Below are 263,138 nucleotides of genomic sequence, written 5' to 3' on the forward strand. Positions count from 1 at the left end.
CGATAATCTGATTTTGCTCCAACTTTGCAAATCCTAATATTTGCGTCAGTGCTAGGTCTGGTGCGAAAATGGACAATATCGGTCCACTCCTTCTGGTACATCCCCCACAAAGGGTCAAAATTTTAAATAATTACAACTCTCATAAAATTACATCACATTTTATGAAAGTTATAATTATTATCCGATTGTCTTGAAATTTCACACATCCCAATATTTATATTCTTTACAACTTGCTACATCTAAATATATGTCTCTCAACCAGAATCCTGAAATGAATATGGAATTAACCATTTCGCAAAAATTTAATATAAATTTTCGATTTTCTTCTATATTCATAATAATATTTATATCATATTTATTTAGGTCCGATATGAAATGGACAATATTGACCCATTCAAAACCTACTCCATAGAGGGTCAAGAGTTTGAAAATTCATAACTGAAGTCAAAATATGTTTTAAATAAAACATTGGCTGAGGGTATACATCTGTCGGCAAATCGACCGATACTTTTTTACTTGTTTTTCAGAATTTTAAATAAGCGTAATTTTCCTTGAAGGCTGACAAGAATATGACAAAAAAATTAAAAGTATCTTATTGAGAAATTCATAATCTATATCATACATACCCTTGAGCTTAAAATTCAAATGTCTGTGATTACCACTCACTTTCATCGACTATTAATTTATATAAAAACTGTTCTTGAGAACAATCAAAAGCAACTAATGAAAGCCGAATGAATTGCATATTTTGTTTCTAAAGCGAGATTAATGCACAGTTTTTAGTTTACTTTAAATTCTTGAAATGGAAAAGAAAAGGTTTACCAACTAAAGAATTTGAAAAGAATTATAAACTGATTTAACCACTGTCCTGGACTCAAATTACACTTAGCAAAACAAATATTCTCTCGTACTTACCCCCAGTGAACAATTTATGAATGGGGTTAACAAATATCTGCAAAGAGAAAAATTATAAATCAATTGAATGTTACCAGATTGAATGTACAACGTAAGTGGAAATTAAGAAATCATATTTTGTAATTGGCTTCCAACACCTTAAGATTTCTTGAAATCTCCCTAACCGGGATCATGTCAAAATATTCTTCAAAATAAAACTATATGTCTCGGAACACATCAAAACATAAAATCTTTTCTTATGGAAATATTTAAAGAGGAAATAATGATACTAGTAGCGTAGCCCGAAGTCAAGGAAGCAGACGGAAGAAAACAGCAACATCAGCAGAAATTGTTCGAAAAGTAAAAAAGATACTTGATCGTAACCAGCGTCGCGGTGGCCGAAAAATTACTCGTGAGCTGAACATATCGCAATATTCCATTCGGCAAATATTGAAAAATGAACTCGGGGTAAAGCCATTGAAATTCCAAAAAGTTTAAGAACTTACACCGCAACAGAAAGAAAATGGACTCAAAAAAGCTAAATAGTTGCTTCGCTTCGTCGAAAGAGGTGAACTGCCGAATTTTGTATTCTCCTTGGACATTCCAACGGGACTCAGTACCATCGCACTCAGCACGCGCCACCCAAGAATGGTTACAAAATGAGGTTCCTCGCTTCATTTTCAGCGCATAATGGCCACCAAAATCTCCGGATATCAATCGGTTGGACTATTGTGTCTGGAGTATTTTGGAAAGCAAGGTTGGCACTACAAAATACCAACGTGTCGATCACCTCAAGCAAGCGCTTCGCCGAAAAGAGGCCAAAATACTGCAGAGTAACATTCGGACAGCGTGTGACGGTTTCATTGGCCGTTTGAAGGCCATAATTCGTGAGAAAGGTGACCAATTAGAACAAATCCAAACTTATTCTAAAATTTGATGCTATTTCCGACATTTTTTGCTTTCATTATATAAAATAAAAAAAACATATTAGAATTATGACGTCATATTTTTTTTGCAGTTTTTTATCTCACCCTGTATATTCATGATTAGCGTAAAATTCTAAGTCGATTTAACGATGTCCGTCTGTCTGTCCGTCTGTCTGTCCGTCTGTTGCAATCACGATACAGTTCACATTATTTGACGTAGAGCTTTAAAATTTGGCACGGTACATTGCATTGTGTCTAGGATGGTTGGTTTTGGGATAGTTCCCATATAACGGTACCTCCCGATATTCGGTATTTTGATGGTGTTAGCCACATATCTCCACCAATTTGTCTAAACATTTCTATTTGTTGTTTGCAATGGGTTCCAGCTTCGGTGACAGAACATTGGTTACACAGGTCTACGTGTTCGGATCGTCCCCATATAACGGCACCTCCCGATATTCGGTATTTTGATCATTTTAGCCACATTTTTCACGGATTTGTCTAAAAATGGGTATTTGTAGTTTATTATGGGTTCTAGCTTCCATGGAGGAACATTGTGTATAAAGGTGCACGTTTCGTATACCCCCCTGTACCTCCCGATATTCGGTATTTTTATGGTTTTAGCCACACATCTGCACCAATTTGTCTAAACATTTCTATTTGTTGTTTGCAATGGCTTCCAGCTTCGGTGACAGAACATTGTTGATACAGGTCTACGTTTACGGATAGTCCCCTTATAACGGCACCTACCGATATTTGGTATTTTTATGGTTTTAGCCACATTTTTCCACGGACTTGATTAAAAATGGGTACTTGTAGTTCATTATGGGTTCTATCTCCGATCGAGGAACATTCTATATAAAGGTGCTCGTTTTCGTATAGCCCCCGTCAAACGGTACCTCCCGATATTCGGTATTTTGATAGTTTTACCCATATTTTTCTACGGATTTGTGTAAAAGTTGGTATTTGAAGTACATTATGGGTTCCAGTTCAGCTGAATATTGAATATCTAGGTCCACGTTTTCCTATAGCGCACATATATAGGTTCCATCGGATATTCGGTATTTTGACGATTTAAGCCTCATTATATCCTACAACACTACGTGTTGGGGGTATTATAAGTTTGATTGGGCCAAAAATTATGTAACACCAAGAAATATTCATTTCCCACATAGGAAAGTATATATGGATCTTCCTATCTCGCCGAGCTGAGTCGATCTAGCTATGTATGTCCGTCCGTCTGTCCATGTTAATTTGTAATCACTCTACTGGTCGCAATTAAGGCCCGATCTTCACGAAATTTAGAATGGAGGTGGGTCTAGGGTCGGAATAGAACCCTATTTCTTTTGGAGATGATCGCATAATATTTAGGGGTTGAAATGGACCAAAACCTGAAAAAAACCTGATTTTGCAGTTGCTCTCCAGGTCGCAATTTTAGTACAATCAAAGCGAAAGTTAGCATGGGGCTAGAGGGCTGGGCAGAAGCCTTCCAATTTTGATGGTCATCCAGTAATATTTAGTGGGTGAAATAGGCCACAACATTTGTGTTAAATAAAAATCAAATTTTCCATTAAATCGCGAATTTTTTATTCCCTGCGAAATCACAAATAGTCGAACAGGTCAATTCTGACCGTTACGTAGATGCCGATAGTAAATATATCGGTTATATATATCGAAATATGTACAATGTGTATATACAAAGGAAGGGGATGTTAGTTAGAATGCTTATATCTACAGAATTGCTGGAGCGTTTTTGACAAATTTTGCCAAATCAGAATTCCCTCTTGACATAAAAGTATAAAATCTAAAAAATCGCAGAAGAATATGCCAATAATGACGATAATATAGATTTTGTAGTATTTTGTGAAATTTTTTTTTTTATTTTTCCTATTTTTTATCGCATGCGATTTTTTCAATTTGATATATAATATTTTGTAGTATTTTTTCACCTTACAACACAGGTTGAGATATTATACAAGTATATCAAATACCGTCCGATCCTCACGAAAATTTTCACAAGGATAGGGTTGGGCTCAGAAGGGCTAGGCCTATTGTTTTCAAAGATGTCCGCAATATATTAAGGGTCGAAGTGGACCAACAACTAAAATTTTTCCTGATTTTGAAGCCGTTATAAAGGTCACAAATAGAAACTAAAGGACAGCGGGAAGAATGGACCACTAATTTTGTGTGAAAAAATACCAGCATTACTTATAGGCGATATCCGAAATACACAAAAGGCGAACTTCTGGATTTTTTATGCTGATTTAGTTGACGAATATAGCCAAATATCGTAGACAAGCAAATCACATAGATTAGTCTAAATTTTTGAGATACAGAGGGGCTTCTTGCTTTTGGAGATGATCGCAATATATTTAGGGGTTTAAATTAACCAAAAACAGAAATGTTTTTCCGATCACACAATTGAAGTCAATCGACAAGCCTGTGAAGAGAGTTAAGGACAGGGAAGAATTCTAGCATTTTGGATGACCATTGGATTATATTTAGCTGTAAAATGGACCACAACAACTAACAGCCTGACGGAGTGTATAAATATTGGGCAAATGTCTTTAGTGAAAATCCTAATTTCGAAAGCAAAATCTTCCAATATGGATTTGGACATAAGGGGGCTTCTAACATATTGTAGTGTTGTAGGGTATGACATAGTAATAATAGATTTGTGTAAATTTTGGTATTTGTACAACCGCCGTCAAAAAATTATTCATATTGGTCCTAGTTATCCTATTCGCAATTACCCACGTAATTATGTAAAATGTTGTATTTAAGACTCGAAATAGATTAGAATCGTTGTAGTATAAAATTGTCTCCCGTTTGCCGTAATGTCGTTTTACTTGTTTTCAAATCAATCAAATCAAAATATAAGGGATTTTTTTATTAATTCGAATTTTTCGCTTTCAATATGGCGGATACTTGCAGTCTATTTATTTATTAATGTTTTAATTAATCTAATTACATTATGTCCTCGCCAATTAGGCATCTACAATCTGGCAACATTCATTTAAAAACACCCACCAGCTGAGAGATGGGTGCTGCTGCAATAAACAGAGCAAAATATTTTGCAAAATGAAAAATATAAAAAAATGAGAGGTATTTAGAACAGACTGGGAGAAGAAAAAAAATATGACTAGCGAGAGAGCTCGTTCGGAACTAAGTCAACACAACAACTACAACATATGGCCCCAAAAACACACAATTTTAAGGTGAACACAAATTTTTAGCTTACAAGACAGTTGTAAAAATATAACAGGAAACAGCAGACTTGGCATTATTCACGGGACTCCAGACAAAAGCAGACGCAATGTGGCGCCAGTGTTAAGTGGAGCAAAGTAGAAGCAGCAGTAGCAGCAACAAACAAAAAATTCATATAAAATAAATACAACTAAATAGAAAAAGAAAAAAATAATAATAATAATAATAATGGCAAATGTTTACAAAAAAATGTGTGAATGAAAAGAAGAGTGAAACAAATGTGAATTTATGGCAGAGTGAAAAGAAGTTTTGCTAAGTAAAAAAGAAAACAAAAAAAGTTTATATTTTTTCTGCAAACATCCATGGATGTATGTAGTCGTCTAATGCAACACAGTGTGTGAGCGTATTGTATGTTTGTTGGTTTGTGTGTATGCGGGTATGAAAGTTAGTGGGAGTTTTTTGTAACAGTACAACGGCTAAAAGGTGCAAAATACCGTTATATTTATATCCCCACCCCCACGAAAATTGTAACTTCTGTGACGAATGTGAAAAGCCAAAACTCCATTGCATGACGGACAGAGAAAGATAGAGAGAGAGAGAGAGAGAGAGGGCGAAAGAGCACAATGGCCAAGAGAAAATGAAAACAACGTAACTGGAGAGTAAAATTTGTAATGCCAGTTGTTGTTGAGTAGCTTAGCTTACAGCAACTGCGGGTCTCGGTGCTTAGTTCACGCTGTAAAGTCATATGAATGGCATGTTGTAACGGCTAAATACACGGTATGGCCAAAGGACATTTTACATTATTGTCCTAGTCTTTGTCGACGTCGTCCTCGCTAACGCAGTGGTGGTGTGCTACTAGACTTCAGCCGCCGGTATTACAAAAATTGTCACACACACACACAAACACATGTGCGCACAAATATCTTGGCTTTTGCATAATCAATAGACGAAATAAAATAACAACCCTTTTTGAGAAAACAAAAATTATAACAAATAAATTTACCAATAATTAAATATTGTACAAAACATAAAATTTAAGTATTTGATGTGAAAATTAAATAATAATTGAAAGAAAAGAGTAAAAATACAAAGTGTTTACCAAGTGTTATCATCTTTATTCCCATCGTCATCACATCACATGTGGAAGAATAACAAAACAAAAAATAAATAAATAAATAAATGTGAAGAAAAAAAAAAAAACGTTCATTTCCAACAAAACAAAGTAAACAAATATTACACACAAGAAGAAAATACAACAAAATAAAAGAATACAATTTAAGTAAATATCAATTCGTTTTGCGGTTAAATGTAAATAAACAGCAGCAGCAGCAAGAAAACAATAAACAAGATGCGGTGAATTTGCTGATTTTTTATAGAAGAAAAGAAATCGACGTACAACAGTATTATACAATTGTACAAAACAGACATCAAAACAACAAGATTCCACAAAGCGAAAGAACATAATCAAAACAAAAACCGAGAGAAAAAAGGTCAGTTCACTTATCATCTGTAGTCCTTATTTATTGTACTAAAGGGGGGGAAATATGTTGGTTTGAAATATTGTTTTTACCTTATTGAATGTTAAACTTTTATAGAACTGTATTTGGTGTTAATTCGAGGTATGCTAGAAGGGAAGCAGGGAAGTTTAAATTATATCCACATCAGAAATTAAAACGCCTTTTTAAAACTTCTGGAAGCTGATGTCACCATTATTTGGTGGATATCCCTATGCTTGTCCCACATTGAACATGTTTTGGTCTTCTATTGATTTCGAATCTTGTCTTTGAGTTTTTATAAAGCCCATGCATTTTGAAAATGGGCCCAAGACTTTCAATACAAAAATAATGGGACAAAAATACTGGACGATAGGTAAAAATATTGGTATCTATATATATAAACGAGGAAAATGTTTGAATGTTTGTAATTTATGGACTCGAAAACCGCAGCATAGATTTTCCGGACAATTTGAATATATACTAAAGCATCGTCTAAAAGTAACATGGGCTATATAGATTTTACAAATTCTACTTAAAACTGGAGATATAACATCAGAATCGGAAGTACGTAGAAAATTTAGTTTTTTAAATGCACATACAGTCTGAGATAAAAAAAAAATTGCAACCAATTTCAGACTGCTGTAATTTCTAAGCCACTGGTCCGACAGCTGTTCAAATTATTCCAGTGACAGCTCATTATATTGGTTACAAGCGAAAAAACGCATTTTGGTGAGAAATTTACAGAAAACAAGTAAAAAAGCAGTAAGTTCGGCCGGGCCGAACTTTGAATACCCTCCACCATTTGGAACGAATTAGAAAATTTTCAAAAAAGTAAAATCCCTTAAAAATTCTGTTAAAATATTTAAAATATCTAACATCGGTAGGTGCCGATATATGGGGGGATATACGATATTGTGGACCTATATAGATAATTACCTTTCAGGGGTTAAATTGCTCACAAAGAACACCTTGTGTGGATTTTCTGAAAATTCCGTTGAAAAAATCAATTAAATACCGAGTATCGGGGGTACCGTTATATGGGGGCTATACGATATCGTGGACCCATATAGATAATTCTCTTCCAAGGGATAAAGTACTCACAAGGAACTCCTTGTGTGGATTATCAGAAAATTCCGTTGAAAAATGTGGGTAAAAAAAATCAAAATACCGAAAAACTGGGTGTACCGTTATATGGGGTCTATATGATATCGTGGACCTATATAAATGATTCTCTTCCACTGGATAAAGTACCCACAAAGAACTCCTTGTGTGGATTTTCAGAAAATTCCGTTAAAAAATATGGCTAAAATCATTAAAATACCGAATATCGGGGGTACTGTTATATGGGGGATATACGATATCGTGGACCTATATAGATAATTCTCTTCCGAGGTATAAAGTACCCACTAGGGACTCCTTGAGTGGAATTTCAGACAATTCCATTGAAAAATGTGACTAACACATCAAAATACCAAATATCGGGGGGTACCGTTATATGGGGGCTATACGATATCGTGGACCGATATAGTCCATCTTCGAACTTGACCTACCTGCAGACAAAAGAGTCGCTGTGGCCGAAAAATGGGTCGTGAGCTGAACATATCGCAATGTTCCATTCGGCAAATATTGGAAAAAGTGCAAGAACTTACACCGCGACAGAAAGAAAATAGACTCAAAAGAGCTAAAGAGTTGCTTCGCTTGGCCGAAAGTGGTGAACTGCCGAATTTGTTTTTTCCGCAGTTTGTAAACAAACAAAATGACCGTGTTTACTTTCCAAAGAGGTCAGCTAAAATTTTATGCTATTTCCGACATTTTTTTGCTTTCAATCAACAAAATTAAAAAAAAAGTAAAAACTATTGCGTTTGGCGGTTCAGATTGGGATATGATGGAGCATTAACCCACAACGCCTTTCCAATGGTATAAGGCTAACAGTAAAAAAAACTACACAACAATTTAATTGAGGATACGATTATTACGTGGAAGTATGTTGGTACCTATAATTCTCTAATTGCGACAGATATGCCACTAAATTTCAAAAGATTTTAGTTTCCTGCACGCTTGGCATTTGCTATGAAATTAATAAATCCTAAAGACAAATCCTTCGTGTATGCGGACTAAATTTGGCATGTTCCTGCTTTTTTCATGATCAGCTGTTCCTGGCATGTTCACGCGTTTTTAGACCGAGCTATTTGTTTCTGTACGCATTAAAGTATTACAACAATTACGTTTTTTTTAAATTTTTGAATTTATTTTTCTTTAAAAAAAAAATAAAATTTTGTAGAAATCGACTCAGAGGAGGATATTTCCCTCGTATATTTATTTACTTTGGACTCCAAATTATAAGTATAATCATTGTTGATATAATATAATAATATAATAGTTCTCATAAATTCCCCATAAAACTTTTATTTGTTATGTGAAGCTCTACTAAATATTCAAAGGTGCCATAAAGTCGTCTCGCCGGCTTTAAGATTTTCTTCACTGGTTTTTTCCTCAATCTGTGAATCTAGTTTCTGTCATGAAAAATTCTGATTTAACAAAAAGACAACAAGCTAAACTTTCCATGGCTTTAGGTTAAATGTTGCCTATGTTATTCTACAGTAAGGTCAGTTTTGTTTAATCGAATAACATCATTGGTTAATTGTTTTATTATGGACTTTTTGTACCTTTGACAGGTGGGTGTGCATGTGATGATATGTATGTCTGTGTGTGTGTTAAAACTCCATTAGTCTTAGAGAAAATGTGGGTTTTCTTACAAAGTTAACAAAAGAAAGAAATAACTAACCTTTCAAAGTTACTGTTAGAATGTTGTCGCTGTCGTTGTTGTTATACCCTACAACACTATGTGTTGGGGGTATTATAAGTTTGATTGGGCCAAAAATTATGTAACACCTCGAAATATTGGTTTCCCATATAGGAAAGTATATATGGATCTTCCTAGCTCGCCGAGCTGAGTCGATCTAGCTATGTATGTCCGTCCGTCCGTCTGTCCGTCTGTCCGTCTGTCCGTCTGTCCATGTTAATTTGTAATCACTCTACAGGTCGCAATTATGGCCCGATCTTCACGAAATTTAAAATGTAGGTGAGGTTAATGTCAGAATAGGACCCTATTTCTTTTGGAGATGATCGCCAAATGTTTAGGGGTTGAAATGGACCAAATACTGAAAAAATGTCGTATTTTGCAGTAGCTATACAGGTCGCAATTATAGACCAATCGACGCGGAATTTCGCATGTAGCTAGAGTTTAGGGCGAGGAAGAAGCCTACCAATTTGGGTGGTTATCGGATTATATTTAGCGGGTAAAATAGACCATATCTTTTGTGTTGAAAAAATTCAAAATTTTTCATTAAACCGCGAATATTCTTCTGATCTTTACATTGATGTTAACATCCAACAAATCGGATATATAGCAAAATATGTGCGATATATATGTTTATCAAAGAAGATATGCTTGAAAAATCTCTTATATGTCGAGAACGGCTGAATTGATTTCGACAGTTCTCATTAATTCAGAATGGTCTTTTGGCAGGAAAGAAAAAACGTCTAAAAAAATCTCATAAAAATATCTCTCTAAAGATGAAAATATTGATTTTGTAAAATTTTCTCATATTTTTTCAATTTTGTCATATTTTTGGCATATTTTCATTTTGAATTAAACATTTGGTAATATTTCTACAGCTAACAAAACTAAGTAGTTAGGATATCAGGATATCATATACAGATCGCATTTATGGCCCGATCCTTACAAAATTTTGCATGGGGATAAGATGAGGGTCAGAATAGAAGCCTCCTCCTTTTGGAGATGATCGCCATATATTTAGGGGTTGAAATGGACCAAAAAACTGCAAAATTGTCAGCAGGTCGTAATTATCGCCCGATCCTCAGGCACATTTGAATGGGGGTTACCGGACATTGCAAAAGCCAAGCAGTTTTGGATGGCCATCCAAAAATATTCAATGTGTGAAATAGTTTGCCAACTTTTGTAGACAAAATACGAAAATGTCTATTACAGTGACTTCTTGGAGAATTCACAAATACAGGAAAGACGCACTTCTGACTATTTAGTTAACGCTGATTTTGTTGAAGAATATAGTCTAATGGCTGTATCTCATATAGATGCGTTTCAGTCAAAAGCCAATAATAAATGTTAATCTTTTGCCACTTCTGAGAGACGATGGGTCTTTGGGAAATATTGGTTCCAGATCTAGGAAAACCATTTACGTGCAACATCTTCCAATAAATTGGAAATTAGCAAATTAGTTAAAGTTGCTATTATTCGAAAATTAGAGAACGAAACCTGATGGTTTTCTTTTATATATTTGTCACAATATCTTGTGGAATTCTTTCGAGTATCTCGCCTATATAAACTGTATCATTTATTATAGTGTTGTAGGGTATTCAACGGTCGGCCCCGCTCGACTGTAGCCTTTGCTTTCTTGTTTTTTTATTCTTTTTCTTCATCCTTTGTTAAGCCTCTGCGAGACATTAACACAAATATATCAAATTTATTGTCTGTTTATTCGTTCTTGTTGTTGTTGTGCCGTTCTTCAATTACTTTTCGCCCTTCCCGCCATTATTATCGTCAACATTTGTGTTTTGTTATTGTTGTTGTATGGCTGGTAGTTATTGACTTTTCTTTATTTTTCTCTTACTTTTTGCTATCCGCTTTCTTCTTCCACACACGCACACATCACCCTCACCACTTATCCTACCGGTAGTGGATTTCAAGTTTCTCCACAGCTCTTCTTCAACATGCTGTGTTACACGCTATGCCGCACAGCAAACGTTCATACATATATTTCATTACGCGTTGTACGAGCAATGTCAGCCTCCTCTCTGTTTACCGAGATTTTGTTTAGGTTTTAAAAGCAAATTTTAAATGGATCTACGTTTTTATCTGCTGCCTCCTCTTCTTGGCATCGTTATGTTAATGACAGTATAAAGCCGACATTATCAACCTGAAGGTATTTACAAATCTTATTTGCCCTTGAGAATCATTGTTGAGGGGGGATTCGCGTGCCGCCAAATCGAAATAAAATTGAGAAAATAATTCAAAACGGCACAAGGGGGTGCGAAATTATGTTAAGACTGAATGTCAAAAATGCCCTTAAAAATAATGGGAAATAATGGAATTGAGTCAAGTGTTGTTAAATATTTATTATTGGAACGTAGCGTAGTACATATATGCTAGAATCTGTGATTCCTGGGAGAAAAGAGAGAGAGATAGAGTAAACATATAGGAATATTTAAAGGTTGTAAACGCTGAAAAATTGTTTAGTTTATTAGAAAACTAGCTTTGCCCGGTGTGCTTCGCTACCCCATTGGGTCTTATCGGTCATACAAATCGTGCTTGAAATATTTCATGCATATTTTGGAATGAGTGGCGGAATATGATCAGAAAATATATTTGCCAAATTATATTAAAATCGATTCAGATTTGGATATTGGGTACACAAATAAATTCGCCAAATTATACTGAAATCGGTTCAGACTTGGATATAGTTCTCTACATATTTTCCGATTTGGCAATATTTCATGCCCCAATAGTAAGTAAGTTTGATATATATGCATGAAATATTGCCAAATCGGAAAATATGTAGAGAACTATATCCAAGTCTGAACCGATTTCAGTATAATTTCAGGAAAATCTGTGCAGCGGTTTTCGAGTCCATAAATTATAGATAAATTTGTAAATAAATATTTTAAAGAACGGAAATAGCATCAAATTTTATAATAAGTTTAGATTTGTTCGATTTGGTCACCTTTGGCACGAATTATGTCCTTCAAACGGCCAATGAAACCGTCACACCCTGGCCGAATGTTGCTCTGCGGTATTTAGGCCCATTCCCGGCGAAGCGCTTACTTGAGGTGATCGACACTTTGGTATTTTTTTGTGCCAACCTTGCTTTCCCAAATACTCCAGACACAATAGTCCAACGGATTGGTATCCGGAGATTTTTGTGGAAATTGTGCGCTGGAAATGAAGCGAGGAACCTTATTTTGTAACCATTCGTGGGTGGTGCGTGCTGAGTTGGAATGTCCTAGGTCTGCGGCCAAAATGTTTACGTGCCCAAGGCTTTAATGCACTCTCCAAAATATTTTCGCGATAATATTCGGCATTTATTCTGATGCCACGGTCGATTAATACGAGCGAAGAGCGACCATCGGCTGTTACGGCGGCCCACACCATCACCATGGCCGGCGCTTGAGTTCTGCTGACCAACCGAAAGTGGACATTTTCAGCTGACCTCTTTGGGAAGTATTTTGTTTGTTTAAAAACTGCTGGACAACGAATGTTTTCTCATAGAAGAAAATCAAATTCGGTAGTTCACCACTTTGGGCCAAGCGAAACAACTCTTCTAGCTCTTTCGAGTCTATTTTCTTTCTGTTGCGGTGTAAGTTCTTGCATTTTTTGGAATTTCAAAGGCGTTAGCCCGAGCTCATTTTTCAATATTTGCCGAATTTTCAGCTCACGAGCCATTTTCCGGCAACTGCAACGCGGGTTTCGATCAAGTCGCTTCTTCACTTTTCGAATCATTTCTGCTGATGTTGCTGTTTTCTTCCATCCACTTCCTTGACGTCGGGCTACGCTGCCAGTATCACGGTAACGAGCGATGATATGAGACACAAAAGATGTATTCACATTTAAATGCTGGAGTGCTCTAACGATAGCCGCATGTGGTTTTCCAGCCAAATATAATGAAATAACACTATCACGCTTGAATTCCATCACGAATAAATGTTTTTCTGGAAAATTCTCACCGAAATGCTTTTGTACGCTTGTAAACAATATAATGAGCTGTCATTGGAATAATTTTAACAGCTGTCGGATGAGTGGTTAAGAAATGACAGCTGTCTGAAGTTGGTTGAAGTTTTTTCATCTCACCCTGTATAATCATAGTTGGTAAATTCCCCATAAAAACTGTTATTTGTTATGTAAAGCTCTACTAAATAGACAAAGTGGTGTTGGGTATCATAAAGGCGGCCCGCCCGACTTTAAGACTTTCTTAACTGTGTTTTTTTTACTTGTTGTGACCAAATAATAATTACTTATTTGGGGATGCATGCGCTTCTAAAAGTTTGGAAAACAACCATTATATGGTAATGGGAGTATTTGCTGGAATGTAATTTCTTGATTTTCACTATTCAGATCTTGTTCGGATCTTAGGGCTTTACTGACTAAGAACTGAATATTTAAAATCATCTTTAACCTTAAAATCATATATTGTCCCATATGTAATGATGTTATTTGAATCCATGACCTTGTATATGAAAAGCGGACCGCGCTATTCTAATTTCGAAATTCCGACTTTTCCTCTCTTTTGCATTCACACAGTATCTGTCCTCGTTGTTAACAACCTCCGCTTCCTTTTTCCCACAACACAAATATTCTCTGGATTTTAATCACAATTTGTTTGCTTGTTTTTTATCTACATTTTGACAGACCCCCATTTGGCGTTGATGCCATGGCCCTCACTCTTCTTGTTTCTCCTTCTCTACCATTCACAATATCTCCTGCTAGTATTCCATTCTGTTGGTTTTGTATATTTTTCATTTGGGTTTCGATTTTCATTATCAAAAACGAAAAAAAAAAAAACAATAGCAACAAAACCAAGAAATTGCATGAGTATTTCTGGCTTTTTGTTTTGTTCTGCTGATTCGCATTTGTGTTGTTTGTTTTTTTGTTTACGTCTTGAGATTTTAATACTTATTTCATGTGGCCCAGTTCATTGAGTTGCCTCAAAGATAGCATGTGGGAAGCAGTTATATGTGTATGTCTTGTAATTCTTTGGGGTTGGTATCTTATTTGGACATTAGATATTCTCAAAATGCCAGTGAGTTTATTGTTTTTCATATCCTTCATGGTAGATGTTGGCTACAGAAGGCTCCGATGCAAAGACTTGATTTAGATGACCAACCCTCAGCTACTCGTTTTCTGGCTTTCTAATATAGATTCATGTATGTCCATAAGGATTTTTTTTGTTTCTGTTTCCTTTTTCTGCTCCCTTAAAGGGACCTAAATTTATACATAGCTACATAGAGATTTTCCTCGGTCTTTATTTTATTTCTGCTGTTATTCATTTGTAGGGTTTTATCAGCGATTACTGGCATTCTTTCCTCATACCGACAACATGTGCAGATTATTTGGGATTTAGAATGTGCGAATGAGGAAAGTTTTTTGCTTTCGTGGCCAATACGAACAATTAACCAGAATGGATTGCATGTAATAAAGATTTATTAACGGAATTTGTTTGTTAATTATATTTGATTTACACGAACTGTTTATTAACTGTTTGGGCATAGAATATGAAAGGTAGGCATTTAGGATAATTTGTGATAAATTGGTGAAATATAGGAGAAATTAATATAGTTTAGTTCAATTGTCCAGATTGCCGAATTCGTAATGGAAAAAGGATGGGGTAATGCGAATGTGCAGTGTAGGATCCCTGTGGCCTGGCAATGTCTGTTTAATGTTAACATGTGAGATTAAACAGTACATACATACTCATAAATACTAGACAAAATAGATTCTTTATTATGCCCTCCAGCACAGCATGCTGGGTATATTAAATTTGTCATTCCATTTGTAACACTTCGAAATATAAATTGTAGACCCCACAAGGTACATATATTCTTCATCAGCATAAAATTCTATGTCGATTTAGCGATGTGCGTCTGTCCGCATGACAACCTGGAAATCACTCTAGCTTGCGACCGATATAAATGAATTAATACAATTTTACTTAGATGTGTGTTATTTCTGCAGGACCTTTGTTATTGGCTTACGTGTTCGTATAGCCCCCATAAAACATGACCAACAGATGTCGCGTGCCGAATGCGATGGTGCTGAGTCCTGTTGGAATGTCCAAGGTCTACGGTCAAAATGTTTGCGTGCTCAAGGCTTTAATACACTCTCCAGAAAATTTTCGCGATAATATTCGGCATTTATTCTGATGATTAATACGAGAGAAGGGTGAAATCCGCACACCATCACCATGGCCGACGCTTGAGTTCTGGTGGCCAACAGATGTTTTTCTATGTTTAAGTTACATTTTTAACCCGACTTGGCTGTAAATTAGTAACATGGGTACCCATTATGAAAGAAACATCATTGCATAGAAGTGTCGCTATTTTGATGAGTTGTGTTACACTTTTCACCGGAAATTTGGAATTTGAAGTTCCTAATGGGTACTACATCCTATGACAAAAAATTGCTCAAACAGGTCGACGTCTTCATATAGGCCCCATATAACATTACCTCGCTATATTCGCTATTTTGATTATTTTAACGACTTCATCCTTTAAATTTCATGTAGTAAGTTTACTATCCAGGTCCATGTCTAAGTATAGACCCAAAAAAACGGTACCTCTTTATATTCGGTATTTTCGTATTTAAGGTTCCTAATGGGTGTGATTGAAAATGCAGTTCCAGAACTACGTAAAGCCCCCATATAACGGAACCTCCCTATATTCGGTGTTTTATGATTTTAGCAGTATTTTCAACGGTTTTTTTTTTTGACAATTTGCAAATTCCTTCCAAATAGTGGAGGATACTTATTCAAAGTTCAGCCCGGCTAAACTTGCTACTTTTTCACTTGTTAATAATGGATTTTGCTTCGTGTAGATGTATAAGTATAAACAAGTAAGCAAAGGCTATAGCCGTGCGGGGCCGACCATGTGATACCCTACAACACTACAATATGTTCGAAGTCCCTTTACATTCAAATCCATTTTGGAAGATTTCGTTTTTGAAATAATGCCAAAGAGCCCTTAGGTTTTTGACCCGGAGAATTTGGCCAATATTTTCGCACTCCTTAGTGTTTTGAAGTATTCAAAACAATTGCACACAAAAGTTGTGGTCCATTTTACAGCTAAATATAATCTAATGGTCATCCAAAATGCTAGACTTCTTCTCTGTCCTCAACTCTCTTCCGATGCGAAATTCCGACTACAAAATTAGAAAAATGTAAATTTTTTTGCCATTTAAACCTCTAAATGCACATCCTAAGAACAATAGGCTTCAATTGCGACCCTATCCTCATGCAAAATTTCGTGAGGATCGGACGATACATATAATACCCTAAAAACGTTGTGTTGGGAGGTGTAAAAATTGAGAAAATTAAAAATTCAAAATTGTAAGTCAAATTGAAAAAATCGCATGCGAAAATATTCTGGAGAGTGTATTAAAGCCTTGAGCACACAAACATTTTGACCGTAGACATTGGACATTCCAACAGGACTCAGTACGCCTCGCACTCAGTACGCGCCACCCAAAAATGGTTACAAAATGAGGTTCCTCGCTTCATTTCCAGCGCACAATGACCACCAAAATCTCCGGATACCAATCCGTTGGACTATTGTGTCTGAAGTATTTTGGAAAGCAAGGTTGGCACTAAGAAATACCAAAGTGTCGATCACCTCAAGCAAGCGCTTCACCGGGAATGGGCCAAAATATCGCAGAGCAATATTCGGGCAGCGTGTGACGGTTTCATTGGCAGTTTGAAGATCATAATTCGTGCCAAAGGTGACCAATTCGAACAAATCTAAACTTATTCTAATATTTAATGCTTTTTCCGACATTTTTTGCTTTCATTCTATAAAATTTAAAAAATGGCGTTGGAGTTTGTTGGACTTTTTTATCTCACCCTGTATTTTGCTATATATGTGATATCTTGAATATCAGCGTCAATGTAAAGGTCAGAAGTGGCCTTTCCGCGTATTTATGATTTCGCTGGAATTTAAAAATATTCGTGGTTTAATAGAAATGTTCGTATTTTTTACAAAAAAGTTATGGTCTCTTTCATTGGCTAATTTTATTGCTCGCTAACCATTTAAATCGGTTGGCTTCTGACTAGCCCTAAACTCTAGTCCCATACTGCACCATAATTGCACCTCTGGAACAATTGTAAAATCACAAATTTTTTTTCAGTTGTTGACTAGTTTTAAACCCTAAATAGTTTGTGATCTTCTCCACAATAGCATTCTATTCTGACCTTTATGCAAAATTTCGTTAGGAATAGCGATCTGTAACGTGATTACAATTTAACATGGACAGACATAGCTAGATCGACTTAGCTCGACGAGACAGGAAGATCCATATATATTTTCCATATTTCGAGGTGTAACATAATTTTTTGTAAGGTATAACAAAGGTTTCCCAAATATTTTCCACTTTACCTATCAAGATATAATTTAAGCTCTTAAGCTATGTAGAGAATTAACTTTAGAATCAGCTAACTTTAAGAATCAGCTATTCTAAATTACTCACATCAATCCACTTTGGAACCGTGGTTTCTTGAGGGAGTGGAAAATCTCCATTCTCATTTCTCTCTCATTTTTTTTTTCGCCTTTCCCCAATGATTTAATTGTGTGGCGTAAAATTCCATTATGCCAAGTTGGCAAGCTAAAAACAATTTACTATAGACTACTAAGAAAAGTTTCAAATGTTTTTGCATTGCCTAATTACTAGACTTACTATTTACGTTGCTGATTAAGCAGAAAATGTTAATTTCAACTTGCCGTGCTATTTCTTGCTCTTAACACAAAACAACTTATCTCTCCATTTAACATTTCGAGCAAATGTCTTTGCAACACCTGTTCTTCGAATTGAAACTCATCATCCGACATAATGAACAAAATTAATTAAAATTCATATTTACTTCTTTTGCATTTTTTAAATGAAACTAATTTTTGCTAAGTAGCAGGAATTCTCGGAGTCATGTTGCCGTCCAGGATGTGCTTGCTTTCTTTCATTCCTTGCCGCTCATTGACATGTAACTGGTATACAAGAAGTAATCTTCTTTGGGCTGACAACCACCCCCCTTCTGCCAGGACATCATCGTCCCCGAACAACAACGGCGGAGATCTTCCTCGCAAATATGCTTTATCATTGCCGTCATTATTGTCATGATAATGAACTTTGACCCTTGTCTAGAATTCCATGCATCGTAATCCTGACTATTTGCTTCTTCATTTGTCTTTTCTTTCTTTCGTTTCATTTCATGTCTTTAGTTTTATAACAGTTGTCGTGTTTCGCCTTCGCATGTCTCGTTGCGAAGAAAATTTGCTGTGTTGTTGATTTCATTAAATAAAGTTCTTCTCTCAGCGCCACGCGAATGCAGCAGCAGCAGCAGCAACAACAAAAACAACAACTGCCAAAGTGACAGGAAACATTAGCACTGGGATGCAGTGTTTTTTTTTTTTTGTAAAGAAAATAGGATATAACTGCAGATGAGTCATTACGGATAATGGAATAGAATAAATGCTAAGGTGTCTATGTGGGTGTTTGCCAGCAACTGAGTTTGAGTTTTTAGCAAAGGATTAGTGTAGGTGAGATATTTTTTATTTCTGTGCTAATTTTCCGTCTTGAAGAATTCCATTATATTAAAATGGTACAATAATAGTATGAACGAAACACATTTGAAATGTATAATTGTTTGAGGCGCTGTTACTGCGTTAAATTTTTCCCCTTCTGCGTTTTTTAGAAAATATTTCTAGATCCACAAGGATTAACATTATTGACATAAATTATTTTTATTTACATTATGTATGGTCTACTACTCCGGCTTGTTTCGAAAAAAAAAAAACAAAATCCTTTTCATTCTTTGGGAAAAAATAAGTTTTTATATCACCTCCACATCTCTTTTAAGGTCATTCAGAGTGAAGAATTCTATTATTTAAAATCGTATCATAATAGTAAGAACGAAAAAATAGAAAATATTTGTAAATTCTCATACATTATTTTTGGTCTACTGAATTGACTACACTCCGAATCGGGAGTAGACTACAGCTTATTTCAAAAAAAAATTCCCGTTCTTAGTATTTATGTTTCCTCCTCTTTGATTTCAAGGTTCGTTGACTTGGTCATTTAGATTTAACTTATAAATCCTGTAAAGGAACTAAAATTTTAAAATTAACCAGTGAAGAAAGTCTTAAAGTCGGGCGGGGCCGACTTTATGATACCCTACACCACTTTGCTAATTTAGTAGAGCTCCGCATAACAATTAAAAGTGTTTATGGGAGAATTCAATCATAGACGCGATGATTATAATTTTAATTTAAAGTTCAAAGGACTAAATATGCCGAAGCATTTGTATCTTTTAAATTCGGACTTGTATTGCCCATTTGGTGCACAATTAATTTGAAATCGGGTAAATATATTGGAGCTATATCCAAATCGGAACCGATCTCGATAAAATTTGGCAAAGATATTTCTGAGCTTTATTTGATATATTTCCCTGAATATCGTTGTAACGGAGCATTTTGCATATTACGGCTGTGAGTAACAAATATAACAAATCGGATGAACCATATATATGGAAGCTATAGCTATATCTGAACCGATCTTCACCAAATTTGACATACTAACTTCTAGACTCAATTCAATTATATTATGGCTGTGGATGACTAAAATAACAAAATCGACTAAAACGGATTTGGACCTAGGGAGGTTTTCCAAAACATTATAGGGTGGTAGGGTATAGCATGGTCGGTCCCGCACGACTATAGTCTTTGATTATTTGTTTAATTTTTATACCCTACACCACAAGGTGGTCAGGGTATTATGTCTTTGTGCATTTGTTTGTAACAGGCAAAAGGAAACGAGATATACCCATAGTTCCTTTTGATGATCTGCATAGAATCACATTCTCCGTCCGTCTGTCAATGTATTTTTGTAAACAAAGTACAGTTCGCATTTATTGCCCTATCCAGATGAAATTTTGCACAAATCATTTGTTTGGCCCAAGGACGAACCCTATTGAAATTGGAGATAATCGGTCAACATTTAGATATAGCTCCCATATATATCTTCGTCCGATTTGCTTTTTATTGTGCACTAAACGTGTAATATGAGTCCAAATAGTATGGGATTTTGCAAGTACAATCAGATTAGACCTGAAAATAAGTATGCCAAATTTGATCGAAATCGGTTCAGATATAGCTATAGCTCCCATATATATTGTTCATCCGATTTGTTATTTTTGTCCTCCGCAGCCGTAATATGCACTCTGTAACAACAATATTTGGGGAAATATATCAAATACAGCTCAGAAATACATATGCTAAATTTTATCGGGATCGGTTCAGATTTGGATATAGCTCCCATACATAACTTCGTCCGATTTACCTTTGATTGTGCACCAAACGTCTAATATTTGCCCAAATTTGGATTTGGATGAAATTTTGCACTTACGACCGAATTAAGTCTTGAAGCTAGTATGTCAAATTTGGTGAAGATCGGTTCAGATATAGCTATAGCTCCCATATATACTGTTCATCCGATTTGTTATATTTGTTACCCACAGCCGTAATGTGCACTCCGTAACAACGATATTCAGGGGAATATTTCAAATACAGCTCAGAAATATCTTTGCCAAATTTTATCGAGATAGGTTTCGATTTGGATATAGCTCCCATATATATTTTTATCCGATTTCAAATTAATTGCGCACCAAATGGGCAATACAAGTCCGAATTTAAAATATATAAATGCTTCGGCATATTTAGTCCTTTGAACTTTAAATTATAATTATAATCATAGCGTGTATGATTGAATTCTCCCATAAAAACTTTTAGTAGATATGCGGAGCTCTACTACGGCCCCGCCCGACTTTAAGACTTTCTTTACTGTTTTTTTTTATCTCATTGGGTAAGGTACCATTAAAAGTGGATGAGTCACTCACCTATTCCCATTAGAACTAATGTTGGTGGAAATATAGCGTTGTGCGAAGTTGACGGAAATATCGGTGAATTATTTTTCATTTGATGAGCGTTATCGTTATTCAATATTGTAAACCTGTGTGCGGAGGTCCAAAGACAGGAAAAACCTGTCCCCATAATTATGGACTTCTTCTATTTTGCACCCACCCCTGCATTCAGGTAACATTTCATAAGGATCTACTCATGTTGAGTAATTACAATTTTGCATAAACCGACGGACTGACTGTCATACACACTATAAATCAGATATTAAGTTGGGGGTTAAGGACCAATATTTCGAATCGTTATAAACTTTTTAGGGTATGGTAAGGAATGATATTTTCACTCTTTCAAACCCTCATAAAACATAGGATCAAGTTTGCCAAGTTCATTCAATAACCATAGATCTTTCCTTCCATTTCCATTGTTTTAATTTTATGCATCTGCACTCCAGCCATTGTCTGAACTTTTTAAGTAGCAAATAATTCAGAAACAATAGAAACATTATCCACAATAGTTCAAAGGAATTAATTGGGCGTTAAACAAGAGTCAACATTGTTCGAAATCTTGAAACCTACAAATCCTTAGATTTCTTCAAATAAAGTAATCTCGTTGGCAAAATCTTGCTCATTGTTTTCATTTAAAATTTTCATAGGGCGATGGTCCTCGAAATTTACATTTTCCCTTTCTGCCATTGTATTCGATTCGAGAACAAAGACCAGTACTTGGTGGTTGAGTGTTTCCAATATTTGGAACGAACGCATTGCCACCGTCACTACCACTACAACCACAGAGAACACGATGGCGGACAAAGATTCTACTATGTCGAGTAGCATGGCGGCAGATTAGTTAAATTTGCGAATTGTTTATGAAATGAAATTTCTTGCTTTTGTTAGTTAGTGTGTCACTGGCCGAAAGGATTTTTGTTGTTTGAAAATGCATTGAAAAACTTTTGGCAATAAAGGCGAGGAAACCATCTCTGCTGTGGAATACCAAAACAAAAAAAAAAAAATATCCTTCCGCAGAGGCACAATCATTGTTTTGTGGTTGCTATGAGATCCTTGGCGAATGAATGTTGCAGAGCATGGCGAACTAAAACAACACCAGCATATCAAACATCTGGAACCAAGTTTAATTTATGCAGGACAAATATTATTTGCACTGTGATTTGAATTGGACTCAAAAGGGAATTTGGTATTTGTGTATCTAAATAAAATTGGATTGACATACAGGGTGAGGTAAAAAAGTGCAACAAAGTCAAACGCCATAATTTTAACATTTTTATACCCTAAACCAAAAGGTGGTCAGGGTATTATGTCTTTGTGCATTTGTTTGTAACAGGCAAAAGGAAACGAGATAGACCCATAGTTCCTTTTGATGATCTGCATAGAATCACATTCTGAGTTGATTTATGCATGTCCGTCTGTCCGTCTGTCAATGTATTTTTGTAAACAAAGTACAGTTCGCATTTATTGCCCTATCCAGATGAAATTTTGCACAAATCATTTGTTTGGCCCAAGGACGAACCCTATTGAAATTGGAGATAATCGGTCAAAATTTAGATATCGCTCTCATATATATCTTCGTCCGATTTACCTTTTCTTGTGCACCAAACGTGTAATATCAGTCCGTATAGTATGAAATTTTGCACGTACGATTAGACCTGAAAATAAGAATGCAAATTTGATCGAAATCGGTTCAGATATAGCTATAGCTTCCATATATATTGTTCATCCGATTTGTTACTTTTGTCCTCCGTAGCCGTAATATGCACTTTGTAACAACAATATTTGGGGAAATATATCAAATGCAGCTCAGAAATGCATTTGCTAAATTTTATCGAGATCGGTACAGATTTGGATATAGCTCCCATATATAACTTCGTCCGATTTACCTTTGATTGTGCACCAAACGTCTAATATTTGCCCAAATGGGATGAAATTTGGCACTTACGACCGAATTAAATCTAGAAGCTAGTATGTCAAATTTGGTGAAGATCGGTTCAGATATAGTTATAGCTCCCATATATACTTTTCAGCCGATTTGTTATATTTGTTACCCACAGCCGTAATATGCACTCCGTAACAACGATATTCAGGGAAATATATCAAATAAAGCTCAGAAATATCTTTGCAAATTTTATCGAGATCGGTTCCGATTTGGATATAGCTCCCATACATATTTTTTTCCGAAATTTTCAAATTAATTGTGCACCAAATGGGCAATACAAGTCCGAATTTATTTAGTCCTTTGAACTTTTAATTATAATCATAGCGTGTATGATTGAATTCTCCCATAACAACTTTTAATTGTTATGCGCAGCTCTACTAAATTAGCAAAGTGGTGTAGGGTATCATAAAGTCGGCTCCGCCCGACTTTAAGACTTTCCTTACTGGTTTTAATTTTATTGCATTAAAACAAAAAATGTCAGAAATAGCATCAAATTTAAGAATAAGTTTATATCTGTTCGAATTGGTCACCTTTGGCATGAATTATGGCCTTCAAATTGCCAATGAAACCGTCACACGCTACCCGAATGTTGCTTTGCGGTATTTTGGCCCATTCCCGGCGAAGCGCTTGCTTAAGGCGATCGACACTTATTTTTTAGTGCCAACCTTGCTTTCCAAAATACTCCACAAACAATAGTCCAACGGTTTGGTATCCGGATATTTTGGTGGCCATTGTACGCAGGAAATGAAGCGAGGAACCTCATTTTGTAACCCTTCTTGGGTGGTGCTGAGTCTTGTTGGAATGTCCGCCCTCCAGAATATTGCCACGGTCGACTAATACGAGCGGATAGCGACCATCGCCTGTTATGGCGGCCCACTTCATCACCATGGCCGGCACATGAGTTCTGGTGGCCAACCGAAGGTGCACTTTTTCAGCTGACCTCTTTGGCAAGTAAACACGATAATTTTGTTTGTATAAAAACTGCTGGCCAACAAATGGTTTCTCATCGGAGAAAACCAAATTCGGCAGTTCTCCACTTTCGGCCAAGCTAAGCAACTCTTTAGCTCTTTTGGGTCTTTTTTCTTTCGGTTGCGGTGTAAGTTCTTGCACTTTTTGGAATGTTAATGGCTTTAACCCGAGTTCTTTTTTCAATATTTGCCATATTTTTTCTACGCTTGTAAACAATCTGATGAGCTGTCACTGGAATAATTGTAACAGATGTCGGACGAGTGGCTTAGAAATGGTAGCAGTCTGAAGTTGGTTGCAGTTTTTTCATCTCACCCTGTATTTGGCGTTTTAAAAATAATTTCAATTTAATGAAAAAATGGCTTATTTTTCTTTAAACATTTTGTAAAGTGGCTCCTTTAAAACTATTATTAAAAATATTCGTGGTTAAATTGCTGTTTTGTTCAATATTTTTCTTCATTTTCACCACCGTTCTTTAATTTCCAAGAAAAAAGGTTCTTGTTTAACAATACCAAAAAAAATGTTCCTTTCTACCAACCGACTGGGAAATGCGTAAAATTTTCTCCCTTTTTTCATTTTATTCAAAACAAGTTTTTTCCCATCCATCCAATTTTCTATTAAATGAAAGTTGGCTTCCAATTTTCATCTGGTTTGGTGGTTTTATGAAAATTAATCTTCTCCTTTTGTCTTGGCCATGCCATGATTAAAATGTTATGCAAGAGGCTTAATTGAAATTTCCTTCCGCCTGTCAGATAAAGTTAATTTTCTTTGCAACAACTTGTTCAGAAACTGTAGTTTTTGTGTTCTCAATCAACATTCGGTGTTTCGTCAGGTAAAGTTGTTTTTTTTTTCGAAACATCAACAAAGCTTTGAAATACAAAGTGTTCGGATATACATACGGGCATAGTTTGCATAGAATTATAAATTCAGTAGAAGATTCATTGACTCCCCAATGATTTAAAGGGCGGCGTCTTGTGGTAACCTTAATTTAAGGCTAATAATGAAGAACGAGTAATTTAAAAATTTAATAAAAAATGGATACACAAAGCAAAAACGAAAGAAGAAGACGGAAGTTACTTTCATTTTCATTCAAAAAAATAAGTCTGAGTTTTCTTAAAATTCGTACAAAAAGGGTACGAAAGTACTAAAATGTTCTAAAAATTGAATACTTTGTATTGGACAAACGGAATGAGCTAGAATTATGATTTGGAATGAGAGTCGCTGATGGTTTTTAGAAATTCGAATTTTACGAAAAGTGTTTGAAATAATATGTTTAACAAGCAAAAAATCTGTAAGTTCGGCCGGGCCGAACTTTGAATACCATCTACCATTTAGAACAAATTTGGCAATTAAAAAAAAACAAATAACATCCGTTTTCTGTTAAAATCTCAAAAATACCGAAGCAAAAAATGTAAGCAATATTAGAGGTATTACAAACGGAATGACCAACTTAATACACCCTCCATACTATGGTGAAGGGTATACAAATGTAAGCTCATAGTCCTTAAAAAAGTAGGCTAAAGAAATCCAAACTTATATCTGTAATAACTCTTGAAAATGTATGCCAAAATGCATGCTTACGGCTGTGATAGTCCTTAAAAAGCGGGGGCAAAATCAACTCTTATAGCTGTGATAGTCCCTGTAAATGTAATCTCAAAACCCACATTTATAGCTATGATAGTCATTCAGAACGAAGTCTCAAAATCCACACGTAGAGCAGTGAAAATCCTTGAATAAGTAGTGTCAAACTATCGACGATTATAGCTGTTATTGTCCTTGAAGAAAATTCACAGTTGTAGCTACGAAAAGCTCCTGAAAAACAGTAACCTCAGAAATTCTACGCTATTAGCTGTGAAAGATCTTGTCTCAGAAGTCCCTCTTTAGCAATAAATGTCTTTGAAGAAATATCTCAAAAGTCCACTGTGGCAGTACTTCAAAAAAGTCTCAACAATTCATGGCAATAATAATGCTTGAAAACGTTGTCCTAAAAAATCCATGCTTTCAGCTATGAAAGTCCTTGAAAAGGAGTCTAAAAATATCTACGGTTATAGCTGTGAAAGCCCATTTAAAACTAGTCTCAAAAATACATACTCATGGCTGTGATAGTCCTTGGAAAGGAGTCTTAAAAATCCACGCGTATTTTTGTGATCGTATTTGAAAAAGTAGTCCCAAAAAATTCCTGCTTGGCGCTGTGATAGTCCTTGAAAAGGAGTCTGATAAATCCACGCGTATAGCTGTGAAAGTCCTTTTAAAAGTAGTTTTAGAAATTCATGCTTATAGCTGTGATAGTCCTTGGAAAGAAGTTTTAAAAATCCATGCTTATAGTAGCGATAATCCTTGAAAAGGAGTCTGATAAATCCACGCTTATAACTAGTGTAGTCCTTGAAAAAGAAGTCTCAAAAATACGCCACTTATACAGGGTGAGATAAAAAATCTGCAACCAACTTTAGACTGCTGTCAGTTCTAAGCCACTCGTACGACAGCTGTTAAAATTATTCCAGTGACAGCTCATAATATTGTTTACAAGCGTACAAAAGCATATTGGTGAGAAGTTGTTTTTTGAGAAAAGTTGTTCGTGATGGAATTCCAGCGTGATAGTGTAATTTCTTTATATTTGGCTGGAAAACCACAAGTGGATACCGTTAGAGCACTCCAGCATTTAAATGTGTGTCTCGAACCATCGCTCGGTACCGTGATACTTGTGCCGTAGCCCGACGTCAAGGAAGTGAACGGAAAAAACAGCAAGATCAGCAGAAATGGTTCGAATAGTAAAGAAGCCACCTGATCGAAACCCGCGTCGCGGTGGCCGAAAAATGGCTCATGACCTAAACATATCGCAATATTCCATTCGGCAGATATTCGGGCTAAAGCCATTGAAATTCCAAAAGTGCTAAAGATTTGCTTCGCTTGGCCGAAAGTGGTGAACTGCCGAATTTGGTGTTCTCCAATGAGAAAACATTCGTTGTCCAGCAGTTTGTAAACAAACAAAATCATTGTATTTACTTGCCAAAGAGTTCAGCTGAGGTCAGCAACTTCGGTTGGCCACCAGAACAGAACTCAAGCGCCGGTCATGGTGATGGTGTGGGCCGCCATAACAGCCGTTGGTCGCTCTCCTCTCGTATTAATCGACCGTGGCATCAGAATAAATGCTGAATATTATCGAGAAAATATTCTGGAGGGTGTATTAAAGACTTGGGCACGCAAACATTTTGGCCGCAGACCTTGGCCATTCCAACAGGACCCAACACCAGTTTTCTTAAATCACCCTGTTGTTGTAATAGTCTTTGAATTAGTTGTCTTAAAGAGTAGTGTCAAAAAAGTTCACGGTTTCAGCTTTCATAGCCTCCCAAAAATCCCCGCTCATATTTGTTATTGTCCTTGAGGAAGAAGTCTTCAAAATCCACCAATCCAAGCTGTGATAAAACTATCACTGGATATAATTTAAACAAGTAAGCAAAGGCTATAGTCGTGCGGGGCCGACCATGTGATACCCTACAACACTACAATATGTTCAGTCTCCTTATATCCTAATCCATTTTGTAAAGTTTCGTTTTTGAAATAATGTCAAGGAGCCCTGCCTAGATGTTACCCTGTCTTACCCTATTCATGTACTCCGTCGTGTTATATTCAAAACAATTTCACACGAAAGTTGTGGTCCGTTTTATGGTTAAATATAATCCAATGGTCATCCAAAATGCCAGACTTCTTCTCTATCCTCAACTCTCTTCCGATGCGAAATTCCGTGTTGATTAGTTTTCAATTGTGGCCTATAGAACGACTACAAAATTAGAAAAATTTAAAATTTTTTAGCCATTTAAACCTCTAAATGCACATCCTAAGAACAATAGGCTTCAATTCCGACCCACCCCATATAAAATTTCGTGAGGATCGGACGATAATTGCGACATACATATAATACCCCCAAAACGTAGTGTTGGAGGGTGTAAAAATTTAGAAAATTTTAAATTCAAAATTGTAAGTCAAATTGAAAAAATCTCATGCGATAAAAAAATATGACAAAAATGGAAAAAAAATGAAACAAAAAATATAACTTTTTGATTGGTATATTATTTCGCGATTTTCTAAGATTTTATCCTTTTCTGGCAACGACCATTCCGAATTGATGTAAATTGTGAAAATCGGCCCAGCGGTTCTTGATTTATAAGCAGAATAAATAAGATCAATTCTTTTACATATGTATTGTACCTATTTTGCTATATATCACATTTCTTGGCTATTAGCATCACTATAATGGTCAGAAGTGATCTTTTAATGCATTTGTGATTTAGCTGGGATTGAAAATATTCGCGGTTTAATGGACATTTTCCTATTTTTTTTACATAACAGTTAGGGTCTGCTTTACCCGCTAAATATTGTCCGATGGCCGCCCAAATTGGTAGGCTTCTGCCTAGTCCTAAACTCTAACTCCATGCAAATTTCCGCGTCATTTGGTTCATAATTGTGGTGTACATAGCAACTGCGAAATCAGGACAATTTTCTGTTTTTGGTCTATTTCAACACCCAAAATATTTTGCAATCATCTCCAAAAACAATAGGGTTCTATTCTGACCCTAACCCCACCTCCATTTTCAATTTCAGGAGGATCGGGACATAATTGCGACCTGTAGCTTGATTACAAATTTACGAGATAGGAAGATCCATATATACTTTCCTATGTGGGAAACCAATATTTCGAGGTGTTACATAATTTTTGGCCAAATCAAACTTATAATACCCCCCCAAACACATAGTGTTGTAGGGTATAAAAATCCAAGGTTATGGGTGTGGTAGTCCTCCAATAATTAATCTTACAGCTGTATTCTTAGAAAGAATAACCCTGATAGTCGCTGATTGTAAAAATAGAATTTCTATTATTTCCATCATTTTTTCAAAATATATTAAATTTTCTGCACAAAAAATTATGCAAACAGAATCCAATATTCAAACAGTAATTTTTTTATCAACACTCTTTATATCTTTGTTATATAAAAATTATACTAAGATACATTTCCCCGCTGTTAAGTCCTTTCTAAAGAAACAAAAAAGTGAAAAATTTCCCTAAAATAACCAAGGAGAATATAAAAGGAGAAGACCACGAACAGCAATATAAAATAAGAATGATGACAAACATTTCAGCTTAACTTCATCCGGCTTTCATTTCATGGCCAAAACGAAACAACCACTCATCGACATCAGCAACAACAGCACGTAACTCGGAAAAGTAAAACGTAAAACTTTTATGACAGCACACAGCGGAGGAAACCAAAAGAAAAAAACATTGAAAGCAAAAGTTTATTTTTCCCGCTGCTGCTTATGATGCAGCAAATACATTTTATGGAAAATAGCATATTCGTGTTTTATATAATTTGGATTGTTCATTTTGTTGTCGTTCTTGTACTTTTTCCTTTCGTTGAAATAAGTCATAATAACAAGTTAAGGATTTGTAAACAATTTGCGATAAAACGGAACGGAGATGGTTAATTCAAAAAAGAAGTGTTTTCCATGGAACGTTGGAAAATATGATGGAATGTGTAAAGTTTTAAAATTGTCTGCAGTGTGATGAAAAAGTGTTTTGAATGAACCTATTTAATGTCTACGAAAATTAGTTTAAAGTAATTTTGTTAGACAACAAAACGGATGAAGTTTTCTTAGCCAGTGGGACAAGACACTGGATAAGATTTGTGTTTGTGTGTGTTTAAATTGAAATGCATTTAAGGTATGTCATACAGTTTTCATTATTCCAATAAATTGAAGATAGATATTTATACCCTACAGCACTATATGTTGCGGGCATTATAAGTTTGATTGGGCCAACATGTATGTCATACTTTAAAATATTGTTACCGCACATAGGATTCGCCGAGCTGAATCGATCTGGCTATGTGTGTCCGTCTGTCCAAAATAATTTGTAATTACGCTACAGATTGCAATTATGGCCCGATCCTAACGAAATTTTAGGCGGTCAGAATAGAAGCCTATTGCTTTTGGAGATGATTGCAGAATATTATCCCCTTAGCATTAGAGTTAAGGGGTTGGCAGAAGTCTACTTTTTTATTTATTTATTTTTTACTAGCTGGCCCGGTCCGCGTTGCCGGCCCGTAGTTTTTGTCTATTATGCATATTTGTCAAAGCATAGTTATTCAAAGATATGAATGTTATAAATGTTCACGTACTGGTCGATTAGTTTTTAATTTTTAGTCAAATGAGCAGTAATTTGGAATTTACTGTACTTTGTGCACCTCATAATTGAGGGCTAATAGATTTAAGAATAGCCAAAGTTAATTACTTTTTTAAACCCATTAGCACCTCAGATTGTGCATTAGAGTCCTCATAAGTCCCCCTCATAAGTCCCCTGTCGGTCTGTTTGTCCGCCAAAAGGTGGACTTGAGGCGGTACTATTACATGGAGAAAATTCTAAAATTTGTAGATATGTTGAAATTTTTGTGTAAGATTTTCACCCCCAAATACACATTTTTAGCCGAATCCTTTGAAATAAGGTAAAATGCGAAACATCGATGACAAATAGAGGCCAAATCGAAAATATAGCAGAACAACATAGCATGTCAAACTGAAAAAAATCACGTGATTTAAATAAGTAAAAATAGTTTTATCCACCTCATAATTGAGGTCAGACTGATTTCAGAATAGTCAAATATAATTACTATTTCACACCCATTACCGTAATATGGGAACTAATTTTTTTTGTCATTTAAATTGTAAATTGGAGACCCCATATAGTCCATATTTTTCATCATAGTATAATTCAATGACGATTCAACAAATATTCGGTCCCGTGCTACTTTCTTATATTTGTAATTTGTTCATGTTTTCACAATTTATTTCATATAGATGTATATCCCAAATCTACGTTCCCAACCAATATTCTCTTGGGGGTTACAAATTTAATAGAATATAAATTTTTCTTTTCTGACCACACATTAGATGTGAAAGTGGACTTGGGGATACTCCAATGTAAGGACTTTACATGAATAAATTTCTATGTATCTTAAATGTTCAGGAAGAATTTTTGGAAGGATAGAAATCCTTTTCTTACTAAAAGTCCCATTCGCTCTACTATTTTGCACCCTTTATATTTGGTATTTTACTGATTGTACTCCCAAAAATTTTTGCATTTTGAGCTCTCATTGGACGGATTATTGTCACATGAAAGAAGTAGGGTCACACTTTGAAATAAGCCCCATTAGTCTTTTTCGGTCATTTTTGTTTGATTAAATGTCTGCGCATCTTCCAGCTGAATCACGATGTAGGCCCTGGAGTTGAAAGGTAGATGTCAGTTACCATCGTATTTCGCACTTATTTCATTTTTTTAGTGAAAAATTGTATATAGTGAAAAATTATTCTTTATTTTGTTCACAAAAAATCTACTGAATTCAATACGATATTACAAATTGAAAAAAATTGACAAAAGAAGAATAACAAATTGAAAATATCTTCAACTTGTTCGCTAATTTTTTACAGCAACTGTTTAAAGATCCTTAAAAAAGTTTGTTAATAGAATGTACTTTTATTTTAAAATTCAATTGCATTGGAATTTTATTTCGATATTTTCCCGTTTTGCAAATTGTTGCAATGAGATCTTTTTTTTCGTGATTTTTTTAACGATTTTGAAAAAGTAATTATCTTTTAACTTTGATGTGACCGCATTAAATTATTTCGGTATCATCTATTCCGTTTCGCCAATACATAATTCGGTACTACACTTCCATGTAACCCGCCATCAATTTCAGTTCTCAAGAAATCAAGTCAATTAAATAAATTGGTATTAATATTCGAATTCAAAAATAAAATATAAAAAATATAAAAAACACTACAAATGTATATTAGAAAAAAGTAAGTCAAAATGGAAAAAATCATGCAAAATAAAATATTACTATTGTACATTTGAAAAGTCAAAATGAAAATGTTAATATATCACATTTTTACGCGATTTTTTTGGATATTATCCTTTTCGGAGAGGAGACAACTCCGAATTTGTGTGGATCTTTAAAATCAGTTCAGCGGTTCTTAAGTTATAAGCGTAGTAACTAACACAACTTTCATTTATATATATAAGATATATATATATAAAAGAAAGTTGTGTTAGTTACTACGCTTATAACTCAAGAACCGCCGGTTTGATTTCAACGATTCAGACAAATTCGAAGTTGTCTCTTGGCAGAAAAGGATAAAATCCAAACAAATCGCGGAAAAATGTGAAATTTGAACATTGTTATTTTGACTTTTAAAATGTACAATAGTAATGTTTTATATGGCATGATTTTTTTCATTTTGACTTACTATTTTCAAATGTACATTTGTAGGGTTTTTTCTTTTCGATTTTTTTGTTCTTTTTACGGTAGTATAAATCGACAACGGAGAAAAACGCTATTTATAGATATTAGGTATTCAGAAGGGAATACAAAATAAAGCATTATTTCCACCATATAAAAGAAAGTAATGTTAATTACTACGCTTAAAATGGAAGAACAACTTGACGGACTTTAACAATTCATATAATTTCGGAGTGGTATCTTGCAAAAAAAAAAAAAAAAAATAATAATAATAAATCCCGTAAAAATTTGCCAATAGAAATGTAAATAGCCATCGCTCATGTCTAAAAGTGGCATTTAGCTTTAAATTCCAGGACATACATCGTGCTTCACCTGGAAGATGCGAACAACAAAGCGTTATGGGGGCTCATTTCAAAACGTGGATCTACTTCTTTCACATGACAATAATCCGTCCAATGAGAACTCAAAATGCAAAATTCATTGGGACTGCAATCAGCGAAATAGGGAATATAAAGGTTTCAAAATAGTAGAGCGTATTGGACATTTAGTCAGAAATGGATTTGTTCCTAAACTTTCAAGATACCTTAAATAATATAATAATAAATAATAATAAAAATATTATTAGGTTTTGGTATAACCATTATATGTTCTAAGCTATAAATTACAGAAAATGCAGAGATGGGTTTGCTTATTTGAAATGAATTTACCTTCTTAATTTTACCATGGTAGGGCCCATTTTAGTCTTCACCACATTCATCAATTGATTTGGCTAAAAATTGTACTTAGGCTACTCTGAGGTAGAGAACCATCTTACAGATAATTGTCCACCTAGGCATTATCAAACCAATGTCTGGATATTATAGAAAATTTTGTATTCTATTAAATTTGTAGTACCCACAAATATTGGATGGAAATGTAGATTTGGGATGTACGTGCATATGAAATAAACTCCAAAATGTGAAACTGAGACTCATTCAGTCGAAAACTGCGGCAGAAACATGAAAAAATTCCGAATATAAGAAAGTAGCACGTGACCAAACATTTGTTTGATCGTCATTGAATTATGCTAATATGAAAAATATGGATTTTATGGGGTCTCCAACACACACTTTAAGTGACAAAAAAATAGTTCCCATCTTACGGGTGTAAAAGAGTAATTATTTTTGACTATTCATACCGTTATGTGGGAGCTATTTGAAAACGTGGACCTACATGGCCCATTTACGAACTTAACCTGCCTACTGGAAAAATAAACATGTGTGCAAAATTTTAGCCTTCTATCTCAATACATTCGAAAGATAGCGTGATTACAACAGACAGACGGACATCGCGAAATCGACTTAGAATTCTACGCTGATCAAGAATATATATACTTTGTTGGATCTGACATGAGTATTTCAAGGAGTTACAAACGGAATGACAAAGTTAATATACCCAAAGTATATTATACAATTATACAAGTACGGGTCGGCAACGCGGACCGGGCCAGCTAGTATATATATAAATGTACGTTGTGTTAGTTACAAAGCTCATAACTTAAGAACCGCTGGACTGATTTTAACGATTCACACAAATTCGGAATTGTCTCCTCTCCGAAAAGGATAATATCCAAAAAATCGCCTAAAAATGTGATATATTAACATTTTCATTTTGACTTTTCAAATGTACAATGGTAATGTTTTATTTTGCATGATTTTTTTCCATTTTGACTTACTTTTTTTTAATGTACATTTGTAGTGTTTTTTATATTTTATTTTTGAATTCGAATATTAATATCAATTTATTTAATTGACTTGATTTCTTGAGAACTGAAATTGAAGGCGGGTTACATGGAAGTGTAGTACCGAATTATGTGGTGGCGAAACGGAATATATGATATCGAAATAATTTAACGTGATCACACCAAAGTTAAAGGATAATTACTTTTTCAAAATCTCTAAAAAATCACGAAAAAGATATCTCATTACAAAAATTCTGAAATCGGGAAAATATCGAAAAAAAATTTCAATGGAATTGAATTTTAAAATAATAGTACATTTTATTGACAAACTTTGTAAGGATCTTTAGACATTTGCTGTAAAAAATCAGCGAAGAAGTTGAAGATTTTTTCAATTTGTTATTCTTTATTTGTCATTTTTTTCAATTTGTATTATTATATTGAATTTAGTGGATTTTTTGTGAACAAAATAAAGGATAATTTTTCACTATGTACAATTTTTCACCAAAAAAATGAAATAAGTGCGAAATACGATGGTAACTGACATGTACCTTTCAACTCCAGAGCCTACATCGTGCTTCAGCTGGAAGATGCGCACACATTTAAACAAACAAAAATGACCGAAAAAGACTAATGGGTCTCATTTCAAAGCGTGGACCTACTTCTTTCATTTGACAATAATCCGTCCAATGAGTGCTCAAAATGCAAAAGTTTTTGGGAGTAGAATCAGTAAAATACCAAATATAAAGGGTGCAAAATAGTAAAGCGAATGGGACTTTTAGAAAGAAAAGGATTTCTACTTCCAAAAATTCTTACCGAACATTTAAGATACCAAAAATCGCTTTTGCAGGTCATGATATCGATCATAAATAACCATCGTATGATTTCAGCTATTGTTGGGGTCTTCGCCACTTTCTTCTATTTTTGGGCCTTATTTGGCATCTTTGTTTCTAAGGGGGTAGAGAACCCCTTCGCATAAATTTTTCGGAGTAGGGCCAATATTGGTCTTAACCACATTCATCAATTGATTTGGCTAAAAAATTGTACTTACCCTGGGGTAAGGAACAATCATACAGATAATTGCTACATAGGAATTAATTTAAGTAAAGTCCCCAAATTGGAGTATCCTTAAGTCCACTTTCACATCTAATGTGTGGTCAGAAAAGAAAATTTTGTATTCTTTTGAATTTGTAACCCCCAAGAGAATATTGGTTGGGAACGTAAGTTTGAGATGTACATCTATATCAAATAAATTGTGAAAACATGAACAAATCACAAATATAAGAAAGTAGCACGGGACCGAATTTTTGTTGAATCGTCATTGAATTATACAATGATGAAAAATGTGGACTTTATGGGGTCTCCAATTTACAATTTAAATGACAAATAAAATTAGTTCCCATCTTACTGTAATGGGTGTAAAATAGTAATTATATTTGACTATGGCAGAAGTTCGCATTTTGTGTATTTCGGATACCGCCTGTAAGTAATGCTGGTATTTTTTCACACAAAATTAGTGGTCCATTGTACCCGATGTCCTAAATTCTAACTTTATGCGAGATTTCGTATCCTTTGGTTTCTATTTGTGACCTTTATAACGGCTGCAAAATCAGGAAAATTTTTAGTTGTTGGTCCATTTCAAGCCCTAATATATTGCGGGCATCTTTGAAAACAATAGGCCTAGCCCTTCTGAGCCCAACCCTACCCTTGTGATCATTATCGTGAGGATGGGACCATATTTTCAATACTTATATAATACCCCAACCTGTGTTGTAAGGTGAAAAAATATTACAAAATATTATAAGTCAAATTGAAAAAATCGCATGCGATAAAAAATATGAAAAAATAAAAAAAAATGTCACAAAATACTACAAAATCTATATTCACATCATTATTGGCTTATTTTTCTGCAATTTTTTTAGATTTTGTTCTTTTATGTCAAGAGGGCATTCTGATTTGACAAAATTTGTCAAAATCGGTCCAGCCATTCTTGAGATATAAGCATTCTAACTGACATCCCCTTCCTTTGTATATACAAATTGTATATATTTCGCTATATATAACCGATATATTTACTATCGGCATCTACGTAACGATCAGAATTGACCTGTTCGTCTATTTGTGATTTCGCTGGGATTTAAAATATTCGCGGTTTAATGGAAAATTTGACTTTTATTTAACACAAATGCTATGGTCTATTTCAACCACTAAATATTACCCTATGACCATCAAAATTGGAAGGCTTCTGCCTAGCCCTAAGCTCTAGCCACATACCAACTGCCGCGTCGATTGGTCTATAACTGCGACCTGCAGAGCAACTGCAAAATCAGGAAAATTCTCAGTATTTGGTCCATTTCAACCCCTAAATATTATGCGATTATCTCCAAAAGCAATAGGGTTCTATTCTGGCCTAAACCACCTCCATTCTAAATTTCGTGAAGATCGGGCCATAATTGCGACCTGTAGAGTGATTACAACTTAACATGGACAGACGGACAGACGGACGGACGGACATACATAGCTAGATCGACTCAGCTCGGCGAGATAGGAAGATCCATATATACTTTCCTATGTGGGAAACCAATATTTCGTGGTGTTACATAATTTTTGGCCCAATCAAACTTATAATACCCCCAACACATAGTGTTGTATAGTATAAATACCCAAGGTCTTTTTCGGCGACAAATTAAATTTCTCTCAATATTTATTTCTTCGATATTTTTGTACTGATGTTTTTCTCAACTATCCTTTAATCCCGATGTCTGAACTACGAGGTTAATTGTGACATTGCAATAGCATGTAATTGCATTTAAATCTCTTTATCATTCTATAAAATCTATTCCGATGACAATATTTGTCAACAACACATTCATTTTTTGCTCTTGTTGGCACGTCTATCTTTTGTTAGTTTCCAATCAATTCTGATAGCTTGTTGAGCTGCTATTCTAGTTTTTTCTGCTGTCACACATATTTTATCCTGTGATTTGTAACTAAATCGAGAAAAATAGAATATGACATATTCTGGGAATTTTCACAACACGAGTGAAGTGATGTATTTGCTTGATGGAGAAAAAATATATATCAATTAAATTAAATGCAAAATGGAACAGACAAATGCGCAATTTATTGAAATGGAGCATTTTACAAATTGGTATTTGTTTGATTTAGACGGAGAAAAGAGTTCAAATGAAATTTTCTCTATTTTTAAAGACCTTACATTTGAAAAAGAAACATGTCTCGCTTTAAGGAATATAAAGGGTGAGATGAAAAAACTGCAACCAACTTCAGACTGCTGTCATTTCTAAGCCACTAGTCCGACAGCTGTTAAAATTATTCCAGTGACAGCTCCAGTGACAGCATTGTTTACAAGTGTGCAAAAGTATTTTGATGAGAATTTTACAGAAAAAAGGTAATACGTGATGGAATTGAAGCGTGATAGTGCGATTTCTTTATATTTGGCTGGAAAACCACAAGTGGTTATCGTTAGAGCACTCCAGCATTTAAATGTGAATACATTTTTTGGGCCTCATATCATCGCTCGTTACCGTGATACTCGTAGCGTAGTCCGACGTCAAGGAAGTGGACGGAAGAAAATAGCAACATCAGCAGAAATGGTTCGAAAAGTAAAGAAGCGACATGATCGAAACTCGCGTCGCAGTGGCCGAAAAATGGCTCATGAGCCGAACATATCGCAAATATTGAAAAATGAGCTCGGGGTAAACCATTGAAATTCCAATAAGTGCAAGAACTTACACCGCTGCGGAAAAAAAATAGACTCAAAAGGGCTAAAGAGTTGTTTTGCTTGGCCGAAAGTGGTGTACTGCCGAATTTGGTTTTCTCCGATGAGAAAACATCCATTGTTCAGTCGTTTGTAAACAAACAAAATGGTCGTGTTTACTTGTCAAAGAGGTCAGCTGAAAATGTGCCACCTGAACTCAACCGCCGGTGATGGTGTGGGCCGCTATTACAGCCGATGATCGTTCTCCGCTCGTATTAATCGACCATGGCATCAGAATAAATGCCGAATATTATCGCGAAAATATTCTGGAGGGTGTATTAGAGCACGCAAACATTTTGGCCGCAGATCTTGGACATTCCAACAGCTCTCAACACCATCGCATTCAGCACGAGCCACCCAAGGATGTTTACAAAATGAGGTTCCTCGCTTCACCAAAATCTCCGGATGCCAATCCGTTGAGCTATTGTGTCTGGAGTATTTTGGAAAGCAAGGATGGCACTAAAAAATACCAAAGTTTCGATCACCTCAAGCAAGCGCTTCACCGGGAATGGGCCAAAATACCGCAGAGTAAAATTCGGGCAGCGTGTGACGGTTTCATTGGCCGTTTGAAGGCCATAGTTCGTGCCAAAGGTGACCAAATTCGAACAAATGTAAATATATTCTAAAATTAGATGCTATCCGACAATTTTTGCTTTCATTCGAAAAAAAAATAATAATAAATAAATAAATTAATGAATAAAAAATAAATAAGTAAAATAATATGTAAAAATTATGGCTTTTTACTTTGTTGCAGTTTTTTTTTTATCTGACCCTGTATATCGAAGAAAGAACAATTTAATTTTTAGTGGCAAACACAATCAACTCCATAGTTCGGTCCTTGCGGATGAGAAAGCAACCAACACTTTTGTTGAATTTACATTTTTTCTTACTTTGTACGCATACACACACATTTATACACGCACACTTGTTTACTTTCCCCCACAACTACGACTGTTCGTTTCATTTGATTCAGTTACCAATATTTCATAGAGATGTGGTATAAACTTCTATCTGAGATAGGCTATTGGGAATATGAAAATCCCAAATCCAATTTGAGCTAAAAACCATCGCACTTGTAAATGTATTGTCTAAGGTCGTAAAAGTTTATCGATACCCCACATTTTATATACCCAATAAATATTGAGAAACATGTGTAATAGAATGGGTAGCAATTCTGTTTGTTATAATGCAAAATAATAACAATACATACAATTTTTAATTTTGTATTTTTTTTCTTACAGGTGCACATTTTGGAAATCCAAATAAATTGCATGTAAGTTTTTATTTTAAAATTTACAATCGGAAAACTAATAAAAATTGCCTAGTGGATACGACCCATGCTAATGTAAACTCTTCAATAATCTCCTTTGAATGCGTCAGTCTGTAGGATTATTTATGTCATGCAGTAGTATCTTTTATGTAAAATTTGGGACACATAAGGCGTTATGGCTACTGGATATAAACGTTTTTTCTCTCTTCGAAATAGACTTGACTAACTCTACGGCGGTGAGGGAGAGGAGTCACAAATCCTTAATTGAGTGTGCAAAAGTTGTGTGTATAGGATTTTATACCGGAATTTTTGTTTCGTACTTTTGGTTTTAACATCTTCAACTTGCTTTTCTTTACAAATATTCGGAATTTATTTGGTTTTAACCAATTCTACATAAAGGTAGGGTAAAAACAGAAAACATTTAAACTCAGTAGATGTTTCCATACGTTTGTATTTTTTTGGTAGGAAAAGGAAGCAAAAGAAAACCGATATTAAATTTAAATAAAAACAAGTTAAAAAGTAGCTGTTAGTTTTGCTTCTTTTCGACTTATGATTATTCAAACTGTTGACCCTTTATAGGGGAGGTTCCAACGGAGTGGCCAATGATGTTCATTTCGTATCTGATATAAATGTGCAATTTTTGGACTATATCGACTTCTTCATTCACCTTTACATGGGAAATGTAATAATTTTTGGAAAATTAAAAAATGTGCGTGAGGTACCATGTATAGTGATCTGAAATATTCCAATTCATCTAAAACTGGTATCCGGAGAATTCAAGCGTGATAGCGTGATGTCTTTATATTTGGCTGGATAACCGCTAGTGACTATCCTTAGAAAACTCCAGACTTTAAATGTGAATAAATCTTTTGTGTCTCGTATCATCTCATCTCTTTACCGTAATACTGGTAGCGTAGCCCAACGTCAAGGAAGTGGAAGAAAAAAAAAACAGAAACGTCAGCAGAAATGATTCGAAGAGTAAAGAAGCGACTTGATCGATAACCGCGTCGCAGTGGCCGAATAATGGCTCGTGAGCTGAACATATGGCAATATTCCATTCGGCAAATATTGAAAAATGAGAACTTACACCGCAACAGAAAGAAAATAGACTTAAAAGAGCGAAGGAGTTGCTTCGCTTGGCTTTCTCCGATGAGAAAACATTCGTTGTCCAGCAGTTTGTAAACAAACAAAATGATCGTGTTTACTTGACAAAGAGGTCAGCTAAAAATGTGCACCTTCGGTTGGCCACCAGAACTCCGGCCATATTGATAAATTCGAACAAATCTATACTTTTTCTAAAAATTGATACTATTTACGACATTTTTTTTTCTTTCATTCAATGAAATTTAAAAAAAAAAACAAGTAAGCAAAGGCTATAGTCGAGAGGGGCCGACCATGTGATACCCTATAACACTACAATATGTTCGAAGTCCCCTTATATCCAAATCCATTTTGGAAGATTTCGTTTTTGAAATAATGTCAAAGAGCCCCGCCCAGAGGTTACCTTTAGTTTTTTGACCCGGAGAATTTGACCAATATTTTCACACTCCATAGCATTGTTAAGTATTCAAAACAATTTCACACGAAAGTTGTGGTCCATATTACAGCTAAATATAATCCAATAGTCATCCAATATGCTAGACTTCTTTCCTGTCCTTAACTATCTTCTGATGCGAAATTCAGTGTCGACTAGTTTTTAATTGTGGCCTATAAATTTAGAAAACGTACAATTCAAAATTTTAAGTCAAATTAAAAAAATAATATGCGATAAAAAATATAACAAAAATTTAAAAATTCGACAAAAGATACTAACTTTTTTTATTGGTATATTTTTCCTCGATTTTCTTAGATTTTATCGTTTTCTGGCAAGAGACCATTCCGAATTGATGTGAATTGTGAAAATCTGCCCAGCGGTTCTTGATTTATAAGCAGCATAAATAATATTTAGGCGTTGAAATGAACAAAAACAGAAAAAAATTCTGATTTTGCAGTTGCTCTATAAGCCACAATTATGAACCAATCGACGCGAAAATTTACATGGAGTTAGAGTTTTGGACTGGGCAGATCCCTACCAATTAGTAAGAAAATAGGAAAATTTCCACTAAACCGCGAATGTTTTTAATCCCAACCACATCACAAATACATTAAAAGGTCACTTCTGGTCATTAGAGTGATGCTGATAGCCAAGAAATCGGATTTATAGCAAAATAGGTTCAGTATATATATAAAAGAATAGATCTTATTTATTCTGCTTATAAATCAATTCATTCACAGTACCCGTTAATTCGGAAAGGTCTCTTGCAAGAAAAGGATAAAATCTAAAAAAATCGCGGAAAATATACCAATAAAAAAGTGCTTCATTTTTTTCAATCTTTGTCATATGTTTTATCGCATGCGATTTTTTCAATTTGACTTACAATTTTGAATTGTGAATTTTCTAAATTTTTACTCCCCGCAACACTACGTTTTAAGGGCATTGTATGCCCAGGCATGACTAAAAAATTAAAATTTTCTAATTTTGAAGGCGCTCTATAGGCCACAATTGAAAACTAATCGACACGGAATTTCGCATCAGAAGAGATTTGAGGACAGGGACATTATTTCACAAACGGCATCTTCCAAAATAGGCTTGGACATAAGGGGACTTCGAACATATTATAATGTTGTAGGGTATTACATGGTCGGCCCCGGACGACTATAGCCTTTGCTTATTTGTTTGTTTTTAAGTTTTAGTACAACAGCTTTCTATTTGAAACGTATGGCACGCAAAGATCCAATATGCATAAATGTTGTCTGTTTATTGAAGTAAAAATGTGTAAAATTTTGGAAATATGTGGAAAATATTTTGGTGAGGACATAGGTTACCTAATTAAAGGCCATGTTCCACCAAAATATACAATTATGGTTATTTCTAGTGGCGAATATACCTTTCCAGCATGAAAAATGGAAAATAGAGCCTTGCCATTGCAACACCTAATTTTCGGTATCTAAAATAAATCTTTTTAAAAAATTATGATAAATAAACGAAAGAAATGTATTGAACATTTATGTCTATCTAATTAAGTTTTAATTTATTCAATAAAATAATTACCAAAAATATTTATTACCCTCGAATTGTGTCTTTTAATTTGAAATATATGTTAGATTTCCGAACAACTGTTGTCCATATTAAACAGTGATTAATGAGAAATGCCCTCAATATTTATTGACGGCCATTAAAGGCAAATGAAGTAAATTAAAATACGTGATAGATTCCTACCAAATTAAGGATTTTTATATGCCACTTAATTTTTGTTTTTGGTGGGGTTTGTGGTGGTAGTTGTAGTTGATGTTTTTCTTACGTGAAAATTACAACAGCAATAAATGTTATTTTTCATTAATTGTTGTTATTGAATGAATGGAAAAAATGTAATGAAACATTAATGACTTTATGATAATTGCAGTTGGTAAGTAGTAGGCGGCGGAGCGTATACGTAATTTGATGTGTAAATACTTGAGGGACAGAGAGAATGTCAATGTTTTTCTTTCATTACGATGGGCGACAAGAACAAAAATAAACATGTTTTAATTAACTTAAATTTTTTTACTGTTCAACAATACCAACAAAATTACAGCTACGTGTCTTCCTTCCTACGGTGATAAGCATCGCCGTTAAAGCCGGCAAAAGAAATTTCGGTTTTGCTGTGTAATAAATTAAATTATTGCTCATACGCACGGCGTACCTCTCTACCAAAACATGGCTGAAATGGGCTAATTAAAACAATTAGTCAATTTCAATTGGAAATATTGAGGCCACCAAAACATTTGCGTGTGTAATTCGAAACAAATAATAATTATAGCCTCAATGATGACGTTAGATAACTACCAATTTGGACGTCATGACAATAACAAATGTATTTGTTGGAGTTTATGTTGGCCAAACAAAACATCATCAACATCATCAACAACATCATCCAAATTTGCAATCAAACACTAAATAAAAGCCCCTTCTACATTGGTAACATTTTTACATTAATTTAAGTATCATTGGGTGATAAAACAATTTAATGGCTTGGTGCATTAGAGACAGGTGTTACCAACATGAAATAAAAAGGCCTCATGGACGTTAATCTGTGTAAAGTGCTTTGAGATCCACAATATGGGCGGCAAATACAAAAACATGAAAATTTAACAACCAGAACAATATAGGATTAAAATACTTGGATAATTACAGGTGAAGCGGAAGTGGTTTCCAAAAAGTACAGTATGATACATTTTGGAATAATAACTTACAAGTTTAAACACAACAAGTAAAAAAGCAGTAAGTTCGGCCGGGCCGAACTTTGAATACCCTCCACCATTTGGAACGAAACAGAAAATTTTCAAAAAAAAAAAAAAAAAAAAAAAAAAAATAAATAAATAAATAAAATAAATAAATAAAATTCTTTTAAAATCTTAAAAATAACGAATATTGGAAGGTGACGATAAATGGGGGATATACGATATTGTGGAAATCTATTTCTGGGTATAGAAAAATCTATTTCTGTGGGTAAAGTACTCACACGGAACTCCTTGTGTGCAATTTCAGACAATTCCGTTGAAAAATGTGTCATATGGGGGCTATACGACATCGTGGACCTATATAGACCATTCTCTTTCAGGAGGTAAAGTACTCACAAGGAACTCCTTCTGTAAAATTGCAGACAATTCCGTCGAAAAATGTAGCTAAAATCATCCTAATACCAAATATATATGGAGGTACTGTTATATGAAGGATATACGATATCGTGGACCTATATAGAGAATTATATTTCAGGGGGTAAAGTTCTCACAAAGAACTCTTTGTGTAGAATTTCAGACAAATCCATTGAAAAATGTGGCTAAAATCATCCAAATACCGAATATATGGAGGTACCGTAATATGGGGGATATACGATATGGTGGACTTATATAGACAAATCTATTTCAGGGGGCCAAAAAGGAGTTCACAAAAAGAACTTCTTTTTGGCCACAACACAAAATGTTGTAGGTTATGATAAAAATGTTTCCAAAAACACGAATAAACAATTAATCCGGAAACGCTTTTAACAGAAGTCGATTTTTTTAAAAGAATTCGATAGTTCTAGTAACGTCTCCACTGACCCTTTCATGTGCATTATAGTTCAATCCTTAATCTCAAAAAAAATCAATGATTTTTAACCAATTGGTCGTAAACATTTTTTTAACTCCAAAATATCCGGTTAGTAGGTCATGGAAATATTTTAGTTCAACATTACAAAAAAATTAAAAATTAAAGATTCTTAATCAAGAGGTCGTTAAAATAAAAAAAAAAAAACAAAATTAGTGGTCAATAGGTCCTTAACACATTTTTCTAAAATTGCAAACATTGTCTAAAAAATGCACGAATTTCGGTGAGGAAATTGATAACTATTTTCTTTTTCAATTTTCCGGTCAAAGATCATTAGAAAAAAAATGATGAGAAACAAAATTGCCCTATTCTTGACCAAAGAAGCGTTGAAAAATCTTAAACAAATCACAATTTTCGGTCAGAAGGTTGTCGAGGAGGTCGGTAAAATTTCCTTCAAAATACTTTCTAAAAAAATTAACGAATTTCCGTATAGAAGTTGTTGAAAAAACAATTCCTAAAATATCCACGATTATTGTGCAGGAGGCACATTTCCATAAAAACCCCATTGAAAAAATAGAGATTTCGTTGAAAAATATCTTAAAAATTATGATATTCGGTCTGGGAGTAGTTTAAAGAATGTCTAAAAACCCGCAAAAAAACCTAAAAAATCCCTAATTTTCATTCGGAAAATTGGCAAGGTCGTTAAACATGTTCTTTATTAAAAAAAAAAACGATTGTCGGTCGTTGAAAATTTTCTACAAAATCCAAAATGTTCTGTTGCTTAAACATTTTTCTTAGAAATTACACGATTTTCGGTCAGGACGTCAATGAAAATAAATTCTTATAATTGTTCTTAAAACTCTTATAAAAATCATAACAATCCACGACATTCCTCAGAAGGTCGTTAAAAAGAACTATTTTTTTCAAAAAAATTCTGGCTGTTAAGTCAGAATGAAAGTTGAAAAAGTTGCCAAGAATTTCGTTTAGAAGGTCTCTAGAAAAATGTCCTAAAAATCCACGATGTTATGGAAGTCGTTAAAATATTGTTTTTAAAAATCCATCATATTCAGTATCAAGGTTCTCGGCCAAGTTGTCGTTAAAAATTTCAATGACCCGACCCAGTAAGATCTTTTAAAAAAAGTTTTATTTAAATATTCCACAGTTTATACAGGGTGAGATCAAAAAACTGCAACTAACTTCAGACTGCTGTCATTTCTAAGCCACTCGTCCGACAGCTGTTAAAATTATTCCAGTTACAGCTCATTATATTGTTTACAAGCGTACAAAAGTATTTTGGTGAGAATTTTCCAGCAAAAGAGTTATTCGTGATAGAATTTAAGTGTGATAGTGTTTGGTTGGAAAACCACAAATGGCTATCGTAAGAGAACTCCAGCATTTATATGAGAACAAATCTTTTGTGTCTCGTACCATCGCTCGTTACCGTGATACTAGTAGCGTAGCCCAACGTCAACGAAATGGACAGAATAAAACAGCAACATCACCAGAAATGGTTCGAAAAGTAAAGAAGCGACTTGATGGAAACCCGCGTCGCAGTGGCCGAAAAATGGGTCGTGAACTGAACATATCGCAATATTCCATTCGCAAATATTGAAAAATGAGCTCGGGGTAAAGCCATTGAAATTCCAAAAAGTACAAGAACTTACACCGCAACAGAAATAAAATAGATTCAAAAGAGCTAAAGAGTTGCTTCGATTGGCGAAAGTGGTGAACTGCCGAATTCGGTTTCGTTGGTCAACAGTTTGTAAATAAACAAAATGATCGTGTTTACTTGCCAAAGAGGTCAGCTGAAAATGTGCACCTTCGGTTAGCCATCAGAACTTCAGCGTCGGCCATGGTGATGGTGTGGGCCGCCATTACAGCCGATGGTCGCTCTCCGCTTGTATTAATCGACCGTGACATCAGAATAAATGCCGAATATTATCGCGAAAATATTCTGGAAGGTGTACTAAAGACTTGGACACGCAAACATTTTGGACGCAGACCTAGGACTTTCCAACAGGACTCAGCACCATCGCACTCAGCACGCGCCACCCAAGAATGTTTACAAAATGCGGTTCCTCGCTTCATTTCCAGCGCACAATGGCCATCAAAATCTCCGCATAACAATCCATTGGACTGTCAAGTCTGGCTCTAAAAAATACCAAAATGTCGATCACCTCAAGCAAGCGCTTCGCCGGGAATGAGCCAAAATACCGCAGAGCAACATTCGGGCAGCGTGTGATGGTTTCAATGGCCGTTTGAAGGCCAAAGGTGACCAATTCGAACAAATCTAAGCTTAATCGAAAATTTGATGTTATTTCCAACATTTTTTGCTTTCATTCAATAAAATGTAAAAAAAAGTAAAAATTATGGGGGTTGACTCTGTTGCATTTTTTTTATCTCACCCTGTAATATAATGGTGTCACCTGATATTCTTTGATATATTTATGTTTTTAGCCACCATTTTAAGGAAACATTTTTGTTTTTATATTTTGAGAGTTCTATTATATTGAAGTGCCGAAAAAACCTGCCGATCTCGAAAAATCTCACCTTTAACGAAGTACAGTATTCTGGACAAATGATTAGACAAACTTATTATAAATAAATGATTTTCGTTTTTCTCTTTCATGCAAAAATCGTTCTGTTAAGAATCCTTGGATTCTGACGAGTTCAAATTACAAAAACACCAAAATATATACATTTCATATTTTGCCTTAATTGGTGTTTGTCTATATTTATACCCTACACCACAAGGTGGTCAGGGTATTATGTCTTTGTGCATTTGTTTGTAACAGGCAGAAGGAAACGAGATAGACCCATAGTTCCTTTTGATGATCTGCATAGAATCACATTCTGAGTCGATTTATGCATGTCCGTCCGTCCGTCTGTCCATGTATTTTTGTAAACAAAGTACAGGTCGCATTTATTGCCCGATCCAGATGAAATTTTGCAAAGATCTTTTGTTTGGCCCAAGGACGAACCCTATTGAAATTGGAGATAATCGGTCAAAATTCAGATATAGTTCCCATATATATCTTCGTCCGATTTGCCTTTTTTTGTGCACCGAACGTGTAATATCAGCCTGAATTGTATGGAATTTTGCATATACACCCAAATTAGGCTGAAAATATGTGTGCTAAATTTGATCGAAATCGGTTCAGATATAGCTATAGCTCCCATATATATTTTTCATCTGATTTGTTATTTTTGTCCACCGCCGCCGTAATATGCACTATGCAACAACAATATTTGGGGAAATATATCAAATACAGCTCAGAAATACATTTGCTAAATTTTATCGAGATCGGTTCAGATTTGAATATAGCTCCCATATATAACTTCGTCCGATTTACATTTTATTGTGCACCAAACGTCCAAATGGGATGGAATTTGGCACTTACGACCGAATTGAGTCTAGAAGCTAGTATGTCAAATTTGGTGAAGATCGGTTCAGATATAGCTATAGCTCCCATATATATTGTTCATCCGATTTGTTGTATTTGTTACCCACAGTCGTAACATGCACTCCGTAACAACGTTATTCAGGGAAATATATCAAATACAGCTCAGAAATATCTTTGCCAAATTTTATCGAGATCGGTTCAGATTAGGATATAGCTCCCATATATATCTTTATCCGATTTCAAATTAATTGTGCACCAAATGGGCAATACAATTCCGTATTTAAAAGACACAAATGCTTAGTCCTTTGAACTTTAAATTATAATTATAATCATAGCGTGTATGATTGAATACTCCCATAAAAACTTTTAATTGTTATGTGGAGCTCTACTTAATTAGCAAAGTGGTGTAGGGTATCATAAAGTCGGCCCCGCCCGACTTGAAGACTTTCTTTACTGGTTTTAATTAAATTTTTGCATGTGAATAAAAACCCTCCCCTCTTTATTTTACATAATTAAAACATTTGGAAAAATGTTTAATTAAGCGTAAACATTATTTACCGTAATAATTTATTTTAATTGACAGATCAAAGGATATTTATAATGCAAATTAATTAGAGGATATTTCAGTGATAAAATTACGTCAAACAAAAAAAAAAAAATCTTACAAATTCAACTCATTCCAAACGTTTGATTAAAAGGTAACAAATATGCAACAGCGTTAATGAAACAAAATACAAACATTTCTTCCTCTTCATCCGGTAAATCTATCAAAGAAAGTTGATTGAAAGTCCAACGAACAAACAAACAAACGATATCTCATCTAATTCTTTCAATACCAATGCCATAGCTCATTTGGATTGAGTAAATTAACAAATTCCCAGGCAAGGGGGGGCTTCACATTCAATTACAGTGAAAATGGTTTGGAATGACTGAATGGTTGACAGATTTGTTTCTTTCAATTCTTTGTTTTCACTCACTCTTCTCTCAACCAAAAAAAGTTGAAACATTTCATTTTGTATTTACACACAACAAGAACAACAACAATTGTCATAGGTAAATATTTGCCTAACGTCGACTGCAGATGTATGAAGTGGATACCGAAAGTAAAAGTGAAAATGAAAAAAAAAAACACGAAAATAGAAACAAAAGTTATATTTTTCTTTGAAAATTTGTATTTGCCCAACAATTCGTCACCCTCTTTGGGGTCGGCATAAAGCTCTACCTAATAAAAAATATGTGTAAATTGTCGGGGCCTTTGTTTCATAAAGCCGTAACGCCTAAGGGATTGTTTCCTTGGTTTTTTCCTTTTCTTGCAGCTATTTGCTGCTTTGGGTTGATGATTGATTTACATAAAATGACATCCGAGAAAAACCACTTGAGTCTTCCTGTAATATTCTATTGTCCATTAACGAGTTTTTTGTTTATTTATTATTTTGTCGTTTCTTCTTCTTCATCTTTTTATTGACCCACAGGTTTTTTCTTCTTTGATTTATGGGGGAAGGGAAAATTGATTGCGACCTGAGTGTTTGCATAGCAAAGTGTCTTGATGGAGAAAAAATTGCTGGTGATGAACGGAATTTCCGGATCAATGAAATGTAAATGAAGGGCCGAAAAAAATGTTTTTAATGTTTAAAGGTTAAAGGAGAATTCGAAGAATTTGTGAAACTCTTTACACAGGTAATTATAAGTAGCCAGCCCACATTTTTTATGATGCCACAGTGACAGAAATTTGTGGTAAGAGGTGGGAAAATTGTGTGTTTAATTTGAAATCCTTTTTTGGGGTATGCAATCTAAGAAAAATATAAAGAAATTTTAATTTTATTAAAAAGTTGATTTGGTGGACTTGAAAAATGTTTGTGATAGATTATTCTAACCTAGGCCACACAGCGGTACAGTGTATTATGTCATTGTGTATTAGTTGGTAACATAGAGAAGCATGCGAGTTAGTCCCAAAGTTTCTTTTGATGTTCTGCATAGAATCACATTCTGAGTCGATTTATGCATGTTCGTCCGTCTGTCTATGTATTTTTGTAAACAAAGTACAGGTCGGTTGGAGATAATCGGTCAAAATTTTGATATAGATCCCATATATATCTTCGTCAGATTTGTCTTTTATTGAGCACCAAATGTGTAATATTAGGCCAAATAGAACGGAGTTTGGCACACATAACGAAATTTAGCCTAGAAATAGTTTTGTCAAAATTGGTGGAAATCGGTTCAGATATAACTATAGCTTCCATATATATTCTTCTTTCGATTTATTAAATGTCTCCACCACAGCCGTAAAATGCACGTCGTAACAACGATATTCTAGGAAATTTATCAAATACAGCTTAGAAATAAATTTGCCAAATTGTATCGGGATCAGTTAAGATTTGGATATAGCTTCCATATACGTCTTCATCAGATTTCACGTATATTGTGCAGCAAATGGTTAATATAAGCCCGAATTCAATGAATTTTGATCAGATTTGGATATAGTTCCCATATGTATATTATCTCATTGTGCCAAAAAATCGAATATGCCAAAGCCTTCGTCAACTTTAGTAAAATACGAAAGATACCTGTCATATATTAGTTCCTTTTGGCTATAGATTGTGAGAGGAAAAAAACTGTAACCAACTCGTCTGACACTTGTTAGAATTATTCCAGTGACAGCTCATTATATTGTTTACACGCTTACAAAAGCATTTTGGACATAATTTTCCAGAAAAAAAGCTATTCGTGATGGAATTTAAGCGTGATTTATTAATATTTAGTTGGAAACCCACAAATGGCTATCGTTAGATCAGTCCAGCATTTAAATGTGAATGAATCTTTTGTGTTTCGTACCATCGCTCGTTACCGTGATACTGGTAGCGTAGCCCGACGTCAAGGAAGTGAACGGAAGAAAACAGCAACATTAGCAGAAATGGTTCGAAAAGTAAAGAAGCGACTTGAACGAAACCCGCGTCGCAGTGGCCGAAAAATGGCTCGTGAGCTGAACATATCGCAATATTCCATTTGGCAAATATTGAAAAATGATCTCGGGGTGAAGCCATAGTAGTTCAAAAAAAAAAAAAACAAGAACTTACACCGCAACGAGAAAAAAGAAAGAAAATAGACTCAGAAGAGCTAAAAAGTTGCTTCGCTTCGCCGAAAGTGGTGAACTGCCGAATTCGGTTTTTTCCGATGATAAGACATCTGTTGTCCAGCAGTTTGTAAAAAACAAAATGATCGTGTTTACTTGCCAAAGAGGTCAGCTGAAAATGTGCACCTTCGGTTGACCACCAGAACTCAAGCGCCGGCCATGGTGTGGCCGCCATTACAGCCGATGGTCGCTCTCCGCTTGTATTAATTGACCCTGACATCAAAATAAATGCCGAATATTATCGCGAAAATTTTCTGGAGGGTGTATTAAAGATTTGGACACGCAAACATTTTGGCAGCAGACCTAGGACATTCCAACAAGACTCAGCACCATCGCACTCAGCACGCACCACCCGAGAATGGTTACAAAATTAGGTTTCTTGCTTCATGTTCAGCGCACAATGGCCACCAAAATCTCCGGATACCAATCCGTTGGACTATTGTGTCTGGAGTATTTTGGAAAACAAGGTTGGCACTAAAAATACCAAAGTGTCGATCACTCCAAGCAAGCGCTTCGCCGGGAATGGGCTAAAATACCACAGAGCAACATTCGGGCAGAGCATTAAGGCATTGAAGGCCTTAAATTGTGCTAAAGATGACCAACTCGAACAAATCTAAACTTATTGTAAAATTTGATGCTATTTCCGAAAATTTTTACTTCGTTCAATAAACTTAAAAAATGTAAAAATTATGGTGTTTGACTTTGTTGCTGTTTTTTTTATTTCACCCTGTAGATACAGCATGGAAATACCTCTGCTAAATTTTATAGAAATTGATTCAGATTTGGATATAGCTCCCATATCCCACCCGATTTCACGTTTATTATGCCTAAACAAATGCCTTCGACAAATTTAGTAGAATGCTATAGAAGGCTGCCATACATTTGTTCCTTTCGGCTGTAAATTATAACTGCTTTATCGATCATAGTTGGTACGTTTTAATTCTCATAAATTCCCCATAAAAAGTTTATTTGTTATATGTAGCTCTACTATATATGCCATGTGGTGTACGGTATCATAAAGTCGGCCCAGCTCGACATTGGCCTTTCTTTAACAAGCGAAAGGAAACGAGAAAAACTTATAATTTATCGATCAAAATTCATGATACATGCTGAAATAATTTAATTTAAGGAACTTACGATTAAATTACGCCTAGAACTAATTTTATGAAATTTGGTGGAAATCGATTCACATATAGCTTCCACAAGTGTATATCTCTTTTTTGTCTTGAAAATAAAGCCCCAAAAAGCTTTATTTTAAAATTCCATGAATATGATTGAATTAAATTAGAATATTCTAATAAATTTTCCATTCGTCCCACTTAAGACATCAATCGAATAGAAATTCTTGCGAACTAACTCTTCATGCGACAACTACCATCAAAAATTGAATCATGTTATTCAATCATTTAATTATCACTAATTGTACATTAAAGCTCTGCTAATGTCAATAAATTAACAATTAATTAATTTAAATTGCTACTTTCTGCACAGAGCTTTCAGAGCTCACAGACAGACAATGCGCTTTAAGTATTTGTTGAAGAGGAATGCTTTTAGATTTGTCGTTTGTCTTTGTTTATTCGTCCCCTCTCCTCATGCCCCCCTAAATTTCCAGACTATGTGTACTCACGAATGAGATTGAATTGAAAGAATTAACAAGGATTTCAAATTATTTCCGCATGGCTGCTTTCGTCACAAGACACAAAGAGTTTTGTCAAAGTGGTAGATGGATGTGACGCTGTTGTTAGCTTGGATATTAAAAATAAAAAAATAAGGTTTGTAAAATATCCTTTGCACACTGTGGATAATTGAAAGAAAAAAATACCTACCGTTAAGCTGGAGGTCTTCCATAGCTGATGACAAGTTTTAATACCCTGCATTAACCTGCAATATAAGAAAGAATTAAAGTCAGTTTTGTATATTATTAGCTATTGAAATGTTGTAACTACTAACGAAATAATGAAAAAGTAACATCTTATTTAAAAAAAATTGAAATTCAGATATGAAAGGGTATACTATTGAGCATGAATTATCCAGAATTAATGAAGTACATCATTTCAAACTTATCATTCCCAATGTTAAAGTTTTCTTAGTACATAAATTTAAGATAGGATACATGCGAGCAAAAATGTATTGAACATATGTGTCACCTGTAGTATTAACTAGTAATGACAACTACATACCCTCTGCATTATTATGCAGCAAATTCTTGTAAACTGAATGAGCCGAATAACTCATTTTATGGTAACGTAAATAAATTACCTTCTGCAGTTACAGTATGTTGAAAATAATGGATCATTCCTTAAAAAATTACTAGGCAAAAAGACTTAATTTACTGATTTTCAAGTAATGAGTAACGTCGACACAGAGTGAGTGTGTTTGAATACTAAACCGATAGTTGTGTACTGGAGATTAGACAAATGAAGTGAACATAACAGAAAGGTGGAAAATGCCAGCAATGATGACTGCAAACCATTCGCACTGCCGAATAAAAATGTCCCTACAAAATAAAATACCTTTATCTCGACATGAACTAAAAGATGGCAGCTTAAACATGCCCAACCTAAGGTCATTAATTTAAATCTCCGGGTTTGAAAAGAGAGAAAAAATAAGAAAACAGAGGAGTTTAAATACGAAGAGAAATAATGAGCAATGTTTGGATCAATTTCGATATACACTCGAATTATGGAATTTACAAATTTTTCAAGACGTTGTTAATTTTTTACAGAGCTTCCAGAAAGCATTGTTTTTAAACTTGATTATGACCCTGTATGGGGCTGGTTGTGTGCGATTTTTGTAAATTTCATAAGTTTGGCATCTTAACTTAATACACATATAAAGGTGAGTACAATTCAAGAAGTGATTTTTCACAATTTCCCCCCTTTGCGCAAAAATGAACTTAAGAAATGGGAGACCATTTCCCAGTTAGAGCCTAACGCATATTTATTCGAGATCTGATTTTGCCTAATTGGAATATGGAAGAAATTCGGAGGAAAGTACGAGAAGAAGTGGGTCAATATTTTTTATGATCGCTCCTCTCCTAACTTATTACCACTGGCTAAGTTTGGACTATATTAGGTAATCAGGATTCGAAATTAATGAAATTTTGTGAAGGAGGTACCAAAAAAAGTGGATTGACACACAAACTCAAACATGGAAAAAATATAGATAGGAGTTATTATCATTCCAAATGTTGCCTTTTTGTATAGAGAACAAATATTGTCACTTTTCGGTTCTGAATTATTTTTTATTTTCAAGTTTAGATACAAAAATCAAGTAAGAAAGCTGTATGTGCAGCCGGCCCGAACTTTGAATACCCTTCACCATTTGGAACGAATTTGGCAATTTTCAAAAAAATAAAATCCGATAAAAATGCTTTTAAAATCTTAAAAATTCCGAATGTAGCCTTTATATTAGGGTCTATACGTAGTCGTGGACCTGCACGAACAATTTTCTGTCATAGGTTGTAGTATCCGTTACGAACTTTAAATACCAAATTTGAGAGAATTCCGGTGCATAATGTCGCTAAAATCATCAAAGTACCGAATATCAGGAGATACCGTTATATGGGGCTATACGAATACGTTGACCTTCACCGACAATTTTCTGTCTTAGGCTGTACTATACATTACGAACTTCAAATAACAAATTTTAAACATTTTCGGTGAATAATGTCGTTAAAATCACCAAAATACCGAACATCGGGAGGTACCGTTATATGGGGTCTATACCAAAAGGTGGATCTACATGGCCTGGAATACAACAAGTGGCTATCGTTAGAGCACTCCAGCAAAAATACCTCGTGAGCTGAACATATCGCAATTTTCCAATTGGAAAATATTGAAAAATGAGCGGGTAAAGCCATTGAAATTCCAAAAAGTGTAAGAACTTACACCGCAACAAAAATAGACACAAAGGAATTACAAGCTAAGGAATTACTTCGCTTGGCCGAAAGTGGTGAACTGCCGAATTTGGTTTTCACCGATGAGGAAACATTCATTGTCCAGCAGTTTGTAAACAAATAAAATTATCGTGCTTACTTACCAAAGAGGTCAGCTTAAAATGTACAACTTCGGTTGGCCACCAGAACTGAAGCGCCGGCCATGGTGATGTGTGGGTCTCCATAGCAGTCGATTGTTGCTCTCCGCTCCAATTAATCGCCACGGTCAGAAGAAATGCCGAATATTATCGAAAATATTCTGGAGGGTGTATTAAAGCCGTGAGCACGCAGACGGTTTGACCGCAGACCTTGGACATTCCAACAGAACTCAGCACCATTGCACTCCACACACGCCACAAAAGAATGGTTACAAAATGAGGTACCTCGCTTCATTTCCATCACACAATTGCCACCATTGTCTGGAGTATTTTGAAAAGCAAGGTTGGCATTAAAAAATACCAAAGTGTCGATCACCTCATGCAAGCGCTTCGCCGGGAATGGGCCAAAATACCGCAGAGCAACATTGGGGCAGCGTGTGATGGTTTCATTGGTCGTTTGAAGGCCAAGGGCATAATTCGTGCCAAAGGTGACCAATTCGAACAAATCTAATCTTATTCTAAAATTTGATGCTATTTCCGACATTTTTACTTTCATTCAATACAATTAAAAAAAATGTAAAAATTATGACTTTTGACTTTGTTGCAGATTTTTTCCTCCGATTTACCTTTTATTGTGCACCAAATATGCAATATTAGCTCAAATCGGATGAAACTTTGCACTTACGACCAAATCGAGCATAGACACATATATGTGAAGTTTGGCGAAAATCGGTTCAAATATATCTCCCATATATATCCGATTTGTTATATCTGTTCTCCTCAGCTGTAATATGCACTTCGTAACAAAGATATTCGGACATATATATCAAATATAAATCAGCTATTCCTTTGCCAAATTTTATCGAGATCGGTTCAGATTTGGATCCTCTCATATATTAGTTCATTTGGTTTTGGATTATAACTATAATCATAGTTGGTATGATTTAATTCTCACAAATTCCCCATAAAAACTTTTATTTGTTATGTGAAGCTCTACTATTCATGCAAAATGGTGTAGGGTATAATAAGGTCGGCCCGTCCGACTATAAGACTTTTTTTACTGGTTTATCATGGAGTCACTATTGATTTCTTACCATTTTCTTAAAAGAAGACTCCACAAAATTGGATTAAATTAAAATTTAAATTAAAATAAACCGCAGTTTTTAAATTTATGTTCCATTCTTTTTTTCCGCTTTTCTTTTAAATCTTTAAATAGGAATTTTTATTTAAACCCATTTGCATTTCATCAATTTACCCCAAACATTTGAAACCCTTGTCCACAGACATTTAAATCACGTACCAAAGATAATACATGAAATGTTGGTTTATATTTGTCTAGAGATGTGTATGGGGCTAGGGCTGACGGAGACCACAAACTAAACCCGCAAGAGCAATAACAACATCTACATTTATACTCTTCGTTTTAGTACAATTGTAATTATTTTCCAAAAATATAAGGATAAATGTTGTCGAATTAATGAACGCATGAATGGATGGATAGATGGATGCTTCGTTGGTCGAATGAGGATTTGTTGGTTGAACATTTGAACCAACTACAGGCGACACATGACACAACTTAATGGTTTAGAATGTGTACTTTTATCCAAAACAAAGGCAATATCTGTTGTCTGCCACATACTCGTATGTATGTTAGTTGAATATGTACGATTATACAACCACTTACCACACATCTTAAGTGTAAGAGAGAGGGCATGGGAGGCTAAATGAATACTTATAACATGCTGTGTCTTTTGTGGCAAGTGATATTTCTACGTAAAACTGCATCACAAAGTCATGGCCTGCCAGTCAGACATTCGGCAGTTCCTAAGGCAAATAACATCGTCAGTTGATTGAGCTAACTGAGTAAAATAGAAAACATTTACTTAATGCTACTTGTCTTTGTTTGAAAATATTGTGTTTTTTTTTCTAATCTATTTGATATTTCATGCATGATACATCACTGATATATTTTGGGGGTTTTCTACCCCATTGCACATCCAATTTTCCGCAAAAATATTCAAATGTCAAAACTATAACTTAACAAGTAAGCAAAAGCTATAGTCGTGCGGGGCCTACAACACAACAGTATGTTATAAGCCCCCTTATGTCCAAATCCATATTGGAAGATTTCGCTTTTGAAATTAGGATTTTGACTAGGGACATTTGCCCAATATTTATGCACTCCGTCGTGCTGTTAGTTGTTGTAGTCAATTTTACAGCTAAACATAATCCAATGATCATCCAAAATGCTAGAATTCTTCCCTGTCCTTAACTCCCTTCACCGGCGTTTCGATTGGATTCAATTGTGTCATCGGAAAAACATTTCTGTTTTTGGATAATTTGAACCTCTAAATACTTTGCAATCATCTCCAAAAGCAAGAAGCTCCTCTGTATCTCCAAATGTAGACTCATCTATATGATTTGTTTGTCTACGATATTTGGCTATATTCGTCAACGAAATCATCATAAAAAAAACCAAAAGTTCGCCTCTTGTGTATTTCGGATATCGCCTGTAATTAATGCTGGTATTTTTTCACACAAAGTTAGTGGTCCACATAAAATTAGTGGTCTGGTTTATATTTGTGACCTTTAATGCGGCTGCAAAATCAGGAAAATTTTTAGTTGTTGGTCCATTTCAACTCCTAATATATTGCGGACATCTTTGAAAACAATAGGCCAAGCCCTTCTGAGCCTAATCCTACCTTTGTGAATAATTTCGTGAGCATCGGAAGATAACTGCAATCTGTATATAATATACCCAACCTGTGTTGTATGCTGAAAAAATATTACAAAATGTTCACTTCAATATTATAAGTCAAATTGAAAAAAATCACATGAGATAAAAAATATGAAAAAAAAAAAAATGTCACAAAATCTATATTAACATCATTATTGGAATATTTTTCTACTATATTTTTTAGATTTTATACTTTTATGTTAAGAGGGCATTTTGAATTGACAAAATTTGTCAAAATCGGTGCAGCCATTCTTGAGATATAAGCATTTTAAATAACATCCCCTTCCATTGTATATATTTCGCTATATATATATATATATCCGATATATTTACTATCTCGTAACGGTCAGAATTGACCTGTTCGTCAACTTGTGATTTCGCCGGGATAAAAAATATTCGCGGTTTAATAGCAAATTTGACTTTTATTTAACACAAATGTTGTAGCCACTAAATATTATCCGATGACCATCAAAATTGGAAGGCTTCTGCCCAGCCCTAATCTCTAGCCCCATGCTAGCTTCTGCTAAATCAGGAATTTTTTCAGTTTTTGGTTCATTTCAACCCCTAAATATTATGCGATCATCTCCAAAAGGGTTCTATTAATATAAATTTCGTGAAGATCGGTGAGATTGGAAGATCCATATATACTTTCCTATGTGGGAAATCAATATTTCGTAGTGTTACATAATTTTTGGCCCAATCAAACTTATAATATCCCCAACACATAGTGTTGTAGGGTATAAAAATAATTCAAAATTTGAAATGCCTAGATATAAAGAGCTCTAAACTAGGCTTGGTCCCAAATGTCATTGGTGACTTTGATCTAAAAACAGAATTCCAACAAATCCACTTGAAAATTGTGGATTGTAAACCATTTTGTTAACAAGTTTCTGAATGAAAGATGCAGCATATTACAATATTCCATTCGGAAAATATTCAAAAATGAGCTCTGGGTAAAGCCATTGAAATTCCAAAAAGTGCAAGAACTTACACCGCAACAGAAAGAAAATAGACTCAAAAGAGCTAAAGAGATGCTTCGCTTGGCCGAAAGTGGTGAACCGCCGAATTTGGTTTTCTCCGATGAGAAAACATTCGTTGTCCAGCAGTTTGTAAACAGCCAGAATGATCTTGTTTACTTGCCAAAGAGATCAGCTGAAAATGTGCACATTCGGTTGGCCACCAGAACAGAACTCAAACTCCGGCAATGGTCGCCCTCCGCTCGTATTAATCGACGATGGCATCATAATAAATGCCGAATATTATCGCAAAAATATTCTGGAGGGTGTATTAAAGTCTTGGGCACGCAAACATTTTGGCAGCCACCCACCACCCAAGAATGGTTACAAAATGAGTTTCCTCGCTTCATTTCCAGCGCACAATGGCCACCAAATCTCCGGATACCAATCTGTTGGACTATCTGGAGTATTTTGAAAAGCAAGATTGGCACTAAAAATACCAAAGTGTCGATCACTTCAAGCAAGCGCTTCGCCTGGAATGGGCCAACATACTGTGGAGCAACATTCGGGCAGCGTGTGACGGTTTCATTGGCCGTTTGAAGGCCATAATTCGCGCCAAAGGTGACAATTTCGAACAAATCTAAACTTATTGAAAAATTTGATGCTATTTCCGACATTTTGTGCTTTCATTCAATAAAGTTAAAAAAGAAAAATGTAAAAATTATGGAGTTTGATTTTGTTGCAGTTTTTTATCTCACCCTGTTTATATGGGAGCTATATCCAAATTTGAACCGATTTCAATATAATTTGACAAATGTGTATTCGTTTGAAATTCGGTCACATATTCCAAATTTCATTGAAATTAGAGATACATAGAATACATACATCAAATACATGAAATAGGCCGAAAATGTATATGGGAGCTATATCCAAATCTGAAACGATTTCAATATTATTAAGCAACCAAATTTGTTAGACTAGACAAATTCCATCAGACATTTCAAATTTCATTGAAATATGGCTTACACAGCGTGTTTAACGCAGCAAATACATGAAATCGGCCGAAAATATTTATGGGAGCTATATCCAAATCTGTACCGATTTCAATATAATTTTGTAAATTCATTTTTGTTTCAAAATCCGTCACACATTCCAAATTTGGAACCTGTACCTGTAATTTATCAATAGATATGTGCACATAAAATCTAAATGTTTGGGAGGTACCTCCAATTCTGATGCTATAGCTCAGGCGATTTTATAGTATACTTGGAAATTTTCAGGAAAATCTGTTCAGCGGTTTTGGAATCCATAAATTACAAAAAACAAACAAACATTTTCCTCTTTTATAGATATAGAAAAAGAAGATATAATTGCTCAAAATTTTTACCCGTTGCGGAGGTGGTATCAAAAGGAATGGAGCAATATTGTTTATTTTCGCACCTGACCCAGCATTGATACAAATATTGGGATTTGCAAAGTTTGAAAAAAATTGGATGATCTCTTATTGTTCCTGAAACGTATTCGGTCCAAAGAGATCCAGAATCTGAAACCGTTATTTCGTTAATGTACCTTTTTGTCATATCCAATTATTTATACCTTCAGTACCATATGACTATTAAAATGTTCCAAGTACCTGCTGACGCAGAGAACTACCTCCTGATGATTTTTCTATGAGACCGGGATTTTTCAACGAATATTTTTTAATGTTTCAACTTTTATGAAAATATTAATTCAATACTTTTTAAGGGACATTAAGGCAAATCTATCCATCCACTAACGTTTTCTAAAGTTTTGACGATTTCTTCAGAAATTATAGCAAATATTAACAAATATATGCAAATACCTGGCTAGGTCTCCAAAAATATGTCTTTGTTTCAAAATCTTTTTTCTACATTGCAATCGCAATAAATAGCTATTAAAAGGTTTACATGGATACCGAATGGGCCAAGTAGATCCACGTTTTGGTATAGCCCCCATAAAATAGTACCTCCCTATTTTCGGTATTTTGGTGATATAAGCGTCATTATTCACCGGAAATGTTTCAAATTTTGTATTTGAAGTTCGGAATGGATACTACAGCCTATGCCAGAAAATTGTCGGTGCAGGTCCGCGCCTTCATATAGCCCCTATATAACGCCACCCCCCGATATTCGGTGTTTTGATGATTTTAGCGACATTATTCACCGGAATTGTTTCAAACTTGGGATTTAGAAATTCGTAATGGATACTACAGCTTATGACAGAAAAAAAGTGTCTATATAGGACCACGACTTCGTATAGTCTCCAAATATTGGCACCTCCCGATATTCGGTATATTGATGATTTTAGCGACTTTATTCACCGGAATTGTTTCAAATTTGGTATGTGAGCTTCTAAATGGATACTACAGCCTATGGCACAAAATTGACTATGCAGGTCCAGGAGTTTGTAAGGCCCCACATATAACTGCCTCCCTATATTCGGTATTTTGACGATTTTAGATACAATACTCACCGAAATTGTTTGAGATTTTGTATATGAAGTTCGTAATGGACAGCTACAGGCTGTAACAGAAAATTGTCTATGCAAGTCCAGATCTTCGTATACCTCCGATGTAACGGTACCTCCCTATGCACGGTGTGTTGATGATATTATCTACATTATTCACCGTTTATTTCAAGTTTCGAATTTGAATATGGTAATGGCTTCTGACAACGTCGTATAAACCCCAATATAACGGCTATATTCGGTATTATTAGGATTTTAACAGGATTTTTAACGGTTTTTTCTTGAATATTTCCAAATTCGTTCAAATGGTGGAGGGTATTCAAAGTTCGGCCCGGCCGAACTTACTGCTTTTTAACTGTTTTTATTGTTGTTGCGACTAAAGAGATTTTTTCACAATTAGTTTTCTTTTGAAGATATAATATTTTTCGATAAAAATTCTTTATGGATAAAGGTTAATATTATTAAATACCTTAGAGAATTTTGAGGATTTCCTGTAAGAATTTCATTCAAATGTTCAACATCTAACTGTTTCTGTTTTTTTTGCTGGAACATTTGTATTTCGGCTGAATATTTAACTTCGTTTTACCAAGAAAACTTTTGCATATCGGAAACAATCAAATCATAGAAAAAAATTGTGCATATAGTCAAGCACTATTTGCTGTTTATTTCTTTTTTTCGAAAGCACCTTTCAATGAAATCAAAACAAAAAGTACTTGTGTTATTGAACGCTACCCCTTCTTTTACGTCCATTCAATTTGCAAGGATATACAATTTGTACATTAATATTGCAGTTGGGTTCGGCTTCCTGATGGCCAAATTACTGCTAACCACAGGACTGAATACATCAGCAATTCAAAAGCTCTGCCATTCGGTATTTTGTTTACATTACCAATTCAGAAGAAAACATTCATTTCGAATGCATTACACATGTCGTACATATGTCAGTCAGTCAGTTAGTCATAGACTGGTCAATGACGAAGTCAAAGGAATGTTGTTAAGAATGTTCGAACAAAAAAAAAAAAAAAAAAAAAAACAAAATGGAATACTAACTACCGTCTATCATCTATGTTGAAGCTGACAAGCACTTTATTAAATTTCCTTTAGAGTTGTTGTTTTTGCTCAAAAAATTTTCAGGGCTTTTCTATCTATCTCCTCAACTTGTGCTGTAAATGTTTTCCACATACTTATGAAATATGCAATTCCTGACGACTTTTATGACCTACATCACATACAGAAGGGGTATAATTTTTGGTTGCTCATTAAATTTTGTTTACAGGGAGATGAGTTAAACAAAAGTGACGAACCTGAACAATTATTAGTTTGTAAAGAAAGGAAACTCCTTATCATGTCAAAGTTAAATTGAAAATCTATAAAAAAAATAGGAGTCAATATAGGTCTAAATTTTGGTATAGTCCCCATATAACTATACCTTCAGATATTCGGAATTTTGATGATTTGTGTTACACATTTCATCGGAAAATGTTTCAAATTTGTAATTTAAAGTTCCTAATGGGTACTACATTCAATGACAAAAATTGCTCAATCAGGTCCACGTTTTCGTAAAGTCCCCATAAAACGGTACCTCTCTAAATTCGGTATTTTGATGATTTTAGCGACATTATCCACTGGAATTGTTTCATGTTTCGTATTTGAATAGCGTACTGGCAAATGACAAAAATCGCACAAACCCATATTTTTTTTGAAAATTTACAATTTCATTCCGATTGGTGGAGGGCATTAAAAATTCGGCCCGGTCAAACTTACTGCTTTTTCACTTGTTTCATATTTTTGCATCAGAAAACGAATATTTTTGTATTTTATATCCTCCTACTTATAAAAAAATTACTGCCACAAAAATCAACGAGTAAGGAAAAATTAAAAGTCGGGCGGGCCGACTATATGATACCCTACACCACTATGCATATTTAGTAGAGCTCCCGTAACAAAATAACTTATTTCAAGTAGATTATACCACCTATCAACATTTTGCTTAAGAACAGTTATAGTTTGCTATAGAGTACATGAAATCATGATAGAAGAAGGCTAATATTAAACCAGTAAAGAAAGTCCTAAAGTCGGGCGGTGCCGATTTTATGATACCCTACACCACTTTGCTAATTTAGTTGAGCTCCACTTAATAATTAAAAGTTTTTATGGGAGAATTCAATCATACACGCTATGATTATAATTATAATTTAAAATTCAAAGGACTAAATATGCCCAAGCATTTGTATCTTTTAAATTCGGACTTGTATTGCCCATTTGGTGCAAAATTAATTTGAAATCAGATAAAGATATATATGGGAACTATATCCAAATCGGAACCGATCTCGATAAAATTTGGCAAAGATAGTTTTGAACTGTATTTGATATATTTCCATGAATATCGTTGTTACGGAGTGCATATTACGGCTGTAGGTAACAGATACAACAAATCGGATGAACAATATATATGGGAGCTATAGCTATATCTGAACCGATCTTCACCAAATTTGGCATACTACCTTCTAGACTAAATTCGGTCGTATGTAATATTAGACGTTTGGTGCACAATAAAAGGTAAATCGGACGAAGTTATATATGGGATCTATATCCAAATCTGAACCGATCTCGATAAAATTTAACAAATATATTTCTGAGCTGCATTTGATATATTTCCCCAAATATTGTTGTTACAGAGTGTATATTACGGCTGCGGAGGACAAAAATAACAAATCGGATGAACAATATATATCGGAGCTATAGCTATATCAGAACCGATTTCGATCAAATTTGACATACTTACTTTGTCATACTAATTTGGTTGTATGTGCAAAATTCCATACTATTCGGGCTGATGTTACACGTTTGGTGCACAATAAAAGGCAAATCGGACTAAAGGTATATATGGGAGCTATATCTAAATTTTTACCGATTATCAAAAGGAACTATGGGTCTATCTCGTTTTCTTTTGACTGTTACAAACAAATGCACAAAGACATAATACCCTTGTGGTGTAGGGTATAAAAATAAATATCGGAGCCGAGTTGAACAAAATGGAAACGTACGTCCCGAAATTTACTCCATTTGGGCTGATATTAGCCATTATTTGCACAATAAACCTGAAATCGGATAAGGGATATATAAGGGAGCTACATCCAAATCTTAGACAAGTTGCTTGAAACCTATCAGCAAATTAAGTTAACCTAAATCGGTGATTTTTAAAAAGGATTTTTTTACTAAGATATCTAACTAACAAAATACCGACAAAGTGGACGAAAACTGCGAAAAAAGAATCTTAGTTACATTTCTTTGTAAGGTACTTCATATCTCAACTCCTTGCAAAATATTGTCCCATTTCCAAGTCAATCAAGATTTTTTTTGCGAAATCTATTTGAGGAATCTCTCTTTGCAAATCCTTTGCATTTCATTGCTTCGAGCGTTAATTGCTGTTTGGTAGAAGAAAAAAATGTTCTCTGTATTTGCAAACAACAAATTGTGTTATGATTTTGTAAATTCTTCACTTTGTACTTATGACACGACTTGATATGGATGGCATTCTTGGAATATCGCACCCAACTATTTGACAACCAGTAGTTGTTTGCTGCATATTTTAATACCGCCCACATACACACACACACAACATGTACACAACATTTTATGCATGCATATTCATGCATGCATGCATTTCATACAAAAATATGGATCCCCAACTGGTTTTTCCTTTTTATACCCTCCACCATACTATGGAGGGTATATTAATTTTGTCATTCCGTTTGTAACTCCTCGAAATATTCATGTCAGACCCAACAAAGTATATATATTCTTGATCAGCGTAAAATTCTAAGACGATTTAGCCATGTCCGTCTGTCTGTCTGTGTGTCTGTCTGTCTGTCTGTCCGTCTGTCTGTCTGTCTGTTGTAATCACGCTATCTTTCGAACAAATTGAGATAGAAGTCTAAAATTTTGCACACATATATATTTTCCCAGTAGGCAGGTTAAGTTCGTAAATGGGCCATGTAGGTCCAAGTTATCATATAGCCCCCATATAACGGTACCTCCCGATATTCGGTATTTTGATGATTTTAGCAACATTATTCACCGGAATTATTTCAAATTTGGTATTTGAAGTTCGTAATGGATACTACAGCCTAAGACAGAAAATTATCTGTGCAGGTCCACGTCTTCATATGGCCCCCATATAACGGTACCTCCCGATATTCGGTATTTTGATGATTTTAGCGACATTGTTTACCGGAATCGTTTCAAATTTGGTATTTGAAGTTCGTAATGGATACTTCATCCAAAGTCAAAAAATGAGCCATGTAGATCCACGTCTTCATATAGCCCCCATATAACGGTACCCCCCGATATTCGGTATTTTAATGATTTTAGCGACATTATTTACAGGGATTCTTTCAAATTTCGCATGTGAAGTTCGTAATGGATACTTCAGCCCATACCAGAATATTGTCTGTGCAGGTCCACGTCTTCGTATATCCCCCATATAACGGTACCCCCCATGTTCGGTATTTTGACGATTTTAGCTACATTATAAACAGATTTTTCTTCATGTTCGCATTTAAATATTGTAATAATTTATGACAAAAGTTGCCTATGCAGGCCCACGTCGTCGTATAAGCTTTCGGTATTTTTAAGATTTTAACAGAATTTTTAACGGTTTTTTTTTTTTTTTTTTTTTTTGGAAATTGCCAAATTTGTACCAAATGGTGGAGGGTATTAAAAGTTCGGCCCGGCCGAACTTACAGCTTTTTTACTTGTTGCATCTAAACATGTCCAGCGGCGACATTTTAATGGAAATGCAAAGTAAATAGTTTTCACAAATGTCTTTTGAAAGACCAAAGAAAACTCCGAACTGAACTGAATATACTGATGTGCTTGCTGCTCATCAAAAATTTATCAACAACACTTTTTCGTTATAAAAAGAAAAATTAAAATAACATACACGTACACTTTGTCATTTCGAAGTGGTGAGAAGAATTGTGGAAAAGGAAAACAAAAATAACATGAATTGCATAAAACTTATGTTTTTTAAACACGGAAAACAACTCAAGTGATTGAGAACTAAAAAAACTCTGATATTTAGATATAAAAGGGAATGAATAAAAAACGAGACACTCAAAAATTGTGTTAAATATGTGTATATATACATTACACAGTGCGACAAATTTTAATTCTTTTAATAATTATAGGAAAAATCTAGTGGATTCTGAAAGTGTGACTAAAAAAGAAGACGAGTGAAGCGGCAGAGTGACCTAAATAGAGTGACCCCACCATTCCATCAAGAGCCACCAAAGAGGTATTTTTGGGTGGTAACTATCCTACCAGAGTGAGATAAAGTTAGTAAAAAAGCTGTAAGTTCGGCCGGGACTAACTTTTAATACCCTCCACCATTTGGTACAAATTTGGCAATTTCCAAAAAAAGAAAATCCGTTAAAAATTCTTTAAAAATATTAAAAACGCCGAATGCCTATACGATGACGTGGACCTGCATAGCCGACTGTTGTCATAAGTTATCACAATATTTAAATGCGAAACTTGAAGAAAAATCTGTTTATAATGTAGCTTAAATCATCAAAATTCCGAATATAGGGGGTACCGTTATATGGGGGCTATACGAAGACGTGAACCTGCACAGACAATTTTCTGGCATGGGCTGAAGTATCCATTACGAACTTCACATGCGAAATTTGAAACAATCCCGGTAAATAATGTCGCTAAAATCGTCAAAATACCGAATATCGGGGGGGGTACGGTATATGGGGGCTATACGAAGACGTAGACCTACATGGCCCATTTTCTGTTTTATGCTGCAATATCTATTACGAACCATACCAAATTTGGAAATACCAAATTTGGAATGATTCCATTAAAGAATGTCGCTAAAATCATCAAAATACCGAATATCGGGGGGTACCTTTATATGGGGGCTATACGAAGACGTGGACCTGCACAGATAATTTTCTGTCTTAGGCTGTAGTATCCATTACGAACTTCAAATGACAAATTTGAAACAATTCCGGTAAATAATGTTGCTAAAATCATCAAAATACCGAATATCGGGAGGTACCGTTATATGGGGGCTATATGATAACTTGGACCTACAAGGCCCATTTACGAACTTAACCTGCCTACTGGCAAAATATACATGTCTGTAAAAATTTACCCTGGCTGGGTAACATGGTGACATGGCTAAATCGTCTTAGAATTTTACGCTGATCAAGAATATATATACTTTGTTGGGTCTGACATGAGTATTTCGAGAAGTTACAAACGGAATGACAAAATTAATATACCCTCCATAGTATGGTGGAGGGTATAAAAACTGCGAAAAAGTCAAATGCCATAATTTTTACATTTCATTACCCTACACCACAAGGTGGTCAGGGTATTATGTATTTGTGTTTTTTATACCCTCCACCAAAAAAGGTATGGAGGGTATATTAAGTTCGTCATTCCGTTTGTAACTCATCGAAATAATCATTTTAGACCCAACAAAGTATATATATTCTTGATCAGCGTAAAATTCTAAGACGATTTAGCTCTGTCCGTCCGTCTGTTGTAATCACGCTACAGTCTAAACGAATTAAGATAGGAAGCTAAAATTTTGCACATATCTCTCTTTTGTCTGCAGGCAGGTCAAGTTCGAAGATGGGCTATATCGGTCCACGATATCGTATAGCCCCCATATAACGGTACCCCCGATATTTGGTATTTTAATGATGTTAGCCACATTTTTCAATGGAATTGTCTGAAAATCCACACAAGTAGTTCCTTGTGGGTACTTTATACCTCGGCAGAGAATTATCTATATAGGTCCACAATATCGTATAGCCCCCATGTAACGGTACCCCCGATATTCGGTATTTTGATGATTTTACCCACATTTTTCAACGGAATTGTCTGAAAATCCACACAAGGTGTTCCTTGTGGGTACTTTATACCTCGGCAGAGAATCATCTATATAGGTCCACAATATCGTTTAACGGTACTCCCCTATATTCGGTATTTTGATGATTGTAGCCACTTTTTCCAATAGAATTATCTGAAAATCCATACAAGGAGTTCCTTGTGAGTACTTTACACGCAGACATAGATTTGTCTTTATAGGTCCACAATATCGTATATCCTCCCATATATTAGCACCTTCCTATATTAGATATTTTAAAGATTTTAAAATAATTTTTATTGGATTTAATTTTTGTGAAAATTTTCTAATTCGTTCCAAATGGTGGAGGTTATTCAAAGTTCGGCCCGGCCGAACTTACTTGAATTCCATCACGAATAAATTTTTTCTGGAAAATTCTCACCAAAATGCTTTTGTACGCTTGTAAACAATATAATGAGCTGTAGTAAAAGTAGATCTTACAAGGCCATATTTGTATCGAAGACCTTTCGGAGGTTTTATGAATCGAACTCCTTTTAGAAGAGTTTCTTAATGACTATGACCTTTAGGTCTTACAGGGAGAGAGTAATATTTTTGTGATTTATTTGCACTGAATACCTTCTATAGACCTTCTACGGGCCGAAATTCTTTCAAATGTCGTTTTATGTGGATAGAAAATTTAAAATGTTGTGCAGAACTTCTCCGTACTAAGGACCTTTTTCTTGTCTTCGGTTGAAGAAGGTCTTCGACTGGCCTTAAATGGAGAGAGGACCGTTGACTGGTCTTCTATGAGTAGAAAACATTTTGAAGGATATCTATGGAAAATATAGCTTTTCTGGCAGATCTTCTATGAACAAACGACCTTCATATGAACAGAAACCTTTCTTTCACAGATAGAAGACCTATCAAAGGTATTCTATGGACAGAGTGAGAGACTATTTAGAAGATCTCTTGCATGTCTTATGTGGGCCCTAAGTCTTTTACAGGTCTTCTGCGAGCCGAAGATCTTTTGCAGGTCTGCTATAGTCCGTAAACATCTTGCAGGTCCTCAATTGGCGGAATATAGGTTTCCTAAAAACCGGCCATGTGCAAATAGGTTTACAACCCTCCTATGTATAGAAGTGCTTGCTGTAACTTCTCTTAAGATAAGCGGTTATTTTAAGCCGTTTTATAGTTCTTCTATAAATTAATGGATTTCTACCGGTGGATGTCTTCTATGATTGGAACATATATGCACAATATGTAAATGTATACATATGATATGATATGAGTTTTAAATACAGCTTACAAATCAAATATGTACTTTTAAAAACTTTGACAGAAATCCCTTAAAACCATTGAAGGGACTTAACTACACGAAACAAATATAAACACATGTGTTCTGTGGTTTTCGGAAAACCAATAATTTCCCTCCCGCCCCCCAACCTTATGAGACTTAACACCTGTAACTACCACAGCTTCCGTCATGTGATATCAGAATACCGGAAATTTGTTTGAACCAAATTCAGATTCATTTTGGTTTGGCATTTGGTTATGAGAAACAGAAGCAGAACAAATGTTTGAAATTAGAATCGAAAGCAAAGAGACAGACAGCAAATAAAGTACCCCAGCCAGAAAGCAACACAAATTCATCACCATACGACATTCTGGGAAAGAAACCCAGAAAAAAAGAAACACATGAAATTGTAAATATCAATCAAACGTCACTGCGGTTTCCATCCAAGTTTTGCCTCAACATATTTATCCAACATGCCCAGACGTTTGTCTTTGGTGTGGTTGTGGGATTGCTTTTTTTTTCTCTCGTTTTATTTCGAATTGTATATTTTCGCCCAATTGAGTACTTTTGTTCGTTTTCGTTTTTTTTACAGATGTTGAAATGTGCGTAAATATGTGTGCGTCTGTGTACTTTTAAATGTTTAATGTTTTTGTGCCAAAAGTTTTTTCTTCAGTATTTACCAAATTATTCACATTTGGGGCATGTATTTTAAATATTTTAATTTGGGTAAATTAGTAGACTGAGTTGGACATCTGTTGCCAAGAATTTTTTTTAATGAAATATTTGCAGGTCATTGCTTAAAGGGGTATTGTAGTATTTATTTTATGTTAAAATTAGGTATAATAGGAAAAGATATTATAATACAGGGTGACATAAAAAACTGCAACAAAGTCGAACGCCATAATTATTACATTTTTTATTAAATTTTATTGAAAAAACGCAAAAAATGTCGTATATAGCATCAAATTTTAGAATAAGTTTGCATTTGTTCGAATTGGCCACTTTTGGTACGATTTATGGCCTTTAAACGGCCAATGAAACCGTCACACGCTGCCCGAATGTTGCTCTGCGGTATTTTGGCCCATTCCCGGCGAAGCACTTGCTTGAGGTGATCGACACTTTGGTATTTTTAGTGCCAACCTCACTTTACAAAATACTCCAGACATAATAGTCCAACGGATTGGTATCCGGAGATTTGGTGGCGATGGTGGCTATTGTGCGCTGGAACTGAAGCGAGTAACCTCATTTTGTAACCATTCTTGGCTTTACCTAGAGCTCATTTTTCAATATTTGCTGAATGGAATATTGCGATATGTTCAGCTCACGAGTCACTTCTTTGACGTCGAATTACATTACCAGTATTAGGACAACGAGCGATGGTGCGAGACACAAAAGTTTTATTCACATTTAAATGCTGGAGTGCTCTAACGATAGCTACTTGTGGTTTTCCAGCCAAATATAAAGAAATCACACTATCACGCTTGAATTCCGTCACGAATAATTTTTTTTCTGGAAAATTCTCACCACCAAATTGCTTTTGTATGCTTGTAAACAATATAATGAGCTGTCACCTGAAAAATTTTAACAGCTGTCGGACGAGTAGCTTAAAAATGACAGCCGTCTGAAGTTGGCGGTAGTTTTTTCATCTCACTCTGTATATTTAGGGCTTCAAATGGACCAAAGTTTCCTGATATTGCAGTGGTTCTGCAGGTCACAATTATAAACCAATAGGATGGGGTTTAGAACAGCGCAGAAGTGTAGAATTTTGGACGACCTTTGAATTATATTTAAAGGGTAAAATGGACCTCAACTTTTGTGTGAAATTATTTTGGGCACCTAGCAGCACGACATTGAGTCTTAATATAAGGAAAATATTCCCGATAAAAAAAACAAGTAAGCAAAGGCTACAGTCGAGCGGGGCCGACCGTTGAATACCCTACAGCACTATAATAAACGATTCTGTTTATATAGGCGAGAAACTCGAAAGAATTCCACAAGATATTGTGACAAATAATAAAAGAAAACCATCAGATTTCGTTCTCTAATTTTCGAATAATATCAACTTAAACTAATTTGCTCATTTCCAATTTATTGGTAATTAAATTGTCTTCCTAGATCTGGAACCAATATTTCCCAAAGACCTATAATCTCTCAGAAGTGGCAAAAGATTAACATTTATTATTGGTTTTTGACTGCATCTATATGAGATACAGACATTTGACTATATTCTTCAATTAAATCAGCGTTAACGAAATAGTCAGAAGTGCGTCTTTCCTGTATTTGTGAATTCTCCAAAAAGCCTCTGAAATGGACATTTTAGTATTTTGTCTACAAAAGTTGGCAAACTATTTCACACATTGAATATTTTTGAATGGCCATCCAAAACTGATTGGCTTTTGCAATGTCCGGTAACCCCCATTCAAATGTGCGTGAGGATCGGACGATAATTACGACCTGCTGGCGATCATCTCCAAAAAGAGTAGGCTTCTATTCTGACCCTCATCTTATCCCCATGCAAAATTTCGTAAGGATCGGGCCATAAATGCGATCTGTATATGATATCCTGATATCCTAACTACTTAATTTTGTTAGCTGTAGAAATATTACCAAATGTTTAATTCAAAATGAAAATATGCCAAAAATATGACAAAATTGAAAAAATATGAGAAAATATTACAAAATCAATATTTTCATCTTTAGAGAGATATTTTTTATGCGATTTTTTTAGACGTTTTTTCTTTCCTGCCAAGAGGCCATTCTGAATTAATGAGAACTGTCGAAATCAGTTCAGCCGTTCTCGACATATAAGAGATCTTTCAAGCATATCTTCTTTGATAGACATATATATCGCACATATTTTGCTATATATCCGATTTGTTGGATGTTAACATCAATGTAAAGATCGGAAGTAACCTTGTCATGGCTTTGTGATTTTCAAGCATATCTTCTTTGATAGACATATATATCGCACATATTTTTCTATATATCCGATTTGTTGGATGTTAACATCAATGTAAAGATCGGAAGTAACCTTGTCATGGCTTTGTGATTTCGGCGGGATTACGAAAAATTTTGAATTTTTCAACACAAAATATATGGTGTCGATTGGTCTATAATTGCGACCTGTATAGCTACTGCAAAATCCGACATTTTTTCAGTATTTGGTCCATTTCAACCCCTAAACATTTGGCGATCATCTCCAAAAGAAATAGGCTTCTATTCTGACCCTAACCCCACCTTCGTGCAAAATTTCGTAAGGATCGGGCCATAATTGCGACCTGTAGCGTGATTACAAATTAACATGGACAGACGGACGGACGGACATACATAGCTAGGTCGACTCAGCTCGGCGAAACCAATATTTCGAGGTGTTACATAAATTCTGGCCCAATCAAACTTATAATACCCCCAACACATAGTGTTGTAGGGTATAACAAGGGTAACATTTGTTTAGGACGGTATGATATTATTTCAAATAATCGAAGAAAATGGGTTTGGACCTTATGAGGTTTTCCTATTTATTCTGGTGTTGTAGGGTATCACATGGTCCGCCCGCACGTCTATAGCCTCTGCCTACTTGTTTAATGATACAATACCATGATAGAAGACCTTTCTAGATAGAAGACCTTGAAACCCTATTTTCTGGTGAGAAAACATTTAAGGGATTTTCCATTCTCAAAATATTGGTATGTGTGGTATTCAAAAGACCTTCTGTTTTTCGAAGGATAAAGTGCCTTAAAAGACCTTTGGTGGACAGAGGACTTATAAACTGTCATTCCTTCGATGAAGCCTTATAGAAAACATATTTTTTAGTGAGAAAATATATAGAAGATCTTCCATAGATAGAAAGACCTTAACAATTCTTCTATAAATAGATCACATTTAAGAAATCTCCTACAAAAAAACTTTCAAAGAGCATTCATGATATTAAAGTTTCAACAGATATCTTTGACCCTGTGTAGGTGAGGTGTCAAAAGTAATGAACCAATTTCGTCCATTTCTCACATTACCTAAGGCTCCTTCAAATATTGAGCTGAGAAAAACTTGAACTATTCTCTTCTGGAATTTTGAACTTTTTTGTGGGATATAATAATTGAAAATCTTGAAATTTGATCCATAACCCATAACCTGAAATTTTATTATAAAGTTAAAGTTTAACTTTTTTCTTTACCCAAATAACTAATTCTCACTGTCTAAGAACAAATAAAAGCCTCTTAAATGTTTGTGTACCAACAAATTTGACCCATTTCCTGTGTAGGCGTTGAAAGTGTGTTTGTGTGTGTGTGTGTACTTTAAACAGTTCATTTTGTACGTCATTCATTCACGCGTTCCCCAAACGTGTCCATGGCGCAGACTAAAATATTGAAATTTCATTCATTTGTTATCACATCGTTCTAGTGATTTCATTGGCAGGCTTGCTGCCTCCATCATTCTGGCAGCTGGTGGGCCAGCCATTCAGTCAGCCACTTACTCAAATTACTTCGTTTAGTCTTCTTACGCATTTTTCTTCTTTGCATTTGACGTGGGAACAATTCTTGGCATATTTAAAATTATTTGCATTTCGTGGCGAGTCAAACACGCTTTTCCATCTTACCCGAAGGCAGTACGAAGGGGTACATGAATGAGTGGCAGACAGTAGATGAATGCGAGAGCTTGGTTAACTGAATATTTGATAGGTTGACTGGCAGGGTTGGTTGGCTGGGTTTAAAGGTGCCAGGTGTATGGGTGGGCTAACTAAATTAACATGAAAACACTTTCTTAAGTTCTTTTTTTCAATATCTTTCTTTAAATGTCTGTCATGTGCTTGGGTTCCATTTTTCGCTTCTTTAAAATGTACTCCATTTATTTGTTATTTTGTAAAGTTTGTGTTTCTTTTATAACATTTAATTTGATTTCGCTTTGGCACAGAGTGAATAACATAAGTAATGGTATTGGGGCGTGCCTCAATTCGTTTTCAATGATAAATCTTTGTCTGGTCGGATTTTTATGAAGGGCGTAGCTTTAATTTTTTTTGAAGGGAGATTTTTTTGAAGGTGCAAAATATAACAGTTTAAGAAATGTACATAGAAATAGAAAAATGAAAAAAGGCTTAAAAGATGAAATTCTTAATTGTTATAATTTAATATTTCTATTCTTCGTAAAATATTAAGCCTGTTATATTTTGTCCCTTCAAATAACAAAATCCTGAGAAAGCCTCTTTTAAATTATGTCATTTTAATCCCCCTCTCTCAGATTACTTCCTACGCTAATGAATGCCACATATTTTATCCTCAACCTTTTTTACTCAATTTTTTGTTCCTCTTTCTTTTGATTTATATATTAACATATTTTTTTCTTTTATTTGCAGTTTCCATAAGAAAGTTTCTTGGCAACTCTAAAAAGGTAAGTTTTTTCCTAACAGCTTCTCCATCAACACATTTTAAGTAAATGTTTTTGTTACATTTTATTTTATAGCTGCCTCTAAAAAGCTATTATCATATTTTTATGGAGATCACTCTAAATAAAATAAAGAAATACTGTAGGTTTGGAGAGAAATGAAAAAAATGGGATTAGGCAGACCTAAACAGTTGTGTCCCAATACAACAAATATTTTCCGCACAATTTATTTTGTATTAGGTTTGAAAAAGGCTTTAAGATTTGATTTTTGTTAGCAGATATGTGGTGAATGGCTGGAGTCACTATTCTGTAGATAAAATGCCTTATTCATATTTTCTGTTGATAGATATAGAAGTCTTTTGAAGACGCCTTTCAGTCCTTCTGTGGTTACAACAACGTAAAAAACATCCTAGAGGTCAGAAGAAAATGAAAAAATTAAGTCCTATAGATGGAATACCATTTTAGGGTTTATATGGACAGGAGGCTTCTATAGCAATCTAAATGGATAGATTTTTATTTCAATCCTGAATAAAACAGCGTTCTCTTTCTGGTCTATGAATAGGAGATTATTTATGTTTATATGACATTTTTTCAGGCGCGCTATGGTTTGAATACCTCTTTCTGCACTTCAATAGATTGAAAACGCCTTGTAGTCCTACCATAGAAAGATGGTAGCTCTCAAGTCTCCTATGAATAAAAGATTTTTTTTTAGATTACGATATGCCTCAAAATTCAATTTTTCCAATAATTACAGGAAAAACGAAGATTATAAAAGTAGAGCTTATTAAAAAACAAGTAAAAAAACAGTAAGTTCCGCCGGGCCGAACTTTGAATACCCTCCACCATTTGGAACGAATTAAAAAATTTTCAAAAAAAAAAAAAAATAAAATCCATTAAATTTTATTTTAAATCTTTACAATATCTAATATAGAAAGGTGCCGATATATGGGGGTATATATGATATTGTGGACCTATTAAGACAAATCTATGTCTGGGTGTAAAGTACTCACAAGGAACTCCTTGTGTGGATTTTCAGATAATTCCATTGGAAAAAGTGGCTAAAATCATCAAACTACTATCAAAATACCGAATATCGAGGGTAGCGTTATATGGGGGCTATACGATATCGTGGACTTATATAGACAATTCTTTTTCAGAGGGTAGAATTCTCACAAGGGACTCCTTTTGCGGAATTTCAGACACTTCCATTGAAAAATGTGGCTAAAATCGTCAAAATACCGAATACCGGGGGGTACCGTTATATGGGGGCTATACGATATCATGGACCTATATAGATAATTCTCTTCCGAGGTATAAAGTACCCATAAGGAACTCCTTGCATGGATTTTCAGACAATTCCGTTGAAAAATGTGGCTAACATCATCAAAACACCGAATATCGGGGGGTACAGTTATATGGGGGATATACGATATCGTGGACTTATATAGACAATTCTTTTTCAGAGGGTAGAATTCTCACAAGGGACTCCTTTTGCGGAATTTCAGACACTTCCATTGAAAAATGTGGCTAAAATCGTCAAAATACCGAATACCGGGGGGTACCGTTATATGGGGGCTATACGATATCATGGACCTATATAGACAATTCTCTGCCGAGGTATAAAGTACCCACAAGGAACTTCTTGTTTGGATTTTCAGACAATTCCGTTGAAAAGTGTGGGTAAAGTTATCAAAATACCGAATATCGGGGGTACCGTTATATGGGGGATATATGATATCGTGGACATATATAGACAATTCTCTCTCACGGGGTAAATTATTCACAAGGAACTACTTGTGTGAATTTTCAGACAATTTCATTGAAAAATGTGGCTAACATCTTCAAAATATCGAATATCCGATGGTACCGTTATGTGGGGGCTATACGATATCGTGGACCGATATAGCCCATCTTCGAACTTGACCTGCCTGTAGACAAAAGAGAGATCTGTGCAAATTTTTAGCTTCCTATCTTAATTCGTTTAGACTATAGCGTGATTACAACAGACGGACAGACGGACAACGGACAGACGGACGTACAGGGCTAAATCGTCTTAGAATTTTACGCTGATCATGAATATATATACTTTGTTGGGTCTAGAATGATTATTTCGATGAGTTACAAACGGAATGACGAACTTAATATACCCTCCATACTATGTATGGTGGAGAGTATAACAAGTTAAAGAGTATCTGTCGGCTTTACCCTCAGCCAATGTACTATTACTTAAAATTATTTTGACTTCGGTTATGATTATTCAAATATTTAACCCCTACCAGATATAGGCGATTGAATAATTCCATTTTCATGCTTCATCTCTTATGGAAAATCATAAATTCAATATTCGTCTCAGGTTTGTGGCAAAGAGAGATATATTTAGATGTAGCAAGTTGTAAAGAATCGCTGACTTGTTTCGCAAGTTATGACAGATAAAGATATTGAAAATTGTGACCCTTTGTGAACGAGGTACGAGAGGGGGTTCACAGATATATATCATCTGCACAACAGAAAACAAAAATGTTTGTATTTGTGAAATTTGAGGAGAGTTGGATGCTTATTTCGCTTTTTTTTTGAGTTTTTTGTGGGGGAGGTACCAGAAGGAGTGGACCGATATATCCCATCTTCACAACAGATCTTTTGTTAGTGAACATAAGGGGATGTGTGAAATATAAAGAGAGCCTGATGCTTATTTCGGGTTTTATAAACGTTTTGGTTGTTTAAAAAATTGACCCTTTCTGGGTGAGGTGGACTTGATGGAGTGGACCGATATTATTAATTTTTGCACCTGACCTAGAACTGAAACAAATATTAGGATTTTCCAAGTTAGAGCAAAATCGGATTATCCTTTCTCTTTCTGTGCAGTAAAATATTTTTTTGTGTTTTTTTTTTTTTTTTTTTTTTTTTTTTGAAAATTTCGACCTTTTGAGGAGGAGGTACCAGAAGGGGTGGCCCGATGTAGTAAATCTTGGCCCCAGTCCTTGAGTTAATAAAATTATTGCGATGTGTGAAAATTGAAGACAATCGCACTCTTAAATCAAATTTTATAAGAGTTGTTATTGTTCTAAATTTTGACTCTTTGTGGAAGAGGTACTTGATGGAATGGACCGATATTGTCCATTTTCACCTGACATAGCACTGATATAAATATTAGGATTTGCAAAGCTGGAGCAAAATCAGATTATCGTTTCTCTTTCAGTGCCAAAAAATAATTTTGGAAAATTTCGACCTTTTGTGGGGGAGGTACCCGAAGGTATGGATCGATATTCCGTGTTGATTGGTCTTTAATTGTGAACTGTGGAGTTATTGCAGTTTTTGGTCCATTTCAACAACTAAATAATTTGCGAATATCTTCAAACAATGGACTTCTATTCTGACCCAAACCCCACCTCCATTCTAAATGTATATGAAAACCGACAATAATTGCGAAAATATTTCCTAACTGTTTGATAAATTTTTTCTCGGTTTTCTTCGAGCTAATGCATGAAAGTTACAGGCCGAAAGTGTCAGAATATGAGATATCTTGCACAAAACGTCACTGTAAAACTCAGAGTAAACCATATATCTAGGTTTAACAGATAGTTATATTTTTTTATAAATATTACATTCTGTTAAATGTCATTAAAAATTCTAATAATTAAACCCTAGAAACCATACCCCGAAACTCAATTTAAATAGTTAAATATGTGACATATTTATACTGGAAATAATAAAAAAATGAAAGTGGCCTTGAATAGCAAGAAAAGCCCCCTTCTAATGCACGTCCCAGCAACACATTGCCCAAAAAAAAAAAAAGCAGAAACACTAACTCCCTCAACATTTATAGTTTTATGCCCCAAAGGTATAATTTTCCATTAGAAACCTCGCAGCGCATATAAACGTCTTCTGGCAGCGGTAGTGCAGCACCAGCGTACCCACTGCCACCAACTAACCTTGAAGAGTTCAAATGTCCTTTGAGGGTGATGAGAAAGTTGAGCAACAAAGAAAGACACAAACTCACTCCATTCCCTCCCACACACACACACACGTTTGGTGTACGGTCCCTTAGCCGACATTATTTATAATTTGTGCGAGTGTGTACGTGTGGTTTTGTGTTCAGAGCAAAAAGCAAAACAAAACCAAGACCTACAGAAAAAAGACCAACAACTACATGCGCGCATACCGCAAGAACCTACACATATCGAGCATAAAATTAGTTATTACGCATTCAAACGTTTAGCATTGCCAAGGCAACGACGAAAAGTGAACCAGCCATTTATGTACTCGTCGACAACAACCAACCACCCACATTGTTGTTAAATTAGGGTTCATGTGCATGTGTATGTGTGTGTGTGTTCGTGTTTTTTGTTCTTATTCCTGGAATAAAGAAACCATTATGAAAACACCAAAAATTACTAATAACTTGATGCCGTACATTATGCATCAATTATAATTCACATTTGTTTGTCAGTTGACAGACGGACAGACAGACAGTGGTAACGAACAGGTTTGTGTACCACAAAATAAGGGTATCAAAAATTTTTTAATGGCATTATTGAGGTAAATTGTTTCGTACAAATTAAACTGAAGCAAAAAGTAAACACAATTTTTTTTAGAGCAGGAAAAACTAAATTTTTGGAGGTTAAAAATAAATAAAGAAATCGAATTTGTTGAAGAAACTGTATTTTCTATATATAAAAGAGTATATATAATAGAGAGTATAACTGACTGAGAATCAATGCCCAGAAATTTTGCACTAGAGTCCGTTTTGGTGCGTAGCCATATGACAAGGCTGGGTTTTTAGAAATGCGTAATAAAATGGTACGAAAATTACTCAAATGTGCTAAAATTGAATAATTTGTATTGTACAAACGGAGTGAGCTACAAGCTAGATTATTGGAATGAGAGTCACTGATGGAGTCACTTTGGAGCCGACCAAAAATGTACCATAGATATACCATGGATGGAAATGTGAACTTTAAGATGACGAAAAGTTTCATTTGGTATTTTGTAAACGGATAGATTTAAATATTTGGTATGAGAATCAAGGTTGAAAACTAAGTTTGGAATGTGAAGATGGTTTTGGAAATGAGAACTAAGTTTGCGAACTGTACTAAATGGTATTAAATTTGGAAAAGGTTGTTTCAGGGTGAACGGTTAATCTGGAATTTTGAAATTATTTATTGTGTTTTCAGTTGCTGTTAGGTTTGTGATGAAGGGGTGGTGTTGGAAATGAATTCTAAAAGGGCAAGAAAAGTACTAAATAGTACTATGTTTGGCACAATTCGGTATCGGGTGAATAGATAGTGCTTGAAATCTGAAATTTAGTATTACGGTCGCTGATCATGTGTTGCCTGGACATATTGAGGAGGTTTCAGAAATGTGCACCATACTCGAATGGAAAGTTCTAAATGGTACTATATTTGGTATTAGGGCTGAAGGGATAGAGACAAAATCCTGAAATTTGATATTTAGATTACTGATGGTATCTGTGTTTGAGATTTAGCATTGGATATGCGTAACATATTTTTGTACAAAAAAATACTAAATGTAACTATATTTGATATGAGTTTTGGAAACTTCAAATTTGTTTTGTTTGTGTCTGCGATTGAGATATGGAGGTGGTTTTGGAAATGTGTACTAATCTCATATCTATTCCATTCTTATATTCAAAAGTACTAAATGGTATTAAATTTAGATCACGTTAGAGGAGATCCGGATATTTTTTGGATATGTGTACTGAACATTTTCCTATTATTCCTTCCGAAAACGACAAAACTTGAATAATACAAAAAAAAAAAAAATCAGATATTTTTGTATTTTCTTATTATTCTTTCCGAAGAGTAAACCAGTAAAGAAAGTCCTAAAGTCGGGCGGGGCCGATTTTATGATACCCTACACCACTTTGCTAATTTAGTAGAGCTCCACATAATAATTAAAAGTTTTTATGGGAGAATTCAATCATACACGCTATGATTATAATTATAATTTAAAGTTCAAAGGACTAAATATGCCGAAGCATTTATATCTTTTAAATTCGGACTTGTATTGCCCATTTGGTGCAAAATTAATTTGAAATCAGATAAAAATATATATGAGAACTATATCCAAATCTGTACCTCGATAAAATTTGGCAAAGATATTTCTGAGCGGTATCTATATATATAAAAGAAAGTTGTGTTAGTTACTACGCTTATAACTTAAGAACCGCTGAACTGATTTTAATGATTCATACAAATTCGGAATTGTCTCTTATCCGAAAAGGATAATATCCAAAAAAATCGCGTAAAAATGTGATATGTTAACATTTTCATTTTGACTTTTGAAATGTACAATAGTAATGTTTTTTTTGCATGATTTTTTCCATTTTGACTTACTTTTTTCTAATGTACATTTGTAGTGCTTTTTATATTTTATTTTTGAATTCGAATATTAATACCAATTTATTTAATTGACTTGATTTCTTGAGAACTGAAATTGATGGCGGATTACATGGAAGTGTAGTACCGAATTATGTGGTGGCGAAACGGAATATATGATACCGAAATAATTTAATGCGGTCACACCAAAGTTAAAAGATAATTACTTTTTCAAAATCGTTAAAAAAATCACGAAAAAAGAGATCTCATTGCAACAATTCTCAAAACGGGAAAATATCGAAAAAAATTTCCAATGGAATTGAATTTTAAAATAAAAGTACATTCTATTGATAAACTTTGTAAGGATATTTAAACAGTTGCTGTAAAAAATCAGTTGAAGATTTTTTCAATTTGTTATTATTCTTTTGTCATTTTTTTTTTTCAATTTGTATTATCATATTGAATTCAGTGGATTTTTTGTGAACAAAATAAAGAATAATTTTTCACTATATACAATTTTTCACCAAAAAAATGAAATAAGTGCGAAATACGATGGTAACTGACATCTACCTTTCAACTCCAGAGCCTACATCGTGCTTCAGCTGGAAGATGCGCAGACATTTAAACAAACAAAAATGACCGAAAAATACTAATGGGGCTCATTTCAAAGCGTGGACCTACTTCTTTCATGTGACAATAATCCGTCCAATGAGAGCTCAAAATGCAAACATTTTTGGGAGTACAATCAGTAAAATACCAAATATAAAGGCTACAAAATAGTAGAGCGAATGGGACTTTTAGTAAGAAAAGGATTTCTATTCTCCCAAAAATTCTTCCTGAACATTTAAGATGCCTTAAATCGCTTTTGCAGGTCATGATATCGATCATAAATAACCATCGTATGATTTAAGCCATTTTTGGAGTCTTCGCTACTTTCTTCTATTTTTGGCCCTTAGTTGGCATCTTTGTTTCTAAGGGGGTAGAGGGGTGAAGAAAGTTTTCAATGTAGGTCGATGTTTCGCAATTTACCATATTTCAAAGGATTTGGCTAAAAATGTGTATTTGGGGGTGAAAATATTACACAAAAATTTCAACATATCTACAAATTTTAGAATTTTCTCCATGTAATAGTCCACTCAAGTCCACCTTTTGGCGGACAAACAGACCAACATGGTTAGGGGGACTTATGAGGACTCTAATACACAATCTGAGGTGATAATGGGTTTAAAAAAGTAATAAACTTTGCCTATTCTTAAATCAATTAGCCCTCAATTATGAGTTGTACAAAGTACAGTAAATTCCAAATTACTGCTCATTTGACTAAAAATTAAAAACTAATCGACCAGTACATGAACATTTATAACATTCATATCTTTGAATAATTATGCTTTGACAAATATGCATAATAGACAAAAACTACGGGCCGGCAACGCGGACCGGGCCAGCTAGTTTGATATATTTACCTGAATATCGTTGTTACGGAGTGCATATTACGGCTGTGGGTAACAAATACAACAAATCGGATGAACAATATATATGGGAGCTATAGCTATATCTGAAAAGGCAAATCGGACGAAAATATATATGGGAGCTATATCTAAATTTTTACCGATTATCTCCAATTTCAATAGGGTTCGTCCTTGGGCCAAACAAATGTTGTTTGGAAAATTTCATCTCAATCGGATAATAAGTGCGACCTGCATTTTGCTATACCTAAGTCTGGAACTATACCTACAATGTTTCGCTACACGAACTAGGACCTATTTTGACCCACAATGCCCAATTTTCAGACAAATCTATGAAAAACTGTGACAAAAATCATAAAAATACCGAATATTGGGGGGTACCGTTATATGAGGGGGCTATACCAAACCGTGGACCTATACATACAATGTTTTGCCACCGGAGTTAGAACCCATTATGACCAACAAATACCAATTTTTAGACAAATCCCCAAAAAATTGTGACAAAAACCATCAAAATACCGAATATCGGGAGGTACCGTTTTATGAAGGCTAGAGAGAAAGACAGACAGATGGACATCGTTAAATCAACTTAGAATTTTATACTTATTATGAATATATATACTTTATGGGGTCAATGACGAATATTTAGGGGTGTTACAAACGGAATGACAACGTTAATAAACCCTCCTTTTCAAGGTGGAGGGTATAAAAACAGTGCCTCATTATTTTCCCTTAAATGTGAGTTGTAATTGGAAAAATTTAATATTTTTAGTCCATTTGAACCTTTAAATGTACATCTCAAGAGTAACAGGCTTTAATTTTGATCCTAATGACAAAAATTGAAAAAAATGGAACTAAGATATTCACTTTTTATTGGTATTTTTTCCCCGATTTTCTTAGATTTGATCCTTTTCTGGTAAGAGACCATTCCAAATTGATGGGAATTGTGAAAATCGGCCCAGCGGTTCTTGACATATATATTGTCATATCCGCTTTCGTAACTATCAGTAACCTTTTATGTATTTGTGATTTGGCTGGGATTATTACTATTTTCTTACATAAAAGTTAGGGTATATAACGAATTAATTCCAAGACGGATAACGTTTACAAATCTTCTCCCTAGAGTCTACTCTTTTTCAAAAACCTATTTCTTAAAAAAACAAACTGTACCAAAAACATTTTCAACTTATTTTCACTTTCCTATCAAATTTCAAAACATAACTCAACAGAGTAACTTTTTTATATGGTCTCCCTTAAATTTTCATGAAAATAGAAAACAATACATTTTCACTTGAACTTGGGAGTGTGGGCGTCCACATGTGTGTCCTTATCACATCCTAGAGTCAAGGGAATAGAAACATGTCTTTGGTAAATACTTTGTCAATGTCGACATTGTTGCTTTTCAGGGTTGTGTAACAGAACGCAAAAAATAGATTCTAGCAAAAAACAAAAACGGAAGAGAGAAAATCTAGGAATTTGTTGCTATTCACTTTGGTTATTTTTCTTTACAAGGAACTCAACATGTGTTATTTAACCAAATTCGACCACACATGTTTGATAAGCTTTTAATGTTTCATTCGATACGTTACGAATTTCTTTTCCTTGTTTTCGTATGTAAATAGGATGGCATGGTCCATAATGCCCCACCATCCCAAAGCCATTAGATATGCCTCAACACTTGTGTCCCACCAACAAATTGTTATGGGGTATTCCATTTATTTCTATGCGGCTTTTACCTTCTAGGCAAATTTCAAATAAATGAGTGTGCGTGTGGCAGGTGATGAGGGGCAGAGTGGAGCGGAGCGGTGTAGTTGTTTGAAATTTGAAACTTTTTACGCATAAATCCCAAAATAATGCCGTAGGACAGAAACATCATTGTTCGGAAAATGTATTTGAAGTTTTGAAATATTTGCTTGCTTTGTACCTATCTGTTGAAATGTTGCGGATGATGTGTTAGGCTGTTTTTCTGCTGAAACTTGTTGATACTGAGGTGGAAATATTCCGGCAATTTGGAATGCAATGTAGTTAGGCCATTAAAGGATTTAAGTAAATTAAATTTGTTGGTTAAAGCAAAATATTATATGAAAATATTCTATTTTCCTAAAATATTATCTTTGATTTTAAATCCATGTTTATTTTGTAAAACATGGATATTATAAAAATTTTCATCAATTCGATGTTGTCTACATTAGCTTAAGTTATGGAAATTTTGGTCTATCACATTTCACAACAAGTCACTCAACATGAAAGTACCAACATTCAACTCTGTAATGATGGATAGTAATTTATATTCTCCCTTTTTCGATATCATTTCAAGAAGAAATTGCAAATCAAAATAAAAAACATTGCTTTATCCTTTGCCAGGGAAAAAAAATCAACATTGCACAACTCTAATCAACATCTTTTATATTCGTCTATTTGCAATTCTTTTTTTGTTTAGTCTTCTTTCGACGTGAAGTGATTGCAGTCATTGATAGTGGAAGCAACAGACGATTGGATATAAAATTGAAAAGGGGAAATAAAATAGCTATTTGGGAATTTACGAAGAAAATGCGTGCAAGCCATGACTTCATAGATGTAATGAAACATAAGATGATTCTATGGGCAAAATAGTAAAAAAAACAAGTAAGCAAAGGCTACAGTCGAGCGGGGCCGACCGTTGAATACCCTACAACACTATAATAAACGATACAGTCCATATAGACGCGATACTCGAAAGAATTGCACAAGATATTGTGATAAATAATAAAAGAAAACCATCAGGTTTCGTTCTCTAATTTTCGAATAAATACAACTTTGACTAATTGGCTCATCTCCAATTTATTGGAAGATGTTGCACGTAAATGATCTTCCTAGATCTGGAACCAGTATTTCCCAAAGACCCATAGTCTCTCAGAAGTGGCAAAAGATAACCATTTATTATTGGTTTTTGACTGAAACACATCTATATGAGATACAGCCATTTGACTATATTCTTCAACGAAATCAGCGTTAACGAAATAGTCAGAAGTGCGTCTTTCCTGTATTTGTGAATTCTCCAAAAAGTCACTTGAATGGACATTTTCGTATTTTGTCTACAAAAGTTGGCAAACTCCTTCACACATTGAATATTTTTGGATGGCCATCCAAAACTGCTTGGCTTTTGCAATGTCCGGTAACCCCCATTCAAATGTGCGTGAGGATCGGGCGATAATTACGACCTCCTGACAATTTTGCAGTTTTTTGGTCCATTTCAACACCTAAATATATGGCGATCATCTCCAAAAAGAGTAGACTTCTATTCTGACCCTCATCTTATCCCCATGCAAAATTTCGTAAGGATCGGTCCATAAATGCGATCTGTATATGATATCCTGCTATCCTAACCTTGTCATGGCTTTGTGATTTCGCCGGTATTTAATGAAAATTTTTGAATTTTTTCAACAAAAAAGACATGATCTATTTTAGCCACTAAATATTATCCGATGACCACCCAAATTGGTAGACTTCTTCCCCGCCCTAAACTCTAACTACATGCGAAATTCCGCATCGATTGGTCTATAATTGCGACCTGTATAGCTACTGCAAAATCCGACTGCAAAATCCGACAATCAGTATTTGGTCCATTTCAACCCCTAAACATTTGGCGATCATCTCCAAAAGAAATAGGGTTCTATTCTGACATTAACCCCACCTACATTTTAAATTTAGTGAAGATCGGGCCATAATTGCGACCTGTAGAGTGATTACAAATTAACATGGACAGACGGACGGACGGACGGACATACATAGCTAGATCGACTCAGCTCGGCGAGATAGGAAGATTCCTATGTGGGAAATCAATATTTCGTGGTGTTACATAATTGTTGGCCCAATCAAACTTATAATACCCCCAACACATAGTGTTGTAGGGTATAAAAACATAATACTATTCCCATGTAAAATTTCGTGAGGACCGGACGATAATTATGACCTGTGGCGTGACTACAATTTTAGATGGACAGACGACGGACGTACATCGACGAGATAAGCATATCTATTTGTAGTTTCCTATGCATTGAATCAATATTTGAAAGTGTTACATAATTTTTGGACCCATAGTGTTGTAGGGTATAAATAGTCGTATATGGCTGGGCTGTTTACAAGAAAGGTATTGGAAATATTTTTTAATGGTTTAGTTAATAATAGATTTATAATTTATAATCTAATGATGGTTTCTTTCTCATTCAATGGCACGTTCTTTAACTAGTTCCTTTTTGTATATTTTTTGGCATATTTATACCCTACAACACTATGTGTTGGGGATATTATTAGTTTGATTGGGGCCAAAAATTATGTAACACCTCGAAATATTGGTTTCCCACATAGGAAAGTATTTATGGATCTTCCTATCTCGCCGAGCTGAGTCGATCTTTTGCATAGAGGCTTTTGGAGAGGATCGCATAATAATTAGGGCTTGAAATGGACCAGAAACTGAAAAATTTCCTGTTTTACAGTTGCTCCACAGTTAGCATGGGGCTAGAGATTAGGGCTGGGCAGAAGCCTTCCAATCTGGATGGTCATCGGATAATATTTAGAGGGTGAAATAGGCCATAACATTTGTGTTAAATCAAAGTCAAATTTTCCATTAAACCGGGAATAGTCTTAATCCCGGCGAAATCACAAATAGACGAAAAAGTAAATTTTGACCGTTACGTAGGCTAAGTGTGCCTTAGTTCGGCATGTCCCAGTAGTCGGCACTTTTTATTTTTAAGCCCAAATAAATGAAACTTTTACAACTAAATGTATTTTGTTTACTTCAAACCTATTGTCAGCTATCTTTGTGCACAATTTCGCTAAGAAAAGATGAATTATTCTAATAAAAATTAAATTTTTGTCTGTGAAGGTCCTCAACAATCCATATTCTTAAGAAAAGTACAATAAAGACGTCGAATCAGTTTAACTAAACAAAAGTATTATATTTTAATGAATTAATTGAATTATTATTAATTATTCTTGCAAAAAAATTGGAATGCCATTCAGAATGGTGAGCGATTAAAAACGCGAAAATCTTTAAAGTGCCGACTACTGGTACACTTACCCTAGATGCCGATAGTAAATATATCCGATATACAGGGTGAGATAAAAAACTGCAACAAAGTCAAACGCCATAATTTTTACATTTTTTTTAAATTTTATTGAATGAAAGCAAAAAATGTTGGAAAGAGCATCAACTTTTAGAATAAGTTTAGATTTGTTTGAATCGGTCACCTATGGTCACCGAATGTTGCTCTGCGGCATTTTGGCCTATTCCCGGCGAAGTGCTTGCTTGAAGTGTTCGACACTTTGGTATTTTTTAGTGCCAACCTTGCTTTCAAAAATACTCGAGACACAATAATCCAACGGATTGGTATCCGGAGATTTTGGTGGCCATTGTGCATTGGAAATGAAGCAAGAAACCTCATTTGGTAACCATTCTTGGGTGGAGCGTGCTGAGTCCTATTGGAATGTCCAAGGTCTGCGGCCAAAATGTTTGCGTGCCCAAGGCTTTAATACGCCCTCCAGAATATTTTCGTGATAATATTCGGTACTTATTCTGACGCCACGGTCAATTAATATGAGCCTAGAGCGACCATCGGCTGTTATGGCTGCCCACACCATCACCATGACCGGCGCTTTAGTTCTGGTGGCCATCCGAAGGTGCACATTTTCAGCTGACCTCTTTGGCAAGTAAACACGATGATTTTGTTTGTTTACAAGCTGCTGGAAAACGAATGTTTTCTCATTGGAGAAAATCAAATTCGGCAGTTCACCACTTTCGGCCAAGCGAAGCAACTCTTTAGCACTTTTGAGTCTATTTTCTTTCTGTAGCGGTGTAAGTTCTTGAACTTTTTGGAATTTCAATGGCTTTATCCCGAGTCTATTTTTCAATATTTGCCGAACGGAATATTGTGATATGTTCAGCTCACAAGTCATTTTTTGCCCATTGCGACTTAGGTTTCGATCAAGTCGCTTCTTTACTTTTCCAACCATTTCTGTTGATGTTGCTGTTATCTTCCGTCCACTTCCTTGACTTCGGGCTACGCTACGATAAGCTATCACGATAACGAGCGATGTTACGAGACACAAAAGATTTATTCACATTTAAATGCTGGAGTGCTCCATTTGTGGTTTTCCAGCCAAATATAAAGAAATCACACTATCACCCCTGAATTCCATCACGAATAACTTTTTTCTGGATAATTCTCACCAAAATGCTTTTGTACGCTTGTAAGCAATATAATGAGCTGTCACTGGAATAACAGCTGCCTGGAGAGTGGTTTCGATATGACAGCATCTGAAGTTGATTGCATTTTTTTCATGGATGTGGATAAGAAACTAACTAGTTCGTTCGATCGAACTAGATTGGTACAACTCTAGTTAAAATCAGTAAGATATAATGAAGTAATATATTAGGTTCTGGCATTTTTTAGTTTATACCTATTCAATTTAAGCTTTTGATTTCTGTTCCATTAAAAATCCATAGCAAATATTTAAACGAATGAAAATTACCCCTTTTCCTCTAACCTAGTGTCATGTTTAGGTCTTAATGTAAGCTAGCTGAAGGCAACACAATTTGATTGATTTGATTTAGATTATATGGTTCTTGGGTTGCTTTTTGTTTTTCTCTGCCACTCTGTTAGGATATATTGTATTAAGTTTTCATCCACTTACGTTATATCCTTAGCGACCTGTATTGTCTTGAATGAAAAAAAAATACGAACAGGATATCATCAAAACATCATGCCATCTCGAGATATTTCATCAATGTTTGTTTTGTTGAAGAGGCGAAAAACGAAACCTAGACAAGGGCAAAGGTAAACAAAAAAGATTTATCAGAAATGATAACTGAGAACTCAAAGCAAAGCAAAAGATCAAATGCGAAAAAGAAATTTTCTGAATTTATTAACAAGACATGAAAACGCAACTGTTGGAAATGTGTTTCTTCTAGTAGTCGAGTCTGCAAAGCACCTGAGGCTAGACTGAAGGTATACAAAGACCAGCATCAAACCGGCACACTGCATAAATTCCAGCTACCAATCCCTCTCTTCCTCTCTCTATGTTTCACAAGCATAGATACTGTAGATGGCAGCATCAAAAGAACAAGGACGTTTCCATGGAAACATTTCTGGCAATAACGGATATATGAAACGGAAGTTAATAAAATAATTTTCTTTGAGCTTTAACACACAGGCAGGCAAAAACTTGGGGGAAAAAGAATGGTAACGACAACAAAATCACCATCGTCATCTAAAGCATGGCAGTAGCAACAACAACAACATATTTGTGTCCTCAGGCAAATCATATTAATATCCTAATAGAATAGATGTTATCCAATCAAGGTTATATATGTTTTTGCTTGCCAACAAAAAAAAAAATCATATTAAATATTTTGAAATTTTTTAAAACATTTTTGAAATATTTCAAATATTTAATTGATATCAACATTGCCACCTTTATGACAATACACAGTAATCTGAGCTTATTTTGTATACCCTATATACCTACAACACTATGTGTGGGGGTATTATAAGTTTGATTGAGCCGTTTGATTGCTGTCGAAAAATATAGGCCTATTTTGTCATCTATAAGAGGAGATATTCAATTCAATTAAAACACAAAATATTTGATTGATCTGATCTAGATCTGAAACCCATATATTTGGTAGAAGAAAAAAATTGATGACAATTTCTTTATACCTTCATACCACCGCTTGTAAAGCCAAAACTATCAACGTAAATGTAAAAGTCAGAAGTACCAGTTTCATATATTTGTGATTTCGTCTGGAAGTATTGGTATTTTTCGCAAAGAAGTTATTGCCCATTTCATCCGCTAGTATTATATATTCAAAACTGTAGGCTGCTATGCAAGTCTCTATTGATTATACCCTTCTTTATTATATGTTTGATTGAACCAAAAATTTGTAACACCTCGAAATATTGGTTTCCCACATAGGAAAGTATATATGGATCTTCCTATATGGCCAAGCTGAGTCGATCTAGCTATGTATGTCCGTCCGTTTATCCATGTTAATGTGTGATAATGCTGCAGGTCGCAATTATGGATTCATCTTGCGTGGAGGTGTGGTTATGGTCAGGTGATCTCATAATATTTAGAGGATTTTGTAGTTGCTTTTCAGATCGCAATTATAGACCAATCGACGCGGAAGCATGGGGCTAGAGCTTAAGGCTAGACTAGATGCCTTCCAATTTGGATGGTCATTGGGTAATATTTAGAGGGTGAAACAGACCATAACATTTTTGTTAAATAAAAGTCAAATTTTCCATTAGACCGCGAATATTTTTAATCCGACGAAAGCAGAAATAGAAGAAAAGGTCTATTCTAACCGTTACGTAGATGCCGAATAAATATATCGGATATTTATATAGCGAAATGGGTGAGATGAAAAAACTGCAACCAACTTCAGACTGCGGACATTTCTAAGCTACTCGTGCGACAGCTCTTAAAATTATTCCATTGACAGCTTATTATATAAAAAGTTATTCGTGATAGAATTTAAGCTTTGCTGGAAAACCAGAGGTGGTTATCGTTAGAGCACTCCAGCATTTAAATGTGAATAAATCTTTTGTGTCTCGTAGCTTGTTACCGTGATACTGGTGGAATGGCCCGACGCTAAGGAAGTGGACGGAAAAAAACCGCAACATCAGCAGAAATGGTTCGAAAAGTAAAGAAGCGACATGATCGAAACTCGAGTCGGAGTCGCCGAAAAATGGCTGGAAATTCCAAAAAGTGCAAGAACTTACACCGCAACAGAAAGATAATAGACTCAAAAGAGCTAAAGACTTGCTTCTCTTGGCCGAAAGTGGTGAACTGCCGAATTTAGTTTTCTCCGATGAGAAAACATTCGTTGTCCAGCAGTTTGTAAACAAACAAAATGATCGTGTTTAATTGCCAAAGAGGTCAGCTGAATATGTGCCGGTGTGGGCCGCCACAACAGTCGATGGTCGCTATCCGCTCATATTAATCGACCGTGGACGCAGACCTTGGACATTCCAACAGGACTCAGCACCATCGCACTCAGCACGCGCCACCCAAGAATGGTTACAAAATGAGGTTCCTCGCTTCATTTCCAGCGCACAATGGCCACCAAAATCTCCGGATACCAATCCGTTTGACTTTTGTGTCTAGAGTGTTTTGGAAAGCAAGGTTGGCACTAAAAAATACCAATGTGTTGATAACTTCCTTTCTTTACGCTTCCCCGGGAATGGGCCAAAATGCCGCAGAGCAACATTCGGGCAGCGTGTGTCGATTTCATTGTCAGTTTGCAGGTCATAATTCGTGCCAAAGGTGACCAATTCGATTAAATCTAAACTTATTCTAAAATTTGATTCTATTTCCGACATTTTCTGCTTTCATTCAATAAAATTTAAGAAAAACAAGTTAAAAGCAGTAAGTTCGGCCGGGCCGAACTTTGAATACCCTCCACCATTTGGAACGAATTTGGAAATAAAATCCTGAACAAAACTTTGTTAAAATTTTAAAAATACCGAATATTGCCGTTATATTGGTGCCTATACGACGTGGACCCACACAGGCATTATTTGTCATGAGTCATTACCAAATTCAAATTCGGAACTTGAAATAAACTGTGAATAATGTAGCTAAAATCATCAAAATATAGAATATAGGGAGGTACCGTTATGTCGGAGCTGTGCGAAGATCTGAACCTGCGTAGACAATTTTTTGACATATTCTGTAGCATCCATTACGAACTTTAAATACGACATTTCAAACAACTTCGGTGAGTATTGTACCTAAACTCGTCAAAATACCAAATATAGGGAGGTACTGGTATATAGGGTCTATACGAAGACCTGGACCTGCACAGACAATTTTCTGTCTTAGGCTGTAGTATCCATTTCGAACTTCAAATACCAAATTTGAAACTATTCCGGTGAATAATGTCGCTAAAATCATCGAAATACCGAATATCGGGAGGTACCGTTATATGGGGGCTATATGAAAACGTGGACGTACATGGCCCATTTGCGAACTTAACTTGCCTACTGTAAAAATAAACCTGTGTGCAAAATTTTAGCCTTGTGTCTCAATTCGTTCGAAAGATAGCGTGATTACAATAGACGGACAGACAGATAGACAGACAGGCGGACGGACAGACAGACGGACATCGCTAATTTAGACTTAGAATTTTACGCTGATCAAGAATGTGTATACTTTGTTGGGTCTGACATGAATATTTCGAGGAGTTACAAATGGAATGACATAGTATGGTGGAGGGTATAAAAATTTAAAAATTATGGTGGTTGAAATGGACCAAAAGCTGAAAAATTTCCTGATTATGCAGTTACTCTACATGTCACAATTATAGACCAATCTACGGGGACTAGAGCTTAGGGCTGGACAGAAGCCTTCCAATTTTGTTGGTCATCGGGTAATACATATACATAAAATGCACGGATACCCAAAATCTTAATCCGAAAATTTCCAGTAAAGTGTAAAAGAGGGGAGAGATTTCCCCCTGTAATTTGGACGTAGCCTTTTTTAGCTCTACTTTCATAATCTGCTAGATTTTTCCCGTAATTATTTTATGTGCTGTACCGTGTATTGTACTTGTTTTTTTATGCAATATATGTCATGTACGTATAAAACAAAAAAAAAAGTTTCATTAATTTGAATTTAAAATCAATGCACTGATTGACAAAAACATTCTTTCATCATTACAAAACTATTTCATATTTAATTCACATTTCATTCCGCATCTCCATGACCTTTCACATACATTGTTCTGGTTGTTGATAAAAAAAAGCTTAACATTTGGATAGGGATATAGTTTTTTCATCGTTTTAAAATAAAAATCATTGTTTGTCGTTCGCAAAATGTTGCTTAGGGAATTCAAAAACTAAATTCATCACACGTTCGCCTGAACGCCATGGTTGTGATTTCGTGCCACTTAACAAAGAGCTTTAATTTAAATGCAAATACAAAACGAAACATACAAAATGGATTGATTTTTACATGGAATGTGGTTTTAGTATCACGGGACCATAAATTATTTATGGTTTTACACTTTGGGCAAAGGCGTTAAAAAATGCAATCAAAATCCTTTGTATTGTAAAATTTTGCAACAAAAAGGTTTAACCACCGAAACGAATTTAAAATTTTAATTTAACTTAATCTAGGATATGTAGCTTCATTTGGGTTTGAATAGATACACTTATTTTGGTTTACATGCATTGTGCACGGCTGTATCATAACTTTTCAACATCATCCTTTCTGGACTGTATAAACAATTAGAACATTAAAGTTTCCTGCATTTCGGATTTATCTGCAAATGTTTTTGTGCAATTTTTCTATTTGACGGACGGAAACACTTCTTGTGAGAATTCAAGATGCCAATTAACACATAAAATATCAATTAAAAACCCTATTGCTCATATTTTGTAATGAAGTGCCCTTTGCTTTATTGCATTTTTTAATATATTTCCCTCTCTCATTTCTTCTGCTACTTTTGTTCCTTTCTTTAATCAACTTGATTGCCAATAAAAATACATAATTTATCATGTCACTTATGCAGTTTCTTTTTTTCTCCCTCGAATATTACTTTATTCATATATCTCTCTCGCAGTTACATTGTTATCCTGAACTGTGAATTTTTAATGTTTATTCATAACCGATGTCCCGAATACCACAATTTTACATGTTAAACAAATTCAAGCGGAGGATGGGGCGATATTTTATTATGGATTTCCTGTAAATGGTTGAACCATTCACACTCGCCATTATGTGTTATTCAGAGTGGGGGTTTTTTGTGTGAGGTTGAAGTGGCATGGAAAATGCCGCATAAAAAACTGCAATGCATAAAAATCCACTGTGTATATTATTGATTTTTATGGTCATGGCTTTTTTTTTGTTAAAATGAGTGGTAGAATGAGTTAAATCCACTATTTAACCAAATAGTCAATTTTCAAAGAGGAAACTATTGGGTGCCAAATAGTTGAATTTGTATTATATGTATTTATAAAATCAATATGTATTGATAGAGTGGGTCGATATTGTCCATTTTCGCACCTGACATAGCATTGATACAAATATTCGGATTTGCAACGGTTGCAGGAAATCGAATGATTCCTTCTAGTTCTACACTGTAAATTATTTTCTGCTAAAATTTCGACCTTTTGGAGGAGATACCATAAGGAAAGAAGGATTGATAATAATATTAAGAAGTACCATGTTTGAATCAAATCGGTAGTTGTAGTCCATTTTTTTTTCCGCTAAATATAAGCCAATGGTCGTCTTAAATCCAAGACTTACCATATTTTTGGTTGTCGTTTATAACGGGTGTTGTTAACGACTTTGGACAGGCGTCCAATAGTGGAAGTCATATCAATATATAACACAGAGACTTCGTTTTTCTGTACCCCACGTAGGCCTCGGCTTTCCGTCCCACAGAGAGTCTTGGGATTCCTGTATCACATGGAAGCTTCGACTTTCCATCCCAGTCAGAGACTTCGGTTTCTTGTACCCCACGAAGGCCTCGGCTTTCCGTCCTACTCAGGGACTTTGGTTTCCTCTACCCAACGGAGGCCTCGGCTTTCCGTCCCACACGGAGTCTTAGGATTCCTGTATCACACTGAAGCTTCAGCTTTCCGTCCCACAGAGTCTTCGGTTTACTGTGTCCACAGAGACTCTAATACCCTATTCGTATAATTACGGACTAGTTTGTAAACGTAGCACGTAGAAGTAGTAGTAATCACCGCGTCACATTGCCGTTCCTATTCATCAACCGAATTTCCGAACATCATCGCATCGTCGTCTCCGATCATTAACCGAATTCCCGAACATCATCGCATTGTCGTTTCCGATTATCCACCGAATTCTCGGATATCATCGCATCGTTGTTCCCGAACATGTTAATCTCTAAATAAACATCATCAAAAAGTTTCGTGAGGATCGTGCGATAATTGCTACCTGAATATAGCGTTGTAAAGTAAAACAAGCAAAAAAGCAGCTAAATTCGGCCGGGTCGAACTTTTTATACCCTCCACCATTTCAAAGAAAATTGAAAAATAAAAAAAAAACAAGTAAGCAAAGGCTACAGTCGAGCGGGGCCGACCGTTGAATACCCTACAACACTATAATAAACCATACACTTTATATAGGCGTGATACACGAAAGAACTCCACAAGATATTGTGACAAATAATAAAAGAAAACCATCAGGTTTCGTTCTCTAATTTTCGAATAATAGAAACTTTAACTAATTTGCTCATTTCCAATTTATAGGTAGATGTTGCACGTAAATGGTCTTCCTAGATCTGGAACCAGTATTTCCCAAAGACCCATAGTCTCTCAGAAGTGGCAAAAGATAACCACTTATTATTGGTTTTTGACTGAAACACATCTATATGAGATACAGCCATTTGACTATATTCTGCAACTAAATCAGCGTTAACGAAATAGTCAGAAGTGTGTCTTTCCTGTATTTGTGAATTCTCCAAAAAGTCACTGGAATGGACATTTTCGTATTTTGTCTACAAAAGTTGGCAAACTCCTTCACACATTGAATATTTTTGGATGGCCATCCAAAACTGCTTGGCTTTTGCAATGTGCGGTAACCCCCATTAAAATGTGCATGCGGATCGGGCGATAATTACGACCTGCTGACAATTTTGGAGTTTTTGGTCCATTTCAACCCCTAAATATATAGTGATCATCTCCAAAAAGAGTAGGCATCTATTCTGATCCTCATATTATCCCCATGCAAAATTTCGTAAGGATCGGGCCATAAATGCGATCTGTATATGATATCCTGATATCCTAACTACTTAGTTTTGTTAGCTGTAGAAATATTACCAAATGTTTAATTCAAAATGAAAATATGCCAAAAATATGACAAAATGGAAAAAATATGAGAAAATATTACAAAATCAATATTTTCATCTTTAGAGAGATATTTTTCGGCGATTTGTTTAGACGTTTTATGTTTCTTGCCACGAGGCCATTCTGAATTAATGAGAACTGTTGAAATCAGTTCAGCCGTTCTCGACATATATGAGATCTTTCAAGCATATCTTCTTTGATAGACATATATATCGCATGTATTTGCTATATATTCGATTTTTTGGATCTTAACATCAATGTAAATCCGACATTTTTTCAGTATTTGGTCCATTTCAACCCCTAAACATTTGGCCATCATCTCCAAAAGAAATAGGGTTCTATTCTGACCCTAGCCCCACCTCCATTCTAAATTTCGTGAAGATCGGGCCATAATTGCGACCTGCCATATTTGCCACTTCTATGTCTTTGACACATAGTGTTGTAGGGTATAAAAATCCGAAAACTACCACTTAAATGAAAACCGTTATACGAGGACTATAGGTTGTTTGAATTTTTTTAATTTGTCTCATATTTTTTATCGGCTGCAATTTTTTCAATTTGACATATAATATTGAAGTGTATATTTTTAATATTTTTTCACCTTACAACACAGGTTGGGGTTATTACGAAAGGCTAGGCCTATTGTTTTTAAAGATGTCCGCAATATATTTAGGGGTTTAAATGGACCAACAAATAAAAATGTTCCAGATTTTACAGCGTTGACGAATATAGCCAAATAAAGCAGACAAGCAAATCATATAGAGGAGCATTTGGAGATGATAGCAAAATATTTAGAGATTCAGATGAACCAAAAAAAAAATCCCGATCACACAATTGAAACCAATCGACACGGAATTACGGATGAGACGAGCGTTAAGGACAGGGAAGAAATCTAGCGTTTTGGATGACCATTGGATTATATTTAGTTGTAACATGGACAACAACAACTAACAGCACGACGGAGTGCGTAAATATTGGGCAAATGTCCCTGGTGAAAATGCTAAGGGTAATATCCGGGCAGTTCTCTACGTCATAATTTCAAAAGTGAAATGCCAAAATGGATTTGGACATAAAGTGACTTCTACCATATTGTATATTGTCGGCCCCGCACAACCATAGCATTTGCTTCCTTGTTTTACTAATTGTTTTTTATATTTTGTCATTTATAGGAAAATTTTCTAAATGTTGGCTTTCTTTCCGATTTATAAGCCAAATCTTTTAAAACTTTGACTTTGATCGGACATATGTCGTTTACTTCTTTTTTAAAATCTAAAAATATTGAATAATGTGGTTGAATAATTATTTGCCACAACTTAACACTAATATATCAGAATATTTCCTTATTTTGACCAATAAATTCACGAACTAAAATTTTTCCATTTTAAAATGTGTTAATTTTATTTCGTTCGAATGAATGATGTAGATATAGTGAAAAATAAAAAGTGAAATAAATATGAAATAATAATTTGCATAGATATTTATGAATATATGTCGAATACCAATGTATCCAATCGGCCGTCAAATAGACCCCATGTAGCCTTTATGATAAATGATGCATATAAACACTTTAGAAATATTTTCATCCATCAATCCATCAATTTATCCCGCCATCCATTCACGCATCCTTCCCTTCATCCATCAAAAGTGTTCACCACTAACAGCTTCATCTTTGCCGGCAACCAACCATAGCTGTGTCTAATTTAAAAACAAAGAAACGTTTAAACTTTTTTGTTCGATACGAAGTGTTAGATTTAGGTTTTTCGATGCGGGATGGATAAGTCATATGAATAAAGTTATTATTACAACGAAAAGGAATAAAGAAAAACCAACAACAACAGCAACATTCAAGGAAAAAGGTTACAATTTTATTTTTGAATGACGGTCCTTAGCTCAAGAGTAATCGTCTGTCGATGGTGTTCAAAAGTTAGAATTCACAAGAAAACACTCGCACTCATGTGGAAAAGTTCGTAAGTCAAGGATTTGGAATGTGACATGTTAATGTTGGGATTTGGAGTGCTGTGTTGGTGTAGCGTGGGTGGTTTGGGTTTCTTGAATTTATTTAAATTTTGTGCATATATTCTAGGTTTTCCCACTACTACTACAAACATACGTCAACACTCTTTGAAGAAATCTATAAAGGGACTCTATCATAAAATATAATATTTGTAATGGGTATAAAGTATATGCCAGCAAAAATCAATGTTTCAAGTTTTAATGATTGAATTGCGGGGGCGAAGTGTAATTTCCTTTCTCTGAATAGAAATTAATATTGGATTTATGTACACATGTTTATTTCTTTTGACAATCTCAATCTTATGTAGTCGAGACTTGTAGGCGCAAGAATAACAATTGTTAATGCAACATGTCCCTTACTTCTTTTGATTATGTCGAACATAAATATTTTCCATTTTCTCTTATTCATTATTGAAATGTTATTTTACGATTGAATTATAATTCAATGGTATTTTTAATATAATTCATGGAAATTGTGAAATTTGCAACAAGCAACACAACGAGATGACATGACCCTGCGTTCTTTTTTGCAATATTGAAAGTATAAGCTATGTTTTTTCCAGGAAATAATCAGAAAAATATGTCCTTCTCTTTAAACTTAAGAAGGCGTTTTAAAGCGTATGATTTTGTTTTGAAGAAAATTGAGTCATATATTTGGATAAGACCAGTAAAGAAAACTCAAAAGTCGGGTGGGCCGACCATATGATACCCTACACCAGTATGTATATTTAGTAGAACTCCGGTATGAAAAAAAAATTTTTGAAGTAAATCATACCACCTATCAACAGTTGGATTTAGACTTTTTATACCCTCCACCATTTGAAAGAAAATTGAAAATTTCCAAGTTAAAATCGAACAAAAATACCGCTATAACGAATACCATTATATGGGGACTATACGAAGATGTGCTCCTGTACAGGGTTGCCCATATTTGACGGACCTTTGGGCCCTTTGGGCCCATTCCAATCGAAGAGGCTTGTCCGCAGGCAACATTCTTTGCGTCAATTGAATTTTGTACGGGAACAGATGCAAATCAATGCGAATAATCCGTTGTAAAATGAACCAAGCCATGCCCAACTGCTGAGAACGGTGTTTTTGGGATGTTCTTGGGGACCTTTCAACAATGGCTCGTACGGCAGCGATATTCTCGGCCGATCGCCTTGGTCGACTTTTATATGACCTCTTCGGATTAGAAAGAGCCTTACCAGTCGAAAATTTTTCGTATAAACGCTTAATGGTGTTCTTAGAAGGCGCACTTCTCACATTTTTCTTTCACAATTGACATCTTCTGTTGAATGTAAATTTCAACTATTTCAGAGTGCTCGTGTGGCGTGTATTGGTTCATGGTAAAAATCTGCTTGGACTGACGCTTCAAACGCGGTATGTCATTAAGCGATGTGACATCTCTGTCAGAAGTTATGGCGTTGCCAGATGGGCATGACCTGGTGGCAGGACAAAATATAGATCTGATCAGATCAAAATTTTAGCTTCCAACCTTGTTTTGTTTTGACTGTAGCGTGATTACAACAGATGGACAGACGGACAGGACTAAATCGTCTTAGAATTTTACGCTGATCAACGTACATCCCGAAATTCACTTCATTTCGGCTGATATTAGCCATTATTTGCACAATAAACCTGAAATCGGATGGTATATAGGAGCTATATCCAAATCTTAGCCGTTCTTGATGACAAAGGTATTTCCTATCCTTATAAGATATCTGGTACCAAATATGATTGTTGTCGAATGCATATTTCGAATGTGAGAGACTTAAACACCAAATCGGGTGAAACATATTTATGGGAGCTATAGCTATATTTGAACCGATTTTCACCTAATTTGTTACATACATCATGAAGAACTACTGCCAGAAAATATTACCAAAGGTAATTTTCAATATTGTAAGTCAAATATGCGAAAATCTCATGCGATGAACAATAAAAAAATAAAAAGATACATTCACTTTTTATTGGCATATTTTCACGCGATTTTCTTAGATTTAACCCTTTTCTGGCAAGAGGCCATTTCGAATTTGTCAGAATTGTCAAAATCCGTCTAGCCGTTCTTTAGTTATAAGCGGTCTAACTAACATCCCTTTCATTTATATATGAGATTGTACATTTTTTGCATTATATGCCATATTTTGGATATGAGCATTGATGTAACGGTAAGAAGTGACATATTCGTGCCTTTAGAATTTCACCTGGATTCAAAACATTCGCGGTTTAGTGGAAATTTTCGTATTTTTTACATAAAAGTTATGGGGTATTTTACCCGCTAAATATTGTTCGATGACCAAACAATATGGTAGACTTCTGACCAGCCCTATACTCTAACCCCATACTAAAATTCGCGTCGATTGGTCTACAATTGCGACCTGTAAAATCAGGAAATTTTTCTGTATCATTTCAACCTTAAAGATTATGCGATCATATTCAAAAACAATAGGGCTCTACCGTGACCTCCATTTTCAATTTCGTGAGGATCGGACCATAATTGCTACCTGGAGATTGATTACAAATTTACATGAACAGACGGGCGGACGGACATACATAGCTAGATCGACTCTTAGGAGCATCCAAACCTAATTGCAAACAAATCCGAATATCGAGAGGAAAGGGGTCTTAGAAAAACGTTTACTTGTATAGAAATTGTTCTCAGATGAACCCATTATGGAATCAAAATGCTGAATTTTTATTAATTTCGTTAGATAATGTGGCTAAAATCGCCAAAATATGGAGTATCGGGTGATACATTTTCACCTTATTTTTATACCCTCCACCATAGTGTAGATGTTTAAATGGACCTACAACTTAAAATGTTCCTGATTCGGAACAAATAGAAGCCAAACGACACGAAATCTTGCATGAAGTTAGAGTTTAGGACAGCGAGTAGAATGGACCACTACTTTATTGCGAAAAAATACCAACATGTCCATTCTACCGAAACGCTGAAAATAGCTCACAGGCGAAATCCAAAATACACAAATGGCGAACTTCTGACTATTTTATGCTGCTTTCGTTGACAAATGTAGCCAAATATCGTAGATCATATAGCTGAGTCTTAATTTGGAGGTACTCTGTATCTCTCTTGTATTTTGGAGATGAACGCAAAATATTTAGGGGTTCAAATGAACCAAAAACAGAAAACTTTTCCTCATCTCACAATTGAAACCAATGGAACGGAATTTTGCATGGGAAAAGAGTTAAGGACAGCGCAGAAGTCTAGCATTTTGGATGACCATTGGGTTATATTTAGCTGTAACTAACATCATGATGGAGTGCGTAAATATTGGGCAAATGCCCCTGGTTAAAAATCTGCACGGAGCTCTATGACATAATTTCCAAAGCGAAATCTTCCAAAATTGATTTGGACATAAGGGGACTTCTACCATATTGTAGTGATAACATCCTTAAATATTCGTCTTAGACCCCATAAAGTATATATATTCATAATCAGCATAAAATTTTTAGTCGATTTAATGATGTCCGTCTGTCTGTTGAAATCACGATGCAGCCAACATTATTGGACGTAGAGCGCCAAAATTTAGCAGAGCAATTTGCATTGTGTCTAGAATGGTTGGTATTGAAAATGAGATATATTGGTCCACGTTCTGGTATAGTCCCCATATAACGGTACCTCCTGATATTCGGTAATTTGATGATTTTTGCCATATTTTTTCACGTATTTGTCTGAAATTTAGTATTTGTTGGTCATAATGGGTTCCAGCTCCGGTGGCGAAACATTGGTATTTGTTGGTCATAATGGGTCCTAGTTCGTGTGGCGAAACATTGTAATTATAGGTCCACGTTTTGGTGTAGCCCCTACACAACGGTACCTCCCGATATTCGGCATTTTAATGGTTTTTGCCACGTTTCTTCTAATGTTTCTTTTACCCTAAGGTGGAGGGTATTAAAAGTTTGGCCCGGCCGAACTTGTTATGTCTAAATGCTTAATCTATTCTGTTTTCCTTGTAATAACTTTTTCTGTCGAACCGCGTTATTTCCACGAATAATACCCAAATATACACGGTGAGCATAACAGAGAGAACATATCGTTTTAAATGACCAGACAATTCACTTGTCCATTTTCGTTTGGTTTTATTTTGGTCGACCTTGAAATAGATGTATGCGTAAGTGAAATCTTTTCTTTTAACATTTTGTTGGACTACCCTGCGTATGACTATTACTGACATGCTCCTATGTAGCTCATACGCTACGACTTAATGCGACATTTTCAAGATGTTTAAACAAACTTTTAATTATATGAAACCATATTCTCTCCTTCATTTAAAGAAACCTCTTTGTTTCCTCCTCATAAAAATAATTTCTTTTAATACATTCTCCCCACTTGCACTGATTTAAAATTACATGAACAGAAACCAGAAATGTTTTACACGTGTCAGAAAATGAACGAACGAACCTTCATTCTGGGCGATTCCATGAATTATTAGTCACATGAATTCATGAATAAATATTGCACGAAAACAGCAGCAACAACACCAACAACAGCAGTGGTGGTAACAACACATTGGGGGAAAATCACCCAACAAAAGAGTATTTAAATAAAGCTCTTGATTTGTTCGAGAGAAAAATAAAACCAAAAACCAATAAAAAACAACGCATACAAAAACAAATCTAGGTCAGTCCATAGGACAACAATGTCGCTGCCGCTAAGTTAAGTGCAGAGATTGAAAACGTTTTGATGTGGTTTTGATGTAACAATGGGCCACTAGTGTAGCGTGTCTAATACCTCCTCTGACATGGGCTGGACGAGTAAGTTATGGGTATGAATGAGTGTGGATAGATGGTTGCGACAAATGCTTCGATTGGCTGATAACTATCCCTGACACTTGACCACGTTTGTTTATGGCTTGCTATGGCAGTTGTTGTTGGTGTTTGGTATACGTCAAAATATATTTACACTGCGTGTAGCATTCATTAAAACCACTGCCACCACAATGTTAATTCACGTTAAGTTGGACATTGTAAGCCCTGGCCATAATGTTTGAGTCAATTTAGTGCAAAGAGTGTCATTATTAGGTTGTAACATTAACAAATGAAGCATTTATTTTCTAGAAAGTATCAGCCGGTTTGCCGATAGATATCTATTTTGAGCTCATGACTACTTATATGCATCATTGGTACAAACTACTGGATTTTTTGAAAAAAAAAAAATCTTTAAAATGTTGGAACTATATTCCATTCCTATAGGAGGTTCCAGAAGGAGTGGACATGTACTAGATTTACCCTAGATAGTTTTAGTTTAAGAAAAACAAGTAAAAAAACATTAAGTTCGGCCGGGCCAAACTTTTAATACCCTCCACCTTAGGGTAAAAGAAACATTAGAAGAAATGTGGCAAAAACCATTAAAATGCCGAATATCGGGAGGTACCGTTATATGGGAGCTACACCAAAACGTGGACCTATAATTACAATGTTTCGCCATACGAACTAGGACCCAGATCTTTTTAGACAAATCAGTGAAAAAATGTGGCAAAAACCATCAAAATACCGAATATCGGGAGGTACCGTTATATGGAGGCTATATCAAATCATGGACCTATACATGCAATGTTTCGCCACCGGAGCTGGAACCCATTATGACCAACAAATACCAATTTTCAGACAAATCCGTGAAAAAATGTGGCAAAAATCATCAAAATACCGAATATCGGGAGGTACCGTTATATGGGGACTATACCAGAACGTGGACCGATATATCTCATTTTCAATACCAACCACCCTAGACACAATGCAAATTGCTCTGCTACATTTTGGCGCTCTACGTCAAATAATGTGGGCTGTATCGTGATTTCAACAGACAGACGGACGGACAGACAGACAGGCGGACATCGTTAAATCGACTCAGAATTTTATGCTGATTATGAATTTATACTTTATGGGGTCTACTACTAATATTTAAGGATGTTACAAACGGAATGACAAAGTTAATATACCCTCCTTTCCAAGTTGGAGGGTATAAAAACGCTTACTTTTTCGAATGTTATGAGAGCAATATGTTTTATCTTCTGAATTTCGTCCAAAGAGACCTAGGATCTAAAACGGTAATTTCGATAAGACACATATTTGAATAATATATACCCTGTAGTCCGTGACTCTCGAAATCAACAATTTATGGGAAGTATGTCATTACATGCTGTATTTTTATACCTTCCCCCACCATTTTATGGAGGGTATATTAGCTTTGTCATTCTGTTTGTAACTCCTCAAAATATTCATAATGGACCCTATAAAGTGTATACATTCTGAATCAGCGTAAAATTCAAAAACGATCTAGAGGTGTCCGTCTGTCTATCTGTTGTAATCACGCTATTGAACGAATTGATATAGAAAGCTAAAATTTTGCGTGCATGCATAGTTTATCAGTTGGCAGGTTAAATCATAAATGGGCCATGTCAGTCCACGTCTTCGTAAAGGTGAGATGAAAAAAACTGCAACAAACTTCAGACTACTGTCATTTCTAAGCCACTCGTCCGACAGCTGTTAAAATTATTCCAGTGACAGCTTATTATATTGTTTACAAGCGTACAAAAACATTTTGGTGAGAATTTTCCAGAAAAAAAGTTATTCGTGATGGAATTCAAGCGTGTTAGTGGGATTTATTTATATTTGGCTGGAAAACCACAAGTGGCTTTCATCAGAGCACTCCAGCGTTTAAATGTGAATAAATCCTTTGTGTCTCGTACCATGCTGCAAAATATTTCGTGATAGCATATCGTAGCGTAGCCCGACGTCAAGGAAGTGGACGGAAGATAACAGCAACATCAGCAGAAATGGTTGGAAAAATAAAGAAGCGACTTGACCGAAACCTGCGTCGCAGTGGCCGAAAAACGGCTCGTGAGCTGAACATATCGCAAAATTCCCTTCGGCAAATATTGAAAAATGAGCTCGGGGTAAAGCCATTGAAATGAAATAGACTCAAAAAAGCTAAAAAACTCATTTGCTTGGCGATGAGAAAACATTCGGTATCCAGCAGTTGATAAACAAACAAAAAGATCGTGTTTACTTGCCAAAGAAGTTAGATGAAAATGTGCACCTTCGGTTGGCCACCAGAACTCAAGCGCCAGCCATGATGATGGTGTGGGCCGCCATAACAGCCGATGGTCATTCTCCACCCGTATTAATCGACCGCGGCATCGGAATAAATGCTAAATATTAACGCGGAAATATTCTGGAGGCTGTATTGAGGCTCGTGTGTACGCAAACATTTTGGTTCTTTGAGGTTCTTCGCTTCATTTCCACCAAAATCTCCGAATATAAATCCGTTGGACTATTGTGTCTGGAGTATTTTGGAAAGCAAAGTTGGCTCTAAAAAATACCAAAGAGTCGATCATCTCAAGCAAGCGCTTCGACGGGAATGGACCAAAATACCGCACAGCAACATTCGGCCAACGTGTGACGGTTTCATTGGCCGTTTGAAGGCCATAATTCGTCCAAAGAAGATAAATTCCAACAAATCTAAACTTATTCTTAAATTTGATGCTATATCCGACACTTTTTGCCTTTATTCAATAAAATTTAAAAAAAGTAAAGTAAATTATGACGTTTGACTTTGTTACAGTTTTTTTATCTCACCCTGTATATCCCTGCAGTCCGTGTCTCTCAAAATCAACAAAAATGACATAAAAAAATATATATTTTTGAATAATCAATCTTAACAGAAAATCTCCGAAAATCATTCCAAAACTCCACAATTTTTATTACGAAAGCGCTTTGGGATATTTTTTAAAAATCTTAACACTAGTCAAAGTTTTAACTACGTTTTATAACTAGAGTGAGAAACTAGAAAAATGGTCCTATAGATCCCATTTTGATCGTTTTGGGGTAGGTACTAGACAAATTGAGACGATAATTTCAATTTTTTACGCTTAATCCAATATTAGACATCATCTTACTAGACATTAAGAGGGACGGACGTACACCAACTCTATATATCCGAATCAGATTTCGTCCAAAGAAATATTGGTTCTAACGGTTTTGAACAGCGTTGGTATGTTTGTTCGAGAGGACGTAGAATTCTGTGGCTGCAAAATATTTAGGCTTAATCCCATTACTGTTGTTTTTATAAAAACAACGTTTGCTTATTAGTGAAATTTCGATAAACTACATTTTATATACCATCTGTAGAATTAAGATTGAAGGTATAAAAACCATGATCGTAGTCAGTGGATATTGTTAAATGTTTAGACATTCTTCGAACACTTTACTGGAAAATTTAATTTCTTATCGGTTGTATCTAATGATTTGTTAAATTAAAATGAGAATCATAGTTTTTCTTATTTTAACTTAACTCAATTTTTCCGTTCATCACAACCGCATATATGCCACTTGTTTATTTCAGTTTTATTTCATTCGGTATTTAGTTAGTTATTCTAATCATTTTCCCTACAAGTTTTAATTCTTTCCCAATGTTTGCATAATTTATTTGTTGTATTCACCATTAATTAAATATTTGTTCCCGTTTTATAGTTTGTTTGTTTATGACCACTAAAAGAGGCAGGCCACAGGAGCTTATTTTGTTGGCTGTGTTAACAAAGTAGGAAATTGTAGGCCATAGGCTTCCGACTCTCAGGGGGAGTGCAGACTTATACTCGTATATAAGACAATAAGGTTTGATTTTGGAATCAAATTGTTGACGAATGCCTTGACCCTAATATGTGGATTGAGATAGTTAGTAATTAAATGGGAAAACATGAAAATGAAAGGAATATGAAGTGGGCATTTATTTATTTTTTGCATTTCATTGACCTTACCAATACCACAACGCCAAAGAATCAGCACTTTTTACGAAAATTGGGGTGCAATAAATTACCCACCGCAATTTGTCATTTCGTTTTATTAACTGGAAATATTCGTCTTAGCCACGTTCGTAAGGCGGACTAATTTTTAAGCTCATAATATTTTTTTGAGACCTGAAGAATATTTATACTCTACAACACTATGTGTTGGGGGTATTATAAGTTTGATTGGGCCAAAAATTGTGTAACACCACGTAATATTGGTTTCCCACATAGAAAAGTTATATGGATCTTCCCATCTCGCCGAGCTGAGTCGATCTAACTATGTATGTCCGCCCGTCCGTCTGTCCATGTTAATTTGTAATCACTCAATTATCAATCACACAATTATTGCCTGATCTTCACAAAATTTAGAATGGAGGTCGAGCAAGAGCCAGAATAGAACCCTATTTCTTTTGGAGATAATCGATTATTATTAAGGGGTTGAAATGGACCAAAAACTGAAAAAATTCTTGATTTTCCAGTTGCTCTAGAGATTAGGGCTGGGCAGAAGCCATCCAATTTTGATGGTAATCACAACATGTGTGTTAAATAAAAGTGAAATTCTCCATTAAACCGCGAATGTTTTTAATCCCGGCGAAATCACAAATAGACGAACAGGTCAATTCTGACCGTTACGTAGATGCCGATAGTAAATATATCGGATATATAGCGAAATATATACAATGTGTATATACAAAGGAAGGGGATGATAGTTAGAATGCTTATATCTCAAGAATGGCTGGACCGATTTCGACAAAATTTGTCAATTCAGAATGCTCTCTTGACATAAAAGTATAAAATCAAAAAAAAAAAAAAATAAATAAATAAATAAATAATTATTTATTTAATTAATTAAAGATGTTAATATAGATTTTGTAGTATTTTGTGACATTTTTTTTTTCATATTTTTATCGCATGCGATTTTTTCAATTTGAACTATAATATTTTGTAATATTTTTTCACCTTACAACACAGCTTGGGGATATTATATAAGTATTGCAAATATCCGATCCTCACGAAAATTTTCCGTCCGCAATATATTTAGGGGTTAAAATGGACCAATGCATCCGTTATAAAGGTCACAAATAGAAACCAAAGGATACGAAATCTCGCATGAAGTTAGAGTTATAATAATCTTTTCCAGGGTAGTCCAGCCGAACCAGGATTTATTTATTTATTTAAAAATCATACACGTTAGCAATTAAGTCTTTATAATCCTTTTCTTTATTTGTTCAATATTTATTATTACTTCACAATATTCGAAAGTGTTGAAGCCCAGCAGAATATCCTGTACCAGCGAGAAAACGACCGTGACCGACCAGATGCAAATTTTAGACTCCCCGTCTCCTAAGGTAGCCTCTTATTAAATATTCTAGGTTTTTAAGCATGTTAATGGGTTAGTCACTATTACCTGTGAACTATAGCTGTAAAAACCAGTAGTTTCACTGTGAACTATGACTACATATAGCGTCTGGGATCTATGGCTGTGGATACCAGTAGAGTCCCTGTACACCATTACAACGCCTGGGATCTATGGCAGTAAATACCAGTAGATACCCTCTGCAGTACTACTACTGAGTTGAGCTTTGTGCCGCAAGTGTATGGCTGCTATCGAAGCTATTACAAACTTGCGATAGCTGTCCGTCCTCTGTGACAGCACAGGCTCAACTGAAGTAATGGTGGTATTTACGCAGTGTAATGGTGCTAACCCAGACAGCTATAAGTGCGGCAGAAATGCGTATGTAAAGAAAGCGCTCACATGTGAAGGTATAACAGTGATAACCACTCAGAGAGGTTATAACAGTTTAAATTGTTGTGTATGCTACGAAAGAGAATTGGTTGCTGGGCTCTATTATACTAATCTCTTATACATTCTACTCTTACAACTATATGATTTTACTCCAAATAATTATCAGACATAAATAATATACATATGTACATATTTCGAAATGCGAGTGAAATCAAATTATAATAATTCATTATGGAAATTCGAATAGTATATAGATGTAGGTGTATGTAACGGATTACTTCGTTACATCTCCCCTTTGGTTTATTTTTATTTTATTTTTTTTTTTATTCAGGAATCGTTACATCATTTCTGGGTTTTGGGAAAATCAGCTTTTCATGGCCATGGACAATCCAAACGTCGAGGGACCGACGGATATATACTTCTACCCCATGCGTTTGAGTTCTAACTAGAAAACGGGTTCGTTTGCCAGGATCTATGGGTTTAATAGCTGCAAGCACATCAGGAATCTTCACCTCACAATTATCTATATCATATTTATCTATTTCTAAATCTTTGACCAACCGGGCTAATATATCAGGTTTTTGGGTACTGCTCACAGTGGGAATCTTTCCATTGAGATTTGGTAAATATGCTATCGATTGAATTTCGATAGTTTTCCTTTTTTTGTGGTTTTCGCGATTCATTGACTCTCGGAATCTTTGGCAGCTGTGTTGAAACTTGATGTCATCAGTCATGATGGAATCTGAGGGAAACAATAAATGTTAGTAGCAAATTAGTGTTTTTTTACTCATGGAACTGTTTTAAATCTTTAATGTGGGCAGTCCCTCGGTTCTTCTTGTTGTTTATGTCAGTAAGGCGTACAATAACTGGAGAGTTGTATCCAACCACAGTAAATGGACCTTCGAACTTAGGAGCAAGTTTAGCATTAAAAAAATCGACGGATTTTGATAAGTTTCGTTTTTTTACTAACACCAAATCTCCTTTTCGAGGAGACCAATTCCGATGTCTCAAATTATAAAATTTTGCTTGATTTGATCCGGCGCGCAGTAAATTTTCTTGGACAGATCTGAAGAGTTCTTGAAGATATAAATGTTTTTCATCCAGGTTAATACGATCTTCTATAATTTCCGATTGTGTTTTCTCATCGAACAAGGTATTGGGAAGACGTAATTCTCTACCCTGCGTTAAATAAGCTGGACTGAATTTCGTAGAGCTCTGTTTACTTGAGTTTAAAGCTAACGACAACTCAGGTAGTTGTTCGTCCCATTTTCGCTGGTTATTCTCAGTAAATTGCGCAATCATAGTCTTAATGGTGCGATTAGTCCTTTCGGTGGGATTTTCATGTGGTGAATATGGGGCCGTAAATTGTTGTTTAATGCCCAGTGATCGAAAATACTTTTGACATTCACGGCTAGTAAACTGAGTTCCGTTGTCAGTTAAAAGAATATATGGAACACCAAAACGTGATAAAATTCTTTCCCGGAATGCCTTAATAAAAGATTTGGTGGTAGCCTGTCTGACTGCGATGAATTCCGACCACTTACTAAATTTGTCGAAGAACACTATCAGAGTAGTATTTCCATGAGTAGATCGCGGTAATGGACCCACAAAATCGGCACAGACAGTATGCCACGGTAGAGAAGCTGGAGTAGAATACATTTTTCCAGCTGGTAGTTGTTGGAGTGGTTTGTACCGCTGACATACCTCGCATTTCCGTACATACTTCGCTACATCACGAAACATACCAGGCCAGTAATACAATTTTGTGATTCTTGCTATAGTCTTGTTTATACCCAGGTGTCCAGCAGTTACATCATCATGAGATTCCAAAAGTACGCGCTGTCGTTCCGATTTTGGTAACACTAATTTCCAAGCGATAGGATCCTGGTCATTATATGCATTTGAGTCAAATATGTGTCGTCGAAGATTTCCATTGTGGTCAATTCGATAATCAGGTAGTTTTTCTGGCGTCTCTTGTACAGTCTTTAATTTTACCTTGTACCATTGGTCATCAATACTTCCACCTTTGATAAGCGTTTGGAGTGTGGCAGTTGAGTTATTTGGTTGGTCTAAGGGATATCTAGAGAGCGCATCTGCAATAACATTCAATTTACCTCTGCGGTATCGTATCTCATAGTCAAATTGCATCATTTCAAGGGCCCAGCGTGCGATTCGGCCCGAGGGTGACTGTATAGAGTTCAGCCATTTTAATGACTGGTGATCCGTTATTATCACGAAATGATAGCCTTCAATATAATGCCTCATTTTACGAATTCCCCAGACTATTGCAAGGCACTCCTTTTCCGTGACTGTATAGTTCTTCTCGGTATCAGACAGAGTACGGCTGGCATACGCAATAACTTTTTCCCCATCCTCGAAATCCTGGGTCAACACAACGCCTAAACCCACATCACTTGCGTCTGTTTGCAATAAAAAGGTACGACTGAAATCCGGGCACGTTAAGGCAGGAGCTTCTACCAGTTTTTCTTTTATCTCATCAAAGGCACTCTTCTGCTCTTTACCCCATTCCCATTTCTTCGATTTCTTTAAGAGGTTATTTAATGGATTTGTGATTGTAGAGAAATTCGGTATAAAACGGCGATACCAAGCTGCGGTATTGATGAAGGATCTTAGCTCTTTTAAGGTTTTCGGTTCCGGTAAAGCTACGACAGCGTTGACCTTTTCGGGGTCAGTGTGTATGCCTTGTTCACTGATAATATGACCCAAGTAACGGATTTTGTTCTTCGCAAACGTACATTTTTCTTTGTTAATTCGAAGCTTTGCCGCCACTAGTCGATCAAAAACTATTTTAAGGTTTCTTAGATGTTCTTCAATAGTACCGCCGAGAACTACAATATCGTCCAAATACGCGAAAGCAAACGATTCTAACTCTGGACCAATTATAGTATCTAGAGCTCTCTGGAATGTAGCAGGCGCTGAATGTAAACCAAAAGGCATTACCCGCCACTGAAATAATCCCCGACCGGGTACTGTAAAAGCGGTATATTGTTTACTCTCAGGTGACATTGGTATCTGCCAGTAACCGTGTCGAAGATCAATAGTGCTAAAAAATTTGCTATTTCTTAGTTTTTCTAGTATCGCATTTATTTGAGGAATCGGATATGCGTCACGTATTGAGTTCTCATTGATTTGGCGGTAATCCACACAAAGACGCCACTCGTTATTCTTCTTTCGCGCTAGCACGATTGGTGAGCTATATGGGCTCTTTGAAGGTTCGATTCGATCCTCCGTGATAAGCTCATCGATCTGGTCATCTATTACTTTTTGCATCGCCGGGTTACGTGGGTAGTAACGCTGACGTAATGGCCGATTATGTTTCATGGTGATCACGTGTTCGGTGACATTTGAATGACCTTCAATGGAATCGAAGCGAGGTAGTTGTGTTCTTAGAAATGCTTCCACCTTTTGTATTGATGCACTATTTTCTTGGCCATTTTCACAAGGACTAAACTGTAAAGAGCTAATTTGGGGTGTATTATTTGTTGACATACCGTTCTTACTCATATGTCTGCTTCGTGGGATGATGCAGAGTTTGGTGTAGGAAATTGGTGCCAATGATGATTGGATCAAGGCTGTCTCTTAAAACCAAAAAGTTGTGCTGGTATACGACGCCATTTAATACGAACCATACGTTAACCGAACCTTCTACAAAAATCTTGGACTGATCGGCCAGATGGAGTGTACTGAAGTCAGAGGGTATAACGGGAACTTGGAGTTCTCGGACTATCGATGAGTTTATGCAGGAGTGTGTTGCACCGGTGTCCACAGCAGCTTGAACTTTCCGGTTTTTGATCGTAATCCAGGTACGTAAACGAAAGTCTTCATCAATGTTGAGTACAATAGGAAAAGGTTTCATATTTAGAGATCCGCACCTTCTTTTCCTGGTGACGGATCTCTTCGAGAGTTTTCCGACCCACGTCTGCAACAATCAACCGTTTTTACACCTCTTTTCCCACAATCCCAGCAAAACAAAATTTGAGGTTTGGTACACGTTCTACGTGAATGTCCTTGTTCTCCACATCGGTAACACACATTCGATTCGTTGTTGGTAGCAACAGCCGTTTGTAAACGTCGAAAACTTTTATTTTGTGTAGCCTCTTCGGAGCGAATGCTTTCAAATTCTTGAGCTAACGTAATAAGATCACGTAGCTTTGAAAAGTCTCGCCTCTTTATATAAATCTTATATTCAGCACGGCAATTTTGAAAAATTCTTTCTAGTTGTTCTTGACTAGATAAACCTGTTAATCTCATCATAGTTTGTATAGCAGTTACATAATCTACGAAATTTTCTTTGATATGTTGTTTACGATTCCTAATATCGTCTTCCAAATTCTCGAAAAATCGTGTGGGTAAAAAGAATAGTTTGAAGTCATCAGTGAAGTCACTATAGGTTTTCCATTCTTCCTTGTTATTACGGTACCAGGATAATGCATCACCTTTTAGGAGCTCAGGCATAAAATTCAATAGCGTGTGGCGTGGGATTGAGTAACACGTGGCAAGTTCATCAATACGTTCTAGAAACCCTAACGGGTCTTTACCGCCATCATATTTAATGCCCCATTTGCGAACTTTATCGCAGACCTCCCAATGATTCTCGGAAACCATTTCTGTTTTCTCACGGGAATTAACTGGTGAAGGTGCACGTGAGATTCGTGCTGCAGGAACCTTTAAATCTTTATCTACAGGCTCCACCATTGATCTTAGCTTGTCGATTAAAACCTGGTGTTCCTTCGGGATACTTTCTTTGTCCAGATAATTTCGTAGCCTCGCCCTCATCTCATCAACTGTGCCTTCTTCATCTAGTCCCAGATCTTTAAGAGTTGAACACAGAAGGTCCTTCTTGAGTTGATTAATAAACGAACGACTCATGGTAACGATTTCAACCACGTGAATATATTGCGTAATAGGATTTTATAAAAGATAACAAAGTTTCCTTTAATAGTCCTCATGTCCCTGCTCGGGCGCCATTTATAATAATCTTTTCCAGGGTAGTCCAGCCGAACCAGGATTTATTTATTTATTTAAAATTCATACACGTTAGCAATTAAGTCTTTATAATCCTTTTCTTTATTTGTTCAATATTTATTATTACTTCACAATATTCGAAAGTGTTGAAGCCCAGCAGAATATCCTGTACCAGCGAGAAAACGACCGTGACCGACCAGATGCAAATTTTAGACTCCCCGTCTCCTAAGGTAGCCTCTTATTAAATATTCTAGGTTTTTAAGCATGTTAATGGGTTAGTCACTATTACCTGTGAACTATAGCTGTAAAAACCAGTAGTTTCACTGTGAACTATGACTACATATAGCGTCTGGGATCTATGGCTGTGGATACCAGTAGAGTCCCTGTACACCATTACAACGCCTGGGATCTATGGCAGTAAATACCAGTAGATACCCTCTGCAGTACTACTACTGCGTTGAGCTTTGTGCCGCAAGTGTATGGCTGCTATCGAAGCTATTACAAACTTGCGATAGCTGTCCGTCCTCTGTGACAGCACAGGCTCAACTGAAGTAATGGTGGTATTTACGCAGTGTAATGGTGCTAACCCAGACAGCTATAAGTGCGGCAGAACTGCGTATGTAAAGAAAGCGCTCACATGTGAAGGTATAACAGTGATAACCACTCAGAGAGGTTATAACAGTTTAAATTGTTGTGTATGCTACGAAAGAGAATTGGTTGCTGGGCTCTATTATTAATCTCTTATACATTCTACTCTTACAACTAAATGATTTTACTCCAAATAATTATCAGACATAAATAATATACATAGGTACATATTTCGAAATGCGAGTGAAATCAAATTATAATAATTCATTATGGAAATTCAAATAGTATATAGATGTAGGTGTATGTAACGAATTACTTCGTTACAGAGTTTAGGACAGCGAGTAGAATGGACCACTATTTCTCTCTGAAAAATACAAAAATTACTTACAGGCGATACCGAAATACACAAGAGGCGAACTTTTGGCTTTTTTATGCCGACTTCGTTGACGAATATAGCCAAATATCGTAGACAAGAAAATATGATGAGTCTAAATTTGGAGATACAGATTGGCCTCCTGCTTTTGGAGATGATTGCAAAATATTAGGTGTTCAATTTAACCAAAAACAGAAATGTTTTGCCGATCACACAATTGAAGCCAATCGACACGCCTGTGAAAAGAGTTAAGGACAGGGAAGAATTCTAGCATTTTGGATGACCATTGAATTATATTTAGCTGCAAAATGGACCACAACAATTAAGAGCACGAAGGAGTGCATAAATATTGGCAAATGTCCCTACAAAATCCTAATTTCAAAAGCGAAACCTTCCAATATGGATTTGGACATAAGGGGGCTTCTAGCATATTGTAGTGTTGTAGGGTATAACATAGTCGGCCCCGCACGACTATAGACTTTGCTTACTTGTTTTATGTTGGAAATGGTATAAATCGAACAAAAGTTTATGTGTAGAACCCATAGAACAGTAATACCAGGTTTTCGGTATTTCGGATGTCCCAACCCATACTTTCGGTTTTTAAGATATGGTTTCCGCAAAAACTTTTTTATATAGGTCTTCTGTTCATTACTGTCCTCATATAAGGGGACAGACGTATATTCATTCAATTAAGACATTTGAATGATAGACCAGCAAAATATTTCCTATTGGAAATGGTATATATCGGACCAAGTTCAGGTATAGCCGCACATAAAAGCAATACATGATATTCGGTATATCGAATGTCTCAACCCACATTTTGGGTTTTTAAGAAATGGTTTTCAGAAACACATATTTATATAGGTCTTTTGTTCAGTACTATTCCCTCCTAAAGACACTTGAATGATTTTAGACGTCAATTTTTAATGTATGGAGGCACCCATATACCGATAAGGTTTCAAGCTGAATCAGCAGTAATTCCGAATTTGTGGGTTACCCTTGGATACCAATGAAAGAGACCAGGGAAATTTATCCTACGAAAGGAATGGGCCGATTTTCGTTTTCCCACCTAACCTAGCACTGATGCAAAAATTTTAATTTGCTAAAGTTGAACAACATCAGAGAATCCGTTATCTTTCTATGAGGCAAATCATTTTTTTTTTTTTTTTGAAAATCTTTACTCCTTAATGGTGAGGTACTAGAAGGAGTGGACCGATATTGCTAGGATCTGCCACGCCTGGCAACATCTTCTGTTGTGCCAGTCTCTTCGAGGCGAGCGACTAAACGTTGCTGTGTTTCACAAGAAGGCGTGGGAAGACCCGGAAATCTGTCAAAAAAAAAAAAAAAAAATCACTAATATTCCGCGTTCTGGAGCAATGTATCGTAATATTGTTTATTAATGTGTGTGTTCGCATGTGTTTACTACAAAAATCCAGTCGTAAAATTTATAGCATTTTCTGGATTACTTTTGCGACACCTTGTATATATAGATGCTATATCAAAATCTGAAGAAGTATTTCTTATGGAACAAAAAAGCTAAAGCTATATTTGAATGGATTTTAATCACATATGAGGTATTTGCTTCTGGGCTGAATTCTGTTGGAAGTTCCAAAAATCACATCATTTCTAAGATCTATAAAGTATCTAGTATCAAATATCGCCTGTGTGGAAATAAAAAATAAAAAATTCGATGAAATATATATCTGGGAGATATAGCTATATCTGAACCGATTTTCCCCAACTTTGAAGTAATTCTTTCTAGGCGGAATTCGGTCAGATGTGCTGAAATACATCCTATTTCAACGAATTTTACACATCACAACAAGTAAAAAAACATTAAGTTCGGCCGGGCCAAACTTTTAATACCCTCCACCTTAGGGTGAAATGCCGAATATTGGGATGTATCGTTATATGGGGGCTATATCAAATCGTGGACCTACACATGCAATGTTTCGCCAATGGAGCTAGAACCCATTATGACCTACAACTACCAATTTTCAGAGAAATTCGTGAAAAAAAATGTGTCAAAATCATCAAAATACCGAGTATTGGGAGGTACCGTTATATGGGGACTATACCAAAACGTGGACCTGTACATACAATGTTTCGCCACACGAACTAGGACCCAATACGACCCACAAATACCAATTTACAGACAAATCAGTGCAAAAATGTGGCAAAAACCATCAAAATACCGAATATCGGGAGGTACCGTTATATGGGGGCTATACCAAATCGTGGACCCATACATGCAATGTTTCGCTACCGGAGCTGGAACCAATTATGACCAACAAATACCAATTTTTAGACAAATCTATGAAAAATGTGGCAAAAATAATCAAAATAAAGAATATCGGGAGGTACCTTTATATGGGGGCTATACCAAAACGTGGACCTATAAATGCAATTTTTTGCCACACGTACAGGGACCCGTTATGACCTACAAATACCAAATTTTCAGACAAATCCGTGAAAAAATGTGGCATAAATCATCAAAATACCGAATATCGGGAGGTACCGTTATATGGGGACTATACCAGAACGTGGACCGATATATCTCATTTTCAATACCAACCATCCTAGACACAATACAAATTGCTCTGCTAAATTTTGGCGCTCTACTTCAAATAATGTGGGCTGTATCGTGATTTCAACAGACGGACAGACGGACGGACAGACAGACAGACGGACAGACAGACAGATGTCCGTCGACTTAGAATTTTATGCTGATTATGAATATATACACTTTATGGGGTCTACGACGAATATTTAAGGATGTTACAAACGGAATGACAAAGTTAATATACCCTCCTTTCCAAGGTGGAGAGTACAAAAATACATGGATAGACAGAAGGACGGATGGACATCGATAAATCGACTGAGAAAGTGATTATGTGGAGATCCTCAAAAGTAATTATGGGTCCATCTCGTTTTCTTCTGTGATTAAGTATCTGAATTTGAACAAACTTGGACCTTTCCTTCCTTTCTCTAGAAATCAACCCACTGCCTTAAATGATGACAATCATTTTGTTCGTCCTTTTCATGAAATCGTCATTGTCTGTCCTTCAGTGAATTTGTATATCCTTCACCATATATTTAATTTATTATTCCGTTTGCAACATCTCAAAATATTTGTCAGAGACCCCAAAAAGTATAAACATTTCTGATCAGGTCGTTTGGTGACTGATGACTGGTCGTTTGGTGTTGAAAATAGACTATATTGGTTTAAGTTTAGGTCTAGCTCCCATATAAAGGTACCTTCTGCTTACCGGTAGTTTGTCTTAATAATTGAGGGTAAAACTTTAGGTAATAACAATTGATTAGACTATTATCAATAAATCTAACAAGTATTATTGTGAAAATCCTCGAACAACATAAATAATCCAAATTACGACCACATAGTATTACAAATTTAGACACCCCTCCTCCCCTACATAGCATTTCAAATGATTCCACTTCCATTATACTTTGGGGAATTATTTACATTTCTACTACTCATTAATTGTGTAGGTCTTCCATTTTTATTCGAATTAAGGATGTATTTCCTTAATTGCCAGGTGCTTTTGTCTTCTATTTCTAGATCGGCCAGGTGATTAATTATTGCTCAAATTAAACATTCTTTAGGGAGTGAATTATCGAATTATTATTGAATGGTCGATAAACCGAATGGCCTAGAATGAAATGATGTTTAAATGGAATTCATTGGGAGGAAGGATAGAAATTAACAATTGCTTTCAAAGCAATGGTTTTTCGTATTAAATTAGAATGAGATTTTTTTGGATAATGGAATTTATTTCACAAGTGAAAAACAGGCATCAGTAAGCCTTAGTAAATTAAATATTTAATAAAAATAAATTGTTTTAAAAAAATAATAAGTTCGGCCGGACCGAACTTCGAATACCCTCCACCATTTTGAACGTATTTGGAAATTTTCAAAAAAAATAACATTCGCCAAAAATTATGTTAAAATCTTAACAAGTAAGCAAAGGCTACAATCGAGCGGGACCGACCGTTGAATACCCTACAACACTATAATAAACGATACAGTTTATATAGGCGCGATACTCGAAAGAATTCCACAAAATATTATGACAAATAATAAAAGAAAACCATCAGGGTTCGTTCTCTAATTTTCGAATAATTGCAACTTAAACTAATTATCTCATTTCCAATTTATTGGTAGATGTTGCACTTAAATGGTCTTCCTAGATCTGGAACCAATATTTCTCAAAGACCTATAATCTCTCATAAGTGGCAAAAGATTAACATTTGTTATTGGTTTTTGACTGAAACGCATCTATATGAGATACAGACATTTGACTATATTCCTCAACGAAATCAGTGTTAACGAAATAGTCAGAAGTGTGTCTTTTCTGTATTTGTGAATTCTCCAAAAAGTCACTGGAATAGACATTTTCTTATTTTGTCTACAAAAGTTGGCAAACTATTTCACACATTAAATATTTTTGGATGTGCGTAAGGATCGGGCGATAATTACGATCTGCAATTTTGCAGATTTTTGGTCCATTTCAACCCCTAAATATATGGCGATCATCTCCAAAAAGAGTAGGCATCTAATCTGACCCTCATCTTATCCCCATGCTGAATTTCGTACTGATCGGGCCATAAATGAGATCTTTATATGATATCCTAACTACTTAATTTTGCTAGCTGTAGAAATATTACCAAATGTTTAATTTAAAATGAAAATATGCCAAAAATATGACAAAATTGAAAAAATATGAGAAAATGTTACAAAATCAATATTTTCATCTTTGAAGAGATATTTTTATGCGATTTTTTCAGACGTTTTTTCTTTCCTGCCAAGAGACCATTCTGAATTAATGAGAACTGTCGAAATCAGTTCAGCCGTTCTCGACATATATGAGATCTTTCAAGCATATCTTCTTTGATATATATCGCACATATGTTGCTATATATCCGTTTTGTTGGATGTTAACATCAATGTAAAGATCAGAAGTAACCTTGTCATGGTTTTGTGATTTCGCTGGGATTTAAAATATTCGCGGTTTAATGAAAAATTTTGAATTTTTTCAACACAAAAGATATGGTCTATTTTACCCGTTAAATATTATCCGATGACCACCCAAATTGGTAGGCTTCTTCCCCGCCCTAAACTCTAGCTACATGCGAAATTCCGCGTCGGTTGGTCTATAATTGCGACCTGTATAGCTACTGCAAAATCCGACATTTTTTCAGTATTTGGTCCATTTCAACCCATAAACATTTGGCGATCATCTCCAAAAGAAATAGGCTTCTATTCTGACCCTAACCTCACCTTCGTGCAAAATTTCGTAAGGATCGGGCCATAATTGCGACCTGTAGCGTGATTACAAATTAACATGGACAGACGACTCAGCTCGGCGAGCTAGGAAGATCCATATATACTTTCCTATATGGGAAACCAATATTTCGAGGTGTTACATAAATTCTGGCCCAATCAAACTTATAATACCCCCAACACATAGTGTATAATGATTATTTCGATGAGTTACAAACGGAATGACGAACTTAATATATTATATTTTATATACCCTCCACCTTTCTATGGAGGGTATATTTTATCATTCCGTTTGTAACTCATCGAAATATTCATAATAGACCCTAAAAAGTATATATTCTGGATCAGCATAAAATTCTAAGACGATCTAGCGATGTCCGTCTGACTGTGTGTCTGTCTGTCCGTCTGTCTGTTGTAATCACGTCTGTTGTAATTCGAACGAATTGGGATAGAACGTTGGCAGGTTAAATTCGTAAATGGGCCATGTCGGTCCATGTTTTCATATAGCCCCCATATAACGGTACATCGCGATATTCGGTATTTTGATGATTTTTGCGACATTATTCAGCGGAATTGTTTCAAATTTTGTACTGGAAGGTCTTAATGGGTACTACAACCTATGGCAAAATTTCTTATGCAGGTTTACGTTTTCGTATATAGCCCATTTAACGGTACCTCCAGATATTCGATATATTAATGATTCTGGGGAACTGTTTCAATGTTCGTATTTGGGCACTACAGCCTATGATAAAAAAATCGTAAGCAGGTCCACATCTTCGTATAGCCCTCATATAACGGTTTTCATTTAAGTGGTAGTTTTCGGATTTTTTTTTTTTGAAATTTTTAAAGTTCCTTCCAAATGCTTTTGTCTTGTTTTGTTTTTTAATATTTACTTATTTTATTTTTCTCCCTCTCTCACACTTTTAAATTATTTTCCAAAAAATTGCTGGCATTTCTCATAATATCAATCTAGTGTTTCCAAATCGATTGAAAACTCATTAAATATCCTTAAAATTTAATAAACATTAAACGATGTCCATCATTTCACATCTCTCTGTTGGACATTCTTCATGTATAACAGACAAAGCTGTGAAACATTTTGCCTAATCCCCCCCCCCCCCCCCCCCCCCCCCCCTCAGCAATAAATTGCTGTGAAAACACAAGGACATTTTAAGACCATATCAATTAATTTCTGATCAAATGATTGATGTCCTCCGAAGCACATCAAAGTTATTTTCTTTGCCGATGTTAGCAATAAAAAAATTACATTGACAAAATATTACAACAAACACCCAAAGAGGAGGTACTTTAACAGAACTCAAGTATCTTTCAAAGCATCCACAGCATCATCATCATCATCATCAAACCAAGGGACACTTAGCTAACAAACAGCCTATTTAGTTGCCATTAACAACAACATCAACACAAAATTTGAAATCAATGCTTGGGACTTGGATGCAATGGCACAGCGGACATATACAAAGGCATCAACATCAACATATTGTTGGTGTCACAGATTGGAGGATGGCATGGAATGTCTGTGAGAAAGACAGCAATAAAATTAAATATTTCGAAATTTGATACATGTTTAGAAAGAGTCTGTTTAAGAAGTGATGTGAAAGTGGGAATTTGATAGAAAAATATTTAATATTTTTAGGAGAATTTGAACTATCGAAAAATTCAAAGTGAGATAAAAAAACTGCAATCAAATTCAGACTGCTGTCATTTCTAAGACACTCGTCCAACAGCTGTTAAAATTGTTCCAGTGACAGCTTATTATATTGTTTACAAGCGTACAAAAGCATTTTGAAAATTTTTTCGTGATGGAATTTAAGCGTGATAGTGTGATTTCTTTATATTTGGCTGGACTATTGTGTCTGGAGTATCGATCGCCTCAAACAAGCTCTTCGCCGGAAATGGGCCAAAATACCGCAGAGCAACATTCAGGCAGTTTGTGTCGGTTTCATTGGGCGTTTAAATGCCATAATTCGTGCCAAAGGTGACCAATTCGAACAAATCTAAACTTATTCTAAAATTTGATGCTATTTCCGACATTTTTTGCTTTTATTCAATAAAATTAAAAAACAAGTAAGCAAAGTCTATAGTCGTGCGGAGCCGACCATGTGATACCCTACAACACTACAACATGTTAGAAGCCCTCTTATGTCCTAATCCATTTTGAAACTATGTCAAGGAGCACTGCGCAGATATTACGCTTAGCATTTTGAACAGAGACATTTGCCCAATATTTACGAACTATGTCGTGTTGTTAGTTGTTGTGCAAAAATGCTAGAATTCTTCCCTGCCCTTATCGCTCTTCCCAGGCATGTCGAATGGCTTCCCTTGTGTATAAGGATTTTTTTTTTGGTTTTGGTTCATTTGAACTATCTCCAAAAGCCCCTCTGAATCTCCAAATTTAGACTCAACTATATGATTTTCTTGTCTACGATATTTGGCTGTCGTCGGATATCGCCTGTAAGTAATGCTGGTATTTTTTACACAAAGTAGTGGTCCATTCTACCTAGAGTCCTAAACTCTAACTTCATGCGAGATTTTGTATCCTTCAGTTTCTACTTGTATTATAACGGCTGCAAAATCAGGAACATTTTTTGTTGGTCAATTTCAACCCCTAAATATATTGCGGACATCTTTGAAAACAATAGGCCTAGCCATTCTGAACTTAACCCTACCATTTTCGTGAGGATCGGACGATAATTGCAATCCGTATATAATATATAATTGTAATAGATTTTATCCTCTTATGCCATGAGGGCATTCTGGATTGACACAATCTTTCAAAATCGGTCTAGCCATTCTTAAGATATAAGCATTCTAACTAACATCCCCTCTTCTGTATTTGCACATTGTATATACTTCGCTATATATATCCGAAATATTTACTATCGGCATCTACGTAACGGTCAGGATTGACCTGTTCGTCTATTTGTGATTTCGCCGGGATTATAATATACGCGGTTTAATGGAAAATTTGATTTTATTTCACTCTAATGTCATAGCCTTTTTCACCCACTAAATATTACCCGATGACCATCGAAATTGGAAGGCTTCTGCCCAGCCCTAAGATCTAGCCCCATGCAAACTTCCGCGTCGATTGGTCTATAATTGCGACCTGTAGAGCAACTGCAAAATCAGGACGTTTTTCAGTTTTGGTCCATTTCCACCCCTCCAAATGAAATAGGGTTCTATTCATCTCCAAAAGAAATAGGGTTCTATTCTGACCCTATCCCCACCTTCATTCTGAATTTCGTGAAGATTGGTCCGTAATTGCGACCTGTAGAGTGATTACAAATTAACATGGACAGACGGACGGACGGACATACATAGCTAGATCGACTCATCTCGGCGAGATAGGAAGGTTCATATATGCTTTCCTATGTGGGAAACCAATATTTCGAGGTGTTACATAATTTTTGGCCCAATCAAACTTATAATACCCCCAACACATAGTGTTGTAGGGTATAAAATACTGTAAAAATTAGGGCGTTTGACTTTGTTCCAGTTTTTTTTATCACACCCTATATATTAGGACAATCAATATTTTACTAAGTATTTTGGTACAAAACAAGTGAAAATACCATCCACCCGTTGTATTCATAAGAGAAGACATCAAAACATGCTTATGCCCTGCTGCGGTTCTTGTCTATGAACAAGAACTGACATTTACTCATTAAGAAAATTATTTAACAGACTCAGCTTTAGCAATAACACACACAAACAAATATATTTATGTTTGTTTATCATCCTTTAAATGTTTATATTGGTATATTAGATTAACCCAAGAAATCTATTTGTTTAGTCAAAAAACCCATAATACAAGGTTTATGACCATCGGGTCATAGTAATGTTTATGGAGTCATTTTAGTCCCCAAATAAGTAAAATTTTGTAGGGGGTAGAATTTTTAAAATTTAAAAAAAAAAATCTTATTAATTTTCGTTCCGGGATCAAGCATTAAATCGATTGGAAAATAAATGTGACATGTACATAGATAACTGAAGAAAAGGAGAAGATGTGTCATAGGGTTTACTCTGAAATAAAAAAAAAAAACTATTGTGAGCAAAAACCTTTTTTGGATCATCCCAATAAACATGCTACTGCACACAACAGTGAAGCACAGTCGTCCTGTGAACATAATTACTGGAGATGTTTACATTAAAGTAGCTGTTGTAAGTACTTAACAATAGTTATACTAATTACATCAGTATGTGTGTGTGTGTGTGTGCGATAATGTGAGTTGAATACTGCAAAAATAAGAGGGTTTCTCAACACAACTCATTTTAGATAAATTTCTAAATAGTTCAGATTCTATTCTATTTGGCAATTAATGAAAAATTTATTGAGTACTTACCCAAAACCATACTCCATTTACAATGCAGTCAAGTTTTAGCTGTAAAAAAATATCAGTAAAATAAAGTAATGTGTAAGAACACAATAAGGATTTTTAGGAACAAATATATAAGGTTATGCAAGGAGAATTGTACTAATATTGTCCATTATCTGACTGAAGCGTTTTCACAAATATTACGATGCATGAAATGTGAACTAGAATACAAACTTTTTTCCCTTATAATTTATATGTTTTTATACCCTCCACCATAGAATGGAGGGTATATTGAGTTTGCCATTCCGTTTGTAACATCTCGAAACATACATTTTAGGCCCCACAAAGTATATATATTCTTGATCAGCATAAATTTCTATGTCGATTTAGCGGTGTCCTCTACTCTACTTTAGCTTTCGAACGAAATGAAGTAGGTAGATAAAGTTTTACACCAATGTATAGAGATAATATAGGACTTTTGGTAGGTCAACGTTTTGGTATAGCCCCCATATAATAGTACCTCCATATTTTCGGTATTTTGGTGATTTAAGCTACGTTATTAACCGGAAATGTTTCAAACTTGGTATTTGAAGTTCGTAATGAATGGAAAAATGTCCGTGTAGGTCCATGCCTTCGTATAGGCCCCATATAAAGGCACCGCTCGATATTTGGTATTTGAAGTAATGGATACTATAGCCTATGACAGAAAATTGTCTGTGTAGGTCCATGCCTTCGTATAGGCCACATATAACGGCACCTCCCGATATTCGGTATTTTGATAATTTTAGCGACATTATTCACCGGAATTGTTTCAAATTTGGTATTTGAAGTTCGTAATGGATACTAAAGGCTATGACAGACAATTGTATAGCCCCAATATTCCATATTTTGATGATTTTAGCTACATTATTCACTTTTTTTTTAATTTCGAATTTGGATATTGTAAAGGTTTATGACAAAAGTTGCCTATGCAGTTCCACGTCGTCTTTGTGCATTTGTTTGTAACAGGCAGAAGGAAACGAGATAGACCCATAGTTCCTTTTGATGATCTGCATAGAATCACATTCTGAGTCGATTTATGCATGTCCGTCCGTCCGTCTGTCCGTCAGTCCATGTATTTTTATAAACAAAGTACAGGTCGTATTTATTGCCCGATCCAGATAAAATTTTGCAAAGATCTTTTGTTTGGCCCAAGGACGAACCCTATTGAAATTGGAGATAATCGGTCAAAATTTAGATATAGCTCCGATATATATATTCGTCGGATTTGCTTTTTATTGTGCACCAAACGTGTAATATCAGCCCGAATTGTATGGAATTTGGCATATACGCCCAAGTTAGGTCTGAAAATATGTATGCCAAATTTGATCGAAATCGGTTCAGATATAGCTATAGCTCCCATATATATTGTTCATCCGATTTGTTATTTTTGTCCACCGCCGCCGTAATATGCACTATGCAACAACAATATTTCAGGGAAATTTATCAAATACAGCTCCGAAATATATTCGCCAAATTTTATCGAGATCGGTTCAGATTTGGATATAGCTCTCATATATAACTTCGTCCGATTTACTTTTACGTCTAGTATTTGTCCAAATGGGATGGAATTTGGCACTTACGACCGAATTGAGTCTAGAAGCTAGTATGTCAAATTTGGTGAAGATCGGTTCAGATATAGCTATAGCTTCCATATATATTATTCATCCGATTTGTTATATTTGTTACCCACAACCGTAATATGCACTCCGTAACAACAATATTCAGGGAAATATATCAAATACAGCTCATAAATATCTTTGCCCAATTTTATCGAGATCGGTTCAAATTTGGGTATAGCTCCCATATATATATTTATCTGATTTCAAATTAATTTTGCACCAAATGGGCAATACAAGTCCGAATTTAAAAGATACAAATGTTTCGGCATTTTTAGTCCTTTGAACTTTAAATTACATTTATAATCATAGCGTGTATGATTAAATTCTCCCATAAAAGCTTTTAATTGTTATGTGGAGTTCTACAAAATTAGCAAAGTGGTGTAGGGTATCATAAAGTCGGCCCCACCCGACTTTAAGACTTTCTTTACTGGTTTTTAAGATTTAACAGATTTTTTTTTTAATTGCCAAGTTCGTTCCAAATGTTGGAGGGTATTCAGAGTTCGATCTGGCCGAATTTACAGCTTTTGTATCTGTGTCCTTTTAAATTGAACTTTCGCAGCAGATGTACCATAGGAAGTTGGTTGATATATACCATTTTCACACTACATCTTATATTGGCACAAATATTGAGATGTGCAAGAATTGAAATGTATACGCTACAGCATCAGAAAATTAGAGAAGCAACCTTTTGAGTAGATTAAAGATGTTGATTCAATGTAAAGGCGTTTCCGATTTACAGAAACTTTGCCGTACATCGAGTAGGGTCCCCGTCAAACTTAGCATCTTCATATTTGTTAATACTTTTCTCTATCTAGCCACGTCAGGACAGACTGTCTGATGGCCTGTCTTATTTATAGATGCCCAAGATAACTTTCGAATGGATTGTACGATTTACGATATGTAACCTCAACTTTTGTTAAATGCCCTTTTTGCACACCATAAAGGTTGGACCTACACTATGTATGTGGAGGATATAAAAACAAGTTACAAAGAAACTACATTTTTAATACCCTCAGACGTTTGGAAAAAATTTTCAAAATCTTAAAAATGTAGCTAAAATCAAATAATGGAAGGCCCCATTATATGGGCGCTATGTCAGAATATGGAACTATATTACCAATTTTCAATACCAATACGAACCTAAAATGCACTTAGTCAATCTACTTAATTTCATTCGGAAGTTAGATGAAAAGAGGGTGAACATATGTAAATCGACATAGAATTTTACACTAATAAGGATATACAGGGTGAGATAAAAAAACTGCAAGAAAGTCAAACACCATAATTGTTACATTTTTTTAAATTTTATTGAATGAAAGCCTCGGTCGATTAATACGAGCGAAGAGCGAACATCGGCTGTTCACCACTTTCGGCCAAGCGAAGCAACTCTTTAGCTCTTTTGAGTCAATTTTCTTTCTGTTGCGGTGTAATTTCTTGCACTTTTTGGAATGTCAATGGCTTTACCCGAGCATATTTTTCAATATTTGCCGAATGGAATATTGTGATATATTCAGCTCACGAGCCATTTTTGGCCACAGCAACACGGGTTTTGATCAAGTCGCTTCTTTACTTTTCGAACCATTGCTGCTGATGTTGCTGTTTTCTTCCGTCCACTTCCTTGACGTCGGGCTACGCTACCAGTATCACGGTAACGAGCGATGGTACGACACACAAAAGATTTATTCACATTTAAATGCTGGAATGCTCCAACGATAGCCACATATAAAGAAATCACACTATCACGCTTGAATTCCATCACGGATAACTTTTTTTCTGGAAAATTCTCACCAAAATGTTTTTGTACGCTTGTAAACAATATTATGAGCTGTCAATGGAATAATTTTAACAGCTGTCGGACGAGCGGCTTAGGAATGAAAGCAGTCTGAAATTGGTTGCAGTTTTTTCATCTTTGCTACGAGAAGTTCCAAACTTAACAACGACGAACTTAATATACACTTCGTACTAAGAATGGTGGAGGTGATCAAATACTGAAAGTACGCATCTCTCGGAACATCAGCTGAAGCGTTCTAGTTTGATGGCAGTATCAGGTGGTATAAATTATATTTATGGCCACAAGGTTAATGGAGTAGACAGTTATGACTATATCAACTTTTTGAAAATCGTTCATCTTGGTATTATGTAAAGATCGGTTAACATTTTAAGGTGTTACAAGGGGTTGAAATGAACGATACTCATTCTCTATAGCCAACCTTTAAGCAATGCATAGGTACTTTGGATAGTATTTTTTTTGTTTTTCCTTCTCAAAATGGAATATTTAATTGAATTCCAAAAAAAAAATGAGAGGCAACCCATACTTAAGGGTTCTAGTAATACGAAAGACTCTATGACATTTTCTCGGTGTAAGAACATATACACATCGTAATTGGAAATCTATGGATGTATGTATGCATGTGTGTAGTTTGTCTCAAATCCAGAGGTATTAGATGGCATTGATTTAGTTTCATTACCAATACCACAAACACACAGTTTATTATTCATTGAATCGATTGTTTAGATTTTAACGCATGTATGTGTGTGCGTATTGAAATTTTGTGGTATTTTTGTATGTATGTTGTCACACCAGTGCCTTGATTGACAGGATATGACTGGGATATAATTAAGACTCGGACGGGGGGTGGCTGTCTGTAAATGTCATACTTTCTGCAATCTAATTATTATTCACAATCTGAGTTTCTTATTCTCTCGCCGGGATATGAGACATAATTAGACATTTGTATTGTGTATATCTATGTATGTTTGTATACTTTCGCAATTATATTGGTATTCAATTAGTACTAATTTGTGTTATTGTTCTATTTTGCAGGATAAGGCGTTTAATTGATATCGGTTTTTGGTAAGTTAATAAAGTATTAGTAGACCTTAATTTATGCATGGAATTAATTGGAACTGCTTGATTATGAGTATTCAGGGAATTTTTAAAAGTCATTTTGTATTTTAACTGGTAAAGTTTAATTTGAGATTATATTGAGGGATAACATTTGAAAGAAAAAAAAAACGAATAAATAAGTTTATAATTTGTAATTAGACCGGCTAGACTAAAATTTTTGCTAATGAGAAAATCATAAAGATTTAGCAAATGTATTTCTGAGCTGTATTTGATAAATTTCCCCAAATATTGTTGTTACAGAGTGCATATTACGGCTGCGAAGGACAAATATAACATCTCGGATGAACAATATATATGGGACCTATAGCTATATCTGAAGCGATTTCGATAAAATTTGGCATACTTATTTTCAGGCCTAATTTGGTTGTATGTGCAAAATTCCATACTATTCGGGCTGATATTACACGTTTGGTGCACAATAAAAGGCAAATCGGACGAAGATATGGAGTTATATCTAAATTTTGACCGATTATCTCCAATTTCAATAAGGTTCGTCCTTGGGCCAAACAAATGATTTGTACAAAATTTTATCTGGATAGGGCAATAAATGCGAACTGTACTTTGTTTACAAAAATACATGAACAGACAGACGGACGGACGGACACGCATAAATAGACTCAGAATGTGATTCTATGCAGATCATCAAAAGGATCTATGGGTCTATCTCGTTTCCTTCTGCCTGTTACAAAAAAGTACAAAGACATAATACCCTGGCCATCCTGTGGTGTAGGGTATAAAAACAGAGATCATCGACCAGAGCTCCCATTCACTCAGTTTTGACGCTACCATTATTACCACATAGTGGTAATACCCTTACTTACTCTTTTTGCATTTGTTTGTAGCGTGGGGAAGGAAGCGAGATAGACCCATAGTTAATTTTGAGGATATTCATAGAATCACTTTCTGGGTAGGTTTATGCATGTCAGCCAGTCCGTCCATGTATTCTTGTGAACAAAATGCAGGTCGCATTTATAATACGATTGAGATGATAATTGATGAATATCGTGCACCAAATGGCCAATATCAGTGCAAATGAAATGATATTTGGCACGACCTACAGAATTCAGTTTAGAAATAAGTACATTAGCTTTGAAGAAAATCGGTTCATATATAGCTTTAGCTCCCATATATATATTTTATCCGATTTGGTGTATAAGTCCCTCTCATTCGTAATATGCATTCGACAGCAATTATATTTAGTACCCGATATCTTTTAGAGCTCAAAAATACCTCTGCTAAATTTTATTAAGATCGGATCAAATTTAGATTTACAGGGTTGCCCATATTCGACGGACCCATCTGGCAACGCCATAACTTTTGACAGAGATGTCACATTGCTTAATGACATACTGCTTTAGAAGCGTCAGTCCAAGGAGAACGGATTATTCGCATTGATTTGCATTTGTTCCCGTACAAAATTCAATTGACGCAAAGAATGTTGCCTTCGGACAAGCCTCGTCGATTAGAATGGGCCCAAAGAGTCATCGAAATGGCCGAAGATGACGAGCAATTTGGGAACAAAATTATAATGTCCGATGAAGCCCATTTCACATTGAATGGGACCGTAAATCAAAATAGCCGTTTTTACGCCACTGAAAATCCTCAGGAGATACAAGAAGTGCCTCTTCGTGACGAAAAAGTCACAGTTTGGTGCGGCGTTAGTGCGAAAACGGTCATTGGGCCGTTTTTCTTCCAAAATGAAAATGGCCATGCTGTTACCATCAATCAGGAGCGTTATCGCGACATGATGACCAATTTTGTGATGCCAATTATTCGTCGAAAGCGTATGAGGCAGTTCTGGTTTCAACAAGACGGCGCTCCACCGCACACAAGTCGCATAACAATCAATTTTCTTAAGAATTTGTTTCCGGGCCGTTTGATGTCGAAAAGTGGTGATTTGGACTGGCCACCGCGTTCGCCCGATTTGACGCCGCCTGACTTCTTCTTGTGGAGATATTTGAAGTCAAAGGTTTACGTTAACAAGCCAAGGACCGTAGAAGAGCTCAAGGACAATATTCGTGAAGAAATAGCCGCTATTCCGGCCGAAATGTTGGCAAAAAACGATGGAAAATGCAGCAAAAAGGGCACAATACGTCATCAACGCCAGAGGCGGCCATTTGAGAGATATCATATTCAAAAATTGATGTAAACAAATCTACTTGGAACAAATTAAATGATTAACCAACCGCCAAATTTTTATTTTTTTCTTTGATTTTTTAAAAAAAAAAAAACATGGGTCCGTCGAATATGGGCAACCCTGTAGTTCCCACATATATCCTTAATCCGATTTCCTGATTATTGTGCAAATTTTGGCTAATATCAGCCTAAATGGAGTGAATTTTGGGACGTACGTTTCCATTTTGTGGATCTCGGCTCCGATATATTTTTAATATAATACTTCTCGACGTGATATAATGTACTCTGTTATTTGGGATAAAAGATTAAAATGTCTCCGTCAGATTTAGTGAAAATCGATTCAGAATTGGATATGCTTCCACTGTATTAGTTCCGTCTGAAACCAAATTATAACTGATTTAAAGCCAAATGTTGATAGGTGGTATGACCTACTTCAAATAAATTTTTTTGTTACGGGAGCTCTACTAAGTAAGCATAGTAGTTCAGAGTATCATATAGTCGGCCCCACCCGACTTTTGACTTTTCCTTACTGGTTTTCTCTAACTCTTTTATCTTAATAGTACGGGTTTCGAACGAAACGAAACATCATCTCGCATCTATGGCCCAAGATTGACCCTCAATTAAAATGTCAAGATCTGAGCGTTAACCATTTCACCATTACAACAACAAATAGAACTATGTGAAAATATGGAAATCATAGACTTGGCGCAGTTGTTTTTATAAATATTGCCTAATGCAATAGTTGCTCCTTCCACTTCTGTAATGTTATCAAAATATAGACACATTTCGTAGAAGTTTACATTTTAAACCAGTAAAGAAAGTCTTAAAGTCGGGCGGGGCCGACTGTATGATACCCTACACCACTTTGCTCCACATAACAATTAAAAGTCTTTATGGAAGAATTCAATCATACACGCTATGATTATAATTATAATTTAAAGTTCAAAGGACTAAATATGCCGAAGCATTTGTATCTTTTAAATTCGGACTTGTATTGCCCATTTGGTTCACAAATAATTTAAAAGCGGATAAAAATATATATGGGAGTTATATCCAAATCTGAACCGATGTCGATAAAATTTGGCAGAGATAGTTCTGAGCTGTAAATTAAATATTTCCCTGAATATCGTTGTTACGAAGTGCATATTACGGCTGTGGGTAACAAATATAACAAATCGGATGAAAAATATATATGGAAGCTATAGCTCTATCTGAACCGATCTTCACCAAATTTGACATACCAGCTTCTAGACTAAATTCGGTCGTATGTGCCAAATTCCATTCCATTTAGGCAAATATTAGACTTTTGGTGCACAATAAAAAGTAAATCGGACGAAGATATATATAGATACGGACAGACGGACGGACAGACAGACGGACGGACGGACATGCATAAATCGACTCAGAATGTGATTCTATGCAGATCATCAAAAGGAACTATGGGTCTATCTAGTTTCCTTTTGCCTGTTACAAACAAATGCACAAAGACATAATACCCTGACCACCTTGTGGTGTAGGGAATAAAAAATTGACAAAAATACAGACCAATTATCAAAAAACTATTAAATATCTTATAATTCAGTTAATTACCTAAATAAATAACGTTAATTAATAAATTTACTAGAGGCGGGAGTTAATTTGAAAACCCCTAGAGCGTAATTAATCTTATTTTCATTAACAGTTCATTAACCCAAGTGTTAGCTATTCATCCTTCGTTGAGCTAGAATGAAATGTGGTGATTTGTGATGGAGTAACTCTTGCTACAAGGGAATGAAAAGAATATCCCTTGAAGAAGATTTGTTCTTAACAAGAAAACCTGTAAATGTATATGTACTACAGCTATTTATCTTCCAAGAACATCAAATATGAAAATTGTATTTTTGCTCACCTTTTAACTCTGAACTTTTGACGTAAGCCATTATTTAATATAATTCGCCTTTACAACTAGTACACACCATGCCACTTGACATTTTGTGATTTTAGTACATTGTTGTTAGAAGTAACCTTTGGGAAATTTCCCAGTCATTATTATGTGATAGAGATTATCCATGAGATGAACACAAAAACTTGGCAGTCTCGAATAAAACAATGGACGCACATACGGATAGCAGAAACTGAGCAACAGGAACAATACCGAGCCATTAACAGCATGAATTTTTTAATATTTACCTCAAGGAGGATTAAATACATGCACTCAAATGCAAATATTACATGCTCATCAGTCAGCAGGGGTTGATGTGTATTAGGGTGCTCCAAATGAAATCAAGAATTCTCTGTGCGTTAATATTATCAAGTGTTAAAATGGATTTACCTCCCCTCATCAAATGGTCAAAGTTTTGAAAAAAATCTTTAAAAATCATAAATACCTGAATGATAGGAGACTGTGTTGCTCCTGTGGTAGCTATGCACCCCACATAAATCGAAGTGATTATCCGTGCCGATCAAATACTCGAATATCATAATATATTCTTTAAATTGCTACCTCTTTTCAAAGGTTCAATTTTTTTGTGAAAAATCATGCTTCACGTATAATGGGAACTAGGAAACTGATGCCAAAATATTTCCACGGACTTCCTGGCAAAAAAATTGTTTTTTGAGGATCTTCATAAAATCACTTTCTGATTCGATTTATGCATGTCAGTCCGTCCGTCCATGTATTCTTGGCAATTCAGGTCGCATTTTTTATCCGATTGAGATGAAATTTTGCAAACAATATTTGTTGTTTGGCCCAACGACGAACCCCATTGAAATTGGTGATAATCGGATCAGATTTAGATACAGCTCCCTTATATCTTCAACCGATTTCGGGTTAATCGCGCACTCAATGGCTAATATAAGCCCAAATCGAATTTGGAAAATCGGTTCAGATATAGCTATAGCTCACACATATATGTTTAATCCGATGTGGGATTTAAAGTCCCTCACATGCATAATATGCACTCCAGAAGAATTATATTTAGTACCGGACATCAGGTACTGCTTGAAAATACCTCTGTCAAATTTTTAATCGAGATCGGTTCAGAATAGGACATAGCTCCCATATATCCGATATCAGACGATATCGACGGACCGACCCATCGATTGTTATGCGACTTGTGTGCGGTGGAGCGCCGTCTTGTTGAAACCAGAACTGCCTCATACGTTTTCGACGAATAATTGGCATTACAAAATTGGTCATCATGTCGCGATAACGCTCCTGATCGATGTTAACAGCATGGTCATTTTCATTTTGGAAGAAAACGACCCAATGACCGTTTTCAGACCAACGCCGCACCAAACTGTGACTTTTTCGTCATGAAGAGGCACTTCTTGAATCTCCTGAGGATTTTTAGTGGCGTAAAAACGGCAATTTTGCTTATTTACGGTCCCAATTAATGTGAAATGGGCTTCATCGGACATGATAATTTTGTTTGTTGAGTTTTCACAATTGACTTCTTCTGTTGAATGTAAATTTCAACTATTTCAGAGCGCTCGCGTGGCGTGTATTGGTTCATGGTAAAAATCTGCTTGGACTGACGCTTCAAACACGGTATGTCATTAAGCGATGTGACATCTCTGTCAAAAGTTATGGCGTTGCCAGATGGGTCCGTCGAATATGGGCAACCCTGTACACAAAAACGACTGAATTCATCCTATTCTTCAAAATCGGTCCAGATATAGCTTTAGCCCCCATATATGTTTTATCCGATTTGGGGTTTAAGTCCCTTACATTCGTAAAATGCATTCGACAACAATGATATTTGGTACCAGATATCTTATAAAGCTCTTATCGAGAATGGCTAAGATTTGGATAGCTCCCACATATATACTCTTAATCTGATTTCAGGTTAATTGTGCAAATCATAGCTAATATCACCCGAAATTGAGTGAATTTCGGAACGTACGTTTCAATTTTGTGCAACGCGGCTCCGATATGCATTTTTTAATATAATCCTTCTCCAAGCGATATCATGCACTCTATAGCAAACTATAACTGCTCTTAAGCTAAATGTTGATAGGTGGTATGATCTACATGAAATAAATTCTTTTGTTACGGGAGCTCTACTAAATATGGATAGTGGTGTAGGGTATCATATAGACGGCCCCGCCCGGCTTTAAACTTCTTTTTTAAGAATCATGCATTTTTTTCAAAATTTGTGCTGGTAGAATTATTGGAATGTGTAAGATTCTTAGACAATCGTGCTCTTATTTCACATTTTATAAGAGTTATGATTATTAAAATGTTTAGCACTTTGTGGGGGAGGTGTGCGAATCTAGAACTGTTACAAATATTAAAATTAGTAAAACCTTAAAAAATTGGATCATCCTTTGTCGTCCTACTAGATAGATTTTTTTCTATGAAAATATTAACAATTTGTGGGGAAGGTATCAGAATAAGTGGATCGATATTGCTCATCTCCAAAATCTAACTGAGTTTGGTAAAAATATTGTACAAAATTTTTGTTTCTTGGGTCACCTTAATGTATGTGCATTGCCATACATGCACCCAATGCTTTTACCCTGTAGACTTGTGCTTGCAAGTAGCACGGAATGCAATCGCAAAACAAACATTCAAATTTGACATCATTTTTATTGGAAAACAAAGGGCTTTTGTTTTAAATTTGCAAAGCCCTGGTAAGTATTTAAAATTTTTTGGGGGAAGTAGTAAAGCCAATCTTGATTTTTTTAGGAAACAAGTACAAGCTACTCCTTTTGGGTCATGTCTGGGAGGTATGACGCACAACTGCTATAAGGCAAAGTACATTTTGAACTATATGATAGAATAGACTACAGCCACAATTTCATTTTTATACAATACAACACTATGTGTTGGCGGTATTATAAGTTTGATTGGGCCAAAAATTATGTAACACCTCGATATATTGGTTTCCCACATAGGAAAGTATATATGGATCCGTCCGTCCGTCTGTCCGTCTGTCCATGTTAATTTGTAATCACTCTACTCTACAACTGAAAAAAATCCTGATTTTGCAGTTGCTTTACAGGTCGCAATTATGGACAAATCGACGCGGAAAGCATGGGGCTAGAGCTTAAGGCTGGGCAGAAGCCTTCCAATTTTGATGGTCATCGGGTAATATTTAGTTGGTGAAATAGACTATAACATTTGTGTTATATAAAAGTCAAATTTTCCTTTAAACCCCGAATATTTTTAGTCCAGGCGAAATCACAAATAGACGAAAAGGCAATTCTGCCGATAGTAAATATACCCGATTTATATAGCGAAATATATACAATTTTTATAAACAAAGGAAAGGGATGTTAGCTAAAATGCTTGTATCTAAATAATGGCTGGACCGATTTTGACAAATTTTGTCAATTCTGAATGTCCTCCTGGCATAAAAGAATAAAATCTAAAAAAATCGCATAAAAAGATGCAGCTTAATAAAGTTGCTACAATTATTAAAATACAAAATCTTCGGTCGTACCGTTATAGGAGGATGCACAAAAGTCTGAAGAACAGAAAATATGGTAGCATTTGTCAACACCACATACTAACAATTTGTTAAAAATCATCAAAACACCGACTTAAGGGAGATATCGTTATATGGGGCTATACGAGACTTATATACATCTTCTCAAAACATTATATAAATCTGAGTAAAATTTTATTAACCAACTTCATTGTGTTCTGAACCTAGAATGATTCTCACAGACGGACAGATGGATGGACCTGGTTAAATCGACATAGAATTTTGTGCTGATCAATAATATATATTATCGGTAGGGTCTAAAATGCATATATCGAGGTATAGAAATCGGAATGACAAACTTAATATACCCTCCATAGTACGGTGAAAGGTTCAGCGGTTATAAGTGTGTGTGTATGGGCAGCTCTTAAAGAAGATACTCTCAGTAATCCACTAATGAATGGATTATTTGGACCTTGCATTCAGGTAGACTACATTTCAAATTTGACCTAGAAACAGTTCTTAAGAATCTTTTAAGAGGGCTTCAAAATGGTCTCCAAGAAATAACTTTACTTTTCTCATTGTCAATTAATGAGTAACGGCGGTACATAGTGTGCGCGTCTGAGTACAAAACCGAAGAATGTAAGTTCGAAACTCATCGAATTCAATCAAAGAAGAACATAATAAAATACAATGACTTTTTGTTGCGTCTACAGACTTTTACCTACCTGTATTTATGAATCAGAAGATTTCGAGTTCAAAAAAGATCATACTAAAAATGCTTTTGTTCAACATGTTCGACGACTATTAGCCGCCAAAGAATCACTCTTATTTCGGACGTGTTGATACGTGTTAGAATTTAAATTTTGTAAGAAGTTGACCTCTTTGGCAAGTAAACACGATCATTTTGTTTGTTTACCAACTGGTGGACAACGAATGTTTTCTCATCTGAGAAAACCAAATTCGGCAGTTCACCACTTTCGGCCAAGCGAAACAACTCTTTAGCTCTTTTGAGTCCATTTTCTTTCTGTTGCGGTGTAAGTTCTTGCACTTTTTTGGAATTTCAATGGATTTACCCCGAGCTCATTTTTCAATACCTTCTGAATGGAATATTGCGATTTATTCAGCTCGTTTTTCGGCCACTGCGACACAGTTTGTAAACAAACAAAATTATTGTGTTTACTTGTTAAAGAGGTCAGCTGAAAATGTGTACCTTCAGTTGGCCACCAGCCATAACAGCCGATGGTCGTTCTCTGCTCGTATTAATCGACCAAGGCGTCAGTATAAATGCCGGATATTATCGCGAAAATATTCTGGAGGGTGTGTTAAATCATTGGGCACGTAAACATTTTGGCCGCAGATCTTGGACATTCCAACAGAACTCAGCACCATCGCACTCAGCACGAGCCACCCAAGAATGGTTACAACATAAGGTTCCTCTCTTCAATTCCAGCGCACAATGGCCACCAAAAACTCCGGATACTAATCCGTTGGACTATTGTGTCTGGAGTATTTTGAAAAGCAAGGTTGGCACTAAAAAATACCAAAGTGTCGATCACCTCAAGCAAGAGCAACAATCGGGCAGTGTGTGACGGTGGACCAAAACGTGGACTTGTAATTACAATGACTCATCACACGAACTAGGACCCATTACGATCTACAACTACCAATTTTCAGAGAAATTCTTGAAAAAATGTGTCAAAAGTCATCAAAATACCGAATGTTGGGAGGTACCGTTATATGGGGGCTATACCAAAACGTTAACCCATACATACAATGTTTTGCCACACGCACAGGGACCCGTTATGACCTACAAATACCAACTTTCAGACAAATCCGTGAAAAAATATAAATCATCAAAATACCGAATATCGGGAGGTACCGTTATATGGGGACTGTACCAGAACGTGGACCGATATATCTCGTTTTCAATAGCAACCATCCTAGACACAATACAAATTGCTCTGCTAATTTTTGGCGCTCTACGTCAAATAATGTGGGCTATATCGTGATTTCAACAGACAGACAGACATCGTTAAATCGACTTAGAATTTTATGCTGATTATGAATATATATACTTTATGGGGTCTACGACGAATATTTAAGGATGTTACAAACAAAATGACAAAGTTAATATACCATCCTTTCCAAGGTGGAGGATATAAAAAAATGTAAAAATTATGGCGTTTGACTTTGTTGCAGCTTTTTTTTATCTCACCCTGTATATAGATTTATTTCTCCCTGTTATATTCTTTATTACTCCGCCGAATCAAAGTAAACCCATGATATTACTGGTCAAAAACCACATTGCATAGACGGTCTTTTATGTGAAGAAAGTGGTAGAGGAAGCTTATTTTTACCGCCATAAAAATAGTAAAAACAATTTAGTAATTAACAAAAGTTCTTCAAGTTTTTTGAAATTTTAATACAATTTTGCTTAAAAATATCAGAACACAATTTGTTCTCCTAATTTTTGGCGGCAAATTTTAGCCGTTATAAGCTGACATATTGACGGCGGGCGGGTTCCAGTTTTGAAATTGACCCCTTCTACCTCTGATTCTGTTGATACATAAATTATTGAAAATTGTTTATCCCTCTAAAAGTTACTGATGGTTGGCCTAGAAAGAATAATTGGTGTATGACCGTGGAACTTTACGAAAAGTTTGATATGGACACCAAATAGGCATTGCTAGATGGTATTAAATGTCTGAAGTGAAATCGATGGATACAACAAAATATATAGGACCAACATTTCCGTATGCTTCAAACCTTATGCTGTTATGCCGCAGAAAATTTTGCTTATTTGAGGTATGGCAGTTTTGTTAAACTGTTATACTACTGTAAGTTAAACAAATTTGAAGGAATTTCTATGGAAAAATAAAGCTAGTACAATTTCTGCTTAAAAATGGTTGTATAACAGTTTGTGAAACATTTCTAATTGCAATTCCTGCAATGAAAGCTCAGTATAACAGTTTTTTTGAAAGTGTTATACTAATCAAGATTAGGTAAATTTGAAGGAATTCTATGGAAAAAATAAATTTAGAAAATTTTCTGCATGTAAATGGTTGTATAACAGTTTTGTGTAACTGTTATACTAACAAAAAATCGCAGAGTTGATGAGATTTTCGTAGGAAACATTTTTTTTTAATTTCTGAGCGAAAAATTTCATGAAAAATAAAAGATGCAAACGTATAACTGTTTTGCGAAACTGTTGTACTAACAAACTCATACTACGTTATGTGAATAAAATATCGATACCCCTTTTGATTTTGTAATAATTGTTACAATATTCGATATTTTATTACAACCCATTTATTTTCAAATTTTATTAACGATGTAGTTTGGAACAATGTTAATACAATGCTTAGAGGAAAAAAATACATTTAGGCTTTTAAGAAATATACTTACATGTCACAACATACCTACAACTTTAACAGTTATTTTATATATCAACATTTTCTAATTTCAGTTGAATTTATAACATTACTTAAAAGTTGTTCGCATACCTCCGCCAAACATTTGTGTGGGGTCCTGGGGCTCTACTTTACGTAATTGTCATCGATATAATCATCGACATTGTTGTAAGGACACATTTTGCCGCTGGCCTACAAAACTTTTCAATGTAATGACATTACGAAAAAATTGTTAAGGTTGGCGTATTGTATGAGTGGGTGCATGTATTGTGTATGTATTGGTATTGATCGACCTAATGTGTGGTTAAGGACTGGAAAATGGGAATTTGTTAAAGTGAAAAGTTTTGTTCTCCCTTTACTTTTCACAAAAAAAAACAAGAAAAACCGAAGGGAAACAAACATGTTTTTACAAAATTAGATTAATTCTGTTCTCAACCAATCAGACAGTGGGCGAAAGAAAGGTCCTCCATCTAACCAAAGTAAAGTAAACAGCTAAATTCGATAACTACACCAATTTGAGCTTGCTAAACTCATAAAAACAGACACCAAGATAAACATCCCTTGGGGCAGTGCGTCATCTGACATTCATTGGATGCTGAACGACAATAAAAACGGAACAGTAACAACAACGAGAAAAATATACTCTTTTCTGGTTGTAGGGCCATTTAACATTGAGTTACGACTTTCTATGAAATAGATTGCCTCTACATGACACCCCGCTATTAATGAAAGGGTTCCACACGAAACATAACTAGTTGTTGGTGACAAAAACGTGTTAATCCAGTACGAGGGGAAATGGTCCACCATGTGAGGGTGTTACAGGCTCAAGTTAACGTACCCATAAATTAAGATATCCCCACAATTTATGTTTGCAACAAAACAACCGTAAGCACCCCAACTATAAGCAGGAGATGGCAGCAACAATTTATTGGTAATTTTTTCCTTGCCGTACTCAGCACACGTGTATATGGGTTATCCCATATACGATTTGTAAACATTTATCCATAACAGTATTTTATCGTAACAGAGTATTTCAGCTGACAGATAGTATTTATAAGTTTGAGAAAAGATTAAGATTGAAGATCATGGAAAGACAATGCGGAACATAAGGTATATTTCTGTTACTAACTGGTTTAAAGGTTACAATCGATAGTAAAATCTTGAAATTTCATGAGAGGGTTATTTTTGATTCGGAGAATTTATATTCGTACTGTTTTGGTACACAGAAAATACTTTCGTACGAAGCACTTATTTATTCGTTTAACCGGACAATAAATGAGATATATAACATACGCGGAAAAACGAGCAGAAAGATTACAGTTTTTGTTGCACTTCTTGACCATTTTCGGGGAGATAGCCGAAGAAGTCTAATTTTATACCATTCACCGTAGTATGGAGGGTATATCAAGTTCGTCATTCCATTTGTAAAACCTCCCAATATATGTTTAAGACCACACGAAATATATATATTCTTGATCAGCATAAAATTCTATGTCGATTTAGGGATGTCCGTCCGTCTGTCCGTCTGCCGAAATCACTCTAGCTTCTGAACGAAATGAAATAGGTTGATAAAATTTTACTCAAATGTGTGTCTGCAGGACTTTTGGTATATGAGTCAAGTAGGTCCACGTTTTGGTATAGCCCCCATATAACGGTACCTCCCGATATTCGGTACTTTGATGATTTTAGCGACAATATTTACCGGAATTGTATCAAATTTCGTATTTAAAGTTCATAATGGACACTACAGCCTATGACAGAAAATTGTCTTTGCAAGACGTGGACTTCGTATAGCCTCATATTACGGCACCACCCGATATTCGGTATTTTGATGATTTTAACGACATTATTCACCGGAATTGTTTCAAATTTGAAGTTCGTAATGGATACTACAGCCTATGACTGAAAATTGTCTGTGCAGGTCCACGTTTTGGTATAGCCCGCATATAACGGTACCTCCCGATATTCGGTACTTTGATGATTTTAGCGACTATATTCACCGGAATTGTATAAAATTTCGTATTTAAAGTTCATAATGGACACTACAGTCTATGACAGAAAATTGTCTGAGCCAGACGTGGACTTCGCATAGCCCCATATAACGGTACCGCCCGATATTCGGTGTTTTGATGATATTAGCGACATTATTCACCGGAATTATTTCAAATTTGGTATTTGAAGTTCGAAATGGATACTACAGCCTATGACAGAAAATTGTCTGTGCAGGTCCACGTCTTCGTATAGCCCTCATAAAGCGGAACCTATCGATATTCGGTATTTTGATGATATTAGCGACATTATTCACCGGAATTGTTTCAAATTTGGCATTTAAAGTTAGAAATGGATACTACAGCCTAGGACAGGAAATAGTTTATGCAGGTACACGCCTTCGTATAGCCCCCATATAACGGTAGTTCCCGATTTTCGGTATTTTGATGATTTTAGAGACACTATTCGACGCAATTGTTTCAAATTTGGTTCGTAATGGATACTACAGCCTATGACCGAAAATTCTCGTGCAGATCCACGTCTTCGTACAGCCCTCATATAACGGTAGCTCCCGATATTCGGTATTTTAATAATTTTAGCGACATTATTCACCGGAATTGTTTCAAATTTGGCATTTAATGTTGGAAATGAATACTACAGTCTAAGACAGACAATTTTCTGTGCATGTCCACGTCTTCGTATGGCCCCCATATAACGATACTTCCCGATATTCGGTATTTTGATGATTTTAGCGACATTATTCACAGGAAATGTTTCAAATTTGGTACTTGAAGTTCGTAATGGATACTACAGCCGATGACAGAAAATTGTCTGTGCAAGTCGTGAACTTCGTATAGCCCCACATAACGGTCTGTGCAGGTCCACGTCGTCGTATAGATCCTAATATAAAGGCTACATTCGGTGTTTTAAAGATTTTACCAGAATTTTTAACGGATTTTGTTAAAGCTTTCTTTCTTGTAATATTTGTGAATATAATTAGAATCCTTGCAAAAATATTCAATATAGGTGTAACCCTCACATAACAGAACTTCCAACATTGAAATAAAAAAAACTAGTTGATCTCAAATATATCAACTAGTTTTTTTTTATTTTGCGCCCGTTTTCGTGGTAGTTATTGGATGGGATGGTCTGTCAAATGAACATAACTGTGTTTATGTCAATACTAAATCCAGAGTGGCTAAGAGATATATCGATCCACTCCAAAATTTTAAGTAATCACGAATCTCGAATGGGACGAAGGAGCCTTTAAGTCGGTCGAAGCGAAGATCTGTGGCAACGATGGATTATATCTTTAGTTTTGGTTTGGTTAAATTATTCAATATATGGATATTCTAGATGGAGCCAATATTATACTAATTTTAATCAGGCTGTTATAAATTGAAACTTTAACGGCTCGTTTTCTCTGCTACAGATGGTGAAGGAAAATCACAAGCCAATGCCAAAGCAATACTCGGATTTATCGATTCTTCAATTTAGCCAATTCATTCAACATTTTTTTTATATAGAACGAATTTTTTGCGGAATGCCCCACAAACGGAAGGCCCTTTTACGCAATAAACATTTACATGACCTTTATGTCTAGAAGCGTATAGGAAAATGTACATATGTAAAGAAGTGTGTATATCTGCCTGTATATCCTGCCCCCAAGACTGTGATGTGATAGTTGCCATTGTAGACTAGAGATTAAAAGTATCAAAACTATGACAGTGGCATTTCTTCTAGGACACTCGGTCACAATACTAAAAGAAACCCTTTTATATGAGAGTGGGTGTGTGAGCGTGTGTACGACTGAGTAAAGGACGCAATTTGGGTTTTTGAAAAACAAATTCGTAGAGATTAAAGGGTGAAATATGTTTGAATCCATTTATGTTAATGAAAACTAAAGATGAGCAACGCAAAAAGCAACAATTCGTCAAATGTCTTTGAGCAGTGTCCGGACATGTAATGTGTTTATCATAATTGATGAGGCACTGTCATTTCGTGTGGTTTAAGGATTTTCATTGAAATATATATATTTTTTTAAATAAATTTTTGCCATATGGTTGGAATAATAATGTGGCGAATGACGAAAGACCGGCTGACTAGAATTTTTCGAGTGATATTGAAAAGAGTTTTTGGAATTATGACGAAATCATCATCATTCAAAACAAGATGACATAACGGCAATACATATGTAAAATAGTATTTAAATTATAGACTTGTTTCTATGGAGACCTGCGGAAGGGACATTGCGTCTTTCATATATAGAAACTTACGCTATATAAATATAGTAGACCTGGAAAAGTTCATCTTTAAAAATATCTTTAGTATATCTTTTTAAAATGCCTTCTATATAAAATAATCTCTCGTATATAAAAACATGCACAAGGTCTTCCTTATATAGAAAACTCGAAAAATACATTCAATCTCTTAAAGACCAGTGGAAAGTTCTTTAATCTAGAAGAGCTCTTCTAAAAAAAATCAACCAACTTCAGACTGCTGTCATTTTCAAGCCACTAGTCCGACAGCTGTTAAACTTACTCTAGTGACAGCTCATTACATTGTTTACAAGCGTATAAAAGATTTGGTGAGAATTTTCTAGAAAAACAGTTATTCATAATGGAATTCATGCGTGATAGTGTGATTTCTTTATATTTGGGTGGAAAATCACAAGTGGCTATCGTTAGAGCACTCCAGCATTTAAATTTGAATAAATCATTTGTGTCTCGTACCATCGCTCGTTACCGTGATGCTGGTAGCGTAGCCCGCCCGACGTCGAGGAAGTGGACGGAAGAAAACAACAACCAACGGAAGACTCGAAAAATCAGCAGAAATGGTTCGAAAAGTAAAGAAGCGACTTGATCGAAACCCGCGTCGCAGTGGCCGAAATATGGAACGTGAGCTGAACATATCGCAATATTCCATTCGGCAAATATTGAAAAATTAGCTCGGGGTAAAGATGCTATTCCAAAAAGTGCGTGAACCGCAACAGAAAGAAAATAATCACAAAAGAGCTAAAGAGTTGCTTCGGTTGACCGAAAGTGGTGAACTGCCGAATTTGGTTTTCTCCGATGAGAAAATATTCGTTGTCCAGCAGCTTGTAAACAAACAAAATGATTGTGTTTATTTGCCAAAGAGGTCAGCTGAAAATGTGCATCTTCGGTTGGCCATCAGAACTCCAACGCCACCCATGGTGATGGTGTAGGCCTCCATAACAGCCGATGGTCGCTCGCCGCTCCTATTAATCGACCGTGCCGTCAGAATAAATGCCGAATATTATCACGAAAATATTCTGGAGGGTGTATTAAGGCCTTGGGCATGCAAACATTTTGGCCGCAGACCTTGGACATTCCAACAGTACTCAGTACCATCGCACTCAGCATGCGCCACTCAAGAATGGTTACAAATTGAGGTCCCTCACTTCATTTCCATTTATGGCCACCAAAATCTCCGTATACCAATCGGTTGGACTATTGTGTCTGGGCCTTAATTCTTGTTCTATGAAGATGTGAAATGAAAACTTTTATAAAGGAAAGAAATGTCAAATGAAAAAATTTATAAGGAAAATATTTTTCATTTCATATTTTCATAGAACAAGAATCCAGCCACTGGTGTCAAGGTTGGCACTCGCCGGGAATGGGCCAAAATACCGCAGAGCAATATTCGGGTAGCGTGTGACGGTTTCATTGGCCGTTTGAAGGCTATAATTCGTGCCAGAGGTGACCAATTTGCACAAATCAGACCTTATTCTAAAATTTGATGCTATTTCCTACATTTTTTGCTTCCATTCAATAAAAAAATTTTAAAATTATGGCGTTTAAATTTGTTGCTGTTTTTTACCGACATGCTATTTCCGAAATTTTTTGCTTTCATTGAGTACAATTAAAAAAGAAATGTAAAAATTATGGCGTTTTAATTTGTTGCAGTTTCTTATCTCACCCTGTATAAAACATCTTCTTTAAAGACCTTTGACCCGCGCGGAACTCTAAATTGAATAATCTTCCATCTATAGATGACTTACATAAAGTGTTCTTTAATTTATTAAAAACCTACCTAGAATAGCTCTTCTACCATTAAAAGTGATATTGATCCTTACAATCTATTCTATTAGAGTAATGCCATGTTTACGTTAGAACTTTTTGCAGGGTTAACCTACTTCAAGAGGATTTATTTGAAGTATAAGTAATGGATATGACAATTTTAATCCAAATCCAGTGGGTTAACCCATTTATATGTAAACGTACTGTAAGCCTTCTATCTAAAGAAGACTCGGAAAAGTACTCCTGCCTGTAGAAGTACTGAAGAATTTCATCTGTATAGAAAGAAGACACACAGAAATGCTTCTTCTTCTTCTTTAGAAGACCTGCTGATAGTCCCCTATTTATGGCAGACCTACAGAAGATATGCTCTCCATATAAGGCCTGAGGCACCCTGCTATAAAAGAAACAACAGAACTTTTCTATCTTTAGAAGGCCTACAAACAAATGTTCTATCTTGAATGTCTTTTGCCCATAGACTTGCAAAAGGCCTTATATAAATAATGAAAAGTTTCATCTACAGATGACTTGTATTAATATCCGCAGAAGTTATTTTATCTATATAAGACCTCCAAAGATCTTCTACCTTGAGAAGACCTGCCAAAGGTTTTATATTTTGTGTTATTTTTGTGAGAGACATTGGATTAAATACAAAAATTTTCCTTTTGGATTTTGGCAGAATATTTGCTATATCTAGCACTTGTCATATCTATTTAACCCCTGTCTGTTTAAATTGTAAAATTTTTTAGAAGAGGGTTTAAACTGCCATACTTTTGTTCTAATCCTTTCAAAATTTCTTGAAGTTTAATGAGAATAAGATAATCTATTGAATACTCTTTTAAAAATTCGCTTACGTCAGTTTTCATCCCCTTGCATGCATTTGTAGCCCAACGAGCCGGGGCATGCCTTCCCCAGAGTTCGTTCACGAAGACCCCAACAAATTCTTGTTGCATGTATGTGTGAACCTCTACACATACACATGAACTTTTGAACATTTAATTTTATTACTTGTGGTAATTGTGGTTGTTTTTGTTGTTGTTGTTGTTGTTATTTTTGGTTGCTGTTACTGTCATTTTCTGTCTTTTCTTGTTTTATGACCACATTGTGACCTTAACTTTTCTTCCTTGTCTCCTAAACGACAAACCGGCAAACCAACCAACCAACCAACCAAATTACTTAAATGCGCCCGAGCTTTTGAATACTCATGTTTTTGTTGTTGTTCTTTTTGTTGTTGTTAATTATTCAAATAACAATAACCATTAGCAAGGCACTTTCATTGCTGGAAATACAAGAAAAACAAAGCTAAATGACAAAAGCAAAAAGTTATTTTCTTGTTTTCCTTTCTTTCGTTCAGTTCAAGGAATTTTTAATTTATTAAATTGAAAATAATAAATATTACATTTCTATATGTGTGTGTGTATGACAATAACAAAAAACCGTTATAACTTTATGGCATTTGTTGTAACCTCTTTTTTTCTGTCTTCAATGACAACTGGGGAGACATTTGAATTGAGTCATGGCGTGCGAGGAAGGTGAATTGGAAAAAAAAGTAATATTAATAATTATACGGTATTCGGTGCAACCCATGGGAAATTGAACAGCCGTTTTGAGAGACTTGAAGAGGTATGGGAAATTTAGATGATTTTAAATTTCTTCATTTGAATATGAGAATGTGGGTGAATGGACTTTATTAACTTTTTCGAGTCCAACTAATTACAGTTAAAATAACAAGTAAAAAAACATTAAATTCGGCCGGGCCAAACTTTTAATAGCCTCCACCTTAGGGTAAAGGAAACATTAGAAGAAATGTGGTAAAAGCCATTAAAATGCCAAATATCGGGAGGTACCGTTATATGGAGACCATATCAAAACATGCACCTATACATATAATGTTTCGCCACACGAACTAGGACCCATTATGACCCACAAATACCAATTTTTAGACAAATCAGTGAAAAATGAGGCAAAACCCATCAAAATACCGAATTTCGGAAGGTACCGTTATATGGGGGCTATACCAAATCATGGACCCATACATGCAATGTTTCGCCACCGGAGCTGGAACCCATTATGACCAACAAATACAAATTTTCAGACAAATCCGTGAAAAAATCTGGCATAAATCATCAAAATACCGAATATCGGGAGGAACCGTTATATGGGGACTATACCAGAACGTGGACCGATATATCTCATTTTCAATACCAACCATCCTAGACACAATACAAATTGCTCTGCTAAATTTTGGCGCTCTACGTGAAATAATGTGGGCTGTATCGTGATTTCAACAGACAGACGGACAGACAGACGGCATCGTTAAATCGACGAATATTTAATGATGTTACAAACGGAATGACAAAGATAATATTCCCTCCTTTCCAAGGTGGTGGGTATAAAAATACAATTCTGTAATTTGGGATAACAACGTATTATATTTATTTTTAAGGGACTATACATTCAACCCTTTAAAACCCAGTAAATGAAGTAAGGGAAGGAGACTTTTGGAAGGATATATTTAGACCTACACAATACCAAACACAAGTTGTATGATTTTTTCAACCCAAAATCTCTTGAAGTACAAAATCGGGTTAGAAGAAAATATAAATATAATTAAATATAGAATTGTGCCTTAATTGGTGGAAGAAGTATACATGTCACTGTGAAACAATGTGATGGTTATGGGAAAATTAAAAAGAAGGCTGGTTGAGGTTCTAGTTTAATAGACTTCAACCCTGAACTATATTAGCCAAAACTGTTGTAGGATTTGGTGCGGTTTAAGTCGGCAGATGTTTCATTCGCAGACTTTTAGTCCATTGTGTTCATCCCAGGAAGAAGTGATAGGTCAGAGAAAAATATAAAAACGGAAAAGAAGGGGTTTCAAAAGTGTTTAAGCTGAGTGGATTGCTTAGCCAGGTATGTTTTAACCAAACCTATAAAAGATGAAGCGATCTACGTCAGAGAAGAATGTTTGAGTTTCTATCTCCCACTTAACAAATAGTCTTTCTCTCATGTTTAATATCATGATACATCTTGGTGTCCAGCTCTTCGTCACATAGTCTGCAGTAGTCAGGACCACAGTCAGGACCGTCTTAAGGTCAGATATCTGATACTTCACTTACCCGTAAATAATAGCAGAAAACAGGTTATAATTCAAGAGATTATTTGGTTGAGAGACTTCTTGAAATAACTGATATACAGGGTGAGATGGAAAAACTGCTATCATTTCTAAGCCACTCGTCCGACAGCTGTTAAAATTATTCCAGTGACAGCTCATTATATTGTTTCCAAGCATACAAAAGCATTTTGGTGAGAATTTTCCAGAAAAAAAGTTATTCGTGATGGAATTCAAGCGTGATAGTGTAATTTCTTTATACTTGGCTGGAAAACCACAAGTGGCTATCGTTAGAGCACTCAAGCGTTTAAATGTGAATAAATCTCTTGTGTCTCGTATCATCGCTCGTCACCGTGATAATGTGAGCGTAGCTCGACGTCAAGGAAGGGGACGGAAGAAAACAGCAACATCAGCAGAAATGGTTCGAAAAGTAAAGAAGCGACTACATCGAAACCCGCGTCGAAGTGGCCGAAAAATGGTTCTTGGGTTGAACATATCGCAATATTCCATTCGGCGAATATTAAAAAATAATCTCGTGGTAAAGCCATGGAAATTTCAAAAAGTGCAAGAAGTTACACCGCAACGGAAAGAAAATAGACTCAAAAGAGCTAAAGTGTTGCTTCGCTGGGTATCGTGAACTGCCGAATTTGGTTTTCTCCGATGAGAAAACATTCGTTGTCCAGCAGTTTGTAAACAAACAAAATGATTGTGTTTACTCGCCAAAGAGGTCAGCTGAAAATGTGCACCTTCGGTTGGCCACCAGAACTCCAACGCCACCCATGGTGATGGTGTAGGCTTCCATAACAGCCGACAGTCGCTCTCCGGTCATATACGTATTAATCGACCGTGGCATCAGAATAAATTGCCGAATATTATCTCGAAAATATTCTGGAGGGTGTATTAAAGCCTTGGGTGAGCAAACATTTTGGCCGCAGACCTTGGACATTACAACAGGATCAGCACCATCGCACTCAGCACACGCCACCCAAGAATGGTTATAAAATAAGGTTCCTCGCCTTATTTCCAGCATACATTGGCCACCGAAATCTCCGCATACCAATCCATTGGACAATTGTGTCTGGAGTATTTTGGAAAGCAAGGTTGGCACTAAAAAATACCAAGGTGTCGATCACCTCAAGCAAGCGCTTCGCCGGGAATGGGCCAAAATACCGCAGAGCAACATTCGGGCATTGTGTGATGGTTTCATTGGCCGTTTAAGGCCATAATTCCTGCCAAAGGTGACCAATTCGAACAAATCTAAACTTATTCTAAAATTTGATGCTATTTTCGAAATTTTTTGCTTTCATTCATAAAAATTAAAACCAGTAAAGAAAGTCCTAAAGTTGGGCGGGGCCGATTTTATAATACCCTACACCCCTTTGCTAATTTAGTTGAGCTCCACTTAATAATTAAAAGATTTTATGGGGGAATTCAATCATACACAATTCAAATCATACAATTTAAAATTCAAAAGACTAAATATGCCAAAGCCCATTTGGTGCAAAATTAATTTGAAATCAGATAAAGGTATATATGGGAACTATATCCAAATCTGAACCGATCTCGATAAAAATTGGCAAAGATATTTCTGAGCTGTATTTGATATATTTCCCTGAATATCGTTGTTACGGAGTCCATATTACGGATGTAGGTAACAAATACATCAAATCGGATGAACAATATATATGGGAGCTATAGCTATATCTGAACCGATCTTCACCAAATTCCATCCAATTTGGGAAAATATTAGACGTTTGGTGCACAATAAAAGGTAAATCGGACAAAGTTATGTATGGGAGCTATATCCAAATCTGAACCGATCTCGATAAAATTTAGCAAAGGCATTTCTGAGCTGCATTTGATATATTTTCCCAAATATTGTTGTTACAGAGTGCATATTACGGCTGCGGAGGACAAAAATAATAAATCGGATGAACAATATATATGGGAGCTATAGCTATATCTGAACCGATTTTGATCAAATTTGGCATACTTATTTTCAGGCCTAATTTGGTTGTATGTGCAAAATTTCATACTATTCGGTATTACACGTTTGGTGCACAAAAAAAGGCAAATCGGACGAAGATATATATGGGAGCTATATCTAAATTTTTACCGATTATCTCCAATTTCAGTAGGGTTCGTCCTTGGGCCAAAAAATGATATGTGCAAAATTTCAATCGAATAATAAATGCGACCTGTATTTTGTTCACAAGAATACATGGACAGAGGGACGGACGGACAGGCGGACTGACATGCATAAATCAACTCAGAAAGTGATTCTATGCAGATCATCAAAAGGAACTATGGGTATATCTCGTTTCCTTTTGCCTGTTACAATCAAATGCACAAAGACATAATACCCTGACCACCTTGTGGTGTAGGGTATAAAGAGACTATCGTTTAGAACAAAAATCGGATGTTTGTTAAAGAATTACTCAAAAATTGTATAATTTACTCTTTTTACACATGCAGGACCATCATTTTCAAATGTTTTCTTGACATTTGTAAATTTTATTTAGGTTTGAATACGAACGATTCGGTTCAAAATTCCATTGAAAAATTAGGGATGTGCCGTTATGGTTTATACGTGGAATCATCTGCCGACAAGCGGGCGAATATAGATATATCGACAAAGTGTGGTCCGACGTTTAAAAGTGGGTCCAAGTCTAAAATTTCTGCTAACTTTCATATATCCATATCAAATAATATGGATATTACCTTCAGCGAATTTTTGTACCCCGTATAGTAAATTCCCAACCTATAATTGTATCGGCCCATGAATAAAAGACGGCAACCTAGTCAGTCTCAACAAAAAATAATCTAAAACGAAACCAAATATAACAAAATAGTTTTACCTTCCAGGAAAGAGCAAATGTGTGCGTCGATGCAGCCCATCAAAGAGAAATGCTTTCCCATTTCTCCCTTCCTTTTTTGTTGCTTCTTTCCCAGAAATATCTGTAATGTTTGATGGTTGAACAAATCATCCAATTGGTATTTGAAGCACGTCCATTGGCAAAGGAAGATAAAAAATCTAAGAATGTGTTTCCTGGCTGACTGCCTTAAATTGCATCTTGTTAACACAGTTTCCCGGACTAGTCGTCGTCGTAGTTGTGAATCGTTAGAAATTCTTGCAGTGTCATGCCTCTGAGTGTTTGTTGTCGTAATGCAAACATATACACAGACACATACACGCTTACATGCATAACTGATGAAATGTGTTTGCACTTTGGTACAAAGAGAGAGAGAAAGAAAGGACTCTTTGCGCTTTCCCGCTAGTTCGACAAAACATCAATTGACGGGTTTTCTATAGTAATTTCGTCGATTACTTCCTACAGTACTTACTTATGTATCCACTAGTATAATACGAATGATACTATTGATACTATTCATAGCATACACCATTAATGATTTTGATTTAAGGGTATGTACTTATTTCAGTATCCCAAAGTAAATGAACGGTTCGTCGATTGTATCAACTGCGCCTTACCATGGGATACTTAAGTAAGTTCACATATTCTTTTGTTTCTCTTTGTTCGATTCCGTTATTTTCTGGAATGTGTGTGATGCAAAAAAAAAGCTTGGTGGTTGACAAATTTCATTTACTCTTTGATCAACAATCCAAGTGTTTAGTCATAAATTGTGTGTGCTCCCACCAGTGAAGTAATAAAATATAAATTGTTTTGTAAAATTTGATAGTTTTGTGTTTTTGTTTAGAGGTAAGTAAAATGATTAGCAAACGGCATTTAAAAAGATTAATAAAGAATGAAAAGGAAAAATATGTGGACAGATTTATGAATGTTGAGATAGGAAATATGGACAACACCTCCAATAATGAAAATGATTGTTATGAAATTGAAGATGCTGACTTAGTGGAAACTGAAACAGAACAAGTGGAAGAATTGGAATGTAATAGTAATGCACAAGAAAGTCAAAATTTAAGCATTAGCCAAAAATTGAAGGAATGGAATGTAAAACACAGACCATCACGAAGTTGTGTAAAGGACCTTATTGAAATATTAAGAGAGGAAAATATAGTTGTTACTCCATTTTATAAGTTCCATTGCCCGAATAGACCGATAGTGGAAAACATTGCTGGTGGTGCATACATGCACATTGGTTTGTCGTTCCATTTAAAGAGGATAGCCGAAGTATTAAATCTACCCACAAATATTATCATTGATATAAACGTAGATGGTTTGCCACTTTTCAGAAGTTCCAAGACACAGTTGTGGCCAATATTAATAAGAATTACAAATGTAGAGAGTCAACCAGTATTTCCAATTGGCGTTTTCGTTGGAAAAAGTAAGCCAGCGACATGTGAGGAATTTCTTTCTCGTTTTATTGATGAAGTATCACCATACTTGGGAACTGGCATAGAATTAAATGGCCGTAAAATTAGCATTAGAGCAGTTCTTTGTGACGCACCTGCCCGTGCATTCATTACAGGCACTCCTTCTCATGCATCACGACATGGATGCTCAAAATGTACGCAACGAGGAAAGAAATGTGAGGGAACATTAACATATAGCACAACATCGGAAATACTTATTTCAGATGAAGATTTTCGTGTGCGAAAATATCCTCATCATCACACGAAGAAGTACTTAACCCAAAAAACGCCATTAGAATTCCTTAATGTTCGAATGATTACCCAAATACCATTAGATTGTATGCATTTAGTGGATTTAGGCGTAATGCGAAAAATTTTGTTAAGGCTTATTAATAAGAAAATTTGTTTTCCAGCGCCAAGGGAAAATTTGCAAAACATTTCTAAAAAACTTTTATCTCTGCGTGGTCATATTTCATCCGAATTTGCACGAAAGCCACGATCATTGGATGATATTTCATATTGGAAAGCCACTGAGTTCAGACAGTTTTTGTTGTACACAGGTGTTGTAGTTTTAAAAGACGAAATACACGATGATGTGTACTATGAATTTTTATTGTTACATTGTTCTTACAGAATGATGTGTTGTCCCAAACACTGCGGGAAAAATTTGGATACAATTGAAATTCTCCTCAATTTATTTGTACAAAATTTCCCGCTAATATTTGGAGGAAATAGTGTTTCGTACAATGTACATAATCTACTTCATTTAAAAGAAAGTATTGACCTCATTGGTAATCCAACTGAAAATTCGTGCTATTCGTTTGAAAATTATTTACAAAGTTTAAAAAAATGCGTAAAAAGGCCATCAAAGATTTTTGAACAAATTTATAGGAAAGTTTGTGAAGAAAAGTTTTGCACCAAAACACAATACAAAGGTCTTAATGCACACGAAACCAAATTTCATTTTAAAAGTTGTACTTTGACTTCGAAGGCACCGGATAACATCTGTTATATTAAAAACGGAATTCCTGTTCATATTCATGGATTTTCGCAAGAAAATGGAGGAACCCTCATTGGACACAAATTTTTAAATATTCGAAGTTTTTATAAAGAACCGTGTGATTCTATTTCATTAGGAATTTATTTAGTTGACTCCAAACTTTCTGACGAACTTCAGAACTTTCCATTAAGTGAAGTAGAATGTAAAGCAATTCGATTTCCTTATAATTCTCAATCCGTATTGATTCCTATTCTACACGCCTGTTTTTAATACCTTTTTTTACTTTTTTTTTTATTTACACATTAAGAAAACTATATAGCATGTCTTCTTCACCGAGCCCACCAAAAAAAATAAAACGCGTAACATTAACACCTTATTCTGAAAGTAAGTATTTGTTTATTTTATATTTAATGGGATTTTTTCTAAATATTCTAACTTTATTCTAATTTCAGACATACCTACATCAAATACTAACCTCAATGATGTTTTAAAGGCAATTGAGAGTATCAAAAAGGATACAGAATCCTTACAAAACCAATTTAACGTCCTTCAAGGTAATTTTTTTAAAAGAATATTTTCAATAAATTATTTATATATATATATATATATATGTATATATAAACATATAATCTTAGGACAGATCAAGTTTGTTGCAGAAGCACTGGCGGAAAATAAAGTATTGTTGACCAAAATTTTAAAGGAAACATACGAAGAAATTCCGGTAATACAGAAGTTTCCAATAAAATCTGAAGAACAATTAATTGAAATTGACAAGGAAATAAATGCTGAAAATAGAAATCAATATGTAAGATATTTCATCATTTTTATTATAAATATGAATAGCTGTATATCAAGTTTATCTTTAGATAAAAGCAATGAGATCAATGCTAGAACCAGCCGGGGTTCACAAAAACTTAAAATGCATCCTAAACGACAATGTTACCATGGCCTACAATGTCGACGGTGTTCAAGGGAAGAAAAGTTTTAAACAACTTAAAAACTTTTATGGTGTTCTGTTAGGTAAGCATAATTATAGTCTTAAAACCCGATATAAATAATACATTTAAATTTTTTTCATTTTCAGAAGCGGTCTCAATGGCCAAAACAAATAATATTGGTCCAGCGGATGACCAAATTCGGAAGGCAATTCAATTGCAGAAAAGAAGAATTTTTAAAAATATGTCGGTGCAAAGACATGCTGATCAAAAATAAGCCAGACAAATAAATTTATTTCAGACGTTTATTTTCATTATTTGAAGTATTTTTGGTTTTGTTTTAAATAAATAATTTTGTATTTTTTGAATTAAATATGTGGATTTTGATTTCATAGGGATCTTCTGCATAGTACTGCGTATGCAGAATTCGTTTATTATTAATCATTAACGAAGTAGATCATTATTCATCGTTAACGAAGTAATTTATTATTCATTGTTAACGAAGTAGTTCATTATTAATGATAAACGAATAGTCACTGAACTTGTCATTACTGTTTTCGTTAATGGAAGGTAAACGAGAGGGTGACGATTACATACCTCCAATGACATCCCCATGTTAAATTCGTCACTCAAACGCGTGGCTAGTGTATTGGCGAGTAGGTACTGGTACTTTCTTTTGGAACAATGGTATAAGTACTTATGTAGTGCTTACCCGAACAAGCGGGTTGTAATAGCAATGACGTTGCACATAGCGTGTGTGTATGGATGTTTGTGTTTGTTTTAAACTCTAGCTGATGACTTGGCATTTACTGTCCGCACACACATACAAACATTGTAGTAAATACTTATGTTGTGTGCGTTGTTGCATCCTTCTCTTAGTTTTGGCATATTGTCCACTTTGTGTGTTAGAAAAGCAAGACTGTGCTCTTTTAACTTCCCGCCCAAGTCATTCAGTAATCGAAACTGTGTTCGCGTTGCATTTCAGCCACGTCTTTTGATGTTCGTGTTGCCTCGACTTGGCACTGGTGTTGACTTTCATTTCCTCATCCTGTGATGGACGCCAGTTTCTAACATTGCGTTTCTTAGCTTCTTAGGATTAAATGCACAATTACGTGGTCCCATGTAAAAGTGTTCAAGTGGGAAAGGAGAGGAGAAAAAAAATTTGTTAAAAAGCCATAAATACAAGGATCGTTATTTATATTCCGGGTCATAGGAATATTGATTGTGTCAAAAGCACACAGCATTTCAAGACGTGACTGGCCAGTTTATTGAGTTTTTCTCAATGCAATACGTTTAAATAAAGAAAAAGAATTTCCAACTTTGGCCATAGGAACCCTAAATAATTTGGGTTTATCTAATGCACGATGCGCCACACAAAAATACCCATTTTCCGCATTACGGTTACATATACTGTACGCCTTATGTCAAAACTTTCTCACTACCTCTCGTTAACTAAATAAATGCAACGTTGAATATTTCCTCTCATTCGATTTAAGCTCGGCTATATGTCTGTGAGGTTAAATACTTAAATAACTCAGGGTCTGTGATCCTTTTAGCGTTGTTGCCTTGGAAAGAAGAGAGTACTTCTTTCCTTTTGAAATGAATTGAAATTCTATTTTTGATGTTGATTTATCTCTTTTAGCTTAAACGTAATAACTTAAATAGAGGATTTGATTCAAAAAGAAAATATAAAGAAGTCGAAGACTCTGTAAAATCTTTGTTGAATGGACATTGAATGTCTAAGATGATCATAAAACAAAACGTTTTACTGAAAATTATTCTGTCTATGATAGACTATTAAAAGGCCTTCTATCCCTATGATCCACAGTCCCTACAAGATCCCTACAAATTGTCATAAACAAGATATAAAATTATTTTCTGATCTTCTGGCCACAAGTCCAAAGAAAAACCTTAAATAATCGTCAATCTCCACATAAGATACTAACAAGTAATAAAATATTAAGTTCAGCCGGGCCCAACTTTTAGTATCCTCAGCCTTAGTCCAAATGAAACATTTTTATATAAAAGTGTCTAAATTCAAGCATGTTTTACGTTAAAATTCATATACCAATAAGACCGTTTGGATAATGCAGTTAAACTTATCAAAAACCCATTAAGTGAATGAAGTCGTTATATGGGCCCATACCGAAGCGGGAACCTTTATTAACAATTTTATACTTCAAGGATAGTGATCTACCAAATCTTCTAAAATACCAAATTTCAAACACTTATGTGCGTAAATGTGACTAGGATTATCAAAATACCGAATATCGGTGGGAATCGTTATATGTGCGCTATATGAAAACTAAATATTCAATGTTCTATCACTGAAGCTAGAACACATTATGAACTACAAAAACAAATTTGTAGGTAAATCCGCAAAAAGATGTGGGAAAAATCGTCAAAATACAAATGAAATGAACAAATGTGAATAATACCGAGTATATATATATATATATATATATATATATATATATATATATATATATATATATATATATATATATATATATATATATATATATATATATATATATATATATATATATATATATATATATATATATATATATATACTCGGTATATATATATATATACTCGGTATTATATATATATATATATATACTCGGTATTATTCACATATATATATATATATATATATATTTAATAAAACAAGTGAAATAGCTGCACGTTCTGCCGGGCCGAAATAAAACAAGTGAAATAGCTGTACGTTCTGCCGGGCCGAAATGTAAATACCATCTACCATTTGGAAGGCTTTTTGCTAAATTTTCAAAAAAAAACCGTCAAGAAGTACTGCTGAAATCATATTGGGTTTCATACTGGGACGTGGACCTGTATTTTCTATTTTTGTCATAGACCATTGCAATATTCAAATACAACAAAAATTGAAACAATTTCAGTGAATAATGGCTAAAATCATAAAAATACCGAATAAAAGGAGGTACCGTTATATCAGGGCCTTACGAAGACGCGGTCCTATATGAGCAATTTTCTGCCAAAGGGTGCATAGGAACTTTAAATTTCAAATTTAAAACAATACCGGTGAAAAGTGTGACACAAATCATCAAAATGCCGAATATTAGGAGGTAAAATTATATAGGGGGACTATATAAAAACTTAGGTATATATTATAATTTCTATGCAACGTTAGGTTAAAATTGTGACTAAAACACCCAAAAAACGTTAAAACTGTCGGTACAGTTAAAGGTCATTTTCAATACCAAGAGTTCTGCAGACATAAAATATATATGAGTAAAATTTGATCAACCTACTCCATTTCTTTGGAAGCTAGAATGATTTTCATAGACGGCATCGCTAAACCGACATAGGATTTTATGCTGATCAAGAATATACAGGGTGAGATAAAAAACTGCAACAAAGCCAAAAGCGAAAAAATGTCGGAAATAGCATCAAATTTTTTAATAAGTTTAGATTTGTTCGAATTGGTTACCTTCGGCACGAATTATGGCCTTTAATGAAATGAAATGAAACCGACACACGCTGCCCGAATGTTACTCTGCGGTATTTTCGTCCATTCCCGGCGAAGCGCTTTCTTCAGGTGATCGACACTTTCGTATTTTTTAGTGCCTACCTTGCCTTCCAAAATACTCCACACACAATAGTCCAACGGATTGGTATCCGAAGATTTTGGTGGCCATTGTGGGCTGGAAATGAAGCGAGGAACCTTATTTTGTAACCATTCTTGGGTGGCCCGTGCTGAGTGCGATGGTGCTGAGTCCTGTTGGAATGTCCAAGGTCTGCGGCCAAAATGTTTTCGCGATAATATTCGGCATTTATTCTGATGCGATTAATACGAGCGGAGAGCGACCATCGGCTGTTATGGCGGCCCACACCATCAGCGCTTGAGTTCTGGTGGCCAACCGAAAGTGCACATTTTCAGCTGACCTCTTTGGCAAGTAAACCAGATCATTTTGTTTGTTTAAAAGCTGCTGGACAACGAATGTTTTCGCATCGGAGAAAACCAAATTCGGCAGTTCACCAATTTCGGCCCAGCGAAGCAACTCTGTAGCTCTTTTGAGTATATTTCTTTCTGTTGCGGTGTAAGCTCTTGCACTTTTTGGAATTTCAATGGGTTTACTCCGAGTTCATTTTTCAATATTTGCCGAATGTAATATTGTGATATGTTCAGCTCACGAGCCATTTTTCGGCCACTGCGCTGCGGTTTTCGATCAAGTCGCATCTTTACGTTTCGAAACATTTCTGCTGATGTTGACGTTTTCTTCCGTCTACTTAAATGCTGGAGTGCTCTAACGATAGCCCCTTGTGGTTTTCCAGCCAAATATAAAGAAATCACACTATCACGCTTTGAATCTCATCACGTATAACTTTTTTTTCTGGAAAATTCTCACCAAGATGCTTTTGTACGCTTGTAAACAATATAATGTGCTGTCATTGGAATAATTTGTTGTTCAGTTGTCGGACGAGTGGCTTAGAAATGACAGCGGTCTGAAGTTGGTTGCAGTTTTTTCATCTCAACCTGTATGTTCGCGTTGCAGACGATTAAAAAAATATAAGGATTTCTGGTGAATGGTTGTCGGATGTCCAGGGATTGAAATGATAATGTTCGGGTTGCAGACAATTAGAAGAATGGTTGTCGGATGTCCAGGAATTGGAGTGATGATGTTCGGGTTGCAGACGATTAGAAGATGATCGGGAATTCTGGTAAATAGTCATCCCATGCTGACGCTTGGGATGATTTCGCTGTTCGGGTTGAAGACGATGCCTCTGTTCGAGTTATAACCGGTAATTCCGATCGGAATCACGATGATGATTCTCGGGTTATAGTGGATTTTTCTGTTCGGGTTGAAATCAATCGGGATCTTAGATGACTGGATATCGGGTGTCCGTGGATTAAGATGATGTAGTTTGGTTGCAGACGATTAGAAAATAATCGGGAACTCTGGTGAAAAACGGTTGCCACACAGGTATTCGGGTCGTGTACGAGGAGTTGGTGATCGGGAACTTGAATACGTGCTCGGATCTTTGTTAGTCGAGCTATGTTACCGTCCAAGACTACCTCTGCGTAACTTCTCTTGATTTCGGTTGGGACAGCGAGCCCAAATCTATTGTTGGTACAGCCCGTAGCTCACGTTGTATTTGTTATTCTCCCTGGAATCCGTTCTGACTCATTGGGAAATTGTTTAAAAAACGGAAAAAATACTATTGATAGCCATTTTATTGCACACTTGGGAGTATTCAAAAATTATTTGGTATTTTGCCGATTTATCGGCATTTCGACGATTTTTCATTCTAAAAAATGTCGATATTTCAGCGATTATAAAACTGTAAAATATTTTAATTTAAAAATTGTCAATTTTTCTTGAAATTTTGTTGGCAGCCCTGCTCCAAATTTTACCAACATTTTACTATTGTCTATTTTGACTGGACTACCCTGTCTAAAATGTTAAAAGCCCTTTATGCGTATGGTTTACATGCAAACCGATTTATATGTAAATCATACGCATACATGTACCACATCATTATGGGCGACATATGATTTTCAAAATTTTGAGGATTTTAAAATGACGACAATCGTTCGATAGCAACATACGGAACTAGTTACATTTTCACTGGCATTTTCAGCCAGTATTATTCTATGTAGATTTTAAAAGTCTAACCGCAAAAACATCTATTAGGCGCCACAAACAGCTTTTGTGAATCCACATATCCTCGAAACATCTAGTCATCGTCATCATCCTTCATCATCATTGTCGGGCCCATTTTAATTCAATGCTTAACTACATTTGCAGACGCATTTCCTTTCACAAAACAACAGCATGGCATCGTTTGGAAAGAAACGTAGATGGCCACAAACCGACCACTAACAACAACGATGTTGATGTGATGTGGCGCCACAACCATTATATTGCACTTTTGTCAATTTCGGAGAACGAAAGCCTTTTATCGGAATGGCGAGGCGTACCATCAACAATGGGGCAATAGGTTATGTTGTCCAGGCACCATTGAACAGCAAGTATCGGTCTAACGCATTCAATGACACTGCGAAAACGATAGTTGACCAATACGTATATTGGATGTAGGAATTTCCTGGAATGCTGTTCATTTTCCGGTCAACAAAGTGGTTTAATAAATTTGCCAAGGATATTGAAATACTTAAGAAAATCATGGAAATGAGATTAAATATTAATTTTTTTTATTTTGAACTTTAAAAAACAAATCTAAAGATAAATACTAACGCCATTGAAGAGTAAATTTAATCTGGACACTACTTTTGTTAACGGGGGGACCGAACTGTCTGTTGCAGTTGTTGTCAACGATTTTAACATTCCTCCATTAACCTGAGCTTCGACCATTTCGAAAAACAATTACGGAAATTGTTTTCATGTCGCAGAAGGTGATTTTGTTTTACTGGACTCCTGCATTTGACATCGACTACAGTTTCAAATAACTACAATTTTAGAAAAACGATAGGAAGTCCTTTTTGGTTTCAAAAGCGAAATTGGACACGAAAATAGCTCCGAAGTTGGAGTTCAAAAAGTGTGATACAATTAAAGTTTTGTTAAATTAAAAAGAAATAGGAGATATTTAGCTTAAGGTCCTGCAAGCCATAACTACTTATATTATACTTGTATTGATTAATTATTTATTCTTTCTTATCGTAAATGAAAAAAGTAAGGAATGGTCAAAAGTCGGGCCGACTATATGCTCCCCTACACCACTATGCGTATTTAGTAGAGTTCCCGTTACGAAAAAGTTTATATTGGGAATTTATGTGAAGTAGATTATACCAACTATGAACCAATTAACATTACTTAATGATATATGACATGACTTCGATTAAGATTATATTTAAAAATATTTATTGGAGCACTTGATATACCGGAAGGAGTTTCACCAAATGATAAAATTCGGTTGAATTCTATAAAAACTATTCAATTCGGGCTGATATGGAGAGCAATAACCGTAAAATGAAATGAAGATGAAAAATCTGAAGAATTTACAATTTGGCAGAGGTATTTTCGAGTAGTATCTGATGCCCCGTGTCAAATACCATTGTTGTGGAGTGCATATTACGCATGTGAGGGACTTTAACACCAACAACAGAGCTACAGCTATATCTGAACCGATTTTCACCAAAATTTGAAACACACCCATTAGGCTGAATTCCTTCGGAAGTGTCAAAATTCAATCCGCTTATGATCATATTAGCCATTTGGTGCACAAAAAAACTGAAATCGGTTGAAGATATATATGGGAGCCATATCCAAATCTTTACGATCTTGACAAAATTTCACACAATTATTTCTCAGCTTTGATAGCTGGTACCAAAAATTGTTATGGAGTGCATATTACGGATTTTAGAGACTTTAACGCCAAATATTAAAGTACCCATAGCTATATCTTTACCGATTTTCCCCAATTATATGTACTTGCTTCTAGACTGAATTGTGTCGGATGTGTCAAAATTCACGTATTTTGAGATGATATCGGCCATTTGGTGCATAATCCCAAATCGGAATATACAGGATAAGATGAAAAAACTGCAACCATATTCAGACTGCTGTCATTTCTAAGCCACTCGTCCGGCAGCTTTTAAAAGTATTCTAGTGACAGCTCATTATATTGCTTACAGGCGTACAAAAGTATCGTGATGGTATTCAAGCGTGATATCTTTGATTTCTTTATATTTGGCTGGAATTTCTTTATATTTGGCTGGAAAACTATAAGTGGCTATCGTTAGAGTACTCCAGCATTTAAATGTGAGTAAATCTTTTGTGTCTCGTACCATCGCTTGTCACCGTGATACTGGTAGCGTATCCCGACGTCAATCAAGTGGACGGAAGAAAACAGCAACATCAGCAGAAATGGTTTGTAAAGTAAAGAAGCGACTTGATCGAAACCCGCGTCGCAATGGCCGAAAAATGGCTCGTGAGCTGAATATATCGCAATATTCCATTTAGCAAATATTGAAAAATGAGTCATTGAAATTCCAAACTGTGCAAGAACTTACACCGCAACAGAAAGAAAATAGACCCGATGAGAGAAAATTCGTTGTCCAGCAGTTTGTAAACCAACAAAATGATCGTGTGTACTTGCCAAAGAGGTCAACTGAAAATGTGTACCTTCGGTTGACCACCAGAATTCAAGCGGGGGCCATGGTGATGGTGTGGGCCGACATAACAGCCGATTGTCGCTCTCCGCTCGTTTTAATCGGACGTGGCATCAGAATAACTGCCGAATATTATCGCGAAAATATCCTGGAGGGTGTCTTAAAGCCTTGGGCACGCAAACATTTGGCCTTGGACATACCAACAGGATAAACTGAGGTTCCTCGCTTCATTTCCAACGCACAATGGCCACCAAAATCTCCGGATACCAATCCGTTGGACTATTGTGTCTGGAGAATTTTGTAAAGCAAGCTTGGCATTAAAAAAACCAAAGTGTCGATCACCTCAAGCAAGCGCTTCGTCGGGAATGGGCCAAAATACCGCAGAGCAACATTCGGGCAGCGTGTGACGGTTTCATTAGCCGTTTGAAGGTCATAATTCGTGTCCAAGGTTACCAATACGAACAAATCTAAACTTATTCTAAAATTTGAAGCTATTTCCGACATTTTTTGCTTTCATTCAATTAAATTAAAAAAAAAAAATATGTTATGGTGTTTAACTTTTTTGCGGTTTTGTATATATTGGAGCTATATCTAAATTTAAACCGAGCCCAATTGGGTTCGTTCTTGGGCCAAACAAATATTATTCGGAAAATTTTATCTTAAATGGATAATAAATGCAACCTGCATTTTAAATCGACTCAAAAAGTGATTCTATGAAAATTCTGTGGATCTATCTTGCTTCCTTCTCCATGTTACAATCAAATACACAAAGACATAATACCCTTACTACTGTGTGGTGTAGGGTATAAAAAGAAAATCGGAGACAAGTTAAGGTGGATCAAGCCTGTAACATCATAAGGATTTGAAAATACGTCATTTTAACAAGTTCTGTTTTTTTTACATCCCAACAATCCGAAGTATTAACACGATTGCATTTTCATACTATCCACTACTGTATGGAGTATATATAAGATTTATCATTTCGTTTGGAGCCCCTTAAAAATATCTTTAAGACGTATAATGTGCTTGCATTGGATCAACACAATACTTGTTTGAAGAACTCAATCCAAATTGGTTATTCCTGTGATATCCAACAACTCGAAGCAATTAATTCATTTTGAATACTTGTCGTCTACAGAATCTCAGCTATTCACAACATTTGTAACCATTGCGTTGTTAACACTCAATAAGAGATTATCTAAATGGAACATTTGAAGAGTTCTTGTTCTGGCCATCAATGGCACACAAATAGATGCCTCAATACCACTTCAGGTAAATTAATTATGTCTGTCAACAACATCGAATTGTAAGAATTGCACAAAACTAGAGATTGTAATACAAGGAATGATGTTAAAGGATTGTTGTTTAATATATTTAATATTATTGTGTAAATATTGTTCCAGTAGATATTCGATATTAAAATGTATCATTATAATCACCGGCATGATCTCGAGAAATTAAGATTTATTTGAAATTTAAAAAGGTAAAATAGTAATCAATCATCAAATATGGGTTTGAACTACTTTTAAAAGAGATCATAGCTAGTTGTCTTTTAAACGGGATCGTAGCTAGTTATAATAATAAAAACATCTTGTTTTTTTGGAAAAGATGGACAAGGGACAAACTCAAGTCAGGGGAATCTTCATAAATGGCTTTGTAAGTAGCGTTGTCTAAATATCGTTTCTATATTAGAAACTAAAAATTCGAATATTTGAAACATTTGGCGAAATTAAATGGAAACCATGACAAAAACACAAAAAATGCTTGAATTCGGAGTTATCTTAATATGGGCGCTATATGAAAAAGTGGACCATGTACCCATGAAACTGGATGCCAAATATCTATTTCTATGAATGTGATCAAAACTATATAAAGGTCTTAACAAAGTTTGGCCTAAGAACCCGAAACTTCGTTGGAGGTTTGATTTACAAACGAGTACTATCAAATTCATCTATAATTTTTCAGTACCCAGTAAGTACTGCAATGGTAAAGTTCTTATGAATGAATATTTTGAAGAAAACCTTCCAGAACAGTGCAAAATAGGACATATATATATATATTTTTTTTTTTCGATGTGGAAATTTATATGAAATGTTGCCGGACTGGTGAATAGAAAAATTTCAAATTTTGGGAAAATTAAAAAAAAAAAAACGAAACTGTGCAAGCTATAGCTTATTCGTGAAATACATCCATTTAACTGAACACTGCTTTCATTTCGAAATATGCATAGTTGAAGGTAGAATCTTGAAATTTAGCGTGTCGGTCAATGCTAGTGTGAAGGGATGAGATAAGGCTGGATTTTTCGAAATTCGAACTATAACTGTACTAAAAGTACTAAAAACATTTCTATTTATGTGATCAGATTGAACTTAAATCTGGACCTATGGTATAGGTATTACGCTTGGAAAATATGATTAATTAGATAAAAAACTGCAACAAAGTCAAACGCCATAATTTTATTGAATGAAAGAAAACAATTTCGGAAATAGCATCAAATTTTAGAGTAACTTTAAATTTGTTCGAATTCGTCACCTTTGGCACGAATAATGGTCCTCAAAGGACCAATGAAACCGTCACACACTGCCCGAATATTGCTCTGCGGTGCAGTTCACCACTTTCGGCCAAGCGAAGCAACTCTTTAGCTCTTTTTAGTCTATTTTCTTTCTGTTGCGGTGTAAGTTCTGGCAATTTTTGGAATATCAATGGCTTTACCCCGAGCTAATTTTTCAATATTTGCCGAATGGAATATTGCGATATGTTCCATTTTTCTGCCACTGTGACGCGGGCTTCGATCAAGTCGATGCTGATGTTGCCTTCGGGCTTCGCTACCAGTATAACGGTAACAAGCGATGACACAAGACACAAAAGATTGATCCACATTTAAATGCAGGAATGCTCTACTTGTGGTTCTCCAGCCGAATATGACAAAATCGCACTAACACGCTTGAATTCCATCACAAATAACTTTTTTTCTGGAAAATTCTTACCAAAATGCTTTTGTACGCTTGCAAACAATAAAATGAGCTGTCATTGGAATAATTTTAACAGCTGTCGGAATAGTGGCTTAGAAATGACAGCAGTCTGAAGTTGGTTGCAGTTTTTTTCATCTCATCCTGGGCTATTGAAATTCCAAAAAGTGCGAGAATTTACATCGCAACAGAAAGAAAATAGACTCAAAAGAGCTAAAGAGTTGCTTCGCTTGGCCGAAAGTGGTGAACTGCCGAATTTGGTTTTCTCCGATGGGAAAACATTCGTTGTCCAGCAGTTTGTAAACAAACAAAATGATCGTGTTTACTTGCCAAAGAGGTCAGCCGAAAATGTGCACCTTCGGTTTGCCACCAGAACTTAAGCGTCGGCCATGGTGATGGTGTGGGCCGCCATAACATCCGATGATTGCTCTCCGTTCGTATTAATCGACCGTGGCATCAGAATAAATGCCGAATATTATAGCGAAAATATTCTGGAGGGTGTATTAAAGCCGCAAACATCATGGCCGCAGACCTTGGACTTGGACCCAACAAGACTCAGCACCATAGCACTCAGCACCCGCCACCCAAAAATGGTTACAAAATGAAAATCTACGAATACCAATCCGTTGGATTATTGTGTCTGGAGTATTTTGGAAAGCAAGGTTGGTACTAAAAAATACCAAAGTGTCGATCAACTCAAGCAAACGCTTCGCCGGGAATGGGCCGAAATACCACAGAGCTACTTTCGGGCAGCTTGTGACGGTTTCATTGGCCGTTTGTAGGTCTTAATTCGTGCCATAGGTGATCAATTCGAACAAATTTAAAGTTATTCTAAAGTTTCATGCTATTTCCGACATTTTTTTGCTTTCATACAAAAAAAATAAACAAGTAAGCAAAGGCTATAGTCGTGCGGGGCCGACCATGTGATACCCTACAACACTACAATATGTTCGAAGTCCCCTTATATCCAAATCCATTTTAGAAGATTTCGTTTTTGAAATAATATCAAAGAACCCCGCCCAGAGGTTACCCTTAGTTTTTTAACCCGGAGAATTTGGCCAATATTTACGCACTTCGCAATGTTGTGGCCTATAGAGCAACTGCAAAATCAGGATTTTTTTCTGTTTTTGGTCCATTTCAACCCTTAAATATCGTGCGATCATCTCCAAAAACAATAGGGTTCTATTCTGACCATAACCCCACCTTCATTATCAATTTCGTGAGGATCGGTTCATAATTGCGACCTGTAGCTTGATTACAAATTAACATGGACAGAGGGACAGACGGACGGTCGGACATACATAGCTAGATCGACTCATCTCGGCGAGATAGGAAAGTTCATATATACTTTCCTATGTGGGAAACCAATATTTCGAGGTGTTACATAATTTTTGGCCCAATCAAACTTATAATACCCCTAATACATAGTGTTGTAGGGTATAACAATTAAAAGAAAAATGTAAAAATAACTTTGTTGCAGTTTTCTAATTTCACCCTGTATTGGCTATTAATTTAGCGGTATTGTAAACATATTTTGAGAGGTTAAGGTTCCCTTATTGTGTATGTTATTACAATTTATACCCACTGTCCCCGCTAAACGATAACAATGGAAATGCGCATGATATGTGTCCTAATCCGTTTTTTAAATTATCCCTGTGGATCCTATAAAGTATAGACACATATTTTCTCCATTTTTCCATTTAAACTTAAATCTAGTCTGCAGAATGAACCGATACCATCAACCGCAAAAATCCATTTCCAATTATTTCGAAACGTTGTTTTTCCCCGTTGTGCTGCGGCCAATTTGAATATTTATTGAAACTAGAAATGTGTGGCTTTTGTCATTAAAAGGGCACTTCAAATTGCCTGGTTACAGCGATGTCATAACCATCATTGACATTTTACATAATTGCACTTGTAATGGAAAATTTAATTACGATTTGTGAATATTGTGGCTTAAATAAAATTGAATATTTATTTGATAAATTTCCTATAAAATAATTTTAAATTTGTTTGTGGCAAAAAAAAAAAAAAAAAAACAAAAAAAATTGATTTAAAAGCTTAACATGGAAATAACAGATGTAGTAAAGTATATGAAGAGAGAATATCCCCAGTTATTAACGGTTTTTCTAAGCCATTTCCGAAATAATTCGAAATCCTAAATCCGCAAGTTTTAATCTCAATAAAATTAATAAATTGCCAGCCATTAATGTGACTACCCAACAAAAGTCTGCTAACTACTGACAATTTACAAGGAAATCCATTAAATCCTTTCATTTTGCTTTGACTTTTCTTTTGTGTTATCCCTTTTTTATATTTTCTTTGGGAACATAAATAAACTTGGACTTTGTAAGAAACAAAAAAAAAAAAAAAAAAACAAAAAAAAAAAAACAAAAACAGCAACAAAACTTTGCATCACTGCTAACTAACTTCAACATCAGCATCAACGCCAGAAAGGATGCAAAAACAAATTTCAAGTTCTTTGTTGTTGTTGCTGTTATTAAATGCGAGTTTTGTTGCCGTAATTAAACTGGCAAAAACAGCACAAACCAGCTAGCGAGAAAAGTCGAATAATTATTCTAAACCAAAAACGGAAAAAGGGAACCTTGCTAACATTCATAAACAGTCTGTAAAAGTATTTGCTCATTTGAATTGCTTAAGTAATTACGACCGTCGGCTTAGGGACTTTTTTATTTTCGAAAACTTTTGTTTTTGCCACAGTTTTTTGAATGAGTTTTTCTTTTTTTTTTTTTTTTGATTCGTTTATTTTGGTCTAAATGGACTACTTGCAGTGGTGAATGGTGAGCCGTTTTTCGCAGCCGCATTGAAATGTTATTAGGGCAACTACATCTGTTGTGTATTTTAATTACTATTCCTATCAAAATTCTTAGTGAAATAAAAGAAAAATGGTTTGATGAATTTTGAAGGAAATTTCACACAACATTGTTATACCCTACACCACATAGTGGCAAGGGTATTATGTCTTTGTGCATTTGTTTGTAACATGGAAAAGGAAGCGAGTTAGACCCATAGTTACTTTTGAGGATATTCACATCACTGAGAATTCTGAGTCGATTTATGCATGTCAATCCGTCCGTCCATCCATGTAATCTTGTGAACCAAATGCAGATCGCATTTATTATCCGATTGAGTTGAAATTTTGCAAACAATATTTGTTTGGCCCAAGAACGAACGCTATTGAAATTGATGATAATTGGATCAGATTTAGACATAGCTCCCATATATCTTCAACCGATTTCGGGTTAATTGTGCAACAAATGCCAATATAAGTCCACATGACCTGAATTTTGGTACATCCGACCGAATTCAGTCTAGAAGCAAATACATCAAATTTGGTGAAAATCAGTTTAGATATAGCCTAGCTCCCATATATATGTTTCATACAATTTGGTGTTTAACTCAATCACATACGTAATATGCATTCGACAACTATGATATTTGGTGACAGATAGCACACACAGCCCAGAAATATCTCTGCCTAATTTTATCGAGATTGGTTAAGATTTGTATATAGCTCCCATATATATCTTCAACCGATTTCGGGTTGATTGTGCACCACATGGATAATATCAGTCCAAAAGTCCTGAATTTTAGCGCATACGACCGAATTCGATTTAGAAACAAGTACATGGAATTCGTAGAAAATCGGTTCAGATATAGCTATAACTCCCATATATGGGTTTCATCCGATTTGGTGTTTAAGATTTTGACATTCGTAATGTACACCCCACAAGAATAATGTTTGGTATCAAATATCAGATATAGCCCAGAAATACCTCTGCCAAATTGTATCAAGAGCGTGCACCAAGTGGCTAATATTAGTCTTAAAGACCTGCATTTTGGCCGACCCACCGAATTCAGGTTAAAAATAAGCACTTTAAATTTGGTGAAAATCGGTATAGATATAGCTATAGCTCCCATATATATGTTTCATCCTATTTAGTGTCTAGCTATGATATTTGGTACCAGATATCTTTTAGAGCTCGGAAATACCTATGCTAAATTTTATCAAGATCGGCTTAGATTTTAATTTAGCTCGCACATATCCGATTGCAAATAATCCAATTGCAAATAATGGCTAATATCAGCCGAAATGAAGTAAATTTTAGGATGAACGTTTCCATTTTGTGGAACTCGGATCCGCTCGGACTCGAAAACCGCTGGACAGATTGAAATCGATTCAGATTTGGATACAGCTCCCATATATATTTTCGACCGATTTCGTTTATTTGATGCACCAAAAACGATATGTATGTTCGATTCCAATAAAATTTGAAATGTTTGACGGGATTTGATCCGAAAATAAATTTGTCAAATTATATTGAATTCGGTTAAGATTTGGATATTGCTCCCATATATATTATCGACCGATTTCACATATTTGATGCATCAAACACGATACTTATGTCCGATATTAAAATTTAGCATTTAGAGTCAAATTATATTCAAAGCGTTTTAGATTTGGATATAGCTCCCATATTTATTTTTTTGACCGATTTTACATATTTGATGCACCAAACATCATATATGTAAAATCAAATTTGGTACCAAAAAAAGCCAAATTATATTGAAATCGGCTGAGGTTTGGGTATGGCTCCTATATATATACGATATGTATGTCCGATTCCTATGAAATTTAGAATGTGTGGCGGAATTTGGTTCGAACAATAAATTTGACAAATTAATTAGAAATTGGTTAAGATTTGGATATAACTCCCATATATATTCTCGCCCGATTTCACACATTTGATGCATCAAACACAGTATGTACCTCAAATTTCAATGAAGTATGGAAGGTGTGACTGAATTTGGTGTAAAAGTAAATTTTGTCGTATTATATTGAAATCGGTTCAGATTGGGATATGATTTCATTAAGAAGTATTGACCCACATCGCCTTTGCAAAGATATTAGTTTATCAGTAAAAAAAAACTACACAACAATTTAATTTAGGATACGATTATTAAGGGGAAGTATGTTGCTACCTCGATTCCTCTAATTGCAACAGAAATGCCACTCAACTTTTAAAGATTGCAGTTTCCTGCACGTTTGACAGTTGCTATGAAATTAATAAATCCGAAGGACAAACTCTTCGTATATGCTGTCTAAATTTGGCATGTCCCTGCCTTCTTCATGGTCAGCTTTGCTTGGCATGTTCACGTGTCGGTAGACCGAGCTATTTGTTTGCTTACGCATAATAGTATTACAATAATTACGTTTTCTTAAATTTTTGAATTTGTCTTAATTTGAATGCATACCAAATCAAGCGCACCGGGTTCAGCTAGTATCTTATATATCCTAGGCACACCTTTATCAAATTTGTCAAGATAAGTTTAGATTTGGATGTAGCTCCAATATATATTTCCCTCTAGTTTTATGTAAATGATAGACCAGCGACGCTACATTTTTAACAAACTAAAATCGAGTTCGAACTTAGCCAAAGTGCATCTGATCGGCATAAAACTTCAGATATCGTAATATATTTTGCATTAAAATGAACAAGATCGGAAAAAGAAGACTCTTTCCTTCCCTACAAAAGTTCAACATTTTAAATAGCCATTACTCTCATAAAGCAATAAATTGATCCTCGTTTTTCCATGCATGTTCCAATAATTCTATTAACACTAGACTTGAAATAAACGTTGGGGTTATCAATTGGTTTGAAACCTAGAGAGGTGTGCAAATCGATAATATCACCCAAATCCTTCTGATACATCCCTCACAAAAGGTCAAAAGATTTTGTAGAACAAAAACTCTTAAGAATGTTTGGAGCTTAATTCCTTAATTTTTAACTTCGTTTTCCTTTTTCATTTCTCAAAATTACCATTCAAATATTTCTCCTCCCAAAGTTTTCCAAAACTTTAATCCTTCCATTGACCCTCGCAGAGTTAAAAATTAACTCCCTTTAAAAGTCACATTTGAAGAACAACTATACGAACACGTAAATTAACAGCAAAAGAAAAAAATGCTACAAACATAAAACTTCAACAAAAGTGATTTAATCTTTTGCATTGACATTAAAATGAATTTATTAAAAGTTGAAATGCCACAAGGATAAATTCTAACCGTAAAACAAGATGAAAGTTCATCCTTATGGCACAGTCAACGGCATAACATGCGATAATTTTATGCAGTTTCATACACATGCATGTCGTCATCAAACCTTCATATAAATGCATAGCGAACACAGAGAGTGTCATACACAACGACATACACATACAACAGCTATACTCTACTTTACTGCTACCGAAAACTATGCAGTTCCATTAAAAAAGTTTACAGGTGATAGCGATGTTACATTTCTGTGAAAACCAACTCGGATATCAAGTAGGTTTACTGAAGATGAGTGTGTTTGTGTTTCTTTGCGAGATTCGGTTTGCCCTCGTATCCAGCCAAGAATGTTCGTATAGAGTGTTTTATGTTTACTCTATGCTATGTTGTGTAGGTAACTTCCATTAACTTTTTGTTCCGCTGTTAAGCGTCGAGAATGAGAATGTCGTTAAAAACAGGTGTGTACAAAATGGCGTTTGTTGAAGACATTAGGAATTTATTGCCATTTTTGTAAAATTGCAAACAACTATTGCGAGATTGTGTGAAATGCAATTGAACATAACTCATCTTGATAATAAAAATAAACGTAGTTTAATAAGTATATATGTACACAAACGTAGATTAGGGAAAGGAGCCGCTTAGACGTTAAGCGCACAATGAGTTGAAAGTTTATTGAAATTAAAACAAACTTGTGTGGAGCCGGGTTGCACAAAATCAAAACGTACGTCCACTCCATTTGGGCTGATATTAGCCATTATTTGCACAGTAAGCTTGAAATCGAATTAAGGATATATGTGGGAGCTTGGATATAGCTCCGTTCTCGATAAAATTTGGCAAAAGTATTTCCGAGCTTTATAATATATCTGTTACCAAATATCATTGTTGTCGAATGCATATTACGAATGTAAGGGACTTAAACACCAAATCGTATGAAACACATATATGGAAGCTATAGCTATACCTGAACCGATTTTGTCCAAATTTCATGTACTTGGTCCTAGACAAAATTCGGCCAGATGTGCCAAAATTCAGGACTTTTTGACAGATATTGGGAATTCGGTGCAGAATTAACACTAAATCGGTTTAAGGATGTATACAGGGTGAGATAAAAAAAAACTGCAACTAACTTTAGACTGCTGTCATTTCTAGCCACACGTCCGACAGCTGTTAAAATTATTCTAGTGACGGCTCATTATATTGTCTACAAGCGTTCAAAAGGATTTTAGTGAGAATTTTCCAGAAAAAAAGTTATTCGTGATGGAATTTAAGCGTGATAGTGTGACTTCTTTATATTTGGTTGGAAAACCGCAAGTGGCTATCGTAAGAGCACTCCAGCATTTAAATGTGAATTAATATTTTGTGTCTCGTACCATCGCTCGTTACCGTGATACTGGTAGCGTATGTCGACGTCAAGGAAGTGGACGGAAGAAATTAGCAACAGCAGCAGAAATGGTTCAAAAAGTAAAGAAGCGACTTGATCGAAACCCGCGTCGCAGTGGCCGAAAAATGGCTCTTGGGCTGAACATATCGCAATATTCCATTCGGCGAATATTGAAAAATGATCTCGGGGTAAAGCTGTTGAAATTTCAAAAAGTGCAAGAACTTACACCGCAACGGAAAGAAAATAGACTCAAAAGAGCTAAAGTGTTGCTTCGCTTGGTGTCGTGAACTGCCGAATTTGGTTTGGTTTTCTCCGATGAGAAAACATTCGTTGTCCAGCAGTTTGTAAACAAACAAAATGATTGTGTTTACTTGCCAAAGAGCTCAGCTGAAAATGTGCACCTTCGATTGACCACCAGAACTCAAGCGCCAGCCAAGGTGATGGTGTAGGCCTCCATAACAGCCGATAGTCGCTCTTCGGTCATATTCGTATTAATCGACCGTGGCATCAGAATAAATTCCGAATATTATCGCGAAAATATTCTGGAGGGTGTATTAAAGCCTTGGGTGAGCAAACAATTTGGCCGCAGACCTTGGACATTCCAACAGGACTCAGCATCATCGCACTCAGCACGCGAAACCCAAAAACTTGCCTAAGAGGTCAACAGAAAGTATGCACCTTCGGTTGGCCACCAGAACTCAAGCGCTGGCCATGGTGATGGTGTGGTCCGCAATAACTCCGCCCGTATTAATCGCCCTTGGACATTCCAACAGGACTCAGCACCATCGCACTCAGCACGCGAACCCCAAAAATGGTTACAAAATGAAGTTCCTCGCTTCACTTCCAGCGCACAATGGCCACCAAAATCTCCGGATACCAGTCCTTTGGAGTATTGTGTCTGGAGTATTTTGGAAAGCAAAGTTGGCACTAGCAAATACCGAAGTGTCGATCACCTCACCTCGGCTTCTCCGGGAATGGGCCAAAGTACCACAGAGCAAAATTTGGGCAGCGTGTGACGGTATCATTGGCCATTTGAAGGCCCTAATTCGTGCCAAAGTAAGATATCTGGTACCAAATATCATTGTGGTCGAATGCATATTGCGAATGTGAGACACTTTAACACCAAATCCGATGAAGCATGTATATGGCAGCTATAGCTATATCTGAATTGAATTTCACCAAATTTAATGTACATGCTTCTAGACTGAATTCGGTCGGATATGCAAAAAAGTTCAGGTTATTTGGACTGATATTGGTCATTTTGAGTACAATTAACCAGAAATCGGTTATGGATATATATGGGAGATATATCCAAATCTGAACCGATCTTGACAAAATTTGAAACACTTATAACAGAGCTGTATCTGATATCTGGTACCAAAGCTCATTGTTGTGGAATGCAAATTACGCTTTTGAGTGACTTTAAACCCCAAATTGTATGAAACATATATATGGGAGCTATAGCTATATCTGAACCGATTTACACCAATTTTGAAGTACTGGTGTATAGGATGTATTCAGTCGTAAATGCCAAAATTCAGTCCATTTGGGATGATATAGCCATTTCCTGCACAATAAGCCTGATGTCGGATAAAGGTATATATTAGGGGCTATATCCTAATCTGAACCGAAAATTTAACAGGGGTATTTTTGAGCAGTGTGTGATGTCCGGTACCAAATATCATTTATCTGAAGTGCATATTACGCATGTGAGGGCCTTAAAACCCCAAATCGAATGAAATGTATATGTGGGAGCTACAGCTATATCTGAACCGATTTTCTACAAATTAGATTTACTTGCTTCTAGACTGAATTCGGTCGGATGTACCAAAATACAGATCATTTGGGCTGATATTGACCATTTGGTGCACAATTAACCTGAAATCGGTTAAAGTTGTATGGGAGCTATATCTAAATCTGATCCGATTATCACAAATTCAATAGGGTTCGTTCTTGGGCCAAACAAATATTGTTTGCAAAATTTCATCTTAATCGGATAATAAATGCGACCTGCATTTTGTTCACAAGTATACATGGACGGACAGACACCCATAAATCGACTCAGAAAGTGATTCTATGAAGATCCTCCAAAGTACCTATGGGTCTGCCTCACTTCCTTCTCCATGTTACAAACAAACGCACAAGGACATAATACCCTTACCACTATGTGGTGTGGGGTATAAAAATGATTTTTTTTTGCCTCAAAAACATTCCATCGGCCCCATAGTGCAAGAAAAAAAGAAAATTACGAATTTCCCTCACGTAACAATGTTGGCGCATTGAATGTCAACAAATAATTTTATTCTCCATTTTCTCCAAGTTGATGTGAATTTTTGAATTAAATCTGTATTTTATTTGCATATATTTTCAGATATTTTGAAATACCTACAGAAGCAGTAACCCCAACAATCTAAACATCTACGCAGGACTTCAATGGAAGCCAACAAAAATTGAATGCAGATTGAAAATATAAAATTCAATTAGTTGTTAAATAGTTAAGAGACAACATTTGTCGCCTACACACAAAGCGGAAAAAAATAAAAATAGGCAACGTATTCCACGAAAATGAAACTTTTCAAATAAACAAGCTAATCAAAGAGCATTCGACAAAGAAGTACCAACTAAATTCTTTTAGGCAACAACAGCTTAAACAAGTGTTTTAGTGTTTGAGCGATGGCAACGTTTGTCATTCAATTGAGAGCTACAAATATTGATACTGTTGATTTCAATCAATAGTTTGATTGCAACAACTACATCCGCAAAGGAAAAAGGGTTGTTCAACAACGACGGCAACAGCAACAACAACTTCGTTTGGTATATGTTAGCTTTCCTGTGATTGATGATATTTTTATTGACGTTCTCGTCCGTTGGCTTGACAAACACTACTGCACTACTGCCTCCTTTTGCCCCGTCGTCTCCAAAACCTACACAGCAATAACCTCTGGCACCGGTGATGGCAAACGACGAAATTTGATGGACAAGTAGTATTGCTGTTGCTGGTCTCCTCTAAGCCTGGCACCGGTTCCTGCCAGTCGCAACATGACCGATGTGTCAACGACACAACAGCAAAGCAACGCACTGACAAGTGCAAAATCAATAAAAGCCGCCAACGAAATATGTCACTCAACAGGCAACGGCACCACTTCCAAGAACCCCGGCAAACCCAAAACATTAGCGAATGGTTCAGCAGGGCGGGCAAGCGTTGCCACCACACAAGGCATTAGTAGTCCATATCAAATAGCCAGCCCAAGTAACCAGGTCGAGGAGAGACATTTCACCGCCAACCCCAATTGTAATCGTTCCATCCCCAAAATGTCCAATGCCGGTCTCAAAAGTCTTACATCACCCACCGCCACCAATACAACCACAACGCAATCACTGTTATCAAATGCAATGTCCGCCAATCAAACACCATCCAGCCCGTCCCCCGCCAACACAACTAATCAATTCATAGAACCACCACAGCCACCATTACCTGCCATTGCCACCTGCCCCCCATACGCCTTAGAAAGTGACAGCCACAGTACGTCCATTTCATCATCTGAGGCCATTGTTGCCTCCTCGCCATCAACGACTGTAATTAGTAGTAGTTGCAGTGGTGGCAGCATCGGCAGTAACAGTCTTGTACCAGTCCAGCATCCTCCGGCCAAGTCGCCCATGCAACATGAAGTCACGCAACAGGATGTCGATGAAGTGGCACGTTTGTACGAAGAAAAGCCGGAGGCCTTCGAGAAATGGCTAATGGAGCGGGCACCACCAGAAGCATTGATGCGTCTGCAGGAATTCATCGAAGGACGTAAACATCCGCCCAAACGGCCATCGGTAACATCGGATTTGTTTCAACAATGGATGGCAGCATCGCCCGTGCAGGTATGTAGAACGCTGGGCATTGCTTAGCTAATAAGCTTCTTATTGAAATGTTGTTTTTTTTGCGGGTTGGTAGGACAGAAACTTTTTAGTTTGAAAAAAAAAAATGAAATTTGTAAAATTCATGTAAAAGCAATTAAAGTTTCGAAATGAGTTTTGTATTACATAAGAATTTAATTTCAAAAATTAAAAAAAAAGAGATTAAGCTCGTCGTCCTTTTCTTAGCCTCTTTAATTGTCAGAACAAAGGCATTGCAGTTTGATCAGGGAAAAAGTATGGCAGTGACACCAATAATCTGCCGTTTTGATTAAATTTGATTAAAAGGATGCTTTAGCAGAGGCCTATTTACATTACTAGGAATAAGGATTGACCGTTAGTTAAACTTCGTACTTTAAGGGTTTGAAATGTTCAAAATTTCAGTAAAAATTTCTTTCTTGGAAATTGGGTTTTTGATACTTGAAAGGTAAAATTAAAATTTATAACATAATTATTGAGTGATTCTTAATACCTAGAAATTTGGAACTTTGCTTGAGAGTCACTCTTACCAAAGTTTTCAAAATTTAAGGGAATGGGTTCAAATATTACTATAACGGTACTAAATAGTACAAGATTATTCAGAACTACACCAATATATTATATTAAACAGATAGTGTCTGAGGTTATACATCTGTCGGCAAAACCGACCGAAGTGTCAAAGGAATATATATTTACACAAAATTTCTCAATAAATCTCAAAATAAGCCATATATGTATATTGGTGCAATGAAATTCAAAAATGTATGAACTAAGAGTTAAAATTTTGCCTTTGCTTTTCATAAGTCAAAGTAAGCAAGTAAAATAACTGTTAGTTCGGCCAGGCCGAACTTCTAAACAACCTCCACCATTTGGAACGAATTTCTCAATTTTCAATGAAATAAAATCCGTTAAAAATTCTGTTAAAATCTTAAAAAAAATACTAAATGTAGCAATTATATTAAAGTCTATATGACTGCATAGGCAAATTTTGCCATAAGCCATTACAATATTCAAATGCGAAACTTGAAAAAATCGTTGAATAATGTAGCTAAAATCACCAAAATACCGAATATAGGGAGATACCATTATATGGGGGCTATACGAAGAAGTGGACCTACACAAACAATTGTCTGTCTAAGGCTTTAGTATCCATTACGAACTTCAAATACCATATTTAAAACAATTCCGGTAAATAATGTCGCTTAAATCATAAAAGTACCGAAAGTATCGAGGTACCATTATATAGGGCTATATGAAGACGTGGACCTACAGGGTGAGATAAAATAAAACTGTAACAAAGTCAAACGCCATAAATTTTACATTTCTTTTTTTTAATTTAATGCAAAAATGTTGGATTTAATTTAAAAGCAAAAATGTTGGAAATAGCATCAAATTTTAGAATAAGTTTAGATTTGTTCGAATTGGTCACCTTTGTCCCGAATTATGGCCTTTAAACGGCCAACGGTATTTTGGCCCATTCCCGGCGAAGCGCTTGCTTGAGGTGATTGACACTTTGGTATTTTTCAGTGCCAAACTTGCTTTCCAAAATACTTCAGACACCATAGTCCAACGGATTGGTATCTGGAGATTTTGGTGGCCATTGTGCGCTGGAAATGAAGCGAGGAACCTCATTTTGTAACCATTCTTGGCGCGTGCTAAGTCCTGTTGGAATGTCCAAGTTCTGCGGCCAAAATGTTTGCGTGCCCAAGACTGTAATACACCCTCCAAAATATAATAGTAATATTCGGCATTTATTCGGATGCCAGGGTCGATTAATACGAGCGGAGAGCGGCCATCGGCTGTTATGGCGGCCCACACCATGGCCGGGGTTTGAGTTCTGGTGGCCAACCGAAGGTGCACATTTTCAGCTGACCTCTTTGGCAAATAAACACGATTATTTTTTTTTACAAACTGCTGGACAACGAATGTTTTCTCATCGGAGAAAACCAAATTCGGCAGTTCCCCCCTTATGAGCCTATTTTCTTTCTGTTGCGGTGTAAGTTCTGGCACTTTTTGGAATTTCAATGGCTTTACCCCGAGCTTGTTTTTCAATATTTGCCGAATGGAACATTGCGACATGTTCAGCACAGGAGCCATTTTTCGGACACTGCGATGCGGGTTTCGATCATGTCACTTCTTTACTTTTCGAACCATTTCAGCTGATGTTGCTGTTTTCTTCCGTCCACTTCCTTGACGTCAGGCTACGCCACCAGTATCACGGTAACGAGCGATGATACGCGACACAAGAGATTTATTCACATTTAAATGCTGGAGTGCTCTAACGATAGCCACCTGTGTTTTTCCAGCCAAACTTAAAGAAATCACACTATCACGCTTGAATTCCATCACGAATAACTTTGTTTCTGGACAATTCTCAACAAAATGATTTTGTATGCTTGCAAACAATATAATGAGCTATCACTGGAATAATTTTAGTAGCTGTCGGACGAGTGGCTTAGAAATTACAGCAGTCTGAAGTGGGTTGCAGTTTTTTCATCTCACACTGTTTATGGATGCTATATCCAAATCTTAGCCGTTCTCTATAAAATTTGGCAGAGTTATTTCCAAGATCTATAAGATGTCTGGTACCAATGATCATTGTTGTGGAATGCATATTACGTATGTGAGGGACGTAAGACCCCAAATCGAATGAAACATATATATGGGAGCTATAACTATATCTGAACCGATTTTCTACAAATTTTATTTATTTGCTTCGGTGGGATGTACCAAAGTACAGGTCATTTGGAGTTATATTAGCTATTTGGTGCACAATTAACCCGAAATCGGTTGAAGTTATATGGGAGCTATACAGGGTTGCCCATATTCGACGGACCTTTGGGCCCTTTGGACCCATTCCAATCGACGAGGCTTGTCCGTAGGCAACATTCTTTGCGTCAATTGAATTTTGTACGGGAACAAATGCAAATCAATGCGAATAATCCGTTGTAAAGTGGACCGAGCCATGCCCAACTGCTGAGAACGCCGTTTTTGGGATGTTCTTGGGGACCTCTCAACACTGGCTCGTACGGCAGCGATATTCTCGGCCAATCGCTTTGGTCGACTTTTATATGGCCTCTTCGGATTAGAAAGAGCCTTACCAGTCGAAAATTTTTCGTATAAACGCTTAATGGTGTTCTTAGAAGGCGCACTTCTCACATTTTTTTTCACAATTGACTTCTTCTGTTGAATGTAAATTTCAACTATTTCAGAGCGCTCGCGTGGCGTGTATTGGTGCATGGTAAAAATCTGCTTGGACTGACGCTTCAAACGCGGTATGTCAATAAGCGATGTGACATCTCTGTCAAAAGTTATGGCGTTGCCAGATGGGTCCGTCGAATATGGGCAACCCTGTATCTAAATCTGGTCCGATTATCACCTATTCCAATAGAGTCCGTCCTAGGGCCAAACAAATACTGTTTTCAAAATTTCATCTCAATCGGATAATAAATTCGACTGGCACTTTGTGGACGGACGGACCATTTGAAAGTAACGAGAATATTATATGGTCGCCACCTTCCCACTTTTATCCTTCCCGTACTGGTTACAAAATATTTATAGATCAAGGTTATTTCTTCTCAGCAATTGAAGGCTTGAAAGAAATAAACAACAAAATTTATTAACATACAATTTAGAACTCACAATTAAAATATAAACCTTATTGTGTGTATATAGGTTATGTTGAGAAGTTACAGTGATCCTCTTGCAACCATACCATGATCTATTAAAAGAAAGCGGATATATCGCTTATGGTTATCAACTAGGATATTTGCAATGTTAAATAATTTTGAACGTTTAAATTACAATGTCCATCTACCACTATTAGAAGGAAATCTGTCAATTTGTAAACGTCAAAGCAATTGCAGGCATGTTCAACACGCCACTTCAAAATTCTTAAGCAATAAATGTTGCCGTAAATAAACGGCGCCTTTGTAATGAAAATATTTAGGACCTCTTAAAAATGTTTCGTGTTTTTCATATCAAGAGTGCCAATTAATTAAGGACGTTATAAAAGATGTGTTGCCGCAACATGACTATTTGAGTGTGTGTGTGTGTGTACATACATGAATGTATGTGCATGTAAACGTTTGACGGTGGCGTGCATAAAAGTTGAGTATAAAATGAACATTCTAGCACGTTCACAGTCTTCGTGTCTTCTATGCCCGTTTCGTTCTTTTGTAAATGTTCATAAGCGAAGTGCTTACATTTTTAAGTACTTCAACGAGTTAAAGGGGGGATGGTAACCCACGCTGCGTGAATGAAATACAGGACTAATGATTGATTACTTTTTTGACAAGGTGTCTTAAAATAAGTGGGAGAAGGGGGTCTGCTATTAGAAGTTATGATGGTATATTCAAAGATAAATGTCCGAAAATAGGTATTTACATTCTATAGAGATTCCAATTAATGGATTGTTTTTAAAAGAATTATAGTTCTTTAGATTTTAAAACAATTCATCCACATTTTCTGTGGCACCCATCCCATTGCCGCAACAATTCCATAGAGAACCGCCAAACTAAATGAACAACAACGAAAATGAAAAGTAAGTTAAGAATTCAAATGCGGAAAGGCAATGCATGTTTACAATTTTACATGGGTTACAGTTTGCTTGAATGTAAAAGTTGCATGGCAGTCGGTTAGCATGTGTTAGTTTGTGTCTGTGTGTGAGAGTGTATGCACCATCGTAATTACACTATGCTCGAACAAGGACTGGCTTGCGTGTAGCCATGTCAAGCACGTACAAGTTTTGTTACTAAGTCCTTTTTGGTGGAATTTTATTTTCTTGAACAATATGTTGCCAGGAAACCAGTTAGCTTTTGTTATCAAAGTAATTTGATGGCTAGTTTTTTTATTGTGAATAAACCTAAATATATTATCCGTTTTGTTTTAAGAGGCAACATTTGAGGTTAAGAGAAATAACGTAAGCGTAAGTGATTTAATGATTTAAACAATCAAACTTGGCCGGGTATGAATGTTTAATTATAGCTATCTCATAAGGATTATATAATTCGGAATTTGAAATTTACATTCAACAGAAGAAGTCAATTGTGAAAAAAAATGTGAGAAGTGCGCCTTCTAAGAACACCATTAAGCGTTTATACGAAAAATTTTCGACTGGTAAGGCTCTTTCTAATCCGAAGAGGCCATATAAAAGTCGAACAAGGCGATCGGCCGAGAATATCGCTGCCGTACGAGCCAGTCTTGAGAGGTCCCCAAGAACATTCCAAAAACGCCGTTCTCAGCAGTTGGGCATGGCTCGGTCCACTTTACAACGGATTATTCGCATTGATTTGCATTTGTTCCCGTACAAAATTCAATTGGCGCCAAGAATGTTGCCTGCGGACAAGCCTCGTCGATTGGAATGGGCTCAAAGGGCCCAAAGGCCCGTCGAATATGGGCAACCCTGTACGTTCTTAGTCAATATTAGGAAAAACAAGTAAAAAAGAATTGGTCAGTTTCGCCGACAGATGTATACCACCAGCCAATGTTCGATTATTTAAAAATATTTTGACTTCTGTTAAGATTATTCAAACTCTTGACCCTCTATGGAGGGGGTTTTGAAAGAATGGGCCAATATTGTCCATTTCGTATCGGACCTAAATAAATATGAAGTGACATGTTTGGACTATATTGGTAACTTCCTTTTGATAATGTGATAATTTGTAGAAAATTTTGAAATATGCGCAAGGTAACTGATATATATACGACCAAAGTGTTCCATTTTCATGCCTCATCTAATACAGATTAAAATATTGGTGTGGCCAAAATTAGAAGAAAATAGAACATTTATATCCAATTTATGGGAAATCATAATGTCCATTTGCATCTCAGGTTTCTGGTTGAGAGACATATATTAAGATATACAAATTGTAAAGAATGGCTGAGTTGTTTCGCAATTTATGACAGATAAAAGTACTGAAAATTGTGACATTCTGTAAGGGTGGCACAAGAAGGATTTCGCAGATACATATCATCTTCAAAATAGATTTTGTTTTAGCAAAAATGTTTGTATGTGTGAAATTTGAAGAAATTTTAGTTGGAAGCTTACTTCAGCTTTTTTGAGCGTGTTGTGTAAAATTCTTAAACCCTATGTGGGTCAAGTAGCAAAAGAAATGGTCCGATCTCTAGCATCCTTATAACAAATATTGTGTTGATGGAAATATTGAGATGTACCAAGTCTGGAATGGAATCGGATGTTGATTTCGCTTTTTATGAGCTTCATGGAAATTCCAAATTTTGATCCTTTGTGGGGAGGTACCAGAAGGAGAGGACCGATGTATCCCATCTCCAAACCAGATCTTGTAATAGCAAAAATTTTGGTATGTGCGAAATATAAAGATAACCTGATGCTTATTTCGAATTTTATAAACGTTTTGGTGATTCAAAACTTTGACCATTTGATACCTACCATCTTTGTAACTGATCCTGTGTCGATAGAAGTATTCAGATGTGCCATGTCTAAATGGAATCGGATTTCGGTTTTATGAACTTAATGGACATTCAAAATTTCTACCTTTTGTATCGGTACCAGAAGGAGTGGACCGGTATATTCCATCTTAACACCAGACCTTGGTCTAATGAAATTATTCGGATATGTGAAACTTGAAGACAATCGGACTCTTACATCACATTTTGTAAGAGTTGTATTTATTCAAAATTTTGAACCTTTGTGGGGGAGATACTTGATGGAGTGGACCGATATTGTCCATTTTCGCACCTAACCTAGCACTGACGCAAATATTAGGATTTGTAAAGTTGGAGTAAAATCGGCATCATTTTCTGTGCAAAAAAAAATTTTTTTTTTTTTTTGAAAATCTCGACTTTTTGTGGGGGAGGTACCAGAAGGAGTGGAATGGTATATTCCATCTTAACGCCAGACCTTGTGTTAATATAAATATTGGGATGTGTTAAATGTGAAGACAATCGAACTCTTACATCACATTTTATAAGAGTATAAATTATTAAAAATATTGACCCTTTATGGGGGAGGTACCTGATGGAGTGGACCGATATTGTCCATTTTCGCAAATAACCTAGCACTGATACAAGTATTAGGATTTGTAAAGTTGGAGTAAAATCGGATTATCGTTTCTTTTTCTTTGCAGAAAATATATTTTTTGAAAATTTCGACCATTTGTGGGGGAGCTACCAGAAGGAGTGGACCGATTTATTCCCTCTTAATACCAGACCTTGGTTTAATATAAATATTGGGATGTGTGAAATTTCAAGAGAATCGGACTTTAACATCACATATATTTATTTGCAAAGTTGGAGATAAATCGGATTATAGTTTCTTTCTCTGCAAAAAGTATATTTTTTGAGAATTTTGACCTTTTTTGAGGGAAGTACCAGAAGGAGTGAACCGATATTGCCCATCTCCGAACTCGATCCAAGTTTGACAAAAATATTACGACGTACCAAGTTTGGACCAAATCGGATACTTCCTTCGAGAGTTATCGTGCGCACCAGCCAGCCAGATTTGGATCTAAAGAAACCTAGGGTCTAAAACCGTTGTTTCTATGAGACACGTTTTGGCCGTATCAAATGATATATACCCTCTGTAGCCATCAGGCTGAGGGTATAACCTGTCATATTGCTGAGGGTATAATAACAGGATGTGATGTTTGTCATTCTATTTTTAATTTGTAGCAATAATGTTTTAGAACCCAACAGGATATTTGTGTCGGACGGCGCCGACTATATGATACTCTACACCAATATGCATATTTAGCAGAGTTCCCGGTAGAAAAGAATTTATTTGAAGTAGATCATACCACCCATCAACATTTGGCTTTAGACCAGTTATATATATATATATATATATATATATATATATATATATATATATATATTCCAAAAACTGGAAACTTTCGTTCCGAAATTCACTTCATTTGGGCTGATATTAGTCATTATTTCCACAATAAACCTGAATTCGGTTCAAGGATATATATGGGAGCTATATCCAAATCGGATGAAATATATATATATGGGAGCTATACCTGTATCTGAACCGATTTTGTCCAAATTTGATGTACTTGCTTTAAAGACTTAAATCAGTCCGGTCATTCGAACTAAAATTGGTCATTTGGTGTTCATTTAACTCCAAATCTGAACCGATCTTCACAAAATTTTTTTTTAGCAGAGTTCCCGGTAGAAAAGAATTTATTTCAAGTAGATCATACCACCCATCAACATTTGGCTTTAGACCACTTATAATTTGGTTTCAGAAGGAATTAATATGTGGGAAGAATATCCAATGCTGAATCGATTTTCACTTGACGGAGACATTTTTATATTTTGCTATTGAACATGACATAACTTCAAGAAGGATTATATTTAATATATATATATATATATATATATCGGGCGGAGTTCCAAAAACTGGAAACTTTCGTTCCGAAATTCACTTCATTTGGGCTGATATTAGTCATTATTTCCACAATAAACCTGAATTCGGTTCAAGGATATATATGGGAGCTATATCCAAATCGGATGAAATATATATATATATATGGGAGCTATAGCTGTATCTGAACCGATTTTGTCCAAATTTGATGTATTTGATTTAAAGACTTAAATCAGTCCGGTCATTCGAACTAAAATTGGTAATTTGGTGTTCAATTAACTCCAAATCTGAACCGATCTTCACAAAATTTTTAAGTGCTTATTTCTGAGCTATATCTGGTACAAAAAATCATTCTTGTGGAGTGCGTATTACGCATGTTAGGGACTTAAAATCCCAAATCGAATGAAACATATACAGGGTGAGATAAAAAAAATGCAACGACATCTAACGCCATAATGTTAACATTCGCATCAAATTTTTGAATAAGTTTAGATTTGTTCGAATTGGTCATTGGGCACACGTTGCCCGAATGTTGCTCTGCGGTATGTGAAGCGATCAACAATTTGGTATTTTTTAGTGCCAACCTTGCTTTCCAAAATACTCCAGACACAATTGTCCAACGGATTGGTATCCGGAGATTTTGGTAGCCATTGTGCGCTGGAAATGAAACAATGAACCTCATTTTGTAACCATTCGTCGGTGGCGCGTTCTGAGTGCGATGGGGCTGAGTCCTGTTGGAATGTCCAAGGTCTGCGGCCAAAATGTTGGCGTGCCTAAGGCTTTAATACTCCCTCCAGAATATTTTCGCCATAGTATTCGGCATTTATTTCGATGCCATCGGCTATTATGGCGGCCCACACCATCACCATGGCCGGCGCTTGAGTTCTGGTGGCCAACCGATGGTGCACATTTTCAGCTGACCTCTTTGGCAAGTAAACACGTTCATTTTATTTGTTTACAAACTGCTGGACAACGAATGTTTTCTCATCGGAGAAAACCAAATTCGGCAGTTCACCACTTTCGGCCAAGCGAAGCAACTCTTTAGCTCTTTTTAGTCTATTTTCTTTCTGTTGCGGTATAAGTTCTTGCATTTTTTTGGAATTTCATACTACTATTGTCGTGCATAGTTAATAAGATATATATTCTGAATGAGTCGAACACATCACTTTTGTACGTGACTCAATAGATTTAGAAGCCAAAGATAATAAAAAAAAATATTTTTTCTTTATTTCAAATAAAAAATATTATATTAGACTTATACATTATTAACCAATAAAAACTCTCCTATTTCTATTTCTATTCCTACGGTTACGTTGACCAATTCGTCGCCTTCGTTGATTTTGTTTGATCATTCTTTTCAGTGCACCAATTAAAGGACTTTTCACTTTCCGCTTAAAATTTTTAAATTTGAGGTTCACAATTTTGACTTTCTTTTTTCTTGGCGGCCGTCTTGTTGTTGTCGATGTTGACGTTGAGTTACGCTGGGCACTCGTAAACACCATGAACATAGATATCAGTACCAGCAATAGAAATATTATTTTAATATTCATTTTTCTTTTTTTTTAATGTTGTCACAATGTGTCTGTTTTGTTTCAACTCGTAGCAAGATCTTTTTATGTTTAAAAGTATTTTTTATTGACTCAATAGCTTTTAAGTGAAAATATTTCATATTTTGTTAAAACAGGTAAATATTTTTGAGACGAATTTGAATTTGAAATATTTGTCAAAAGAATGTCAACAAGAGTTTGTTGATCTTTAACCCATGCGTCACCAGTGTGTCTTTTAATATTCCATGTCACACTATTGTATTGTGATCCACATAGAAACACTTTCCGAGTAGATTTATACATGCCCACCTGTCGAAAGGTCTTTATGTATATATTTATACCCTATAAGGTTTTATATGTTTAAATACATAAAAAGGACAATTCTGACCTTAACATTGACACTGATTTTCTTGATATATATTTTTAATTATTTAATTATGTAGCCCAATTTTTTAAGAGGTTTCTGCGATTGGTCTTGCTTACTTGTTTTACTTATACAAGGTGGCGCAAAAATAATCCTCCTATCAGAAAAAACAATAAATTTTATGATGAACCCCCAATATCAGTTATTATACCCTCCACCATACTATGGAGGGTATATTAATTTTGTCATTCCGTTTGTAACTCGTCGAAATACTCATGTCAGACCCAACAAAGTATATATATTCTTGATCAGCGTAAAATTCTAAGACTAGCCACGTCCGTCTGTCTGTCTGTGTGTCTGTTTGTCGGTTGAAATCACGCTATCTTCCGAAAAAATTGAGAAAGAAGGCTAAAATTTTGCACAGATGTATATTTTGCCAGTAGGCAGGTTAAGTTAAGTAAATGGGCCATGTAGGTCCAAGTTATCATATAGCCCCCATATAACGGTACCCCCCGATATTCGGCATTTTGATGGTTTTAACGACATTATTTACGGGAATCGTTTCGTTGGTATTTTAAGTTCGTAATGGATACTACATCCTAAGTCAAAAAATGAGCCATGTAGGTCCACGTCTTCATATAGCCACGATAAGATTTTTCTTCAAGTTTCGCATTTAAATATTGTAATAACTTATGACAAAAGTTGCCTATGCAGGCCCACGTCGTCGTATAATCATTCGGTATTTTTAAAATTTTAACAGAATTTTTAACGGATTTTATTTATTTTTGTTTTTGGAAATTACCAAATTTGTACCAAATGGTGGAGGGTATTAAAAGTTCGGCCGGGCCGAACTTACAGCTTTTTTACTTGTTTTTTTGCTATTTTTGTAGTAAACACATGCGAAGTAGACGTTAATAATCAATGTGACGCTACTATGTATTTGGCCAATAATCGGTCGATGACTTTGGCACAATGTGAATTTTGTCCCAGATTTCCTGGCCGTCCAACGTCTACTTGTGAAACACTGCGACGTTTAGTCGCTCGCCTCGAAGAGACTGCCACAACAAAAGATGCTGCCAGGCTGCTGACCACCAATCGCGTCAAACATACGCGATCCTTAAGCAGCACCAACCATATCGGGAGGTACCATTATATGGAGGCTATACCAAAACGTGGATCTATATATATTCTGTTTCGCCACCGGAGCTAGAATTCATTACGAATTACAAAAACCAATTTTTAGATAAATCCGTGCAAAAATGTGCTAAAAATCAACAAAAAACCGAATATCGAGAGGTCCCGTTATACGGGGCTATACAAAAACGTGGACCTATACATTCAATGTTTCTCCCCCGAAGCTAGAACCCATTATGACTTAAAAATACCAATTTGATATCCATGAATACAGAGTGTGATGGAAAAACTGCAACCAACTTCAGACTGCTGTCATTTCTAAGCCACTTGTTTCTCGTTTCTAAGCCACTCCGGATGTCAATCCGTTGGACTATTGTGTCTGGAGTATTTTAGAAAGCAAGTTTGGCACTAAAAAATACCAAAGTGTCGTTCACCTCAAGCAAGCGCTTCGCCGGGAATGGACCAAATTACCGCAGAGCAAGATTTGGGCAGCGTGTGACGGTTTCATTGTCCGTTTGAAGGCTATAATTCTAAAGGTGACCAATTCGAACAAATCCAAACTTATTCAAAAATTTGATGCTATTTCCGACATTTTTTGCTTTCATTCAATTACATTAAAAAAAAAGAATTGTAAAAATTGCGGCGTTTGACTTTATTGTAGTTATTTTTATCTAACCCTGTATATACACTTAATGGAGTTTACGAAGAATATTACATGCGGAATGACAAAGTTGATGTACCCTACTTTTAAAGAAGGAGGGTATAAAAAGAAGCGAGTGAAACGGCCGCCTAGCACAGAAGCAAATTAGTCTAGCAGGGTCCGAACTTTTGAAACCGAATATGGAGGGGTATTATTATTGGAGTACCGGGGATTATACGAAAACGTGGACCTGTATAAGAAATTTTCCGTCAGTGAAGATGGTATTCATTACGAACTCCAAACTTGATATAATTCTGATGAAAATTTTGATGCAAATCATCAAAATATCGAACATTGGCGACACAGTTATATGGGTACTATACCTAAACTTGGAAACATGGAAAGCCCTTTGCAAGTATGTTTCCTACATATAGGGAACACAAATTCAGTTAAAAAATATTGCTAAAACCGCCAAAACACCTTTAGTCCGGCGTTACAGTTTTATGGGTGCAATACTGAAATGTGGGCCTATATGGCCAATTTTCAATACCAAAAGCAGTTTGGAAGATATTTGAAAATTTTCCAAAAAATTCCGGTGGAAAATACCGCTCAAATGAAAACCGTTGTGCGAAGACGTGGTTCTGCATAAGTAATTTGTGTCATAGGCTGTAGTAACTGTTCCGAACTTCATATACGAAATTTTGAAAAATTTCGGCTGAATAATGTCGCAAGAATCGTTAAAGGGGGGATATACGATATCGTATTAAGTATATTAAGTTTGTCATTCCGTTTGTAACCCTCGAAACACACATTTTAGACTCCACAAAGTAAATATATTTTTGATCAGCATACAATTCTATGTCGATTTAGCGATGTCCGTCCGTCTGTCCGCCTGTGAAAATCACTCTAGCTTCCGAACGAAATGAAGAAGCTTGATAAAATTTTACTCAAATGTTGAAAATGGGTCATGTGCGTCCACGTTTTGGCATAGCCCCCATAAAATGGCAACTCTCTATTTTCGGTATTTTGGTGATTTAAGCTACATTATTCATCGGAAATGTTTCAAATTTAATATTTGAAGTCCGTAATGGACACTAGAGCTTAAGACAGAAAATTGTTTGTGCAGGTCCACGCCTTCGTATAGCCCCCATATAATGGTTCCTCCCTATATTGGGTATTTTGATGATATAGCTACATTATTCAACATTTTGTTTTTTTAAAATTTTGCATTTGAAAATTCTAAAGGCTTATGACAAATTTTACCTATGCAGCTCCACGTCGTCGTACACATGTGGCTACATTCGGTATTTTTAAGATTTGAACGGAATTTTAAACGGATTTTATTTGTTTCAAGGTTCGGCCCGGTCGAATTTACAGTTTTTTTACTTGTTGGATATAGGGATTTGTACTTTTTGAGTAATCGGTGTACCAAGTTTGATATTATTTCGTTGAAAACCATGGCAAATCATTAGAATACATAATAGCACATTAAGTTGGGGCCTGTACAACAACATGTACTATTAGGACTTGGACTATTTATAACAAATTTGGATAAAAAAATATGGTTAAAACTCCAGGTTATACCAAACTATTGAGGTAATACCAAAACATGGACCTTTTCAGTATCAAATTTTTTTCTGACCTAGAATTCTAAAATCATTATTACGAGGAATTACAAGTATGGTAGAGGGTTCATAAAATGAATCCGTAAGAAACCTAAAAACTTATTTATTTATTTATTTATTTATTTATTTATTTTTCTTGAAAATATCTTCTGCTAGCCCGGCATAACAAACGAAATGACCATATTAACGTATTCTCCTTTTTTGGTTGGAGGGTATTATAAAATTGCAGATCCCGACAATAATAATGGACATGCTTCGCATTAATGGATTTACAATAATTATTTTTTTTATTAATATCCTTAAAAAAACATTGAATTAACCAACGACAATTACTCCTGGTGCAACTCGTGTCCCCACTCTTGCTCCAACTCTAGTCCCAATTGGTATTCCAACAGTTGCTCCCATCCTTCTCACTCCTCTTCGTGGCGCAAATTGTCTCCGCCTTTGATTTTGTCTGACCATTCTTTTCAAACCTCTAATCAAAGGACTTTTAACTCGTCGCTTGAAGTTCTTGTATTTGATGTTGGTTATTTTCACTTTCTTCTTCGTAGGCCTAGCTCTAGTGGGTGTTTTTGTTGTTGGGGCTTCATTCTCAGCTCCATCATCTGCATCGTCGCCATTATTTCCATTATTCCCGTTATCTTCCGGTTGGGCATGAGAATACATAATGCAAATCGATATAAACAAAAGTAATAGAAATATGATATTGAATTTCATTGTCAAGTCTCACGGAATCGTTGTTTCAACTTCTAAGAAGGTCGTTATCGTTTTGATCGACTTGAATAGGCGCAAAATGTTTTTAACCAGCAGTGTTAAAAATTTCCATTCCCAAAGAACAACAAGATGTGAAACAAATATAATATTTCAAAACAAGTAAGCAAACGACTAGCTAAACGGAGCCGATCATGTGAAACGCTTTTCCAATTCGATTTGTGTGAACTTGCTTTATATTTATAAATTTTTTTTTGTATAAATGAATCATTTAAGACATTGAGATGTATAAGTGTTTCAAAATATCCAAGCATCTATAAAATATATTATGTTTTATATTAAAGAAAAATCAATTGGAAATTTTTGGTCATGACCCTTGCAGTAACTAAAATCAGGGATATATAGGGTGAGATTAAAAAACTGCAACCAAATTCAGACTGCTGTCATTTCTAAGCCACTCGTCCGACAGCTGTTAAAATTATTCCAATGACAGCTCATTATATTGTTTACAAGCGTACAAAAGTAATTTGGTGAGAATTTTCCAGAAAAAAGTTATTCGTGATGGAATTCAAGCGTTATAGTGCGGTTTCTTTATATTTGGCTTGGAAAACCACAAGTGGCTATCGTTAGAGCATTCCAGCCTTTAAATGTGAGTAAATCTTTTGTGTCTCGTACCATCGCTCGTTACCGTGATACTGGTAGCGTAGCCCGACGTCAATCAAGTTGACGGAAGAAAACAACAACATCAGCAGAAATGGTTCGAAAAGTAAAGAAGCGACTTGATCGAAACCCGCATCGCAATGGCAGAAAAATGGCTCGTGAGCTGAACAAGTTGCAATATTCCATTCGGCAAAATATTGAAAAATGAGCTCGGGGTAAAGCCATTGAAATTCAAAAAAAGTGCAAGAACTTACAACGGAAAGAAAATAGACTCAAAAGAGCTAAAGAGTTGGCCGAAAGTGGTGAACTGCCGGATTTGGTTTTCTCCGATGAGAAAACAGTAATTTTCCAGCAGTTTGTAAACAAACAAAATGATCTTGTTTAGTTGCCAAAGAGGTCAGCTGAAAGTGATGCACGTTCGGTTCGGTTAGGCACCAGAAATCAAGTGCCAGCTATGGTGAAGGTGTGGGCAGCCATAACAGCCGATGGTCGCTCTCCGCTCTTATTAGTCGGCCGTGGCATCGGAATAAATGCAGAATATTATCGCGAAAATATTGTGGAGGGTGTATTAAAGCCTTGTGCACGCAAACCTTTTGGCAGGACTCAGCACCATCGCACTCAGTTACAAAATGAGGTTCATTCTTTCATTTCCAGCGCTGAATGGCCACCAAAATCTCTGGATACCAATCCGTTGGACTATTGTGTCTGAAGTATTTTGGAAAGCAAGGTTGGCACTAAAAAATACCAAAATGTCGATCACCTCAAGCAAGCGCTTCTCCGGGAATGGGCCAAAATACCACAGAACAACATTTGGGCAACGTGTGTCGGTTTCATTGGCCGTTTGTAGGCCATAATTCGTGCCAAAGTTAACCTATTTGAACAAATCTAAACATATTCTAAACTTTAATGCTATTTCCGACATTTTTCAAATTAAATAAAGAAAAATGTAAAAATTATGGCGTTTGACTTGGTTGCAGTTTTTTTATCTCACCCTGTATTTGTAGAAACCCTTACGAAAACGTGCACGTTTAAACATGTCCACAACTTGGCGAAATTAGATGGGAAATGTGAAATCGTTTAACCTTATATGGGAACTATAACAAAAAAAAAAAGAATGGACACGATACTCCAGGCCCGTGATATAATAACACTTGAATGCATTTACAGCATTAACTCTTTATTCGTTTATGTCTTTGAAAACATTTGATTAACCAACGACGAATACTCCCGGTCCAACTCTGGTTCCCACATTTGTTCCAACTCTTGTTCCAATTCTTCTCACTCTTCTTCGCGGCACAACTCTCCCACGTTTTCGATTTTGTCTAGCCAATTGTTTGAGACCCCTAAGCAAAGGACTTTTAACTTTTCGTTTAAAGTTGTTGTACTTGATGTTGGATATTTTCACTTTCTTTTTGACTGGCGTCTGCTTTACTGGCGTTCTCTTTGTGTTGGTTCTAGTAGGTGATTTTGTGGTCGTGGGTTCGTTGTCGTTAACATCAGCATCATCATTAACACCGTCATCATCGTCGTCGTCATCATCATCACTATCATCATCGTTTGGTTTACTATTATTATTTCCGTTATTCCCATTATTATTACCATTATTCCCGTTATTATTTCCATTATTGCCGTTGTTATTCCCGCTATTGCCCCGTTGGGCATTAGTATATATCACACATATCGATATAATCAAAATTACAATAAATATTATATTAAATTTCATTTCAAAATCTCTCTCTGTAGCGTTGTTTCAACTTCTTAGAAGGTCGTTATCGGTTTGAACAGCTTGAATTGGCTTAAAGTGTTTTTACCTGGCTATTTTTAAAATTCCACTACCAAAACCATTAAGATGTACAGCAAAAAATACATTTTAAAATAAGGTGGCAAAGGCTGGCGAGACCGACCATGTGATGCACTACTTCACTAGATTTGCAGTGAATCTTTATAAATAGTTGTGCCTAAAACTTTGTGACTAGTATAAACGAAAACTGTAAGATATTTATATGATTATTTGGACCATTTTGTAAATAAATTTGTCGGAAGGCATTATTAGTTTTCTCCATTCGTATAATCATGATAGTTTTGAAACCCATATGTCTAAAAAAATTAAACAATGTTATGTTCAGCAGGACCATAGTCAAAATATCCTCCACCATTTGGAAACAATTCTTTTTAAATTATGTTAATAAATTCTGAGGTACCGTATTCGAGCGGTATATGCTGTATCTGTTATTAGAACATTGCAATACTAAATTTTAAAAACAGAAATCTGTGAAAATTTTTTTCCTGAAATTTTGAAAACAGTAAATGTTGAGAGGTACCGTTATAAAGGGGCTTTATAAAAACCTGGCACCAGAGAAGACAGAACCTTTTACGAACTCCAAATACTGTTGGTGTATGGGTTCCTTACCAAATCGTCGACATATATGTCCCAAACATTCTACGGACCTTAAATACATTTAACATAAATTTTGTTCATTTACTTTATTTCGTGATTCCCAAAGCCAGACAGAAAGTGGAACAGGCGAACATGACTTAATCGACATAGAATTTTAAGCGGATGTTACAAATGAAATGACCAATTTAATATACCCTCCAAAGTAGGTACAATACAAAAACTTGGCTCAGCGTAAAAATAGAAAAATTACACATTCATACTTATAAAGAGTAGCGACATAACTTACTGACTGAGAATCAACGCCAAGACGAAACAGCTGAAGCCAGAATTTTGAAACTTTGCACGATGGTCAATCTTGGTGCTTAGGCGTGTAAAAGGGCTGGGTTTTTGAAATTTTGTACTAAAATGGTACGAAAAGTACTGAAACGGACTAAAAATTGCATACTTTGCATTTGGAATGAGAGTCACTGATGGAGTGCAGGATAGATGTCCTAAAATCGAACTTTAAATTTACGAAAAGTTTTAAATGATAGTGCTTGAAATCTGAAATTTGGTTTTAGGGAGGTATTTTTGGAAATGTTAAGTTTAATTAAAAGAAAAGTACTGAATAGTACTATTGATATTGTGTAAAGGAATTGAGCTGAAATCCTGAAACTTGAAATGGATGTCACTGTTGTTGTCTGTGGTTGAGAGAAAGAGCATGTTTTGTATATGCGTACTATAATCCCATAATAGGGATATTAAATAGCTGAAATTCGAAAAATTTAAATTTAGGTCACTGTTGGTATCTGGCGGCAATATCTTGTGGTGGTTGTGCAAATGCGGATTATAATTATTATATAAGTACTAAATGGTACTAATATTGGATTACTGTTTGTGTCTAGAATGAAGAGAGAGAGAGAGAGGGAGAGAGAGATAAAGTTATTATATTGGTTACTACATGAGATTTACTGTAGGAGGATCATCGTAACCATAGCAAAGATATCATCCAGTAACGGAAGGTTCGAAGAAAGAGGAAACCTCCGTTCTTCTCCGTTTTTCAAACTGTTTATAGGCCTTATGATCTCATTGAAAACGAGTTTAACTATATAAGAATGTTTTTCTCGCCATCCAGAATTTATAAACTCAGTTTTTATTGAACTTTACACTGTTATTGAATACTTCTCCCCCTCATGCTTAATTATTTCCCTTTTTTTTATCTAAAACAAATTTTTAAACAAATATTTAAAATACCAGGTCGAGTTCGGTGAACATTTTATTTCACGTTCCGAACTGATTAATTGTCCTCGTAGATTTAACGTTTTTAGGCAATTTTTTCTAGGTTCATGTCTATACAAACGAGCCCACTTCAGTTAACGTATTGGAAGACAACATTGAATTATTTATTCGTGAAATACCGGCTGAAATATTGGAAATAGTATGCCAAAATTGGACTAAGCGGATAGACGATTTGAGTAGCAGTCGCATTCAAGTTTTGCATGAAACATTAATTTGTGTGGACCTTAATATCAAAACTAATAAATATTTCAGGATTTTTTTTTTAAATTTGATGTGATTTTTCTAGAAGCCAAACCACAAAAAATCGGGTAATAGTTAGAGCAAAACATAAACCGATTTTCCATTCTCAATCCCATGCAGTCGAAATATAAGTATAAACAATATTTTAAACTATTCAGAGGGGCCGAACTTTGAAAGCGCTTCATCAATTGGAAAGAAACATATCGATTATATGCCGAAGTTGACGTCTATTTTGAAATTAAAATACTAAATTTCAAACACGTGACTAAAATCATAAAAAAAGACAAATATTTGAAGGCTATATGGATGGCATATAGAAATCCACATAGAAACGTTGATCTGTTTAGCCAATTCCTAAAAGGTGGTACCGAATGTCAGTAGGTACCTTTCCATGGGGGATATACGAAAACGTTGAACGATTCATTTACATTTCAGACATAGCCTGCCAAATATCCAAACATTTTAACCATCCTTAAAAAGTGTATATATATATATATATATATATATATATATATATATATATATATATATATATATATATATATATATATATATATATATATATATATATATATATATATATATATATATATATATATATATATATATATATATATATATATATATATATTTTATGCACCAAATGCGGTATGTACCTCCAATCCTAATGAAACATGGAAGGTGTGGCGGAATTTGATGTAAAAGTAAATTTTGTCCAATTATATTGAAATCCGTTCAGATTGGGATATGATTTTATTAAGAAGCATTAGCCCACTATGCCTTTGCAATGGTATTAGCTTAACAGTGAAAAACTACACAACAATTTAATTAAGGATAAGATTATTGGGGGGAAGTATGCTTCTACCTCCTGCACGCTTGGCATTTGCTATGAAATTAATAAGTCCTAAGGACAAACCCTTCGTGTATGATAGAGTGTGTATTAATATGTCTACTTTCAAATAACGATATTAAAAAAAACATATCTTCTCCTGAAAGCCTTACAACAAAATAATACTCAATTTATTTATTTCCTTCGAACATTTTATTAACCAACGACAATTACTCCGTTTCCAACTCTTGTCCCAGCTCGGGTCCCCACTCTTCTTCCAACTCTTCTTCCCACTCTCCTTCCTACTCTCCTTCCAACTCTTCTTCCTACCCGGGTCCCAAGTCTTCTCCCATTTCTTCTTATGCCTCTTCGTGGCGCAAACTGTCTGCGCCTCCCAATTGGACCGACCATTCTTTTCAGACCTCCAAGCAAAGGACTTTTAACTTTTCGTTTAAAGTTCTTGTATTTAATGTTCGCTATTTTTACTTTCTTCTTTACTGGCGGCTTCTTGGTCGTGGCTCTAGCAGGTGCTTTCGTCGTGGCTTTATCCTTATCCTTGTCCTTATCTTTATCATCGTCATCATCTTTTTTGTTGCCGTTATTTCCATTATTTCCATTGTTCGGTTGGGCATAAGTATATATCACGCAGATCGATATAAACAGTAGTAACATAAATATGATATTGAGTCTCATTGCTAAGTCTTACTGGATCGTTGTTTCAACTTCTAAGAAGGTCGTTTCGTGTTTGAACAATTTGCATTGGCGAAAAGTGTTTTTAAATGGCAAGAATTTCGAAGTTTTTTCAGCAACAAAAGACCATAATTTCGGCAACAAAAAAGGCATCTTTTAAAATGGAGAATGTCAAAATTTGATGGATTTAACCCATGTCGAGCCATAAGAAAACACACATGTGGCTAATCGACATAACGAAATATCTTTGATGTAGCAAATTCTGTTCTAAAATTGATAGAGGTTTCTAGTACTTATTTCAATTTGTTACACATTTAAGTTAATATTATTTAGGTAAATATCATTTATTGTGGCAACAGATGCTTGTCAGGTGAAAGCAATGCAAGGCATTGAAGTGAAAGGAGTACAAATGTTTTCAAATAACATTCGTATTTATACCTTCCATTCGCCAAGAATAATTGTAGTTTCATAATGATTATTATTGAAACAGTATATTTAAACAAAATATGTTTTAATAGCATTGACAAGTTATTTGAACTTTCTGATAAATATTTCTGGAACGAAACGTGCTTGACATTGTTAACAATTTGACATATATGCGCAGATGATTTATCCAATGATATGAGAAAAGTCACATAATTTTGCGTTTTAAAGCCATTGCCATTTTGACAGATTTTTATACCCTACACCGCAAGGTGGTCAGGGTATTATGTCTTTGTGCATTTGTTTGTAACAGGCAGAAGGAAACGAGGTAGACCCATAGTTCCTTTTGATGATCTGCATAGAATCAGATTCTGAGTCGATTTATGCATGTCCGTCTGTCCGTCCGTCCGTCTGTCCATGTATTTTTGTAAACAAAGTACAGGTCGCATATTGAAATTGGAGAAATTGGAGATAATCGGTCAAAATTTAGATATAGCTCCCATATATATCTTCATCCGATTTGTCTTTTATTGTGCACCAAACGTCTAATATTTGCCCAAATGGGATGGAATTTTGCATATACACCCAAATTATGCCTGAAAATATGTATGCCAAATTTGATCGAAATCGGTTCAGATATAGCTATAGCTCCCATATATATTGTTTATCCGATTTGTTATTTTTGTCCACCGCCGCCGTAATATGCACTATGCAACAACAATATTTGGGGAAATATATCAAATACAGCTCAGAAATACATTTGCTAAATTTTATCGAGATCGGTTCAGATTTGGATATAGCTCCCATATATAACTTCGTCCGATTTACCTTTTATTGTGCACCAAACGTCTAATATTTGTCCAAATGGGATGGAATTTGACACTTACAACCGAATTGATCGGTTCAGATATAGCTATAGCTTCCATATAAATTATTCATCCGATTCGTTATATTTGTTACCCAAACCGTAATATACACTCTGTAACAACGATATTCAGGGAAATATATCAAATACAGTTCAGAAATATCTTTGCCAAATTTTATCGAGATCGGTTCAGATTTGGATATAGCTCCCATATATATCTATATCCGATTTCAAATTAATTGTGCACCAAATGGGCAATGCAATTCCGAATTTAAAAGATACAAATGCTTCGGCATATTTAGTCCTTTGAACTTTAAATTATAATCATAAAGTAGTGCAGGGTATCATAAAGTCGTCCCCGCCCGACTTTAAGACTTTCTTTACTGGTTTTTTTATACCGTCTATCCGTCCGTCCGTCTGTCCATCTATTTTTGTAAACAAAGTACAGTTCATATTTATTGTCCTATCCAGATGAAATTTTCCACAAATCATTTGTTTGGCCCAAGGACGAACCCTATTGAAATTGGAGATAATCGGTCAAAATTTAGATATAGCTCCCATATATATCTTCATCCGATTTGCCTTTTATTCTGCACCAAACGTGTAATATCAATCCGAATAGTATGGAATTTCGCACGTAAGATCAGATTGGACCTCAAAATAAGTATGCCAAATCGGTTCAGATATAGCTACAGCTCCCATATATATTGTTCATCCGATTTGTTATTTTTGTCCTCTGCAGCCGTAATATGCACTCTTTAACAACAATATTTGGGGAAATATATCAAATACAGCTCAGAAATACATTTGCTAAATTTTATCGAGATCGGTTCAGATTTGGATATAGCTCCCATATATAACTTCGTCCGATTTACCTTTTATTGTGCACCAAACTAATATTTGGCCAAATGGGATGGAATTTGGCACATACGACCGAATTGAGTCGGTTCATCGGTTCAGATATAGCTATAGCTCCCATATATATTGTTCATCCGATTTGTTGTATTTGTTACCCACAGCCGTAATATGCACTCCGTAACACCGATATTCTGGGAAATATATCAAATACAGCTCAGAAATATATTTGCCAAATTTTATCGAGATCGGTTCAGATTTGGATATAGCTCCCATATATTACTTTATCTGATTTCAAATTAATTTTACACCAAATGGGCAATATAAGTCCGAATTTAAAAGATACAAATGCTTCTTATAATCATAGCGTGTATGATTGAATTATCCCATAAAAACTTTTAATTGTTATATGGAGCTCAACTAAATTAGCAAAGTGTATCATAATATCGGCCCCGCCCGACTTTAGGACTTTCTTTACTGGTTTTGATTAGGAAGAGTATCGCAAAAGAAAAATTTCTTACCATTGAATGGACAGAGTATGACATACCTTTTCAATAGAATTACAAATTGAATCATTGTGAACCAAGTATAAAACAAACATGCATTTGTTCATGGTACAACACAAACTTATATAATTTGTTTTCAAAACCTCTCGATGTACGTCAGTAAATTCTTTGCCAAGCATCAAAACTCTGCAACGACAAAACAATCTAACAATAATAACGTCATTAAATGTTTACGTATTTTGTTTCTTATGCGAAAAAAACAATATTCTCCAAGCATTGAAATAAATTTCTAAAACGTTTGCTCTCGATACGTAGATACTCATGAATGCCCCCATATTTAGAAAATATGAAATACTTGTCTTTATTTCTGCTGTCTAATCCAGAATTTTCCCAAACATATGTCCTTAGAGATTTTCTTGCTGCTTGACAAAAAAGTTTGTAGAACAACCGAAAAAAACCCACTAACACCCACCATTGAGATTATGGTATTGATAGTTTTTATGAGTAAACAATACCTCCACTTAACAACTCACTTTGTGAACAATAACAATAAATTACAGCAGCAACAACGACAACAACAGCCAAATGCATTGCACAGATAGCTGAAATCAGACTCATCGTTCGAGATAATATTTACACTAAAAATGCAACAACAACAACAAAAATATCCACTGCAGTTGGATGTGTCCTTCCCCATGAAGTGTCCTCAAAAACTTCTAAGCGCAGAGAATGAATGAACCAGTCAACAAAAACAAATCAACTGAGGAAAAACAATGCCATACAACACCACTTACTTTGCACTGACTCACTGACACTTTGATGGTGCATTGCAGGTGTAACTGACGTGATATTCGTTTAACGACCAAGTTTTTTCCTTTTTTTGATTCACCATCACCCACAACATCGTAGGAGCCATTCTTTTTCATTGATGCAATGGGGGAACGGGGGAAAACCGAATATGATGCCATCACCACCTCACTGGGTGTAATTGTAGATGTGTGCACGATACACACACACACACACACCTGCTGCCAGAACTCTTGCGAATAAAAACAATGCTGCTCAACTAGTTTTTGCCATGCGTTCTTTCTCGTTATCCCTCGTTTTTGTTATCCCTTTTTTCATATATATTTTGTGTGAGGGATATAAGAACCTATTTAGATGTGTTTGCAAAATCCAAACAAAAACACCTACATTAAGACGTGCTTCCATTATTCCTACAATGTTAATTGTCTACATACGAGTGCAATAAATAAGGAAAATGAGGGTGATAACATCTTAAACATGTCATTGTACTCGAAATGCCATTGAGGGGGTGGAGAATTTCTTAAGTTTTTCTAAGACAAGACATGACATTTGATTGCATATGAGATGGGGTATTAACGAGCACAGGTGGATACCCTAAGCTTATGTCCGTTTATTTAAATATGTTCTGACTTGCGTGTGATTTTCCAAAAAGTTGAAAGTTTATGGAGGAGGTACCGAAGCAGTGGTTTTAATTTTCGAATCTTACCCATTCTTACTAGGTTTAAACTGCTTCCTCCGACTGACTGTAGTCATTTCTAAGCTACTCTTCAGACGGCTGTTAAAATAACTCCAGTGACAGCCCATTACATTTTGTACAAGCGTACAAAAGCATTTTGATGAGAATTTTCTAGAAAAAAGTTATTCGTGATGGAATACAAGCGTGATAGTGTGATTTCTTTATATTTAACTGGAAAACCACAAGTGGCTATCGTTAGAGCACTGCAGCATTTAAATGTGAATAAATCTTTTGTGTCTCGTACCATAGCCCGAGGTCGTAGCGTAGCCCGAGGTCAAGAACAGAACGGACGGAAGAAGTGATTCGGAAAGTAAAGAAGCGACTTGATCAAAACCCGCGTCGCAGAGGCCGAAAAATGGCTCGTGAACTGAAAATATCGTAATATTCCATTCGGTAAATATTGAAAAATGAGCACGGGTTAAAGCCAATGATATTCCAAAAAGGGCAAGAACTTACACCACAGCAGAAGAAAATAGACTCAAAATAGCTAAAGAGTTGCTTCGCTTGGCCGAAAGTGGTGAACTGCCGAATTTGGTTTTCTCAGATGAGAAAACATTCGTTGTGTCCGCTCGTACTAATCGACCGTTGCATCAGAAAAAATGCGAATATTATCGCGAAAATATTGTGGAGGGTCTATAAAAGCCCAAACACTTTGGCCGCAGACCTTGGACATTCCAACAGGACTCAGCACTATCTCACTCAGCACGCGCCACCCAAGAATGGTTACAAAATGAGTTTCCTCGCTTCATTTCCAGCGCACAATGGCCGCCAAATTTTCGGATACCAATCCGTTGGACTATTGTGTCTGGAATATTTTGGAAAGCAAGGTTGGCACTAAAAAATACCAAAGTGTCGATTACATCAAGCAAGCGCTTCACAGGGAATGGGCCAAAAAAACCGCAGAGCAACATTCGGGTAGTGTGTGACGGTTTCATTAGCTGTTTGAAGGTCATAATTCGTGCCAAAGGTGACCAATTCGAACCAATCTAAACTTATTCAAAGAGTTGATGCTATTTCCGACATTTTTTTGCTTTTATTCAAATAATTTTGACTTTGTTGCAGTTTTTGTACCCTCCACCATACTATGGAGGGTATAAATATTTTGTCATTCCGTTTGTAAATCCTCGAAATACTCACGTCAGACCCAACAAAGTATATATATTCTTGATCAGCGTAAAATTCTAAGACGATTTAGCCATGTCTGTCTGTCTGTCTGTGTGTCTGTGTGTCTGTCTGTCTGTCCGTCTGTCTGTCTGTCTGTCTGTTGTAATCACGCTATCTTTCGAACAAATTGAGATAGAAGACTAAAATTTTGCACACATATATATATATTTTGCCAGTAGGCAGGTTAAGTTCGTAAAAGGGCCATGTAGGTCCAAGTTATCATATATAACGGTACCTCCCGATATTCGGTATTTTGATGATTTTAGCGACATCATTTAACGGAACCGTTCCAAATTTAGTATTTGAAGTTCGTAATGGATACTTCAGCCAATGCCAGAAAATTGTCTGTGCAGGTCCACGTCTTCATATAGCCCCCATATAACGGAACCCCCCGATATTCGGTATTTTGATGATTTTAGCGACGTTATTTACCGGGATTGTTTCAAATTTTTCGCATGTGAAGTTCGCAATGGATACTTCAGCCCATGCAGAAAATTGTCTGTGCAGGTCCACGTCTTCGTATAGCCCCCATATAACGGTACCCCCCATATTCGGTATTTTGATGATTTTAGCTACATTATAAACAGATTTCTCTTCAAGTTTCGAATTTAAATATTGTAATAACTTATGACAAAAGTTGCCTATGCAGGTCTACGTCGTCGTATAGACATTCGGTATTTTTAAGATTTTAACAGAATTTTTAACGGATTTTTTTTTTTTTTTTTTTTTTTTTGGAAATTGCCAAATTTGTACCAAATGTTGGAGGGTATTAAAAGTTCGGCCGGCCGAACTTACAGCTTTTTTACTTGTTTTATCTCACCCTGTATATGATGAATAATAACCGTAAAATCGCATGAAGATGTATATCGAAGTTATACAAAAATCTGAACCGATATCGATAACATTTGGCAGAGGTATTTGGTGTCCGCATGTGAGGCACCTTAAACCCTAAATCGGATGAAACATGTATATGGGAGCTATAGCTATATCTTAACCGGTATGTTCCAAATTTGAAGTAATTGCTTCTAGACTGAATTCAGTCGGAAGTGGCAAAATTCACACAATTTGGACTGATATGAGAAATCTGGTGTACAATAAACGAGAAATCGATCGAAGATATATGTAGAAACTATATACAAATTTGAACCGATTTCGATAAAATTTGAAACAGGTATTGCCTGGCTGTGTGTGACATCAGGTACAAAATAGCATTCTTGTGGCGTGTATATTACGAATGTGAGGGAGATTAGGCACCAAATCGGACGAAAGACATATATGAACCTATTTTCACCAAATTCTATTTACTTGCTTCCAGACTGAATTCTGTCGGATGTGCCAAAATTCATTTGGTGCAAAATTTACCCGAAATCGGTTGAAGATATATATGGGAACTATATATATAAATTTCAACCGATTCTCACCAATTTCTATAGGGTTCGTCCTTGAACAAACTAATATTGTTTGGAAAAATAAATGAACAGACGGACCGACGCACTGACATGCATAAATCGACTCAGAAAATAATTTTATGAAGGCCCTCAAAAGTGGCTATGGGTCTACCTCGTTTTCTTCTACATGTTACAAACAAATGCACAAAGACATAATACTCTTACCACTATGTGGTGTAGAGTATAAACAGAGCGGAGTGACTGAATGACGGATTCATCAACGTCCAGGAGGAACGGATGAAGCTAGAATCTTAAAATTTGGCATGAGGGTTTTGGTTTTTAGTGATTTTTACAGTTCGAATTTGGAAATTTAGAATGAAGGTCGCTAATGAGTTTTTTATACCCTCCACCATACTATGGAGGGTATATTAATTTTGTCATTCCGTTTGTAAATCCTCGAAATACTCATGTGAGACCCAACAATGTACATACATTCTTGATCTGCGTAAAATTGTAATCACGCTATCTTTCGAACAAATTGAGATAGAAGGCTAACATTTTGCACACATGTATATTTTGCCAGTAGGCAGGTTAATTTCGTAAATGAGCCATGTAGGTCCAAGTTATCTGCGTAAAATTCTAAGACGATTTAGCCATGTCCGTCTGTCTGTCTGTTGTAATCACGCTATCTTTCGAACAAATTGAGATAGAAGGCTAACATTTTGCACACATGTATATTTTGCCAGTAGGCAGGTTAATTTCGTAAATGAGCCATGTATGTCCAAGTTATCATGTAGCCCCCATATAACGGTACCCCCGTTATTCGGTATTTTGATAATTTTAGCGACATTATTTAACGGAATTGTTCCAAATTTGGTATTTGAAGTTCGTAATAGATACTGCAGCATAATACAGAAAATGGGCTATGTAGGTCCACGTCTTCGTATAGCCGCCATATACCGTACTCCCCGATATTCGGTATTTTGATGATTTTAGCGACATTATTTACCGGGATTATTTCAAAATTTTTTATGGTATAATAAATAAAGTATGGTTGACATAAAGAGGTGGGTTTGGAAATTGGAGCTAAATGTAAGAACTACGACAAAATAATATAAAGGAGACGATCTTTGAAAAAAGCATTTGGTATAAGGTTCACTATAGGTGTGTAGTATTTAGAAATTCGTATTATTTGGTGCACGAAAAGTACTAATGGTATTTAAATTTGTATATTGTACAGAATAGAAGTGGAATATCGAATTGGAAGGTCTCTGTTGGTGTGAAGAATTTAAACAATGTAGTACTAAATGTTATATAAAGTGTAAGAGTAGAACTGCAATTGGTGAGGCCTTTATATAGTATGTAGATCGTTAAATCTCATATTCATACTAGACGTAATGTAGCAGGAAATATTGCGTTAAAAGAAACATCGGTTAATTATCTTGCATTTTATAAGAGCTATAATTACTCAAAATTTGACCTTTTGTGGGCCAGGTGCCACAGGAGTGAACCGATTTTGTCCATTCCAAACTTCTTTTCATAGATATAACATGATATACAAAATTTAAACAAAATCGGCGAGAGATAAACGCACGGACCAGAAACGTTTTTGGATGGATTCTAATTGTCATGAAAAGTCCTAATTTCTTTCAAAAACACACAGAGCCTAGAACCATTCCTTCGACGAAGCACATTTTGGTCTTAACAAATTGAGTGAGGGTACACTGTAGCCATATGACCAAGAGAATAAATTCTATTACTTTTTAGTGAATAAAAATAGCTAGAGTGGCCATTTGACCAATGCATTTTGGGATCTACAATTAGTGTGTGCCATCTTTAATGCCAAAATTTTCAAAAATTTATACCACTTTAAAATTTGCAACCTAATCTAACTAATTGCCTCTCTACTACTAATTAAAGAACTCTGGGTACAATATTCCAAATAAACTATTCCAATAAATGTTTCGTATAATTCATATCATTATCTAAATGTCTTTTCAAATTAACGGCAACCAATCATGATTTGTTGTTATAGCCTTCAGGTTAGGTTTATCTCGACACTCGAAACAACACTCGATATATAATTGTTTCAATTACAGCCTACAAGTATGCACGACTCCTTTCATTAATTTAAAATGAATGAAACACGAAATGTGGTCTAGAGGTCCAAATGAGAACTCGGTGTTTTATGAAAAACTAAAACAGAAGCTAAATACAGCAAAACGGCATTCATAAATAATTAACGATAGCACAGAGGTAGGCAGTGGCGCAACAAATACCACCGTCACCTCCTCCACAACCACCTTCGCGACGGTTGTTTACCATAAGGCCAAGTGTGAGTAATTTGTTCTACTTAAATATTGACTAGGGTGGGTTCGGTGTTGACGGTAGTAACCTGGCTTAGCCAAAAAACACAACGAGCGGCCCATACAATTATGACCAAAAGCTCACTCGTGCACATCCTACTACTGGGCCAGTTGATAAAATCTAAATATTTAATTATGCACTTCACTGCCGCATTTTCCAGCAGCAGATGTTAAAGAAATGGGGATTGATGGGGTGGTGCGAACTGCTAGTTCTAGTGTCGCTGATATGTACTGTGGAGTGCGTGCAAAGAGCAGTTACTTGCAGCCCCTCTAGAGTTTATTTGCTGCAATTTACATTTACGACGAGCAGCAGCGCACCTCACCGCACCACACCGAACATCACATCAACGTACCAAATCTAAATGGTCATGTTGCATGTCTGACAACGATTACAACATTGTTGTCGTTCATCCACGTTTATCCTCTTGGCTGGGAGGATTTGTAAACACAGTGTCAGTCAGGTTTTCCAAGTGAAATGTTTACATTTAAAGTGCACCCAAAGAGGGGGCTTCAAGAATCTCTGCTACAAAAACAAACTGGCAAAATACTTAAATTCACTTTTAGCATAGCTTTGTTTTGCCAACACTTATGTCTAATAAAACCAACGCATAGTAAAATAGTTTGTCTACATTAGGGTGGGGATATACTTTTAGAAAAAGAAGTCCAAAATAAGTCCTTATTAAAATTAGACAGAATTATATGTCTTTACATTGAGTAGCTACAAGTCTTCTCATTGAAGAGCTATGATATGTCTCATTGAAGAGAAACTATATGTCATTTCATAGAAGTAGCCACATGTTCTCTCATAGAAGGAGCTATATGTCTTATAATAAAAAAGCTAAAGGTCTTGTCATAGAAAAGCTATATATCATCTCATAGAAGAGTTTCTCATAGAAGAGTTTTAGGTCTTCTCATAGAAGATCTATAGATCTTCTCAAAGGAGAGCTGTAGGTCTCCTCGTCGAAGAGCTTTAGGTCTTCTCATAGAAGAGCTATAGATCTTCTCATAGAAGAGCTATAGATCTTCTCATAGAAGAGCTATAGATCTTCTCATAGAAGAGCTATAGATCTTCTCATAGAAGAGCTATATATCTTCTCATCGAAGAGCTATAGATCTTCTCATAGAAGAGCTATAGATCTTCTCATAGAAGAGCTATATATCTTCTCATCGAAGAGCTATAGATCTTCTCATCGAAGAGCTATAGATCTTCTCATCGAAGAGCTATAGATCTTCTTCTCATCGAAGAGCTATAGATCTTCTTCTCATCGAAGAGCTATAGATATTCTTCTCATCGAAGAGCTATAGATATTCTTCTCATCGAAGAGCTATAGATCTTCTTCTCATCGAAGAGCTATAGATCTTCTTCTCATCGAAGAGCTATAGATCTTCTCATCGAAGAGCTATAGATCTTCTCATCGAAGAGCTATAGATCTTCTCATCGAAGAGCTGTAGGTCTTCTCGTCGAAGAGCTTTAGGTCTTCTCATAGAAGAGCTATAGATCTTCTCATCGAAGAGCTATGGATCTTCTTCTCATCGATGAGCTTTAGATCTTCTTCTCATCGAAGAGCTATAGATCTTCTTCTCATCGAAGAGCTATAGATCTTCTTCTCATCGAAGAGCTATAGATCTTCTCATCGAAGATCTATAAATCTTCTCATCGAAGAGCTATAGATCTTCTCATCGAAGAGCTATAGATCTTCTCATCGAAGAGCTATAGATCTTCTCATCGAAGAGCTATAGATCTTTTCATAGAAGAGCTATAGATCTTCTCATCGAAGAGCTATAGATCTTCTTCTCATCGAAGAGCTATAGATCTTCTCATCGAAGAGCTATAGATCTTCTCATAGAAGAGCTATAGATCTTCTTCTCATCGAAGAGCTATAGATCTTCTTCTCATCGAAGAGCTATAGATCTTCTCATCGAAGAGCTATAGATCTTCTCATCGAAGAGCTATAGATCTTCTCATCGAAGAGCTATAGATCTTCTCATCGAAGAGCTATAGATCTTCTCATCGAAGAGCTATGGATCTTCTCATCGAAGAGCTATAGATCTTCTCATCGAAGAGCTATAGATCTTCTCATAGAAGAGGTATAGATCTTCTCATCGAAGAGCTATAGATCTTCTCATCGAAGAGCTATAGATCTTCTTCTCATCGAAGAGCTATAGATCTTCTTCTCATCGAAGAGCTATAGATCTTCTTCTCATCGAAGAGCTATAGATCTTCTTCTCATCGAAGAGCTTTAGGTTTTATCATCGAGTGGCTATAGGTTTTCTCGTTAAAGAGCTATGGGTCTCCTTTGCTTTCCCCTGTTTTTAATGAAACGTTCACACCAAACCCACTTGTTTTCAAATGTATAAGTGAGAACACTCAACCTCTTCACGTTGGTTTTTATTTACCGCTTTTATGCTATTATTTAAATTTATGCCATTCTCAGTGGGCTCTTTAGCAGCCACAAAGGATCTCATAAATTCCTCTTAAAAACTTTTTAACTAAATTAACTTTTAAAAACAAACAGACATGCTCGCGCTTACCTGCTGGCATACGAGTAAGTGTAATTTACCACACACATAGCACATTGTTAGTCGGTGGGCCATCTGGTTCGGTATGTTCTCCGGCTCTTGGCAGCTATCACATCTTGTTGCATACCATGCACGGGTTTTCTATTCACATTTCCATTATCATTACCGACACTTTTTGTCCATCTTTCTAATTCATAACGTTTCTTTTTTCTCTTTCTCCGCCTGCCTTCCTTTCTTTTCGCTTTAATAGAAAAATCGTTCATTTTCATCAGCATCAGCTAGCGGCAATCCAGCCCTGGACAATCGGCAACATTTGATGGAACTGGACGAAGGTGAACTCTTTATGGAATTGATACGTGATGTTGCCAATGAATTGGATATTGATGTGCTGTGCCATAAAATACTGGTGAATGTGGGCCTGCTCACACACGCAGATCGTGGTTCGTTGTTTCTGGCCAAGGGGACACCCAACAATCGATATCTGGTGGCGAAGCTATTCGATGTAACACAAACGACACGTAAGTTGATTGTCCACACACACACACACACAGACACGGGCGCACATTTATTATTGAATCCTACAAAAAAGAGACGGAAAAACGGAGAAATCAAATTAAAAACGAAATTGAAATATTTAAAGACAATGGGAAATCCTATTTGAATTATCGCGAGAAATCTTAATTCGTATAGGCTATTGTGATTGATAATCTGGTTCAATTGGAAAACAGTTTATTTTAGTTGGCTATTTCTGTGATTGAGTGTAATGAATCGAAATACTATAAATTGGACTTCTTCATATGTCTGAAAATAGAAAATATAATTAACAAATACAATAGGTCTTCTATAGACAGAATAACTTCAACATGAACTCCACACACAAAAGACCTGCAACTGGTCCACATTCGATAGATCACCTTCACAAAGTTTTCTGCAAAAAATATATTTTTGGGGATTTTTTTTGAAGTAGCTGTCGAAGTTCTTCTGTCCCCAGAAGAGCTGTCGAAGGTCTTCTGACCCCAGAAGAGCTGTCGAAGGTCTTCTGACCCCAGAAGAGCTGTCGAAGGTCTTCTGTCCCCAGAAGAGCTGTCGAAGGTCTTCTGTCCCCAGAAGAGCGGTCGAAGGTCTTCTGTCCCCAGAAGAGCTGTCGAAGGTCTTCTGTCCCCAGAAGAGCTGTCGAAGGTCTTCTGTCCCCAGAAGAGCTGTCGAAGGTCTTCTGTCCCCAGAAGAGCTGTCGAAGGTCTTCTTTCCCCAGAAGAGCTCTCGATGGTCTTCTATCCCCAAAGAGCTGTCGAAGGTCTTCTGTCCCCAGAAGAGCTGTCGAAGGTCTTCTGTCCCCAGAAGAGCTGTCGAAGGTCTTCTGTCCCCAGAAGAGCTGTCGAAGGTCTTCTGTCCCCAGAAGAGCTGTCGAAGGTCTTCTGTCCCCAGAAGAGCTGTCGAAGGTCAGCTGTCGAAGGTCTTCTGTCCCCAGAAGAGCGGTTGAAGGTCAGCTGCCGAAGGTCTTCTGTCCCCAGAAGAGCTGCCGAAGGTCTTCTGTCCCCAGAAGAGCTGCCGAAGGTCTTCTGTCCCCAGAAGAGCTGCCGAAGGTCTTCTGTCCCCAGAAGAGCTGCCGAAGGTCTTCTATCGCCAGAAGAGCTGCCGAAGGTCTTCTATCGCCAGAAGAGCTGTGGAAGGTCTTCTGTTCCTAGAAGAGCTGTGGAAGATCTTCTGGTCACAAAAAAGCTGTTAAGGGCCTTCTGTCCCCAGAAGAGCTGCCGAAGGTCTTCTATCGCCAGAAGAGCTGTGGAAGGTCTTCTGTTCCTAGAAGAGCTGTGGAAGATCTTCTGGTCACAAAAAAGCTGTTAAGGGCCTTCTGTCCCCAGAGGAGCTGTCGAAGGTCTTCTGTCCCCAGAAGAGCTGTCGAAGGTCTTCTGTCCCCAGAAGAGCTGTCGAAGGTCTTCTGTCCCCAGAAGAGCTGTCGAAGGTCCTCTGTCCACAGAAGTGCTGTCGAAGGTCTTCTGTCCCCAGAAGAGCTGTCGAAGGTCCTCTGTCCACAGAAGAGCTCTCGATGGTCTTCTATCCCCAGAAGAGCTCTCGATGGTCTTCTATCCCCAGAAGAGCTGTCGAAGGTCTTCTGTCCCCAGAAGAGCTGTCGAAGGTCTTCTGTCCCCAGAAGAGCTGTCGAAGGTCTTCTGTCCCCAGAAGAGCTGTCGAAGGTCTTCTGTCCACAGAAGAGCTCTCGAAGGTCTTCTGTCCCCAGAAGAGCTCTCGATGGTCTTTTATACCCGAAGAGCTGTCGAAGGTACTGCTGAAGGTCTTCTGTCTTATACACATTTTCAACATCCTTTGTTACAATTTACCATTCCAGCCCTCAAGGATGCAGTGAAGAAGGCACGCTCCGAAGAAATTGTCATACCCTTCGGTGTGGGTATTGCCGGCATGGTGGCCCAAACCAAAGAGACGATCAACATTAAAGAAGCCTACCAAGATGCTCGTTTCAATTGTGAAATAGATTTGAAGACTGGCTATAAAACGAATACAATACTCTCGATGCCTATTTGCAATTACGAGGGTGATATTATCGGTGTAGCACAAATTATTAATAAAACCGATGGATCTCTGGAGTTCAATGAACACGACGTGGAAATATTTCGCCGATATTTAACTTTTTGTGGTATTGGCATACAAAATGCTCAATTGTTTGAAATGTCCGTCCAGGAGTATAGACGTAATCAGATCCTATTGAATTTGGCTCGAAGTATATTCGAGGAGCAGAACAATTTGGAATGTTTGGTGACGAAAATAATGACTGAGGCTCGGGTGCTGTTGAAGTGTGAGAGATGTTCGGTATTTCTCGTCGATTTGGATTGTTGTGAGGCGGTGAGTTTTGAGTTGAAAATGTTGACAGCGAAATTTTATGAAAATTTTGAATTCTTTTGCAGAGTCACTTGGAGAAAATCATAGAGAAACCCAATGAAGTGCAAAGACGTTTAAGTCACAGTAGATATAGCAGTGATAGTTTGGACGATAAGGTAAGCCTGGATATCCCCTGGGCTTAATTCGTGATTTCATTTTCCGTTTCTATTAATAGACAAAAACCAACAACCGTTTCACGGTACTTTTCGAACTGGGTGCAGCTAATCAATCGGCAAATATTTCACGCCCCACTGGCAATGACTTAAGCAATTCGACCCTGGCTCAAATTGCCCAATTTGTGGCCACCACCGGCCAAACTGTAAATATAGCTGATGTTAGGGAATGGGTGCAGGAGCACAATCAAATCACGGCCGAAAATGAAATTGATTGCATCAAGGCCATATTGTGCATGCCCATTGTCAATGCTCAAAAGAGGGTGATTGGTGTGGCCCAGCTCATCAACAAGACGAACGGCATGCCTTTTACCGATTGCGATGCTTCGATATTTGAGGCATTTGCCATCTTCTGTGGCCTGGGCATACACAATACCCAAATGTATGAGAATGCCTGCAAGCTGATGGCCAAACAGAAGGTGGCCTTGGAATGTTTGTCATATCATGCAACGGCACCACAGGATCAAACCGATCGTCTGGTACAGGATGCCATTGCAAGTGCGGAATCGTATAATTTGTATAGTTTTAAGTTTATTGGTAAGTAATTGAAGATTAGCATCAAGACATTTAACTCAAAATGGGCATTTGTGTATTTCCGTTCTTTCTCCTTTTTCCCCTTTCCCACAGATTTCGATTTGTGTGATGACGACACTTGTCGTGCTGTGGTCCGTATGTTCCTCCAATGCAATTTGGTGCAAATGTTCCAAATACCCTATGATGTCCTGTGTCGTTGGGTGCTGAGTGTACGCAAAAACTACCGTCCGGTCAAATATCACAATTGGCGCCATGCCCTAAATGTGGCCCAGACAATGTTTGCCATGATGAAAACTGGCCGGATGGAACGTTTCATGAAGGACTTGGAAATTTTTGGTTTATTAGTGGCCTGTTTGTGTCACGATCTGGATCATCGTGGTACGAATAATGCTTTCCAAACAAAAACCGAATCACCATTGGCGATATTGTATACAACGAGCACCATGGAACATCATCATTTCGATCAGTGTGTGATGATTTTGAATTCGGAAGGAAATAATATTTTTCAGGTAATTATGAGAATAAATGTTTGAAAAAAGAATAATAAATTTGTAATTGAGGAGAGATTTTTAAAAACCAATGTCAATGGTAAAATGATACAGGATGATTTGAAGACCTAGAGTCAGTACAAGGCATGATAAAAGAGAATTTTATATTTCGATTAAAGGCTATTATATATTTGACATGTAATGGTGCGGAATGTTGAAAATTTAAAAAAGGTTTTATCAGATTTCTAATACTTTAACCTAAAACTCGACGTGGCGAATTAAAATCTGCTTTATACAAAAATAAGTTCTGTCAAAGTTGAATTTTTCCAAGATTACCCAGTAAAGAGAGGTAAAAAGTGGGGCGGAACCGACTATATGATACCCTACATCAATATGCGTATTTAGAAGAGATCCCGTAACGAAAAAAAATTTATTGGGAATTTATGTGAAGTAGATCATACCACTTAGGAGACGAATAATATAGCTGTATAGCATATGATATGACTTCGATATTTATTGGAGCAATAGACATACTGGACCGAGTTTCTCAAAATTGCAAAAAATAGGTCGAATATAAAAAATCTATTCAATTTGGGTTGATATTACATATGTGGTGAGCAATTAACGTTAAATCGGATAACGATGTTTATCGAATCTATATAAAAATCTGAACCGAACTCTATAAAATTTGGCAGAGGTGTTTTCAGGCAGTATATGATGACCGGTGTCAAATATCATTGTTGTGGAGTGCATATTACGAATGTGAGGGACTTAAACACCAAAACGGATGAAACATAAACAGGGTGAAATAAACAAACTGCAACAAAGTCAAACGCCATAATTTTTAATTTTTTTTTTTTTTTTAATTTTATTGAATGAAAGCAAAAAATGTCGGAAATAGCATTAAATTTTAGAATAAGTTTAGATTTGTTCGAATTGGTCACCTTTGACACGAATTATGGCCAATGAAACCGTCACACGCTTCCCGAATGTTGCTCGGCGGTATTTTGGCCCATTTCCGGCGAAGCGCTTGCTTGAAGTAATCGACACTTTGGTATTTTTTAGTGCCAACCCTCGTTTTCCAAAATACTCCAGACACAATAGTCCAACGGATTGGTATCCGGAGATTTTGGCGGCCATTGTGCGCTGGAAATGAAGCGAGGAACCTCATTTTGTAACCATTCTTGGGTGGAGCGTGCTGAGTCCTGTTGGAATGTCTAAGGTCTGCGTCCAAAATGTTTGCGTGCCCAAGGCTTTAATACACCCTCCAGAATATTTTCGCGATAATATTCGGCATTTATTCTGATGTCACAGTCGATTAATACGAGCGGATGGCAATCATTTTCTGTTATGGCGGCCCACACCATCACCAAATTCGGCAGTTCACCACTTTCGGCCAATCGAAGCAACTCTTTAGCTCTTTTGAGCCTACTTTCAATATTTCATCACAAATAACTTTTTTCTGGAAAATTATCATCAAAATTCTTTTGTACGCTTGCAAACATATAATGAGCTGTCACTGGAATAATTTTAACAGCTGTCGGACGCATGGCTTAGAAATGACAGCAGTGTGAAGTTGGTTGCAGTTTTTTCATATCACCCTGTATACGGGAGCTGAACAGGTTTTAATCAAAATTTGAAGCACAAATACGATTTGGAAAATTTCATCTCAATCGGATAATAAATAAAAAAGGACAGACGGACGGACGCACCACTCAGAAAGTGATTCAATTAAGATCGTCAATTATAGGTCTTATCTCGCTTCTTTCTCCGTGTTAAAAACAAATGCACAAAGACACAATACCCTTACCACTATGTGATGTAGGGTATAAACATTTGTACGCTCGGCGATTTTTATTCATTTGTATATATGTTTTCATCTTTTGTGGTGTGGGGAAAAATGTTAACGGCCTATACTTTCACTTTGACCATGAATTTCAACCGCAACAAAAATTAGAGGTTACAAAAACATTTTCCACTCCATGGTCGGCAACATGTCTTTTCTCTTCTTCTTCGTATAATTATGAAACAATTTATGCAAACAGTTATTTATTTTATTCTATGCGCATTTCTTTTATTAGCAGAATTTCTTTAAACAAATAAAATTAAAAAAAGACTTCATCAAACAATTAAAAAATATGTTCTTAGCTAGCAATTTTGAATTATAACATTCCTAATACATCTGAATAAATATAAACCCCCAATTGATCTTGAGTTCTGTACAAAACCAAGGTTATTCAATGAAATCCTATTTTAATATTATGCAAATATAAATGTTTGTGTTCTAAATATATAATTAAAAATGAGAGCGCGTGTAAGACATGTCGTATATATATTTATATACTTGCGTTCGTCACGTATGGAAATTATACAGTAACAAACATTATACACTTGAGATAAATTTCTTCCTTGGGATCCATCTGTCTGTTGAAATTACGATTCGACATAGACTTTGAAGTATGAAACAATAGTTTGTATTGGTCTAGGATGGATGGTATTGAAAATGAGGTATATTGGTTGAGTTTTTATACCCTACAACACTATGTGTTGGGGGTATTATAAGTTTGATTGGACCTCGAAATATTGGTTTCCCACATAGGAAAGTATATATGGATCTTCCTATCTCGCCGAGCTGAGTCGATCTAGCTATGTATGTCCGTCCGGCCGTTTGTCCGTCTGTCCATGTTTATTTGTAATCACTCTACAGTTCGCAATTATGGCCCGATCTTCAGGAAATATAGAATTCAGGAAGGGCTAGGGTCAGAATAGAACCCTATTTCTTTTGGAGATGATCGCATAATATTTAACGGTTGAAATGGACCAAAAACTGAAAAAATTCCTGATTTTTCAGTTGCTCTACAGGTCGCAATTATAGACCAATCAAAGCGGAAGTTAGCATGGGGCTGGATCTTAGGTCTGGACAGAAGTCTTCCAATTTTGATGGTCATCGGGTAATGTTTAGTGGGTAAAAAAGGCTACAACATTTGTGTTAAATAAAAGTCAAATTTGCTATTAAACCGCGAATATTTTTAATTCCGGCGAAATCACAAATCGACGAACAGGTCAATTCTGACCGTTGCGTAGATGCCGCTGGTAAATATTTCGGATAGCGAAATATATACAATGTATATACACAAAGGAAGGGGATGCTAGCTAGAATGATTATATCTCAAGAATGGCTGGACAGATTTTGACAAATGTTGTAAATTCGGAATGTCCTCTTGGCATAAAAGTATAAAATCTAAAAGAATCGCATAAAAAGATGGCAATAATGATGTTAATAGAGATTTTGTGATTTTTTTATTTTTTCATATTTTTATCGCATGCGATTTTTTCAATTTGACTTATAATATTTTGGAATATTCTTTCACCTTACAACACAGGTTGGGGATATTATATAAGTATTGCAAATATCGTGCGATCCTCACGAAAAATTTCACAAGGATAGGGTTGGGCTCAGAAGGGCTAGGCCTATTGTTTTCAAAGATGTCCGCAATATATTGGGGGTTAAAATGGACCAACAACTGAAAATTTTCCTGAATTTGTAGCCATTATAAAGGTCACAAATAGAAAACAGAGGACACGAAATCTCGCATAAAGTTATAATTTAGGACAGCGGGTACAATGGACCACTAATTTTGTGTAAAAAAATATCAGCATTACTTACAGGCGATATCCGAAATACACAAAAGGCGAACTTCTGGCTGTTTATGCTGATTTCGTTGACGAATATAGACAAATATATAGATGAGTCTCAATTTGGAGATAAAGAGGAGATGCTTTTGGAGATGATCGCAAAATATTTAGGGGTTCAAATGAACCAAAAACAGAAAAAAAAATCCTGATCACACAGTTGAAGACAATCGACACGCCTGAGAAGAGAGTTAAGGACAGCGAAGAATTTTAGCATTTTTGATGACCATTGGATTATATTTAGCTTTAAAGTGACCACACAACTTGCAGCACGACGGAGTGCGTAAATATTTGGCAAATGTCCCTTGTGACATAATTTCAAAAGCGAAATGTTGCAAAATGGATTTGGACATAAGGGGGCTGCTAAGATATTGTAGTGTTGTAGGTTATCACATGGTCGACCCGCACGACTATAGCCTTTGCTTACTTGTTTTGTATAGCTCCATGTAACGATACATCCCGATATTCATTACTTTGTGATTTTAGTCACTTTTTGGCAATATTTTGTAAATTTGGTATTAAGAGTTTGTAACGGGTTCTACCCCTAGTGGTAGAACATTGTCTGCATAGATCCACATTTTACTATTGCGGTACTCTGAAAATTGAAGACTCATTTTGCAACAGATTTTTTTACCATGTTGTTTCGTTGTTGGTAATGGTTTGTAACTCCGGTGTCATAATCTTGAATATATAGAACCATTTTTCTATAGCGCCCATGTAATTGTACCCCTCAATATTCGGTATCACGACATTTTTATACCCTACACCACAAGGTGGTCAGGGTATTATGTCTTTGTGCATTTGTTTGTAACAGGCAAAAGGAAACTAGATAGACCCATAGTTCCTTTTGATGATCTGCATAGAATCACATTCTGAGTCGAGTTATACATGTCCGTCCGTTTGTCCGTCTGTCCATGTATTTTTGTAAACAAAGTACAGTTCGCATTTATTGTCCTATCCAGATGAAATTTTGCACAAATCATTTGTTTGGCCCAAGGACGAATCCTATTGAAATTGGAGATAATCGGTCAAAATTTAGATATAGCTCCCATATATATCTTCGTCCGATTTGCCTTTTATTGTGCACCAAACGTGTAATATCAGCCTGAATTGTATGGAATTTTGCATATGCACTCAAATTAGGCCTGAAAATAAGTATGCCAAATTTGATCCAAATCGGTTCAGATATAGCTATAGCTTCCATATATATATTGTTCATCCGATTTGTTATTTTTGTCTTCCGCAGCCGTAGTATGCACTCTGTAACAACAATATTTGGGGAAATATATCAAATACAGCTCAGAAATACATTTGCTAAATTTTATCGGGAACGGTTCAGAGTTGGATATAGCTCCCATATATAACTTCGTCCGATTTACCTTTGATTGTGCACCAAACGTCTAATAGTTGCCCAAATTGTATGACATTTGGCACTTACGACCGAATTGAGTCTAGAAGCTAATATGTCAAATTTTGTGAAGATCGGTTCAGATAAAGTTATAGCTCCCATATATACTGTTCATCCGATTTGTTATATTTGTTACCCACAGCCGTAATATGCATTCCGTAACAAATACAGCTCAGAAATATCTTAGCTAAATTTTATCGAGATCGGTTCCGATTTGGATATAGCTCCCATATATATTTTTTTCCGATTTCAACTTAATTGTGCACCAAATAAGCAATACAAGTCCAAATTTAAAAGATAAAAATGCTTCGGCATATTAAGTCCTTTGAATTTTAAATTATAATTATAATCCTAGGGTGTATGATTGAATTCTCCCATAAAAACTTTTAATTGTTATGTGCAGCTCTACTAAATTAGCAAAGTGGTGTAGGGTATCATAAAGTCGGCCCAGTCCGACTTTTAGACTTTCTTTACTGGTTTGAATTTGTCGTTTAGTATTTGCAATGGGTTTTATCCCCTCTATATAGGTCCATGTTTTCCAATAGACTCCACATAAAAATATCTCCAGATATTCGATATTTTTTCCGATTTAGACCACATTTTTATCAGGCTTGTTCTTAATTCGGTATTTCAATGGCTTTTACAATCGGTGTCAAAACATTTTCTGTGTTGGTCCATGATTTCCATGTAACAGTACCCATCGATATTTCGTATTTTAATTGTTCTAGCCGTATTTTTCCTCGATAACAATCCTTGTAGTATAATATTGTTTATAAATGTTCCAGTTTTGCGGGGGCATAATGGGTGATGTATTTTGAAGACATTAACTGTATTCTCTAACCGATATTATTGGTATTTAGGGTTTAAAGTGGAACACGTTCAGATCCAGCGTACATCTATTTGAAAATATTTTTTTTTTTTTTTTGATCTGTACCATAATCTTAATTTAAGCTTTTTACATACACCTTGGAAGTCCGCCGTTAGGGTCTGTTTTCTTCTAGATTATATCAGAAAGAACAAGTAAAAAAGAAGCCATTCCACCATTTGGAAGGAACTTAAAAATTTTCAAAAAAAAAAGTCGAAACTACTACTTGAATGAAATCCGTTATATGGGGGATATACGAAAACGTAAACCTACATTCGAAATTTTTTGTCATAGGCTGAACATTAAATACGAAACTTGAAACAGTTCATGTGAATAATGTCTTCTATCTCAATTTGTTCGAAAGATAGCGTGAATGCAATAGACAGACGGACATCGTTAAATCGTCTTTCAATTTTACCCTGATCCAGAATATATATACTGTGTAGGGTCTATTATGAATATTTCGAGGAGTTCCAAACGGAACGACAATGCTAATTCAGGGTGAGATAAAAAACTGCAACAAAGTCTAACGCCATAATTTTTAACTTTTTTAAAATTTTATTGAATGAAACCAAAAAATGTCGGAAACAACATCAAATTTCAGAATAAGTTTAGATTTGTTCGAATTGGTACAAACTCTGGCCTTCACATGGCCCATGAAACTGTCACACGCTGCCCTTAAGTTGTTCTGCTGTATTTTGGCCCATTCTCGGCGAAGCAATTGCTTCAGGTGAACGACACTTTGGTATTTTTAAGATCCAACCTTGCTTTCGAAAATACTCCAGATATAATAATCCAACGGATTGGTATACGGAGATTTTGGTGGCCATTGTGCGCTGGAAATGAAGCGAGGAACCTTATTTTGTAACCATTCTTGGGCGTCCTGTAGAAATGTCCAAGGTCTGTGGCCAAAATGCTTGCGTACCCAAGGCTTTAATACGCCCTCCAGAATATTTTTGGAATTTATTCTGATGCCACGGTCGATTAATACGAGCGGAGAGCGACCATTGGCTGTTATGGCGGGTTCACACCATCACCATGGCCGGCGCTTAAGTTCTGGTGGCCAACCAAAGGTGCACATTTTCAGCTGACCTCTTTGGCAAGTAAACACGATCATTTTGTCCATTTTCCACTTTTGACCCATCAGTATAGACAGCTATACCGTTAAAAGGTGGAATGTTGCGGGTTCAGACGTCTCCATCTGACACCTGCGGCCTTTTGAATGATTTTAAATTTACATGGACTTTTGGACGGACACACAAATCTAGATCGACTTAGCTCGACGTTTAACCCTTTTGGTACAAATATTGCCATTTTATGTATAAACAGTAAAATCTGAATTAACATATGCATTGTTCTGTTTTTTTATTTCAGGCACTATCACCAGAAGACTATCGACATGTTATGAAAGTTGTGGAGAATGCTATTTTGTCCACAGATCTTGCTGTGTATTTCAAGAAACGCAATGCCTTCTTGGATGTGGTGGAAAGTGGTGAATTCGATTGGCAGAGTGAGGACAAAAAGGATTGTAAGTTATCTCACCATAACTAAAAACAAATCAAATTTAAAGATTGAAAAAATAATCTTGCTTTCAGTACTCTGTGGCATGATGATGACGGCCTGTGATGTCAGTGCCATTGCCAAGCCATGGGAAGTGCAACATAGAGTAGCCAAATTGGTGGCTGATGAATTTTTCGATCAGGGAGATTTGGAAAAACTGCAACTGAATACGCAACCTGTGGCAATGATGGATAGGTGAGGGGAAAAGTGATTTTTAAAAAAAAAATAGAAATCAAAATAAACTGTATTTGATTTCAGGGATCGCAAGGATGAATTACCCAAAATGCAGGTGGGTTTCATTGATGTCATTTGTTTGCCGCTCTACAAAGTGCTGTGTGATACTTTCCCCTGGATAACGCCCCTATATGAGGGGACCTTGGAAAATCGTCGTAATTGGCAAGATCTAGCCGAAAAAGTGGAAATGGGGTTGACTTGGATCGATCACGATACCATAGATAAGCCGGTGGAGGAATTTGCAGGTAAAATAAATCTGATAAACTCAATTGGAACAGCTTGGTATTTGTAATTTTTTTCTTTTCAGCCTGCAACGATGAAGAGATCAAGGATATCGAGTTCACAGTGACCACTCTAAACTGTCATCAGCAGCACAGCGATGACACTTCGACGCCCGAACATCAACGCGGCATTTCACGTTTAAGTATGAAGAAAACTGGTGCTCTGGGTAAGGCCGTCAAATCCAAACTAACCAAAACTTTGTACAACAGCATGGATGGTTCAAAGCCGAAAACATCGCTGAAACTACTGGAAACCCATGCCAGTGAAGATTTAGAAGATAAAAGTCCTACCAGCCCATCACAACCCACAGGCCCAGGGGGCTCTACAGGTCAAATGTCTGCATCCTCGTCAATATCTTCGTCTTGTACGACCAACTCAATGACCGACAAAAACAAGAAACGTTCTAAACTCTGTGCCCTTTTGTGACGAAAACCTTCCAATTAGAATCTAAAGTAAATCTCTTCAATGATTTGCAAAAAATATGGATTCTAATTGGAAGTTGATGTTTCAAAATTGTCAATCAAAAAACGAAAAAAAAATCAGAGCTTGGAAGACATTTTTGAACACCCAATGCTGTGCTGTAGATACAGTCTAAGGGATAACTAATTTTTGCAGAGCCACTATTTTTGTAGAAACTGAATTCTTTGGTAAAATCTACAACAAACTATTAGTAATTATTACATAAATATATACAAACATATACATACATATGTAGGTGTCCTATATACATACATACCCAAACCAAGAACTATGTCAAAACAATTGTGATGTAAATCATAGACAAAATAGTAAAATTATATCAATTTCGTTTCGCAAACAACAGACCGTGTGTGATGCAGGTTTGGAAGTCTTCTAGAAAGTTGTTCGGGAAAAGGACATACAAGGAAATTTGTAAATGAATGTTACGAAAGCGAAATGGAAAAATACAGCCAATTCGGTTGGAGACTGTAGCAAAAACCCTCAAAATACCGATAAAGACGGGACGGGGCGTTCTAGGAAAAGCTATATAAAATAGTGAAGCTATTTGCAAATTGCCTGTAGGAAAGGTTATAAAACTTGAGAACTTGAAATGAATACTTTAAATCGGTCCGACATTCCACCATCTACGAATTCCTAATAAAAGCTAATTTGGTTCAAAATTGTGACGGATCCCTTCGAAATACAAAAAATCGGCCGTTAAAGTTATATAGTTAACTAACCCGCTCATCTGTTTTGTAAATTTTCAATGGTGCATGTAAACCAATGTAGCAGAAGGACATGATTATAGTGATTGTTTGGTTCTCTCCTTCTGTCACCTTTCCCGCTAAGAGTCACTATTTGAAACCAACATAAGTTTTGTAAAATGACACATTCAACCGATTTAACTCAGTTACAAATATGACAAGTTTAGTGAAAATCGGTTTAGATATTTATAAGCACCGTTATATTTGTCCCAACCGAATTTACCTCAAATTTAGAGGAAATCCATTCAGATATGTCGTATGAAAATACGTTAGTAAATTTTTTTATACCCTACAACACTATGAGTTAGGGGTATTATAAGTTTGATTGGGCCAAAAATTATGTAACACCACGAAATATTGGTTTCCACATAGGAAAGTATATATGGATCTTCCTATCTCGCCGAGCCGAGTCGATCTAGCTTATGTGTCCGTCCGTCTTTAAATGTTAATTTGTAATCACTCTACAGGTCGCAATTATGGCCCGATCTTCACGAAGGTGGAGTTGTGCTAAGAACCAGAATAGAAGTCTATTGTTTTTGGGTATGATCGCATAATATTTAGGGGTTGAAATGGACCAAAAACTGAAAAAAATCCTGATTTTGCAGTTGCTCTACAGGTCGCAATTATAGACCAATCAAAGCGGAAGCTAGCATGGGGCTAGATATTAGGGCTGGGCAGAAGCCTTCCGATTCTTATGGTCATCGGGTAATATTTAGTGAGTGAAATAGGCCACAACATTTGTGTTAAATAAAAGTAAAAATTTCCATTAAACCGCGAATATTTTTAATCCCGGCGGAATAACAAATAGACGAACAGGTCAATTCTGACCGCTACGCAGATGCCGATAGTAAATATATCGGATATATATAGCGAAATATATACAATGTTTATATACAAAGGAAGGGGATGTTAGTTATAATATTTATATCTCAAGAATGGCTGGACCGATTTTGATAAATTTTGTCAATTCAGAATGCCCTCTTGGCATAAAAGTATAAAATCTAAAAAAATCGCTGAAAAATATGCCAATAATGTTGTTAATATAGATTTTGTAGTATTTTGTGACATATTTTTATGCTTTCATATTTTTTATCGCATGCGATTTTTTTTCAATTTGACTTATAATATTTTGTAATATTTTTTCACCTTACAACACAGGTTGGGGATATTATATAAGTATTGCAAATATCGTCCGATCCTCACGAAAATTTTCACAAGGGTAGGGTTGGGCTCAGAAGGGCTAGGCCTATTGTTTTCAAAGATGTCCGCAATATATTAGGGGGTTGAAATGGACCAATAACTAAAAATTTCTGACTTTTTTATGCTGATTTCGTTGACGAATATAGCCAAATATCGTAGAGAAGCAAATCATATAGAGGAGTCTAAATTCGGAGATACAGAGGGGCTTCTTGCTTTTGGAGATGATTGCAAAATATTTAGGGGTTCAAATTAACCAAAAACAGGAATGTTTTTCCGATCACACAATTGAAGCCAATCGACACGCCTGTGAAGAGAGTTAAGGGCAGGGAAGAATTCTAGGACAGGGAAGAATTCTGTAAAATGGACTACAACAACTAACAGTGCATAAAGGTTGGGCAAATGTCCCTAGTCAAAATCTTAATTTCAAAAGCGAAATCTTCCAATATGGATTTGGACATAAGGGGGTTTCTAACATATTGTAGTGTTGTAGGGTATAACATAGTCGGCCCCGCACGACTATAGCCTTTTCTTACATGTTTTAACATTTGTTTAATATTTTTTGTTATTTTTAATGGATTCCATGCAGAACAACTTTAGACGTCAAAATAAGGATATGGTCTGAATGTGCCACCTTAAAAACTTAATCAAATAGGTCTTTTTTGTAACTTCTTTATTTTCATACCACCTAAAAAGTCTGCTACGATTAATATTCGTATTTATAATTTCAGCTATAATTTTAAAGCACTTATTTGTTCGTTTTTACTCGTGAGTGAAACTAGATCGCGAGCGGTAGTGCTTGAAGTTCGAGTTCAAGTTTTATACGAAGCTTACTTTCACTTTTTTGCTTTTAATTGTTGGGACTGGTTTGATCGCTTTCAAAATAAAATTGACGACGATATTTTTAACCTTTGTATACCCTCAGTCATGGAAAGGGGAAAAAAATCATTTACTACGGTCAAAACGTGCCTCATCGAAATAGAGGTTTTTAGCCCTAGTCCTATTTCGTTCAAACCTGTTTCATGATATTTGGAGTAGATCTAGGCTGTCTGGTGCGCACGATAACTCTCGAAGGTATTATCCGATTTGGCATGAACATGGTCATATTATCGTCAAATTTAGATCGAGTTCGGTGATGACAACATCGGTTCACTCCTTCTGGTACCATCTCATAAAAAGGTCGCAATTTTCAAAAAAAAAAAAAAAAAAAAATGCTTCATGAAAGAGAAAGAATCATTCGATAAGGAAATGGTCTACATTTTGAATAACCAAATCAAACATAAATAGCGAATTGAGCATCCCATTGCATAAAAATTTCCTCATACCAATATTTCTACTAAAACAATAAGATGGAATATGTGGGACCACTTCTTCTGACACCTGACCCACAAAGGTTCACAATTTTTAATAATTATATAGTTCATAAAATGCGAAATAAGCATCAGATTTATTTTAAGCTTGGCACATTCCAATATTTTCACTAACACAAGATCTGACCTTAAGTTACTTATGAGGATTAATTATGATTCCATATATCTTCGTTTGATTTCACGAAATGTGTAATTTCAGAACGAGTATTCTGTCTATCAATATATGAAAATGTGAGATGTGCTTCATAAGAAATATATTCGTTACCATATATCAGACACATATTAGAATTTCCATCACCAAATTTGAGATTTCGCTATATTCCAACGTTCAATGCCGTATCCTTAGGTCATTAATAGCAGAACTCGAAATAGAAATTATGCAAAAAAAGGGAGCAAAGGTTATAGTCGACCATGTGATACCCTACCACACTATAATAATATGGAAAACCTCTTTTGGTCCAAAGTTACTTATTTTTGTTACTTAGTTAGTTACTTTTGAGGATCTGCGTAAAATCACTATCTGAGTCGATTTATGCATGTCAGTCCCTCCGTCCGTCCGACCATGCATTCTTGCGAACAAAATGCAGGTCGCATTTATTATCTGATTGAGATGAAATTTCGGAAACAATATTTGTTTGGCCCAAGGACAAACCGTATTGAAATTGGTGATAATCGGATCAGATTTACATATAGCTCCTATATATCTTCAAACGATTTCGGGTTAATTGTGCACCAAATGGCCCATATAAGTCCTAATGACCTAAATTTCATTCTAGAAGCAAGTACATGAAATTTGGAGATAATTGGTTCAGATATAGCTATATCTCCCATATATATGTTTCATCTGATTTTGGGTTTTAAGTTCCTCACATGCGTAATATATACTTCACAAGAATGATATTTGGTACCGGGCATCAGATACTGCTCCAAAATACCTTTGCCACATTTTATCGAGATCGGTTTAGATTTGAATATAGCTCCCATATATATCTTCAACCGATTTCGGGTTAATCGTGCACCAAATAGCCATTTTCATCCCAAATGACCTGAATTTTGGCCTATCCGACCGAATTCAGTCTGGAAGCAAGTGCATTCAATGAAAATCGGTTCAGATATCGCTATAGCTCCCATATATGGGTATCATCCCATTTGGGGTTTTAAGTTCCTCACATTCGTAATATATATTCGACACAAATAATATTTGGTACTAGATATCAGAAACAGCCCAGAAATACCTTTGCCAAATTTAATCAAGATCGTTTCAGATTTGAATATAGCTCACATATGTATCTTCAACCGATTTCGGATTAATTGTGCACCGAATGGCCAATATCAGTCCAAATGACCTGAATTTTAGTGAAAATCGTTCCAAATATGGCTATAGCTCCCATATATATGTTTCATTCGACTTGGTGTTTAAGTCCCTCACATTCGTAATATATATTTGCCAAATTCTATCGGGATCGGCAAAGATTTGGATATTGCTCCCATTTTGCTATATATCCGATATCTTGGATATTAACATCATCTGTCATTTCGCCGGGATTAAAAATATTCACGGCTTAGTGAACATTTTTGTATTTCTTTATATAAAAGTTGTGATTTATTTTACTCGCTAAACATTGTCCGATGACTAAACAATATGGTAGGCCTTTGTTCACCCCTAAAATCTAGCATCTTGCAAAATTCGATTCGTATATAATTGCGACCTATGGACCCTCTGCAAAATCAGAAAATTACGACCTGTAGCGTGAATTGAAACTGACATAGGCAGACGGACGAATAAACATAGCTAGATCGACTCAGCTCTGCGAGATAGTGAGATCCATATGTAATATTCTACGTACAGGACCATTCGGCCCTATTTCCGTTGTCGTCGTCATCGTTAAAAACCTCAATACTGTGGACAATTGGTACAACTCTAGCTTTGTAAAAACTCTTCGATTTTTTCGACATTTTTTCCAGAGGTAGGTATTTTTACCCTGATTCCGGGAAGATATTTTCTTCTTTTGGAAGGAACGAACCCAGGTCCCCAGAAATTCCGGGATTAGGACCCGGATCCACTTACCCGATATAGGCAATATAGGTATTGTTTTAAAGCTTATGAAAATACAACTGGTCACATGACCACCGAAGGCCATGGTTAGTTCGCGTAACCGATTGAACATACCCAGAGGAGAATGTCTCTGGACCCAGAAAAGGTATTAGCACAATTTTTTAGCATTTTTGAAAGGTAGGAGTGCAATCTATAATTTGGCATCAATTTTGTTGTTGTAAAGCTACGGGTCTAAAAAATCGATGATTTGAATATAAATTTCGAACCGCTTTAAATAACCACTTGATGAATATATTGTGTATCCGGGTCTAGCCCGAATCTTGAACCTAGACTTTCGTGGACTTTCAAAAAAAATTGAAGAGTTTGGAGAATTTTTTTTTTTACCACATGCTGAAAGCAGTCCTTGTTAATTCTGAAGTAAGTTAAAAATCTAAAAGAACACATTAAGTACACAGTTTTATTAAAATATGTACTTACTTGGTCTCAGGCAATGCAAATATGTTTGTTCGCTGCAGCTGTCGATGTCGTTTCTATGCCTTTCTATGCCAATTACGGTTGTCGTTTCTATAGTCGTCGTCGACGTAATGTGCAAGTCGCCATCTCCGTCGCTTCGATTCAAAAATGGTATTACAGCATTTTTGAATCGAAGCGACGGAGATCTCGACTTGCACATTACGTCGACTACGACTATAGAAACGACAACCGTAATTGGGCCGCTTATTTCGAGGTGTTACATAACTGTTGCCTCAATCCAACTTATAATACCCCCAAAACATAGTGTTGCTGGGTATAAAGAAATATTTTCCGATTGTATAAATATTTTCCATTTCAATCCCCTTCTATTATGACACTTACTCCACTTCAATGGATCGAGCCATAATTACGACCTGAAACTAACATGGGCAGACGGACGGATACACCTAGCTAGATCGACTCACCCCTGAGAGATAGGAATATCCATATGTAACATTCTACGTACAGGACCATTATTTCGAGGTGTTACATAGTTTTTGCCACTATCCAACTTTTAATACCCCCGAAACATAGTGTTGTTGAGTAAAAAATAAATATTTTCCGAGGATATGAAGATTTTCCAGAAGAATTTCAAATCTAATGCACCAGCGTCTAATCCAAAAAATCTATACAAAAAATGTCTTAGTAAAAAGTGTAATACGGTAATAGCTTAACCAAAGACCTAATCTAGTCAAAAACCCTACAAAATATGAGGGCTTTCTCAATATGTATGTAACTTAAAAGAAATAGTATATATTTTTGGAAAATAGTAAAATAAAACTAAAAAAAAATAATAGCGCCATTGTCTAAATCAAAATTTACAATAACTGGAAAAGGCAAATACTTTATTTTCTCTTTTTTTGAAAACAAAAATTAAACCTCAAAAACTAAACTCTATTGAAAACTTATAGCAATATAATGATATTTAGAAAATATTAAAATTAGTGTTTACGACAACTAAATGCATATATGTATGTATGTTTAGCAAATCAAAAGTAACAACTAAAACCAAAACTAGAAAATACAAAAACTCACAGCAGTCTTAAAATAAAAAAAAATTAAAAAAATATATAAAATAACGCGAGTGAGCTGATTTAAAGTCTAGCTAAAATTAAGTCAATTTTTTGAAGATGAAGAAAAACTATTACACAAAAAATTATATATATATATTAGATCTTAGAATATTTTTAAATATTTGTTGTTTGTAAACACTCACCAATTGTTTTTCTGCCCTCCCAAAATGAAAACGTAAATAAATGTGAACTGCAAAAAAAAAATTAAAAATAAAATAAATAAAAATCTGCATAATTGTATATATTTATAAGAAAGGTATATTTGATGCTCTTTTGTTATTCTTTTTAAACAAAAATATACATTTTGTTTCGGTGTCAAACAATAGCAATAAAATCAACACACAAGAGATAAACTACAAATTTATTGTCACAGTAATTAGTATAAGAGAATTAAATAAAAAAAAAACGGCTATAATTTGTTTCTGATATTTTGTTAACTATTTTTTCACACTCTATGCCTAAGAATTGTTATTTAGTCATTATGTATTTGTTGTTTTGCATTTGTATTTTACTTTAAAATCTAATCTAACCTGGTAAGACGTTTCTGTTATTTTGAATTTAATAAAAACAAAGGAAATGTATGAAATCTTGAAATCCACGTGATTACAATGTCAGTCAACCAATCAAAAAAATAAAATAAAAATAAATAAATAATTAAAGCAAAATGAAAAATAAAAACACAATGAATCAATCAAATCAAAAGACAAATGAAATAAAATTTACTCAATCAATTTAAGTGCATTTGTTATTATTTTAATCGTTGGTAAGTACGAGGGCAGTTCGGAAACTTCTTAGCCTAGCACAAAAAGCGCGGTATAAACAGAAAAAAATTAAGTGATTTGGAAACTTTCATCTCTGTTATTAATTTTATTTATTAAATTTTGTTTCGATCTGACAACTCCTTCATAAAAAACAGGTTTTTTGAAAAAAGACGCAAATTTATCGGGACAAGAAATTCATAATGATATGGTGAATCCGTTAGGTGAAATTGCACCTTCATTTGAAACTTGCTACTTGTTTTACAGTAAGCAAAGACGATAGTCTTGCGGAGCCGACCATGTGATACTGTAGAATATAGGATAGGACAAGACAGAGTCAAAATATGGCAACCATGTGAAAATACCTCTGTTGTTATGACATCATAACAACATACTTTCCAATGTTAGCAGATTTAAAACGCGAAGAAAATATCCAAATTTTTGGAAAGGTTAGTGATATAGAATTTTGAAACCACATTTTTGGTTTTTATATTTACATGCCTTTGTCATGAGCTGTTACCAAAGACCTAAAATGGTAAAGACTAGACAAAATGCGTTTGAAGCAAATGGTTTGTGTCTACAATACATAGATTAGCAGCTCGTCGCCAAAGACCTAAAATGCAAAGACATAGAAGTATTAAGATAGGACAAGACAGAGTAAAATATGACAATCCAGTGAAAAAATACCTCTGTTGTTATGATATCGTAACAACATACTTACCAATGTTAAGCAATTTAAACCTCTAAGGCAGTATGCAATTATTTGGGAAGGTATATGGAATAAAATTTTGAAACCAATATTTTGGATTATCCAACCTTTTATTTGCCATTCTTTCCTTTAATTTTGTTTTTTATATTAACATGCCTTTGTCATATGCTGTTATTCAAGGTAGTACAGCCACAAATCACTTAATTTTTATACCCTACACCACAAGGTGGTCAGGGTATTATGTCTTTGTGCATTTGTTTGTAACAGGCAAAAGGAAACGAAAAAGACCCATAGTTCCTTTTGATGATCTGCATAGAATCACTTTGTGCATTTGATTTGTGCATGTCAGTCCGTCTGTCCATGTATTCTTGTGAACAAAATGCAGATCGCATATATTATCTGATTGAGATGAAATTTTACAAACAATATTTGTTTGGCCAAGGACGAACCCTATTTAAATTGGAGATAATCGGTAAAAATTTAGATATAGCTCCCATATATATCTTCGTCCGATTTGCCTTTTATTGTGCACCAAACATGTAATATCATCCCGAATATTATGGAATTTTGCACACACAACCAAATTAGGCCCGAAAATAAGTATGCCAAATTTGATCGAAATCGGTTCAGATATAGCTATAGCTCCCATATATATTGTTCATCCGATTTGTTATTTTTGTCCTCCGCAGCCGTAGTATGCACTCTTCAACAACAATATTTAGGGAAATATATCAAATGCAACTCAGAAACACGTTTGCTAAATTTTATCGAGATCGGTTCAGATTTGGACATAGCTCCCATATATATTGTGCACCAAACGTCTAATATTTGCCCAAATGGGATGGAATTTGGCACATACGACCGAATTGATTCTAGAAGGTAGTATGCCAAATTTGGTGAAGATCGGTTCAGATATACCTATAGCTCCCATATATATTGTTCATCCGATTTGTTGTATTTGTTACCCACAGCCGTAATATGCACTCCGTTACAACGATATTCAGGGAAATATATCAAATACAGCTCAGAAATACCTTTGCTAAATTTTATCGAGATCGGTTCAGATTTGGATATAGCTCCCATATATAACTTCGTCCGATTTACTTTTATTGTGCACCAAACGTCTAATATTTGCCCAAATGGGATAATATTTGGCACATACGACCGAATTGATTCTAGAAGGTAGTATGCCAAATTTGGTGAAGATCGGTTCAAATATAGCTATAGCTCCCATATATATTGTTAATCCGATTTGTTGTATATGTTACCCACAGTCGTAATATGTACTCCGTAACAACGATATTCAGGGAAATATATCAAATACAGCTCAGAAATATATTTGCCAAATTTTATCGAGATCGGTACAGATTTGGATATAGCTCCCATATATATCTTTATCTGATTTCAAATTAATTTTGCACCAAATGGGCAATACAAGTCCGAATTTAAAAGATATAAATGCTTCGGCATATTTAGTCTTTTGAACTTTAAATTATAATTATTATCATAGCGTGTACAGATATTACTTTTAGAATTTTACCAGGGACATTTGCCCAATAATTATGCACTCCGTCGTGCTGTTAGTTGTTGTGGTCCATTTTACAGCTAAATATAATCCATGGTCATCTAAAGTGGTAGAGTTCTGTCCTGTCCTTTACTCTCTTCTAACGCAAAATTCCTTGTCGATTGGTTTCAATTTTTTTTATTTTGGTTCATTTGATCCCCGTAAAGATTTTGCGTTCATCTCCAAAAACAAAAGGCCCCTCTGTATCTCCAAATTTAGACTCATCTATATGACTTGCTTGTCTACGATATTTGACTATGTACGTCAACGAAATCAGCATAAAAAAGGAAGAAGTTCGCCTTTTGTGTATTTGGAATATCACCATCTTCAGACTGCTGTCATTTCCAAGTCACTCGTCCGACAGCTCTTACGATTATTCCAGTGACAGTTCAAAAAGTGCAAGAACTTACACCGCAACAGAAAGAAAATAGACTCAAAAGAGTTGCTTCGCTTGGCCGAAAGTGGTGAACTGTCGAATTTGGTTTTTTTCCGATGAGAAAACATTTGGCCGCAGACTTTGGACAGTCCAACAGGACTCAGATCCATCGCAGTCAGCACGCGCCACCTATGAATGGTTACAAAATGAGGTTCCCCGCTTTATAACGGCCACCAAAATCTCCGGATACCAATCCGTTAGACTATTGTGTCTGGAGAATTTTGGAAAGGTAGGTTGGCACTAAAAAATACCAAAGTGTCGATCATCTCAAACAAGCGCTACGCCGGGAATGGACCAAAATACCGCAGAGCAACATTCGGGTAGTGTGTGAAGGTTTCATTAGCTATTTGAAGGCCATAATTCGTGCCAAAGGTGACCAATTCGAACAAATCTAAACTTATTCTAAAATTCATTCAATAGAAAAAGTTGGAATTATTTCGTTTGACTTTATTGCAGTTTTTTTATTTCATCCTGTACATATTTCATTTCATAAGTGGTCCGACCTCTACCATGGAAATATTGAGATGTGCCAAGTTTGAATGGAATCGGATGAAAATTTTCGTTCATTGATATTGAATATGTTGATCCCTTTTGTGGGGGAGGTACCAGAAGGAGTGGACCGATATTCAGGGTGAGATGAAAAACTGCAACAAAGTCAAACGCCATAATTTCTACTTCCTTTTAATTTTATTGAATGAAAGCAAAAAATGTCGGAAATAGCATCAGTTTTATAATAAGTTTTGATTTGTTCGAATTGGTCACCTTTAGCACGAATTATGGCCAATGAAACCGTCACACGCTGCCTGAATGTTGCTCAGCGGTATTTTGGCACATTCCCGGCTAAGCGCTTGCTTGAAGTGATCGAAACTTTGGTAATTTTTAGTGCCAATCTTGCTTTCCAAAATACCCCAGACACAATAGTACGAAGATTTTGATGTCCATTGTGCCCTGGAAATGAAGCGAGGAACCTCATTTTGTAACCATTCTTGGATGATGCGTGCTGAGTCCTGTTGAAATGTCCAAGGTCTGCGGCCAAAATGTTTGCGTGCCTAAGGCTTAAATACACCCTGCAGAATATTTTCGCGATAATATTCGGCATTTATTCTGATGCCTCGGTCGATTAATACGAGCGGAGAGCGACCATCGACTGTTATGGCGGCCCACACCATCACCATGGCCGGCGCTTGAGATCTAGTGACCAACCGAAGTTGCACATTTTCAGCGGACCTCTTTGGCAAGTAAACACGATCATTTTGTTTGTTTAAAAACTGATGGACAACGAAGGTTTTCTCATCAGAGAAAACCAATTTCGGTAGTTCATCACTTTCGGTAAAGCGAAGCAACTCTCTAGCTCTTTTTAGTCTATTCTTTGTGGAGTGGACACCTCCGAACTCAACCTATGTTTGGTAATAATATAACGATGTACCAAATTTCGACCAAATCGAATACTTTTCTCGAGAGTTGTCGTACGGCACCAGCCAAATAGACAGAAAGACAGGCGATCGCTAGATCGACTCCAAATGTCCTGAAACGGATTTGATCCAAAAAGACCTAGATTCTAAATACGTTAATTCGATGCGGCACTTTTGGCCGTATCAAATGATATATACCCTCTCTAGTCATATGGCTGAGGGTATAAAAATGTAGACCTGATTTACCCATCTTTAATATTGATTCGAGAAGTGATAACTCCGCCTATCGAGTTTGAAAATCCTTAAGTTTAAAATAACGATCTTTTGATTATTTCATCCAAATGCTGCTGGTGGTGGAGCAACGGGTGCTGGTGGTGGTGGTGCAGCTGGGGGGGTTGTGGGAGTTGTAGGAGAGGTAGGTGTTGTAGGACTTGTTGGAGTTGTAGGACTTGTTGGAGTTGTGGGACTTGTTGGAGTTGTAGGACTTGTTGGAGTTGTGGGACTTGTTGGAGTTGTGGGACTTGTTGGAGTCGTTCCTTGGGCCAAATGCAAACTACTTAAACTAGCCAAAATGGCAAAAACTGCCACAATCGATGTAAAACACTTCATGATTTCCCCTGACGCTGATGCACCAATTGTTTCTAAATTAGAATCTGAAAGTAGTATGGTATGAAATGGAAAAGTAGTCCCTATTTATATGAAATTTCGCCCGGTCTATATTGAGTGAAGAACTGTAATCACAATCATCACATTTTTTCCCCCAAATATGTATTATGGCAATAGTTTTTTTTCCACACAATATATTAAAAGTTAAATAGAAAGTGCCTTGTTTCTTTTATCAAGCTGTTTAATGTTTGACATTGTGTCCCATTGTTGATGTTCACTGTGGAAAAAACCGTTACGCCTACTTATGCTATTTTTTTGCGTTCAAAGAACGTCACAAGTCTTCAAAATGGCACAATGGCACCGCTAAGAGAATATACCATTAAACAATCCAACTCAATTTTAGGTTTCTTTAAATTGTTTTGCCTTAACTCATCGTTTTCTTATGGAAGGTATTTAGTTAATCTAAATAGGATGGATTTTGGCACCTACGACCAATTTCGGTCACATCTGGCCGAGTTTAGGCAATTATGCCAAAATTGTTGAAAATCGGTTCAGATATACCTATAGTTCTCATATATTTCATCCGATTTTATATTTCAGTCTATAACAATGATATAAGATACAGCTCAAATACCTATGTAAAAATTGGTAGAGATTGGTTCAGATTTGGATATACCTCCGATATTTGTCTCATTAGGTTCCCCCTTTTTTGTGCACCAAATTTCCAATATCCGCCCAAACTAAATAAATTTTGTAACATACGAACGAATTTAGCGTAGAAAAAATTATGAAAATTTTGATAAAATCGGCTTAGATATAGATATAGCTCCCATGTATGTATATTCCATCCGCTTTACTATTTAAGCCAGCCAAAATGTATTTTGCACATTCGACTGCTTAAAAAAAAAACTGCAACGCCAATATTTGTCTCATTAGGTTCCCCCTTTTTTGTGCACCAAATTTGCAATATCCGCCCAAACTAAATAAATTTTGTAACATACGAACGAATTTAGCATAGAAACCAGTAAAGAAAGTCCTAAAGTCGGGCGGGGCCGATTTTATGATACCCTACACCACTTTGCTAATTTAGTTGAGCTCCACTTAATAATTAAAAGTTTTTATGGGAGAATTCAATCATACACGCTAAAATTCAAAGGACTAAATATGCCGAAATTAATTTGAAATCGGATAAAAATATACATGGGAACTATATCCAAATCTGAACCGATCTCGATAAAATTTGGCAAAGATATTTCTGAGCTGTATTTGATATATTTCCCTCTATTTCGGCTGTGGGTAACAAAAATAGCAAATCGGATGAACAATATATATGGGAGCTATAACTTTATCTGAACCGATCTTCAGCAAATTTGGCATACTACCTTCTAGACTAAATTCGGTCGTATGTGCCAAATTTCATCCCATTTGGACAAATATTAGACGTTTGGTGCACAATAAATGGTAAATCGGACGAAATTATATATGGGAGCTATATCCAAATCTGAACCGATCTCGATAAAATTTAGCAAAGATATTTCTGAGCTGCATTTGATATATTTCCCCAAATATTGTTGTTGAAGAGTGCATATTACGGCTGCGGAGGACAAAAATAACAAATCGGATGAACAATATATATGGGAGCTATAGCTATATCTGAACCGATTTCGATAAAATTTGGCATACTTATTTTCAGGTTATAATTTGGTTGTATGTGCAAAATTCCATACTATTCGGACTGATATTACACGTTTGGTGCACAGTTAAAGGCAAATCGGACGAAGATATATATGGGAGCTATATCTAAATTTTTACCGGTTATCTCCAATTTCAATAGGGTTCGTCCTTGGGCCAAACAAATGTTGTTTGCAAAATTTCATCTCAATCGGATATTAAATGCGACCTGCATTTTGTTCACAAGAATACATGGACAGACGGACGGACGGACTGACATGCATAAATCAACTCAGAAAGTGATTCTATGCAGATCATCAAAAGGAACTATGAGTCTATCTCGTTTCCTTTTGCCTGTTACAAACAAATGTACAAAGACATAATACCCTGACCACCTTGTGGTGTAGGGTATAAAAATTATGAAAATTTTGATAAAATCGGCGATAAAAGTCATAATTTTTACTTTTTTTTAAAATTCTGTTGAATGAAAGCAAAAAATGTCGGAAATAGCATCAATATCGGAATAGCCACCTTTGGTACGAATTATGGCCTTCAAACGTCCAATGAAACCGTCACACGCTGCCCGAATGTTGCCCTGCGGTATTTTGACTCGACACTTTGCTTTTTTACTGCCAACCTCGCTATCCAAAATACTCCAGACACAATAATCCAACGGATTGATATCCGGAGATTTTGGTGACCGCTGGAAATGAAGCGAGGTACCTCATTTTGTAACCATTCTTCGGTGGCGTGTGCTGAGCCCTGTTGGAATGTCCAAGGTCTGCGGCCAAAATGTTAATACACCCTCCAAAATATTTTCACTATAATATTCGGCATTTATTCTGATGCCACGGTTGATTAATACGAGCGAAGAGCGACCATCGGCTATTGTGGCAGCCCGCACCATCACCATGGCCTGCGCTATATTTCTGGTGGCCAACCGGAGGTATACATTTTCAGCTGACCTCTTTGGCAAGTAAACACGATCATTTTGTTTCTTTACAAACTGCTGGACAACGCATGTTTTCTTATCGGAGAAAACAAATGTGCAGTCCATCACTTTCTGGCTTTACCCCGATCTCATTTTCTAATATTTGCCGAATGGAATGTTGCGATATGTTCAGCTCACGAGCCATTTTTAGGCCACTTCGACGCGGGGTTCGATCAAGTCGCTTCTTTACTTTTCGAACCATTTCTGCTAATGTTGCTGGTTTCTTCCGTCCACTTCCTTGACGTCGGGCTACGCTACCAGTAGACACAAAAGATTTTTTCACATTTAAATGCTGGAGTGATCTAACGATAGCCACTTGTGGCTTTCCAGATATAAAGAAATCACACTATCACGCTTGAATTCCTTCACGAATAACTTTTTTTTATTTGGAAAATTCTCACCAAAATGCTTTTATATGCTTGTAAACAATATAATGAGCTGTCACTGGAATAATTTTAACAGTTTTCGGAAGAGTGGCTTTGGAATGACAGCACTCTGAAGTTGGTCGGAGTTTTTTCATTTCAACCTATATATCCTTTTTGGGGTCTTAAATGTATATGTATAGGTTATAAAAACCCTTCACAATAGTATGAAAGGCTATAATCGTGCGGGGTCGACCATGTGATACCTTACAATACTACAATATGTTGAAACCCCCATTATGTCCAAATCCATTTTGGAAGATTTCGTTTTTGAAATAATGTCATAGATCACTGTCCCGATGTTGGCCTTAGTTTTTTGAGCAGGGTATCTGCCCAATATTTGCTCACTCCGTCGCGTTGTTAAGTATTCAAAACAATTTGACACGAAAATTGTGGTCCATTTTACCTGCTAAATATAATTCAAGGATCGCCCAATATGCTACACCTCTGCGCTGTCTTACACCCTAACCTCATGCAAAATTCCGCGTTGATTGGTCTATTATTGCGACCTGTAGATTAAGGAGATTTATCTATTTTTGGTGAATTTCAACCCCTAAATAAATAATGCTATCATCTCCAAAAGCAATAGGCTTCTATTCTGGCCCCAGCCACACTTTCATTCTAAATTTTCATAAAGATCGGGCCATAATTGCGACCTGTAGAGTTATTACGAATCGATTGATAGGATCGACTCAGCTCGGCGAGATAGGAAGATATAATAAAGGATCAAAAAAATGGCAGGCTTTCTACCAGCCCTAAACTTCAGCCCCATGCATGGTCTATAATTGCGAACTGTAGAGCAACTGCAAAATCAGGAGATTTATCTATTTTTGGTGCATTTTAACCCCAAAATATTATGCTATCATCTCCAAAAACAGTAGGCTTCTGACCCTAGCTCTACCTCCATTCTAAATTTCGTGAGAATCGGGCCATAATCGCGACCTGTAGAGTGATTACAAATTAACATGAACAGACGGACGGACATACATAGCTAGATCGACTCATCTCGTGGAGATAAGAAGATATAATAAAGGAGTACTCGGTTAGAATAAAAATTGTTCGATTTCCCACGCGAAAACGAGCTAAGCATGTTTGCTGTTTTACGAGCGACATCAAAAAATAAAGTATGCTTGATTTTTTCTACTCCCACTCTAATTCGAGTGAGTTTCACTCTCTGCTCAGTTATATCGGAGCTATGAACAAAAGTAATTTCCATCTACGTCACGACTCGATTATGTCGCTTTAAGAAACAAAAACGATTATGTCGCTTTAAGAAAAAAAAAAAAAAAAAAAAAAAACTAACAAATGACGCGAAAAGAAATTCCAATCATATTGTTTGGAAACACATGAAATATTTAAAGTCTCTATGAAAAAACAGGAAATGATCAGCATTTTCAATAACTTATTGTTTCAATGTGAATGGCAAAAATATTTTTCTTACAGGGTTTTTTCCATTGTCACAGTTAGTCTGCACAGTGATAATAGCTCCGCAGTGTTGTTTTATTAAATAAATATGATTATTTGATATCAATAACATGAACTTGTGTATAAAAAGAGCTAAATCGTCGACTGTAGAACATCAGAAATCGAATAGCGGATTCGATTGATTAATCATATCTAATATTTGAAGTTAAATCTATATAGAAAGGAAATTGGAAAGCAGGTTATATTTTCTAAGAATGATTACTAACCTAGAAACACAGGCAAAACATTCAAGGGGTTTCCTTCTTTTGGATAGGGGATTGTTGAATAGTGAGCATTTTTATAGCCTCCACCATTCTATGGAGAATATATTAGCTTTGTCACTACGTTTTTAACTCCTGGAAATATTCATAATAGACCCTACAAAGTATTTATATTCTGGATCAGCTTAAAATTCTAAGACGATCTAGCCATGTCCGTCTGTTTGTCTGTATGTCCTGTCTGTCTGTTTTAATCTTCATGTCGGTCCAGGTTTTCGTATAGCCCCCATATGACGGTACCTCTCGATATTCGGTACTATGATGATTTTAATAACATTATTCACAGGAATTGGTTCAAATTTGGTATTTGAAGTTCGTAATCAATACTACAGCCTAAGACAAAAAATTGGCAGATTTTCCATAATTATTTTAAGTCTTTTAGATCATAACTTTTCGGTAGACTTTTTGTATGTATTAACGTGTTCTTAGTTTAAATTCTTAATTGTGCATTTTTTTCCAACATGGAGAAGGAAACAAGATAGACCGATAGTTACTTTTGAGGATACTCATAGAATTACTTTCTATGGACGTCCGTCCGTCCATGCATTTTTGTGAACAAAGTACAGTTTTCATTTATTGCCTGACCAAGATGCATGTATCTCCGATTTGTTTTCATTGTGCTCCAAATGTGTAGTTTTAGCACAAATATGATGGAATTTGTCAAAGGACACCAAATTCAGCCTAGAAGCCAAAATGTCAAATTTGCGAAAAAAAATCGGTTCAGATATATACTGTTCATCCGAATTATTTTCATTGTCCCTACACAATAAACTCCATAACAACGATATTGGCGAATAGATAACAAGTACAACTCACAAATGTCTTAACTTTATAGCGATAAGTTCAGATTAGATATAGCTACCATAAATATCTTCATCCGATTTTGAGTACATTGTGAACCAACATGATCACTTTTTGGGAAGGAATTATTGCAAACTTTAAAATGGCAATAACTCCTTAACTATTGACATTTCGGGGCTTTTAGCTATTATTTGTGATCAATTTTTTTTTTTTGGAGAGGAATGATCACAAAGTTTTAAATGGCTATAACTCCTTAAATATTGACAGTTCGGGGTTTTTAGCTATTATTTGTGATCACTTTTTTGGGAAGGAATTATCGCAAACTTTAAAATGGAGATAACTCCTATTATTTGTGATCACTTTTTTGGGAAGGAATAATTGGAAAATTTAAAATGGCCATAACTCCTATTATTTGTGATCACTTTTTTGGAAAAGAATTATTGCAAACTTAAAAAATGGCCACAACTCCTTAAATATTGACATTGACAAACTTTAAAATGGCCATAACTCCTTAAATATTGACATTTCGGGGATATTAGCTATTATTTGTGATCACTTTTTTAGGAATGAATTATTGCAAACTTTAAAATGGCCATAACTCCTTAAATATTGACATTTCGGGGTTTCTAGCTATTATTTGTGATCACTTTTTTTGGAAAGGAATAATTGCAAACTTTAAAATGACCATAACTCCTTAAATATTGACATATCGGGGTTTTTAGCTATTATTTGTGATCATTTTTTTGGGAAGGAATTATTGCAGACTTTAAAATGACCATAACTCCTTAAATATTGACATTTCGGGGTTTTTAGCTATAATTTGTGATCACTTTTTTGGGAAGGAATTATTGCAAAACTTTAAAATGGCAATAACTCCTTAAATATTGACATTTCGGGGCTTTTAGCTATTATTTGTGATCACTTTTTTGGGAAGGAATTATTGGAAACTTTAAATGGCCATAAATCCTATTATTTGTGATCACTTTTTTGGGAAGGAATTATTGGAAAATTTAAAATGGCCATAACTCCATATATATTGACATTTCGGGTTTTTTAGCTATTATTGTGATAACTTTTTAAGGCATGAATTATTACAAACTTTAAAATGGCCATAACTCCTTAAATATTGACATTTCGGGGCTTTTAGCTATTATTTGTGATCACTTTCTTAGGCATGAATTTATGCCAACTTTAAAATGGCCATAACTCCTTAAATATTGACATTTCGGGGTTTTTAGCTATTATTTGTGATCACTTTTTTAGGCATGAATTATTGCAAACTTTAAAATGGCCATAACTCCTTAAATATTGACATTTCGGTGTTTTTAGCTATTATTTGTGATCACTTTTTTAGGCATAAATTATTGGAAACTTTAAAATGGCCATAACTCCTTAAATATTGACATTTCGGGGTTTTCAGCTATTATTTGTGACCACTTTTTTTTGGCAATAATTATTGCAAACTTTAAAATGGCCATAACTCCTTAAATATTGACATTTCGGGGTTCGTAGCTATTATTTGTGACCACTTTTTTAGGCATGAATTATTGCAATCTTTAAAATGGCCATAACTCCTTAAATATTGACATCTCGGAGTGTTTAGCTATTATTTGTGATCACTTTTTAGGCATGAATTATTGCAAACTTTAAAATGGCCATAACTCCTTAAATATTGACATTTCGGGGTTTTTAGCTATTATTTGTGATCACTTTTTTAGGCATGAATTATTGCAAACTTTAAAATGGCCATAACTCCTTAAATATTGACATTTCGGGGTTTTTAGCTATTATTTGTGATCACTTTTTTAGGCACGAATTATTGCAAACTTTAAAATGGCCATAACTCCTCAAATATTGATATTTCGGGGTTTTTAGCTATTATTTGTGATCACTTTCTTAAGCATGAATTATTGCAAACTCTAAAATGGCCATAAGTCCTTAAATATTGACATTTCGGGGTTTTTAGCTATTATTTGTGATCACTTTCTTAGGCATGAATTATTGCAAACTTTAAAATGGCCATAACTCCTTAAGTATTGACATTTCGGGGTTTTTAGCTATTATTTGTGATCACTTTTTTAGGCATGAATTATTGCAAACTTTAAAATGGCCATAACTCCTTAAACATTGACATTTCGGGGTTCTTAGCTATTATTTGTGATCACTTTCTTAGGCATGAATTATTGCAAACTATAAAATGGCCATAACTCCTTAAATATTGACATTTCGGGGTTTTTAGCTATTATTTGTGATCACTTTTTTAGGCATGAATTATTGCAAACTTTAAAATGGCCATAACTCCTTAAATATTGACATTTCGGGGTTCTTAGCTATTATTTGTGATCACTTTTTTGGGAAGGAATAATTACAAACTTTAAAAAGACCATAACTCCTTAAATATTGATATTTCGGGGTTTTTAGCTATTATTTCAGACCACTTTTTTGGGAAGGAATAATTACAAACTTTAAAAAGACCATAACTCCTTAATAATTGACATTCCGGCGTTTGTAGCTATTATTTGTGATCACTTTCTTGGGAAGGAATAATTGCAAACTTTAAAATGACCATAACTCCTTAAATATTGACATTTCGGGGTTTTTAGCTATTTATTGTGATCACTTTTTTAGGCATGAATTATTGCAAACTTTAAAATGGCCATAACTCTTTAAATATTGACATTTCGGGGTTTTTAACTATTTATTGCGATCACTTTTTTAGGAATGAATTATTGCAATCTTTAAAATGGCCATAACTCCTTAAACATTGACATTTCGGGGTTCTTAGCTATTATTTGTGATCACTTTCTTAGGCATGAATTATTGCAAACTATAAAATGGCCGTAACTCCTTAAATATTGACATTTCGGGGTTTTTAGCTATTTATTGTGATCACTTTTTTAGGCATGAATTATTGCAAACTTTAAAATGGCCATAACTCTTTAAATATTGACATTTCGGGGTTTTTAGCTATTTATTGCGATCACTTTTTTAGGAATGAATTATTGCAAACTTTAAAATGGTCATAACTCCTTAAATATTGACATTTCGGGGTTTTTAGCTATTTATTGCGATCACTTTTTTAGGAATGAATTATTGCAAACTTTAAAATGGCCATAACTCTTTAAATATTGACATTTCGGGGTTTTTAGCTATTTATTGCGATCACTTTTTTAGGAATGAATTATTGCAAACTTTAAAATGGTCATAACTCCTTAAATATTGACATTTCAGGGTTTTTAGCTATTTATTGCGATCACTTTTTTAGGAATGAATTATTGCAAACTTTAAAATGGCCATAACTCCTTAAATATTGACATTTCGGGGTTTCTAGCTATTATTTGTGATCACTTTCTTAGGCATGAATTATTGCAAACTTTAAAATGGCCATAACTCCTTAAATATTGACATTTCGGGGTTTTTAGCTATTATTTGTGATCACTTTTTTTTTGGAAAGGAATAATTGCAAACTTTAAAATGACCATAACTCCTTAAATATTGACATTTCGGGGTTTTTAGCTATTATATGTGATCATTTTTTTGGGAAGGAATTATTGCACACTTTAAAATGACCATAACTCCTTAAATATTGACATTTCGGGGTTTTTAGCTATAATTTGTGATCACTTTTTTGGGAAGGAGTTATTGCAAAACTTTAAAATGGCAATAACTCCTTAAATATTGACATTTCGGGGTTTTTAGCTATTATTTGTGATCACTTTTTTGGGGAGGAATTATTGGAAACTTTAAATGGCCATAAATCCTATTATTTGTGATCGCTTTTTTGGGAAGGAATTATTGGAAAATTTAAAATGGCCATAACTCCATATATATTGACATTTCGGGTTTTTTAGCTATTATTGTGATAACTTTTTAAGGCATGAATTATTACAAACTTTAAAATGGCCATAACTCCTTAAATATTGACATTTCGGGGCTTTTAGCTATTATTTGTGATCACTTTCTTAGGCATGAATTATTGCAAACTTTAAAATGGCCATAACTTCTTAAATATTGACATTTCGGGGTTTTTAGCTATTATTTGTGATCACTTTTTTAGGCATAAATTATTGGAAACTTTAAAATGGCCATAACTCCTTAAATATTGACATTTCCGGGTTTTTAGCTATTATTTGTGACCACTTTTTTGGCAATAATTATTGCAAACTTTAAAATGGCCATAACTCCTTAAATATTGACATTTCGGGGTTCGTAGCTATTATTTGTGACCACTTTTTTAGGCATGAATTATTGAAAACTTTAAAATGGCCATAACTCCTTAAATATTGACATCTCGGAGTTTTTAGCTATTATTTGTGATCACTTTTTAGGCATGAATTATTGCAAACTTTAAAATGGCCATAACTCCTTAAATATCGACATTTCGGGGTTTTTAGCTATTATTTGTGATCACTTTTTTAGGCATGAATTATTGCAAACTTTAAAATGGCCATAACTCCTTAAATATTGACATTTCGGGGTTTTTAGCTATTATTTGTGATCACTTTTTTAGGCACGAATTATTGCAAACTTTAAAATGGCCATAACTCCTTAAATATTGATATTTCGGGGTTTTAGCTATTATTTGTGATCACTTTCTTAGGCATGAATTATTGCAAACTTTAAAATGGCCATAACTCCTTATATATTGACATTTCGGGGTTTTTAGCTATTATTTGTGATCACTTTCTTAGGCATGAATTATTGCAAACTTTAAAATGGCCATAACTCCTTAAACATTGACATTTCGGGGTTCTTAGCTATTATTTGTGATCACTTTCTTAGGCATGAATTATTGCAAACTATAAAATGGCCATAACTCCTTAAGTATTGACATTTCGGGGTTTTTAGCTATTATTTGTGATCACTTTTTTAGGCATGAATTATTGCAAACTTTAAAATGGCCATAACTCCTTAAATATTGACATTTCGGGGTTCTTAGCTATTATTTGTGATCACTTTCTTAGGCATGAATTATTGCAAACTTTAAAATGGCCATAACTCCTTAAATATTGACATTTCGGGGTTTTTAGCTATTATTTGTGATCACTTTTTAGGCATGAATTATTGCAATCTTTAAAATGGCCATAGCTCCTTAAATATTGACATTTCGGTGTTTTTAGCTATTATTTGTGATCACTTTCTTAGGCATGAATTATTGCAAACTTTAAAATGGCCATAACTCCTTAAATATCGACATTTCGGGGTTTTTAGCTATTATTTGTGATCACATTTTTAGTCATGTATTATTGCAAACTTTAAAATGCCATAACTCCTTAAATATTGATATTTCGGGGTTTTTAGCTATTATTTGTGATCACTTTCTTAAGCATGAATTATTGCAAACTCTAAAATGGCCATAAGTCCTTAAATATTGACATTTCGGGGTTTTTAGCTATTATTTGTGATCACTTTTTTAGTCATGTATTATTGCAAACTTTAAAATGCCATAACTCCTTAAATATTGATATTTCGGGGTTTTTAGCTATTATTTGTGATCACTTTCTTAGGCATGAATTATTGCAAACTTTAAAATGGCCATAACTCCTTAAATATTGACATTTCGGGGTTTTTAGCTATTATTTGTGATCACTTTTTAGGCATGAATTATTGCAAACTTTAAAATGGCCATAACTCCTTAAATATTGACATTTCGGGGTTTTTAGCTATTATTTGTGATCACTTTCTTAGGCATGAATTATTGCAAACTTTAAAATGGCCATAACTCCTTAAATATTGACATTTCGGGGTTTTTAGCTATTTTTTGTGATTACTTTTTTAGGCATGAATTATTGCAAACTTTAAAACGGCCATAACTCCTTAAATATTGACATTTCGGGGTTTTTAGCTATTTTTTGTGATTACTTTTTTAGGCATGAATTATTGCAAACTATAAAATGGCCATAACTCCTTAAATATTGACATTTCGGGGTTTTTAGCTATTATTTGTGATCACTTTTTTAGGCATGAATTATTGCAAACTTTAAAATGGCCATAACTCCTTAAATATTGATATTTCGGGGTTTTTAGCTATTATTTGTGATCACTTTCTTAAGCATGAATTATTGCAAACTCTAAAATGGCCATAAGTCCTTAAATATTGACATTTCGGGGTTTTTAGCTATTATTTGTGATCACTTTCTTTTTAGGCATGAATTATTGCAAACTTTAAAATGGCCATAACTCCTTAAATATTGACATTTCGGGGTTCTTAGCTATTATTTGTGATCACTTTCTTAGGCATGAATTATTGCAAACTTTAAAATGGCCATAACTCCTTAAATATTGACATTTCGGGGTTTTTAGCTATTATTTGTGATCACTTTTTAGGCATGAATTATTGCAATCTTTAAAATGGCCATAACTCCTTAAATATTGACATTTCGGTGTTTTTAGCTATTATTTGTGATCACTTTCTTAGGCATGAATTATTGCAAACTTTAAAATGGCCATAACTCCTTAAATATCGACATTTCGGGATTTTTAGCTATTATTTGTGATCACTTTTTTAGTCATGTATTATTGCAAACTTTAAAATGCCATAACTCCTTAAATATTGATATTTCGGGGTTTTTAGCTATTATTTGTGATCACTTTCTTAAGCATGAATTATTGCAAACTCTAAAATGGCCATAAGTCCTTACATATTGACATTTCGGGGTTTTTAGCTATTATTTGTGATCATTTTCTTAGGCATGAATTATTGCAAACTTTAAAATGGCCATACCTCCTTAAATATTGACATTTCGGGGTTTTTAGCTATTATTTGTGATCACTTTTTTAGGCATGAATTATTGCAAACTTTAAAATGGCCATAACTCCTTAAATATTGAAATTCGGGGTTTTTAGCTATTATTTGTGATCACTTTTTTAGGCATGAATTATTGCAAACTTTAAAATGGCCATAACTCCTTAAATATTGACATTTCGGGGTTTTTAGCTATTATTTGTGATCACTTTTTAGGCATGAATTATTGCAAACTTTAAAATGGCCATAACTCCTTAAATATTGACATTTCGGGGATTTTAGCTATTATTTGTGATCACTTTCTTAGGCATGAATTATTGCAAACTTTAAAATGGCCATAACTCCTTAAATATCGACATTTCGGGATTTTTAGCTATTATTTGTGATCACTTTTTTAGTCATGTATTATTGCAAACTTTAAAATGCCATAACTCCTTAAATATTGATATTTCGGGGTTTTTAGCTATTATTTGTGATCACTTTCTTAAGCATGAATTATTGCAAACTCTAAAATGGCCATAAGTCCTTAAATATTGACATTTCGGGGTTTTTAGCTATTATTTGTGATCACTTTCTTAGGCATGAATTATTGCAAACTTTAAAATGGCCATAACTCCTTAAATATTGACATTTCGGGGTTTTTAGCTATTATTTGTGATCACTTTTTTAGGCATGAATTATTGCAAACTTTAAAATGGCCATAACTCCTTAAATATTGACATTTCGGGGTTTTTAGCTATTATTTGTGATCACTTTTTTAGGCATGAATTATTGCAAACTTTAAAATGACCATAACTCCTTAAATATTGACATTTCGGGGTTTTTAGCTATTATTTGTGATCACTTTTTTAGGCATGAATTATTGCAAACTCTAAAATGGCCATAACTCCTTAAATATTTACATTTCGGGGTTTTTAGCTATTATTTGTGATCACTTTTTAGGCATGAATTATTGCAAACTTTAAAATGGCCATAACTCCTTAAATATTGACATTTCGGGGTTTTTAGCTATTATTTGTGATCACTTTCTTAGGCATTAATTATTGCAAACTTTAAAATGGCCATAACTCCTTAAATATTGACATTTCGGGGTTTTTAGCTATTTTTTGTGATTACTTTTTTAGGCATGAATTATTGCAAACTTTAAAATGGCCATAACTCCTTAAATATTGACATTTCGGGGTTTTTAGCTATTTTTTGTGATTACTTTTTTAGGCATGAATTATTGCAAACTATAAAATGGCCATAACTCCTTAAATATTGACATTTCGGGGTTTTTAGCTATTATTTGTGATCACTTTTTTAGGCATGAATTATTGCAAACTTTAAAATGGCCATAACTCCTTATATATTGACATTTAGGGGTTTTTAGCTATTATTTGTGATCACTTTCTTAGGCATGAATTATTGCAAACTTTAAAATGGCCATAACTCCTTAAACATTGACATTTCGGGGTTCTTAGCTATTATTTGTGATCACTTTCTTAGGCATGAATTATTGCAAACTATAAAATGGCCATAACTCCTTAAATATTGACATTTCGGGGTTTTTAGCTATTATTTGTGATCACTTTTTTAGGCATGAATTATTGCAAACTTTAAAATGGCCATAACTATTATTTGTGATCACTTTCTTAGGCATGAATTATTGCAAACTTTAAAATGGCCATAACTCCTTAAACATTGACATTTCGGGGTTCTTAGCTATTATTTGTGATCACTTTTTTAGGCATGAATTATTGCAAACTTTAAAATGGCCATTACTCCTTAAATATTGACATTTCGGGTTTTTTAGCTATTTTTTGTGATTACTTTTTTAGGCATGAATTATTGCAAACTATAAAATGGCCATAACTCCTTAAATATTGACATTTCGGGGTTTTTAGCTATTATTTGTGATCACTTTTTTAGGCATGAATTATTGCAAACTTTAAAATGGCCATAACTCCTTAAATATTGACATTTCGGGGTTCTTAGCTATTATTTGTGATCACTTTCTTAGGCATCAATGGCTATAACTCCTTAAATATTGACATTTCGGGGTTCTTAGCTATTATTTGTGATCACTTTCTTAGGCATGAATTATTGCAAACTTTAAAATGGCCATAACTCCTTAAATATTGACATTTCGGGGTTTTTATCTATTATTAGTGATCACTTTTTTAGGCATGAATTATTGCAAACTTTAAAATGGCCATAACTCCTTAAATATTGACATTTCGGGGTTCCTAGCTATTATTTGTGATCACTTTCTTAGGCATGAATTATTGCAAACTTTAAAATGGCCATAACTCCTTAAATATTGACATTTCGGGGTTTTTAGCTATTATTTGTGATCACTTTTTAGGCATGAATTATTGCAATCTTTAAAATGGCCATAACTCCTTAAATATTGACATTTCGGGGATTTTAGCTATTATTTGTGATCACTTTCTTAGGCATGAATTATTGCAAACCATAAAAATGGCCATAACTCCTTAAATATCGACATTTCGGGGTTTTTAGCTATTATTTGTGATCACTTTCTTAGGCATGAATTATTTCAAACTTTAAAATGGCCATACCTCCTTAAATATTGACATTTCGGGGTTTTTGGCTATTATTTGTGATCACTTTTTTAGGCATGAATTATTGCAAACTTTAAAATGGCCATAACTCCTTAAATATTGACATTTCGGGGTTCTTAGCTATTATTTGTGATCACTTTCTTAGGCATGAATTATTGCAAACTTTAAAATGGCCATAACTCCTTAAATATTGACATTTCGGGGTTTTTAGCTATTATTTGTGATCACTTTTTAGGCATGAATTATTGCAATCTTTAAAATGGTCATAACTCCTTAAATATTGACATTTCGGTGTTTTTAGCTATTATTTGTGATCACTTTCTTAGGCATGAATTATTGCAAACTTTAAAATGGCCATAACTCCTTAAATATCGACATTTCGGGATTTTTAGCTATTATTTGTGATCACTTTTTTAGTCATGTATTATTGCAAACTTTAAAATGCCATAACTCCTTAAATATTGATATTTCGGGGTTTTTAGCTATTATTTGTGATCACTTTCTTAAGCATGAATTATTGCAAACTCTAAAATGGCCATAAGTCCTTAAATATTGACATTTCGTGGTTTTTAGCTATTATTTGTGATCACTTTCTTAGGCATGAATTATTGCAAACTTTAAAATGGCCATAACTCCTTAAATATTGACATTTCGGTGTTTTTAGCTATTATTTGTGATCACTTTTTTAGGCATGAATTATTGCAAACTTTAAAATGGCCATAACTCCTTAAATATTGACATTTCGGGGTTTTTAGCTATTATTTGTGATCACTTTTTTAGGCATGAATTATTGCAAACTTTAAAATGGCCATAACTCCTTAAATATTGACATTTCGGGGTTTTTAGCTATTATTTGTGATCACTTTTTAGGCATGAATTATTGCAAACTTTAAAATGGCCATAACTCCTTAAATATTGACATTTCGGGTAGTTTAGCTATTATTTGTGATCACTTTCTTAGGCATGAATTATTGCAAACTTTAGAATGGCCATAACTCCTTAAATATCGACATTTCGGGATTTTTAGCTATTATTTGTGATCACTTTTTTAGTCATGTATTATTGCAAACTTCAAATGCCATAACTCCTTAAATATTGATATTTCGGGGTTTTTAGCTATTATTTGTGATCACTTTCTTAAGCATGAATTATTGCAAACTCTAAAATGGCAATGGTCCTTAAATATTGACATTTCGGGGTTTTTAGCTATTATTTGTGATCACTTTCTTAGGCATGAATTATTGCAAACTTTAAAATGGCCATAACTCCTTAAATATTGACATTTCGGGGTTTTTAGCTATTATTTGTGATCACTTTTTTAGGCATGAATTATTGCAAACTTTAAAATGGCCATAACTCCTTAAATATTGACATTTCGGGGTTCCTAGCTATTATTTGTGATCACTTTCTTAGGCATGAATTATTGCAAACTTTAAAATGGCCATAACTCCTTAAATATTGACATTTCGGGGTTTTTAGCTATTATTTGTGATCACTTTTTAGGCATGAATTATTGCAATCTTTAAAATGGCCATAACTCCTTAAATATTGACATTTCGGGGTTTTTAGCTATTATTTGTGATCACTTTCTTAGGCATGAATTATTGCAAACCATAAAAATGGCCATAACTCCTTAAATATCGACATTTCGGGTTTTTTAGCTATTATTTGTGATCACTTTCTTAGGCATGAATTATTTCAAACTTTAAAATGGCCATACCTCCTTAAATATTGACATTTCGGGGTTTTTAGCTATTATTTGTGATCACTTTTTTAGGCATGAATTATTGCAAACTTTAAAATGGCCATAACTCCTTAAATATTGACATTTCGGGGTTCTTAGCTATTATTTGTGATCACTTTCTTAGGCATGAATTATTGCAAACTTTAAAATGGCCATAACTCCTTAAATATCGACATTTCGGGATTTTTAGCTATTATTTGTGATCACTTTTTAGTCATGTATTATTGCAAACTTTAAAATGCCATAACTCCTTAAATATTGATATTTCGGGGTTTTTAGCTATTATTTGTGATCACTTTCTTAAGCATGAATTATTGCAAACTCTAAAATGGCCATAAGTCCTTAAATATTGACATTTCGGGGTTTTTAGCTATTATTTGTGATCATTTTCTTAGGCATGAATTATTGCAAACTTTAAAATGGCCATACCTCCTTAAATATTGACATTTCGGGGTTTTTAGCTATTATTTGTGATCACTTTTTTAGGCATGAATTATTGCAAACTTTAAAATGGCCATAACTCCTTAAATATTGACATTTCGGGGTTTTTAGCTATTATTTGTGATCACTTTTTTAGGCATGAATTATTGCAAACTTTAAAATGGCCATAACTCCTTAAATATTGACATTTCGGGGATTTTAGCTATTATTTGTGATCACTTTCTTAGGCATGAATTATTGCAAACTTTAAAATGGCCATAACTCCTTAAATATCGACATTTCGGGATTTTTAGCTATTATTTGTGATCACTTTTTTAGTCATGTATTATTGCAAACTTTAAAATGCCATAACTCCTTAAATATTGATATTTCGGGGTTTTTAGCTATTATTTGTGATCACTTTCTTAAGCATGAATTATTGCAAACTCTAAAATGGCCATAAGTCCTTAAATATTGACATTTCGGGGTTTTTAGCTATTATTTGTGATCACTTTCTTAGGCATAAATTATTGCAAACTTTAAAATGGCCATAACTCCTTAAATATTGACATTTCGGGGTTTTTAGCTATTATTGTGATCACTTTTTTAGGCATGAATTATTGCAAACTTTAAAATGGCCATAACTCCTTAAATATTGACATTTCGGGGTTTTAACTATTATTTGTGATCACTTTTTTAGGCATGAATTATTGCAAACTTTAAAATGACCATAACTCCTTAAATATTGACATTTCGGGGTTTTTAGCTATTATTTGTGATCACTTTTTTAGGCATGAATTATTGCAAACTCTAAAATGGCCATAACTCCTTAAATATTGACATTTCGGGGTTTTTAGCTATTATTTGTGATCACTTTTTAGGCATGAATTATTGCAAACTTTAAAATGGCCATAACTCCTTAAATATTGACATTTCGGGGTTTTTAGCTATTATTTGTGATCACTTTCTTAGGCATGAATTATTGCAAACTTTAAAATGGCCATAACTCCTTAAATATTGACATTTCGGGGTTTTTAGCTATTTTTGTGATTACTTTTTAGGCATGAATTATTGCAAACTTTAAAATGGCCATAACTCCTTAAATATTGACATTTCGGGGTTTTTAGCTATTTTTTGTGATTACTTTTTTAGGCATGAATTATTGCAAACTATAAAATGGCCATAACTCCTTAAATATTGACATTTCGGGGTTTTTAGCTATTATTTGTGATCACTTTTTTAGGCATGAATTATTGCAAACTTTAAAATGGCCATAACTCCTTAAATATTGATATTTCGGGGCTTTTAGCTATTATTTGTGATCACTTTCTTAGGCATGAATTATTGCAAACTTTAAAATGGCCATAACTCCTTAAATATTGACATTTCGGGGTTTTTAGCTATTATTTGTGATCACTTTCTTAGGCATGAATTATTGCAAACTTTAAAATGGCCATAACTCCTTAAATATTGACATTTAGGGGTTTTTAGCTATTATTTGTGATCACATTCTTAGGCATGAATTATTGCAAACTTTAAAATGGCCATAACTCCTTAAACATTGACATTTCGGGGTTCTTAGCTATTATTTGTGATCACTTTCTTAGGCATGAATTATTGCAAACTGTAAAATGGCCATAACTCCTTAAATATTGACATTTCGGGGTTTTTAGCTATTATTTGTGATCACTTTTTTAGGCATGAATTATTGCAAACTTTAAAATGGCCATAACTATTATTTGTGATCACTTTCTTAGGCATAAATTATTGCAAACTTTAAATGGCCATAACTCCTTAAACATTGACATTTCGGGGTTCTTAGCTATTATTTGTGATCACTTTTTTAGGCATGAATTATTGCAAACTTTAAAATGGCCATTACTCCTTAAATATTGACATTCGGGTTTTTAGCTATTTTTTGTGATTACTTTTTTAGGCATGAATTATTGCAAACTATAAAATGGCCAACTCCTTAAATATTGACATTTCGGGGTTTTTAGCTATTATTTGTGATCACTTTTTAGGCATGAATTATTGCAAACTTTAAAATGGCCATAACTCCTTAAATATTGACATTTCGGGGTTCTTAGCTATTATTTGTGATCACTTTCTTAGGCATCAATGGCTATAACTCCTTAAATATTGACATTTCGGGGTTCTTAGCTATTATTTGTGATCACTTTCTTAGGCATGAATTATTGCAAACTTTAAAATGGCCATAACTCCTTAAATATTGACATTTCGGGGTTTTTATCTATTATTAGTGATCACTTTTTTAGGCATGAATTATTGCAAACTTAAAATGGCCATAACTCCTTAAATATTGACATTTCGGGGTTCCTAGCTATTATTTGTGATCACTTTCTTAGGCATGAATTATTGCAAACTTTAAAATGGCCATAACTCCTTAAATATTGACATTTCGGGGTTTTTAGCTATTATTTGTGATCACTTTTTAGGCATGAATTATTGCAATCTTAAAATGGCCATAACTCCTTAAATATTGACATTTCGGGGTTTTTAGCTATTATTTGTGATCACTTTCTTAGGCATGAATTATTGCAAACCATAAAAATGGCCATATCTCCTTAAATATCGACATTTCGGGGTTTTAGCTATTATTTGTGATCACTTTCTTAGGCATGAATTATTTCAAACTTTAAAATGGCCATACCTCCTTAAATATTGACATTTCGGGGGTTTTTAGCTATTATTTGTGATCACTTTTTTAGGCATGAATTATTGCAAACTTTAAAATGGCCATAACTCCTTAAATATTGACATTTCGGGGTTCTTAGCTATTATTGTGATCACTTTCTTAGGCATGAATTATTGCAAACTTTAAAAATGGCCATAACTCCTTAAATATTGACATTTCGGGGTTTTTAGCTATTATTTGTGATCACTTTTTAGGCATGAATTATTGCAATCTTTAAAATGGTCATAACTCCTTAAATATTGACATTTCGGTGTTTTTAGCTATTATTTGTGATCACTTTCTTAGGCATGAATTATTGCAAACTTTAAAATGGCCATAACTCCTTAAATATCGACATTTCGGGATTTTAGCTATTATTTGTGATCACTTTTTTAGTCATGTATTATTGCAAACTTTAAAATGCCATAACTCCTTAATATTGATATTTCGGGGTTTTAGCTATTATTTGTGATCACTTTCTTAAGCATGAATTATTGCAAACTCTAAAATGGCCATAAGTCCTTAAATATTGACATTTCGTGGTTTTTAGCTATTATTTGTGATCACTTTCTTAGGCATGAATTATGCAAACTTTAAAATGGCCATAACTCCTTAAATATGACATTTCGGGGTTTTTAGCTATTATTTGTGATCACTTTTTTAGGCATGAATTATTGCAAACTTTAAAATGGCCATAACTCCTTAAATATTGACATTTCGGGGTTTTTAGCTATTATTTGTGATCACTTTTTTAGGCATGAATTATTGCAAACTTTAAAATGGCCATAACTATTATTTGTGATCACTTTCTTAGGCATAAATTATTGCAAACTTTAAAATGGCCATAACTCCTTAAACATTGACATTTCGGGTTCTTAGCTATTATTTGTGATCACTTTTTTAGGCATGAATTATTGCAAACTTTAAAATGGCCATTACTCCTTAAATATTGACATTTCGGGTTTTTTAGCTATTTTTGTGATTACTTTTTTAGGCATGAATTATTGCAAACTATAAAATGGCCAACTCCTTAAATATTGACATTTCGGGGTTTTTAGCTATTATTTGTGATCACTTTTTTAGGCATGAATTATTGCAAACTTTAAAATGGCCATAACTCCTTAAATATTGACATTTCGGGGTTCTTAGCTATTATTTGTGATCACTTTCTTAGGCATCAATGGCTATAACTCCTTAAATATTGACATTTCGGGGTCTTAGCTATTATTTGTGATCACTTTCTTAGGCATGAATTATTGCAAACTTTAAAATGGCCATAACTCCTTAAATATTGACATTTCGGGGTTTTTATCTATTATTAGTGATCACTTTTTTAGGCATGAATTATTGCAAACTTTAAAATGGCCATAACTCCTTAAATATTGACATTTCGGGGTTCCTAGCTATTATTTGTGATCACTTTCTTAGGCATGAATTATTGCAAACTTTAAAATGGCCATAACTCCTTAAATATTGACATTTCGGGGTTTTAGCTATTATTTGTGATCACTTTTAGGCATGAATTATTGCAATCTTTAAAATGGCCATAACTCCTTAAATATTGACATTTCGGGGTTTTTAGCTATTATTGTGATCACTTTCTTAGGCATGAATTATTGCAAACCATAAAATGGCCATATCTCCTTAAATATCGACATTTCGGGGTTTTTAGCTATTATTTGTGATCACTTTCTTAGGCATGAATTATTTCAACTTAAAATGGCCATACCTCCTTAATATTGACATTTCGGGGTTTTAGCTATTATTTGTGATCACTTTTTTAGGCATGAATTATTGCAAACTTAAAATGGCCATAACTCCTTAAATATTGACATTTCGGGGTTCTTAGCTATTATTTGTGATCACTTTCTTAGGCATGAATTATTGCAAACTTTAAAATGGCCATAACTCCTTAAATATTGACATTTCGGGGTTTTTAGCTATTATTTGTGATCACTTTTTAGGCATGAATTATTGCAATCTTTAAAATGGTCATAACTCCTTAAATATGACATTTCGGTGTTTTTAGCTATTATTTGTGATCACTTTCTTAGGCATGAATTATTGCAACTTTAAATGGCCATACTCCTTAAATATCGACATTTCGGGATTTTAGCTATTATTTGTGATCACTTTTTTAGTCATGTATTATTGCAAACTTTAAAATGCCATAACTCCTTAAATATTGATATTTCGGGGTTTTTAGCTATTATTTGTGATCACTTTCTTAAGCATGAATTATTGCAAAACTCTAAAATGGCCATAAGTCCTTAAATATTGACATTTCGTGGTTTTTAGCTATTATTTGTGATCACTTTCTTAGGCATGAATTATTGCAAACTTTAAAATGGCCATAACTCCTTAAATATTGACATTTCGGGGTTTTTAGCTATTATTTGTGATCACTTTTTAGGCATGAATTATTGCAATCTTTAAAATGGCCATAACTCCTTAAATATTGACATTTCGGGGTTTTTAGCTATTATTTGTGATCACTTTCTTAGGCATGAATTATTGCAAACCATTAAAATGGCCATAACTCCTTAATATCGACATTTCGGGGTTTTTTAGCTATTATTTTGTGATCACTTTCTTAGGCATGAATTATTTCAAACTTTAAAATGGCCATAACCTCCTTAAATATTGACATTTCGGGGTTTTTAGCTATTATTTGTGATCACTTTTTAGGCCATGAATTATTGCAAACTTTAAAATGGCCATAACTCCTTAAATATTGACATTTCGGGGTTCTTAGCTATTATTTGTGATCACTTTCTTAGGCATGAATTATTGCAAACTTTAAAATGGCCATAACTCCTTAAATATCGAATTTCGGGGATTTTAAGCTATTATTTGTGATCACTTTTTTAGTCATGTATTATTGCAAACTTTAAAATGGCCATAACTCCTTAATATTGATATTTCGGGGTTTTTAGCTATTATTGTGATCACTTTCTTAAGCATGAATTATTGCAAACTCTAAAATGGCCATAACTCCTTAAATATTGACCATTTCGGGGTTTTTAGCTATTATTTGTGATCATTTTCTTAGGCATGAATTATTGCAAACTTAAAATGGCCATACTCCTTAAATATGACATTTCGGGGTTTTAGGCTATTATTTGTGATCACTTTTTTAGGCATGAATTATGCAAACTTTAAAATGGCCATAACTCCTTAAATAATTGACATTTCGGGGTTTTTAGCTATTATTTGTGATCACTTTTTAGGCATGAATTATTGCAAACTTTAAAATGGCCATAACTCCTTAAATATTGACATTTCGGGGATTTTAGCTATTATTTGTGATCCTTTCTTAGCATGAATTATTGCAAACTTTAAATGGCCATAACTCCTTAAATATCGACATTTCGGGATTTTAGCTATTATTTGTGATCACTTTTTAGTCATGTATTTTGCAAACTTTAAAATGCCATAACTCCTTAATATTGATATTTCGGGGTTTTTAGCTATTATTTGTGATCACTTTCTTAAGCATGAATTATTGCAAACTCTAAATGGCCATAAGTCCTTAAATATTGACATTCGGGGTTTTTAGCTATTATTGTGATCACTTTCTTAGGCATAATTATTGCAAACTTTAAAATGGCCATAACTCCTTAAATATTGACATTTCGGGTTTTTAGCTATTATTTGTGATCACTTTTTTAGGCATGAATTATTGCAAACTTTAAAATGGCCATAACTCCTTAAATATTGACATTTCGGGGTTTTTAGCTATTATTTGTGATCACTTTTTTAGGCATGAATTATTGCAAACTTTAAAATGGCCATAACTCCTTAAATATTGACATTTCGGGGTTTTTAGCTATTATTGTGATCACTTTTTTAGGCATGAATTATTGCAAACTTTAAAATGGCCATAACTCCTTAAATATTGACATTTCGGGTTTTTAGCTATTATTTGTGATCACTTTTTTAGGCATGAATTATTGCAAACTTTAAATGGCCATAACTCCTTAAATATTGACATTTCGGGGTTTTTAGCTATTATTTGTGATCACTTTCTTAGGCATGAATTATTGCAAACTTTAAAATGGCCATAACTCCTTAAATATTGACATTTCGGGGTTTTTAGCTATTTTTGTGATCACTTTTTAGGCATGAATTATTGCAAACTTTAAAATGGCCATAACTCCTTAAATATTGACATTTCGGGGTTTTTAGCTATTTTTGTGATCACTTTTTAGGCATGAATTATTGCAAACTTTAAAATGGCCATAACTCCTTAAATATTGACATTTCGGGGTTTTTAGCTATTATTTGTGATCACTTTTTTAGGCATGAATTATTGCAAACTTTAAAATGGCCATAACTCCTTATTTAATATGACATTTCGGGGTTTTAGCTATTATTTGTGATCACTTTCTTAGGCATGAATTATTGCAAACTTTAAAATGGCCATAACTCCTTAAATATTGACATTTCGGGGTTTTTAGCTATTATTTGTGATCACTTTCTTAGGCATGAATTATTGCAAACTTTAAAATGGCCATAACTCCTTAAATATTGACATTTCGGGTTTTTAGCTATTATTTGTGATCACTTTTTAGGCATGAATTATTGCAAACTTAAAATGGCCATAACTCCTTAAATATTGACATTTCGGGGTTTTAGCTATTATTTGTGATCACTTTCTTAGGCATGAATTATTGCAACTTTAAAATGGCCATAACTCCTAAATATTGACATTTCGGGGTTTTTAGCTATTATTTGTGATCACTTTTTTAGGCATGAATTATTGCAAACTTTAAAATGGCCTTTCTTAGGCATGAATTATTGCAAACTTTAAAATGGCCATAACTCCTTAAATATTGACATTTCGGGGTTTTTAGCTATTATTTGTGATCACTTTTTTAGGCATGAATTATTGCAAACTTTAAAATGGCCATAACTCCTTAAATATTGACATTTCGGGGTTTTTAGCTATTTTGTGATCACTTTTTAGGCATGAATTATTGCAAACTTTAAAATGGCCATAACTCCTTAAATATTGACATTTCGGGGTTTTTAGCTATTATTTGTGATCACTTTTTAGGCATGAATTATTGCAAACTTTAAAATGGCCATAACTCCTTAAATATTGACATTTCGGGGTTTTTAGCTATTATTTGTGATCACTTTCTTACATTTCGGGGTTTTTAGCTATTATTTGTGATCACTTTCTTAGGCATGAATTATTGCAAACTTTAAAATGGCCATAACTCCTTAAATATTGACATTTCGGGTTTTTAGCTATTATTTGTGATCACTTTTTTAGGCATGAATTATTGCAAACTTTAAAATGGCCATAACTCCTTAATATTGACATTTCGGGGTTTTTAGCTATTATTTGTGATCACTTTCTTAGGCATGAATTATTGCAATTTAAAATGGCCATAACTCCTTAAATATTGACATTTCGGGGTTTTTAGCTATTATTTGTGATCACTTTTTAGGCATGAATTATTGCAAACTTTAAAATGGCCATAACTCCTTAAATATTGACATTTCGCGGGTTTTTAGCTATTATTTGTGATCACTTTCTTAGGCATGAATTATTGCAAACTTTAAAATGGCCATAACTCCTTAAATATTGACATTTCGGGGTTTTTAGCTATTATTTGTGATCACTTTTTTAGGCATGAATTTTTGCAAACTTTAAAATGGCCATAACTCCTTAAATATTGACATTTCGGGTTTTTAGCTATTATTTGTGATCACTTTTTTAGGCATGAATTATTGCAAACTTTAAAATGGCCATAACTCCTTAAATATTGACATTTCGGGGTTTTTAGCTATTATTTGTGATCACTTCTTTAGGCATGAATTATTGCAAACTTTAAAATGCCATAACTCCTTAAATATTGACATTTCGGGGTTTTTAGCTATTATTTGTGATCACTTTTTAGGCATGAATTATGCAAACTTTAAAATGGCCATAACTCCTTAAATATTGACATTTCGGGGTTTTAGCTATTATTTGTGATCACTTCTTAGGCATGAATTATTGCAACTTTAAAATGGCCATAACTCCTTAAATATTGACATTTCGGGGTTTTAGCTATTATTTGTGATCACTTTTTTAGGCATGATTATTGCAAACTTTAAATGCCATAACTCCTTAAATATTGACATTTCGGGGTTTTTAGCTATTATTTGTGATCACTTTCTTAAGCTTGAATTATTACAAACTTCAAAATGGCCATAACTCCTTAAATATTGACATTTCGGGGTTTTTAGCTATTATTTGTGATCACTTTCTTAGGCATGATTATTGCAAACTTTAAAATGGCCATAACTCCTTAAATATTGACATTTCGGGGTTTTTAGCTATTATTTGTGATCACTTTTTTAGGCATGAATTATTGCAAACTTTAAAATGGCCATAACTCCTTAAATATTGACATTTCGGGTTTTTAGCTATTATTTGTGATCACTTTTTTAGGCATGAATTATTGCAAACTTTAAATGGCCATAACTCCTTAAATATTGACATTTCGGTTTTTAGCTATTATTTGTGATCACTTTTTAGGCATGAATTATTGCAAACTTTAAAATGGCCATAACTCCTTAAATATTGACATTTCGGGGTTTTAGCTATTATTTGTGATCACTTTCTTAGGCATGAATTATTGCAAACTTTAAAATGGCCATAACTCCTTAAATATTGACATTTCGGGGTTTTTCTATTATTTGTGATCACTTTCTTAGGCATGAATTATTGCAAACTTTAAAATGGCCATAACTCCTTAAATTTGACATTTCGGGGTTTTTAGCTATTATTGTGATCACTTTCTTAGGCATGAATTATTGCAAACTTTAAATGGCCATAACTCCTTAAATATTGACATTTCGGGGTTTTTAGCTATTATTTGTGATCACTTTTTTAGGCATGAATTATTGCAAACTTTAAAATGGCCATAACTCCTTAAATATTGACATTTCGGGGTTTTTTTGCTATTATTTGTGATCACTTTTTTAGGCATGAATTATTGCAAACTTTAAAATGGCCATAACTCCTTAAATATTGACATTTCGGGGTTTTTAGCTATTATTTGTGATCACTTTTTAGGCATGAATTATTGCAAACTTTAAATGGCCATAACTCCTTAAATATTGACATTTCGGGGTTTTAGCTATTATTTGTGATCACTTTCTTAGGCATGAATTATTGCAAACTTTAAAATGGCCATAACTCCTTAAATATTGACATTTCGGGGTTTTTAGCTATTATTTGTGATCACTTTTTTAGGCATGAATTATTGCAACTTTAAAATGGCCATACTCCTTAAATATTGACATTTCGGGGTTTTTAGCTATTATTTGTGATCACTTTCTTTTAGGCATGAATTATTGCAAACTTTAAATGGCCATAACTCCTTAAATATTGACATTTCGGGGTTTTTAGCTATTATTTGTGATCACTTTTTTAGGCATGATTATTGCAAACTTTAAAATGGCCATAACTCCTTAAATTTGACATTTCGGGGTTTTTAGCTATTATTTGTGATCACTTTTTTAGGCATGAATTATTGCAAACTTTAAAATGGCCATAACTCCTTAAATATTGACATTTCGGGGTTTTAGCTATTATTTTGTGATCACTTTTTTAGGCATGAATTATTGCAAACTTTAAAATGGCCATAACTCCTTAATATTGACATTTCGGGTTTTTAGCTATTATTGTGATCACTTTTTAGGCATGAATTATTGCAAACTTTAAAATGGCCATAACTCCTTAAATATTGACATTTCGGGGTTTTTAGCTATTATTTGTGATCACTTTCTTAGGCATGAATTATTGCAAACTTTAAAATGGCCATAACTCCTTAATATTGACATTTCGGGGTTTTTAGCTATTATTTGTGATCATTTCTTAGGCATGAATTATTGCAAACTTTAAAATGGCCATAACTCCTTAAATATTGACATTTCGGGTTTTTAGCTATTATTTGTGATCACTTTCTTAGGCATGAATTATTGCAAACTTTAAAATGGCCATAACTCCTTAAATATTGACATTTCGGGGTTTTTAGCTATTATTGTGATCACTTTTTTAGGCATGAATTATTGCAAACTTTAAAATGGCCATAATATTATTTGTGATCATTTCTTAGCATGCCCTTATTGCAAACTTTAAAAATGGCCATAACTCCTTAAATATGACATTTCGGGGTTTTAGCTATTATTTGTGATCACTTTCTTAGGCATGAATTATTGCAACTTTAAATGGCCATAACTCCTTAAATATTGACATTTCGGGTTTTTAGCTATTATTTGTGATCACTTTTTTAGGCATGAATTATTGCAACTTTAAAATCCATAACTCCTTAAATATTGACATTTCGGGGTTTTTAGCTATTATTTGTGATCACTTTCTTAGGCATGAATTATTGCAACTTAAAATGGCCATAACTCCTTAAATATTGACATTTCGGGGTTT

General features: G+C 35.3%; 3 protein-coding genes and 1 long non-coding RNA gene across 5 annotated transcripts; 2 read left to right on the plus strand and 2 right to left on the minus strand.

Annotated features, from left to right (window-relative positions):
- Positions 1-4,989: 4,989 nt before the first annotated feature.
- LOC101894508 (cGMP-specific 3',5'-cyclic phosphodiesterase) lies at positions 4,990-224,031 on the plus strand. 2 transcript variants are annotated; one of them, XM_059132180.1, is made up of 14 exons: positions 4,990-6,517; positions 39,167-39,198; positions 74,561-74,595; positions 128,891-128,920; positions 176,242-177,740; positions 210,096-210,363; positions 212,190-212,701; positions 212,764-212,853; positions 212,913-213,447; positions 213,538-213,953; positions 221,273-221,426; positions 221,494-221,653; positions 221,717-221,937; positions 222,000-224,031. In XM_059132180.1, the coding sequence occupies exons 5-14, from the start codon at positions 176,910-176,912 to the stop codon at positions 222,398-222,400; spliced, it is 3,588 nt and encodes a 1,195-aa protein (XP_058988163.1). In that variant the 5' UTR covers positions 4,990-6,517; positions 39,167-39,198; positions 74,561-74,595; positions 128,891-128,920; positions 176,242-176,909; the 3' UTR covers positions 222,401-224,031. The 2 variants fall into 2 exon arrangements, with proteins under 2 accessions (XP_058988163.1, XP_058988164.1); XM_059132181.1 differs by lacking the exon at positions 39,167-39,198.
- LOC131807155 (uncharacterized) lies at positions 108,268-109,318 on the minus strand. The gene is made up of 2 exons (XR_009344312.1): positions 108,478-109,318; positions 108,268-108,413 (listed from the first exon to the last, which is right to left on the minus strand). It is a non-coding gene; the product is annotated as an uncharacterized LOC131807155 (long non-coding RNA).
- LOC109612910 (uncharacterized) lies at positions 152,381-155,710 on the plus strand. Its single transcript, XM_059132182.1, has 7 exons — positions 152,381-152,493; positions 152,650-152,788; positions 154,710-154,786; positions 154,855-154,956; positions 155,038-155,207; positions 155,269-155,422; positions 155,487-155,710. The coding sequence occupies exons 3-7, from the start codon at positions 154,723-154,725 to the stop codon at positions 155,612-155,614; spliced, it is 618 nt and encodes a 205-aa protein (XP_058988165.1). The 5' UTR covers positions 152,381-152,493; positions 152,650-152,788; positions 154,710-154,722; the 3' UTR covers positions 155,615-155,710.
- A 10,587-nt stretch (positions 224,032-234,618) lies between the features above and the next one.
- On the minus strand, positions 234,619-234,894 carry LOC101894770 (platelet glycoprotein Ib alpha chain-like). Its single transcript, XM_005188473.1, has one exon. The coding sequence runs from the start codon at positions 234,892-234,894 to the stop codon at positions 234,619-234,621; it is 276 nt and encodes a 91-aa protein (XP_005188530.1).
- Positions 234,895-263,138: the final 28,244 nt, after the last annotated feature.

Source organism: Musca domestica, unplaced genomic scaffold (genome assembly GCF_030504385.1).
Source record: "Musca domestica strain aabys unplaced genomic scaffold, Musca_domestica.polishedcontigs.V.1.1 112, whole genome shotgun sequence".
In the NCBI taxonomy this organism is placed as follows: domain Eukaryota; kingdom Metazoa; phylum Arthropoda; class Insecta; order Diptera; family Muscidae; genus Musca; species Musca domestica.

Bases quoted from the DNA above. Each gene is read 5' to 3' on its own strand.
- LOC101894508 (XM_059132180.1), top strand. From the start codon at position 176,910: ATGACCGATGTGTCAACGACACAACAGCAAAGCAACGCACTGACAAGT. The intron at 212,854-212,912 runs GTAAGCCTGGAT...TTCTATTAATAG, and splicing joins GTGATAGTTTGGACGATAAG to ACAAAAACCAACAACCGTTT. The intron at 213,448-213,537 runs GTAAGTAATTGA...CCTTTCCCACAG, and splicing joins GTATAGTTTTAAGTTTATTG to ATTTCGATTTGTGTGATGAC.
- LOC101894770 (XM_005188473.1), bottom strand. From the start codon at position 234,894: ATGAAGTGTTTTACATCGATTGTGGCAGTTTTTGCCATTTTGGCTAGT.
- LOC109612910 (XM_059132182.1), top strand. From the start codon at position 154,723: ATGTCTTCTTCACCGAGCCCACCAAAAAAAATAAAACGCGTAACATTA. The intron at 154,787-154,854 runs GTAAGTATTTGT...TTCTAATTTCAG, and splicing joins ATTAACACCTTATTCTGAAA to ACATACCTACATCAAATACT. The intron at 154,957-155,037 runs GTAATTTTTTTA...ATATAATCTTAG, and splicing joins CCAATTTAACGTCCTTCAAG to GACAGATCAAGTTTGTTGCA.